This window comes from Mixophyes fleayi, chromosome 5 (assembly GCF_038048845.1).
Source record: "Mixophyes fleayi isolate aMixFle1 chromosome 5, aMixFle1.hap1, whole genome shotgun sequence".
Lineage (NCBI taxonomy): Eukaryota > Metazoa > Chordata > Amphibia > Anura > Limnodynastidae > Mixophyes > Mixophyes fleayi.
In genome coordinates, this window is record NC_134406.1 from 30,081,742 (window position 1) to 30,315,926 (window position 234,185).

Genomic DNA, 234,185 nt, shown 5'->3' on the forward strand with positions numbered 1-234,185 from the left:
CAGTAATACTCCCAATTAATTTTATGCCACACATAAATCACCACAATCCATGTTATGCCACATAGTTGTGCCCCCAATCTTTATTCACTGTCCACAAGATGTCGGAGAGCAGAGCTGAACTATAAGGAATAAATGACAGACGGAGAAGAGCTGAACTGCTGCGCAGCAGTTCAGTGTCGGGAAAGGAATAAATAACAGCCAGAGAAGAGTAGTTCAGTTCTTCTCCAGCTGTCATTTAGGACGGACGGCGTGCCAGTTTGCAGGGGTTAGCGTGCCACCCTCGGCACGCGTTCCAGGGGGTTGCCGACCCCTGTTCAAGACCATACATGCCAACTCTCCCGGAATCCCAGAATGTCCGGGAGGCTTCCGAATTCCGGGTAGGTCTCCCGGAATCCTGGGAGAGCTGGCATTTCTCCCGCATCAGAGCCGCCATGGAGTTGGGTATGGGTGGAGGGGGCAGGGCTTCGTGAATTGCTACATTTTGGCCCTGCCCCCAGTTACGTAATGCCTGCTTTGGGTCTTTTTACAAGTGTAAAAAGACCCAAAAGAGGCATTACGTCACTGGGGGCGTGGCCAAAGTGACGCGATTTTTGAAGCCCTGTCCCCTTCCACCCTCCCCCTACACCCCTCTTCAGTGATATCCCGGAGAGAGCCAGCCAAAAGTAGGCAAGTATGTTCTAGACTAACACAGGTATCATTTTGTATTGGAACATACACATGTTTGTGTAAGCGCCTGCGGGGAACAGGACAGACGCACACAGAAGAACTTACTTTACAAATGATGGTCACCTCCTGTCCGCTTCCGATGTCCCAGCCGCTGTTCTTTCCCAGCAGACCAGCAACCGCAACCCTTGTCACCTCCAACTACATCCCTCTTAGAAAGAGAAAGAAATTACGGCCATGCCTACCAGGAAAGGGCTGTCCGAGACCACGGCAATGAGCAAAGAAACTCTTAGTCAAGCTTGCCGCCTCCTCGCTTTGCTTTTGCCAAGGCGGAGGGAACTACAGGCACTTGAGACCAGGAACAGTCCCGCCTCAAGTACCTCGCACACCTCTCGGTGAGGGCCTAACCAAAATAGGGAATTGAGCGTTATACTCACCGGGACACTCCCACTTCCGGTCCTGTTCTCCTGCTCCTCCCCGACACCTGCGGATAACAAGGAACACACAGCCTCCCTCTGCGCTATCAGTGAGACTAAGGTGTACACCCACAACACTAAGCTTACTACAACAAGTGACCCGACCCTAACAACGCTCTAGTGGCCGGCAACACAACTAGATTAAACAACTTTAACAGTAACTGGGTGTGGTGTACTAACGGGAACTACTCACTGTAATCTACGGGGAACATCAGCCGGTGTTCACGGACTATTCTGGAGGGTGGTTCCTAACTCCCTCACCCAGGTCGTACCAAGAAGACTGTCTTCTTACTATGGTGTCACCCACGGATCCTAAGGACCGGCTGCACAAGGCTCGACCGAGGCTCACTGGAACAGCACACCAAACTGGGATTCAACTGCCGCACGGAACAGGCGATCGTCACCACGTTGAACCGCCCGACTGCCTGCACCCAGGCCGGAACACGTGTCCCACTCCGGAACCGCCAGAGAACCTGCACGGACCTTAGGACTGGGACACTCAACCAGAACCACGGGCCGCCCCTGGAACTGAATCGAGTTGTGCTGCACTGCCAGTGACTCACTCCATCACCCCCTCTGGAAACCAGCATAACCCCAGGGACCTATGGGACGGGAAGACTATGTGTGTTCTTCCCTGGCTATGTGTACAAGCTGGTAACTACACTTATCCCCACAGTACAGGTTAGTTCAGGAAAACAGCAGGAAACAAGAGCCTACCTTTAATGGGGGCCTGTCGTCTTGCACCTGGAAACAAATATGTAGCTCACCAAAAATACAGTATACAAAGCAATACTCGCCGCACAGACAGAATAAAACAATAGACAGTATATGGCAAGTTAATCACAAGAGTACACAGCTGCTAGCCAACCAGCCGGTTGCTACAGCAGCCAACAGGAGCCTTCTGCTCTACTGTTACCTTGCCCCTCTCAGTGTACTCACCTCATACACAGGACCGCGCCTACTCTGCTCAGGGCTCTCACGCCACTAACTACACCAGCAGGGCCTTATGTCCTACACCAGGGGCCCCTCTGCCCACCTAACTACAGAGCCTGATGCTCTGGCTATGGGCCTTAGCCCCCTCTCTACCTTGGGCTCTGAGCCCACTCACTAGGGCCTTGTGCCCTTCTGCTTATGGCCTCTAAGCCTCTAACTAGGGCCTTGTGCCCTGTCTTCTAGGGGCACTAGCCTAACTGATTATGGCCTCTGGGCCACTAACTATAAGGGCCTTGTGCCCTTAATACACTATGGACTATCAGCCCACTACCTAACTGACTAGGGCCTTGTGCCCTTATAACACCTTGGGCTTAGAGCCCCCTAACTCACTAACAGGGCCTTGTGCCCTTTTACCCCTGGGCCTTGTGCCCCTAATTGGTGCCCACGGGCCTTGTGCCCGACCGTAGCCACGAGCCTAGTGCCTGACTTTATACTGAGTATACTTACCTGCTCTGCGCAGGATACTCAGCTTGACTTTCTTCGGGTCTTCCAGACCCTCCAGCCGGCGGCGCCTCTTCTCCGCTTTGGCGCAGACCCTCCAGCTGCTTCAAGGGCGGGTGCTCTCTCAGCCCTCACAAGGGATCCCCCAGCCGGCGTTTCCGGCGTGGCCCTCTTCTTTACTTCTGGGCGGGGGGCGCTCTTAGCCCTGACAAGGGCTCCAGGCCGACGTCTCCGGCGGTGATTATAAGTGCCAGGGTCGCTCTTTGCCCTGACAAGGGCACCCTGCCACTTCCGGCATCCTGTTGATAGTAGCTCTCTTCTTCCACCGCTCCGGATGTCCCTCGACGTCCTCTCTCTACTCCGCCGCAGCACTTCTGCCAAGATGGCGCCGGCCGGCGGTTTATATACTCGCTGGTGTGGCGTCATTACTAGGCGCCGCCGCGAGCGCTGATTGTCTCACCGCGGCGCCAATCTTTCAAACGGCCGGAGGCGAGCCGCGATTGTCTCGCCTATCCGGCCGCTGATTGGCCGGCGGAGAAAGGTGAGCCCTGATTGGCTCATCCTTCCTCCGCTGCCCAGACCTGCAGGAAGAAGAAAATACTCACCAACGCTGGATCACTGGACCGGTAAGTAAACGTCCTCTTCTTTCTTCACCCTCTTGTTGGACACAGCAGCCAGGACCATCTTCTGTCCCTCCAGGGACACGGCAGCAGCGGGGATCTTCAGGCACCGGCTCCAGGGCTCCCAGGGACACCTCTACATTTGGACCCAATTTATTTACTTGTTTGAAAGTGGACGTACACTTTGAAACAAACTCCATGTTTTGAGAACATTGCTATTTTGTCAACAGTAAAGAAAAGATGTTCTCAATTTGCATTAAACATTTTTAAATCACACCCACTTCTGGCACTGTGGTCACAATAATTGTTCAATAGAATTACCCACAGGTTCTACTCAGTCAGTTAATAGCATTAGAAATTGTAGGACAAGCCCTGCAGAACAAGTATGATTCTAAATCTGGTTATTGAATTTAGACACATGTAGTGGTAAAATAAAATAAAAACACACTAATATTGTATTAAAACCTTACAGTATATGATGTTAAATATAGACTATCTTGCACATGTTTACTTTTGAGATACAATTTGTGATTCTTATAATTTCCCAGACTTTTCATAATACCCCTTTCAAGCACTCACATTCTGACTTCCTATGAATAAATCTCTTCTGTTCTAAGTAGATTAAGTGATTAACCCTTCAAATTTATAACAAGTCTCAGCAATCCCTCTGTGCATTGCATGTTCACTAAAGTCTCAGCACATGTACTCTTCAAGAAAAGAGGAAAAAATCAATACAGATCTCAAACACGTAAGAACAAAAACACGTCTACAAAGCTCATACAACTTCTGTTACATAAGCTGAGAACAGTCCCGAAGCAGCACGGTTATTACCATATGTGGAAATGTCAAATCTTTCTTCCTATATAATAAAACTGTATAGTAATAATACACATTTATTCTTTTGTTTTCCGAAACTAAAAACCAAGGAACAATTCTGCACCTACCAGGCAGTAAAAGTAGAGCTGTATGGATTCCCTGATTATAAATTTGGCCAAAATTAGTATTTTTTATTTTCTCCAGTGAATCAGAGATTCGGATTTGTCGGATGCAGATTCGACCCGCCGAACCCACTTCGAGTCAGCCACCTTACAACTCTGTAGCATACAACGGGCAGTTACAATTAGCGCATTTTTACCGTTACTATGGTAAAAATATCCGCTCATTTTTCCTCGCACCTGTATAGGACATGTAGAAAAATGAGCGGATAGTTCTGTAAAACTATCTGCCCCAAAGTGTCTCTGGAATGTGAGACACTTCACGGCTAACTGAATCTCCCCCATGATGTTGTAAAAAGAACATTGGTTGATATCACAATGTATTTATTTGCTTCATATCTGTAGACCTAAAAAGCTGTTAGTGCTAATGACAAGCACACAAAACAAAAATGTGCTTTTGCTACAGCCAGTGCCTTGTAAAATATAATGTGGTTGATGTCACAATGCATAAAACATTGCTTTCTTCTCTAGGAGTAGTTGCGAGCTGAGGTAGACCCACACCCACAGAGATGCTGATGGCTGGTGTAATTACACATTTGTGATAATAATGGTCTTTCAGCTGATTGTGGATTTACCTCTGAAGCTTTCTTCATTTCTAGCGTCTACGGAACCTCACGCTTAATTGAGTCTGCTCCCGTGTGTTGCAACTAATACAGCAATCGATACAGCAGCTAGAGCCATAAGGAGTATTTTGATAAGATGAACACAGGACCACCTACCTGGATACCAGCATGTCCAAGAGATAAGTACTGGGTAATAATGTAGATATTGTTACAGATGATTTAAAGTCTCAAACATTAGTATTATTAATGCTTATTTATAGGATTTCACAAAATACTGCAGCACCATACAGGCAAGATCAGACATCATAATGTAGTATATAAAGAATGCAGTGTGTATATAAAGAGAACACAGTCTTGACCTCCACTTAGATTGGGCAGAACAGTCACCAAAAATTGGGATTGTCCCACTAGAATTAGAACATTTGATAGACTATCCTGCTCTCTCCTACCTGTTCTTGTCACTTTCACCACCTGTGGTTGCTGGTTTCTTTAGTTGCGGCTTGTCTGGATCCTGGAATATTGGTGGCCCTATTTGTAAATAAAATGGGTACATTTAGAAAATTCCAACCAGCACCAGCATTAAATCAATAGGAACCACGATTAATACTTAGGTCTTCCTCCAGCCCCAACATTAAAATAATAGTATTCCCATTTAATAAATAAGCCTATTTCCCTTTCTCCAAACAGCCCCAGCAATAAATTAATAGCATTTATGTATCATAAATATACCCATTTCCCGCAACCGTCACTGCCATTAAATAATTCACATTTACATTTATTAAATATGCCTCATGCTCCCTAAACTCAGCCCCACGTTCAATTAATAGCCCCCAAACCATCCCATCTTAAATGAATAGTCCCCACTATAAAATGAAATTGCCCCACCATCACCCCACAAGCAAAATAGCACCCATTAACCACCACCTACCTCACATACACATAATACATTTCCACAAGCCCCCTGTGCCATCACACATACAAACTACATTGCCACAACCTCCCTGTGTTATCATGTACACATACTACATTGCCACAAGCCCCCTGTGCCATTACACACACATACTACATTGCCTCAAGCCCCCGTGCCATCACATACACATACTACATTGCTGCAAGCCCCCTGTGCCATCACATACACATACTACATTGCCGCAAGCCCCCTGTGCCATCAGATACGCATACTGCATTTCCACAAGGCCCCTGTGCCATCACACACACATACTACATTGCCACAAGCCCCTGTGTCATCACATACATTACATTGCCCCAAGCCCCTGTGCCATCACACACACACACATTACTGTGCCCCTTCATCACCATGCTGTGCCCCCTTATGACCACACTGCGCCGTCTATGCTGCTTTTGCTCCTTCATCACACGGTGCCATACTGCTTTTGCTCCCCCTTCTCTTGGCCCCCTTCAATACCATGTGCCATGTTGCTTTTGCTCCCCCTTCTCTGGCCCCCCCTTCAACACCCTGTGCCAAGCTGCTTTTGCTCCCCCCTTCATCACACCATGCCATGTTGCTTTTGCACCCCCCCTTCATCACACCGTGCCATCCTGTTTCCCCCCCTTCACCACACTGTGCCACAGTGCTTTTACTCCCCCTTCATCACTCTGTGCCATCATGCCCCCCCTTCATCCCCGTGTGCCACGGTGCTTTTGCTCCCCCTTCATCACTCTGTGCCACCCTGCTTCCCCCCCTTCACCACTCTGTGCTATCCTTCTCCCCCCCTTTAATTACTCTGTGCCATGGTGCTTCCTCCCCCTTCATCACTCTGTGCCATCCTGCTTCCCCCCCTTTATCACTCTGTGTCATCCTGTTTCCCCCCTTTCATCCCTCTGTGCCATCCTGCTTTCCTCCCCATACCTCCGTTCCTTTCTGAGGACACTTTGTCTCACATATAGTAGCACTGCCCCAAAGTACATGAGTTCTGGCAAAAATGGAAACCAGTAACCTTCACTATCATCTTACTCCATTCTATCACATTGTCCTCCTAGATGCCTAATAGCAAAGAAATGGAAGATAAGCAAATTTACATCTCTTACAGCAGTTATTAATAAATTGTGGTAGAAAGATCATCTGGAAAGCATAACTAGTTTCAAACATGACTGTCCCAATAAATTTAGCTACACTTTGGAAGCTTGGAACACTCCTCTAAAGTTCATCCGCATGTCAGCTTCTCTCTATTATATAATTGAATATCTTGCATACAAGGCTTATTGTTTCCAATCCCTTAGACTTTTCCTCTTTATCCTACCCTCCTGTACAGTACTAACAGCCCTTCTTGCCCCCTCCTCTATATTTCTCGGAATACAGCCATTAGAATAGCTCTTTTGCCCATTATGACTGATAGCTTTGGAGTGTATATTTGTATTCCCTCTATGACTTGGGAGGTACAGTCAAGTCCATAAATATTGGGACATCGACACAATTCTCATATTTTGGGTTCTATACACCACCACAATGGATTTGAAATAAAATACAAACAAGATGTACTTTAACTGCAGACTTTCAGCTTTAATTTGAGGGAATTTACATTTAAATCAGGTGAACAGTGTAGGAACTACAATGGTTTCTATATGTGCCTCTCACTTTTTAAGGGACCAAAAGTAATGGGACGAACGAAACAATCCTACATCAAACTTTCACTTTTTAATACTTTGTTGCAAATCCTTTGCAGGCAATTACAGCCTGAAGTCTGGAACGCATAGACATCACCAGACGCTGGGTTTCATCCCTGGTGATGCTCTGCCAGGCCTCTACTGCAAATGTCTTCAGTTCCTGCTTGTTCTTGGGGCATTTTACCTTCAGTTTTGTCTTCATCAAGTGAAATGCATGCTCAATCGGATTCAGGTCAGGTGATTGACTTGGCCATTGAATAACATTCCATTTGTTAGCCTTAAAAAACTCTTTGGTTGCTTTTGCAGTATGCTTCGGGTCATTGTCCATCTGCACTGTGAAGCGCCGTCCATTGAGTTCTGAAGCATTTGACTGAATATGAGCAGATAATATTGCCCGAAACACTTCAGAATTCCTCCTGCTGCTTTTGCCAGCAGTCACATCATCAATAAATACAAGGGAACCAGTTCCATTGGCAGCCATACATGCCCACGCCATGACACTACCACCACCATGCTTCACTGATGAGTTGGTATGTTTTGGATCATGAGCAGTTCCTTTCCTTCTCCATACTCTTCTCTTTCCATCACTCTGGTACAAGTTGATATTTGTCTCATCTGTCCATAGGATGTTGTTCCAGAACTGTAATGGCTTTAGATGTTGTTTGCCAAACTTTAATTTGGTCTTCCTGTTTTTGTGGCTCACAAATCGTTTACATCTTGTGGTGAACCCTCTATATTCACTCTTGTGAAGTCTTCTCTTGATTGTTGACTTTGACACATATACACCTACCTCCTGGAGAGTGTTTTTGATTTGGCCAACTGTTGTCAAGGGGTTTTTCTTCACCAGGGAAAAAATTCTTCTGTCATTCACCACAGTTGTTTTCAGTGGTCTTCCGGGTCTTTTGGTGTTGCTGAGCTCTCCGGTGCATTCTTTCTTTTTAAGAATGTCCCAAACAGTTGACTTGGCCACACCTAATGTTTTTGCTATCTCTCTGATGGGTTTGTTTGATGGCTTGCTTCACTGATAGTGACAGCTCTTTGGATCTAATATTGAGAATCAACAGCAACAGATTCCAAATGCAAATGTCACACCTAGAATCAACTCCAGACCTTTTGCCTGCTTAATTGTTGATGAAATAACGAGGGAATAGCCCACACATGTCCATGAAATAGCTTTTGAGGCAATTGTCCCATTACTTTTGGTCCCTTAAAAAGTGGGAGGCACATACAGAAACCGTTGTAATTCCTACACCGTTCACCTGATTTGGATGTAAATACCCTCAAATTAAAGCTGAAAGTCTGCAGTTAAAGCACATCTTGTTTGTTTCATTTCAAATCCATTGTGGTGGTGTATAGAGCCCAAAATATGAGAATTGTGTCAATGTCCCAATATTTATGAACTTGACTGTATATCTATATATGTTTGATGTTAATTGTTAAACATTAATTAACAAGTTACTGATTGCTTCAAGGTACATCCATGCTTTCCTTCCTTCTCCCTCCATTTTTCTTTTCTGTATCACATCCAACATTCCCCAATAAACCATATTTTAAGAAGAAACTTTCAATAAACCTGTGGAAGCAAGTACTTTGGCACCCGAGCTAAAGTTGCCAAAATCTATACCCCTTCCTTGGCTGCAAATAATTTTCATGCAATGCCAATGTACCATTCCTACTATTATTGTTAAAATATACTCAACAGTGAACATATACATTAAAACTAGCAGTGACCCACACATGTTATAGCACCACAATGCCCAAGCCCACAAAATATATCAGTGAAATGACCCCTTGTAGAACCCATTTATGTAATCAGTAACAATTCAGGCTAGCATACAATACAGAGATCATTGCCTTGTGCCTAGAAAAACAAATAATAGCTGATTGCTTTGGTGGTTAGTAGCAATATAGAGTCTGTTGTGTGATGTCTAGTACATAATACAGCACTCATTGATTGTTCACTAATATACAATACAGAGTCCATTGACTGATGGAGAGTATACAATGAACTCATCTCCCCTTTGGAGTTACTGGTTGTCAAAGGTACGATCAGTCTTTCCTGTAATTGGCTACCTGCTCATTTACTCTCCTCCTCCTAACATAACAAATTGATAGCATTCCATTTCCTGACCTGAACACCACTCTTGTGGCTCAGTGGAAACTAGAAACCAAGGACTATTAATAATGGAGATAAACTTGCCAATTTTTCCGTGCACTGAGCCACAGGGACAGGGTTCAATGTTCATTTTTGTTCTATTGCAAACTCTAATTGATTTTTGTTGAAGTTTAGTGCAGGCCAGTAATCTTGGAACCATATATGGATGCATATTAGACTTATCAAACTGGTGATTAGATATTGTACTGCATATAAGACTTAATAACACATATGGCTGCACACTACATACAGCTCTTGATATCATGCACCAAGTACGGATCTGTAAATCAGTCTTGGCAATATATTTTGCTCTGCATGTTAGATATAGCTCTGTGTGTTAGACTTAGGTACCTGATATTATTCAGCATATTATACTTTGAATCAGATATGGCTCAGGAAGTTATAATTAAATTATGGTTCAGCATGTTATATTAAGCAGCAGATATGCAAGTTTGTTTATTGCGCGATATATGACCTTTTGTACTTTATACAAGGTATGGCTCAGCACATTATACTTGGCACCAGACATGGTTTAGTTTTGCCCATCTTTCACGTGGTATGGATCAGCATATTATACGTGGCACAAGATATGGCTAGACATAGAGTCATTTCTAATATTTGAAACTGGCTCCTAGTTTTTGGACACATTTATTGATACCAGCTCATACTGGAAGTACCTCTAGAGTCTGCATTGCTAGCTGTTTATTGAATCAGAGCTGAGCTGGGTGGTTTGTGTAATGGAATCTGTATAATATTCCCCAAGGCTAGTGTACATTACAAAGTCCATTGCCTAGCAAGTACACAATACAGAACCCACTGACTAGTGGATAGCAGGGCCGTCTTTCTGACTGGGCACGATGGGCAGGTGCCTGGGGGCCCAGCGGGTAAGGGGGCCCAAGGCAGGATGAAAATAAAAAATCCCTCCCTGGTCCCAGGTGCACGGCTTTGCCTGGGGGCTCATAATGTTGTTAAGATGGCCCTGGTGGATAGTATACAATGTACTCATCTCCCTCCTGGGTTACTGGATCTCCAAAATGCTATCAGACTAGCCAGCCAACAGCCATTCTTCTATGACCGTTCATCATTACTGCCTTGTAATGATGTCTTGCTAGTTCTGGTTGATAAAAGGGACATGGCTTGTGTTATACTCTCACCTATGGAATAACTATTGTGTAATTTACCTTTTTTGCTTAACATTTTAATGTATATTGCTTAATGTTACTAATTGAGATTGTATAAATTCTCAATCTCTATCAAGAGTATATATGGCCTTAACTGTGCAAGTACTAAACCGTCTACCACCAATGTATGAATAGTGGGTTTAATGCCTTCATTATTTCAGCAAATGACAGCATAATATCATTGGCTAAGTATTTCATCTTACATTCCCAAGCCTCGTTGATAAGCAGGCTGAATTATACAGTCAACTCTATGATTGTCCTGCACCTATGAAAAATGTAATGATCATTTATTGTTTTGCCATTGCAAAACTGTGCAAATTTCTTTGGGTAGCTAACCCACCCAAATTCTAACCGTGCAATAGAGGACATCTCATTTCCAGACAGAAACATGTAATTCCATTTTACTCATTCCAAGTTGTCCACAAGCTTTAATATTTTAGGTTGATATGAGGAATTACTTAACGTCACTTCAGTAAATAAATAAATTAATAATTATGGTTCATTAATTCTGAGATTGTATTTGGAAGGAGACCGAGCCTTATCTGAGCAAACCAATAATGGATAGAACCTTTAGAAAAGGCAAACGTTCCATGACATTTAATTTCCTATTTCTAGCCAAGTCGCTTTTACAATGGAACATTTTGTCATATGTAATATACCAGATCTGTAACAAGGTATTGTAAAGAGGAGGCATTTTGATAGGAAAAGATAAAAGAATTCCAAGGCTCTAATCTGCTTTTCACTGAGACAGAACTCCAGAGGTGGTGCCTTCAAATAGAAATATGTAGAAAGAGGACACTCGATAGCGCCTCACTTTATATGTTAGGAAAAGTCAAATATGTGTTTAAAAGGAAGGGATTTCCTCAGTAGGAATGTTATTATAAGACAAAAGTGGTTCTACAAGAGAGAGGAATAAAAGGTTCCCCAAGAACTGTTGAACTGAGAAAAAAGATCAAAATCTTTCATTTTCTTATAAGTGTGATTCAGTGCTTTGTTATTTAAACATGCTGAAAACAAGGTGGCATTCTGTAGGGTTGGATCAGCCGAGGCTTTCTGAAAATCACCAGCTGATGAGAGAAAATTTCCATTCCAATGGAAGAGCTGGAGATAACAGAATGAACCGGGATATATATATTTTCTGTGTTCTGTTAAATAGGAACAGATTGTGGCCTGTCCTTACTACATATGGAAACCGATGATCAAAAAAACCTGGCTTGCAGGTACTCAATACCTTAGTAGACCACAATTTTTATATGAATATATTTATACTGTTTTAACACAATGCTTACTCTTACACAAGTAAATATATATCTAAAGCACTATGAACCCTAAAATAAAAACCCCAAAATGAAAACTCCTCTTGTAAGACTGGAATACAAAGATACATTTTCCCACACCATGACATAATTAAAGATGTTTAAATTATGTATACTCATGCCTAGGGCAGTAATGGTGAACTTTGAAGCATACAAGAAAGAGAGCCGCCTCCACCACCATTGACTGTCCTCTTATTGGTGGATCCTGGCCAGTGACGGAACCGATGCCGCTGCAAGAGATACAACTGCTGTCTGGGCCGGAGGTGAGGGGGACACGGCAAAGTCAGGAGACTGGAGACTGGGATGTGAAGCCCCACTCTAGTACTAAAGGGTGTGGAAGGGATTGCTGCTGATGACCCCTCTCTCATGTTGGCCTAGTGACCAAATATTTTGGTCTACTTGGGTTTCACCACTTTCAAGTCTCTGTAGCCAACATTTATTTACTGACATTTATTTATAAAGTGCAAGTATATACTCTACAGTGCTTTACAATCGGGAATAAGTGCAGTAATAAAACAAGACTTGATATTAAGTAGGAGGTAAATGGGGCCCTGTACTCCAGCTTACAATAGTAGTTTGATAAATAGTAGTTTGATAAATGAGGTTATGTGCCACCGACTGGATCCAGCCAGATTTCAACAGGAAAAAAGTACTTGGTGAAGCTATATGAACCAGTTACACAGCAATGTTGGTTTAAGAGTCAGAAAGTTGTTTGAGTATGAAAAGAGAATAGATGTAAGTTTTGAGTGAACATTGTAGAGGGATGTTAATCAGATTCTGCCTTACAGCGCTGTATGTTCCCACCGTGTTTGCGTGGGATTTCCTGCCACACTCCAAAAACATACTGGTAGGTTAATTGGCTGCTGACAAAATTAACACTATGGGCTGTGTGTGTGTGTGTGTGTGTGTGTGTGTGTGTGTGTGTGTGTGTGTGTACTTGCATTCATATGCTTGTGGGGGCATTGACCTGTTTACACACCAACACTGTGGGGACCTGAGTCGTAGTGGGGACAACAATTGAGGTCCCCACAAAGCTTCCCAAGGCTAATCAATGCAGGGGACCTTGCTGATATGCTCAGCATAAAAATCTGGTATGTCCCCGCGAGTCACATTTGTCGCAACAAAAGTGTGAGTGTGTCCAATGTGGAGGGGAGAGTGTGTTAGCATCCAACCCCCAGAGGTCAGTATTCCGTCCAAATGTATAGCAGGAGCAGGAAAAGGAAGTGACTGAATCCTGCCGGTGCTTTATACACCAAGCGGGTAAAGACACAGTCGCATCCGTCTGCAGCTGAAGGTAAAGCGGGGACAGTGAAGCATGACTGAGCTCCCCGGTAGCTCCGGCTATAGCCCAGAGAGCAGGGGAGATGAGTATGACCCTGACACTTCGGAGGAGAGCGGTTCAGACACCAGCGGTGATGCCCCATTGCCCACCAGTGCAGTAGAGTGCAGGCCCCCGGAGATGAGTTCTGTGTACGATCATTTGCGACCTTCTGCCAGCTGTGTTTTAAACACAGAGGGTCGGAGAAACAATGCGGTGTCTGTCTTAACGCTATCCAGAAACAGTGATGGCACCAGGGCGTATAACAAGAAGCAGTACTGCCTGTACTGTGAGAAGTCCCTCTTAAAAATTGCCTGGCACATGGATCATGTTCACCACAATGAGACTGAAGTAGCCTGGGCCCTGAAATTCCTCAAGCACTCAGAAGAAAGGTGCATGTAAATGGCACGTCTTCGCAATAGAGGCAACTTTGCACACAACGCTGAGGCAATGAGGGTAGTCCATGGCGTTCTGGTCCAGTGCAAACTTCAGGACAAAGAGATGGATGCCGAAGGCTTCATGCACTGTGTAGCCTGCCAGGGCTTGTTTGCAAGCAAATACCTGTGGCGACACATGAAGAGATGTAAATTAAACCGGAGGGACAACAAGCTCACACCTGGCAACAACAGAGTCCAGTCACTGTGCGCCTTTGATCAGCCTGTTCCACCTGACATCAGTGGTGGCTTTTGGAAGCTCTTGAGTGACATGACCCAGGATGAAGTCTTACTCACAGTCAAAAATGACAGATATTATGCAGATGCAGCAGCATCTCTTCAACCGGGTCGGATCAGAAGTCGGCAGGCACGAGTACATCCGTCAAAAGCTTAGAGAAATGGGCAGGCTACTGCTACAGGCCAGAAGAGCTACCACTTTGGAGAGGATGGAACAATTTACCACCCCATCGACTTTTTTTCCGTCATTTTGACAGGTTTTTAACTAGTTTGTGACATATTTGCCTAATCATGCTCTTCGCAGAACACACATTGGAAGAAATTTAACGTACATGGGGGGGGTCACTGATTACTTAATGCACAGGGATGACTGATCCATCTCTCTGCATACAGGTTTCCTCTTTGTTCTGTTATAATAGTAGTGCATGCCCAACAGTTGTATCATCGTACATACACAATTAATGCCACATAAGTGTAGTGAAGCAAAGTAAATTCACAACATGATAGTACAAAATAGTCATATATGAAAGTTCACAAATGCAGCCTGCAGTGCAAATGTCTTTCGTGATATTGTGTGCCTATTGTTACATCATCACAGGAAACACACTTTAACTTTGGGAGGATCAAAATGAGTAGATTGTGGTGTTTCTAACCAAATATGGCTAGTCCTACCTCCCAATTCGGACAGTCCCAATTTCAGGGCCCTGACCTGTGGACAACTTTGCAGGAAAGTTAGGAGGTTTGTTCACTTATTGCGGCTCTGCATCGCAGAGCAGTTGTGAACAGGTTCATAGGCAAACCAAGGGGGGAGTTTCCTAGTGCCTGAAAACCCCCCTCCCAGCCTGGGGTACTGTATGCTTGAGGTGGCTGGACCCTGCCGTGGGACCAGCCACTTTTCAGCTTGTGTGCAGATCGTTTCTGTCTGCACTGTTCACAGCCATCTCTCCCCAACAAGTATTGAAAGCAGCAAGAACAGGTAGGAGAGAGCAGGACAGTCTGTCAACTGTTCTGACACACTCAATCAGGACTTTGTCCTGATTGTAGGGACAGTTGGGAGATATGTCCCGCTTCACACGGCTCTGCTCAAAAAGGGAGAGCTGTGTGTCCCTAACAGTAGTGCAGGCAGCATTGCCCATGTATATGATGGGGATAGGAAGAGTTGGAGAGCAGCCAAGGACTGTCTAAAATTATAGCCACGCCCCAAAGCATGCTGTCTACGCCCACTGGCGGTGTGGCATGGAAACTCCTCTCTACAAATCCTGCGTTTGCCCCTGGGGTGCTTTGCGCACCTGCTACAGGTGCATGCGGCATTGTATGGAGCTTTTACAGGAAGTTGGGGGTGGCCCACGCTCAGAAGTGCTGAACATGTCACTATGACACATAGCCATGTTCCCTTATGTGCACATTTTTCCCGATTCAAATGTGGGAGATAGATAGATGTACTTATACGTTTGTATTGCAATCATGCAATTAGATTTCAGGATGAATTTGCATTTTGGGGGACATTCCCAGGATACCACACACTGCAGAGCCTCGGTACTCTGGCCTGCTTCTTACAGGGGCTATGGAGGTGTTGATAATTGGGGGTCACCATGTACTTTCAATGGTACTCCTACGTCACCACCCACTTATATTTGATGCAGGAAAGTGCCTTCTTACCTGCACAAATAATAATATGATATAAACATTTGAGTACACAAGCGTGACACATTAATAAAGACAGCTCCAATGTTCTCTCCGTGTCCTGACGGTAAAATATAAAACAGCCTTGAACAGGCAATAACTTAGAAAAAAACATGTAAAAGTTTTAATAAATTAATAGGCGGACCTAAAGTGATAGTAGGAAGGACTGAAATTATGGTATTATTGTTTTCACTATGAGCTATCTCCAGGGAGTAAAGTTAGAGATGTTGCCTATAGCAACCAATCAGATTCTCATTGTCATTTGTTTAGTACATTCTACAAAATTACAGCTAGAATCTGATTGGTTGCTATAGGCAACATCTCCACTTTCTCAAACCTGCAGTATGATAAATTTACCTCCAGGGCTTTAACCTACACCTGCAGTGAGCTTTCTGAGCATCTACTCAATGTTCTGTAAGCTTGTGTGAGATGAGCAAATGTTCATATATTCATGAAAAAAAACAGGTTATGAGAACAGCAGCAGCTCATGCCAAGTGTAAGTGTGTGAGTATATCTATGTGCATGTGCTACACTTATATATACTGGCCGGGGATTGACACACATGTGCACTGCTATTAGCTGAAAAGTCTGCATGTGCAGGTCCATTAGCTCATTTGCTGGCAACATTAGTTAGTGGAAAAATTAATGTATCTAGCGAATAAAAATACATGGATGTTTTATTTTGTAACAAAAAATGCTTATTACCAGTAAAGTCCCTACAACCTCAAAACTAATATCACAAACATGATTTCTTTACATCCTACTGACCACCAAACCCACACTGCCATGTGTCTGGATCATATGCTATGCAATCTGGCTGGGCCAATGAGCAATACATGGCACTTACCCTCATCTATCTAACTCCTATTGTCCTACAGATTGTAAGCTAGTGAGCAGGGCCCTCTTATCACTCTCTAAGTTTGTTAATACCCAGTCTTGTTTTATTAGGCTGGGTACACACTGGAGCGTTTTCGTCCAAAAATCGGGCAAATCAGCCGACATACGACCGTTCGGTCAGAAGTCGGCTTAGTGTGTAGAGTGACACGATGGTCGAAAGTCATTCCAAAGCGTCAATTGTCTTCTCATTCGGTTGGTCGTACTGTTTAATATTTTCTGACCAATCACCGACCGTCCATGCAGTGTGTATGCACTCATGCTTACGATCTCCATTGAGTTTACAGAGTCGAACACTTTTCAGCTAATGCTAACGATGAATGTCCCGGTGAATAAATGTAAAGAGTGCTGTAGAAGGAATAATTCATTTGTTCATTCAGAGACAGAAGGCTTCATTTCAGAGTCACAAAAGCTAATGAAATTCGTTAGGACATGTGGTATATAAGAAGGCGGTTATTATCAGTTTGACAATGTGACAATAATTAATGAATTAATGAATGAATATTGTGCTGTCATTCTCTGAAGGCTAGAGGACCAGATGAAGGACCAGATGAAGAACACAGATCTGAAGGTAAACCGTGTGTTACGAGCCGCGGCGACGCCCAGCCGTGGCGACTCTCCTAACTCCGTCCCGGCCGTCGCTATGACGACCGGGACGTCACTTCCGGGGGCTCGCCGGCCGCTGCCATAGCAACGGCCAGACGCTCTTCTATCCAGCGCCGCGTCCCGGCATTACAGGGCAGCCGGGCGCGTGCGCAACAACAGGGCAAGTCTGCAGGCTGATTAATTCCATCAGGAACAGCCTGTGGGCAATTTTGAGTACTGGGTTCTCATTGGTCTGGTTCAGTATTTAAGGCAGGGAGGGCTTAGCCTCCCTGCCGGTGATAGCTTCCAGTTCCTGTGTTGCTGCCTGCTGTTGTACTCCTGTACCTTTGGTGATAACCTTTTCTGCCGTGTATGACCTCTGCCTGTTTCCTGGATTTGCCTGTTTGCCTGTGCCCTTGACCTACTGGCCTGTACCACCGTTTCTGCTGAATTGCCCGTGACCTCGACCCTTGGCTTGTTTCTAGACTATTCTTCCTAGTAAGTGACCCCTGACCTCGGCCTGACCTTTGGAACTGTTACCTGCCATTACCTCTGCTCCTGGGTTCCCCGCAGCTGATACACGCCACACGACCCTCTGTAGTCTGCAGCCAAGTCTGTCCCCACCACTAGGGGATCCAGTGAACACCTGACTATAAGAGTAGACTCCGGGTGGTGTTGTATTGGTTGGAGGGGTTCCTGACACCGTGTCAGTGTGTACGCATGAATCGCCAGACTGATCGGACCTTCAGTCTTAGGTACAATCGCTTGAGCTAACACGTCGGTCGGAAATTTTTTCAGTGTGTACCTAGCCTAAGGTCTACTGTCAGTAGCTGGCGCTATATATATATATATATATATATATATATATATATATATATATATATATATATATATAAATAAATGGAAATAAAAGTAAAACATTCCCAAATATCTATACATGAATTGAAATGGACATCATAAATATTCAGATATCTTCATCAATTATATGTAAACTAAACTGTAATAAAAATGCATATATCAAATATGTATTGTAATAATGATTTATGTGGGCAATATGGATCTTCCTTCACAGAGCAGGTGAACACTGTAAGCGAGTGTAATATTCACAACTTGATTTATAGTTATGATTGTGATGTGGCATAGCCCAACTCTAGAATGCAGCGTAAAAAATGAATTGGCCAGGATGTATATGCAGCTTGCAGGAGCTTGCAGTGTTTGTCATGTGTAAAAATTATCTTTTGCACTTGCATCCTTTGGACTGCAATATGGTTTGCTCAGCTTCAAAATCTGCACCTGGCTAGAATTTGCACCTATCCCTGAATCAGCTCCTATTTGGATTGAAAAAAACAGATTGATAATGTAAAACAATGCTGAAATGGGTGTGATTTACTAAAGGTATATGTTTTCCCTAAAGTTATTGGACCTGTATTTGCATCCAACAGCCAATTTAGTTAGTAAAATAACAAAATAGTCCAACAAGCTCAGGGACACAAGATGGGGGAAAACATATGACTTTAAAAATCACCCTTACTCAGTAAACGATTGTTGGCAATTTTCAACCCATGGCTACATTGTTTTATATTCTAAAGTCTACAGTTCAACCCTGACTCCAGCTGGTGGAACCCATAGCGCATATATAAAATAATATTAGCACTCAGTATCCCCAGGTGGTCTCCCATCCAAGTACTAACCCAGACCAATCCTGGTTAGCTTCAAAGATCAGAGAATATTGGGCTTGATCAGGGTGGCGCAGCTATAGGCATATCTTAACACAATGTCCTTTTATAGTGATGTGTGCCTTCTTCTTCCACCTGGGGATACTGAGTGCTGTAGGCTAAAGTATAATTATTGATGTTCTATTGTTTTTGTATAATGTACCAATAGCACACAGTAAACTTCATTTGGATATTGGTTAAACTGGATGTTAACCTAAAGTGTATATTGCTGCAATTGGAGGTAGCGCAGGGGAATCTAAAACATATATTTCTTATTGATTATTAATGATTATTATTATTATTACTATTATTGATTATTATTATTGATTATTGATTTATTATTGAAAAGGGCCTGGATATCATTTTACATACATAATGAAATGTGAATAGAACAGGTGCAATCTGTGGTGTATTACATACCTTACAAACATACTTTGTTTTTTTCAGTAACATCCTGTGCTTTTTTTTATTGCATTATCTTGCTAATACGCATAGGCTCCTCTGCACCAGAAACACTATGGGACTTATTCAATTGATCGCGTTAATTTTTTGTAATGCTGCGGTAAAAGTAAAAAATATATCCGACGGGTTTTAATAAGAAGCCGCGGCCGTTTTTACTTTTCGTGGCTTTAAAAAATTGTGTTATTTAATTTTAAATCGATGAACACCTCCCCTGCACATCAATCCTAAGTCAATGTTAAATTATTGGGAGGGGAGGGGAGGGTTTAACGCAGCCATCATGAGCCTATAACAAAAATAGCAGCCAACAGCAAACTGTCATTTGGTGTTGTCTCCTGGCTCCCTGGTGACTCCATCGGATCTGTTGGCAATTTTTGGGTGTGAAAAGTTCTATTACATTATATTACACTACACATTTTTTATGCCATTGTCATTACACTACACTAATTTTAATTTATATCCATACAAAAGTACCACAAAAACACATTTATACATACATACTTACTACTCATACACACATACTACTCATACATACACACATACAAACATGTATACATATGTATGTCTATTAAATAACGAGACTGTGATTCCACCTAGTAAACAAAGCAGTCAGAACAGATTATAACTGCATACGTAGTAACCTGGAACCGTTCTGAACCTGCATGACAAGCTGGAACACTTTATGACGTTCAGTTGATTGTGAGTCGCCATTTAGTTTGGTTGTGTTTTCTGTAGAGTGCCGATAAAATGCTGAGTTTAAAAGTTGAACAACGCGTCAATTTGAATTTTTTTTTGTAAAATTGCACAAAACACCAACAGAATGTTTTCAAATGCTTTCTATGGCCTATGGGAATGACTGCCTGTCTCGTGCGCGTGTGTTTGAGTGGCACAAAAGATTTAGCGAGGGATGTGAGAATGGTGATGGTCCCAAGGGTTCTCACACCAGAGCAAAAAGAATGTCGCAAGGAATGTTGTGTTGACATTCTGCAGCAACTTGACACAGATCCAAACCTGTTTCATAATCACTTGTGATGAGACCTGGATCTTCCAGTACGATCCTGAAACCAAAAGACAGTCAGCGCACTGGAAAACACCGTCATCACCAAGAATGAAAAAAGCTTCTCAAAGCAAGTAAAAATTCTTCCAAATTTTGGAAGAATGGGTTCCAGAAGGCACAACAGTTAATCAGCATTATTATAAGGAAGTTTTGTAAAAGCTGAAAGAAAGAGTCAGAAAGAAACGGCCACAACTGTGGAAAAATGGTTTCTTTCTTCACCAGGAAAATACGCCTGCTTTACTACACTTGAACATCCTCCATATTCGCCCGATTTAGTGCCTTGTGATTTTTATCTTTTCCTAAAGTTAAATCAGTGCTTAGAGGGACACATTTTGAGTCAGTTGATGCTGTAAAGAAGAAAGCGGCAGATATGTTGTGAAACAAGTGACAGAAATTGATTTGCTCCTTGCCTTCGACCAGTGGAAAACAAGACTACAGCGATGTATTACTGCAAATGGGGAATATATTGAAGGGGACAAACATTAAATTTGTAATACCAATAAATAAAGGTGAGTTATTTAATCAGTCTCGTTATTTAATTGACATACCTCGTACACACATTCATACATTTTGATTTGTATTGTGTAGTTTACATAGTTAAACAAAATGTTTTTTTGCATATTGTAGTTACATACATACACACACAAATTAAACTTGAATATAATGATTATTGTTAATAAATTTTAGCATTGTGGGTTACCATGGTGGCTTAGTGGTTAGCACTTCTGCCTCACAGCACTGTGGTCATGAGTTCAATTTCCAACCATGGCCTTATCTGTGTGGAGTTTGTATGTTCTCCCTGTGTTTGAGTGTGCGTGCTCCGGTTTCTTCCCACACTCCAATAACATACTAGTAGGTTAATCGGCTGCTATCAAAATTGACTCTAATCTTTGTGTGTGTGTGTGTGTGTGTGTGTGTGTGTGTGTGTGTGTGTGTGTGTGTGTATGTTAGGGAATTTAGATTGTAAGCTCCAGTGGGGCAGGGACTGATGTGAGTTCTCTGCACTGCAGAATTAGTGGTGCTACATAAATAGATGATGATTAGTTCATTTTTCATTGTTTTTTGCATAGTGTAGTTGTAGTAGTGCAGATAGTCTTAATATTTAGATTAAGGACCTCATTTAGAGTCGGATGCAAAGTCCGTGTAAGAAGTGTAGGAGTGGGAGTGTGCCGCAGCTTGGTAGGGTATTACGAGTGGCAAGCAACCCCAGTTGCGTCCCACTTGTAATACCCTATGGAGCTGTGAGCAGTTCCTGCAGCTAGCTAACTACTTGCGCCACCTAATTCCTGCCGCACAGCTTTAGCCCTGTTTTGACGTGTGTTGCGTCTGCGCCTCACTGCGACTAGGATTTATTTACATGGTCACGCCTTCACAATTCCACGTTGCTGTCGCAAGTGTTAATTGCGTCCATGATGCAAGCGGATTTGGGGCTTTCTGCACATGCGTGATAGTGTTTTTTTGCTGGATGCGCCTAAAACAGACTTTGCGTCCAACTCTAAATGAGGTCCTATCTGTTCAGTAAAGTGTAGATAGTAAGAAAACTTTATTTAGACTATCTGTTCTAGAATAATTTAATTAATTTTTTTAAAGTTAAAAAAAACTTTAGCTATTCAGGTAAGTTGTTTTGTTTTTTTTTAAATGTAATAAAATCATTCTGATTTTTAATAATATTTTTTTTTATTTCATTACTTTTCTTGTGTTTTTTTTTTTTTCTTTTAACCCTTCCAGTAAAGATGCGAAATAAAACTGACAATTAGACAGATTACCTAACTGCGTTAAAATAGAATTGAATTGTCTCCTAAAGCTTTTGCCTATGCCTTAAAACGAGGCTCAAACCTGCCGCAAAGTGCTAGTTTGGGGAACAAAAATGGAGCGTAACATTCTGAATTAAATAGCGGGTTAAATAATTGCGCTTCAAATGACCGAAAATAGCGTTAAAATCGGTCAACAATGCGTTAAAAAAATTCACACTGTCAATTGAATCAGTCCCTGTTAATGCTATTCAAGCTGTATCCTGTATTAATAATAGGGAATATTAGTTCAGCTGCCCCACTCACACCAAAGTCTTCCCCTTCTGGCCAGTCCTACGTTGAAACTAAATATAAACATACGACATTTTGCTATAATTACTAACGTGTTTTTATTTGGGTTGTCTTACCTGCACAAGGCTTTTAGAGGTGAGTACTTCCAACACAGAAGCAGTTGGACACATAGGGCCTGATTTAGAATCGGACACAGGTCCAACTAATCAGTGCAAAAAGCACTTTTAGCCAAGGATCCGTCTCAGTTTGCAATTTGATTGAGTCGGATCTACATCTCGCACCATCTTGCGCTTAGAGAGCTGGAAAGGGGAAGGTAGTGGGATAGCCAGCAATGTAAAGGAGTGTACTTGTTCTTTACATGCTATGTTCAGTTGAAAGCAGCCACTGATAGGTCTTTAGGAGATGAATCTTTTGCGGATGCCTTCTGCTGTATTAGAAAAAAAGATTTTAAAAAATTATTAAATGTAAAAAAAAAGGTTTACACTCCCTCCTGAACAGCTTAACCTAGTGCTCTTTTTTCACGATAATTTTTGCATTCATTTATCTGCATTACATGGCCGTTTAGACTGATACACTTAAGTGCATCATCCACACCAGCCCATAAGGCAGATGAAGAGGTGGGTTTATGCAATTTGCACAGTATTCTGAGCTGCAGGGATCTAAAGATCTGTGTGACTTGGAATACTGTGTAAATTATGGGATGCAATTTACACTTGTGAGTTAAGTGTAAATTCCGTTGGACTCTAAATCAGGCCCCTAGGGAATAACCTGACATGAGTGGGCTAATTGGATAGGGAGGGGAACAACTAAAGGGGTTTGGTCACAAAACCCATTTTTAACAACAACAAAAAATTACAAAGTTTTGTTCTGCACCACAATTATTATATTAGAACTAAAGACTGGGGTACAAGAGGGGTGTGACCACATTGTACAAACAAAAAGACATAGAATTCTCTGCACTCCCCAAAGACACTATTAATGCTATTCAGGCTGCACACTGTATGCTATATTCCTTTACTTTGTACAATGTGGTCACATAATTATGGTACCGCACAAGTCTTTGCAGGTTTTGTTTTTTATTTTTTTTTAATGGATTTTGTGACCAAACTCCTAGGGGCCGCTTCAATTGATCTGGTAAAATTATTTTAACGCTGCGTTTAAAGTAAAACAAAAAAAACTCTTAGCATTTACTCTGATGCCACGGGCGTTTTCACGTTCCAAATAGTACAATTCAATTACAAAACTATACATGCCTCCCGCTACGCGTGAATCATAGGTGAATGCGAATGTTATTGGAGGAGAGGGGAGGGCTTAACGCAGCTATAACAAAATCTCAGGCAACATCAAACTGTCCTCTCCAGGCTTTCTGGTGATTCCCTTGTGACTCCATCGGATCTATGAGTATTTAGCAATTTTTTGCAGTGAAATTTCAATTGCATTACATTACAGTACCGATTTTTTTTATTATATTGTAATTACACTACAGTAATTTCCAGTTATATTCATACCAAAGTACCTCAAAACACATTAATGCAAACATATATAAATAATAAGGTGGATTTGTAATATTTGGGAAAAAATATTTACATGCTTTATAATGGGTTTTTTTTAGTTCTTTGTAATTTTATTTTAAAAAAAAAATTCAATTTTCAGATTTTTAATAAATACTTTTTTATTTCATTACTTTTTGGGGGTTTAAAATTTTTTACCCGGCCAAGAGAGGTGCGAGATAAAACTGCCTATTTGACAGTTTACATCGCTGGGTTAAAATACAATTTAATGGCCCCCTTTAGCTTTAGTCTATACTTTAATATGAGGCTCAAACCCGCAGCGATATGCTACTTTCAGAAAAAAAAACCAGAATGTTAGATTTGCAATTGAATTGCAGCGAACATCACTGCGCTCCAAAATGACACAAAATAACAATCATTTATCGCTGTTTTATACTGTCAATTGAATTGGCCCCCTAGTATAGCTGCCTCCCCCCTTGACAATTATCCAACTTATGTCAGGTGATTCCCTAGGTGTCCAACTGCTGTTGCTTTGGATGTACTCACCTTTAAAAGCTCTGTTTAGGTAAGAATTAACCCAAATAAAAGCATTGCCATTTCCATAGCTACAGCAAAGCATGTTTATATTTGTGGTCAGTGTAGGACTGTCCAGAAGGGGAAGACTTTGTCGTGAGTTGGTCATCTTAACACGCAATGTAATATGTGGAAGTATCATTCCATGAGTACATATGTGTGTGTATATATTATATATATATATATATATATATATATATATATAAAACATATATATGTGTGTGTGTATATATATATATATATATATATATATGTGTGTGTGTGTATATATATATATATATATATATATATATATGTGTGTGTGTGTATATATATATATATATATATATATATATATATATATATGTGCGTGTGTGTGTATATATATATATATATATATATATATATATATGTATGTGTGTATATATATATATATATATATATATATGTATGTGTGTGTATATATATATATATATATATATATATATATATGTGTGTGTGTGAGTGTGTATATATATATAGATATATATATATATATATATATATAGATATATATAGATAGATATATATACTGATATATTCTACTGATGACTGCGGAGTAGGGAATTTTAAAGTTGCAGTAGTTAAAGATAATGACAATCAAACATAATATGAAATCAAATATGTTAATTCCTAGGTTTATTATAGATAGCATATCTTCTTTATACAATCTGATATATAATGTGCTAAATATAATTAAGGCAGAATCCTATGTTTGTTATTGTTAAATTGCACATGTATCTTGCAGGGGGGAAAATCACAATATACAGTCAAATTCAGACTCAAATAATTCCAAACATATCTAAATACAATCATATATTATTTCCATATAATTTTTCGTTGTTTTTCAGAATGACAGCCTGTATTTGTAAGGAAACTTCACCTAGTAGCTGTGTTATCCCTGATTATTTTATTTTTTTTACCATTTTTATTAAAATAGTTTTCCAAGTGAAGCTACTAAGAAGGGACTGAGCTGACAGGGACATGGAACTGCTTTGTGTTAGTGGAGATAAAATAATGAAGAACTGTAGCTAAATATAGCTCATTGTGTTAATATAATAAGCATACACATCCATATGTGCAATTATCTAAATAGCTTGCACCTTTGTCTGTGTTTATAGGGGCATAGGGCTTGTGACCCCTAATGCTCCCTTAAGGCAACCTTTTGTAACACAAGAGACCTGACTATACACAGGTGCCTGGAAATGCGAGTAGATTTAGCACACCTGCTGCAGGAAGACAGTGGGACCTATGTATACTGCAGACTTCCTGTACACCAGAGACCTGCAGACAATTAGCCGCACAGCTCTAGGTAGGACCCAATTATATTGATGACATTGACAGACTTGACGCAGGTGACATCGTTTTAATTAGAAGGAGTAATCTGACATGTGAAAACGGGTATAGAAATGCATAGAAATGTTTCTGTAAAGTCCTGTGTGGCTTTATAAAGCACGATAGACTCTATACACTGAATATCGCTCATCCGTATAAAGCTGTTAATCATACAGCCAATATTATTTTAGGCTGATAACCATGTCTCTACTAATCAGTGCAGGAGTTCAAATAGCAGCACAGCATTGGATAGGACAAACTTATGAACCTTGCCTGAGTCGTCTGCTCAATGAACCCATAAGCGGAGCCTATGGGGAATATCACCTTTAACATAGGCAGAACAACGCACTATTATCCCACTCTCCCAGCACGTTAAAGAAATATTTAATTTCTTGAAAGCTGGGTTGTTTTCCTGACATAAATTGCTTTCTTCGTGTCAGATAGTAGGGGGAAATGTCAATATTCTCTCTGTTCATTACCCTTTCCTCCTCCTGTGCATATTTCACCATTGTAGCTCGATGAACGTTTAATATATCACAAAGTTGTTTTGTTAAATTAATCATAAACTACATATTTAAAAATATAATAATAATAGCGTTCAAAAATAAATGTTAATACTGCATAAAGTGGGAGGTTCACTTTTCGTAGAATATTTATTAGCTCGTATTTATTATATGTAGTGTTATGATAATTAATATATGTTGCAAATGTGAAATATTCCGCATTCTTGGGGTGTAAAGGGCTATTAATTGTCCAATTCCATATATAGATATAAATATATATTAATCATTATTATTTTAAATTAACCGCCCAATTCTGTGGGGAAAGATACTAAGAAAGTGGAGGCAGTACACGGGGAGGGGATAGGACATGAGGAAGATGATAACAAAGTGAAATTAAAAGAATGTATGAGAGGGATTTTTTTTTTCATGCGTACCAGACCAAAAGGTCGAACATAAAAAACTACGAGACGATATATGTAAATTTACTCATGTGGAATACGACACACCCAGGAAAAAGTTTCCAGTTATTCCATCTATCTATATATTCGTATATTATAGTATCCATCTATATACGCGCTGTTAGAATTACAGTTCTTCTAGATGTATAAGGTGATATAATCATCTGGTTATTCTGTTGTCAATGTGCGTTATTCCTGGTGAAGAAAACAATCTCCAAAGAATAAAGCACAGCTGGCAAATATTTAAACCATAAATAATAATAATATTAATTTATCAGAAAGGCAAAAATCAGATTGTTGGCAAGATCTTGCTTTTGAATTATTGGGGAACTTCACGTCAGCTTTGGCAGAGCATTCTGTGACTTGCACTTCCCCAAAATATGACACGGATTGCCGCTTATCTCTGGCATAAAGCTAGACTAATTAGGCATTTTTTCATGACTGTTCTTTAATTAGCGTGTATCGTTGCTTCTACACTAATTGCCATCTACAAGCACGTTGTAAGTAGTGTATTTTTCCAGGTTGACACTTTCCGTCCCCATGGCACCTCGCCAGCCCTTGGTATATAATTTTAATGTAGCTTGTTCGTAGTAAGTAAAAGTTTTGAGCAGAAATAATAAAAAAAACGAGTGAAAAATTAAAACCGATCTCTGCGCTGCCGAACTCAGCCGTTCCACCTTAAGAAAGTCTGTCCCTTTAAATAGAGTGTGAACTGAATGCTCACTGTTGTACCACCATTGGCCGATAGAGGACAGTAGTGTTACGCGATTCTGTCTTACCAGAGAAAGTCGATTAAATGCTTATCTTTACAAAAAGGTGAGCTACATCCATTGCCGCACGGGCTACCGTCCAACTATTTCATAATACACCCTTTATGCACGCAGTTACGAGACCTCAAACACATAATAAATATTGATTTAACTGTGTACATGTATATGTGTATATATCATTGTTTTCCTCACAATAGGAAGGGAGATTAGCTCGTTTTAACAAATGAGCTATTATTTCACGAACGAATCCATTAAATTCATACGATCCCAAAGTGAATGGCTTTAGAAAATGAAACATAATATTTCTGTTTTAAGGTTACATATCGCGAGAAATGTTTACGAATGAGCATCGGAAAATGTTTTTATTTATTTGCAATACTATTTATTTTCCCTAAGTAAACGTAATTCTTCTCTTTTTACATGTTGATATAATTGGCACACCAGAAGTTGTTCTTTGTTTTTCGTTTTAGAGGCTTTAGTATCAAATGTTACAAATACCCAGGCTTTTTAGTTTATTTATTTTTTGTAATAGATTCAAAGCGAATTATTTTGAAAACAATCCTTTGGGATGCAGAAGGTTTTCTTTAAAATGCATTCATCTCTGGGTAACAATTGCAATGCAAAAATAAGCACACGATTTAAATAACTAGCGTTTCTTACAAAGTTGCGGATACTTCCTCCTTGCAACTAGATAGCTATCTAATGTTACTATTTACAAAATGTAAACTGAACATATATAATAATGTGTTATTTAATTATTGTTTTCCCATAGGGAAATATATGAGATGGTATTTTTGCCACGCTGACCTAAAAAGTATGTTATTAAAATAAATAATACAAATAAAACAAGGAAAGTATACAGTGTTATGTACATACCAGGCCCAGATATATTAAAGTAAATAAAAATTTAATATCTAATTTCCTACTTTGGCTTTATAAAACAATGGAATTGATCTATAAGAAATTAGCTAGATTCAGTTCATACAAAATCTAGCAATATTAATTATGCACTGTCACTTAGTATAATTAGGTTTGTTCCTTGTTTATCCAGAGGTGATATAGCAAAAACAAACTGAATACTCCAAAAACATATTAAGAGCTTTCTGAGGAGCGTGAATTATAATTGTATGAGCTTCAGAAATGGGAATATCTCATGTGCCCAGTTTATGACACGTGTTACTGCTGCCATAAACGTATAAGTGCCTGTGATAACGACAATAGTTATGAATGTCTCCTCACCTTTCACTCAATGCAAGATCTATCTGAGTCCTGCCATGTGCTGGTCTCCCCAGAGATTGCAGGAATATGTTAATATTAGTCTTACTCATTCCATAGTCCTCCTTAATTGCTCATTGTTTCATTAAGCAGAAAAACGTCAAATTGTTTATATGCTAATTATTCAAATCCAAACGGAATCCAACTATTTTAATTAACTGGACACACTGGAATGTATTTATAATATCATTGGCTATTGTATTCCTTGTAAAACATGTATAGTTACTATCGTATGTTAACAACTGTTCAACTATTGGCAAACTTCTATCTGTATCGTGTGTGTATATATATATATATATATATATATATATATATACACAGACACACACACTTACTTATAATTATCTATATAAAACCTACTATTTCTGGGAGATCATATTTTTACTATGACTTATCTATCAATATTTTCTCTTGTATCAATTGTGTAATTCTTACATTTTTTAGTTTTCCCTTTTTGCAATATTATTTTTCCGCCTTATGCAATGGGGATGACCTTAGCTCTGTCCAAAACACTTAAGACTAAAAAATCGTTAAAGAGCATTTCTAACAAGGGTGATCCGTTTAATTTAGTCTAAAAAAATGGATACTGGTGATTGACGGTACCAATAATTATTGTATTGCGGAAAATCGCAGCGGTACATAATGTAGTACAGCTGCAATTTACTATGCTGGGGCTGCTCTGGTAGGGGGTCCTCAATGAAGACTTTTTTTCTTGCACGGCAGTCGGTGCTCATGCGCATAGCACTTTCTCTCCGGCTTCAGCAGGGTCCCATTGAAATATACCAGTTACGCCATCCTAAATTGGCGTAACTTTGCAGCGAAAAGCTTTGCTTTCCTCAGTTTAATAAATTGCCTAATTTGCCTAATGCCACTGTCCCCATAGAGTTCTATGGAGATAGCAGTAAGTGGCGATAATTAGGTTAATGCATGTGAAACCTATGATTTCTCCACCATTAACCTTAAACCAGTGTTTGTATTATACCTGTACGCCACATTCATTCATATTCACTGAGTATTATTTTATTTTGCCCCACTATAAATTTATAGCAGCGCATAGTTGGGATAAAAACGCTGTCTTGTCTCAGGTCATAGCAAACTGGACCCATCATCATCTGTTTTACATGTCATATCAGCTTAGATTATATTCACTGAAAATGAATCTAGAGTCACTCATTTACTAGGATCCTGATTTTTCTAGGAGGGTAAATAGGCTACACAATCACAGATCTAGCTGCGGTGGAACTACAAATACCAGCAAGCCACTTGAAGTTCGTCATATGTTGGAAAGCCACAGATTGGTGTTGCCATTTAAATCGACCCCTTCCTCCTATCGCTAACAAACATGTGGGGTGTCTGAATATATTGTAGTTTCTTATATGTGTGTGTGTTTATTGTGTTGTTCCTTGTACATTTTATTTTCTGGTACCAATTCAATTTCGACGCCTTAATAACACGTTAGTACTAATTTTAACGCTGATTTTTGCTCGCACCTCTCAACCGCTAGTAAAAATCCCTAATAAAGGTAATAGTACCAACATTGCTTTAATCTTAGACTAACGTGGCCGATTTGTGTCGCCGCTAAATTACCATACTATTCTGTTTCAAATCAGAAAATCACTAGCATATTCTGCAGATTAGCACAGTCTGCTGAACCAACGCAGTAAATATTGAAATGGTAGCACCTTCTCTTTATTTTTTTAAGAAGCCCCCTACTGCAAAGTAACACAGCATGGTACTCTCTTGTACGTGCAGATTATTCTCCATAAAACTAGTTGGTTCTACAACTGGGTATTGGAATGTGACGAATAAACTTTATCTTACTGTCATTGAAATGCTGGCACATAACAGAGATTTTGGTTCAAATGAACCCTATATTGAGTGAAGTAAGGCAGTACAATGCCAGTTCTCCCCTCTATTTGTGACCTCCTGTCAGTCTGCGCTACGATCCGTGTGTTCACACTGTACATGTACTTAATGGAAAATCTGCTTGGATGTGTCATTTTTTTTCCAGACCCCTGTAAAATGGAGCTGGGATTACGGGGGCAGCAGTTTTGTAATCCCAGTTGATGTTCTGGTGCAGTCACACTAATGAGTCCTATTCCCCGAGGTCAGGCAGCCCCCTACTGTCAATCACACACACTGATTCAGAGATGGCATTGTTCCCCTCCCACGTCACTCGCCTTCCTCTCATTTTCTGGAACAATACAGCAGCCTCTGATCATTCAGACGGAATCTGGCCATTATCTGGGGAGAATGCTCAGGCTTGATCTTTCAGAGGGAGATTCCGTTTGGTGGATCCCAATCGCTGCCTGTGCCCTCTGCAATAACACACCCGCAACTAAATTAACCCCTGCATTTCCAAAGAGCCCAATAAAGTCATAACCAGCTACAAATACTTTTATTGGTACAAGCGCGCGTGAAAAAGAGTACTAAGTTTAGAGGTTAATTATTTCTATAACCCATATGTTGCTTCTCTTGCACAATCATTTCATTTCTAGAGCAACTACTGCATTTTAAATTGCTTTGCCAATTATAGTACTGTACATTACTATAGATTTTTTTTTATCTATAACGTGTTTAAGATGTTTTAATGCAATAACAGGACAAGTTCACTCGGCTCCTGATTTTACTGGGGAGAGTTAGTGCAAGTTTGCACTAACTCTTATTTGTAAATGCGTACTCAAGATTTGAATGTAAAAGGTTTAGAGTTTTAGATATTTGTACTATCAAAATGTAAAATAACCACATAATATTGAGCAAGCAAATGCAAGAAGCATTATTATACAGAGCAAAGGTTCATAAATAACTTTTTTATTGAGCTAAAAAAAAACAAGATGAAACAAACATGATCTTCATACTTTGTTTTTAATCTTTAACATTATTACTATTTCTCATCACAACCTCACTTTACGGATAAAGCAAAACCAATTATTTATAAGCTATGTCTCAAATTTGTTTTTCAGACATGGCATTCAATTTAGCAACATATACATGTTATTCCATTTTCTGCACATCTAAATTGTATGTCACAAATAGCAAATAGACTATTTTACATTATACAGCGTCTTGAAGTGTTTTCAATTATTACAATGACACCTGTATTAAATGAAATAATGTGATTTCTATCTCTGAATCTTTAGCAGTGTAACTAATTATTACTATAATGTAGTGTTAAATTACTTAAATCCGTTAGATAGGGATTGCAAAACGCAGGAAACATTTTCAAACGCTGGTAAAGGGTAATTAGCATTATGATTAAATTGATGAGATGGAGACACAGGGGATAATAGATAACTTGAAAATTGGATTAAACTCTTTGATATTTAACTTCCATAGAGTAAAAAGCATGTTCATTCTTAAAGATAATATTTTTAAAAAAAGAATGAGCTATACCCTTAGTTTTTATGTTGCAATCAGCAACCCTTTGATTTGTATCTTATTGTAGTTATTAGTCTTCAATCTTTGGATGGAGGTATTATCACATAACAATTTTGAGGCCTAGAAATTATTTCAAATTTCAAGCAAACTATTGTCACCTGTTACAAAGTATCGTATCATTTTATTTATTATCTTTCTATTAAAAAAAAAAGTTTGATAGTAAATTTCAATAATCTGTTTTCAATTATAAGTAGAAATGTTTACAATTGCAAATTAACATGCCAAAGCTATTTAAAATTAGTGTACACAGCTGCTGGCTGTTTGTGTCAAGTTTGGGGGGTTGCTGAATTTGGATAAGCTTTCCAAAATCAAGGAGAGTTGTGTCCTTGAAATTACTTTTTTTTTTTTTTTACTTTTTTACTTTTTTTATGGGGGCTTGAAGCTAAAGTTATGACAGGGAGATGGCGTGACAAGGGGCTCAAGTGCCTTGTGGCTCTGACTGAGCCTTGTGTGCAGATTTAATTGGACGTTATTACAAAGGATTTCCAGAGTAAGGGGTCACCCTAATTCATGTTCTTCTCCAAAATGTTGAATCTCAATATATTACTATATGGACTCCAGCCTGCAGGTAGATAAGTGGTTGATCTATTTTGCTGAAAAATTAGGACACTTCGAATGTGTTTCATATAATACAGAATAGCAGAGAAAATGCCAGTTTTAATTAAAATACATTTTGTTGCAAGTCATAAGACAGCAGAACAAATTATATCTAGCTGCATTATTAGGCCTTCTTAAACATATACTTTATTTATTCCTAATTATATCAGGATTTTTGGGGGTGGGGGTGAAATGTGATCAGGATTCACCTAGGAGGCCCAAATAATTCGGTCTTTGAGACTGATACTAGAGCTTGTAGGAATCTGTAATATAGGAGAGAGTACATGGTACGTGGTTATTGTAATATGAAGGAATGGTACAGTACAAATTTGGACACTGTAATTGTGTCAATAGTGGGCAAAAAATGTATATGGCTTTTTCGTTTTCAGCAAAAATACAACATTTTGTCTATGAGTGAATTAGGCAATGTGTGGCTCTCCAGATGTTGTGAAACTACAAGTCCCAGTATGTCCAGTCTCGTGCTGGGACTTGTAGTGACACACGAACTAGAGAGCCACAAATGTGGCTTTCACATATCACAAGCATTTTTGTGAGGTATTCGACGTGAGCCGAGGATCTCTCCGCCAGATCTACTGATCTGGCACAAGAAGAATTTCAAACACACACAAGCCTGGGGATCCCATGGAGGAAAATAAACATCATTTTGGTCTCTATTTACTGAAGTGCCGGAGCAAACACAAGAAGAGATTATCTAGAAATGTAAATTAGTGGATTTTACAGATAAGAGGACTTTTGAGTCGCGTTGTCATGTTAAAATGACCCCAATATATGTCAACCAATTGTAAAACGCTAAATATATGTGAATAATGGAATTAAATAACTATATGTAAACGTACGCTCACACCTACATATACCCACGTATTATATATATATATATATATATATATATATATATATGTCTTATGTGTATATATATATATATATATATATATATATATATATATATATATATATATATATACACATAAGACATACATATTTCCTAGTTCGCATATTTAGCATTAGTACATATGATGCACACACGTACATTATACGTTTCCTTATGTCAGTGTTATTATATCTGTGATACACACGTGTGTGTGTCTGTGTGTGTACACACACACACACACATATATATATATATATATATATATATATATATATATATATATATATATATATTTACACTAAACCATTACCAACATATACTGAAGAACGTTTGAGACACTCATTGTTTTATGTGTGTGTGCGCATATATATATATATATATATATATATATATATATATATATATATATTATTTCTATATATTTATCATATATGTGGATATGATACACACATGTGTGTATGGATATAATATATAATAATTCTAAAAATAAATATCAATAGGATTACAACACGCCCGGGGCTACGTTTTCAGGTAACACATCTTAATATTTTAGAGCTGGCCCATGACAACTGTGAATAGACAATTAGAGAAACAGCTCATTCGTGTGATCCAGTGATTCAATCCTGAGTTATGTATATGCACACATTGAAGGTCTAGTATGTACTTGTTAGTGTGTTGGTGGGCTTCAGCTAGGAAGTAATCCATCCCACCATCACCCCCAGGCGCCTCCATGTTACACGCATGTATCTCCTCACATGGTGGAAAATAATCACTTTGCAAAAATGTAGGGCTCCTAGAAAATGAGACTAATGAAACCTAACGGGGCCCACTGGTTCTTACACCGTTCTCATTTGAAACAAAGGCTCTGCACAGTTTGAAATGATTTCTCAAATAATATCTGACTGGCTCCCCTTTCCTCGGGATCATGACAAAGGGAATAAAATAAGTACAAAACATTGTGACTGAACGCCAGTCGCAGATTTAGTTTGGAACACCGAGCTTAGGTGGGAGCTCTTTTTTTAAGTAGGAAATGTGAATATGTTCGTATTAATGGAGCGAGTAGTGAATATTGTTATATAATTGCTTCACATTGTTTGTCTCAAAAGATGACTAAGGTCTCACTGGATTTAAAACGCCGTTTATTTCCCAGCAGCAAACAGAGTAATCGTCAGCATTTTAAAACATTTTTCTATTTTCAATAAACCTTCAGCAAACCTTATTGTGCGTATTTTTTACTAGGACTTAATATAAAGGATAATTGTGCAAAAGCGTCTGTTCAGTCCTGGGCCCAGAACAAAGCCAGAGCCAGGGACCAGCAGCCTCTCCAGAGCTCTCTCCTCCCTGATTCTGGAGGAAATCTCCCGGCGTGATCAACCTATAATTGTAGTAGATGTTTAATCCTCCTCTCCCCAGTACAAAGACTCATCTCTTCCCTGAACGGGGCAGAAGCGCCACTGAGATGGGACTAACCTTCAGGGTTATATCCCAAACTGGGAGCATGCAGCTTAAAGGATGATTGTACGGCTCTCTGCTAGCCTGAACAAAACCAATCTGCACCAAATCGCATCTTATATCTCTGCAACAAAGCTCCGTGCATTCAGTTCAGCTTGTGGGTGAATTTGTATGCTCACGTCCCTTCCATGTATTGACATCGATCGCAGAAACAGCTCATAGTAAACGAGGAAAAGCGAGAAGAAAAAAAAAACACCCTTCGGTTCTTACGCAGAATCTATCACAGTGGTGGATGTACATATGTTATACATATGTGCAATCCGCCCGAACTACTAAATAACACTTAATAATTAATAACCCCATTACCGTTTATATAAGAATCAGCGTGGTATATATACATACAAACTTAATATATATCTATATATATTGTCTTGACCCTCCTCTAATCTGTCAGAGTGGTACCTATACTTATCCTCATAAACAATTTATATGTTCTATAGGTGAAGTAGTGACGTCTGCACATAACCCATTTTTTGACCTATATAAGTCATCAGAGCAGTGAATATACTGTACTTATTCCCAAACATTGTCATTGATCTGTACGGCAATATGATATACTGTACTTATCCTTAACATTTACCTGTTCTATATGGTCTGTCAGAGTAGCTAATACACAGTATAGGTCCAATAGATCAGAGAATGTACTATCAGAGTAGTGAATATACGGTACATTTATTCCATAGCCTTTACCCAATCTATAGGATTTATCATAGTGAATACACGTTTCCACATAACCCATTCCCTGATCTATAGGATTTTTCATATTGGTAAATATACGCTAAAGAAACATCTGTCGAGATCTGTAAGATCCTCATATATTTGCATTACTTTGCTATGAGGCGTTTGGATAATTGCTCATATCTACATATATGACGTGACCTTTTATATATGTGTCCTGTAATGTCATATAAGACAGAGTGTTGTTTAATGTACCTTTGCTCGGATACTACGGTATGTATTGTCCATCCAATTGCCCAAAGCCACCGAGTTATCTTTACAGTCCCACATCCATTGTCCGCACCCTCCACTTAGTTCTGATGCCAATACCTTTATCGCAATATGGTTGAATTATTGTAAAGAGGTCAAATAAACACCCTCATAGAGAGCCATCACATATGATCAGTGGGCAATATCGTGATACCGCCTGTAAAAGTAAAATCGTATTAAAATAGTGTTAGTTCAGTTGTAAAACAGTACAATGTAAACATCATGTAAATTCTGCTATTCCGGGTTTATTACATGGATTACCATAGCCTAATAATTCCAATGCACATTTTATAATATATATTTTGTATGTGTACATTTTATTTTTGTGACAACAATATGTGTGTGAGTGAGCTTACTCAAACTCCCGCATCCAGATACATGAGCTATACGAACTTTGAAACATAGAAAGTGTCTGATACTTTATTACAATTTAGAGCAAGGGAACATCAATAAGTCTTTAAGAGAATATCTACAATTTTTGAAAACCTCGATTTTTTGTATGTTTAAATAGAAGAAAGTCCACCTTTTCCAAACCACCTCTGTAGATTTTGCAAGCGGGATAATCCACCGGGCGATGCCTTGTAACGTGTTGCTTTCTGAATCCTACTACTGGAAAAATAAATGCTTAATTCCATCCGCTTTTCAAGAAACCGCGCACGTAGTCACCTGAATTTTTTTGCTCTTCCTTTATTCATCTGCTTTTTGCGCTAATTTTCCCAGATCTGTTCATAACTTTTCAAATTACGCACATGATTTACAATTAATGATCGATACGGAAAAATCACACAAGAAAATAAGAACAGACCATTAATTCTACAGTGTTGAGAATCACTAGTGCCTAGACAAGAGATCCCCTTTCTTTCACAGATGCTAAAATATATTTTACAAGAGCCTCGATGTATAAGAAACTGTAAAAGGGCTTAATGAACAGGGTAGAGCGGAGGGCAAATATCTAAATTATTACACCACAAGTTACAGGTAACAAATATTTATATTTAATCATAGGATGAAATACAACGTGCTCTATATCTAGGAAGAATCATCTGATCTGCAACAGATACTTATTAATATTTGTATCCAACAATCCCAATTTAGGGAAGAAAAGACGATTTTGGAGGTGGGCTACATTTCAATTATATTTTAATATGGGATTAACATGCTGACACAAAGAGATTGAAGACTGTAGAATGAGTCTTTATAAAATGCAATGATCAGTCTCTCCACACTATATAGGACATGCATGGTAGCAATCCCAAGAAGTTCCCACGCCTTTGTGTACTTGCCAGTAGTTTGTTATAATGTTATTGTAGCCTTAATTATAATTCAACCCTTATTTCTGCTGTAATTTTATCTATGGATCCTTAAAGCTCATAATTTTCCTGTTGAAAAAAAAGTGATTCAGGTAAAATGCTTGTTAACCAGAAACTATATTAATTAAGGCAAAAATTCACAAACCCACAGATTTGCATATATATATATATATATATATATATATATATATATATATATATATATATATATATATATATACTGCATTATAATTGTGTGGGTGTTTTATTTCTTAAAATTCGGGAAAGAATCTTGACCATTGCACAATAACACAAACTATTTAAAGCACTTTTAAAATGGTACATCCTAAAATAACAGAGGCCTATAATGAAATAACATCCTGACAAAAAGTAATTTAATTTGAGATTTATTTTACAATAGCCTGCAAGCACTGAAGGTGGGTTTGTTGTGTTAACTGTGAAAAGACAGTGGTTGGTTTATTTTTAAAGCATTTCTTGCTTAGGAAACCTCCCTGCAATGTTTGAAAACTGCTAAGGAAATCAGTGAATATTAGAAAACAATTATGAGTGACCCAAAATAAAGTGAAGAATGAGGGTTCACGTGCTGGCTTTCCCAAATAAACCGAGCGGGAAATCTTTGGGGAAAATCACATTCTGCGTGATAGAAACATCCTGTTTTGAGGGAAGTGAGTCCCCAGTCTCTCTGCATCGCCTGCAAGTACGTTAATCAAAGTGGAAAGCAACTGGAAGCCAGGGGTTAACCCCCTTCCTGCCAGGAAGCACTGCAGGCCTAATCTGGTCGTAGAGGGGTTAATTGAGGTGGGGTTCCTTCATTTTCCACCTTGAATCATCAGTATTGATCGCGGTTTTCAAAAGGGGTTCATTTCCTTATCATTCTGCTTTGCACTGTCTCTTTATTTGATCGATTGGAAATCAGCATAGCTTCGAATTTTGATGTCTTTTCAACGTTCCATGCGAAATGAAGGGGTGGGGGATGGAGGTGTGGACAATAGGCTGTTAATAGTTAACACAAAAAAAAAAATCTTAAAACCGCGTACTTTGAACTTCGGAGTCTCGCTAATCACTCTTTTCAGTGAGTTTTAGAAATGTGTATGTTTAGCTGATACAATATATTGTGTTTCTTGTAATAAGTTGTCACTACACGTGAAATGTCTGAGAGAAGCAGCATGGAGAGAGGTCTGACAATTACCTGCTGACTAAGAGTAAATTCCTCCATTCTAATTAAGACTCTCTCCTTTGTTATGATTTAGTAGGAGTGATAATGTCGTGTTTTCACTACTTTATTATGTTCATAATTATACAAAGTTGCCAAGTCCCTGCAGTGATTTTTTTTAATTATTATAAATATATTTTACTAGCTCTCTTGAATGTAAACATACCACTGACTGTGGGTGTTTGGGTTTTAATGATGTGCTTGCATTTTTATTACAGTGGATGTTTTGGCCTGTTGATTGTTATATCTGTGATGATCTTGACAAACGTGCTTTGTTGCAGATTCACACACAGTGCAGAGACGTAACCATTTATTTACCAAGTCTGTTGTCCACAGCCTTATTAAGTGATTAACATCCACTGTAATGAAGCAATCTCTGGTTTACAATGCCTTTCTTCATAACACGTGTGGATAATCACTTGTATTTTTTATTTCTTTAAATGTTTTTTTTTTTTTAGGTATCGCCCTATTTTGCCTTCTTTAGGCAAATATCTAGCAGAGCTGTGGTCCCTTTCTGTATTTTGAAAAGTAGGCCTTTTATTTTGTACAGTCCAGAATAATTAGTCGCTGACTTTTGTGGTTCAGTCATAAATGAGCTTGTATGTTTACTTCTCTCAAGACAAGGGCATTTTAATTTCCAGAAGGGTGAATCCCTCTCATAATAGTCAAGAAAGGTCACTAGTTCACACATATGTAATCCTATTTTTTAAAGCATTTACAGAGTGGCCATTTAATGGCCTTTGATTACAGCAGTGTCCACGTTAGACTATAAAGCCATTCACGCTCAACAATGGGGATTTTCTCAACAATTAACCAGGAACAACATAATAAAGCCATTTACAAAGGCATCCCTATTTACTATAAATTAGGTGGCCTTTAAGATACCAGTGCCTAATTTCACACACTTTACAGCCGCACTTTGGACATACATAAACAGGTTTTTGTTGAACTGACTAGCCGGCAAACATGTGTCATCAACACACCTCTGCTATACCTTGCCAGATGAGAGCTAATAAGATCGAAACAGCCATATACAAGTTGGACATGGGGCGCTAAATATAAATATATATATATATATATATATATATATATATATATATATATATATATATATATATATATATATATATAATGTTCTCTTGACTGTAATACTGGAGTGCAGAAGATGAGAAAAGGGCAAAGTGAACCCAGCAATATTCGAGTGCCTGGCTTCAGTGTGTATGTATGTATGTATGTATATATATATATATATATATATATATATATATATATATATATATATATATATATAATGTGTGCGCATTTGTGCAGCAAACCACCTTTCTGCATGCATATTTTATCTACAGGTCGTATCACAGAGCATTTGCATACCTCCGCCCACAAATCCGTATATAAGGATGTCAATTCCTTATTTATTTATTTTGTGTGTAACATTACTTCAGTGCAGAGATATTTAAATGCTACAATAGAGCGGATATCTGTAATGTTACATTGTGAAAACCATGCTTCAACTATTTGGATTTAGTTACATTTTAACTCCAGATAAACACATTTTCACCAAGGACTATTCGTCCTATTTTATAAATGAACTGAACACGCTGCTCGCATGAGAAGTATACAGAACACGTCATCTTTTATCACACTATAATATTTGTCACTATAGACTCAAGTATATGACATCTATCCAGGCGCTATGAGGTATTATTGAGCAGGATGGAAAGTCACAAATGTGTTCTATATATTGGATCTAAGATCTATGACTGCAACTCAAAAATAATCTGCTCAGTCTCTGGATTGTAAATTACGCAAGTATAAACAAAATTGCAGTATTTAAACTATATACAAATGCATTAGGCCCCTGAAGAGACCTGATTGTTATGGACAGGGTGCTGTGTTTGACCACCCCTGATACACACAGTAATCAATGTTTGCATTCAACAATTGTCCATACAGTTTGCTATCCTTTTTTTTTAAATCAGTATTATATACCAAATGGTAATCATACCATATAGATAGGTATGGCTAGAGAGGAGATTCGCCTTTATCATAGGCTGTATAAGATGTAGCAGCCAGCATTCCAGGCCATGCTTATGTTGTTTTCCTTTGTACTGTTGAGGCTACTTGTGGGGAAGGGTAGATGTAGCTGGGGAGGGATGTCTGGGGGGACTGACACACAGCTAGTCAGTCCCCACAACCCCTATTGTAAGGTTCCATGCAAAACAAGTTGGGCCTTTTAAAGCTGGTGCTTGTGAGGCCGCCTGAAAAGGAAAAAGAGGCCTAGTCTAAGGAAAATAATTATATGTGGGCTACAGAAAATAGCATATTTTGTAGCATCTGGTTACCTACAGACAGTCTCAACCACAAATCATCTGCAAACATCTACCAACCAGGATAAGCTCAAATGAAATTAAATCCCACCTACAAAACTCATATTTCTTACTATTATTAAGCATTTCGGCTGTGCTTACAAAGCATTTGCTATTATCTTGTGAAGTGACTGTATGCATAAATATCTTTTTACATCCACAATCTACACAGATTTATTTCACAATGACTGACCTACAACCTGTGGCTCTTTAGCTGTTGTGGAACTACTAGCCCTAGCATGTTAAACCAGACCTGACTTTAAAAGGCATGCTGGGACTTGCAGTTCCACAGCTGCTGGAGAGCCATAGCCTGTCTGAGCATGCCCTGTATTGTGTTTCATTTACATATTATAGTGGTGTCATGAGTTTATTTATACCTGTATAGTTTAGTACTATTCTGAAAAGCGATACCGGACACTCAGCCATTGTGATATATATTCACAGGTGTGTATGTCCCTATTTACATCATGCAATTCTTCTCAAATATGTAGCAGAATATAGACATTACCACATCCACAAATCCCGTTGTTTAAGTGTTAAACTCTGCAATATACCATTTACAAATAGTGCAAAGGGCACTTTTTACGTATTAGGCTGAATAGTGTTGTCACACAATATTCAGGTATAGACATAATAAAAAAAAGATTTATTTAGTTGATTCATGATGATTATATTTCACTGTGTTCGAACTTTCATGATATAGTCTGTGTGTACATTTTTTAAGATGCTCTCACTGCATGATCATAAGAATAGTACCAAACAACGATGGATAATGTTGACTTATCCGCCAGGAACTCCTACAATGTATGTGTATATATACACACACACACACACACATGTATACATACATACATATATATGTGTGTCTATATGTATATAGACATATATATATATATATAGACACATATGTATGTATGTATATATATATATATATATATATATATATATATATATATATATATCTATCCTGAAAGTTCGAACACACTGGGATTTGAGACCACGTGTGTGTGAAATTCGTGCTGACAAAATAGAGTTCCCATGTTCTGCTGTGTTTGTGTGTGAACAGAAAGCTTTGCAAGGACGGTATATAGCGAGGAAAGCACACAAGGGGCTGTTCATTGCTATGCATTCAGAAACTGAAACTATGAGCTACTGCTGTGCCAAAGCTAATATCACCATATTATAAACTCTGAAACTCGACTTTTATTCAGAATGGAGTCTTTACTCTCCATTACTCTATCACTGATATAATCAATGATATATTTCAACAGTGCAATAGTGTGAAATTGTTTGGACCACCACCGATTCGTGAGCACTGTTTTTTTTAGTGTGGGTACAACAGATTGTGTGTGTTCACACAAACGCTGTGCACAAACCAAGGCCATTTGCACACTTGGGTCTCGAAACTTGTTGAATTACTAGTAATGTATGTTAGCTAAATCTCTGAAATACCTCGCACTTTAGATGAGTGCATTATATTTTGTTACTCTTTGCATTATTATTATTAATATCTTTGTATATCTATAGCTTATTAAGTAAGGAAACAATGTGCTACCTACTGGCTAAATTATATTAGCTGCACAATCTTAAAGATACACGTTATTATGAAGTACTGTGGTTGGAGACACGTGGTTAGTGTAAGGTGACACCACTTAATAATGTCTGCTTAAAATATTCGCAGACAAAGGAACCACCAGGAAGATGTGTATTAAACCGAACTGGAATGTAAGGACAGTGAGATAGCTGCTGGGAGTCCACACTGCTTCATAGGCCATGTTGGAAAAAGTTAACTTGCAAATATTGATCTATGTAGCACGGTACAGTTTAATGAAAAGACAATAAAACTGAGTCACATAGCCAGCCTGACATCTCAAGTAACATAGCTAGATTCACACACATGGCTTTCATTAGAAAACACGTTCAATGTTACTATCATTTTTCTTGTACAATTAAGAGGAATGTTAAAGGGCTTGGCAAATATATTAATGTCTATTTGTTTCTTCTTTTTTTTCACTCAAAAAAATGTATAAAAACACAGCTTCTTTTTCTGTTAATGTCTTTTTTTCATCTATTAAGAATTCGAATTCATGCAAAATGCTGAACAAAACCCTCTTTTCACTCAATCAGACTCGATGGTGAAATAATAATTCAGGATGTACTGAATCGTGGTTTTCAAGAAAACAGTGTTTTTTTTTTCTTTTTAATTTAAAATGAAGGTGAAACATGCTTTTCAACAGTGCAAATTTCCATCTTTTTTGATTTACTGCTGTCAACACAACATTACACAAGAAAAGTATACACCAATGTATCTCTACAATATTTACGTAGTTCAGTTATAAGTGCAAATGTAGAGAACTGACTGATTGTCATGTGCAGTATTCTCCTGCTTAAAAATCAGGGTTGTAATGACCATTCAAGTTTAGAGCTATAATAATGGAGTTTATCACGGCCTTAATAGCTGGGGTTTCTATAAAAAAACAAAAAAAACAAAACCAAAATAAAAGCAAACAAAACAGTCACAATATTAACACAGCACTCGCCCTGTCACATTTACAGTACGACTCTCGCTTCATCTGCACGTCTATAATGTCTGTTTCTTTCTTAAGCCATAAATATGTTTCTTTTTTGTGAGAATGTAAATGCCAGATTCCTCTCCAGCCATATCACAATGATGATATTAGTTGAGTGACAGCGAAAGAGAGACCTTTGGATACAGTTGATGGGATTCCACTACACATGTATGATTGTGCATGTAAAAAGACAGCATTTAACAAAATACAATTACACATTTATTTTACTAGTTGTTGAGGCAGCTTATTTTCCCAGGGCCTGAGTTAAACTCAACCCCAAGACCATTCCAGTTCATTAAAAAATGAGTTAAGTGCAACTACTCTTGAAAAAAAAAAATGTTCACCCGAACATTCATTTTAAAAACTGCCACATATAATTAATGGTGACCATACTGTGCAACCAATTAAAATAGTCAGTCTTCAATTTTTCCAAAATCTAGTGCAGAAAATGCAATGGCTCATACTCTGTTTTGTTTTATTATTGTGGAACGATTTGACATGTGTTTGTTGCAGATGATCTGAGGTACTGGGTGCTTTGTAAAATAAAAAATAAAAAATAATAATCATAAAAAAAAAAACACAACAACTTCCATTCAAGACCAGGGATAATGTATCTAAGCACTGAGTAGTATGCGGAATGTAACCAGAGAAACTTCCATATTGCAAATGAAAATGTTATCCAATTTCTTGCTCCACGAGATGTCAAGACAAATAATTCCAAAATAATAATAATTAATATTAATATATATAAAAAAAAACCAGACTGATGCAACCATTTGTTTGGAGAAAAATAATCCCCCCACAAAAGAATTGTTATGATTGAAATGTCCTGAATTTGTGACTAGGAGGGAGAGGTACTGCAGAACCACCCAACTGCCATTTCCAAATAGGATGGGCCTTGTGGGGTGGGTAAGAATCCTTTGTGCTGTTTAAGGAGTAGGCAGGGACTAGATCTCCGTCTTTGCCAATAATCAATGACGGTGGACTGGGGAAATTTGCCATGAGATTAAAAGGTCTTTTTATTGAAGATGCTACATTGTTGGCTAACCTTTTGCGTTTATTGGTCACTGTGAAACCATCCAGTGTCCCTTCATAAAATTCACTTTTACCTGGTGGTCGTGGGCTCCTTGCTGATTTCAGATTTGGCTTGTTGAGTGGCGTCTGCAACATAGGTCGCTTTCCTAGCACCAGTGTCCTGTAATTTTTCCTCACCTTAGCACCATATTTGTATTCCCCTTCCTCAGGTTTGGGTATACCTAAAGTGCACGGAAGGGCCTGACTTGTAGTCAGCAGATTTAGAGAAGTGGTTTGTTGATCAGTGCACACAGTGTCCTGCTTGGCTTTTAATAAAGACTTCTCCGTTTTATGCTCACTCACATCACTGTCAATCTCGTCCTTTGTAACATTGCACTCATAATTTAGCTTATGTTGTGTAGCTTTACCGTATTCTTCACCATCACTATTGTCCTCAATTTTAATTTTGACGTTGTGCAGGAACGGTAGATCAGTGCATGTGTCCCCATTCACAGCAATGTGAGTCCGCCCAGAGTCAGCGGGGAAATCCGCTGGTTCTGATATTTTGGTCATTTTTTCCACATTTTCAGCGGATGCAGAAACACAATTTGAGGACCTGGGGGCCGTGGAATTCTTTTCCACACATTGTGTGAGAGATGATTGAAGGCACTGCTTTGCCTCTCTGTGTATTCTTTGTTGTGGAAATGCATTGTTTTTCTTTGGGCTAGGTGAAGAGCCCCCCTCTGTTACACAGTTAATTGTTAGGTCAGTTCTCTTTGCATTAGAAGAGAATCCAGAAAGTGGCAATTGGATCCCACAGGCTTTATTACTTCTTGTGTCTGTAAAGGAGCTCCCTAGGCTTGAAGGACAACAGATACCGAGGTTCCTGGATCCCCAGCCTTGGTGACTCCAGTCGTAGCTTTCAGATTTGATCTCACAGTGAGTTGCCTTGCTCTCCCCCAATTTGCTAGAACTGGGGCTGGGGGACCTGGAGAACTGACACAAGAGGTTTGGCTGTGCCGTGTGGGGAAGTTTATTGACCGGGCTGGAAAAACTCGTTCTGCGGAAGCGAATGCTTTCCACCGAGACCTGGCTGGACACAGAGCTGCTGTCAGACTCCGAGGAGCTCTCTTCTTCTGAGCTGAGATCACTTGAGTCAGACAGGCTGGCTTCTTCCTCCTCCTCCTCTTCCTCCTCGTCCGAGGACACCGAGTTACTGCTGCTGGAGAGGCTAGAGCCAAAATCCGAGTCGTTAGCCGCTTGTTCCGAATAAGAGCTGGACTCCGAGTCGCTGCTGTAGCTCTCTTGCAGCGTACCCAAATGCTGGGGACAGAAGCCATTGATGAAGTGGATCCGCTCCAGGCACACCGGGGTCCCTTTGGATCTGTAGGGTTTGGGGATGAAGAGGAGCCTCCTGCCACTGTGGAAAGAATCCTTGTCCGCTGAAGACCTTTTCCTTTTGTATCTGTAAGTCACCCCGGCAGGACTGCCTAGCTTGGGCTGGGCTATGGCGGTCTGGTAGTAGTAGGCAGGGTGCTTGCTGCACAGCACGCCCCTGATGTAGGGCAGGCTGGAGTGAAAAGCTGATACACAGTCTCCGGGGATCTGGCTAGTTTCATAGTTTAGGGGGCTTTTGCAAGGCGACCTTGCTATGTCGGGGTAGCTGTGACCAGTGTATTTACTTAAAAAATGAGGTAGATCAGCTGCCGGTAGGACGTCTGGGTCTCCAGTAGCAAATGCTTTTCTCTTTATTGGCTGGGCAGATTCATTCAAACGAAGCCAAACTTTGTTCTCCTTCCAAAAGCTGGAATAAGGGTCGGGGGATGGGTGCTCCCCTCGCAGATCTTTTGTTGACAGGGGCCTGCTTATCCTCCTCCTTTTTGTTTTAAGGACCCTCTCCGTCTTGCAGGATGTGTACAGGGCTTCCACGTCCTCTCTGGAGATCAGAGTGCATTTGGCTGCATGGAAAGCTATAGAGTTGATCGCCTTGAGCTTCCTTAGCTCCTCCAGATCGCAATGGTGCTTTTTCACTTTTAAATGATCCATGCGCTTGTGCACTGTAGTTCTCGGGATGTTTTTCAGGAGATCTGTAAAAACCTGAGACAGGGCGAACATCTGCTTGCCTTTAATGACCAGGTAACCCAGCCTGACTCCATCCACCTCTTCAAACCCCGACTCCAGATCTCCCATTGCACGGGTCATATTATCCCCAACATTTGCAGGTGAGGAGAAAAAAATTGCAAATCCAGAGGGCTGATGCTTGCAGTCTCAAGGCATCCTGCTAGGGAAAAAAAATAAACGACAAAGGCTGTTATTGCTCTTCAAACTCTATGAACAGCGTATGTAGTCACATCTAGATTTATATATGCATCTATATCCATGGATAGGCAGTGCATACAGATCTTAAAGCCACAGTGGAGCAATCGAGTGCCTCCCTGTAAAAGGCAAGGAAACTAGCTATGCATTGTTAGCGGTTCAAGGCAGAGCCTGCGAAGCCCCGTACCTGAGTCCTTTTAAAGCCCCCTATTTCATTTGTGCCCTGGAATAATGGAATGTTGCACAGAGAGGAGACACCAGCTGCTGTTCCCGCCGATGCTTTAGCTCCAAATAAAATGACACAGTATAGTGAGCCCGTCCGGAGACACCTTCATCAATTAATTCCCCTAAAGCCAACGCTGATTGGACACTCCTGACAGGTGATGCAATAAAAATTGATATTCCACCCCTTCCCCCCCAAAAAAATCTCCGGCTAATTAGCATACTCGTATACTGCCACCTCCCCTCCCAAAGTAAATAACGCATTTTACTATATCAATCTCTCCATAAAACTATGCATGCTACAATGTGCTCTGCCATTCTCTTTTATTTGCTTTTCTTTATTTTCGTGTACAATATTTTCTTGTTTGTTTCAGCTAGAGCGTTAAATTATATATATATATATATATATATATATATATATATATATATATATATATATATATATATAAAATCACTAACGCTATTATCTGCATGTCCAAAGTTACACACTCTGCTGTTAGCAGATAAAAAAGTGGACTTACTGTTTCCCTTTCTTGATTTTCCTCTTTCAATAAATTATTTTTTCTGCCTCACAGGTTATCAAAAGGTTGGGGCTCCGGCGCACATAATTTGTGCTGCTTTTCTCCTCTGTAGAAGGAGATGGTTCTGACATCATGCGCTCAGGAAGACAAGAGATGAGACACAAATATGCACAATTTCGAAAATGAAACGAAGTGGATGAAAAGCTGCTATGTGCTCTGGCCCCCTCTAGCCCAGTCTCCTTGCCGTGGTTCTAGACGTCAGAATCCTAGTGAGCTGGGCTGCTCCAAGCTCCAGCAGGGTACACAAATGGAAATGATCAAAGGTGTTCGCCGAGTTTTGTCAAAGCTGGCCAGAGTTCTATATGGAACATTCGTAGGGAGCTGCTCCCCTTCATCTGTGCACTTCCCACTTTTCTTTATGTGCCCCCAACCCTTTTCACTTTCAAATACTTTTTTAATTAAAGAGGGTTCTCAGTGACCCACACACACACTCACCCTCAGGATAAGGACACACGAAAAATCATAAATACATTATTATGGATTTCTTCTCCTGTTGTGACGTTTGCAGACGAATTTTAATTAAAATAAAAATGTAATTTCGCAGATAATCACCAAGGGGATAGGATTGCATGAGCACTTTAGTTTCGTCTTTCCTCACGAACATGCGACCAAAGAGAAAAAGGAGCATTTAAATCTGTGATATGTAGGCTGTGTGTTATGAATGAAAATCACATTTCCTTTTTATTTAGGCTCTGTTTTTTTAAGGTGATTTTTTCAGCATGGGGTAGTTTGTTAGTATATAATTAATGATGTACATTTATAGTTGCATTTCCCAGTCTGCCATCTCTTGACATTTTAAATGGATTGGTAAATTTAATGAGGGGACATCAGGTACCAAGATTTCAGCTCAGTGCAGCGCTGCAAAGAGCATATGTAAGGCAAGCTTCCTGCTCTTCTGAACGTTCTTACCGAGATGTCTGCTCGCCTTTCTAACGCCTGCTAGCCACAGGGATACCCTCGGCCACACGCTCAAATCTTTATTACACCGAATAGGGACTGATATATATATATATATATATATGAGATTCTCGTGTTATCCCAGACGCAAAAAAAGAACAACTGAAAAGTGATCCAATACAGTTAGTTCAACCAAATGCGTATATACTGTTCTCTGTATCTGTACAAAATCTATACATACAAGGAATGATGTTTTCTGTTGCTTCTAGGTGTGAGGGATTGTTTTAATCTCCCCATATAATTCACAATAAGATATGTATAAATTACAAATAAATAAGAAACAATAATAGCAATAATAATAACCATATCATTTTTGATCGAACTCTTTATACAATGCACTATTACGTTGTCTGGTTGACTTGCACGAATTGAATGCACATGATCGTCAGAGACTGGTTTTCCTCTACCGAGGAAAACCAGCCATTAAAAAAAAAAATGAATGCTTGCAGCCTGCGTGATTTGTGAAGGCTCTAGTTAAGAATGTTGTTTGGCCAATCTATAATGATTAGCCTTCGGGTTATTTAGGATCAAATAAAGATGGCATGGTCCCACACTCACAGGTCCTCTGGAATGTGCTAGATTCTGACTTTTTGTGCTGTATATACCCCATATTATTCTTATTCAATTTACACTGCGCGAGCTTTTGTTCCCAAGAGCTGCCCATCATTTTGGGGGTAATCTTTGACAGGCAGATCAGTCTGGGTCATCAGCACACGTTCTCTATTTGGGGTCTTTTTGCAGGCACATTGGGGGTCGAACCCAATAGAACAGACTGACAGGGGCCCCTGCTCCTGCATACATGAAAGGCTGGGACTTCAAGATGGATTTGCATCTACACAGGGGAATCGCGATCAATAGTTACCAACATTTATGGTGCAGATTATTAATGTGAAAACTGGGCAACAGGATCAGCAGGAAAATTTAAGATGAATGTTATTATTTGTGATTAAAGTTGAACAGCTAGTTGCTTTGTTGTTGCAAGTGATAATCTCCAATCCAGATGTAAATCTAGCCTTGTAAAAGACAACCCTTTTGGTAAATAACATTTGCAGTTGTTAATCCGAATATATATATATATATATATATATATATATATATATATATATATATATATATATATATATATATATATATATATAATTCTCACTGCTTTACCAAGACATGCACTTTTTATTACTCAAACACTAGACATAATACCCCCGTTTTCTTTGTCTTGCTACATGTAAAGTAAGGGAGATGTTATGCAAGATAGGCTTGGGGCGAATACCTCGCCAATAGCACATAAAGACATTACCCATCATATACGTGAGTCTTTAATAAACGTGTGGTGCTTGTGCAGTTTTTAATGACCCATGTACACACTGACTGACCGCTCTGCAAGCTTCGCAGATGTCAGAGGCAGCCCAGTTAGTTACAAACTGGGACGTGCACAGCCGACAGAATTCTAAGCAAAATTATCTATTTAACAGCATACAGGCAACAAAGGAAATATGAATAGACAAGCACGAGTCCTCTGCCCCAGTCATGACATAAACCTATAGCAAGAAATCACATTTGCTTGTCAAAGTGCCTTAGCCAAATACTTTATTTACATTTTAAAATGTACTATGACTATACAAATTATTGCACGTCAATCTGTAACCGTATAGTCTACAGGACAGTATATATATATATATATATATATATATATATATATATATATATATATATATATATATATATATATATACTAAATGACCGTACTCTGTCTATCATATCTGTAGAAAGCCTACATATTTTGTGAGGCCATTATTTGGGGACTGTAAAAGTACGAAAAAAAAATAACAAAACACCACTAAATTCCTAAGTAGCTGTTTGCAATGGTCGCTGGGAGTTTGTAGACACATACTCCACACCATGTTGTGTAGTGACCCCTGTTCACAATGCACTGACCTCTTACCCTTTTTTTGCCCCTTGACCCTTCTAGAATTCAATGCAGCCTTTCTAAATTTGCAAATCCTTGCGTGTATAGAGGATTTGGTGAGGGTTTTTTTGTCTCTGAAACTGCATTTTTAAAATTAGTTAATAGTGTGAGGACAAAAACAAACAAAAGAAAACAGAAAAAAATAGTACATAAAGCATACGTGCATGTATTCTAACTTTGATTGCATCGATATGGATAGCGATTTGAATCGATCCAAGATGCAGATGAAAATCATCACCTGATTCGTTTATCGGTGTGGTACAAACCTCACTTGTGACCAGGGCAAAATCCCCCCCCCCCCCCCCCCCCATCTCAAAGCCACAGGGGGAACTGTGGTGACCAAGAGCAATGAAGCAGCAGTGGGGGGTGGGGGAGGGGAGAAGGATCTAATCTTGTGCTACAGGCACATTCCCTTATCTGTAATGGTATCAACTGGTCTAAAGGACGCCGTAATTATGTTGCTGATAAAACAATGCCTTCTTTTGTGACTTAAATAAATAATGTTTGTAGAAGAATAATCTTTTAATTCGCATTATATGTTGTCAGGATATACATTTTCCAAATCCTCCCCAAATATGGATATTTCATGTTGTAAGCATCTACAAAAACAATAGAGTGTATCGGTCCTAATTTATATATTACTATTTCCTGTCTGTATACTGCTATTGCTTTGGTACAACCAGTAGTCGCTCGATGACTTAGTTTAGATGCCTCCATCGCCCACCTCTAATTATCTCCATTTTATTTTAGCTAGACAAAGGACCCGGCAAACTTTTCTAGAACAATGGAAAACGTCAACCCACTCATGAGAGTCATCAAAAATATAAAATCTAGCGAATGTATTACTTAATAGAAGCAAGTAGCATGTGCTACAGGCAGTGTTAATTGTATCTGCGCGATCTAAATGGGAGCCGAGAAAGCTATTATTCTCTGAATGCCTAATAAATATTAGGCAGATTGGCCAATTTTGTTTATTAAATGGCTTGTTAAGATCAGATCAAATTCAAATAAAGAGGTTAAAAAATACAAAGGACACACTATTTCTGAGTGTTTCACAGTTTTCGACCCAAATGTAGAAAATTATAAATGTTATATGTTTCATAGTTGCCTATTTTTACATTACCAAAAACAAGCAATCAAAAACCATCAACAAATGGACATAGCAATTACACACAGGGTTAAGCATGCTTGTAGATAGCGCATGATGCATGAATTACTCATTTTGTAAGATTTTTTTATTATTATTAATTTATGATACTGTGTAACATTTGTTGTTGAACGCGCTCTACGTTTTTTGTTTTTTTTTGGTGCACTTTTTTTGTTTATAATTTTACTAGTAGTAGCATGTAATTGGAAGGTGTAAAGAAACTATCAATTTAACAAGTTAGTGAGAGAGGAGATATATAGAGAAAAAGAGAGAGAGAATGAGAGAGAGTGAGAGGAGAAGGCCCCTTCTTTTGAAAGTTCAGACCTTCTCTGCTCTCCCTCTCTCCCTCTCTGGGTGGAATTGGAGGTCCTAAACGTGAGAGATTCACAAGGCGGGGGTCTCCATCTTGCAACAACGTGCTCAGCAACTTAATCCTAAAGAAAGAAGAGGGAATAGCGATTAATAAATGGAATATTCAGTATAATTCTTCTCCTAGGCTCTGCCAGCCTGGATCTACTACTTACTGGATGGAAAGCCCTGGATCTTGGATCAGATACAAGGGAAGGTAAGAATCTGTCTTTCTTTGCCCGTGTTTGTAGACAATGGAGGAACAAAGACGGTCACTCGGGTTCACATTTCATTTTGTTAATTTTATCACGATTAAAAACAAAAGTTTACCTGTTATTCCACACTCCGCAAATCTCTATGCACATTGCTACACTGAATTTCGTTTTTCTGTTGCACGAATTAAATGATCTGTCATTTAAATGTAGCGGGCTGGTCTACAATTTGCCACAATAGACAGCAAGACATTTTGCAGTTTAAAACTTTACACCAATAAAAAACATTCTTGTCTGCATTGCTTGCAGGGTGTATAAAGTTTGACAAAATATGTGCATTATGAGCTGTGTGTTTGGTGAACATACATTGAAATTTGTTTTACTTTTTATAGGACAACATAGGGTAAAATAATCAGAATGTGTCATGGTGGGGGGAGGAGAAAGCAAATAAGAGAGGAACTCATTAACTGCGACTTCCCTCAATGATCTTACCCGGGTGTGATGTGCAGCCTGGCCGGACATCAAGTCTTGGAGAATGGGTAGCACAGAACAGGATGACTGAAGTGTATCCCGGGATACACCAAAACAGGGGTGGCATGGGGAACTGGACAGCACGGGTCAATGTGGATTGCAGTCAGCAGCTGAACGTGACTGGGTCATGGGATAGCACCGACACGCTTAACTGGATAAGCAGAGAATATCATGGTGGGATGATTAATAAAATCATTGATGGGATTACACAGGACAAAACAGGACATAATGGCGTACTATCGAGATTACATAGGACATGATAGCAGACTATTGATATTAGATATGGCATCCTGGCAGGCTTGTTTGATTGCACAACCTAAATTAGCGTGTTCTAGTCTTGAGTTTGCGCAGGACGTTATGCCAGGTACTTGCATTTCCAAAAGGGCATCCTGGCAGGGTCTTGGTAATGCATAGTAAGCGTGTCTGGAGGGGTGGCACAAAATATCATGGCAGACTCCTGGGATTTCATAGACAAAGTACCACGGCACACTTCTAGAATTGCAGTGTGTCACAGCAGGCCCCTAGATTTGCACATTAGAGTCTACTAGGAATTTAGGATTGCAAAGTACACCGCTTTAGGCGGCTATCAGTACGCAGGGCATCAGGCCCGGTGAGGTGGGCATAATGACACACTCCTAGGACTACACATGACTTTTTACCAGGCTTTGTATATAGCATCATGACAGCCGGCTATAGTGGTATAAAGGCTTCAGGCCAGGCTGCGCAGGGCAGCATGTCTTGCAGGATGGCACATGGCATTACTACAGGCATTATGGACATCATAACTAACCTTCAGCATATAGAGGAAACAGCCAGAATCCTCATAATAAAGTTTTAACCCTTTAAATGGGAAAACAACTCAGTAGAAACATGTCCTATTGTGGACTGTTGGTGCGTAAACAATACTATTTGACTGATGTTTTCACTAAGGTCAGGTTGCAATTATTCCACTTTCAATATTTTCTATTGTGTGTCTTGATTACAGTATGTATTGAACACAGTTTAATAATAAAATGTAAACAAAGAAACAATATATATTGAATATGCTGTGCAAATAAAACTGATGGCTGAATACAATTATTTAAATTAACATTACATATTGTTATTTTTACAGATATATGTCTGTATGTATGGCACATAAATATTAAGGCATTTACAAGCCTCCTAATGTCCAAAAATACCATATAACTTCTATCCATTACAAATATTTATATCCAAGCAACCCCCGGAAACACGTTTTATCTATGTATTTATATATGGGTACAGTTATTTGTACATAATCTGGGTGCTTCAATTTGTTAGGAAAATAAGTGTTCCTCATTAATGTGCCTCTGCTTTCGAGAAAGCTATGTCAGGTACAAATTTAATTTAACACTAGAAACTAGTTGGGAACCTCTGCAACAAAGAAAGAAAGCCCAAACATACTTTAAAAGGGCTTGTACCTTTAACTACAGCATTGTTATGTTTAAGAGGAATTATCATGCTTTCAGTATTACATTATTTACATTTACAGCAATATAGTCCATAGCTCTCAATAAAAAGTCAGAGTAACTGACATTGTATGATGTGTAAAAAAAATAAAAAAATAAAATAAAAATAAAATTATTTTATTTGAGGTCATCAGCCATTATTATATTAAACTATAATAAATGCTGCCATTCCATTTACTTTTATTTTATATAGCACTGCAATTTTCGGTGAGCCTTGTATGCAGAATTTCCTATGCAACTTGGAGATATAATTTAATGCCTTTTCCCATGCAGGATCTGAACAAACGAGGAAGTGATTATAGGATAATATGCACTAGGGAAGACTAGTAAATTTCAAATTATTTAAATATATATTTAAAATGTTTAAATTATATTTGATAAGCACTGTTTATTCCAGAATGCATACAAAACAATGGTTATTTTATATTACGTACGATATTGTGATAACTGTGTGATTAAAGACCCACACTGAGTCCATTCAACATCTGTTGCTCACTTGTTATCACGTACAAATATTTCCCAAAGTTTATAAAGATGTGCATTCTAAAAGCTTCAGTCAGAATGTTATTGCACTAATCATTGACTAGACCTCCATGTTACTCTGGCATTGAGAGTGTTAACCACACATGAGGATGCTACCTTCCTGCTTACAGCCTGACACATGTATATGTTCTATAATCCCCTTGTTTGTAGCATTGCCAAGAGCTGCAGCCAGGGCAGGGAGTGAGAAGGGGGAGCTGTTGTGGTTGGGTTGGGGTTAGAGGAGGCGGGACAGTGACATTAGTAGAATGCACATCTATTAATATAAATATACCCCAAATAATAAAGATTTGAGGAGTCGCAGGACCAGAATGATTTTGTTTAGCATCCAAGTTCAGTTAAATGTTAAATTCTCAAAATTCCATACCAACAATTGCAATATGGCACTACAATTATAATATAAATAATTCTATATGTTGTTCTCGTTGATAAAGAAAACCTACTATTTTGTAGTTATAAATATTTTTGCTCTTTGATGTTGGTGATAAATTGTAAGAAATTACAATTGAGTCTATTTATTTACACATTGGAACTTGGTCAATATTTATTTAAAAAAAAATCTGTCAGGTATGAAATAACATTATAAAACAATCATAATGTACAGATTGTACCTTTATTCCGTAGTGTTAGCTATTCTCAGCGAACTAAGGTTTCTCTAGCAAGGCTTTCATTATAGATTTTATCTATATGTCACTGTCTGTACTTTAATGCTGTAATATAATAACAATTGTAAAAAGTACCAGAGCAAAATTTTGGTCTCTTCAGTAAATGAAGAGAAATACATAAACAGCACTAAACTATCCAACTGATATGGTGCCATTTAACTTATTGATGTTTAGTAAAGATTGAACATGATGTATTTAGGTCTTTTGACTTTCATGCATGCCTAACTTACTATCTATGTTTATAATAGATACTCTGAATAATGGTACATCTGGACCCATATTTATTAAACACAACGAAAAGCAATTATGTCTCTCCCTGTCTTTCTGTGTAGAATCCTAATAAATGATTTGAAGTTTTGTACTTTTCACTACAAATGCCTTCCTTTTGTATGACATCTGCATACATTATAGGTCAGGGTGGCAGATCATTGCTGCTTACTGACCTGACAAAGGCCCTAACAACTTTTAAGAGCATCGCAGAATATTATTTCTGCTGAAAAACAACAGTGTAAAATCCATCAGCTGCTTTCTGTGAAGCCCAGTGTTGTTAGTTTTGAATCTACATTTTCAGCTCTAATATATATATATATATATATATATATATATATATATATATATATATATATATATATAAAATACACATTTAATAGAACATTGTATATTAGCATGTTATGCTTGATTTTATACCTTTAAAGCCCAAATTGCACGTCACTGCAGAAAACGGTATGACTTTTTAAGCTTAAGCACGTTAACAATGATGCAGAAGGTTATCACAATGCAAAATTAGTTTGTCAATACTTTAAAAAATGAGAGTTTTGCGAGCAATCGTAATAATGAACACACACAGTCAATTCACACAGTGTAGTACTGTATAGCAAGAGGGGTGATTCTCCTTTCTATCTCAGTTATAAAAGCACAGATGTAATAGACTTGTGCATTAAATATACATGCAGTAATAATGGCTTGTGCTGTAGGGGTTAAGCTTGCGGCTCTCTTGCACAGAGTGCATCCTCTGCATCACGTGGTGAGGACTGAGTTCCCGAGTTGACCTTTCACCTTTCCCCGGCGTTCCATTCAGAGCTCTTTCTCTTTCTCACCCCTATGCCCCCTTTCCTTTCTCTCTGCCCCTCAGGAGAATCCCTGCTCGGGCCCCGTGACGTCACCCACGGTCAGGGGTTCCATTCACAGGATACCCCAGCAAACAGTCCCACCTCAGGGACAAGGAGCTCTCTCACAAGTCCTAAGCACAGTATAACATGGATGTTATCCAATACTATGTCAATAAAATATACCTTCCGTCTCTCTGTAATATAATAATTTATTACTTGTTTGTTAAAAAAGTGATAAGCTGCATCCTTATTTTTATTTTGGGGTGGGGGGATCATTCATATTAGTTTCAGTGTGGCATTTTTCTGTGTCCTAAATTGTGGATGGTTCACATTCATCATTTGTGAAAGAAAGAAGTTGCAGCCATTTTATTGTTGTCCAAAACTCTGCAATGTACAATGTACACAATTCTTCAGTGTTAGACTGTTGAAAGCAGACCCTTAGGATTGTTATTACTATTATCATTATCATACCAAGAACTCTGGATGTTTTACACCTCACATAAAAACGGTGTAAAGTGCAACATTGTAAACTGGTAATGAAGGCACAGGCCTGACACACAAAAAAAGCCTTTATTTACATGTTTAAGCTACAGCAAGAGTGGAATACAAATGTCCACACTTTACAAGGAAGCAAACAAAAAAAAACATAACAAGTGGATTGCATTATAATTAATTAGATATTTATGTAAGTAAAAAGGAGGTTTACTATTATTAATATTACTACCATTTATTTATATATAGCACCAGCATACTCTGCAGCACTTTACAATTAGGAACACAGTAATAAATCAAGACTGGGTATTAACAAACAGACAAAAATATAATTGTGCCTTGCTCACAAGTTTATCAATCTATAAGAAAAGAAATTTAATAAAATGATCACACATATTATTCTATTCTAGGCTAGTCATTATTTATCATGTCTCCATACTTATATTAACTGTTAATTGAAATACAACTGAAGATTCCAAACGGCACAGGAATGAACTTGATTATTCCCCACCAAAAAAATAAATGATCACAGGCCGAGTTTAGGGAGGAGGGACTTGCCACATGTGTAGCTGTCAAGGTTCAGTGGTCTGAATGAGTGAAATTCCTAACATTTGGACCAAAAAACTATATTTTAACGGGACAATTCCACAGTTAACCTTTTTAATAATGAAAAATCTCACTTTTAAAAGTTAGTGCATTAGCAACTTTCAAACATTTTCAAAGTTGAGATAATATATAAAAATATACAGAAAGATATATAGCTATGTAAAAATATAATCATGTTAATATACCAGAATAAAAAGGTGTTTGTTATGGTTTAATTACACTTTTCAGAAAAAATTGCAAACGCCTCCTTTTTTTTTTTACACATAGTGAGAGAAGAGTGAAATTGTGTGCATTAAGTTTCAACAGGGCGTTCTGCAAAGGTGTGAAGTTGCAGCAATACAATCTTCTAGTTCTGACGGACTGGGAAAAATTAAGGCAAATTCTGCTGGTGAAATGTGAACAATTTTGCAGCAAACTGTAGAATGAGGAGAATAATTTGCAGAACAGTTATTATTATATTGTTAAATAATTGTTAATAATATTATTTATTACACACCGTTCATTTCTTGTATCTCAAATGTAAAATTATTATTCTTTTTTTTATTTCAGTACAATTCTGAAAACATTGCAGTTGATACATATAGATTGTTTCAACAGACAATATCAAAGTAAAATACATATTATTGCAGTGAAAGAGGGAGACAAATGAAAATTATTACCTTGCATTGGTAGACTATTGCATTGGTAGACTGTACTTTTCCTAAGCCATAACGCTATATAAGGTGCATATTGTGTTACACACACACACATATTTGCACAAGAGAGTGATCGTTTTCCTTCTGAAAAACAAAATATTTTCTTGAGTTGAACATTTGGTACTGCTGCTTCAGTAGCCTGGAAACCACAAGCATTAACATTGATGGGGCTACAGAGAGTTTAAGACACAGGGTGTTTTGAGGTAAGGAGGTTGACCCTCCACCCTATCACCTCATGAAGTTATTGTTTTCAAAGTAACCCAAAAAAAAAAGAGGAAATTTGAGGCCATTACCTCCCTGCTTGAATGTTAACTAACATTTGCCTCTGCCCCGTTCCTCAGAATGAAAAGGTGTACTAAAATGAAGGAAATGATGGCACAGTACACATTTCTATACTTTTTACCTATAAAGCATCATACTACGTACATATTGTGGATTAAGCCTGCCACTGTAGCTGTGTGTCATTTAAATTGGTACCCCGTATAATAAGAAAGTGACATATGATGTTCATTCGCATCTCTATACATAAGAGCTAAGCAGAGGTCTTACACACTTTGGGCCTCATTTAGAGTCCGACGCAAAGTCCGTTTTAGGCGCATCGACCAAAAAAACACTATCATGCATGTGCAGCAAGCTCCATATACGCCTGCATCTTGGATGCAATTAACACTTGCTACAGCTTGCGACTAACTTCGTCAGAAAGGGCGTAACGTGGAATTGTGAAGGTGTGAACCTGTAATTAAATCCTAGACGCAGTAAGGAGCAGATGCAACACATGTCAAAAAAGGGCTAAACTGTGCGGCAGGAATTAGGTGGCGCAAGTAGTTAGCTAGCTGCAGGAACTGCTTACAGCTCCGTAGGGTATTACAAGTGGGACGCAACTGGGGTTGCTTGCTACTCGTAATACCCTACCAAGCTGCAGCACACTCCCACTCCTCCAAAATCTTAGACGCACATTGCGTCCCACTCTAAATGAGGTCCTTTGTGATTGCTACTTTTGAGACTAGGCCTCGGATTACTGTTTTGAAACCCATAATTCAATTCTGAATTAATAACATTGTATTTTAATTATACTTCTTTTGGCTACTAATTAAAAATATATTATTAGGTTCTGGTTTACAGGTTAAGATCATTCGATCTAAGAGAGGCCTTAATAATACAGTACTTAGAAGGAAGCTAGATAATTCTACGCATCTATTACCAACCACTGTTTGGCACCAGTATCTGGGATTTGCCAAAGCAAATGGCATGAAAAGTTCAGCTTATTAAATTTTTTAGCTTACTTAAAAATGACACCTTATAAACGTGTTATCCACTCAAACTGTCAAATGTATTAATTATGATTTTTAACACATACATTAAAAAAATCTTAGATAAAACATCATTATAGGAATACCATTATATAGTAACAGTAACCAAGACAAGTCTTGACCTTGGAGGCTACTATTGGCACACATACACAAATACTTATTATTTTATTTGTATCTATATAGGAAAACAAATGTATTTTTATGCTATGTTAATAATAATAAATTTTTTGTTGTTGAAGAGCGGCAATAACAAAAAGCATTCAACATATGATAGCACATTAAAAAGCTGTCATATTCTGTACACAGATATACATCATTTAAAACGTCCACCAGGCAATACAGAAGTCAAAGCTTTAATTTTCCAGCCAGAACAGTGTATGTGTACATCAGCTTTAATGATTCCCTTTGTCTTCATGAAAAATGTTAACATATCTGTTCAGCAGTTCCCCTAAAATATAGTTATGTGGTTGTCATGTGGTTACAGTCCTTGGTTCTCTTTTTTTTTTTTGTCTTTTTCAGTTGAAACACTAAAAGCAGCATGTATGTGTGTATATATAGATTAGATAGGTGTATCACTGGGGTGGATGAGTCTGTTTGTAACGAATGATAAATAACACTGTTTCCTTCTCTTACCCACAAGTGCACAGGAAGAGGGTTTACACTAAGTTCCTGTTGAATATTAGCAGATTAACTACATTCATTGCAGGAGTATAAACTCTGAGCTGTCTGTTTTGCTGCAACCCCACATGGTATTATAATTAAAAGAAGGGAGGGGAAAGCTAGAATGAGTTTCTAAACCTGCTTTTCTGTGGTTTGTGTTTTGTAACAACACATTCTCAGCAGAATAGGCATTTTTGTGTTTATATTGCTTACCAGAAAGGTTTTGTTTGTTTGCTTATTTAGCTCTTGATAACAGTAGATTTTTTTTTTATGAGCTTAAACTTCAACCTGCTGTGATTTAAAACAAACACTACAGGCCATATAAATGCCAGCGGTCCAAAGAAGGGGCTTATTAATTAGATTGTAAAGTGACAAATTACATCTGCATACATAGCAAGTAGTACTCAGAGGCTGTGTTGATATTGGATGTGGTGAGAACAGATATTTGTGTATAGATTGTACATTTTTGTTTACACAGTCATCATTTGTTGTCATACAAAATTTTTATTAGGCCTTGTTGAATGTTCATAGCGAATGAAAAATTAATCACAAACTGTTGTTAACATAATTCTAACAGTAAATAAAGCCTAGCTGTTAGTGATATTCTGTTAATTTTTTTTTATCACCATACAAAAAGGATAATTTAAGAACTGCAGGTCCACAATGCTTATATATGTTCGCAATTACTTGTCCACCAAATGCAGTTTAATGTGTACGCCAAGTTCATGATCTTCAACGTATTAAAAAAAAAAGTATTTTGCGCCTAGATTTGTGGCTTGGCGGATGCTTTGAAAAATGCGCTATGTGAAAACAGGAAAAAGGTTACATCAAAGCGCAACCTACCACCGCTTTAGCACCACACCCTTTATTAATTTTTATTCTAAAGTAATGCTCAGTTGAGCCTCATTTTTGGCTTAAATGAATCGTGAGAGTGAGGGGACACTTACTACATATGGCAATTTTGAGTGTGATGGTATTAATTATATAGGTTGGAGTGCGCTTAGAAATGCTTTTTCCTGCAGAAGTGCTACTGGAATGTACAAAGTGTATCCCATTATAGAGACAAGATCCGATCACTGGGACCTCAGAGGTGGTGAGGTATTCAAGGGCCTTTGCAGTGAGAAAAAAGCTGTGTGCCCACCTGCAAAGCAGGAAATGCCACTATAAATGCTACCTCTCTAACCCTTTATCGTAATAGTTTATTTGTAAGGTGCCACAAAACTACGCAAATCATTTGTATGTTGCTGGTGCTCCATTCTTTTGCAAACTTGCAGTGTAAATGTGCATAAATGACAGTCATTTACAGTAAAATATGCTGTTCATTTGTTAAATTTGCATTTGGGTGGTAGAGGTTATTGTCTAGTTACAATTAAAATGAGGCAGATGTAAAAAAGGTTTGTCCAGGGAAATGCACATAGGTTTAGGAAAGGCACATTATTTTTTTTAATATCATTTTTTTAAGTTTTTGCAGAGACAAAAATAAATAATAAAAGTATTGATGCAATATAAAAGAAAGGGGAGGAGGGTAACAAAAATGGAATGGAACGGTGTGAAAGAGCATAAGATGAGGTTGCGTATTAGGTCATGAATACAGCAGCAGAAACTCGCAATCTTAGGGCAAGTCTAGGAAAGGCACATTTACAAAGATGAGGGGTGATTTACTAAAGTCCCTAATTTTATGCCAATTTTTTGGTTCTGTGTTCATCTTCTTCTTTTTTTTTCACCAAATCCATGGGCAAAGTTTTTTTATTGATGTATTTAAACCCTGATTGGGCAGATGGGGCAAACACAGATCAGAAAAGCTCCTGGAAAGCTATGAGCTTTTGCAAATAATATCTCTAGATCCATCCTATGCAAAAGTCTGCAGGTGAGCTTCAGGGTACAACATCTGTAGTATAGACAAGTTTCTAGATAATCAATTCGCTCAAATATAGTTTTACATATACAATTTCTACAAAACAAGTAGAATAGCTTGACTCATTCACATCATATACAGGATGAACGTATGGGACTGGAGGTGGACCACATATGTAAGGTATGGATCACATGATGTGATGCCATTTAGAAATGGCATCACATATCGGCAGACGTGCTGCTTCTATTGCCAAAGACAGTTGTAAGGAACCATACACAGTGGCTTCTGGTCCCAAAATTGTTACACACAGTGTTCAGTTTAAATTATGAAATGTTCTGCACTTCTGCATTTGCAACAGGAAATTCCTGTGACGACTTGCAGTTGATGAGAAAATAGGGAAGATCTATGAGAGCCTCAATTGACTCCTGATGGTCTTCCCTGGTAAAAATATTTATTTTGCTCCTATAAATACCTCAAACCTTAAAGTGCAATTAACTGGCATCCAAATAATCATGCGATAACATTTTTGAGTCATTTTGTGGGTTTGCACAAACTGTGCACAAATAACAATTTCTCTCCCACAAATAACCAACTCCAATCCCCTGGCTGCCATGTGTTGAGGCCAGTGACTGAAATAAATACTCTGTACAATAGTCATGCAGTCCTGCCCCAATGTAAGTGTTTAGGAAGATCCAGCTAGAATAACTAGCAAAGAGATGCTGAAGTAGTTATACACACCACCCACAAACAAGTGACACCAGGGGGTAAATGTATCATACCCCGTTTTTTTTCATCTTGCAGGAGATCGGCGTCTTCGCAGCTAAAATTTAAAGGCGCAATGGCTTGTAAAGGCAAGTTTGCCTTTACAAGCCATCGCCCCTTTAAATTTTAGCTGCGAAGAAGCCGATCTCCCGCGAGATGAAAAAAACGGGGTATGATACATTTACCCCCAGGTTGGGAACAAGCAGTGACTAGTCTCCAATACATGGGAACACAATGTTGGTGCACAGTTGACACTTACAGTCAGTAAGTGGCACAATTAGGAGTGGTCAGTAATGGTGGGTTACTGGACGTAAAAGAAACCCCAAACAATCTGTAAACCTCTGCCAGGGAGGCCAAGTAAGCCCAGCCTGTCACAAACATCTTTTCTAGAAAACCTGGAAAAGCCTAAGTACTGTGCATTCTGAAACAGACATGAAAGCTATAGGTGTGAATAGTGCTGCATATAAGTTATACTTGCAAGTACTGCTTGCTTAATACTGGTAGAAAAATGTCATATAATTGAGGCTGTAGAGGTTGTCAGCATAGATGGAAGCTACCAAAAAGCATATGAGAGACAAATTATTACTATTTTTATTATCTTTAATTTATAAGGCGCCACAAAGGGTCTGCAGCGCCATACAAGACATATACAGAAAACAGTTAAGATTGGAGATGTAGGGAGGAGAGGATTGATTAAGAGCTTTAAAGGTGAGGGTGAGGAGTTTAAATTTAATTCTGTAGGGTATGGGGAGCCAATGTAGTGACTGTTAGAGGGAGACAGCAGAGTTAGAGAGGCGGGAGAGAAAAATTAAGCGGGCAGCAGCATTGAGCATAGACTTAAGAGGGTCAAGGTGAGAGTCAGGTAGGCCAGAGAGAAGGAGGTTACAGTAGTCAAGGCGAGAGATTACAAGCGAGTGAACAAGGGTTTTCGTAGCTTCCCTGGTGAGAAAGGGGCGTATCTTGGATATATTCCGAAGGTGGAAGTTGCAGTATTTTGAGAGGGACAGAATGTAATGCTTGAAGATGAGAGAGAAATCAAGGATGACCCCAAGGCATCGGACTTGAGGGACTGAGGCGAGGGTAGTGTTATTAACAGATATAGAGAGGGGGGAGATGGGAGAGTCCTGGAAGGGGGGGGGAGAGGATAAGTTCAGCCTTGGAGATATTGAGTTTAAGGAAGCGTTGGGACATTCAAGATGAGATGGCCGAGAGACAGCAGGTGACACGAGACAGAAGGGAAGGGGAGAGGTCAGAGGATGAAATATAGACTTGGGTATCATCAGCATAGAGGTGGTACTGGAGGCCAAAGGAGCAAATGAGGACACCAAGAGAGCATGTAGAGGGAGAAAAGCAAGGGGCCAAGAATGGAACCTTGCGGAACGCCAACAGGTAAGGGAAGAGGGGGGATGTAGAGTCATGTGTAGAGACTGAGAAGGAGCGGTTGGTGAGGTAAGAGAAAAACCAGGAGAGGACAGTGTTACAGAAGCCTATAGATTTGAGAGTTTGCAAAAGGTGGGCAATGTGGGAGCATGCTTCAAGAGAGATGGAGCAGTGGAGGTGGGAGGGGATTGGGTCCTGTGGGTAAGTGGAAGGGGATGAGGAAGAGAGAAGTGTATGGACTTCATTTGCAGATACCGGAGTGAAGGAAGAGGAGGGTGAGCTAGCTAGAGGGGAGGGGAGAAAGGAGATAGCAGCCGCAGAGGAGGATGGGAAGGGGGAAAGAGTAGGCAGGAAGGGGGGAGAGGGTGGGGTAAGAAGGGACTGCTGGGAGATGTCATGACGGATAGACTCAATCTTGGTGGTGAATTGGGTAGCAAAGTCGACAGCAGAGAGCATGGGGGGGAGTGTGAGAGGGGGTGGAGAGAGGAGGGAGTTGAAAGTGACAAAAAGATGGGGGTTGGAGGATTGGGAAGAAATGAGAGCTTTAAAGAAGGATTGTTTAGAGAGCGATAGGGCCGAACTGTAAGAGGCAAGTATGGAGGAAGTCAGCATGAGTGTGTGACTTTTTCCAGAGCCGTTCTGCACTGCGGGATCATTTTTAAGATAGTGGGTAACTTTTGAGTGCCACGGTTGCGGTGGGGACCGACGAAGCTTGTTGGTGACAGCTGGGGCAACGGAGTCAAGTGCAGTGGTAAGAGTGCGATTGTAAAAGGAGACAGCCTCATCGGGGCAAGAAAGAGTGGTGATGGGGGAGAGGAGTGAGCCCAGGAGGAGAAAGTGGTAGGATCAACTGTGTCAAGATTACGCCTGGTGAGAGTAACCTTGGGGGATGGGGACAGTGAGAGGGGTGGAGAGATGCTAAGAGAGGAGATGGTGGTCTGAGAGAGGAAAAGGTGAATTAATGAGGTCGGAGACAGTACCGAGATGTGAATAAACCACATCAAGGGAGTGGCCACTGTGGTGGATGGGAGAGGAGGTCCATTGAGAGTGACCAAGGGAGGAAGAGAAGTTTGGAGGCAGCAGGGTCTGAGGGATTGTCTATAGGGATATTAAAGTCCCCCAAGATGAGGTAGGGAAGGTCAGAGGAGAGAAAGTGAGGGAGCCAGGTGGCAAAGTGATAAAGGAATTGGGAGACAGGACCCGGAGGATGATAGATAACAGCAACACGGAGGTGGACTGGGTGGAATAGGCAGATAGAGTGTACCTCAAAACAGGAAAAAGAGAGGGAGGGTTCAGGGGGAAGAACACGAAAAGAGCAGCAGGAGGAGAGAAGTATGTCGACGCCACCACCTTGCCGTTCTCCAGGTCTGGGTGTGTGGGAGGAAAAGCCCCCGAAAGAGAGAGCAGCAGGAGAGGTAGTTTCCTCTGGGGATAGCCAAATCTGGTCTGTTGCCCAGCAGTGCCGGCTCAAGACGCAGTCTGACTAGGCAGCTGCTCGGGGTGCTGCGTGCCAATATCACAAATCATAGCTGCATTGATCTAACCCCTGATACCTGCACTACTATTAGCCAGTGCAGCACATGTGCAGGGCACAAGAATCGGCTGAGCCGAGAGCATGGTGGCATATGGCCAACTGACTGGTCCTATAGCGGACTGAACAGGCCGGTCTGAAAGCATTAGGCATTACCTCCTCTGTTTTTATTATTTCACCTAGATAAGGGGGCAAGGTGGCCTGCTTATTGTTTTCTGGCTCCTCCCCCTGAATCAGTCACCTTATTATAAGTGGCACACCTTCCTTCCCTTTCAAATCCCTCCACTCCTCCCTGAGAGTCTTTCCTTCTGGGAGGTAGACAGAGGAGTCAGCCTACAGCATTCCACGGATAAGCTAAGTGTGTTTGGGGAAATATTAATATACTAAAGGGTATTATTATATAGGTGCTAGTGTGTTTGTGTGGATTAATGTTAGGTGCGGGGGTAATGCTATGTGGGTCTGGTTGTTGATATGTGGAGACTGGTGTGTGTGTGTGTATTAATGTCAGGTGGAGGTGGGTGGTTATTGGTATGTGGAGACTAGTGTGTATGTGTGGGGGGAGCTATGTTATGAGGGGACTGATATGTGCTTGGGGCTAATGTTATGTGAGGAATACTGTGTGGTGGGTAATGTTAATGCCAATAATTTAATGTTAGGAAATAGACCTATTTATTAAGTGTGAATGCTATTAATTTGATGTGGTACTGGTTGGGGAAAATAAGCCTACACATTCAATATACATGGTATGTCATGTCATGACTGGTTGAGGGGAAATAGGCCTACCTATTAATCATAATGCATTCATTAGGGGAAGTATGCTTATTAAAAAATGTAAACCCTTTTTGATTTAATGTCAGGGCTGGATGGGGGAAGGTCATGTTTATTAAATATGAATGCTATTTAATGTCAGGGCTGATTGGGGGAAATAAGCATATTTATTAAACATAACAGCTATTAATTGATGTGGCTGGTTGGGAGGAAAATATTTATTAAATGTAAATGCTATAAATTAGAGGTTGTAGCTAGTTTGGGCGGAGGACACCCTAGAGTGTTCACTCGTTGATCTGCATTCCAGGAGGAGAATACAAAGTGTCCCAACATTCAAGGATCTGGTCAAGAAGCAACTGAGCTTAAGATGCCAGCAGCATTAGGTAGTCAAGGCTGGAAGAACAGGTAGAAGAGAACACCACAGTCTGCCAACTATCTAGATTATGGTGGGACAGTGCTGATTTGGGGGGACTTCAGATGTCAAGAAAGGTATGTCCTACTTCATGCTGTTCTGTTACTGAAGGGGCACCAAACAGTAGTTATTCAGCTGAGAAAGCTGAATAATGATATGAAATTATTTACTTTACCCTTCACCACAAAACTAGTATTATTAGTCTGAAAATAAACCTAGACCCAAATATGTTAAGGTAAGGACAACAACATAACATCATCTATTGACAGTTTGTCACTAACAGGAGTATAAAGGATCTTTTCTGAACACGCAAAATTGCGTTCATGCAATGCAAGTCATATTTTGTGTTGTCACGTGTCCCTTTTAAATGAATACGCTTGATTTTGCACGACATATATGTATTTTGCTTATGAAAATGACAGTACCTGCAAGGGTGCAGTATTTAGCTTTTTCTGATGGGAGAGGCTGGGCATATCAAGCCATTGAAAACTAAATGCGGTATGGTAAATGTACCTTGTAACATATCTGTGTTTTGCGGGAACAGGTATTATAATTCAATTTAACAGGATGCGTTTATGGGAGTGGTACCTGGTGAGTGGGAGGGAGCAGAGCATTTTTTTCTGGTGTGAGAAAGGAGAGGGAGGGGGTTGGAGGGTGGTCTAGTGTTAGATACACCCCCCTGTAGATTAGGCATGCATCCTTTGGCAGTGGTACACACTAGGCTATGTACATTATACATAGATATAGAATTATAACAGTGATGTATATATTTACGTTATACATAAATATACAGTAAATTTAACTTTTTATAATAAATAGCATCCTCAAATTAATTATCATACACATAAATATAATTGCAGGATGATTTTTTATTCACAAACATCTACTAGATAGAGACATATTTCCAAGTACAATTATTTATGGCAGCAGAATACATTTTTTTTTTAGGTACGGGAAGCCCAAAGGCTCTTTTCACCCTGGGCTTTACTTGGTCCAGAATTGGCTCTGGTGTCCACCCATGTGGAAAGCCTTGTCCTAAGTTTACAACATATTATATTCTGATTATTGTTATAACGTGCTTTCTGTTTTCTGCTATAAACATTCTTGAAAAATTGCAGAAATGTCTCTGTACAGTTTTATTTGGTAAGTGACATTGAGGTTCAAAAATTATCATGACCCACTTACCATTTCTATCATGCTAAGTGGGTCACACTGCGCAGGTGCATATTTGTATACCTCCATGCAAGCACCACTTAGATCAATATCCTTATTTGGGCCTAGCAATTTATGTGAAAAACATTTGTTGCCCTTTTTCTTAGAAAGTCTGTCTCATTGTACCAATTATAAATCACCAATTTACCATGTATTGGTTTATGGGATATATGGAATAATTTACTAATACTTACACAGTGAGTCATACAGGTGCGTGTGTAACTTGCATACCCACGTTTTATATGACACCTTTACAGTGTCAAGTAATTCAGTCATATTGCATTCTTGTATATTGAGTCCACTTCAATTGTGGCTGTCAAATTGAGCATCCGATGGTATGTCCAGTAACCGCAGTGACAGTTAATTTATTGGTTGACAGCTGTGGGTTTTAGAGAATTATAGGGGATGGACTTTGTAGATACCGATATCACTTAATGGATTATTGACACAGTGAGGAATCTTCTACTGTGTAGTGTTATTTTGTCATTCTACAAACAAAATATGCGTGCTAGCATGTTCTGTGTGACAAATGGCAATTATTGTGGATAATATCTACATAATGTGGATTATGTTAGATTTTTAGGGCTTCCTTGAGCAATGTAAAACTCTGAAATCTGTAGAACTCCACGAGACTATTTGTATTTTTTAACCAGCAATTAATAATAGGATGACATGGAAATCTCTGTTCCTATTTATTTTACAGCCTTTTGGTTAAAATACATTACTTAGAAATTCTACATTTTATACATGTCCTTTTACAAAACAGGATACAGCAAACCATTAAGTTTAAAAAACAAGGAGACTTGGATTTAAAAGCCCCATTTGCACCTGGACAAACAACATTGCCATGCTAGGGGAGCAAATGCACCTTTTTTTTTTGCATGTAGCATACATATACTGTCCGACCATCTACAATCAGCAAATAATTTATGGGCATTATCAACTACAAAGTTCCCTTTTCTATCTTGACAGTGTTCACTTGTCTTGTAGATGGAAAATATTTGTTTTATGAAAATAAATAGTAATTGTGTACATTTATATAAAAAAAAGCCTAAACGTGTATCTACTTTGCACATATAATTTGCTTAGTTATGCTAAAATGGAAATAGCTGTTTCGGCATCCCCTTTTTAAATTCCCCGAGCTGATTATTGAAGCGGATGGGGGTGGCGACAGACCTGAGAAGCTAGGCGAATATACATTGCTTAGGAAACTGACTATATAGCTCTATAAGAGGTTGGGCAGGCAAACTTCAGGCTAACGTTAGGTGAAGGAGCTTGTTAATGCGCACCTGTGAAATCCTGTTGCAGCTTTGTAAATGTACAGATCTTGACAGCTAAGTTTTATCAACTCATTATAAATCTTGCTACAAAATGTACATGCAATCAGCCATGTTCCTAAAATAGTGTAAAGGAAACCACAAAACATGACAGGAAGAACTGACTATTTACTAATGGCTGACACAACAGCTTATTGAAACCCGTTTTCTAAATAATGTGAAAATTCTGAATGACAACATAATGGTATTTATATGGGGCAATGACCCTCCGCTCACCCCACTGTAAATTATATGGCTATTTAGTCACAGAGGAGTTAAAGAAGTTCTTACACAAGTCATGAGTTTGTGAAAATGTATAACAGTTGTCTATTGTGTATATAAAAGTAGAACATACACTAAATGTTGTAGCCTTTTCTAGATACCAAAAAGATACTTGAATTTAGCTTACCTGAACATGGCATCTAGGTTATGCCCAGGTCCCATGTGGAAAAAGAAGGTGTATTGTGTTAGGTTCACTTATCATTGGAGAACATACAAAACAGTAGGGAACAATAATAATGAAATATAGTTAAACATTTTTTATTTTTAAAAGAAGATTGAAGACACATATACAAGATAGAAAAATAACTTTTCTGTATATAGCAGAGTTACACAAACTTTTTTGTTGGTCAAAGGGCCGCATTCGGAGACAGTACATGTTTGCAGGGGCTGCAATAAAACTTAACTTGCTTAAACATGTAAAATACGTAGAATTTATTACAGGGAAAGAGGAACCTCTTGCAGTTATGTCATACCTCTCAACATAGTTGAAAAGTCCACATATGGACAGAAGTGTGTGCTTAGAGAAATACTGGATTGTAGTTAAATTGTGTATGCTTATGAAACAGAAGTCACGGTCAGTCAGTATAGTATTTTTTTTGCCCTACTTCTCTGAGCAAATCTTTGCATTTTTACTAAGCAAAGAAGTATAGACTTGCAAAGATGCATTGTAAAATACTTTGTAAACAGTGATGTGCAGAACTGTTAATGTTCTTATCAATGCCATATATATTTTTTTTAAATATTAAAATCAGGGAATGCTTTGGATTAACTATCAGGTCCTAGCCCACTGGAAATAATCGTCTTCATTTGCTATAAATTGGCATGGTGTTTTCCCTCAGCATATTGAAGATGCTCATTGTAAAATCCTTTAATAAAATAATATATTAGAAATGTATTGTTTTATTAGGCATCACTACAAAAAAAATGAGAAATCAAAGTGGCATAAATAACACAATAAAATTACATCTTCACTGCTTAGTGATTGCAGGATTCAATTGAATGTGTATTTTTGAAGCATTGTTTTCAGAGTAATGACACTTTGATAAACAGTCATAAGTGTTTTTTTTATTGGATCCAATGGCATATCCTAGAATAATCCCACATTATCTAATAACATGATCTGTAAAATGGACACAATTCACCAGTCAATTGTTAAGAACGAGAAGTAGGGAAGGTGGTAGCACTCACTCTGTATATGGGAACTTAATATTGAATAGCTTTAATAATTCTGGTTTGAAAACAGCTTTACAATTCTATATCCCACCACTGACATATATAATGAGCTTTGGTGTACAGTATATTGAAAATTGTACGTTTTTCCTTTTTTTTCCCCAGCAGTTCACCACTATCACCAATTCAGGCAGTACGTGTACAGCTTAAAATGTATTTGTCATTTGTATTTTGTCTTTGGCAGCATATTTTGCTAGACAGCACAGACCTAATAAATGCTTTCTTGCATACGCTTGACATCAATCATTCAAAGCCAATAAGGGTAAGAAGGATGTAATAAGAATAATAACTATTGTCTTCAAATAAAAAAAAAAGTAGAAAATCTGCTTCCTTTGATAATCCTCAAAGTTTCTTAACCAGTTGATTATGACCCAAATAAATTAGTACTCTTTTTTAAGGGGTTTTCACCACTATCCTCTTTTTTATGGTTTACCCACCTTAGTAGATGCCTGAAAATTGCATACAAAATAGGTCAAATAAGAGACAATGGTGCTGATACCAGATTTTATTACATTAATAATTATGTTTTGCACAAGTAATTTCCTGACATTTATATTAAACAAGATAAACTTACAACAGTAAACTAATTAATTGAATATACATTATGAGTCAAAAACGGAACCATGAGCATGGAAGATGGTTTCCGATCTATGGCCTTGTACACACAGGTATCAATAAGGCATTTGTGGTGGGGTGCAGAGAGTGCTTTGTGTACTCATTCTGTAAACACTTGCTATCACCTTATTGGAACCAGTGTGAACTGAGTCTTACAAGTTATGTTACCGTGCTACATATATGTCTTCCATTTTCTTAAGTTTGCACTGTCCACTTCTGTAATCAGATTGGAGGTGGGGGATGGACCTGCATGTGCATATACTGCATGCAAGTTGCTGTGAAACAGAGGACTGCATAGATGTTCTCGCACAGTAAATGCCAAAGTATTTGGTGCACAAAGTAATTACTTTTATAGGAAATTCTCATGAAATATCCTGTTTCTAGAGAATTACAATAAACAAATTTAAAATAACATACATTAAAATGTTTGCTGATATTTCAGTTAATGAGGGCACTAACCTACCTAGTGTCACTCTGAGTACACACCGAAGGTTGGGGATTCATACAAAGGTGCATAGTTATAATTGACATGACATGCTTTCTAATTTTAACTGTTTGTCCGTAATCAGCATCACAAGAGTTGTGTGCTATGACTTTTTCTGATTATAATGGAACATTTTTCTTTGGTCTGAGCATCTTATTGTAATCAAACTTCAACTCCTAGTTATCTGGCAACTAATATCATATTTTATATCATAATAAAATCGTAAGTTTATTGTTTAGCAGTGCATATTAGTTTTGTCAAAACTCTGCTGCTTTTATCAATGTTGACCACCTGTTCTCCTGTACATCCTTCACTCCATTGGTCTTCGAGACATAGCTCTTTCCTGGTTCACTCCCTACCTATCGAAACTTATTTTGTGTCACTACATCTGTCACATCTACCTATCCACTCCCACAAAATGTTTGGGTCCTACAAGGCTCTGTTCTCGGTCCTGTTTTTCTCACTGTACACAACTTCTCTTTGGGAATTAATCCACTTATTCGGCCTTCTGTACCATCTCTATGCCTATGACACCCAAATTTACCTTTCCTTCCATGTCCTCTCCTCTACTATATTGTGTAACCAACTGTCTTTCTGCTTTCTTCACATGGATGTTCCAACACTACCTGTGAAGATACCTGGTTTTCTGGCCCAATTCTACCCACTTCACTCTGGCTGGCCACACATGGGTGCCCTTCTAAGCCAGGGAAGCCTACCCAGTACCTTCTAAGGTTCTTACTAGTCACTCAGACAAGTGCAGTTAGAAAAGTACAATACATTTATTGTAATAAAAACAATCAATAATTATGTACACACAGTAAATAAATGTCATGCAGGTTTACCACATCATCTGTCCTTTAGCCCACTAGCTTAAGGAGCTACAGCTACCTGGATGTTCTGACTAAAAGACCCATGAATTCCTTCTCTTAGCTGCAGCTGTAGTCCATTGGTAGAGAACGAAAACTCAATGCACCTTCCATGAATCAATCCGCAGAATGAATATGACCTGCCCCACTGGAGTGGCTCCTTATACCTAGGGTCAAATTTCCACAGCGATTTCCCCTCCCTGGGCAAACCCCTGGGTCTATCCTTCTTAATCATTGGTGGGTGCTCTATCAGGGGGCTGAAGGGGGAGTGGAGATGAGCTGTACTTCCACAGAAGGTCCCCTGCTGGGCTCTAGACAAAATGTCTGAGCTAGTCATGTTAATAACAATGGATACTAATTGGCCTTGCCCCTCTCCTGTATCCTGCAAACTGATCCTTACCCATAACCCAACTGGCTTCACTTTAAGGACAATGACTAACAGCTTCCATGCAATATCAAAAAGATACAATAAACAATATACATATTTACAATGTCCCCTTATCCACATGTAATTAGACACTGCAGTGGTATTGTGTTGAGCTGGGGAACAAAAGCAAGGGCTATAAAAAGTACATGCTATAATCCACATTTTGTGACGAGGGACAGGCTGGTTAGGGTGATAATAATACCTCATTTCACTACACTACCTAAAGCTCAACATGTCCAAAACATCTTCCCTCCTTTCAGAGTCACCACCTCCCCTCAAATATCTCCTCACCGTCAATAACACCACAGTATCCTCAGCCTTCCAAGACTGTTGCCCTACTGTCACACTTAACTCTGTGCTCTGCTTTATTCCAGTCTTGTCGCCTCCATCTTTGATATATTGCCAGAATACGCCCTTCCATTACCCAATATGCTATCAAAACTCTCTGCTCTTTCATCATCACCTCCCGCTTTAACTACAGTAGCCTCCTCCTATCTAGCATTAGCCTCTCCCATCTATCCCCGCTTCAATCCATCTTAAATGTTGCATCAAGACTCCTGCGAATTTCTTACTGCTCCAGCCCTTTGTTTTCTTGTCTGAATTTATTTTGTCTACCTTGTAAGTCCCTGTTTCATGTATGTCCTGCTTTCCCCACTGTCTGGGGCTGCAGAGCACTGTGGCACCTTACAAATCAATGATAATAATAATACAAAGTGTCCTTAGTTTTGAAGTGAATGTGGTAAGTTCACAGTGTGATGATCTTGTGGCAGTGATCTGTGCACCTGTGATTATTTAAGCGAAGTCAGGGCTGCATGTGAAATGGGCAATATCATGATGGAAGGAGGGGGATGGAAGCAAGCGGAAAGTCACAGACTGAGGGTTAGATAGTGTAAGGAACAGGGTTCCCCAACAGCACAGAATAGTCAAGCTCCCATCAAACTGGTACATGAAAACTGTGGTGTCAAACACACCTATTTGAAATAAAAGGTGCATTAGATTTGAGTGACAAAGATGCAACAGAAAGGGGAGATAGAACAGTGCATTTTGTCTTCATACTTCATATATGATTTATAAGTATATTTATCCATTAAGACTATTTGCTCTATATTTATGTATACATTTAATAATAAATATAACTGAGCTTCTATTAATTTATCATTGCAGATTTGTATCTGTGCATTATTGTATGGTGTATTGTATTTCTTGTTTTTTTTGTAAATTTAAATAAAGGGCTCTCCTGATAATTAATTTTACTTTATGCAATTTACCCTGTGCATGGTCCATCTATTTTCTTGTATCCATTGTTTGCTGCAAAATAACTCTAGAAAATAAAAATAAATAGACAATCCTGTCTGATTTGCTAGTATATGCTGCAAGGGAAATGCATTTTTTTTTTATCTTACCCCTGACATCTTGGACATGGTTATGACTGCTGCTATTGCTAACTTTCACACATAGCAAGCTTAGTCAAACTTGTAATGTTATAATATTGTATAGATCTTTGTGAAAACCCACTTCAAGTGCATGATGGTCGGTCTGCTACAAACCAAGTTAATGTTGCATTTCTAAATTCTTAGGAGCTTCCAAGAGTGCAGGTTTTCAGGATATCCCTACTTGAGAAGAGCTGGGTAAATGATGTTCATTTATCCCAACAGAATATCAACTTAATAAAATTTAGTAATATTAACAATTTGGAATATAAATTATAAACAGGCATTAGTCGTTTAACTTGTTTATCTCAAATTCTGCCTGCACATGCTGTAATATTGCTGCCGATATCGGGAAAGAGCTCAATATTCATTCAATACGTCTGGTCTTTGTATTTTGTTCTTCATGTATCATGTGATGTGTTAGGGATCACTGTTTCTGTATATGTCATGTACGGCACTGTGGACCCTTTGTGGTGCCTTATAAATAAAGGATAATAATATCACACACGATAATAACCAAAATTAGTGGCCTATTTACCAAGACCTCTTCGATAAAAAGATTTTCGATCACTGCGTATTGCAGCAATAGAAAATCTGTTATTGGAGAATTTATAAAAATACAACACTCTCCAGGGGGTAAATGTATGAACCTCCGGATTCTTCAACTCCGGCGAGTTCAGCGTCTTCAGCGCTTAAATTTAAAGCGGCGCTGCCTTGTAAAGGGAAGTTTCCCTTTACAAGGCAACGCCGCTTTAAATTTAAGCGCTGAAGACGCTGAACTCGCGGGAGTTGAAGAATCCGGAGGTTCATACATTTACCCCCAGGTCTGTGGAGGGTGCCCAGTGCATGCATACTGGTACTGGAAGCTTGGATTTATTTATTTTTAATAGAAAAAAAATTACAAAATAGATAACAAAATAACTTTATTTTATATAAAAAAAACAAAACAGGAAAAAATGCTATATATTATTAATAAACAATTTTTTTGTGCGGAGATTCCCGGCTAAAGCCATACTGAGATGGTGCCAACAATTGGAGGACAGTGGCGGTACTTGTACCACCGCTGTCCTTGCAAAATAGGCTGAGCCATGCTTTGCATGGGGTAGCTTTGCAGGAGGCCCCCGGCGCTGGCTACCACTGGCAATTGTCTTTAACTGGGGCTTTGTTAAATAGGGAGAAGCTCTAAATCCCGCGCCAAACTCCATTGCAGTCAGAATTTGTCCGCTATTGTCCTGCATGTGCGGTCATCTTTACATGGCACTAACAGGCACCAGTAATGACAGAAGTGATCCAGGCGCTCAGCCTGAAGGGCTGAACTTCCAGATCTCACCCAATTTGTCCACCTACGTGTGTTCCACTTTTGCACAAATCAACATAGACATTTCTATTAGTGCGTAGTCTGTACACTATAAAGTACAATGACACTTTCAAATTAAATTTCAATTATTTTGCTGCGCAACTAACCTTGCTGTCTCAGTTTGCATTATATAAAATGTGTATATTGTTATTATTTTCTCTAGCTGACGGTATGATGATGATGTTTCATTATCTAATTTTTGTGGCCTTCTATAAGTGTGCTGCATAGTAGCTGCCTCTTTTATATAATGTAAATAGCAATCATAATAGAATGTGTTTATCTAGAGAGATACTTGATTTGGTTCTTACTACTAAGTAGAATGTGAGTACTCTAGTATCTAAAGCAGTGTTTCCCAACTCTCCAGCCCTGTTAACAGTCCTGGTTTTAAGGATATCCATGCTTGAATACAGTGCCTCAATCATTTTGATTTAACCACCTGTGCACAATCATGGATAGCCTCAAAACTTGAGATGATAGGGGGCTTGAGGACTGGATTTGGGAAAACTGACCTAAAGGAATTATAGGCAAAAAAGGTATTACTTGTAATACCAAACAAGGTATTACCATATTTTTGATAATTTGGTCACTAGGAGGCGCTCTTCTTTTGCACTGTAAGGATGATACTGTGTTATCATAGCAAAGTAAGCAAAATGGCACCTCTCACATCAAGTGAAAATATTCAGAGAAATTATTGGCTGCCAGTGGCATAGATCATTATTATTATATCTACAAATTATACTGAACAGTAACTGAGAAACAGAATAAGCATTGCATATAATGTAAATTAAAATACAAACCAAACTCTTGAATTGTGTCTATTATAAAGATACATAAAGAAGCTTCCAAAAGATGCCAATTACCCAGCAATTAAATGACACAATATTATATTACTTCAGAAAAGTACGAGCACTATAAACATGCAAGAAAATCCAAATACTAGATACAAATGTGAATAAAAAGGAATGCAGTGTGTATTATGTAACATTCATAGGTTACTTGTGGCAGAGGAGCATTTGGGGAGTACATTTACAGCTAAAGGAGGTCTGTATAGGGGGCTGGGTTATATAGCCAGGAAACGCAGCAAGTTTGTACTAGTCTACTTCTCCTCGGGGCACTGCCATTGTTCTCAGCCGTTCTTGGCTGTTTTCAAGCAGAGAAAGAAAAGAGGATGGGAAGGGGTGGGGAAAAAAAGAACACTTTAAATAGGCTTCTCTCGTACAAGATTCTGATCTACACGAGTTTACTCCACATTTTAGGTCAAGGCAGCCCGTGTTTATTACTCTGAAGCAACATAGCAGAAGTAAATATCGTGATTTTGCAAGATCAGCTTTTTTTTTTTAATTACTCATATTTTACTATGTGTCAACCATGTAAACAACAATCATGAAAGGATCGCACTGCTCATCTGAACATATAACCTTCCATATAATAAATATAAACATGCAGAGAGTAGGGTAAATGCAAATTCGTGCTCCTTGGGAATACAGCTGAAGGCATAAGAAAAAAAACATTTAATTTTAGAAGTATAATTTATTGGAGAAGGTTAGGTGATAGGTAGTGAATTTTAGTGTTTGGGACTTTTGTAATGATAGTATACACTTAGTACACTTTGTTGCAATATTAATCGTTACACATTGTAATTCAGTATTTTACTTGAAAGCACGCGTTCCAATCCAAAAGCATTTCATAACGAAAAGACTGCCGGGGCTGTTTTGTGGAGTATGTAAATAGTTTAGTCTGTATTGATTTAGGAACACGCATGGTGAAGCAGTATGTGAATAATGTCACCAGTCAGGAAGGATTTTTTTATTAGTTAATGAGAAATTACCTTTCCCTTTTTATTGTCTGCTTCAGATAATTCAATTAATTATTGCGTACGTTCATGTGTACTGATTAGCCCTTCTGACATAATTATTATCAATACAGTACATGTATAAGTCATAATTACATGAAAGTACGTAGACACAGGAGTTATACAATATTGCACTTATTTCATTCACGCTGTATTAAAATATTGATAACACAAACACTCGATCGATGTGTGATATATGTGTATGTATATATATATATATATATATATATATATATATATATATATATATATGCACACATACACAAAAGTGTTGGAGGAAATAACTCGCCGTTCTTAGAATAATGTGAACAAGCACCTTTTTATTCCCAGAATGAGAGTGCAGATGCTTTACTTCTTATACTGTTTTGTTGATATTCCCCCATTTTTAAATGTGCATCTTAACATGTAAAAACAGCAGAACGTATTTACTTTGGTTTAATAGGATGCAAGACCTTGCGGTGTGTGTTTAGGTTGCGCACTTCCTTTTTCGTTCATTTCACAATAACCGATGTCTATTGAATGTACCTTTATGAAATTGGGACACTCATGCTAGCCCAGCTGGAGGAATGAAAAGGCGCTCGGCCTTGAATGTTTGTCATACTGCCTGACAATAGAGGACAGGGTATTGCAGTGGCCAGTAATGCGGTGCTAAGGGTTAATGTGAAAACCAGGTTAGTTTTTTATTGGCATTCTGTCCCCCTCCCCCCTTGTTCTCCCTCCAGAAACACGATACAATTAATTAACATATTCCAGGGTCTGTGCTGAGATTAGGAAGGGGTGGATTGTGCTTCACAACAAAAACATGGCTAAATATCTCGTAATTCCACTAAAACGTCTTTCAGCTCACTTCAGTGTATAATTTGCACATGGCGAGACCTGGTTTTTATTTTATTTTTGACAATAGGGTTATATATAATAATTTATTCTACGGAGTGTATTTCACATGTTATCACATTTAAATGCAGTGCTGGCCAGTTACTTTTAATAATGCCAAATCAGAGGTTAAGCAACCTGTGGATGTCCAGCTGTTTAACTATATATTACAGTAGGCCTTGCCAGCTAGAGCCCGCTGGGACTTGTAGTTCCATAGCCGCTGGAGAGCCACAGGTTGCCCAAGGCTGTACTGTAGTCCAGTATTTGTCAGACTGGGAAAACATTTCAGCAGTGGGAAGCGCATATTATTTATAGGGAAAATATAATTGTCTAGCAATCCCTCCTTTGACAAGCTTACAATGTTGTCAGCATTTCTAGAAGTGTCCCAGGGAAAAAGATTTATTGCTAGATACAGGATCTAAATTAAAATCTTAAAATGAGCTTTTAATTGAGTACGTTTGTATGTTAATGCTGCTACAGAAATGTGTTTTCTTCGCTCCGATGTATCTGCATTTGGGAACTGGTTGGATTTGTTGAATATTAAAAATAAATTAGCAATGTCCTGTCAGGGACACGGCTGCACTTCCAAACTGTAATTAGCTAGTCCACATCGTCTTTGATTTCATATTGAGACCTGGAAACGACTAATGGCTCAAGGCAAATTTGTTAATTTTTCTTGATCATTTTCACTTGTATTTATTATAAGTCGTAAAGTATATTTTGAAAAAGAAAGGTATTCGGCTATATTTCCACTTAAAATAAAATATAGTGTGTTTAATTTTGTGGATTCATTACAGATAAAGTTTATCTAAGACAAATATAGATTTGCATTATAGGTCCAGATAAGTGAATAGGACACGAATATCACATTAACCTGTGTTGCTCACTAGTTCCATCCAGTCCATCATTCCTGCCTACTTTGATAGTGAATATTAAGAAATAACTGAAAATATAAATAACAATAATGTCTATTTCCCATACGTAGAGATATATAAAAGTAATGGGTTAGTGCTTAGGTAAGTGCATTTTGTGGTGAAGGCAAAATGTCACTTGCAAACCGAGGAGGCGTATTTTAAATATAAATATACAACATAATGCTGTGGCTATTAACAGCTTTTTAATACCGAACGAGTCATATCATTTATCTTCTGTAGCTGAACATGTGTAGAAATAATTTGCTGGATCAAAGCCAATATTCCATAAAAAAACGAGTAGTTGTAGAGGTTGGGACAGCAACGTCCTGGAAAAGAGAGCCCCCCCCCCCCCACCTATTTAAACAAACACAATGACCGAGACGTGTTTTCACTGAAGCTGTTTTGTAAATTGGGTTTATAGGCTATAAACACAGAAACAGGGGCTAATTCAAATTATGTCATTGGAAGAGTTAAAGCGTTAGACAATATTGCAGATATCAGGTGAGATTTACACCAGATATGTTTACAGAAAGACGGATGTGTGTCAATGGAGTAATTTTACATAAATCGCAACAATCTAATAACACTAATAATTATGTTTGACGTGATCACTGTGGCAGGTAATCGCCAAATCTATAATTTAAGCATATTATAAAAGAGTACTAAAATTTCTTAATCGCCTATATCTATAAAATAAATAAATAAATATAATAAATATAACATGTCTATTGTGCATACAATAGATGTGTGGAATGGAATGTAGAATTATTTTTAACATTGCCTTACATAATAATATTGTCACAGTGTAAGATTATACGAGAGGAATTTCAATCAGTAGTTTGACTCATTTTTAAGTGTCGATATTATGCATGGGGATATGCTGGATACACTCTTCTAAAAGATACAATTTGTGTCCATATTAACCCCCTCCTCGTGAAAGGCACAGCCCGTGAAAAAAAATCTATACTGTTTTCCTACGGATTTTTTCCATGTGCATCAAGTGGAAAAAAGCACATTAAGGCCTTGGCAATACAAGGATTTTCCCAAAGGCACAGCATGAGCAAGCCCTCTCTGTATAACACTGTAAGGGGTTTCCTCAATTCTATTATTCAGAGAGGAGAATCCGGCCACAGATATTCTCAACATATTCACTGGGAGGAGCCTAAAAAGTTTTAAGCCCTCTCTAGAAAAAGCATTCATTTACCACACATAGAAAATAACAAAATATTTTTTCAGCATTCAGTACAAAATAATAAAAAGAAAATCTACAATGTAACAGCCTACAGCTTGTGAACTAAATTCACTATTCTAATCTCCATTTAGAGCAAATAGCAAATACATACAAATGCACATCTGCAATGGATCCAGGTACAGGGTATATATATATATATATATATATATATATATATATATATATATATATATGACTTTTAACCTAAAAATATAAATTTCAAGCTCTTAAATGTCAGAATGGAATCTCCAGTTAAATTAGTTCAAACCACTAAACAGTATGCTCTGCATTCAGCATAATGCAAACATGCCTTTTTTATTTTTCAATATTAATGGTAGATTAGGTCATGTGGTTTAACTCATCTACTCAGCTTCAACAGGGGCATCAACGTTACCCCCCTCTGTAATAAGTGTAAAATTTTAAAGCCACGCATTTTACACCCTTGCATCATTTTAATGGGGGAACCCTGGTCATTTAAACACTGTAGTTAAAAAATAAATAAAATAACAAGTTTAAAGCAGTGGTTCTCTATAAATCAGCGATAACCTGGTCTGTATGTTTGCACGCATCAACCATCAAAACAGCTACATACAATGCATTAAAAATAAAATGAATGTGGTGAATTATTTAGAGCATTGAGGCTTGACTGAATTTTTACAGCAAGGGATAGCATTACCCAATTTACTCAGCAGATCTAAATGAATATTTGGTGTAGTTATACAAAAACCCTTCTCAGATTGGCCTAGAACTGGTTTATCTACATGTCAAAATGTCGTTAAAAGTGTGAATTAGAATTATTAAATCATAACATTGAGTTTATAATCTCCCTTGGATTACATAATGTAAGTATTGAGAATTACGTGTAAGGATTATAAAATCTGCTATTTTTGCAGAAGAGGGTATAATGCATGATGTCTAGCTAAGGGGTTTCTTATCTGCTGTTCACTTGTTAAAGATAACAGTGTACCCTACCTTTCACTCAATGGCAAAAATATGCAAATATGTATGCTGCCTATTAAAATAATTAGCAAGTAATCATCACACCAAGATATCATAACTAAACCATGGACATAGAAAAAGGGAAAATGCCTAATTATGGATTGATCTTGTATACATCTTAATATAATTGTGTTTTTCAGAAACATAAATTGTTACATTTTTCTTGATACAGCAGACAAGGAAATATATCTGGGACACAGGAATGTCAGGTTTACTATATGTTAGCAACCCGAGTAAGATACATCTATAAAAGTGTTCTCTGGTTTAAAAATATGAAACAACTGTCTTTTTAAATTATCTCAAAATCAGTGCTACTCAAAGAAAATTGCAAGAGAAGTCTTAAATGAGGTGCAGGCACATAGATGTTACAAATCAATCTCATAGGGCAGCAATTACGTTTAGGAACTTAATGCAGCACTGTTTACCATGTTACAGTTGTGATCAGACAGAACACTTCCCTTTTCTATGTTAATGCTGCAACATTTCTGTGTATGATGTATGTAAATGTCACAACCATATTCTCATACACCCATGATGTCAGTATTTGAACATTTTAGTCCATGGGGCGGGTCAGGAGATTGAAAAAGTGCAGTACAGTTGGTAAATATAGTGAAAAAAAAGCAAAACCCAAAAACACATAGAACACTTCCACACCAAATATTCTTTAATAAATGTACCTTTGGCTATTTACACTGCCCATCTCCAGGGCACAGGTGTTTAACAAATAAATGGAGAATTAGGCCTAGACCGCACATTAGTTACAGTAATGTAAAATGTGAGGCCATGGTGGAAAAGCTTTAAAAGTGTAATTTAAAGTTTGAAGGGAGTGGAACCCCGCACATATTTTTTCTTGACTTCACAGTAGTATAAGCCAGTTCATTACAGCGCATCATCATAATTTATTTATATAGCGCCAGCAAGTTCTGTAGCGCTTTACAATTGGGGACAAACACAATAATATACAATACAGGGTAATACAAAGAGGTAGAAAGATGTAGAAATGTCATCACTCATATGAGATATAATATATTTACTGTCACTTTACCTCAGAAGTAGGAAACCTTTGGCTCCCCAGCAGTTATAAAATGACAAATCTCGGCACGTCAGGCTAGCCAATAGTTAGCAGGGCACGCAGGGACTTGTAGTCCTGCAGTAGGTGGAGTGACAGCTACCTAAGCAGTATCTACTTAGAGGTCTATTTATTAATAATCACCAAAATAATCTGTAAACATGTAACACCCCCAACAAAAATAATATTCATCTGATTTACTATATATTATAGCATGCTTATTCATCCAGCATCAAAGCTAAATTCCAAAGTTCCATTCACAAGTGTGTCTACATAATATATAGCCACACACAAATAGCTCTGATAAAATTGTTTGCTGCACACACCACAGCATTCATGATGTATTACTAGAGTAAAAAGACAATAGATTGTCTACTACAAACATGCCATGTTATCATTAGGTTATAAAAGTACAAAAAGTAAATACAAAGAAATGCAGAGGGGTATTGCTTTATATCTGTGTTGATGCTACCAAGCAGTGTCATTTAAGGAAGTTAAGGGTAAAATCTCACTATTCCTTGGCTGAATGTGAAGACATTTTCTCGGATTCACAACATCTGTGGCCTCGTGCATACACTTCAGTTGAGCCAAGCTCTTTGAAGCGAGGATCATTGCATTAAATTGATGTTATTTGGTACAGAACCCCCCAATTCCGCTAATTTGAGGCATTGGACCATGAGCTCAATTTATCATGTGAAAAATGCATACACAATTACACAAGATCACAAAGTTGAATGGAAGAAAGTTTCATTTTCCATAACATAGTGATTTGTACAGTTAACAAACAGATTAAGAAAATATGACATTGGTGGCATCACTATTTTTTAAATGTATAAATTGTAACACTATTTAAATTCAAACAAAATTGGGTACATTTATGAATGCAATATTTAATATTATACACAAGCCTCGATGGTTAAAATGTACAAGTGACCGCTGATAGGACTCTGATATTGTGTTCACTCCCCAGTATGTACCCCATGCTTTCATTCCCCTTCCCCCTCCTTTTTGTAACCCCCAACTTTGATAAAAATTCAATTAAAAATATTGATGTTAAAAAAAAAAATATGTACAAGTGACTAATGTGTCGCCAATACTTTAATACATAATCTGAAAACATGAAACAGCTAAAATGCTTCTGGATCAGACATGCCAGCTAATATTGTATCTATAATGTCCCTATATTAAATCACCTATGAATATCTGATTTTTTTTATTGGCTCTGTAACTACATGATTCCTGTTAAAAGACTATGATGATGCCCTCATTGTAGATGTCGCCACACCGTTTTATTTATTGCTTGCATTGTAACTCCAGAAAGTCTGATTCATCTGCTGCCATTCAGCAACAAAGAGGTTAACGATGAGTGGCTGCAGCTCTGCCTCTGCATCCCAGCTCTGTAATCCAGAGCCAGCCAGCTGCCTCTCTCCTTTTACTATCACTGCTCCTGGAAATGGGCGGCTCTAGCAAGGGGGAGGGGAGACTTCTTAACCCTTAATTCTGTATACAGTAATCTGGTCTGTAATACATGTGCAATTTGGAGGGGAAAGTGCAGACAGCGGCTCATTATACACGGGGTAATGTACCCAAAGATATTAGAAGTCACTAAGGAATGCCATGCCCATATAAAAGCACAAGCCTCAGCACTTTTATACTAATCCTGGAACACCAAGTTGACTATTACTATCATCATCACCATTTATTTATATAACGCCACTGATTCCACAGCGCTGTACAGAGAACTCATTCACATCAGTCCCTGTTACATTGGAGCTTACAGTCTAAATTCACTAACATACACAGTCAGACATAGAGACTAGGGTCAATTTTTGATAGCAACCAATTAACCTACCAGTATGTTTTTGGAGTGTGGGAGGAAATCAGAGCACCCGGAGGAAACCCACGCAAACACGGGGAGAACATACAAACTCCTCACAGATAAGGCCATGATCGGGAATTGAACTCATGACCCCAGCGCTGTGAGGCAGAAGTGCTAACCACTTAGCCACCGTGCTGCCCAGAATATGTAACCGTAAGCTACAAGTTTTCTTGTGCGAGAAATACATAGCCATGGATAGATATATATATACATATATACACATATACACATATATATATACACACACACACACACACACACACACACACACACACATACCAATGTTAAGTTCAGCAAATTAATAGTAATTGAGCTTTAAAATGTATAGAAAGATTTATCCAAGTATGTACCATGCAGAGGTTGAGGTAATATATTTTCACTTAAACATTCAGTGAATCATACAATTTAACCCGGGGTGCCCAATTTTTTTCATACAACTGTATACGACGAACTCCTAGATATCTCATTAGGGATAATTGAAAACAAAAATGTCTGAACCCCCAAACTGGCCATTACCCAACCACCCTTACAAGTAATAAATATCTTGGGAAAAGTCAGACAAGTTATCATGTCTGTTACGATGCCATAAATACCCTGACAGAAACATTTTTTTACAATACAGAAAAGGTACTGGTTATCCAATGGGTCCACAAATTTCTAAACTCAAAGTGACACCATTGAAATGATTGAGGTAGAAATAAAAAAAAGGACATTTACATCTCCACTTTAATGCAGCATTGTATGTATCCCTGTATGCATTTTAAACAACTTTATATGTTATGCCTTAAGTGATTCGGTTCACACACTAATCTTTTTTTGTATTGGGCAGAGTGGCTGGTGAGAAAATATGGAAGCCCCAGAGAAGTCTTCTTTCAACAATGGACCACTCAGAAACACAAAGGGAAGGACACTGGAATCACATGAAAATACCATATGGTTTGCATGATAAGGTAAGTATAAATATAGGTAGACATGGGCAATTATGTTTGAAACAGACACCACTACAACAGCCATTTAAAGCACTTCACTACTGCAGCAACAACACTGTTGGTTTCTATGCTGAGTGTCACATTCAGGCTCATACCAAAACATCATAAAAATCTCCATACAAATAGTACCCATTCATGTGCTTGTTAAACTGGCAACAGATTTTTGATAGGGCAAATTTTGAAAATATACTATTGTTCATATTTCATAGCAAGCGAGTAAGGTAAAATGAAATGTTGGGATGCTTTATGATAACAGTTATTAGTACATAAAAATAATTTCCAAGAATGGCAATTAGTAAATGGGGTTGGGCCAGGGCCGGCGGAACAAAGTAACCCCCTTAACTTCTGAGTCCCCGCTCTGAACAGAGCAGCGATAGGAATAGATGCTGGGGGATACAAATAGGTGCTGGGGTATGGAGTGCAGCGTAAATGGAATTTCCGGTAGGGGGCGCTAGAGATGGCAGCGCCGGCCCTGGGTGGGGCTAAGCAAAAAAGGGCAGAGTTTATCAGCTGGACCGTGGTGCAACACTTAGGAAAGACAACCAAGCACTTGTAACAAAAAAACCCCCTGTCATCTGGTCAGATCAGCAAAGTGCTATTTAAAGATATTTATAAACACTGTCGTTTTTATAGATGTTGGGCACTTTGCCCATTCAATTTTTTTTGCTGAGCTATTTTTGCACAATATATTTGTATGGGGGATCGAGGTTTACTTAGGATATTCCACTCAACATCAGATTTTCAATGTTGTAGGAAATTATTCCTGAAGTCTCTGTCCGAGAAAGTATATAATAGTTATATCCTCCACAAACAACAGGTGGCTTAGCCATTCTTACAGCTACAACTGCACTGTTGCCTCCTGTCTCTAATTTTCAGGGACCACATTTTGACGATCCCCAGAAGTTATTGTCACTAACATAACTCAGCTATTTTTATTTTAACAGGCCACCTGCACAGTGCTTCTAAAGATGCTTTGCATGATGGATGCAATTTTCATTATCTGTTCTTTTGGGGCCTGAATCATCAAGGGACACATCCTGAGCGCAGTGTGCGTTTGTTTTAAAACGCACATAAATCGGGTGTATTTACACCCAAGCTCAACAAGGAGCGGATGTTAAGAAATGTGTGGTGATGAACATGGGTGTAGGTCTATTCTGCTCTACTAGACAAGACACAGCAGGATATGTCCAATACATATGTGGAATATAAAATCACAAAAGAAAGCACAGAAAAAAAACCTATTCAACTAATGTCACCTGTTAATAATATAGGCAATAATGATAAAACATTAAAAAATACAAAAAAAAGTGTTTTTTTTTTATTCCCCACCATTAAATACATTATTGTTATGAATGTCTACTGTACAAAATTATTTTGTTTTTACAGTTGCTCCTGATTGCAAACACATGTAATAGCATGCGTACACAGCCATCATCACTAATAATCAACACTTAGACTAGACCTGTAGCTGGTGCAAGAGATACAACTGAATAACAAGTAGTTGAGAGATACCCAGATCTTCCAGATCTTGAATTGGACATTGCTACGTGCACTCAAGTTTGGCATGCCCTTGCTGTACATTGCCTATGGGCAAAAGTCCCTACGTTTCCATGTTTCCTCCCTGAAATTGTAGATGTTGCACTGGAAGCTAAATAGAACGTAGCTGTGTTCTGTGGCGTATGTGTAAAAATCGCCATTTACGTCCCTGAACAAATCAGGCCCTTTGTGCGCTCTGCAAATGAAATTAAAGCTTATTAGGAAACAAAGTATTTGATATGTTGTAAAAGGGGGAGACGTGGTCTGTCTTGTCCTTGCTGGAATGTAATGGAAATAAAGGGTACAGTCAGTGGCGGATCCAGTGGGGGGTCCGTCCAGCAGTGACAGCGTGCTGCCCGGCTGCTCTGAGTGTGTTTTAAACACAATCAGAGCAGCCGGGCAGCACACTGTGACTGCCAAGCGGACCTGCACATACTGTGCAGCCACCGGCAGCCATAGATATCGGAAAGGGGACGGGGCCTAAATCCCCCCTAAATCGCCCCGGGTATAGAAATTTCCTAGATCCGCCCCTGGGTACAGTTCCATATGTGTAAGATCACCACGAAAGCTAATATGGAGTGACAGGCCCATTGCAAACCACAAAAATGCATTTGGGTACAATTTATGAGGGTTCTTTGTTGAAAACTGAACAATTAATGTCATTTTAAATTGTTTTAAAATGAGACAATAAAAAAAAGCAAGACAAGTCTATAATGAGGTACAAACGCCAGTGGCAACTATGCTTACTACTATTATGACCATAATGTTGCTTGTTCCCTGTCTTAAAGAGGCAACTTTACATGTCTTGCACATCTATGTAAGAATTTACAAGTTTGTTCCAGGGGCAAATTATGGATTAAAAAAACTTTTGTTAAAAAACTGGTAATATGACACATAAGAAAAAATACTAAATACAAACACTTTTACTATTGTATGTCTTGTGCCATGCGCCATAGAACGAACATATGTATTGTTTATTGATCCCTATTATACAGTACATAATTCACGTGCTAATACGTAAAAAGGATAAAATTATGCATGGGCTGATATGGCGATTCCAAACCACTCTGGATGCAACACAAAAAATGTTTTGATGAACAGATGAAGGGCCTGATCCATTAAGGCAAGCAAAACAAAAAAAGAAGTCAATTTGCACCTTGGCAAAAACATGTTGCAATGAATGGGGAGGTAGATTTAAAATGTGGGGACAGATTTATAGTTGGGATAGAGCATGTCCTAGATCAACTTAATTTTTGTAATAAAGCTATTAAGTATTTGTGTGCTATGTGAAAAAGCAGCCAGTATTTTCCTTTCATGCAAAACAATAAATTAATTTGCACCCCTTGTATTGTAACAGTTTGTCCAGGAGAAAAATTCATTTTTTTTTTTTTACTTTGCTTTCCTTAATGAATCACACCTGATATCTCTTAAAATAAATGTAAGGATATGCATCTAGAATTAATCAATTTAGCTGCAATTCATGATTCTAACTCTATTTATTACAATAGTTTAACATTTGTGTCATAAAAACTGTATATGTCACACAGGGCTGTAACTAGCGCTGTGCGAGAGGGGTGACCACCCAGGGCGCAATGCTAAGGGGGAGGGGAAGGGTGCAGTTTATGAATATTTTAGGTTAGTTTGGTTAAAATTAAAAGTTGGGAGGGGGCAGTTTTACTTCTCACCCCTGGCACTAAAATTTTAAGTTACAGCTCTGGTGTCACACGCCTAAGATGGCTGAGAATCACTGGTATATGTAAATGAAAGCATGGGAAATATAGTGTTTCACAAATTGCTCCAGTCACAATTGTACAGATGAAACCCCAGTAGTGTGAGCCAGCTGTACACTTGTCTGATATCCAAAATTTTCACAAGCTGCAAGTGTGAATAATGGAGTTTTTAACATGAGGTCTACTAAATGGTAATTTTCACTATATTTTACCTCAGGAAAATGCAGAAAACTAAAGTGCACACTTTTAGAAACATTTTTTAATAACAAAAAGAAACATTTTTAATAAAAAAAAAATCTTTTTTGGAGAACATGGGCAATGCTGCCAGAGGTCTGACAGGAATGTATACACCAGCAGACAATATTGTGAAATACAGTATAGTAATTCAGCTTCACCACGTGTCTATGAATAAGATACTGTAAGATAAGCGAGCAATGCATCATGCCAATGTTACTAGCAAGTTGTGATATGAACATGTACAGTCAGCTTATTGGACTGTCTGCTATGCACACGCTGTGGGGCCAGCACGTGTAACGTGTTTGCAAAGTGCGGCGCCAAATGCCAGGAAGAAGGAAAACAACAAACCAACCGTCACTTGTAACCCCGCCCCTTGACTTACCGCGCCCACTTCAGCTCAAACGCCCCGCCCTGTGCTCAATACATCCACTACTCAGTGTGGCTGAAGTTACAACGAGACAACCCTTAGAGGCGCTGTTGCAGCAGTTGACATCGGTGTCATCACCGCGCATGCGCTCTGTCCTCCTTTCCTCGTTGTGATCCTGCCTCTGCCAGTCCGGGCAGCCCCGGCGACATGAGGCGGCTCCGGTGCACGTAATGCGGGTGCCAAGCGGCGGCCGGCGCGGGGAGCCGAGCCTCGGGAGACGCACGGGACTGTAGACGAGTAATCGGTGTTTGTCTTCCTCTGATCGGTGTCCTGTAGATGGTGTCCGGAGAGCTGGCCGTGACAGTGGAGGAAGAGCTGACGACTAGTATGAAGGAGATGATCGGAGGCTGCTGCGTGTGCTCGGACGAGAGGGGCTGGGCCGAGAACCCACTGGTGTATTGCGACGGGCACGGCTGCAATGTGGCGGTGCATCAAGGTAACCCTGACATGGGAGGGAGAGCCGGGGGCGGGGAATGGGAGGATAGAAGGGGGCTGTCATGTCAGCTCAGGTACACACACATGCACACACACCTAGGAATCACGCTGCAGACCTGGCATTGAGGGTATCACTTTGGTAAACTTGACAGAGAGAGAGTGTGAGCACTTTTGCCAATTTGGTGATGTCTGATGTTGGGCTTAACAACTTGCTGCTGTGGTTGAGGACTTGCAGTGGTTGGTGCTGTAGGTGAGTTCTGTCTTTAGTATCTCAGTGCATTGGCCAATGCACTAACTTCAGCAACTTGCTGTTGTAGTTTTGTACAGGCAACTAGGTGCCGTGGCTGAGCGCTGGCCTTGGCCCCTGGGCGCCGTGGCTGAGCGCTGGCCTTGGCCCCTGGGCGCCGTGGCTGAGCGCTGGCCTTGGCCCCTGGGCGCCGTGGCTGAGCGCTGGCCTTGGCCCCTGGGCGCCCTGGCTGAGCGCTGGCCTTGGCCCCTTCTAAAACATAACGTTTAATTCATATCATTATCATCATCATCATCATTTATTTATATAGCACCACTAATTTTGCAGCGCTGTACAGAGAACTCATTCACATCAGTCCCTGCCCCATTGGAGCTTACAGTCTAAATTCCCTACTATGGACACACACACACAGACAGACAGACATGGAGACAGAGAGGGAGAGACTAGGGTCGATTTTGACAAACAGCCAATTAACCTATCAGTATGTTTTTGGAGTGTGGGAGGAAACCAGAGCACCCGGAGGAAACCCACGCAAACACAAGGAGAACATACAAACTCCACACAGATAAGGCCATGGTCGGGAATTGAACTCATGACCCCAGTGCTGTGAGGCAGAAGTGCTAATATATAGTTTCAGCAGGAACAATTTCTTCTGTTTGTTTTAAGTGATAAGCTTAGTACAGCAATTTACATATGACTTTAACCACATCATCCTCAGATTTTATACAGTTTCTATCTCCTGCCGATACGTTTGTTTACATTCTGGTTTTGAAAGCTTGGCACAACTGTTTATTTGCTTGACAGGTAGTTTTGATTATTCCTGCGTTCAGTGCTGTCAGTTGTAAAGTACAGAGTGGAGTAAATGCTGAAATTCTGAACTTATGGAGATTATAAACTTCGTGTACTGGTGAATTGGCAAAAATATATGATTAATTAATGCAATGGAGTATCCGCTGTTGTATCTAGTTATATATATATATATATATATATATATATATATATATATATATATATATATATACAGAGCTCAAGTTGGTTAATTTGATGTTGTACAAAGATTTTCGTTACTTATTCAAGATGCGTTATAGCTGTTTGTGTTCTTGACATTTTGTAATTATAGGTGAGTCTGTATGGCAATCCAGGCTGTAACATGTCCAAAACATCTCATGTTTTCCCTATGGTATTTCACAATATAGTCTGGGCTTGCTCTTATCTGCTATATATTTATGAAACCTAATTCTTTAAGATGACTGATTTTATAATTGATCCCTAATAAATTATTTTTATTAATATTGCTGTCCTTTATCTGTTTCCAAATATAATTTCCAAATATAATTATAAATAATAAATAATTACAGTAGTAGTTTATTTTGTCTTTGTATGTGTAGTGTAGCTTAGATCTTTTGGTTTCTCTTTCCCTCATGTATTCCTCCTTATACTTTCACTTTGACTTGTGCTATTTAATGCAAGCTGCCTTCCTGCCATTTGGTATGTCTGCACATTGCACTGAACTGGTAGTTTAGGCGGTGGGCCAAACTGTATTACAATGCATTTGTATCTACGTTTCTGAGTTCAGTGATGGGAGTTATTATACTATTTGATTTCTGTTCTACTAGATCAAATCCAATTGTGATTGATTTATAGTAAGTTTTGGATTCCACATGTTATAGGCCAAATGGCCAAAAATGAGAACTACAGGTGTCTAACTTGAGGGTGTTTCCAGATCTTTCATGTATATCTCTGTTGACCTTGGTAATTATACACTTATTCTAAAGCATGTTCCATACAAACTTTAAGATCCTGATGCTCTGCTGGGTGTACCCAGTGTGATTGTTGTTAATATTATTTTAAAATTATGATTTAGTTAATCCGTAGTATTTACATTCCTTTAGGTATATTAATAACTTATTAAAGTTCCCTATTGGACTGGTGACCCAGTCTGACTCTGGAAACTGTAGCCTGTACACATCCTGATATGAACTGAGCTATCTGTCCTGTGAATAAACACAAAAAGGAGTGATGTTTGCTGTATATTTTAAATCTTTTTGTGATGATTAGGTAGTTGATTTGTCATCCTGGGTGGAGAAGGTACTTTAATTACTAAGATCGGATGCCCTAAAGCTCATAGTTCACCTGTTTACACTGTTTATTCGCTTATAACGTGATTCAGTTTACTAAATTCTCACTGGTTTCTGGACAAATCCCAGAAACCAGGTAACCAAAGCGACTAAAAAAAAAAAATTTACTTGCTAAAGTCTAACTTTCGGCAGTCATTTGTATTCATTTCAAAGGATGCTCATCTTCCCCGTCTCCCTAATGTACTAGATTTGACTCCCGGATTCATGAAATCGGCATTATTTTGCCCACATCTGCACTAGCCGCTTCCTTCTGTTATGAATTGCAACAAATATAAAAGAAGTATGATTGCCTCTGATATTGTATCTTAGAAGCATATTTTATTGACTTGTGCATTCACAGATTCTCTGTCAGTCCTTTATTTAAATTCTATGCTTTTCTTGGTTGAAGCTTGGAAGCTGGCAGACGGCAGAACGAGCCCTAGTGATGTTCCATGTGCATTAACATTCCCTGCAGACATGTCACCCTCCGGATTGTTAATAGTAAACTCTGCTGTGTAACCTTTGTCCTGTATACATATGTATGAATCACATTATAATGGATGTAGCTCCGCTTTAAAGGCAAGGACTACTGAATAAATGAGGCCCTGAGGAATGGCAGCAACCTCTATTTTATCTTACTTGGCTTATATTCATGATTGTTAGTGTCACTTTTTCCTTTTTGCTTGTCATTCTTGTGAAACAGGTGATTTGCCTCCATTGTATTGGAGGACACCAGAGACAATATTGTTAGCTATTAAAAAAATAAATAAATAATCTTATCTCTCTGCAGACAAGCTCAGACAAATTGTTTAGATTTTAACCAAAGTTGGTAATTTTTCTGTGTTTTCATTATTTGGCATTATTTGCATGTACAAATGTTTTTGTTTTATTATTGGTTTAATTTTTAATCAAACAGTATTATTATAATTGTTGTTTATTTGTTTGGCGCCACAAGATTTCCGCAGCGCTGTACAAAGAGCAAACAGTAGACTATACAGGGTGAGAGGGTACAGAACAATAAACAAAAATACCAATGCTTCAGAAACTCCAGGCAGGCTAATGCAGTAGTGGCGGAGCAGAATAACAGGTGTGGAGACAGGAGGGAAGAAGGCCCTGCTCATACGAGCTTACATCCTAAGGGAGGGTAAAACAAAACAGGCACAGGGGGAGGAAGTTGAAGTATGGAGGAAAAAGGACCGGGAGGAGAGAGGGTAGAACATTAGGAGAAGATGAGGGGTTAGGTGGAAGGTTGGTAGGCTTTGAGGAACAGGTGAGTTTTGAGTGCTCGTTTGAAGGAGAATAGATTAGGAGAGAGACTGATGGAGCGAGGGAGGTCGTTCCAGTGAAGGGGGGCCGCAGAAGTCTTGGATTCTGGAGTGGGAAGTGGTGATTAGAGTGGAGGAGAAGCGGCGGTCATTGGCCGAGCTTAGGTAGCGGACAGGAGTGTGAATGGAGAGGAGGTTAGAGATATAAGGGGCAGTAGACTGGGAGAGAGCCTTGTACGTGGTGGTGAGGAGTTTGAAAAGGATTCTGTAGGGGAAGGGGAGCCAGTGTAGGGCGAGGCAGAGGAGGAGCATCGAGAAAGGAAGATGAGTCTTGCAGCCGCATTGAGTATAGAGCGGAGGGGGGCGAGGTGGGAGTGGGTGAGGCCAGTAAGGAGGAGGTTGCAGTAATCGAGGCGGGAGATGAGTGCATGGATGATAGGTACTTTCAAATAGTACAATGTCAACCCAGTTGGGCAAGCAGATTGTGGCCTTCTTTAGATATGTGCTGAAATAGATCCAATTCATCATTTTCATTATTAATCCCAAAAAAAAGCCACCATTTCAAATTTGAATATACCACAGGTTGTGTATTTCTTAGCTGACTAATTCAGTAACTGGAGATTTTTTTAATACTTAATTAAATATATACATGATGCTCATTTTCACTCTTCTGCAGCAGGTTTCCATGATAAGAGGGAGGTACTTTTTCTAACTAAGCAACAAAAGTAGGAGTGACAGCTTTGCAGACTTGATGTGTAGAAAGGCACAGTTTGGATACATTTTCCGGAGAGGGCTGCTGATATCGCATTAATTCGGATGACAGCATTCTTAGATTTTTAAGCTTTAAGGGATTCCATTCAGGGTATTGTCTGAAAGGTGTGGAAGTGGCTTAAATGGTCTGTAATGTTGTGGTGAGGTGATACATTACTTTTTCACATAGCTGCAGTGGACAGTAAGCCTCATGCTAAGCAATAAGTATTACCTCCATGGTTCATACGCAGAAATTAAATTTTTGGGGGTTTAGTGACATTTTTAAATTGTAATAATTGCACACAAGATTTTTTAATGCATTTAGCCTTTGAATCCAGCTACAAGGTGCAAACTTGCACATGGACAAACAAAGTTACAATGCAAGGGGTGCAAATGCATTTTTTTCCTGATACTACTTGCTTTTGCATGTGGCCACAAATACTGGCCAGCTTTTTCTTTATACTGCGATTTAGAGGTGAGCCCAGATGTCCCCCCCACATAACTCTAAATTTGGTGTTGAGCGTTGGAATCTAAGCATGTCCGGCATGCTACTGTCTTGATGGACTTGGAACACTACAATCCCATCCATGTCTTTATTCCTGAATTTGATTTTACATTTTTTTTTGCATTTTAAATATTCTGTAGCAGTGGTTGAATTGGGAATTTTAGACGTATGGAAGTTTGAAGTGAACATCCGGGGTGGTGGGGCTGTCTAGGCCCCCAGAACGTTTAGGGATTTTTATAGTGTGACATTTCTGATACTTTTTAACAGTATAATATTAAACATATTAATTGCTACAAGGCTATGCGCTGTGTGTCCCCCACCTCTCCTTAATGTCTCCCATATCTCTCGTATCCCCTTTGTGTATTTACATTTTCCCTCATATCTTGTATTCCTTTTACGTTTCTATAATTGCTCCCTTGGGTTTCTTCAGCTCTCACTAATGTCTTCCATGTGGCCCTTCTCCTTTCTCTATCTGCTTTTTCCATGTGCCCCAGGTAAGCCCCTCTGTCTCCACCTGCTCCCCTCTGTGACTCTTCTCCTGGTTCTCTCACCCCCTTACATACTTCCTGCTTCTCTCATCCTCTCCCTTTTTACACTGCTCATGTCTATCTATCCCTGTTCCAATTTGTCCCTCTTACCCACAACAGCCAAGATGGAGATCACTACTGTGTCACTGAACCTTTTAAAAAGCTCTGATTATAGGGCTTCATGTATGTAGTGGTGTATTGAGGATGATACTGCTGTTCTCCATGTACATTGTACAGAGGTGTACTGAGGATGATGCTGGTTGGGCTCCATGTACGTTGGACAGAGGTGTACTGAGGATGATGCTGCCTGGGCTCCATGTACGTTGGACAGAGGCGTACTGAGGAAGATGCTGGTTGGGCTCCATGTACGTTGGACAGAGGTGTACTGAGGATGATGCTGCCTGGACTCCATGTACGTTGGACAGAGGTGTACTGAGGAAGATGCTGCCTGGGCTCCATGTACGTTGGACAGAGGTGTACTGAGGAAGATGCTGCCTGGGCTCCATGTACGTTGTACAGAGGTGTACTGAGGATGATGCTGGTTGGGCTCCATGTACGTTGGACAGAAGTGTACTGAGGATGATGCTGCCTGGACTCCATGTACGTTGGGCAGAGGTGTACTGAGGATGATGCTGCCTGGGCTCCATGTACATTGTACAGAGGTGTACTGAGGATGATGCTGCCTGGGCTCCATGTATGTTGGACAGAGGAGGTGTACTGAGGTTGATACTGGCTGGGCACCATGTACGTTGACAGATACGATGGTAGTCGGTTTCACTATGACCACAATAACGACAAGAAGGACACCGACATAAAGATCATGATGAGCATCTAGGCGACAGTCGATAAATATCTACATACCATTATATAGATGAACTGTCTCTGGCACCCATTATACCCGTCAGCTGTAATTTGAGAATAGGAAAAATCCTGCGACTGCTAACCTTGTCATTTACAGTGGTCATAGTGCGATTGACGCTTATAAGGAGGCAATGGGTGGACCAGACGTCTCTATAACGTATTCAAACGTCGGGTGTTCTCCCTGTAATCCTTTAGGAGTTTCCAAAAACATTACTCTGTCCATCAAGTTTTTAACGTTAACTCTCTCTCTCTGACGTGGTTAGCATGTTAGGGCAGACAGATTGCAAAACATATGGTTAAAAATAAAAACATAGGCAAAGATAAGCTGGTGCTCACCATAGGAACCAATCAGGACTCTGTCATTTTTGTAGCAACGCTTAGAAAATAAAAGCAATCATTTGTTTGGGTGCTATGAGCTCAGCTGACCACAAACGGGCAGATCCTGCTGCTCTACCCCTTTATGATTGGTTCGCTTTCCAATTTGGCTATGCTGGTGGGTGACCATAGTATCATGGATTTGGCTGAGACTTCTGGCATGAGGGGGGCCTTATAACAATCCTATCATTTTGGATAGTATCATTATCTGGTTTCGCTACTGCTTTGTTGCCATTATCTCCTGCAACATTACAGTGTGTGGCCAATGTTGCAGCATCTTTTTGTTAAGTTAACGGTTTAACAGTTTTCAGAAATGTCTCATAATTTTATTTAAAGAATGGCAGAATACAATGGCAATGCCGTTAAGTGTCACCCATAGTTGATATTTTTGTTCCACTTCTCCCTCGACACATTTATAAGAAGAGCAAGTTATAATTTGCTGGTCAACAAGTATTGATAATTAAGGGCCTGATTCATTAAGGATCTTAAATGAAGAGGATTCTTATTTCAGTCTCCTGGACAAAACCATGTTACATTGCAAGGGGTGCAAATGAGTGTTCTGTTTTGCTCATAAGTTAAATACTGGCTGTTTTTTCATGTAGCACACAAATATCAACTTTAAATTTCAGTGTACAAATAAGCTATCAAGTATTTGTGTGCTACATGAAAAAACAGTCAGTATTTAACTTATGTGCAAAACAGAACACTCATTTGCACCCCTTGCAATGTAACATGGTTTTGTCCAGGAGACTGAAATAAGAATCCTCTTTATTTAAGATCCTTAATGAATCAGGCCCTAAGTGATTATGTGCTGGACAACAATTTTGTCCTTAATACTACTGGATAAGATGCTATATGTAAATTCATATGACCATATTTTCTGCCTTTGAACACTGTAGCCTTTAAGCTCTTTAAAGCATGTCTTATTGGTGAATTATTGTGATGTAATAAAGCATTTTTATATTGACTTGAGTTGTGTCTTGTCTTGACAGTTTAAGTCTGCAGGGTTTCAGTGTTGCAGACATCAATATATTGAGAATATAAAAACTAAAATAGCATTTGTACTTATTACATAGTTTGGTCTAGATCCTTGTATCTCTAGGGTTAGGGATTGTCCTCATAAGGTTATATCAGCCTACGGTATTTCCCATTGCCTTCACCAGAAAATGAACTCTGTTTAAATGATCTATTGACACTATGGTGATACTCTCTGGACTGAACAAAAACAGAACAAATTTCCTTTTGGGTCCATCCTGTGGGCTATTTTAAAGTCCATTTAAACTGTTGCAACACAATGCCCCAAGGGTAGGTGTATAATCTCATAGACATACCCTTACAAACTTCTACGCCCTTATAGTAAACAGGTGGGAATAACAGATCTCATCTACTACACAGCCTCACTTCACTGACCCCAGGGAAAGGTGGGGAACAGGAGTCTCTTCTTTTGTAATCTCGTATCTGCTGGAGGGAAGTACATATGCTGTGAAACCAGGGTTTATGTGTGTCCTATGGCCTTGTGGGGATTTTCTCAGTGGTTCTGGCACACAAGCTGCCCACCATGTAACCTTGATGTCAGATTTTCCTCATAAGGGCTTTTTTGACATCTTTGTAACTAGTCTTAGTAAAATGTATCCCTAGTGAAAGGATGTACAGAAATGCTCTTGTCTGAGTGAGCTTTAAAGGCTCCATGTTTAAGGTAAAATGGGATTCCAGTATAGGTACTATGGGCCGCTGGCATAGAGTATCTTCACTAGAGTGTGCACACAAGTCCAGTAATATCAGCAATGCTAGAAGTGTCTGGTATAGCGGCGGGAACAATGTCCAATAGTGCATGTTTGTTTGTTGTGTCCTCTATACCATAGGACACATTTTTCATTTGTACAAGCAATATAATAACAAGGAGTTATCAGGGCTGCCAGCCTTTTTAAGTACAGGCTGATTGGTAGTATATTACTCCTACATTGAAAAAAACAGACAAAAAGAATCGGCTGTAGTAACGCCCAATAAAAGCCACCGGTAATAGTAATGGCCAGTAACCTGCCACCTGTATGAATTGCCGCCAGTAATAGTGATGACCAGTAAGTCACCAGCTACATGTAGTTACCCTGCTGTCGCCTTCTCCTGTCATCTTTTTCTCCTTTTCCTTCTGCACCGCTTGTCTGCAGCCAGTGATATGAGACTTGCATCACCTGCTTCTTGCTGGTCACTGCCAGTAGCCAATTAAAAGTCAGAGCATGGATGCGAGATCTATATCTACAGCCTAAAGGGAACACCTCCCTGTAAGTCTGGATATGGCCAAATAGACATGTTTTGTAGCTAGCTTAAAAAAAAATTGTGTTTGTTACAAATAAACGATAATAATAATAATCTGTGTTGCTAACAATGCACAATAACACATGAGAATCAGAATATTGCCACAATGTGGCTCTTATGTGTCTCTAATGTGCTTTTCGTTTTTTTTTTTTTATTATTATTATTTACGTGAGCAAAGCACAATAAAAGTGCATATGTGTGAATGAGTCAGGTAATGGTTGACTCCCGTATGTGTATGTGTGGAGATAGCACCTACATTTCTGCAATATATCTCTGATCAGTGAATTTTAGGTGCTGTTGTTACCTGATTGGTATGCATTAGCATGCTCTTTTTTTATGAGTTGACCCTTAAAATAGCTAAATGGTTTTTTGTTTTTTTTCTGGTTGTAAGTGCCTTCTGTATATTTTTTAGTTGTCACAATAACAGACTTATGGATAATATAATGGGTATCGTAGAACACTATACATGCCTTTCATGGGAAGAGTCTTATTTATGTAGCAAAAATGTTTACAGACCAGAAACTGAAAGCTATATAAAGTCCTTGAGGTGGGACGCGTCCAGTCCTTGTGATCCCTTTTGAGAGCCCAATTTTAGGATAAGTCACTGCAACCTTAAGGATTCATGCTATTGTCAGATTGCAACTCAGAGTATCCATGGTTCTACTATGCTTTCTACAACACAAACATATTCTGAAGTGCTGTACTGTGCGGAAATAAAATGCAGCTAAATGAGATAAGACCCTAATCACAAGAGCTTGCAATCTGCTAGTTTAAGATTCTATTTTTATGTGAAGTCTACGAAACGTGCCTTTACTCTGGCTATTAGGGCTCAGTGTTTCCGCAGGCATTTCAGATTCCTGGGTGAGGATAGGCAGTAAACAAACTGTGTCCGTTCCCCAGTGGCAGTCCACCCTGACTTTCCATGGCCTCAATGTTGTAATTCTGGTCCTGTTACTTTGATAAGGTGGATGGAATCTGGGTGTGATGTTAGGCAAGCGGTGGAACATTTTGTGTGTTTGTCTAGGGTGTAAGCAACTTTTTTTTTTTTTTTTTGTCTTCATTTATCTCCTGTGTTTCCGTGTGCACCCTGTTTTGAAACGGCAGGCAGTTACTTGTCGACCTGTGATTGAATGAGGGCAGGGCTGCTGCATGTGCACGTTCGGTGTCATGGAGGGGACTGGAGGTGAGCAAGCAGCAACAGATTGAGAGGTAGAAGGAAGGAAAAATGTGCCCAACAGCACACCGTAATGAAGTTGATGCTCTTGTTATACTGATCTGGGAGCTTAATAACTTAATGTTACTAATAGTTTGGTCAGAAGCCTGTGGGTTTTGTGAAGACTTCCAACACTGGTAAGGGGAACTCTTGCTATGTTTAGATTGCTTTATCTTACTGATAGTAAGGTACAATAAAAATGAACAAACAAAAACACTAGTTGAAAAGGCGAAGAAAGGGTTAAGGGATTCCTTTGCTGGCTGTAGACCTCCCTCCCCCCACTCACATTACCTGTCTGCACTAGCCAGAGATTATACTGCCTTCTGGCAGTGAGACAGCTGCTTTGTTTTGCTATGTGACTGGCCTGGTGTGAGTTGTATGTAGGAAGAGAGAGGAATGACAAGGAGGTGCCATAGTCTCGCAGCTCCTCCTCTCCTTGCACACAGCAGCACTGTTTGCCCTTTCTTGTGGGGGAAGATCTGGATACAGCTGCTGGTGTTTCTGCTGAGCTGTCTCCTACTGAAGCACGCTTCCAGGGTGAAAATCTGGCATCTTCTTTTTCTTTTTAATATCTTATTTTCTTTATTTATCCCCCCCCCCCCCCTGTATAGGTAGATCATTTAGACATGGCTGTGTGATCATACTGAAGTACCCTTTCATTTGGCAGAGGGCTGTGGGCAGGGTATTAAAGGGGCTGTAGCTCTATTAGGGTAGATGTGAAACCTCGGCTCATATTTCTCACTTCTAGTCACTTTCAGAACACGTAGCATGCATTGAAATCCATGTCATTCCTGAGACAGTCGATAGCAGTGCGTTTTGGAAAGTAATCTGATTTTTCTAACTGTGTGTGTGTGTGTTTGTTTCACAGCTTGTTACGGCATAGTGCAAGTGCCAACAGGACCATGGTTTTGTAGAAAATGTGAATCGCAGGAAAGAGCGGCCAGAGTGGTGAGTTATATTTTCATTTTCACGTTTGTTCTACTCCTATTAATGGAAGAAGGCTTGTAAATGCAAGCTGGTTGGCTGTGTGTGACATCCGGGACTTTGATCTCCATGACAACCAGGTGGCTTTCACACACGTTACAGAAAACCAGTTTTTCAGCATGGACGCAGCATGTGCTATGGCCCTCTACATGTGCTCAGCTTACCAGTTTCCTCCTGTACAGTCACTCTGGTTGTCAGAGGGATCAATATCCTGAGTTTCTTGTTTTGGAGCGTAGTGCCACTAGCTGTGAGCAGAAATGAGGTTTAAACACTCGGGTGCATAGTCTATTCTGCAGTGTATGTATTAAGAAAGATAAGAATGGAAAGTAATGTCATCTCCACATTTATTTTTATTTTTTTTATACGTTATTGTCTTCTGAATTATTTTTTTTGGGGAGTTTTGTATAGATTTTAGAGCTTGAAGGAGAGTTTTTAGTTCTTTTAAGGCGTTCACTAAAATAATAATAGTTTTTGAATTCGCTCTAATCATTGGTCCTGCGTCACCGCGAGTGATCAAGTTTTCCCCAAAGGATCCGATGGATTTACTAGATCTTCCCATTTTCCCTCGCGTCCAATAGACATACGAGGGAAAATGAGCGGAAATTTCTGTACCGTACTAGCCGGCAAGGTGCGCAGCTGGACATCGAGGCACCTCGCTGATTGAATCTGTCCCTTATTGTTTAAAATATAACACTGAGGCTATCATAAGCAGACTTGTGTCTGTAAACATTTAACCGCTAAGTGCCGCCGGAGCCTCGCGCGATGTATTCCTTCATGTATTTCTGGTTATTATGGAAGCAGAATCTCCACTCGATTTTTGGTCACATCTCTGAGGTGCGTGAAAAATGAGTGGTGATAGCCAACCAGAGCGTTGCTACAGAGTCTCGTCATGTTTGGCTCCGGCAGCACTGCGCTCCGTATTGAATTCCCCCACAGTGTCTGAATCGCTAGGCAGGCTTGAGAAGTTTGGTGAGTATTAATGGCTCCTCTTGGTCTTTAATGGCTTCTAAATTTCATGCTTGTTTGGGAATCTTATTTTGTAGCAGTACATTTGTGTTTTCTTCTGATATCTGCAAAATATTTAATGCTACTTTAAGCCTGAACTTCAGTTGTCTTGTCTCCACTAGTGCTGTGACAGCAGTAAAACATATTTGAAATGGACGATCAGATATAAAAAAAATACTGTCTTGTAACCAAGTTCCCAAGAGGAACAGTCTTTAGAGGGGATATTCTTCCAGGATTTTTTCTCCGACTTGCAGTACTGTGTGGAGCCTTTTCTGACCCCAGCCCCTCCACCGCCCCCTCACTACTGAGAAACTACTCAGTTTTATCTTCAATAAACTGATTTATAACACAGCACTGAGGATTCAGTTAACCTAATCCACTGGTTTATCTTCTCCAAGACATAGTTGCGTGGAGAGCTTTCGAAAGCATGGGAACTGTTGTGGTTCATGATTGTATGGCCATAGCCCCAATTTGGAGTCTCCATCCTACAATGTGTTTTTTACACCTTTATGCAGTAGAGAGTAGAAATTCTGGGCAATCAGACATCCAGTGTGGAAGGGTTATGGTTTCATGAGGGTAGAATGAGCTATTTTTAATATCTGAAGCATGTTAAACTCCTTTAGCGCTTGCAGGCAACATAGGGCTTTTTGGTAAACTTTACAGGCCTCAAAGAGGACCAATCGTCATGGAAAAAAATAAGTTTTAAATAATGCTTTGTGTATTATGTATGTTCGTGTTTTCCCCAGCACCTACCTCCCAGGTGCACCACCCGGATGTTTTTACTTTCCAACCAGCTCTTGGAGCCCAAAAGATAGAATAAAGTTACCATTGTTTCTCCTATTAGAACAAGGCACTATGTGAGCACTACAGCCAGCAGTGTGTGTTAGACAACTGACCACCAGTCTGACCAGCCCTGGCAGGTGTGGGCAATGACCTCCCAATATTTTTCAATATTACTGCAAAGTATTACATCTGCTTTCCCCCTGGCTACTTCTTAATGCCACCCGGCTGGCACCATCTGCCCTCTAGAGAGCACCGTGGAGGCAGCACGGTGGCGTAGTGGTTAGCACATCTGCCTTACAGCACTGGGGTCATAAGTTCAATTCCTGAGCATGACCTTATCTGTGAGGAGTTTGTATGTTCTTCCCGTGTTTGCGTGGGTTTCCTCCGGGTGCTCCGGTTTCCTCCCACACTCCAAAAACATACTGGTAGGTTAATTGGCTGCTAACAAATTGACCCTAGTCTGTTTGTCTGTGTGTGTATGTTAATGAATTTAGACTGTAAGCTCCAATTGGGCAGGGACTGATGTGAGAGAGTTCTCTGTACAGCGCTGCGGAATTAGTGGCGCTATATAAATAAATGATGATGATGATAACCTAATGCAGTCTGCTGATTTCACAGTTAGTCTGGCTCGCTCCCAGCTTGCTTCCTCCTGTAGTTCCTCTGCACCCATAAGGCCTGGGACCTGTGACCTAGGAGGAAGCGAGCCCAATTCTGGTTTTTTAGCTACAATTTGCAGCGCCATATGTTGTGCACTCTTGGGCAGCATGTGGGGATTTTTTGCTTTTGTGTATACATGGTGCGCAAGGTACTACAAAAAATATTTGTGTTTGTTTAAAAGAAAGTCAGTCAAGTGTATGGGAAAAAAGGAAAAAATAAAATAAACCCCAAAAACAGTCCATGGCCAAGAAAAAGGAAAAAAAGCTTGAGAAATCCCGATGTAAAGCTTATCTGTGCCAAAACCTTTCCTTAGAGATATATAGTTGTCAAAATATTGTGTGTTAATGTTTTGTGTGTCTGGTCATGTCATACTATTGTGATTTCCATCCAGCCATGTACTATGCCCTTGCATACGGAGTGGATGGTAGTTATAAATAACCTGGCAAAATGGTGGTGTTTCGATGTCCTAGTGATTCATGTTACCAAAGCAGATTGCTGCATGGGTTTATGTATATCTTCGCTTTTATCGTAGTTTAAACTCAACCAGGGCAAAATACAAATATTTACTGAAATAGATTAGTATTTGTCCTTTCTGCTAGAAATAAAGAGAAAAATAAAAACAAATACAACAAACTAAACGGCATGTACCCCTATGCCTGTAAGAGTTACTCTATAGAACTGTCAACTTTATTTAATCCCTGTCTTTTTTTTTTTTTTTTTCCCCCATCTTGTTTTCTTAATCCATTCTCCCACCTCCCGGATACTCCCTGTCACCTGTATAAGAGAATAGTATTGGCGCTGGAAGACCAGCCTGTCCATACCTCTTGAATAGAGTTCTATTGAAGCTGTAAGGATGGCTAGCAGTGTACTCCTAGATGCACAGATACCCAGTTCTTGCACAGAGGCCATGTATTTTCAGAACACCTAAATCTTATGAAGAGGTTGTTTTCTCATTATGAGTATGGAAGCTTATACATACAACAAAATCACAATAAAATCAAGTGTATACAAATGTGTTTTTTTCAGGCGTGTTGTGTGGCTCAATATATAGAGAAAAATAGAACAGGCTGCATTAATAGAAATGCAGCTAAATGTAGTTGTGTATAATCTCATATGATTAACAAACAGGCACGTAATACAGTAATCAAATAAAATCTCATGTGATTGGATAAACACCCCTCAAAAACTAGATTAAATGGTCTTCTTTAAGAACGGAGCAATATTTCTAAGAGTGGAGCTAATGGTTTGTAAAACTTACAAGTACTTTTTCACACACACACTGAACATATCGTACTACCCTGCAAGTTTCTGATTATTTATGAGCTATTTTATGTATAGCTATTGCATTACATGTTCCCATGATTAATTAGAAGCACATTTCAAAGTTGTTTGTGCGTTAGTTTCTTCTCTATATTATAAGGTTGGTGCATAATATAATGCAGTCGCTGTATAGGAATATATTAGTTGAATATTTATGGATTTCAGATGGCTACATGTTTTTATTGTATGAGATCTGCTAAATGTATATAGTTTAAATGGGTTTTCAAATGTTTTGTTTTCCCAGAGATGTGAATTGTGTCCTCATAAGGATGGAGCATTAAAGCGTACCGACAATGGAGGTAAGTCACCTCTTTACTGCTTATATATTTGTTATCTTATTTAATGCAATGGGCGATGGTTTAGGTTTGCTTTATGTAGGAGATTGCAGTGAACTGTTTCCTTATAACTTTATGGCATATCACAGGAAAGTGTCTAAAATAAATCTAAGGTGGGCTCTTTTGCTAAGTTAAAACCTGTTCAACACTAAAGCCAGTCCTGTGATGTAGCTTCCCGGGAAGACTTGTTCTTGTACGTGCCTTTTATATGCCCATGATATGTCTTTGCTGCATTCTCCGCTTCAGACACTACAAATAATGTTCTTTGAATCTTATGAACAACATGCCAATACTACTACATGAATGTAGTATGTCATACTGCCTTGTTTCCATCTGTCCAGCCTTCCTTGTGAGTGTTTCCTTGTTGGTGTATTCTTCAGCAAAACTACTCTTACCTGTACATGCAACAATTTGCCTGGCTAATTTGTTTGCCCACATGGGCTTCTAATTGTTGCACACGCGAGACAAAAATGGCCAGCAGTTCCAGTCATCCAACGATCGAGATGACGCTGTTTAAAAATCTGATTGATGAATACTAATTCTGGTGGTGTGTGACGGCTCCCTAACATTTGCAGCACGGTGGCTCAGTGGTTAGCACTTCTGCCTTACAGCGTTGGGGTCATGAGTTCAATTCCCAACCATGGCCTTATCTGTGAGGAGTTTGTATGTTCTCCCTGTGTTCGCATGGGTTTCCTCCGGGTGCTCCGGTTTCCTCCCACACTCCAAAAACATACTGATAGGTTAATTGGCTGCTAACAAATTGACCCTAGTCTGTCTGTCTGTGTGTATGTTAGAGGATTGAGACTGTAAGCTCCAATGGGGCAGGGACTGATGTGAGTGGGTTCTCTGTACAGCGCTGCGGAATTAGTGGCGCTATATAAATAACTGATGATTATGATTTGTCCACTGCAGAAGAGCACTGCTGGGTCTGTATGTGAGTGTGTTGAACTCTGCATTGAACATTCTACTAGCCTGCACATAGCAGGCACTTGGATACAGAAATCCTATCACATTAGTGCTTTGAATACACTGGTATCATTCATATATTGCATCAGTGGTCATGTGACACGAAGTACGTGCTTAGTGTCTGGTATGTGCAGGCCAAAACAGTGTGTGAATGTGCTGTGAGCGAAAGGGGGGGGACACACTCCAGCAAGCAATCTCATTGGCTTACTGCAAAAATGTGGGTGTACACTTGAGAGAGCACACTAGAGATACTAATTTCATTGAACTCCGTTACACCCATAGTTTGCAGGCTTTTCCTTTTTCACATATGTTTTTTTTAATGTTTAAATGAAGCACAGAAATTTTGCTAAGGCCAGTCCTGGGGAATAAAGTGGAGGCTGGTTTGGATTTATTATACATTGAATTTTTAAAAATGAACAGGTTTGGAATTTCTCTACTTTTTTTTTGTATTGTGATTTAAGTTCAAAGACACAAATCTTATTTCATTATTCGTTCCAACAACATAACTAAAGCTAGAATCCTCTTTAAAGGTTTGTTTGTCTTGGACTTTCTCCAATATATGCCTAAAGGCAGACAAATAAAGGGAACAGACATGAATAATCAGTAATCTTAAACAGCCAAGCATGCTATATAACAAGGCCATTTACATAGAAACCAACCATGTGATTTTAAAAAGTTAACCCCTACATCAAAGACTTGTGCAGTTTCATCCTTTTGGAAAAATATCCTCCAGTAATGATACAATCTCTATGTTTGCTGGTATTTGGCTGCCAGGATTGCGAGGGTCCTGAGGAGTATTCTATATGTGGAAGTGGTTGCAAGTTGATTTAGGCTGGCCAGTTATGCGGCATTGCTGATGGTGTTACTGATTCTAATTAAACTCTGGAGAACATTTTATACAATTATTTGCACAAATCCGATCCCTTTTTAAATGCAATTTTTAGTTATCTGTCAGATATTATGTTTTCAATCTGTGTTTTTCTGTAAAGGGACTTCTTGTAGGTTAATGTATTGTTCAATTCTGGAAATGTATTAATGCTTTAGTTAACATTATTGTAGTGTCTATTTGCAGCTGTTGTTGTTGCTGTTTATTTTCAAGTAATACGTTGATATTACACATTCTTGGTTCTTGTCGAATAGGCTTCTAGATAGTTCTTAATTGTTAATCGTATAATGTGTTTTACTCTATTGTGGACTACAAACTTTCATCCATATAGTAGGGTAGTGATAAAGCGTTCACAAGGAAAAAAATAGAGATAGCGCTGGTAACATTCAATAATGCATGAGTTCATGAAATGCAATAAAATATAAACCATTTATTAAAAAATACAATGAACATATAAAAATATGGATATCGCACAGAAAAAATGCGCAATAAATGCTATACAATGCATAACATATAGCATAAACCATCAGTACTGCACAATATTTATGCCAGTAGAAAACATCTAGATGTCAATGATTGTTTTGGTTTCAGTCTTGATCCTATAGCCCAGCAATAATAGTGTTACCAGTGCTAGAGTACCAGCGTTATCTCTATTTTTTCCTTGTGTCATATTATATTTTTTATTTTTTTTATTTTTTTAGTAGTTTACCACTATGTTCGGTATTTTGTTTCCCAATTTATTTTTTTCTCTATCCGTCTATCAGCGCCAGGGCTTTGTTTCTGTTGCTAATGATAAAGAGTTGGCTACATTGGAGCTATTTCCGTTCTGGCTAAAAAACTTTCCTCTCAAGTCTTCTACTCATTATTGCTATAGCCCCAGCATGGTGTATGTAGCGCACAATCGGCGCAGAAGCAAAATCCATGATTGGATGGTGTAGTCCAGCCGTTAAATAAGTGATTAGATAGCTAGGTCCAGCAACTATATGCTGGATTGGATGGGGTGGTCCATTAACTACATGCATGGTTAGATTGTGAAGGCCAGCAGTGATATCCATGATTGGATGGGGTGGTCCAGCAGCTATATGCATGATTAGATGGCGAAGTCCACATTGTTTTCCCCAGAAAAGTTTGACAGCCGGGTGGCAATAAGAAGCAGCCGGATGGGGTCAGATGTAATACTTTGTAATACTAATGAAAAATGTTGGAAGTTATTGCCCATACCTGCCAGGAATGGACAGACTGGTGGCCAGTGTTTTAACACACACTGCTGGCTGTAGTGCCCACATAGTGCCTGTTATAATAGGAGAAGCAATGGTTTATTCTATTATATTATAATAGAACTCTGTTTGGCTCCAAGTGCTGGGTAACAATTAAAAACAGCAGCTTGGAGCACCCGAGAAATAGGTGCTGGGGACAACACAGAGTACAGCAGTGATATACATGATTGAATGACTAGGTCCAGCAGCTATTCATATGGTTGAATGACTGGGTCTGGTAGCTATATGCATGATTGGATGGTGTGGTCCAGGAACTCTTTGCATGATTAGATAGTGAGGTCCAGCAGCTATATGTATAGCTGGATGACTAGGTTCAGCAGCTAATATGTATGATCGGATGGTGTGGTCCAGCAGTTATATGCATGATTGGATGACGAGGTTTAATGGTGATCGAAATGATTGGCTGACAAGGCCCAGCAGCTATTCACATGATTGGATGAAGCAGCTATACACGTGATTGGATGAAGCAGCTATACACGTGATTGGATGATGAGGTCTAGTAGTGATATCCGTGATTTGATATTGAGAGGAATTCAGTATGGGATGATGGCAAGTTTTGGCATTATCAGCCAATGTCTGTACTTGGGCGCTACTAACTATCATCATGCTGCTGTTCTGCCTCCAGGATGAGTGATTTAGGTGGCTTGAATTCCTTGTGGCTCTGAAAATGTACTTTGCGGCCATTTGAGGAAAGTAGGGCCCCACCCTGACCCTGCTGGTTACCAATCTTAGACAGTACTATTTCATCAGCTCACTGACTAATATCTTTTCTCTGTTTTTCCATAGTTGGAAACATTTCTTTTTAATTATTATGTCTTTGTCCTTTTGAACCTTTACTTTGAGAAATGTGCAATATTACAATGTCCTGAGCTTTTCTGCTTTGCTGTCACTGGAGACCTTTAAATAAGATGGTTGGTGTAAATTAATCCCCAGTGTCTGTGTGTGGGATCCACAAAAATACATGGATTGGAGCAGAGAACAATGTATCTCCTTAATAAAATATAGTTTGAGGACAACGCCTTTAACCTTCTTTCCAGACATCCAGGAACCTACATGTTGTAGGTAATGGATCGTTTTCTCTTGTTGTGTTAATCCTTGTGCAGCCGGATGGACCCGAAAACGCATCACATGTTGTAGAACTGCTGGCAGAGGACTAGCCGAGGTGAAAAGGGAGCAAAAAAGTGCCAGATGCTGTTTATAAAATCCCATTTTTATAGTATTCATTATGTATCAACGTTTTGTCTTCATTAGCCTCAGGAATAATACATGCCAGATGGGTTGGATTTATCTCTGTTCCAACTTGTACCTTTAAGCTTTGGAAGTATTTTCAGTGTGTTTTTGGGAATGAGCCAGGTGTGGGCTTTACGTTACTAAAATAACTTGTTCAATAGAAACTACTGGACAGTGTCTGCATCATCTCTCACTGTCTCGCCATGTCTGTCAGGGACCTTTAGTGCAGTAAGATGAATGTTATACAAGTGGACCTCAAAATAATGACTTAGGGCCTGATTCATTAAGGATCTTAACTTAAGAAACTTCTTATTTAAGTCTCCTGGACAAAACCATGTTACAATGCAAGGGGTGCAAATTAGTATTCTGTTTTGCACATAAGTTAAATATTGACTTTTTTTCATGTAGCACACAAATACTTCATAGCTTATTTGTACACTGAAATTTAAAGTTGATATTTGTGTGCTGCATGAAAAAACAGTCAGTATTTAACTTTTATGTACAAAACAGAATACAAATTTGCACCCCTTGCATTGTAACATGGTTTTGTCCAGGAGACTTAAATAAGAAGTTTCTTAAGTTAAGATCCTTAATGAATCAGGCCCTTATTGAATTGGCTGTACTTACTGGATCGCTTGGTGCGCCAACTGGTTTATTAGTTTTTATCATTGTAAATTTAATATCTACATTTTTCACTTTTAAACCAACAGTAAGATTCAGGTTGACAACCTCCAGCTGACTAGCACTAATTGCCACTTTACCAATTAAGAGTAGATAGGAACCATCCTTTTGTTAAGTGTAATATCAATAAGTGGTGCATTCATACACAATAAGGTAAAATAGATTTTACGTAACCAATGACATACATAATGCATCATCTGTTTTATCCGTTTTCAAAATGAAATCTGCATTTCTGTTTTGACAGATGTCAGTGTGGCTTAGCTAATGGATGCACCGCTGCAATGCAAAGAATGTAGACTAAAATCATCTGTTACAGCTCAAAGGGACGAATGGGAGAATTAAGTACAAACCTCTAGAAACAAGTGCAGCTCTTTCTTTCTAAATGGGCTTTCCCACTATCAGGCAACTTCGTATTGCTTTGTATAATACCATGTGACAACATTTACTAAATACGTTGCTTTATGCTTTAGAATTCTTTTGGTTTTCTTTTTGTTGCCCCTGTATGCAACTCAACACTCTTTCGCTCTGTATTCACTATCGGAGCCAAGCAGAGAAGCACAGGAGGCACTACATAGACACACATTGTAAGCTTGCCAGCAGGACCCTCTTATATATATATAGATATATATTTTTAAAAGATTATGTACAAGGCGGAATCGCCTTTAAAGCTGAAAATTGGTTGTTTCTTGCCATTTATTCACTGCCAGAGTTTGTAAACTTCACCCTCTCGCTCAGAAACCATATTTATTATCTCCTAACTGCTTGGCAGGTGATGGTCAGATTTACACTCAAACTTGCCAGAAAAAAGAATAGTCACCGTGTTACAAAATTTTGGCGTTTGTACAGCTTTCCCAAATACTTGAGAAAGCGATCAGATTAAGGGTCCAGTAGCATTAATGCTATCACGGCGTTAGACTTGATAATTTACCAGTTTGAGAGCAATTGATCACAACTATAAAAATGTATATTTTTAATATCACAGAAAATGGAAAGCTGTAATATAAACTCTATTAAAGCTGGTAACACCTCCAAACTGTTCACTTTGCACCTTAATCATCTTGTGCCAAGAGCATCAAACCTGGCTCTCCCTGCATAACAAACATTTAACTATGACAAATCTCTAATGTATCTTAATACTAAATATCTATAATTCTGTATCTTTCCTTCTTTTTTGGAACAATAAGCTGTAAAATTTGTCTGTGTCCCCTTATTGCCAATCATTTATCTGTCTGTCCCTCTTGAAATAAGGCAGGATGATTGATGTGCTGCCCTGAGTATTCTGTCACTGCTTTGTGTATGAGCCAGATAATACTGATGGTGTGGTGGGTGACATTGCTAGCAGTGTAGTATAGGTTACTGGAGGAACACATGTGGAAGTGATTAGGCCTCACGTGCAGCCCACATAGGGTGTCGCTCACGTGGTATACTTTACTGTGCCTCTGATCCTACTGGCATACAGTATAAGTCATGTGACTGCTGTCATACATACAGGCAGACTCCTGCTGGATGGTTAAAGGGATCAATTTACCTGCTACAAGTGAAGTGTTGGACACTTAGTTTCAGTTTGGTGCTTCCCTGTTGCACTGTTAATCACTCTTTATAAAGATCTGGCACTGTGCTAGTGTAATGTGTAATCTTCTGGAATCCGACGATATTAGTGAGAATGCAGCCTATCCGCTTGCTTTGTACTTCATGTATCATTGATGTCACTAGTTTTTAGCTGAATATTGGTACCTCCCACAAAATGGCTGCAGAGTTTTATAGGTGACAAGGCACGGCTTGTGTGCCCAGGAATGGTTCTCATCTAGGACTATAACCAATAGATCAGGGAGCAGTATCATACAACCCAACTTGCAAAAGGCCTGAAGCTGGGGTGAAGAGATTTATTATAAGGACTGAATCCTGCATGTGAAATACAGTATAGACTCAAACAGTGGTCTGGGCTGAGACAGGGGTATAATGGTTCTGTTACTGATGAGGTAGCATGCTGCAGGGCAAGGGGGTCATTGATCATTATGCCCATGCATGTTGGCATAAGGCTCCGTGATCCCTATGCCTGCTGCATCGTAGCACTGGCTTCCTCCCTAGGGAAATATAAACAGCTAATTAGGGCTTGTTCACATTTGTGCATGAAGAATGTTAAAAGGACCGCCCCTTGACACCCCCTGCACATGCTCTCTTCCGTTTTTTTCATTTTGCGTGACTCTGGCCCCCAGGGCATACTAATTACACCTCTCTTGTGGGAGATAGGACTGATGTAGACGTTAATATATTCTGCCTTTCCTTGTAATAAACAGGCAAGGACACAGAAGCGAGCTTAGTGCTAGTTCCTGATAATGGAACATGTAGATTGTAAGTTCTCCTGAGCAAGGTGCTCTGTACCCTTTTGTATGCAGTGATTTTTCTCTTCTATTGTACGGAGTATTGGCATCTTACAAATGGTGTATAGTAATTACCTTATGGTGGTAATATAAATTAAGTGCTAAAGCTACAACATACCCTGCACTGGATATTTTGGAGATGTATTCAGCATACTAGTAAAGAGATGGCAGGATATACTGAGTGCAATAAGCACTTAATGTGATGCAGAGTAATAAATAATTGGTATCTTTTGCTTTAAGGAGCAAGAGAGCAACATCCCAGTGTTTTATAAATCCTGCAGACAGTCCCATGTTTTACACACTGTGGATCCGCCCTCTGTTATTTTTTTTATTTTTTTTTTCCCCTGGCTTGAAAGCTGGTGGGGGAGGATTGTTACAACACAAAAGTTGTTAGTGAAATCGGAACCATCTGGCTGATTATCAGGAATGCTGTGTAACTGCATTCTTTGTGACAGCTTTTCACCAAGATTTACCACGTGTGTCTGTCTGGTATTAGGCCAGGGAACAGCAGAGCACTGTTTGTACATGTCATAGCTCTTCATTCAGAGGTTAGTGCAGGGATCTCTAAAGTCTGCAGAAATTCACATGTGACCTTTGAGTCAGCAGGTTTTTTCTTGTTGTCCTTGTTTGTCTTCACCCTCGGTTTTTTTGTGCTATCTGTAACCAGTTTTGTGCTGGGTATTCTGCATGATCTGGGGCATATAAGAACAAGCTCGTCGTCCAAAACGAATAAGACTATAGCATAGCATCTGAAAAGCACGATTATATTGATACAGTATTAAAGGTTCCTTTGACAAATATAAAGCTAGGTACCCACTTATGCAATTATCGTGCAGATCAGACGATAAGTGACCGGTCAGATAGTGTAAGAGTGTGTTCGCTCCCATGATCATGTTTTATTGCACCTAAACACATTGCTTCGTTCAAGGTGATTTTCTAAGGTTCCTAAAAATCACGATCAACGTTGGAATGATACTAACTATTAGTTACTACAGTAATTGCTGCACATTATGACTGTTAGTACGGTAATTTTAACACTGATTTTTGTGAACTGCAAGCAAAAATCAGCGTTGAAATTACCGTAGTAACGGTAATTATGCGCAGCCTGCGTTGTTCTAAAGAACATGGGGAATTGAGTCTCTTCCTCCCCCCCCCCCCCCCATTGCATCTGAAGTTTGATTGCAGCATAGGTGTGTACCCAGCTTAACAGTACTAGGACTGTGAAAGATATATTTAGAGTTGGAAGAATGATATCCCAGTTAAGTTCTATCCTTTTTAAATGAGGATGAATTTTGAATTATATTAATAAACGAGACACCAAACTATTCTTTTACTATAATCACAATTTATTTGCTAACGTATTCATAAATGTGTTTTGATTAAACAAAAAAGTAGTAGCTGTGCATAGCTAATATACATATATTAACTTCTAATATATCATTTTGTTTTTATTGAATTCTTTTTTTGAATGGGGTTTGTAGTTCCACAGAACCTGGGGCGCTATGGGTTGCCCAAGTCTGGCTTCTAATTTAAAAGGGAATTTACACAAAAAAAAGGCACAAATGTATATTTTAGTGGACAAGCCACACTTCTGCTGCTTCTACTCTCATGAATTCTGTGAAAAATGTACTTATGAATTTATGGGGTAGATTTACTAAAGCCCCCAAGATGGAAGAGTGGAGGATCCCATTCTAGCTAACATTTACCTAGTACGCTCTAGAACATGATAGCTAGAATCTGATTGGTTGCTGTGGGCAACACCTCCACTGTTCCTTTTTAGAAGCTTTAGTAAACCTACCCCTATGACTGAATGTATTGAACTTTCAGAGACCTGTGATGGTTACATGATTTCAGGTGGTTAGTTTCTTGGAAATAACTGTTGGAGCATACAACTAGGCAGTGATGTGAATGCTTTTATTGCTGTTTGTGACAGTAACAGAACAAATGCACCCGGTACACAATGTTCTGCTCCCGAGTCGCCAACTTATTTTACTGTTGCAGTTACCTGAATTAATTGATTTAATGAAAATTGTGTTTTTAAAAATCAGAAAATTTACTCCGCACAGGTTAGAAAGATAATTGGAAAGTTTGAGAGCAGCGTGTTTTGTACCAGGTATAATGAATTATAAAACACTGCTGCTCATCCAGTATTTGACAGAAAAACACACACAAACTGTGCAAAATAACAACTGCTAAAAAAAAAATAATGGTTGCAAAGTGCCCGAGATTCATAACCGCTGTACTGACTATATTTGTCCCCCAAATGGCTTGTTCTGTGCCAGACCTGACTTTGAATTTCCCTGTTTTCTTTCTTATAAAACAAAAATAAAAATTCTTGTAAGGTTTCTATTTTGGCTGCTTCCTATAATGGTTAGTAAACAAATCTTTCCAAAACACTAAATTGTCTCTGTGTCAACTGTAACAATGGCTGTATCTTAAACTTTCTTGTTTCTCTTACCACAGAACCTGTGTATAATACAATATAATATAGTAACACTCTATGTTGGCTACCTCTTGCTTGTTCATATACTATACACATTTGGCGACTGCATTTGTAAATATATATTTACCAATGCAGACTAATGCTCTCTGATTTCTCCTGCTGTTTGTAAAGGCTTTTTATGACCAACTACAAAGGGGAGCAGATAAGACGGGAGAGAAAGAGCCTAGCTATATTGTAGGATAATGGGGACAAGCGCACCATTTGTGTTCCAAATGTGATTTAAAAGTGCAAAGTTGCATAATGTTATCCACCAACTGCCTTTCTTGTGATTTAGAATGGGTCACCCCAACCTGACTGCTTCACTATGTGATAAGGCCTGATACGCAAGGACACAAGAACTGAAAACAAACAAGTGTGCGTTCTGCTTTGTATCACACTGATATCACACACTGGAACATATTTTTATTTGTATGATGTTTTTTTTGTTGTCTGTTTTTTATTTTCAGCTGCACCCTTTATGTCCTAAATTATTTACCAGGTACCAAGTTACTCCCTAACTCCTCCCTCTCTTTTACCCCTCACATTCAATCTCTCGGCCAATCCTGTCGCTTCCAACTCAGTAATATCGCCTGAATCTGGCCCTTCCTTTCCCAGAGCACCACCAAAACCATCACCATGCTTTCATTTCCCGTATTGATTACTGTAACCTTCTTCTCACTGGCCCTCTCCCACCTTGCCCCCCTCAGGTTTATATTCAGCGCGCTGCGAGACTCATTTATCTCTCCCGCCGCTCCTCTTCTGCCTCCCCTATCTGCCTCGCCCTTCGCTGGCTCCCCTTCCCCTACAGAATCCTTTTCAAACTCCTCACACTCAGCTACTAGGCCCTCTCCCACTTCACTGCCCCTTACATTTCTAACCTCCTCTCCATTCGCACTCCATCCTGTTCCCTGCGGTCGGCCAATAATCGTCGCCTCTTCTCCACCCTGATCGCCTCATGCCACTCCAGAATCCAAGACTTCTCCCAGGCTGTCCCTCCTCATTGACGACCTCCCTCACTCCATCCAACTGTCCCCCAATTTGGGCTCCTTCAAACAGGCACTGAAAACTCATCTTTTCCTCAAAGCCTACCAGCCATCCACCTAATGTTCTATCCATACTTGATTACCTTACCCTCTTTCTCTTCCCTCTTGCGCTTGATCCCCCTCCTCTAACTCCCTTTCTGTCTCCTGTCTGTTTACCCTCCCTCTAGGATGGAAGCTCTTATGAGCAGGGTCCTCTTCCCTCTTGTTTCTCTACCTATTCTGCTTCTACGTCACTATGCAAGCTATGTTTGGAATGTTTGATGTCCTGGTAGTATTTGTTTAATGTTTGGTACTGTATCTACCCATTATGGTCTTATGTCTGTTTCTGTATAACGTTGCAATAAGGTCAAACGCAGAGACATGCTGTACAGTCATTCCTCCTTCAGTCACTGTGAAGAGCACTGCTAGACAATATAAAAGAGCAGTAAGTCTAAGTATAATTTATTTTTATTAAAATCTCCCCTTTGTAAAATTTCCCCATATTCTCTACTTCTGTAAAATCTTAGACAGAAACAGAATTTCTCCACAGACACCCATCCTCGTCTTTAGCTCATCAGCCGTGCCAGCTCACCCTTGGGTGCTATTATATCTCCTCAGGACACCAATGCCTTGCTTCTCATCACACCCCCTCTGGTCTGTAGACAGACAGAAGTCTGCGTCAGCTGTGCACACCCCAGTGCAGGATGGGGCATCCTGTGAGTGGAGAATCGCTTTCTCCAGCAGGGCTTCTGACAGAGGAGTAGGGGCGCAAAGAACCTTTTAGGAAAGCCAGATTTAAATAAATGTATGTTTACTGGCCCTTTAGTGAGGAGGAGAATGCCAATGTCATCCGGGGAAAGACGGGGTCATTTTAAATGTAATTTAGTATATGTTAGGCATGACATTCAAAATGACGGCAGAACCCTTTTTTCTGAATTCCCAAACATTTGAGGTAATAGAGCCCATACCTGATTATTTCCTGTTTTCAAATAGATAAAATGTTATTTTAGCATAGTTTGCAAAACTGTAATATCTGCACATTGTATGCACTAATGTGTATTTAGAATGCAAAAAAACCCAATCTGGCCTTGAGTGGGTGGAGACATATGAGTGGGTGGGGCCATACAGGCTGGGGTTAAGTCTTACAACCCACTTAAGTGGTGTCATTTGGTTTGGTGGGCTGGAAGAATCCGAATAGGTTTATTTGTAAATGTGTAACAAGGTGGCTCTCTTTTAGAATGCGCTATATAAATAGAACGTGAAAATAAACCCCAATTATATTTGCTAGATCCTTACTACTTATTCAGAATGCAAAATGATCACTGTGAACTAATGTCAGTGTCCTGACTGCCCTATTTATTTGGGGTACAATCCCATAAACGGGGACCTGGTATTAATATGAATTTCATCATTTTCTGGCCTGTGCAGTTTTAATACTAAATGAGAATTTAATATTTATAAGAATCGTTTCTATTTTCTCAGTCACAAAGAATTTTTCTTTCCAGCCGAGTGAGTGAGTTACACTAGACAATCCCATATGTGTTTTAACAGAACGCTGAAAAGTGTATTTACTTACTGCGTTTGCCACTCAAGGCCGTGTTTACCTTTAGGGACTAGAAGTTGGATGCTAGTCAATTCGTGCAGAATTATGTTGGCTATTAAAGTAGTCAGAAATCTGCTGCTGTTTCTGGCATCGCCACAATGGCCTATTTTGGGAGACACCGCACACACATTATGACGTAAAGCTTTCTTCATAATCCAACATATTGAGGCTTATTTAAAGCGGTACTACCAGCTAAACCCCCATCCTTCTATCCTTGGTTTAAAGAAGTACTCACAGCTAATATTAATTACCAAGGACAAATGCCTCCTGGTGGCAGGGTGTTTATACATAGCTATGCCCTATTGTCTTTTATTTGTAAAGCGCTACAAGGCTTCTGCAGTGCATTACATAGACATGTATATTTCATTGAATTTCGAGTCAAATTTGGTTGTGGATTTTGATTATTTTAGTTCCACAAATGGGTCATTTTCAGCCAAAATGCCACAATATGTTTTTCCAGCTTTACATTATTATATAAGGGCTGGTTAAATCCAATGAGCCAGGTAACCAATGTGCCTAAAAAATATTGCTGCTGGCACCTAACTTTTAAGGCATTATTGACATGAATAAAAGTAACTTCAAAGATCCTGAATGGAGATGGCTTAGGGGGCTGTGGGTAAAACAAAATATCAGTGTGTAAGGCCAGGTTGCTGGTTGGATAGGTGATACGGGTCTCTAGTTTGTGCGATCATTATCAACATTTATTTATATAGCGCTTACATATATATATATATATATATATATATATATAATTTTTTATTTATTTTTATTATTCGTATTGTTATACTCTTTGTATGCTTACATTTGGCCAAAAGTGTACAAATCACAAAACACGCTGCTACCATTTATATTGTCGGTCATTTACAAGGGGTTTGTTTCTACATATGGGGAGGTTGTCTCTGGTGTAGTATTTCAATAATAATCCACATAAGTAATAAGAAACCGATTAGCTACTGTTGCAATTTATTTCAGTTATTTTTCAACTGATAGACAACAAGCTGTTGGTCATTTTGACATTTGTGCTTCTGTCCTTTTAGCCACTTAGACAGTAGTGTACAAACATGTTTGAAAATTGCTGATTTAAGTTTTAAATTGATTTATGATTGGGTTTAAAGCCAGGATAAATAAGGGTATTCTAAAAAAAAATGACTGATATGCCAGGGTGTACATCAATAAAATAGTGTATCATTCTTCCTTTGAAAGGTTTATTACTTGTTTGTTTTACCTGATAAGAAGATGCAATTATGCTTTTGTTATATTTAAGTATATACTGTGGTGCAGAAATTAAATGGCTCTTCAGTGAGTGTTAGATACCAGCAAACATTGCCCCATATCTTGCAAATTAGTGCTGGGAACCATAGTTTAAAGACACAGCTGGCCTACTTTTTATTTTCCTTTGTGTTTTCCTAATGTAAATATTAGGATAGATGTATAATAAAAATTCCATTGCAAGGCTTTCCCTACCTTTTATACAGCCTGCTATCAGTCCGCTATACTGAGCCATTTGTTTTATCTCCATTTTATAATCGCTTTGTCTACTCCTAAAGCCCCCCTAAATTGTCCATGAGAATAACATACAGAGAAAAAAGGGGTTAGATAAATGGTGCCAGCAGTGGACAGAAGTGCACATCTTACTTTATGTACAGTAACAAGGTTAGGATACCGAGTCATAAGCAATACAGTTCCTGACACTGCAACTAGAGAGTAACCCAGGAAGAGATTGTGGGCATACTGTTATAGGCTTTCAAGTAGAACACCTAAAAAATATCCAAGTTTATATCAATGCCCGTGTGAGTTATACTTAACAAGCCAGACACATATCCTTATTTACAGTCTGCGCATCAGGTTGTTTGAAATCCGAGATAAATGCAATGCAATAAAACCATGTTTCACTACCCCATACATCCAAGAGGGAAGCCTGGTATGGGTGTAACAAACTGACACACAGGTGACATTGACTGTACCCACGGCTGAATGCAGTTACTGATGTAGAGGTTGGAGCGCTCTTGCAGAGACAATCCTATACATGTTAATCCTATGTGGTTATCCTCTAACAGCAGCTTGCAGTGTGGTCTGATGTCATTGGAAGCATGGTTGCAATAGCCAAAAAATGACAGCGTAGCCAAAGGGTACACGGGGACAACCGCCCTAAGACTGTTCTCATTTACTCCCCCTGTTTCAGGCACAATGAAGCAATGAACATTTGCATTTAGCTTTGTTACATTTAAAAGCCGCTAAAATGTATGTGTAGCTTGTAGTAACGGACCATTCTCTTTTTCCAGGTTGGGCTCACGTGGTATGTGCACTATATATTCCAGAGGTCCAGTTTGCAAATGTTTCTACAATGGAGCCTATTGTGTTACAGTCAGTGCCACATGAAAGATACAATAAGGTAAAAGATCTCTACCTGCTACAGTTTGGAGGAAGTGTGTGCGGTGTCTTACACAGAGATCAGCACAGAATATACGGCCACTGACATTGTGGCATCGCTCCAGATGGGAAACTTTGATTAATATGGATAACGTTTACTTCAGTACAGATAACCAGAAGCTTTATCATTTAAACATTGTCAGACCTTTATAATGTGATAATGAACAATGTTAAAAGAACCTGCATGTAAGCCCTGTAACTAGTGGGACATGATTTTACACATTAATATTTTTCAAATGAAGAAGATATAGCTATATATAGATATAATTTTTTTGACATCACTATTGTTTCTTCAAGCTGCTTTTAATAAGTTATAGTTTGTCATGTGATAACCACGGTAACCACAGTCACTTGACATATATAATGTAGTGAGCAGAGAGTCTTTGGAATGCCCCTCTTGTTAGCATGCATTTTTGCAGCACAATGTCCCCGTTCCCTTTATTTGCCATCATGTACATGGAGGGAGGGCTTTTACTCCGAGATCAGGTGACCCTCTCCTCGGGAGCTAGCTTGAGTGCTGAAACACAAATGCATCTAGCTGAGAGACTGACCTGACTTGTCAGCCTTTCTCCCATAACGAGATTTTGCAAAGGAAAGTTTTTATTCATGTTAAAAACATACAAAAGTTGCTGTGTAAATGAGAAGAAAAAAAAAAAAAAAAGGCTGCTGTATTGCAGCTGTAAAACACCAGGGTTAACTTTGCTATGAAAGTCCAGGGAAATAAGTGCCATATGTCATTTAACACGAATAACCTTCTATTTGTACATATTTGCATGGTTTGTAGTTGGCTGAGGTAAACTTTAATATTCAACTAAAAAGACTTCATGGTCTACTTGTGGGGTTTTTTTTTTTTAATTTAAAAATCTTTTTGAAGGAAACTTACCTTAACTTTTTATATTTGTGTTTGTTTGTTTGTTTGTATTTATGCTAAGCATTTTTTTGTTCATGATATGCGCGTTTGAGAGGGAAAACAATTCTTAGCAGTCCGTTAGAGAAACGATGAAGCTATGTTTTAGATATTGACAGATCTTTCAGGGCTGGTCCTTAGCTTTAACAAATATAGGTAAACCCTGCTGATGAATATTTCTGAGTGTCCTTTATGGTTTTCAGTGGCATGTTAAACCCCATTCCCCTATTTTAAAATGCAAAGAGATTAATTTTTAATAATAATCTTATTGCTGGTTTTCCTACAGTCCTATAAGGTGTTCGATTGTCTCTGCAGAGTTGTCTTTGCAAATAAGTGTTGGAGGTTACGGAGATGCAGTACTACTACATACAGCTGCTGCAAACCCTATACATCATCATGTGCACACAATTCAATTTGTCACTCTTTCTGCAACGTACTTCCGTCCACTGAGACTGTTAAGGGATTGCGGAATCTGTTTTTTACATTACAGAAGTTTTCAGTGGTGATGGACACTAGAGGTAATGTTTTTTTATATTTAATTGTTAGGGGCCCTAAGAGCTCACACTGCTTGTATTTATGTTAATGTAATTACACTGCAGAGCAGAAATATGAAATAACTGCTGCATCAGATCAGCATTGGTCATTAAATACGTAGACCCCTATACATTACACTATTGCTGTGGCTTTGCACTGTAGGCAGTTAGTACCGCTGTTCAAATGTTAGGCTCAAAGGAATAATCTGACTTGTACAGAAATCTCACAGATCATAAAGTGCACGCCTGTTTTGCACTTTGTATCATAGACACCTATGTGTAAAGAATTAGTGTTTTCCAATGTAGAAACCAGTTGTATACACTGAAGATGTAATTAGCAGGTGGCAGGGTGCTTTATGGTATCTACACACAACTATTTTTTTATTTTTTTTGTGGTGTGCAATATGTTTATTGAGATTTGACAGGAACACATCAGAATTGAAACAGAAATTCAGTACGAAGGTCCCTGAGGGCTGCTGCTTATGGGCGGCTGTAGAGCTGCTCTTGGATGACCAGGAGGTGAGCGCAGTTTGGGTGGTCCAGAAAATAGTAATCTTTTAATCCCTATCAGTATTGTCAGCACGGTCCACATGATGCTCACCTCCTGATGAACGCAGAACAACATACCTATTACCATCCGCTTTCACAGTGCGTTACGCTTATTTCTCTGAACACAGCCTGCTCTATTCTTGCACATTAACTTGTATTAATTTAAACGCACTGGGATGCACGTAAAACAATACGTGCTTTTGTACATTGGTTCTTAGATCCGTTCATGTGCACTCCATGTGCTTCCTCTTTAACATGAAGGAAAGGAAAGTGTTCTCTGTATAAATCATTTATTTGAATTCTATATGAAATAATCCTGATCAGTTATAATAAAATACATTCCATACATGTACAATATAAAAATAGTCTAATGACTGCATATAATCCATATATTCAAATAGAACAGTGCCACCGCATGGCGAGATTAACATAAATCATGGTAGAATGCTTGCTTGATTATTCATGGAAACCTTATTATTTCCTAGTGCAAGTTTGTTACCAGTATAGGCACTGATACTCCAAGGAGCTTCAGATAAGATTTTTTTTTTTTTTTTTTTTTTAGATTTTTTTTTTTTTAAAATTACTGTTCCAAACATTGAATTTTACAGTGCACCTGTTTCCTTTAAACAGACAGCACTTTGTGGGTTGAATATATCATTAGATTATAGAATATCCATTCACTAGGAGCCAATGATAGAACTGGGGCAGTTGTTTGCAGCCGTTTTGTGGACTGGAAATTATTTGTGAGGATGCAGTTTTTGAATTTACTGGAAACCAGTGGTACCACAGATGCCCAGATATTAATCCCCCTACAAAATGTTACTGCATATGTGAATGGAGAAGAAAGTGTTTATTTTCACTTTATATGTTTGTTGATTATATATTTTCCTGAATATATGCAGTCATTCAGTAAAACAAGCTGGTTTCTCTTCTACAGGTTTGAAAATTCTCTATTACTTGTGAATTTCTAAAGTTGCAGGTCCCACAAACCTCACTATTGCTACATAAAGGCCAAATGATGCTAAAGTAATATAGAATGGAATGAGCATGTTTAAATTAGTCCATTGTATGTGTGATTATATTGTCTGTAAGGACCCCCTATAAATACTCAGTGGATGTACATACTGAAGGCATCTTCTTGCTCCGCGATGGTTTAGAATTTTCACCTTCAGATTTCTTTAATGGCTTATTTGCGTCCTCCTGCTTCCTTGACTAGACAAATTGTTTCCTCCCTTCTTTTCTCGATTTCTTCTGAGCTGTTCATCTACGTCTTTGCATCAGTAAGCAGAATTACTTATTGTACATGGTTGGGCAGAAAGAAAGAAATAGCACAGCATTTACTAAAAATTGCCGAAAGGCATATAGAACTCTGTACATTCATCTGTAGTGCACCAGGCTCTTAGTACATAGTCAGGTAGGAATGGGCGCATAGAAATATCGTGCATGTTGCTAGTTGCGGAGCACCTTTCTTTTCTGAGACACAGGAGATTTTCTAGCTGGTAAGGAGACTGCCCCCAGATGATCTACTGCTTGAAGGCTAATTAACACAGTGGGCACACAGTCCTCTGACGCATGTAGCAGGAGAGAAAACAAGCTACAATAAAACATAGCAAGTTACAAAAGTATCATTCCAGTAATGCTCTCGTCATAGCCTGATTGTGACAGGTTCTCTTTTTTAAAGCTCTGTATATAAATGTATTGGGTAAGTCCGTAGCATCAATGTTGTCCATCCATCATTGCATAATTGGCATTCGTTACATATTTCAGTTTTCACCCCTGTCCCCATGAGCTGCAGCAAGAATAAAGAACATGGGGGGGGGGGGGGGTTGTATTTGACAGCAGAGATCCCATCTGTATGGACTGCAACAGGATTAAAGCTTGGGGTTGGTGGTGGCTTCTTTATTTGACAGCAGAGGGTCCAAAAACACCAATTAGTTGCAATGAGTTAATTGCAGTCCCCATTTCTGTCCCTCATGCATGCTGCTGAAATTTCTGTCAGCCATAATTCTCATTGTTCTGTGGGTATGTATGTTAGTTATTATTGGAGAATACATGTTGTCTATAACCTATCTACTTAATGGCTGCATTTAGAGGGGCACCACGGAAGAGACTGATAGGACTGTGGAGAATCTATATGGGGACCTGACCTTGTCCGTCAAATCAGGGGCCTGGCAGCTCATATGACTGAGACCACGATGTAATCTTCATTGAGCATTTGTGTGACCCAGAGATTACCATAATGAATGCAATACTGATATTACTATTCAGACATGTGGTAGAGGTGTAAAATATACAATGAAAACGTATCCTTGTGCAGCGATTGGATAGAGCCTTAACGTTCTTCCCGCAGGGTTCATATATTTATTTCATTATTGGTGCCTGCTCTGGATTACAGGACCTGTGCTTGATTGTGACAAATACAACAGAACGTAATGCTCCCCCTCTAACCACCTTCCTTTGAAAATGAAAAACAATCCTACGTTTCCTATTGATCTGCCCACCACATCATTCTGTGTGCATCACATGCGTATTGCCTGAAAGACTCCAGGATCTTGTCTTAAAGCCGTTTATTAAAATTCCTTATGTCGGAGCCACTGTTTCTCGGACCTTTCATATTATTGCTGCTAATCTGACGCTGGACAAGACAGCAACAGGAAATGAGGGAATCTGGACTGTAGACACGGAAGAGCCCTCTCTTCCCTTTGATGTGTGTAAGAATATGCATGGATTGTCATTGACAAATAAACCTGCCCAAATCACAAGCACAGACTTCAGACACAAAGAATTTACCTCCCAACAAATAGACCTGGGGACCTTGGAAAGGGAAACTGAACAAAAGGGGGAGAGGGAGGTTCTATTAACCCCTAAACAGAGTAGCACAGTAGCATTCTATTTTGTTGGGGACATTTAACCTATTTACTGCCACGCTCAGTCGTATGGTGCCGTGAATATATTGATTTTTGTAAAGGAAGCTTTCAGGCTTATGTTGTGGTTTGCCCCTTATGCATTCTGCAGAGAAAGTTATTTGGTTTCTTTTATAATTATTAATGGCTCATCTTATATTGTAAACAGTGATAGGTTTTGAATAACCTTTGCAATTCCTTTAGAATGACTAACAAGTAATATACTTTTTTTTTTTTTTTTTTTTTTTTTTTTAAATGTATTTTGAGATTTTATTTATTTATAATCTTTATTTTTGATATATTGTAGAAAACAAAGCAAAATAATTCTGTATGTAATGCGAGTCGTGGCGGTGTTTGTGGTGTAACCTTGCCATGCAGGATCAATATAGCACAGATGTGGGGGTTTGTTTGGTCTCCTATTTGTATATGTATATATTGACAACTTTCTGGAGATGGTTTATGGCATTGGTAGGCACATCTATAAAGTGGAGTAAAAGTGTTCTATGGGATATTTTAAAGTGTGTGACAACTCCCCTTTGTTTCCGGAAGCAGAGACAGACCAGTTAGCTATTCATTTATGAAGTCTCACTCTATAGTGACAAAAAAAATAAATTCAAATCTTCGAGGGTTACAGGGGAGCACTATTTGGACACGGGTGAGGCATATTTCTGAAATGTTGCACAGCAATATAAATATGTCATACACGTTGAGACTATTTTAAGGACATTTTAGTGGTTGACAAACTCTTAATTTTGTATAAACGCCTAAAGCTATGTACACACTGGTGTTTTTTTTTGTTTTTTTGTTTTTTTTTTAGTAGTGGGTGTTAAAATGCAAATAAACGCATGGAAGCCACATGAGTTTAATGTGCCATTACAAGCACACTCAATCTGGTGTTTTTTTTTTTTTTTTCTCTTTTTTTTGTACAAGAACGTGTCTGTACAAACAGGAAGTTGTTATCTAGCTCAAGCCAAACGTGTGGAAATGCTTCTTAACAATGGCATCTCATTGCTTTTTTTTATAGTGCATTTACATTGAGCTTAATGTATGTTTTTCGACCGGGTTAATGCGCCAGACACCCTGAAATAGGGAACAAAAAACACACTATGCGCATGTGGAACGCAAGTAATAATAGTGTTCTTTTTAACACACGTTTGAGTTAGAAACACGCCTTTTTAGATGACGAATTTTAAATCCCAGTGTGTACATGGTCATGATTTTGTGGTATGAATAAAATTAAATTACAAAATCAACAATCCTTTTATAAATTGTGAAATGTGTTTATTCCTTACTCTTACATAAAGGTTATGTAACAGTCAGGGTTGCTTCTTGTGTGTTTTGCTGGTAGGTTCATATAATAGTAATGTCTTGGAGCATTGGGTACAGTAGGTGTGCATAGCTCCAGGGTTTCTGTGTGGCTGTACCCTGCAGCCCGGTTGTATACACTCCTGTTAATCTTGTGATGCCTGTGAGCACACCTTGACAGAGTAATATTTTGGCAAGTGTAAGGTAAAGCCATTTAATTCAATGAGCCCACTGAAGAGGAATACTTCATTTCCCTCATTTCAAGTCAGGCCAAGTCCCTGCATAGATTGCCATTTACAAACAAACGTGGGAAAGTCTCAAACGCAGATTTAGGGCATACAAGTGATTTCTGTCTCATAAAGGGCTAGACCCAGAGGCCTAGAAAGGGGAAGGGTGCATGTAAACCAGGGCTACAATGACGGCAGAGACCTGTGTAAAGCTACACTGCCAAGCATCACTGCCTTCGCTGGCGTCCAAGGGGTTAAATCCTTTCTGGACAGTGAAACCTGTTTCCTCCAAGCAGGCTGGAGGTGTCCTCTTCCCGTGGGAATGCAGGCACTCTTTGCCCTCTCCGCATGGCTCAGAACCAACCTAACAACTAAACTTCCAAATCACTGGCTTCAATGCACACTTCCTTACAGCCGATTCAGTTGACTGGCTCGGAGGATTTATTTATTGTAAGCAGTTTTGTCTTCACATGACCAGGAACCCACAATATTTCATTGTTTCTCCATAACCAAATAACTGAAAATCTAGTTCCTTATTGTCCCAATCCTCTCTAAGCAGATTTGGCTGCTGAAACAGCAGGAAACATTTCCATTATTCCAGTGCCTGTAGAAGCGCGTAATAATAATATTACAAATACTCCATCGTTATAATGTAGCATTATTAGCCGTTTAGTAAAATTCCACGCATGCCTTCTAGTATTTCTTTTATTGACACCTTTTCTCCTATTCTCTGGTGCATAGAAGGGCTAAGTATAGAAGACAGGACAATCTCAGCTTGCTCTTTTCAGGGTCTCCTATTTTTCCCCTTGCTCTCACTGTAAGTCCTGGCTTAGTACTTCCAGCTGGTTCTCTGATTGCTTTTAATACCCATCCCCCTCTAGCTTGTTATCACTTAGAGGCTACACATGACACTGCTCACCTCCTACCTTCCCCCAACATCCTCCATCATGTGCACTGAATTCTAAGTCACTCAGGCTCCTTAACCCTTGTGTGCACACTCCTCACTCCAGTAATGTACGGTTTAACCACATGTGGACCATACCTACCACAGACTGCGCTAATTCACAGTCCGCCCTTGTCAGCGGCTCCCTCTACATTTTGTACGGGTATGTATAGCCTTGAGAAATGAGCCCTGGACTTTCCATACCGTTCCTCCCTAATATGGTGGGAGAGAGACTGGCTTCCAGCCTTGTTGACTTTTTTTTTTTTTTTTTTTTTTACATTAATTTAACAAAGTGTATTGAACTATTGTGTGTTTAGTCCTGTGTTCTGAGCTGGCAGTATACTGATGTCACATTGTTACTCCCAATACAAAAAGTTACCACTAAGCTTGGTTATTATAGTTATTTGTTCATATTTACACGTTAACAGCACTTTTATATGGTAAAATTACATTGTCCCTTCCTTATTCTGCCAGGAGATATAAACAAATTGATAATATATTTACAAACACTAGGGGAAAAGAATGGTGGACATTTTACGGTGGTCTATACATTGTTCTTACAATATTGTGTGTGAACAGCATATTCCTGACCATGTGTCATAAATATTATTCACCAATTGTTGCTATACTGGGCTTCTAGGAGCTTTTGTATCATACTTTTCAGTATATGACCTGTAACAATGGTTCTTATCCAGGAGTGTGAGACATTTCTGGGGGTGCCAGTGGACACACTAGATTTGTAGCTGTAAATCATTTGTAACGTCTGAATTTGTAGATCATATAAGAAATTAGTTAAACCAGTGTCCAGAACTGTTGGTGCAAGATGGCAGTGTCTTGGAACAATCCCGCTGGGCTTGGTACCATTTCCAGAACTGGCAGCATTGCAGGTACTAGAATGATTTGCCACCACCTACCTTTGTGAGATGGAATTGTCATCACTTCTTGCCAGAAAACACCTAAATGCGAGTGATGCCATATGTGTGGCTATTATTAGAAAAGAACCCTGCTTCATAGATGATGTAATTATTAAGCAACAACACAATAGTCAATCAGCAGTATATTTACATTTAAGTTGAATTTAATATATACATGTATGTAAATTATTTTGCAATAAAATTATGTCTTCCTGATCTATAAATCTGAACATATTTTTTCAAAGGGGAGCAAGAACATAATTTCTTGCAATCCCCCAGCAGACACTGTTAAGATTGTGGTAGAATCTTTATTAAGAGGCTTTCCTGGCTCTGTTGTAATTGATCTGGTTGAAAATATTTCATGTGATTTTTTTGTTTTTGTTTTTTTGTAGTTGTATCAATTAAGTTGTTTTATTTATTTTTTATATCACACGTAAATAATTACGTTAAAACCATTATTTTTTGTTTGCTAAAGTTATATATAGTAAAGCAGGTGAAATGTTACTCTTTGTAATTAATTTTTTTTTATTTTGCTTCTCCATGTCAGGACCCTGCAGTTTAATCAAATAATTGTTCAGAAATTGCTTGCACAGGATGCCATATTACGTAGAGAACATAATTAAAAGAAGTTAAACAGAAACACATTTGGTGTAACTCATTTCATGAGTGTCTTTTATATGGAAATGAAGGGGTGGAAAAAGCACAGAAACAATCCATTGCATTGTACAAATGCAATGGATATCTATTTTAGAACTGCATATATGTGAAAACAGAGCTCTAATGATAATCAACGAGGTCTACTCACTTGTTGGCATAAGGCAGTGGTTCCCAAACTGAGTGCCGTGGCTTCCTGGGGTGCTGTAGTAGTCTCACTAGGTGCTGTAGCTAAGGCCAGTGGTTAACACATGGTGGGGGCAACTTGGTAATTATTTTGACTTGAGGGTGCTTAGGGAAAATTATGGATACCCTAAGGGTGCCTCAAACTGAGAAAGTTTGGGATCCACTGGCATAAGGGTTTGCCAGTATCGATTTTAAAAGTACAGTGTGGTAGCACAGTGGTTAGCATTGCTGCCTCACAGGTTTGGCTCTCACTGATTACTCAGTGTTTCTAAATTCCACAAAAAAATTGGATCAACATCATTGGTTCATAATTTGACCACAATTCTTACCGATAACCTGTTTCAATAATTGTTGGCTAGTTAGTGTTTTGTTTTTTTTGTTTTTTTTTTAAAAAGTTCTATTGTTTCGGTTTTTGAGCTCACATATTTGTAGATCTATATATTCCGGTAATTTCTTTCTTGGAGTTTTAATTTTTGGCGAGTTAGGTACTAAATGCCGACACTTCCATTCTGGTGACAGTGTGATTTTTATTTTATTTTTCGTCTTTTTGGTTTTCTTTTTTTTTTTCCCTCTTAAATAAATGACATTCCCATTGTCATTTTATGGAAAATGCAAGGAACGGATTTCTCTATTGTGGAACTTGATCTGAAAAATGATTTATTGTATATACAGATTAGCCACAACATTAAAACCATCAACAAGTGGAGTGAATAACATTGAATATCTCATTACAATGACACCTGTCAAAAGGTGGGGTATGTTAGGCAGCAAGTGAACAGTCAGTTCTTGAAGTTAATGTTTTGGAGGTTGGAAAGCTGGGCAAGCGTAAGCCTCTGAGCGACTTTGACAAGGGCCAAATTGTGATGGCTAGATGATTGAGTAAGAGCATCTACAAAATGGCAGGTCTTGTGGGGTGTTACCTGTAGGCACTAGTTATTACCTACAACAGGTGAACCGACAGGGTCATGGGCGCCCAAGGCTCATTGATGCACATGGGGAGTGAAGATAGGCCTACCTGGTCCAATTCCACAGGAGAGGCACTTTAGTGCAACTTGTTGAAAAAGCTAATGCTGGCTATGATAGAAGGGTGTCAAAATACACAATACATCGCAGCTTGTTGCGTAGCTGCAGACCCGTCAGGGTGCCAGTGCTGACCGCTTTCCACCTCCAAATGTGGCTACAATGGGCATGTGAGCGCCAGAACTGGACCATAGAACAATGGAAGAAGGTGGCCTGGTCTGATGAATCACGTTTTCTTTTACATTATGTGGACGGTCAGGTCTGTGTGCGTCGTTTCTTGGGGAAGAGATGGCACTAGGATGCACTATGGAAAGAAGGCAAGTTGGCAGAGGTAGTGTGATGCTCTGGGCAATGTTCTGCTGAGAAACCTTCAGTCTTGGCATTTATGTGGATGTTACATTGACACGTATCGATCCATGGAGGCCCCGCTTTGCAACTTAAAGGATCTGCAGCTAATGTCTTGATGCCAGATACGACAGGTTCGCTTCAGAGGTGTCACTATATTAGGTAGTTTTAATGTTGTGGCTGATGGTTGTATATCTTCATTATTCTTTCCTATCTTAGTCTGACTGCTTTTCGCTATTATTTCACTAGTGGGTTTTTGGCTCAAACCATGTTAACTATGCATTTAAATGTAGTTCTACAAATCCAGCATATGCTATTGATGTGATTTATAATTTGTATTGAGTTAGATCAACGCCGGCCCAATAACAATGGTATATGTATGTTATTAGGGCAAAGCTCCTGTTATCAGACTTTAACATAAACCTTCCATGACCACACAGTTCACTGTATAAAAAAGTGATTTGTCTATTTTCTCTGGTCATTTTTAGACTTGCTACATATGTGATGAGCAAGGCCGAGAGAGCAAAGCTGCTACCGGGGCTTGTATGACCTGCAATAAACATGGATGCCGCCAAGCCTTCCATGTAACCTGGTAAGTTGCCAGATGTTTCTAATTGTCTTGTGTGTTCCAGCAGACACATGAAACGTGGCACAGCTGGAGAATACAATGGGCGAGCAGCCATGTCTTTATAAATGCATTGTTAGTGCACATGATGACAAGGATAAATAATCCCAAAAAGGTTACTTAAGTCAATCTAGCAGGGCCCCACCCACCATTGGTCCTGACGATACTGTTCAGTAAAACTTTTCCCAATGAGAAGCGGCTTCTCTGCTTACTGATGACGTCCTACAAAGGCTCAGCCCTGTACAGGGTGGCAGCTGTGTCCTGGTTACAACATTAGTGGCTGACTACTTTCTTACCACTGGTTACTGCCCAGATAGAGAATATGTCGGGTTTGGTGGGTTCTCAAACACTAGGAGCACCTGACAACTGTTGCCAAGTCTGCGTGTAGGGTTTAGGACAGACTTCAGAACCGTGTGCTTAGTCTTTGTTCCATAATCCCCTTCTCTCCTTCCGAATTCCTCATTAATATGTCTTTTAACACTACCAAAGTAATTTAAGGTAGAACACATACATACTTTCCAATTTTGCCACAGCTTGCTTCATCCCTGGCATTATGGGTGCTCATTGCGAAAAGTATCACTTCCAGTAAAAATGATGATTTTGTCTTTGTATCCTTTGCCTTCATTTTATATTGTTTTTTTTTTGTTTTTTTTTGTTACAAACCACATTGTTTTATTCCTTTCTCATTGCTCATGTCCTCTGACATGTCGTCCTTGCTGTTTCAGTGCACAGTTTGCAGGACTTCTCTGTGAAGAACAAGGGAACGGCGCAGACAATGTCCAGTACTGTGGTTATTGTAAATACCACTATAGCAAACTGGTAAGGACTGCAAGATGCTAGTTAAAATATTTGTTTTTTAGTGACATGATGGTCATTGAGAGATATAGATAGATAGATAGATAGATATGTATATGTGTGTGTGAGTTAGATGAATGATTCCAGGCTGTCGGAGTTGCCCAGTTTGAAATCCGTACATATAGCAGAGTTTTAAGTAAGGCGCTGTACAAATGGGCGGTGGTCAAGCATCTGTGGTCCGTTGCTCTTTGGTTACTTCCAGTGCACAGTATGTGCAGCTTAAACACATCTTTGTTCATCTTACTAGGACTCCTCTAAAAAAAAAACAAAAAAAACACCCCGTGTGCATTTGCACATCATGGTCATTTTCCACCTTTATTGTATACTATACTGAAAGGACGGACAATGCAAAACTCAAACAAGAAACCTCAGCAAAACAGATTGCAATACTATTTGTGTGGCAGTATAATTCTAGTACGGCTATCCAGCTGTACATTACAGAGCAATGTACCATTTATCTTCACGAACTACCATCAACATTAATAATCCGTTTTCTCTGCACAAACAAACACACATGTTATTTGGTAGATCAGGGTTTGTTCCTAATTTCTCAGGTGTTCGCCCACATGTTTTCCATGAATTGTATATGTAAGAGAGTCAATGGGTGGAGGCTGCCTGTGCTTTCAGTGGGACCTTCCAGGTATATTTTTACAAATGTAATAAATCCTTCCACACATACATGACCCATGTAATATAGACAGTGTCATGGCGGCTGTAGGATGAACTGTGACGTTTTTCCTCTTCCCAGCCTTTTGCTAATAGTTGTATCTTGCAGTCCGTTAATGACTTTTAGTGACTGTAGTGAGCAGCCACATTTTGGATTCTGAGAAAGCGCATCAGTAATAGTGAAGGTTGATTCTTTTATATGGACCTATTGGGTGATAGGGTGTGTCATTAGGATGCTATTATTTGCTACACCCTACATATCGGCACAGGTGGTAGTGAGCATATCGATGCTGACTACACCGACACCACTTACCCCGACGTGTACACCGAAGCGCTGCTTGCCGACGAGGATCGAGAGCGACTGGTGTTGGACGTGACTTGAACCAATGGCGATGAAGCAATAACCCAGCTTGACTTGATGATGACACTCAGATCCGCGACGCTGGTATCGCTGCTGTTAAGGGGGTAATGTAAGTATTTGGCCATATACAATGTACTTAAGAAAGCATTCTACATTGTATATGGCCGAATACTTACATTACCCGCTTAACAGCACCGATAACAGCGTTGCGGATCTGAGTGACGTCATCAAGTCAAGCCGGGTTATTGCTTCATCGCCATTGGTTCAAGTCGCTTCCAACACCAGTAGACCTTGTTCCTCGTTGGCAATCAGCGCTTCCGTGTACACAAGTCGGGGTAAGTAGTGTTGATTTAATCACCTTCATTATGCCGTACCCCACCCTTCGGCACTACGCGCCTGTTTCAGCCTCTTCAGATATTTCCATTCTGTGGTTTTGACAAGGGACAGTCAGTCCTGTGGCTTAGTCTGTAAATCAGGTTTTCAAACCATCTCCCCAGGTCTCATTACACCTTATTACCCACCAACCAGCTAGACCAGAATGATGGGTTGTCTTCTCAGGCCCTGGCATGTCTGACATTGTACTTTTGAAGGACAGTTACACTTATTTATTTATTTTTATTTATTTTCGTAGTCTTATCCCCTTCAGTAGCTATTTAGTGGAGGTCCTATTCCCAGAACCTCATTCGTCCAAAATCAAGCCTTCACAATTAGAGGCTAATCTGTAGAATAGATGTGGTATAACTGGTGTGCTTATAGTGCTCCATCATTGCACCAGGACATAGTAAAGTCTCACCGCCAAAGTAACCCTAATAGGGTACTCATGTGTTATTGCGTTGGCTGGCTGAAGTGCCATTATGATGTGCCTGAGGCAAGACCCGACATGCTGCCATCTACTCTACAGATCAGGCATCCACCAATCGGACATGGTCTAAATGCTGAAGAGTAACATTATGGGGAGATTAAATTATGTGTAATATGCCGCCGAACATCGCTACAATAGGCTACACACATCGCCGGCTATTATAGAAAGAGATTTCCGCTTGTTTTTCTGTGGAGATTTCGGCCTGGACATTGATTCTGTGTCTCCACGAACTGTTCCAGAGACACATTGCACTGAATCGAATTTCCCCCTGAGAATCTGCTGACTAATACTATATTTGTATCCTCTTGTCTTTGTTGTAAGTATAAAGTGAATAAATGGGAGTCTGAGGGAGTCATTTAAATCTGTTTGAATGTCTATTTACTATATCTATTTTGTACCTTCCTCATAATCGTCCTTACATGTGATATTTCTATCAGGGTGCAGTCACCCAGAGGTCGGTCCTGTGTCAGGGATGCTCTATATCCCTGTGGGCGCAGCAGGGTCTGGCTAAACTGATATGACGGAGCAGGCAATGTGTGCTCTACATTGTTGCACAGTAGTAGGCACTAAGGTTAGATTTCCTACTAGACCTTCAACCCTTGTAGAATATGTATATGTCAGCAGTTCAGGGTTGTGACTTTAGTTTCTAGGAAAGCTGATTGTGAGCTTGAAATAAATGTAACTCCTGTTAAATGCGGCTAAAGAGAAAAAAAATGAATAAGAACCTACTAGGTTTTTCTCACACGCAAATCACACACTTGTGCTCTTTTGAAGCGTAAGTCACAGTTGCACAGTGGTTACAGCCATTTGGTGTTTGGAGCGAATGAACCTAAGGACTTGGTGAAATTCATGAGGCATAAGGAACAAAATGTCTTGTGCCTCGTTGATGCCACTAGTTCCTCATGAATTCATAGACTTCTTTCTGGTGAATGTTGGTTCAGCTGTCAAAATGGCTGCCTCCATTGTGTAGGCTATGGGTACACTTTATAAATATAATCCTCTGTTACTGGAAGCAATGGCAGACCTTGAACATGTGAAGAATACATGTGTGACGTGTCAAGTAAGGGACAATTTGCTTGATATCACTGTACATTACTTTGCAACTCTTCATAGTATGGAATGTTGTGTTCTAATCATCATGTTAATTCCGGAATGTATAATCCATTTACAGAGATTATCTACAATGTAAGCACTGCATAGTTGGGAGTATAGACTTTTACACAATGGGTCTTTTACGCTTATCATGAACTAAACTTTAGTGAAATAAACTGCTTTAGTGCTAAATTGACTGAATTCCTACATAGTTTGCAATTAATTTCCATGTGTGTGTGGTGTTTTTTTTTTTTTTTTTCTTTTTTAACATTGCAAAAGTAGAACTAGAGCATTTATAATGCTTTTATCTGATGCCTGTACAAATCAGGGATGGTAAGGTGTTTTTGCTTGCCTGCCAACTGTGTTCCAACTACCGGTTTCATGATACTCAGCCAGCTGTTAAGTTAGTTATCAGGTGACCCTGAAATTTGGGTATGTTATGTGTTTACTAGTGGAACACATTTCCATGCTTAGTAAGTACTGAAATCTAACTCCCTGTATAAATGTATTTGTTACCTTGGCCAAAGTGCACTTAAATATTACTTGGAATTGTAATTAAAAGTGAAACCTGTATTTTTTTTTATGGGATATCTGTTCTTGCATATGATTTGTAAGTGTAAAGTCATCTGTATTTTGTGACATATATTGTACAAAGCTCAAATAATACCAACAGGGTACATTCATTTGTGTATAGTAACGTGCTGATTATTTTCGTTAGAATAGGCCTTATGTCCGTACAGGTGTAGAAAGTCTCCCTGTTTTCTCTCTCCTCTAACGTCATCGGCTCCGTCTCCATAGACTTGCACTAGAACTTGCCTGCAATACAGGAATCCAATAACAGAATTGTTACTTGCCACACACTGCCATTTCAAATTGAATTCTTGTGTGTATGTAATTACTGTCTTCTATGCGTAAAAACAATTCATATTTTAGTGTTGATTTTCTTTATCTGTTGAACCCAATGTAGTGAGTTTGTATTTACAAGCTGGGTTTTGTTCACAGGGTTGAATTAAGAGATGGACAGAATATGTAGAGATATCCAGGAAGACTAGAGATCCTATTTCTTCAGTTGGATATGCAGTAACTGTTCTTGTAAATGGCATTTCCTCATAGTGGGGGAAATAATGATATTTTGACTCAATCTTTACTAATAGCCCTCTATCTGCAGAGCAATGCATGACAGGTCTCGTTGGCAGGTAATTGGCACTGTTCTCTAGTCATTTACCAGTATTTCAGTGAATACCATGATGTGAGCATATGTCTGTCAATGTAGCACTTTTATCCATCAGTTTGCTTATGAATGATTCTTTGATGATCAAATAGAAAATATACATTTTGATGAATGGAAAACCATTTATATATTTCACTTGCAAAAGTTACCATTGTTTTACTGGAAATACTTGCTTGATGGTGGTTTTGGAAAGTGAAAGAAGCAGAGGGGGTGAGAGATTTAGCCAGCGAAACCAGATATGTCATGGAGGCAGAGTGGGTAGATAAAAAAAAAACAAAAAAAACCCCCAAAAACATTTGTGGGGAAAGTTAGAAAGCGACTTGTAGTCACTGTGACTGCAGTGGGGGTACGGACTTCTGTTAGTCACTGTGACTGCAGTGGGGGTATGGACTTCTGTTAGTCACTGTGACTGCAGTGGGGGTATGGACTTCTGTTAGTCACTGTGACTGCAGTGGGGGTATGGACTTCTGTTAGTCACTGTGACTGCAGTGGGGGTACGGACTTCTGTTAGTCACTGTGACTGCAGTGGGGGTATGGACTTCTGTTAGTCACTGTGACTGCAGTGGGGGTATGGACTTCTGTTAAGGTTAAAAGTATTTATTTGCTGTTGCGAACATATATTCACATCTTCTGTACAGAACTAGAGCGTAGAATACCACTTTGTGAGGATCAGTACATTTTGGTGGTCCAACACTTAAAAAATTCACAATTAAAAAATATGATCGAAGCTGCCCAATTTTTGTATATCTCATGGAACCATAGCCTGTACTTAACTAAACAACAAGGCTGTTTACCCTGCACTACCAGCTAAGTGGCCAAACATTTGACACTTTATAATAGCCATGTAGGGGGGGGGGGGGTGTGTGTGTGTGTTTGTGTGTGTGGCGGGGGGCAGAGAATTCTGTGATTGCAACTTCCGTTCGGTCCTCACATTCCTTATCCCCTTAACAGACTCGCACAGCCCCACGCACAAGATGGTGAGACTGATCAGATACCGCCAAAGGGCTAGGTGGAAGTGCAGATTTACATCTTTTTCATGGTCTGCAGATTTTTAAATATATATTTGGTACATTTTGATTTTTTATTTTAGGGTTGTTGTCCTGGTGAACGCAACTTGAATGCAGATAGAATTTGGGATCGTATATCCGTTTGGAAGAAAGATGATAAACATATTGGTTATATATTTCACACTTAAATGTTTGTAGTGATTGCCTGTTTCACATAAAGGCCATTGATCCCTATTTTTGCCTGCATTAGATCTCTGAACAAGAAACAGATGTCCCTGTGTTTGAGCCCATACAAAACAGCACAGTCTGTTCCAAAGATGATGTGATCCTGGTTCCTCAGTGCTATTTTTTACATAAAGTACCAAAGTTGTTTTTCATAGGTTTCTTATTTCTTTTACTTTCTCTTTACTTTCTGTGTTTTTATAGAAAAAAGGCAAACTGGAATTTAGTAGATCATTTGATCACAGTTTAAGTGATTCTTCCTCTCACTCTCAGGATAAACATCATGAGAAGGAGAAAAAAGTAAGTTTATTTGCTATTTTCGGATGCATGGAACAAGCACTCCATCGTGACCTTTCGCTGTTCATTAGTTGAGCTTTTGCTATAGTCTCTCCTATTGTGCCATCCTTAGTGAGCTCTCATTCATCCTTTGCATGTGCTTGCAGGATCAGGTACCCATTGGCGTTCCATGAACTCTGTCTGCTGAACCATCCACTTCTCTCTTGCTGTTTGTTTGAGAGTGAACCAGGTTTCAGCTGTTTGTGAATTGCAGAACATGTGTAAATATTATTTTTGCAATGCACATTTCATTGAAGTACAGGTTTATATATAAAATATCTCCTGCAGATCTTTACAGTATTCTCTGATTTTGCACAATCATGGAATAAACCCCCTACTGGTGCTGGTCTCTGTTTTCCAGGCATAACATCCTGGACAAGTTTCAAGTTGCACTGAAATTTCGTCAACCCAACTGGTAGTACTGCGGGATACTTTGTCCCATCAGTTTACTTGACGATGTTTAATGCTGCTTGGGTTAGCCTAAGTGAAGAGCTCCTGAACGAATGGGTTTCTGTTCATTGAGCCAAGGGGGTTCTGCTCTTTGAGCGCCAGTTGTCCTGCCAGTTTGTGGGAGGTGCATTTATTGAAGCCATTTTGTTGTGGTTTTTTTTTCTCCCTTTTTGGTAAATTGATCAATCTTGTACTCCTAATATGACAAAATGGTAGATGGAGAAGCGATGATAGGTATAGAGAAACCTGCAAGCATTTGTTGAGGACACGAATGTTCTAGAACATCTCTCTACAGGTTCACTATGATGCTGTATTCACAGATTCAGTAATGGAGGCAGACAACCTCCATCTTTTTGGTTACAATAGTTCAGTAACAGTTGTAGTATTGGAGGTTATGTCTCCTATATATGAGGTATGTCCAGTAAATAATGAGACTGATTAAATAACTCGCTTTTATTTATTGGTATTACAAATTTAATGTTTGTCCCCTTCAATATATTCCCCATTTGCACTAATACATCGCTGTAGTCTTGTTTTCCACTGGTGGAAGGCAAGGAGCAAATCAATTTCTGTCACTTGTTTCAACATATCTGCCGTTTTTCTTCTTTACAGCATCAACTGACTCAAAATGTGTCCCTTTTTTAAGCACTGATTTAACTTTTGGGATCAGATAAAAATCGCAAGGTGCTAAATCTGGCGAATATGGAGGATGTTCAAGTTTAGTAATGTGTTTGTCTGTCAAAAACTGCTTCACAGAAAGTGCTGTGTGAGCAGGCGCATTGTCCTGGTGAAGAAAGAAACCATTTTTCCACAGTTGCGGCCGTTTCTTTCTGACTCCGCTTTTTCAAAACTTCCTTATAATAATGCTGAATAACTGTTGTGCCTTCTGGAACCCATTCTTCCAAAATTACACCCTTGATGTCGAAAAAACAAAGGGCATTGCTTTGAATTTTGGCTTGCTTTGACAAGCTTTTTCCATTCTTGGTGATGGTGTTTTCCAGTGCATTGACTGTCTTTTTGGTTTCAGGATAGTACTGGAAGATCCAGGTCTCATCACAATTGATTACCTTATGAAACAGGTTTGGATCTGTGTCAAGTTGCTGCAGAATGTCAACACAACTTTCCTTGCGACGTTCTTTTTGCTCTGGTGTGAACCTTTGGGGCCATCTTTGCACAAACTTTCGTCATAATAAGATCCTCATGCAAAATTTTCCACACGGTGTCTTTGTCAATGTTCACAGATTCAGCTATCATTTGAACACTGAGTCAGCGGTCTTTTCAAACAATCTGACTGATTTTTTTTCTTCATTTTCTTTGGTTCTTGATGTGCAAGGTCGTCCAGGGCGTTCATCTTCGACGTTCTCACGTCCCTCGCTAAATCTTTTGTGCCACTCAAACACACGCGCATGAGACAGGCAGTCATTCCCATAGGTCATAGTAAGCATTTGAAAACATTCTGTTTGTGTTTTGTGCAATCTTACTAAAAATTTCAAATTGACGCGTTGTTCAACTTTTAAGCTTAGCATTTTTTCGGCACTCTACAGAAAACGCAACCAAACTAAATGGCGACTCACAATCAACTGAACGTCATACAGTGTTGCAGCTTGTTATTGCAGGTACAGACATGTTCAGGTTACTACGTATGCAGTTATAACCGGTTCTAACTGCTTTGTTTACTAGGTGGAATCACAGTCATGTTATTTAATAGACATATCTCGTACAATGCTGACGATGCTCTCGGAGCTGCATACATACTTGACTGCTAGTTTAATAGTATTATCAGAAAGAAAATATATTAGAATCAATGACAAAAGTGGCAGTAATCAGTTGTCGCCTATATAGCACGGTGTGACATAAACCTGTGTAGATCACATGCTGTCACATCTGTATACATACAAAATCAATTATGCAATTATTCCTGTAACTTCAGGTATTAATGGAATCTCCAGCCAAGAGCAATATTTTTTAAACATCCCAGTACAACCATGTTCCCACCAGGGGAACCCCCGACTTTTAGGTAAAGAGTACACAGAGCAATTGTGGGATTACTGGAAATGGGTTGCTCTCTGAGCTTGGAGTGTTTATTGGAAAAAATTGCACCTAGGTGCATTTTTTTTAATTTTTTTTTACTGCAACACCTTTAAACGGAAATTTTATCATTTAATAAATGTGGTATACCCATTCACAGCCAATTACCCATTAAGTTTTATGAGTCTGATTTGCTCTAGACCAGTATAGCAATGTTTGACTTTCTACTGTCCATTACAAGCGTTGCCGATTTCTGTGTTATTAAATTAAACTTGTGCATTAACGCGTTTCACAGAAAACCTACAGACACTGCAAAAAAGTGTTGGTTCACAATTTTCCAATTTACTTATGTTGTTATCCTTGTGTTGTAATTGTGTTGTGCATTGCATGTCCTAAAGCATGTTATTTATTCAACATTATTATTCCCCTGCTGTATTTTACTGCATTTGGATGTGTGTCTACCTCTATTTTTCATGGTGGATGTTGTGGTTATACCGTGCGCTGCTAAGCGAATACTCCTTGCCGGGCAGACCAAACCGGATGATCTAATATAGTGATGGTAGCTGTTAATAGGCAGCGCCTCAGACCCGCGCTGTGTGCTCGGATGTGGGTGTCTGTAATCTTTTAAAAGCATGTTAAAGTTATGAGGTGATTGTAATGAAGTGTGAACTTTTTTTTTTGCTATAATAGAAGAAAGTGCTGATTAGTGTGAGAATTGACTATGTGCCAAACCTATGTTTTTTTTTTTTTTTTTTACATCGCATGGTCTAATAATACCACCTACATCAGTGTGTCATTGGCAAGAAGTAAATGTCTATATATTCTAAATGGAGACCCCCACATTTCTCTTTCCACATAATTGCTGCTGTTGCGACGTCTAAATTAGATGTCTGTTAATCTGTTTTGGCCTTAAACTGGGTGCACACTGCAGAAAATGTTGCCCAGTGCGATATCGTTAATAATTTTTCAAACGACTCAAAGTCCCGATCAGCATATCGGTTCATGTGTACACCAGGGCCGTAACTAGGGCTGTGCGACAGGGACGACCACCCAGGGCGCAACGCTGAAGGGGGGCACAATTTCGGAATATTTTAGGTTAATTTGGTTAAAATTGAGGGCTAGGGGGGCGGCATTTTTCTTTCTCGCCCCAGGCACTAGAATTCTAAGTTACGGCTTTGGTGTACATTATACATGTTTTACAAGATTTACCTTCAGATCTGTGTCGTTTTTTTTATCTGTCATAACCATCGGCTGAAAAGACTGCGACTGTAAACTCTATGGAGATCTGCCTACACTGCTGGTTGGGAGTGCGTACACACTGTAGAATTTGCCAGACATCGTTCATAGTGATCTTTGAATCTGTTTATAAAATCAAATGAATTGATACGATGTGTTTTGGTACAATAAAACATGGTTGTTGGAACGTACATACATATGCGATATCGGACCCGACGGTCGTTTATCATGTGATTGGCACAATAATCAGGTGATAAACCTGTAGTGTGTACCCAGCCTTGGTGTCCCTGCCACAGACACACATTGAAGACAGCAACAATTATTATGAGAATGCAGCTGGTTGGTTCACCAGAGACTGCTGATATCACTGAGGCATGCAGTGCCTCGCGCCTCAGTAATGTCACTAGTAACTTGTAAGCTTAAATACTTTCCCATTTTTAAAATAGTCGGATATGTTTCCCATGCTTTTAAAATAACTTGCCATTAGATTTTTTCTTTTGCACATATAGGATAGTACAAGGTTGGACGAGTCGCCCACATATAGCCAGGAAGATGTGCGTCCTTTGACATAGAAAATACAAGGGATGCAAATAAAAAAAATTAAAAGTTGAGTGTTTGCAGTGGTTTTGTAGGAGTATTGTTTACATGTTTCCATTTATTTTGTGATATTTGATTTTTCCTGATGTTCTTTTTATTCTGAATATGGAAAAGAAAATGCAAGGGGGTGGGGGAAAGAACCTCCCCTCCCCTCCCCCCCGGAAATCTACCCCCCCTCCTCCCACCAGAAATCTACCTTTTTACATAATGTCATGGTCTCTCTTCTATCCATTCTCTTCTCCATTTTAATCATCCTTTTTGCTTGAACTAGCACATGAGAAGTTCTAACGTGGAAGTGTTACTTCCTTATTAAACACAGAACAATTGACATTTGCCAAATTATGCTAATGAACTGAGAGATCACCTGTTTTTAACATCTAAGCCTCAATTTTTACCTTCCTCCTTTGGCTACGATAATAAGTAGTTTGTGTACATAAAATATATTCTAATGCGCTAGCAGTAAAGATGGTCGTTATTTCTGTTCTGTTTCAGTCGTTTCCTCCTGGAGATTTTCTGTTCCCAAAACTATGATGGTGAAAGTTGGTGGTTTCGCCATCATAGTTTTGGTTTCATTTAGTCTTATAAATTAGGAAGACAAAATCAAATTGACCTTTACCTTATTCGTTTAAAAAAAAGTTAATCTAAATATAATGAATAATAAAAAAATAAAACAACATTTAGAGACAAGGCCACCCCACTTTGGCATAGTGGCTTGTTCTAAATCATATTTGTGGAGGATGGGGCAGAGGGAGGCGTGTTTTTTTTATATTTTGTTTTTTTGGGTGGGGGGGGGTGGGTTGGTGCTTTGTGTAAAGTAATCTGCTGAAGAATAATAAGCAGCGGCTGTCAGAGTAAGTAGTATTGTTTTTTTCCCCCATGAATGTGCTGTAAAACGCAGAAACGGGCCTTTGCCCAAACTCTGTGACGGCAGACACATCGTTCTGCAGCAGTTTCTGGTCACCTTCTCCAGCCGGCAGGATAATACGCTAATCGCACATTCATGGGTAAGATAAGTATAAACATGTGCTCTGAGGTAGTTCATTGATTACGTGCACCATCTGCTCTGGCCGTGGGGTGTCCAGAGGTTCCTATTCATTACACCAAGGAGCTCGTCTAAGGGCTGATGAAGACGTCGGTCCCACCCCTTGTCTACAATTAATCTGTTTCCAAAATTAGGAGGTTAGGACTATTTTCTTTTCTGCTTGATGCTGACTGGGATAAAACAGTTGCTGCCTGTCTGATAGGTTACTTGGTAAACACACTGAAGGGATTCACATGAAGCAGTTTTGGTAATCTGTAACTCCAATTTATTTAAAACCTATTCCTCTGTCTTATCCCCCTTGTGCTGAAAACCTTCGCTCTTCTCATTAATTATATTGTTTAGCAATAAATCTAACTTACCATAGTGAGGTTTAGTGAATGGCAAGCCCATTTCTTGAGCTTAGATCGATTCCTTGTTGGCATGTGTTTGCACTAGCTCTGGCAGCCAGCCCCTTGATGGTGGCAGCATGCCATGCATTTCACACGGAGTTTTAATCTTTTAATAAAAATATAAAGAGCATGACTAAATACTAATTTGCCTCCCTGCTGGCTTGCAAGTCGTCTACCACTTTGATTTAGTTAGCTCAGTGGAGGAGCTTTATCCAAATGTAGACGCACTCGCTCTCAGCTGTGAGGCTCAGTGCGAAATGTACAGTAAAATACATTTCATTTATAGCACAAAATAGCGGGCAACTTAAAATGTCACCATTTAGCTTCTAATATGTGTCTTCCAGAACGCACGGCACAGACCACAAATCACTTGAAAAATCTTCAGGCACACTCTATATTATTGCCTACAGAAGAGCAACTAATGGCCCTAAAAGCTTGTATTTTTAAACCTGCTATATTCAATAAAGTATTATTTCTACTTAAGATTATTTTTTTTTTTTTAGCACAATATCAATTTGAAAAGAAAAATGAAAAGGGATTGATGTTTGAATGTTCCTTTTATTTTCCAAATCTGTTATCAAAGGAAATTACGGAGAATTATTGGGAGTATGCTATGTAATTTATTGAACCTCAATAAAAGTAGAGAATAACTTTTATTACTTTCAATTTCCGTGCACGCTTGACCTAAGTGAATAAACCAGTGGAGAGTTAGACATAATGGGATAGCCCATGTGATTTTTAATCATACCCTGCTGAGACTTGTAGTGCAGCAGAAGCTGCATCGTTATAAATGTGGTCTACAGCATAAAGTACATATCGCACCAACATTTCTCAGAATTCGAAATTAAATGCTACTGCCTTAATATGTACATTCATAAAACATTGTAAATGTCAGTGTTTTTTGTTTTTCTTTTATTTAAAAGGGTGTTCTGAGCCCTAGAGGATTAATATTACAAGTGCAGTATGTAACACTGTGTTGTAACTCCCATTTTCTTTTTCTTTCATGGATATTTCATTGATGCAAATTAAATGTTAATATTTGAATTTACAAATGTTTATTCTCAAGCAAAGATCGGCATGGTTGTATTTGTTACATGTTGTGACAATATGAAATTGTGGTTTAGCAGAAGACAAGTGTACTTAGACTCATTCACACTGCAGCATCTAATCCTTAGGCTGAACAAAGACTTAGACATTTTACAGTTTATACATATGTTCTATATTTGTGTGATAGCCAGTTAAACATTGTTGTTGGTGGTTTTTAATGTCATTAATAGCATGTAGCTAATTCCAGTATATTCTACCAAAACAAGCATGTTCTTTGCACATTGATGGTTCTCAATGCCTTGAGCTTATTAAGGCCGGTTACCCACTGGCATTAAGAAAACGCCATGGACACAGCTATTGCCTTTTGGCTTGTGTGTGTGTGTGTGTGTGTGTGTGTGTGTATATATGTATATGTGTATATATATATATATATATATATATATATATATATATATATATATATATATATATATATATATATATATATATATATATATATATATATATATATATAGCAATTACACTTGCAGGTGTTGGGGGCCAGAAGGAAGGGGGGGGCGCGGCGTAAATGGCCGAGACTCCCGCTTGTGTCCATTGGAATGTGAGTGAATAGAGCAGGACATAGGAACGGGGTCGTTGGAACCTGTAGGTTCCGTCTCCATTCCCGTTACAAGTCTTTTATTGGTACAAGCATGTGGGTAAGACTTGGGTTTCTGATGCATAGCGTGTAGTAAGGACATGTATTCCACCTCTTGAGCGGTGTCTGGTGCAGCGATCATTGATCCCTATGCTGCCTGTAGGTTATGCACTAGGTATCCGCTGACTTGTCTTCAGGGGAATGGATGCTGCCCCAAAACACCTACTACCATCAGATGCTGCAGGAGAGAACACCATGCAGTTGACGATCATTTTTACATTACTGGAACTAATATTTATTAAGCTAGGCAATGTTTAATTATAAAAAGCTGATGGTAAATGATACACATCCCTTCAGAACAACAGTTCTATATAACCAGTGTGTTTGTGACTTTTTGTTTAATCTCCTGTCACATTTTGATCAGTGTAAATGCCGTTTTGTATGAAAGAATGACTATTTTTTTGTTTAAAAAAAAGAAAAAAAAAAGAAGCCGGAAACAGGTCATTTGATTAACAAACACTTGTATTTTGCTTCAAACCGTCCCAGCTTATTTGGGTATAAAGCTCCCTGGGAGTAAACAAGAGGTCATCATAGAGACTGTACAGATTCAAATCAACAAAATCTATTGTTCCCTAAAGCAAACAAGGGCCAATGGTAGCTGATATTGCAGGTGCAGAGACAAATTAAAGGCAAACTTCACATTTATCTTAGAAGAATTGTTAGTTAGGTTTTGGGGTATAATATACTATTAGAGCAGATCGGTGTCTGAAAGAATCTAAATGAATTACAAACGTCTGGCTTTGGTAGACAACCTGCTGCCTTTCTTCATCATCACCATCATCATCACCAGCAGCTATTTATATACCTTTATATAATAGACTGTTATGTGAGCGCTGACCCCATTCCTGCATCACATCTGATATCACGGAACATAAACTCAGCTGGTATCTATATTTGTGCCAGGTAGCACTGGCTGGAAGCAGTCTGGTTTTGGTTGTATCTGTAGCTTGCATGACATTTATACTGTTACAGGTACTTTTGGGTGCTTGTTGCTTGAGGGGTAAAGGAGGTAGATTGGAGAATGTCTTTTAGAAGTATAGTGACGGGTGGATAGAATATGTAGAATTTAGAAGCCAGACTGTGAAATCCTGAGCCAGGATCTTTAAAAGGAGCCAGAATAAGTGTATTCATTAATATCCTAGAAAGTAGCCAGAAAAGATAGGCCCTAGCAATAATTTATGTACATTAAGTCTTTGGCTTCAGGCAATTTCCCAACCCTAGGTTAGGTAGTATTACAATGGTAAACATTGGGCAAAAGTAGAGTTTGCCTTTCAATCGTATCGGTGACCTACAGACAGAGGAGGCAGCCGTTTCATGTGTTTAATTCATATTCATGTGAATGAAGTCTACTTATTCACAAGGTATGAATGTCGTATCTACTGACGTCACTCCACTAGAAAAAAGTGCATCATGGTACAGTGATGTCACTAGTTTCTAGGGAATAGCTGGGTCGTGTTCTCACTAGTATCTGTTCAGCCTGCACTGTGTGTAGGCAAAAGGTGTATTTTAGCTGTGTGTCCAATACTAGACGATCAGTCAAATAAATTAGACAATTTTTAGTAAATCAAAAAATCTTATTTTTTAAGTGTGCAAAATTAAATATAAGTAAAGATTGCAAATGAGTTTTATGATTGGAAAGCCTTTAATGCTATTTATAACCTTTTTATAGCAGATATTTAGAAAAGTTACCCAGCCACACCCCTATCTGAATTCCAGGGATTGCTCCTGTCCTCTGCTGTTGGGGTCCATATTTTTATTTTACCCCCACAATGGAATGCCCATTGATGCAATACTATTGGTGGTAGGGTCTTGGCCTAGGCCTGATCTGGTGCGATGACGAGAGCAGGAGCAGGTTGAGCCGATATAAGGCTTGGCTTTCGATCTACTCGCACATTGGGCCCTCTGTTGTGGGGAACAAAGAGGAGGTGGTCTCAGGAGAGGGACCTTCTAATTCAGATAAAGTAGGCTAAGGGGGGATTGGGTAAAACAAGTAACAGAATACAGTGGTTCAATTTGCAAATCTTATTAAAAATGGTGTCTGTGCTCCGTTTACAAGCCCCCTGGTTCTGTTACCGTGACTCACTGCTTTTTTCCCCTCGCCAATTTCGGTAATATGAAAGCTAAGTGTTTATTTAAAATGACGTACTAAAGTAACTTGTTGTAGGAGCTTAAAGACACCTTGTCACCTGTAAACAGAGGGAAGACTGCCATTATTCAGTCGTATCAATTTGCCAGCAAGTTATGGTATCACTGAGGCATCTGCTGGGAGTTTGTTCTATGTATCTGTTACCACTGCATTAAAATAATGCTTTCTAACATTACTCCTGAGCTTGCTCTCATTTATTAAGGCAAACACTGATTGGAGCAAACATTTTGGAAGGATTGTGTGGCTTGATGGTTGTGAAGGGGTTAAAGTGAGTCAGTTATGCACTTAAGACCATAGGGGCACAAGATCAGGTTTGGTTCTTTGTTTTAAATGTTATTGAGCTTTTGAAATGTGGCAGCTTAACTGATATATTGCGCAGATGGCAATCCATTATTCCTTGCCTGTCTTCCTGCGACTTCATTCACGTGGAACCTCAGGAAAATACAAACTGTTTCTATTGTGAGTGGCGTTCCCAAAGGTACAGGGGAAAGATCATGTAGCTGTGCTTATCTGAAAAGGGCTAGTGATGTACGGAGGGGAAAAAGCCCCCAGGCTGCTGCTGCTTTAAAAATGAGTTTGCTCCGATTACCGTTGACGAAGAAATGCTTTTCCTCAAAATCTACTGAAATGGATTATAAGGAAAGTCACACCAGAGTGTCTTGTATAGCAGGACTGTGTGCTATTGTGCAGCCCGTGCTCTGCTTCTTGTCCATCTCTGCAGCAGTGCTGTCAAGTACGTCTCTAGTACGGCCCCTGACATTTGCATAATAAATATATAAAGTGTGTGTGTGTGTATATATATATATATATATATATATATATATATATATATATATAATGTGTGTGTATGTGTGTGTGTATTTATACACACCACACACACGACAAGTATATTGTAAGTGGCACTGTTGCTGTCACTCACAATAGATCGTTTTAATGCTTTACCCTGTTTTCTTTGTTGGAATTTTTCAAATTCTTTTTCTACCTAACCTATATTTCCCTGCTTTGTTGGGGCAATGGAAAAATCATGTCTCAGACACTTCTAGCTACATTGTCTGAGCAGTGAGGTAATCAACCAGTTCTATTTTTTCCAAAACACAGCGGTGAGGAAAGAATGACACATCTAAAGTTTTCTGACCCGGAATCCCCTTTCACTTTTAAAGTAAGCATTGATATCCCTAACTACAGCACTCTAGGCTGCCTGCCAAGTCGTGTTCAGCCCAGGCGCATATTTGTGAAATTATTTCTCTCTTGTTGCTAAACATTAACTTATGGCGTTTAAGGAACCGTTATTGTTGCTTTTGCCATCCCCCCCCCCTTCCCCAAGTCTTTTTTGTAGAAAGAAAAATTGTTAGCATTGAAATAAAATCACTGATGGTTTCCTCCTGACGGTGTAATTATAGTCCATGCTCTAATGTAATATTTATTTATTTTTATTTTTTTAAAAAAAGGTAAATTTCTGTTAATGAAGAGTTGTGTACTTTAATAAACTACGGTTATAACAGACATTTAATAGTCCCCTGAATGGTCTCCTGAGATTCAAAAGCCAAAGGGTCAGTTAACTATCAAACTTGGCCCTGATATTTAATAGGGTGGATTGTTTTCTTCAAAGCAGAAATGGTCCATCTGTCAACGCAAGGCTTTCCATAGTGTGTTATTTTATTTTTTTAACTCCTTAAGTAGAAAACGTTACCCGTGACTTCTTGTAGGGTTTTGTAGACGCTGTGCAGATTTCTGTCAACGTGAAACTGTAATGTCACTTTTACATAAAGCAAATCTAATTTGTTTTGTACTTCAGGGTCTCGGGACTAGTAAAGTAGAATTTGAACCAAGTTGTGTGTATATTTGAGAATGTGAAGTTGTAGAGAAACCCCCTATTAAATGTGTACTTTTTATTTTTAAATATTTTAATAAAACAATATTAGTAAAAAAAATGATTTATAAATGCAATTATGGGAATAAATTGTCTTTTAATTGCCTATTTTATTTACAGTCTTTGTATATTCTCACCTACAGGCATAGGTAAGACAATTATAAGGGCTCGCTCAGACAAGCGGTTTGGCATGGTTTGCTCACTTCTGCATAAACTCGTGATTCTGCCTGTGCTGCTCACACAATCATCATGGGTCTAAACAGCGTTTCTGGCTGACTTTAGGTGCGAGGAAATTCTTACCAAATCTGAATGAGCCCAAAGGGCATGACGACCCCTATGAGCCAAAAATGTAATCTCCGTAGGTAGACGCGATGGACCATTATTTTTGTTTGTTTTATTTTAGATTATTGTTTTTATACTGCCGGTCTGTAGATGTATGTGTATATACAAGGAGAGATCTTGCTCTGCCCAATGTTCTGCGTTACACTGGTTAAAGAACACATTACATTTAGTTGAAGTATAAGATGATATGTACAAAATGGCAATATATAGTCATGTAAAAAAACAACGCAAACCTTTCAAATCTGTGTTTCTGCTTATGAGGATAAAACTGACAATCCTGTAGGGCTTGATGAGGACTAAAACTTGATAAGTCTTCTGTTACAAATACCAAATAACAGATTTTAGTTTGTCATTATTTACTCAAGAAAAAAAATAAGACCACATGAAAAGCCATGTGACAAAAAGGGCGAACGCCAAATGGTTCAGTAGCTTGTAGAATCGCCTTTAGCAGCTGTATAAGTCTAGGAGTGTGTGTGCGCCCTGTTCCTCCTTATAACATTGCTTCAGCTCCTTAAAGTTTGAGGCCATTTGTTTGTGCAGATTTCTCTTAAGGTCCCTTCACAACATCTAAATGGTTTTGAGGTCTGCACTTTGACTTGACCATTGCAAAACCTTGTTTCGTTTTCAGCCATTCAGTTGTAGAATTGCTGATGTGCTTAGGATCCGTGTCCTGTTACATGTTCCAATTTCAGCTAAGCTTCAGACAAATGTCCTCACGTTTCCTACTGTGGTATGAAGAGGAGTTCACGTTGGACTCCATGATGAGGTGTCCAGGTTCTGTGGCTGCAAAACAACCCCAAATCATCACTCCTACACCACTGTGCTTGACCGTGTGTATGAGGTTCTTGTGGTCGTAGGCTGTGTTCTGATTTTTGCCAAACATGACGTGCTTTAAGACCACTTTAAGACCACTTTAGTGTAATCTAGAGGATCCTGTCCAAGAAATCATTGTATTCAGATGTAACTTTGAAGACCTAAGCCTTCCTGCAGTGGGGAGAATCTGGTTCGGTTTTCAGTTGGTTGACACTAGGGGCCCAAATAGTGAGGTTAGCCTATAATAACTCCTCCTATGACATTAGGTGTCGCTCATTTTCTGCCATTGTCCATCAATAGTTCATTGATTTGGGTCAAATGTTGGAGATGGGGGTATTTTTCATCCCATACATTAAGTGACTTGGGGGTCAAATATATAAATATGTGTGTGTGTATATATAATATATTCATATATATATTAATATAATATGGGTGACCATCTATATAGCTGAAGTACAGAGGTGTGTGACAGAGCTGTTTTATTCATTCAGTAATGCATAGTCTAAAGACTTGTGTGGTTTAGGGTTTCGTGACATACATCGAACATGTGCCTGGCTGGAAACCAATCAAATCTCAGCAAAGCCATCATTAGCCATCTGCTATTTTTTGTAATGCCGTACAATAAGCCAAATAATACCAATGGTCTCTAATTATTCCCTTTGCACTGTATGTTCAGATATCGCAAGCCAAAGTTTTTGTTTGAAGCTGAATGAAAATGTGTAAATTTTCTTGATTTCAGAAGCATAAAGAGAAAGAAAAGCACAGACAGAGATCCAGAAAGCAAATGGAGCCTTTGGCGTCATTAGTTCCCTCTCTGACTGTGACTACTGAAAAGGTGAGCCCAGCCACACTACGGGACACCAGCCACAGAAACTGACTTTGTAGCCGGTGACATTTAAGCTTGAACAGGTTATATACATGCCACCAAGACAGGCATATGCTGGGATTTTGTTGACTTTGTCCATTAAAGGCCGCAGTTTTTTGTTTTTAATCCATACATGTTGGTTTCACCAACAAAGGAATGATGTTAGGAAGTACGAGTCAGCTTGGATGTAAGTGTAGAGACTACAAACCAGTACACTTTGGAACATTAGGAGAGATAAGTAACTGCACATACTTGAATGCAAGGTCTGGTTCCATAAATCTCTATATTTAGGAATTTTATATCACCAGTTGTGTAATACCTGAAATAACAACCCCTGTGCTCATATATATGTATGGTGTGTGTGCAGTAATTAAGCACCGATCACAGCATGTGTAAGGTCATTTGTCTGTTCAGCAGTTCGTGTACCTACTAATTGGCTGGCAGTAGGTGTATGCAGCGATTTGTTCTGATAGTCTTTATTATTTCAAGCCAGGATTGAATATGGGAGACTGTCATCTAAATTATATATATATATATATATATATATTCAAAAGTAAGAGTACACACAGCACTTAGCAAACGTAAATGCCCAGCAAGTGTAAGGATGTAGTTAGGGTTCTGATCACTGATTAATACAGCAGTGTATTTAGAAATGTAACATGTTGAATGGACCGTAATTACAGTGAGTGGCTGACTACATGTGTACAGTTCAATGTCATAACCCCCCCTCACATTTCTTCTCTTAAGACTTCTATCCAGTTTTATAGATAATCTTTTGTGCAAAGTCCATGTCCACAAGCACACACCTGTTCTTAACTTACATCTCTGCTGTCGATCTTCAACTAAGTAATCCTTACGCCACGTTATACTTAAAACCAGACTACACAAATGATACTGTTACACTAATGAGCAATGTCTCTACCGCATTCTGTTCTTACCGTATATTGCGAGATGCCAAGATGTTGCCACCTGCCCCCCCCCATGCATGCGCAGTTAGTTACCTTCCGACTACACTGTGACCTATAAGTTAGGAGGAAGCAAAGCATGTCTTGTGTAGATTATGTGAGTTTGTGTTTCCTTATGTTATGACCGCAAATGAGGTAAACTGTGCACAGGCAGAACATAATGACCAGTTTTGGGGAAATATTGATTATCTCCATCCCTTCCCCACCGAAAAAAATAATAAACAAAAAATATTACCCTGTCCGCGAATTCTTGTCCAACTTGGTTTATTTTCTCTGTACTGTTTCCCAAAACGAAGTATAATCCTGGCTTAGAAATGTACTGGGTGGTCAGATATGTTAAGTGGCTTGTAAAGAGAAAATCCTGTGGCTTTCAATGTTTTCCGCACACCTGTGTTTGAAGGGAACAAGATATTGGGAACATCTGCATGGACAAAGGGGCGTACAAAACCTGAAAAACAAAACCACCAGCTACTGGGGCTGGGCCAGTGTGAGGAATTTCTTATGAATAGGGCTAAACAAAATAATCTCAATGGTCAATGTTGTCATTCTTTAATAGCGAAGGTCATTGATAGTTTGTGGTGAAACGTTCTAGTGAGTGAGGAAAGGAAGATGAGGTAAATCATTTCTGGAATGTTTGCATGTGTACAAGTGCTTATATAGACTGTCAGCGTCACTTGAGTGATAGTTGTCTGGGCTGCTTGTGATCACACAGGTGAAGTTTGTACATTTCAGTCATGCTTACGGTGCTGATGAAAAGGGACCCAGGAATAGAAAACATTTAGTGGTAATTGAAGTGAATTTGTCACCAGGACATATCGGCTTTGATTCAATAAAAAACCTGTATGTGGAAAAACACTGACCCCAGAAAGTGCCACAGTGAAAGCTTCAAAGTGCTCCCATCACCTGCACAACGGAGGCAGCCATCTTACCAGTACAGCCTGAGTGTCCTCTAGAAAAAAATGTAGACAGCCGTTTTGTGGCTAAACCTTTTAGGGTTATATTTTTTTTTTTCTCAGGTAATATTTAAAGTGCACCCATCACTTTCACACAGTGAAGGCAGCCATTTTCTAGGCTACAACCACATTCATGAGAATCCAGCCTTTCCATTCTCTAGGGTTCTAGAAATATGGTTTCCTCCCACAAAATGGCAGCCTGCACTGTAAGCTCTCCATGGGGAATTGTGGACCAAAAACGCCCAATGAGGCAAATTTAGTTGATAAGGATATTTTCTGCCTGCACCTGTTCCCGCCTGCCTGTAGTCTATCACAGCATTTAAAAAGTTAATATATAATGGTGACTTTTTGAGGAGTTTATTTAAACATCATTTTAATTAGTAAACAATTGAGCAGGAATGCCAATTGCTTCCTTTTTAATGTGTTTCCGACAGCAGAGCATGAGCCCTGAGCCCTTACTTTGCAGTACCCTGTATAATTAAGAAGGCATGTTGAATGCTTGTATTGATTTGGGCTGTTATAATGTAATGACAGTAATTGATCAGGACAGATCAGTACAAATTACGGTTATTGTGATGTTTTGCTAGAACTGAATCTGTAACCTTGTTTTATGCTGTTTGCTGTTCTATTGATTTGTTTATGAAATATTTTGGTCTGTGTTTACTTGTTTGTATATTTTGTTTTGTGCTTGTAGCTATTTTATTTATATGGTTGTGAGACAACTGTGTCTGAATTAAATGGATTTATTTCCCCATTGTCAAGCAAACATTTATTAACACTTTGCTTTTCTAAAAGAAGTTATTCTGCACAAGGCACGTTGTTTTTCTTTTTTTTTTTTTGTATTTAATATATTTTGCTTGGGATCCATGAAGATTGTTAGGTGGTGTTGACTTCAATAGATTGTGCCATCTAGTGGCAGGAATGTCATAAACGGTATTAAACATTTGAATGAAGCATCTATATGAATTGTAGTTCCCATGTTTAAGCTGCCAGTTAGAAATTTACATATCGATAGTGTCTTTTAAAATGAGCTGTGTTTTTCCACCAATGTGATATCCAATTAAAATGATAACACTGCATAAGTGTAATATGTATGATCAGTGATAATATTGTAACTATGGTGAATGAATACAGAGTATTCAAGTGGTGCCAGAGATCTGCAGCGTAGAAGACTGTGTGTGTGTGTGTGTGTGTGTGTGTGTGTGTGTATAGATATAGATAGATATTATATAGATATGTATGTATGTGTGTATAGGATCACATCAGCATGCTGAAGCACTTAAGACTTTGTGTAAGAATATTTTATTTTATTTTTTTTTAAAAAAAGAATGTTTGAATTGGAGAAAAGGATGGAGGTTGTAGTTTTGCATTTAAACCATTTTTAAATGCAATTGTACAGCTACAATATTATGACCTGGTCTTTGCAACAGTAGTTACAAAGATAATCATAGTACTGATACTAAATCTTTAAAGCTACTTCCAATGCCCATAATAACTATCATAAGGCTTTATGCCATGATTTTCAATATAAATACTTCTAATGAATCTAATTCTCAAAGCCACCATGAATGTATGTGTGTGTATGTGTGTGTGTGTATATGTGTGTACACAATGTTGCATGATCAGGAATCAGATTTGAGATAAATGTGATGGAAGTGAGATTTCTCTGATACACAGCAGACTTCCTGTGTGTTATCCAGTTGAAGGATTACAGTCAGCCTCCTCGTGGTTGAAGGGCTCTGATTAACAGGTTTACTAGAAATTGTAAATTTAATATTAAATGTTTGAAGTCCTGTCATTATTTGGACTTTTAAACTTGTATCTGTTATTAGTTGCCTGTATTTTAAATTTAGGGATCCTTTCATGCCACTAATGTATTCTATATGAAATAATAGTAAATTATAAGGGTGTTAGAGTTGACAGAGGAGTTATGTGCCAATATAACAGCATAAGGCAGTAAACTAAGAGCTAGAGGTACAGACCTTAACATAGTTGATGAGGTTGAAAAAAGACACCATTCCATCAAGTTCAATCTAGTTCTCCTGCGATCTTGCATTGAAAATTGATTCCGATGAAGCAACCGCCAATCTGTGTGTGAAATCCCTCCTGACCCAATATTGCATTCCTGTTTCTCCCTGGATCCACTATTATTCTTCATTTTTCTTAACGGTTGTATCCCTGGATTCCCTTTTCCATTAGATATTTGTCTAACTTTCTGAAACCTATCAATTGAATCTGCCATCACAACCTTCCCTGGCAGTGAATTTCATATCTTGAGTGCCCTTATTTTAAAGAACCCCTTCCTTTGTTGGTTGTGAAACCTCTTCCTCTCCAACCTTAGGGGGTGACCGGGTGACCGTGTGTCAGTCCTTGGGGTAAAAAGTTCCCATGAAAGCTCTCTGTATTGGCCCTCAATGTATTTGTACATAGTAATCATATCTCCTTTTGGACGCCTCTCTTCTAAAGTAAACATGCCTAAACTAGCTAACCTTTTCTCATAGCTTTATGACCCTATAGCCTTTATCAACTTTGTTGCCCTTCTCTGAACTCTTTCTAGGTCCAAAATGTTTTTTGTTTTTTTATAGAGTAGTGCCCAGAACTGTGCTCCGTATTCAAGATGAGGTCTTACCAATGATTTATATAGTGGCAAAATAACACTCTCTTCCCTTGCATCTATGCCCCTTTTTATGCATGCTGATACTTTATTGGTCCTTGCAGCTGCTGCTTGACATTGAGCACTATTGCTAAGTCTACTGTCTACGGGCACTCCCAAATCCTTTTCCATTATAGATTCCCCTAAATTTATCCCAATCAATTTATAAATTTGGTGCTGCTTGTTTTTGATCCCGAAGTGCATAACCTTACATTTATCTTAGTTAAACTTCATCTTCCATTTGGCCGCCCAAATCCTCCAGTTCATTTAAGTTCCTCTGCAGAGAAACAACATCTTGCTCTGATTTGATTATCTTGCAGAGTATGGTGTCATCTGTAAAAATAGAAACTTTGCTGTCTAAACGATCACCAAGGTCATTAATAAATATATTAAAAAGGAGTGGCCCCAGCATGGAACCTCGAGGGTACACCACTTAAATCATTTGCCCAATAAATTTGTCAGTTATTCTGACATTACTTTATGGTGCGGCCAAACAGCGCAGTGTAGTATTTTTACTTGTGCACAGTTTTTCTTGTCTGTAAACTGAAGGGCCCTTGATCACTCTTCCTCCTACCTCTACCCCCAGTGTATGTCTAAAGGTTGGGGTGTGAGCATGTAACCACTGGGCATGTCCCTCTCTCTAGAACACAGCAGTACTGACTCCCGCTCCCGGATACATTTTAGTGAATTTGACAGCTGATTTTAAAAGATTGATAGAACACTCTTTCAAAATTCTAAATTGGAATCAATTCCCAGCATAGCGTTGTGACTACAAAGTCGTCTGCAGTGCTGAAGCCAAAACAGAGTAACAGACCGGTGTCTCGCTGGCTTTAACCACTAGTAGTAGTAGTAGTAGTAGTACTATTTATAATATTTACAGCTTTATAAGAGTGATGTTAGACAGGCCCAGAATACAGTGTGTCATATCCTATCTGCATGGTTCCCTGTATTTACCCTCTACCTTGTATCTTTCAGACTTATACCTGCACTACCAACAATAACAACAACGCCGTCACAAGCGCAGTAAAGCGTTTGGAGGAGACTGCAGCGCGGTTTACAAATGCTAATTTCCAGGAGGTTTCTGCACATCCCTTAAATGTGAAAGATGCTCTGGAAACCCGAGCATCTGAGGGCAAAGCAAAGAAGACTACAGGTTACAGCGGCGTGCAGCGGGGACGGAAGTCTGGCAGTGGGAGAAATACTGCAGTACCAGCTGCAGCCACCAGTCCCTTCCAGCAAGGTAACGTAGTGTGGAAGTCCTCAAGATATCATCTCCTGACTCCTGTTAGTAGATGATGTGGTTTCAGAGTAAAAGTCAGTGGTAAAGATTGGGGTGTATGTTGGGGTAATCTAGGCTGGATTTAACATTTTTGCTTTGGTGGACAACATAGACTGAAGGTCGCATCTGAGCCTCATGGTCTAAACCTCCACCAAATCTTCTCTATATAAGGAATATTATCCACATACTGCCAGGAATTAAAAATGATCGTTGTTTTTGTGTTTTATGTTGGTAGGTTAACATAAGAAAACCGGGTGGTAAGATGACAGAACATGGACCAGTTGTTGCCCATACAATACTGTCACTCTAGTCCTAGGTCTAAGTGGCCTTTCTGCAAATCTGAGCTTGAATCCATTAACTGCAGATATGTATAAAGCAATAGACCATTGCTTATCTAATTTTATTAGTAGCCATCCATTCTTCATAATGAGCGGAGTTCATGCAGAAGACCTATACATGCTTGGTCTGATGATTGAAGCTAGAACATTTAAAATAAAGGGTTGTTTTATCTCTATGGCAAACAGGTAGTGAATACTCGTGAGCTTTTTTATTTAGTTTTAAAACAAACAATTGCATAATAATAAAGCTAGCCAATGGATTTTGTCCTTCAATGTTTAAGATCTGTTTTTCATAGGGATCATGGATCCCTATTTTTGCCTGCATTCTAGCTGCAGGGACCCCTTAGTTGTAATTGTGGGAAGACACCATGTATATGTAACTTATGAAATATATTTGTGATTATTTTATTGTGCTACAAAACTGTAACTACAAGTAGATATCATATAGAGAGATATCCAGTAACATGACACATTCACGTCTGACTGACTCTGATTGTCTGACGTAAGTGTACCTTAACTAAAAAAAATACTTTCTGCGCACACTTCTCCTTAATAACTAAATGCCGTGTGTAATAAACACAGTCCCGATGTCCCCTTACACTCAGTAATTTGAGGCATAAATAACGAGTAGTCCTTTTAGAATCACCCCTTTCATTGAATTAGGTTTTTCTCCTAAAGTGATGGTAGGTTGGGTGTGACATTGACACAGTGCATCTCTTCAGGCTTTTCCACCTCCGGCATCTTAGGCCCACTTATAGTTTGCAAAGACAAGGAATCTACCAAGAGAGTAGAGTAGGTTGTGTACCTGTCATATGCGCTGGGTGTAGCTAGCGATGGTGGTGCATAATCATGGTGTTCTGCGCTGTGCGGCCAGTGCGCTTCATACATAAGGCACAATGTATCCACAGTCATTGTCTTCACCAACATCACTACAGGTATACAAAGTAAATAATAAGGATTCTGTGTGAGGGTGACTCCTGGATATAGATATATATATAGATACACACACACACATATGTTAGAGAGGGATATAGATAATGTGTGTGTATGTATATGTGTATATATATATGTGTGTGTATATATATATATATGTGTGTATGTATATGTGTATATATATATATATATATATATATATATATATATATATATATTTCTGTATTTCTTTCTGTCTGTCTTTCTCGCTCGCACAAAGCAGGCCAGCCTACGCAGAAATGTGAAACTCACGTGGCCAAATTTTAAATAGGGAGAAAGTGTTGGAAGCATTAGGTAGCTAAGAGCTAAAAGCTGCCCCATCTACCAGGCATTTTCTGGTTGGATAAGCACATACCAAGGAAAACTCTTATTAACCTTTCCTGACCAGGGTTTTATGTAAAAATATTTATCCTGTTAAATTCATCTGTGATTTTCCCCCCCACCCTGCCCCCTTCTAAAAACATGACTGAATCACTTGGCTGAGGATTGTGGTGCTGCATCCAACTCTTCAATTTTGTACTTTCTTGTCGACTGGGCCACTTTTCTAATGTCACATCCAGCATAATTCAGTTTCTGTTTTAAAATAAAATAAGAGTTTCCAGAAATCCTTCCATCACTATATAGGATTAGACCAAGTTGTAGAATTCTAATGAGCTCTTAACAGCAGCTGTAAAAACAAAGGGCTAAAAGAAAGACAGCTGGTGACAGTCAGATCTGCTAATGGAAACCCATTTTACATAGCTGCTAATTAAGTGACAAAATAGTGGTTGTCTTAAAGCCTCTCCTTTTAAAATTGTGCAGAGGAGAGAGTAAGTAAACGTTTTTAATATTTACTACCGATTTGTGAACAGTAAGGAGGAAGCCAAAGATCCCATCAGGTTGGAAAACTTCTGCCGACTTTGTATTTGGAATGTCCCAACTAACTTACTTTGTGTTTTTCAGGCTTTGTTTGATTATTTATCTACAATTGGTATAATTGATATAATGTAACCATATTAAAATCTAATGACTAAAGGTCTGCTCTGGGTGTTTTGTGTACAAGCTTGCCTTTCCGTTTGTTTATGAACACAGATGTGTGTAAGTGTGCTAGTCTACACATATATGTGTGTGTATATATATATATATATATATATGTGTGTGTGTATGTGTGTAAAATATATAGGCACCGCGCTGCCTATATAAGTGGTTAGCACTTCTGACTTATAGCACTGTGGTCATGAGTTCAATTCCCGACCGTGACCTTATCTGTGTGGAGTTTGTATGTTCTCCCCGTGTTTGCGTGGGTTTCCTTCTGCACTCCAAAAACATACTAGTAGGTTAATTGGATGCTATAAAAAAAAAATTGACCCTAGTCTGTCTCTCTGTCTGTGTGTGTGTGTGTTAGGGAATTTAGACTGTAAGCTCCAATGGGGCAGGGACTGATGTGGGTGAGTTCTCTGTGCAGCACTGCGGAATCAGTGGCGCTATATAAATAAATTGTGGTGATGATTTTGGAGTGCGGGAGGAAACCGGAGAATATGAATATATGTATGTATGTGTGTATATATATATGTATATGTATATGTATATGTGTGTGTGTGTCTATATGTGCCTTTGTGTAAGAATGTACTTCTTTCCATGCATATAAAGGACCGTATTTCTGTTTTTGTGTAAATGACCTTCCATCTTTGTGCCTGCATGTTTGTCACTTTTAATTCTAAGGGGGGGAATTCAGTTGGGCCTGCACAGTATTGCCGTTACTATGGTAATTTTAACGCAGATTTTTGCTTGTGGCTAATACTGCGCACTATTACTGTAGTAACGGTAATATTGTGTAGGACGTGTTTTTCTTCCGCATAACATAGCCAATTGAATCGGGCCCTAAGGGGGGGAATTCAGTTGGATGCTTTACTCTTGAAAGTAATGCGGCTTAATTTTAACCTGGATCTTTGCTTGTGGCTCTCTGAGCCGCTAGCAAAAATCAGCGTTAAAAATTACCGCTAATAGTAGTAATGCGCAGGCCGTGTTACTTTTGAGAGTAACGCGACCAAATGAGTCCCCCCCCCCCCCCCCAAGGGTTTTTTTTATTTTTAATTTATCATGGTTTGTAAATGCTGTATCTTTGTATACAGTGATGCATTACTGTGCATAAGAAGTAATATACTGTTCTATGGAGTCTGGGTGGAGACCAAAAAGCAATTGGAGCAAGGACAAATTATCATCATTAACAATTAACATTGTGTAATGTGGTGGCGCTATGTAAATAAGCAGCAATACTAATAATAATACGCTGTCCCACCAAAATAATAAATAATGAACTATTACATGAAGTTGGGTGAACTGAATAGTGAAAATTTGGCTAGACCACCTGACTAAGGACATACACTCAAATCTCAGGCCCTGGGATAAATCATTTACATGAAGGCAAACTCTGTCATGCCAAATGGAATCTGTTTTAGGTTTTTCTTGTTTTATTTACTTCTCTTGGATCTGAAAATGTAATGGTATCTGCCACCCACTGTACTTTCCAGTCTGTGAACAGATTTCTTTGTCCTACCCCAGTTTGTTATAGCAGACTGGCCAACAGAGGTGTTAGGGGTGATCCATATTGTAGGAGGTTGAGTTGCGTTTTAGATCAGACATATTTTAAGACAATATTTTGTGGTCTTAGAAATAAGGAAAGTATACAGAAATTGTAATGTACCTGTTGGAGAAACATTTGAAAATACATTTCTAAAACCATGTAAGTGCAAAGTTGTCCTCTGTTATGACCTAACCTCTCAGTTGTGAAAACCATCTCAAATTTTCTTGTCTATAGTGAAAAATTACAAATATTTCTCTGTGCAACAGGTACATTGTCATAATGTGGAAATTGGCCTAGTCATGGGAGGAAAGCATCCAGCCATGATGGAGTTAGACATTGGACTGCCCTATAATGTTGTTGCTTTATAGCACTCTCCTATACCATAATACAGTCTATGGTGTACAGCCATGCAAGTTACTTCACATAAACACCATGGAAAGGCTATGTGCAGTGGGACTGCAGCTTTGTAATGTAAATAAGAAAAATCCGCACTGATGAGGAGTTCTGATGAAGTGGGCGTTATTTAAGTGGAACTCCACATATACTTCTAAAGTGCTAAGGATGAGTCCCACTGGTCCTTAGTACTTATGTGGTTCAAATAACACCTGTCCCAGAGTCCAGTAATGATGCCACTGAGCTAGAGGTGCTTAGCCAGAACACTGCAGAAAAAAGTTTGGGAATGGGAGGGCACTAAAAGTGCCCGGTATCCCCCATTATGGCACCAGACAATAACACAAGTGTCAAGACGGGTGGAGGTTACAACGCCCAAATCACCACCATCCTGCCTACAATAAACTAGAGATATCCTCTTTTGATGCTGTAGATTGTCTGGTTTTCAAAATGTAGGATTGTCCTGCTATCCATATTACTATTCATTTTTATTTCAATAAAGACAGTGCAAACTAACCAAAAATAAATATGTATTATACTTTTCAAATACATATTTTATTATGAAAATATAAGGTGGATTGATGGCAAACGAGAACCACAAAGTATATTTTGGTGACCTTTTTATTTATTTTATAAAAGTGTCTCTCTTTTTTGTATTTTAGCTATTTTTCTTGTATATTCTTTGCTGTTACAGAACTTGTAAGCAACTGATGGTTCATTTTATTTGAAAGTGTTTGTTAGTAATGCCCAAGACACAACTGTTGGTGCACACCACACTAGGCAGATAGGAGAACACACCATGGCTTGGCTGCACAGGTCCTCAGAGCAGTATGGGGAGTTATTTCACCTATTCATTGTACATGGTCTCTGGCGACTGAGTAAGAGAGAAGGATAGAAGGCTGTCTGCTCTTGCCCGGCTTGGTCCCAGAGCTTACAGCTTTGTGAAGGTGTCCTTAGTAACTGCCTGCCAAACTGCATTGAATTCTGCCCTATTATAATAGCAGTGAGCCTGAATAATGCCCGGAAATCAGCTTTCAGAGCGGCAAACAATAAATAAGTCAGTTAGTTAGCTTATATTCTGTATATGCTGAGGACAAAGAAAACTGTCGTAATAGTTTTTGTGATATGAAGCCAGTTAATACTGGCAAAAATGCTGTAATATGCATTTCTGCTAAAGGGCATTATTTTTATTTATTTTTAATTAAAGTCACTGACTGCTGTAGGATAGACTTTCACGTAAATATGGCAGCGGTTGTTGCGGAACTTGCCACATAGCCAAAGCCACAGAATTTTAATCTATATGTTTTAGGAATAATTTGGGTAATTCTTAAGTTAGATTCTGTTGTAAAGGAAGAATGAAAGAAAGCTGTTCCTTCTCCTTCTGATGCTATTCTACTTTGTTACAAAAATAAAACAAAAACAGGTTTTATGTACCAGCCTTGCATGTAATTAAGCTATTTTTTTGTTTTGTCTACAGGCAGCATTGCAGGAACCCCGAGTAGTGTTAAATCGTCTTCTGGAAGTTCTGTGCAGTCGCCACAAGAGTTTCTGAGTTTTACAGAATCTGAACTGCGAACTGATGGCTATCATCACCCTCAGCAGCCCCCATTCACCAAAGATGTGCTTAAAGGGGAGCCAGGACTGCAGGAAGGCACCATAAACAGTTTTAGCTCCTTGATGGGCCTTCCTTCAAACCCAGTTATGTCTTTCCAGACCAAAAACTTTGATGGTGTTCCTGGAGATTATGTTAATTCAAGCCTTACTGTATCAGGATACAAGCGGGTACAAGCCTCTATGATGGAAGATGATGCAGTAAAGGAGAAAAAGAGAAGAGGAAATAGGCAGGGCAAACACGGGCCTGGTCGGCCGAGAGGGAGCAAGAACCAAGACACTGTGTCCTGTATGTCTGTTTCCTCAGCTTCTCCAACTTCTTCTGTGGCATCTGCAGCGGGCAGTATAGCCAGCTCTGGTATTCAGAGGTCTCCCACATTGCTCAGGAATGGCAGTCTTCAGAGTCTAAGTGTTGGCTCTTCTCCTGTTGGATCAGGTTGGTGAAATCAATCTTGTTGTTTTTTTTATATTGAGTATTCTACTACTTCCCTGATGTTTCTGGCTCTACTTTATTAGCTACACTTTGAATTTTCAATATGCAAATCCATTGTTAAAACACCATATAAACTATATTTAAAGTATATGATCTAGTGGTAAACGGATCAATGTAAATGAGATATCCGCCAAAATGTCTGTCTAATGTGGGATTTTACAATCGCCACAAGTAGCTGATCCCGCCGTACTGTGACTATCTGCTCTCGGCTCCTGCGGTGCTGTAGTGCTTACAGCCTGGAGTATGGACGTAAGCTGCTTTTGTTGACAATCTCCATTCTAATATAAGAATCTGGTTCTGATCGCTGGACTGAGGACTTTTCATTCAATAAGGATCATTTAAAGAACCAGTAACACTTGTCTGCTATAATATTCTCCTCTCAATCCATTGTGCAGGGCTTTAGTAAAGCCCTGCTGGAGTAACGTTGTTACCCAACACCAAAATGGGAGTGATATTTTGCTGAGCTTGCGAGCATACGTTGGGCTGACTAATACGAATGCTAGACAGCAAGTCTCCATTGATGGAGTCCTGTAGCGTACAGAGACGACTGCATGCTGAACAATTTTAGTTGTGTACATTTGTCAATAAACTCTTCTGAATTGTATCAGTAAGAATCCCCTCAGCTGTCCGTCCCTTCTGGTGTAAAGACTGGAAGAGGAGCAGGCTTTCTTAATTGGTCAGCTGAGCCTCAGGTGACAAGCTGAAGAGGGGCTTCCTGTTGTGTAGGGTAACAATGTTGGAAAGAGGGGTGGATGATAAATATTAGGGGTAATTAGAGGGAAGTGTACAAAAATATATATATATATATATATATATATATATATATATATATATATATATATATATATATATATATATATATATATATATATATTTATTTATTTATTTTAGGGTTGACTGTTCCTTTTAAGTACATTTTTTATTTACCGTGTTTTCTGATATCTTGGCCTATTCAGCTCCTCTATTCTATACTTATTTATTTAAGTGGTGTTCTAGTTCTCCTTTTTCAGATCTTAAAAATTTGGAGCTGCAACGCCTCTACTCTTGGTACATTTGACTTCACAGCCATATAGTTCGTGGCATGTGTACCTTTCTTTGAATTGTTGACACTGCAGAAACTTCAGAGTTCCTTTAACTAATATAATATATGGCAGTGTTTACCTGCAGTTATCTCCGATTGTCCTAAAATTGCCTTGTGTGGACCAGGTTCTAAAATACAAGTGTCCGATTTACTGTGATCATTGGGCATGCTTTGATTGGCTATTGGGTCCCGTAGCATCTGGTCTGTTGGCAACTGATAAATTACGATCGCTCAGATTTCTCCTGTGTGTGTTTGTAACGATTGTCTTAATGTATGCAATTTTTATTCTAAAATATTTGTTTTCTTCGCTGAAATGAATCTATAGAGGAGGTGCAAAACAGATCAGAGCAATGGTTTTCTGATTATACAAATTGTGTTTCTAAAGAGCTTTTCCACCCAAAATGTAGATTTAGTCATGAAGTTTTGGGAGACAGCTCTGAAGATTTAAAAACAACATATACTCGTATTTTCCGCCAATTTCTGTCTCCTTTTCACCACCGTTGGCCAGTCTTATTAGTCAGATTCCATGCAACGCAGTCATCCCTGTATAGTAACAGGACCAAAATGAAACTAGCCTGCGACATTTCCCAGAAGTCTATTTGCAGCAGCAGCGACAGGCTGTTCCTGTCTGCCAATAGAATGTGGGCACATGCGCCAGGTATGTTTGATATGTCGATATATGCCAACCTGAATAGTATCCAGGGCTTTCCGCAGTGAAAAAAAGGAAAGAACTTCCGGAAGACAGAGCAGTGGAATGTAAGTACATATGTTTTATGGAAAGGTTCGGAGGCAGTTTAAAATAAAAATGTAACCTTTGAGTAGAACACACATAGTTTTATCCTATAGATTGTAAGCTTGCAGGGTTCTCTTACCTCTCTGTCTGTATGAATTACCCAGTATTGTCTTATTAATGTTTGTTCCCAATTGTAAAACGCTACGGATTTTGCTGGCGCTATATAAATAAATGATGATGATATAATCATGTAACAACATTGAAGAGTCACTGTAGTCTTAGCAGGTCCTGTTTGCAGCATCTGATGCTGGATAACGGACAAGCCGATTTATTGGCAAGTACATAGATATGATGGCACACATAAATATGATGGCACACATATGGGCAAATGCATAATAATAATACAGTTGAAACCAGATGCATAGATAGGAATTCTATCTATGCATCTGGTTTCAACTGTATTATTATTATGCATTTGCCCATATGTGTGCCATCATATCTATGTACTTGCCAATAAATCGGCTTGTCCTTAATCTTTAACTCGGCTCCATACCATTGCGCCTGGGAACTTTATATTATTCTATCTATTTGGGGAGTAGGACGAGCCCCTTCACATATCCCACTGGCTACATCTATACACATAGGTTAAGAAGCGCGGACCCCAATATCTCTATACACTGATGCTGGATAACGCGTATTTACCAACATTATTTTTATTTTTTTTTAACCTCCCCTCCGAGAGTTTCCAGAGGAGAGGTGAAAGTCCAGAGGGGGGGCCAGGCTCTGCGAAACGCGTTTTGTCCCTCGACCCTCTGTCATGGAGGCCACCATCCAGCCCCCTTCAGTAGAAAGTGGGCAGGATGCGGGAGAATTGCCTGATCTCCCTGGAGTTCAGGAGACCGACCCAGATTTTGGCAGTTTTCCGGACATTCCGGGAGTGTATGACGTAACGGAACTCTATTTGTAGATTTGTGAAACCGTACCTTGTAATGATCTCCCTCCAAAAAAATAAGCAGATGCTTGTGTTACAAGTAGTGGATCTACTTGTCCATTTAGGTGAAGACAGGACATGACTAGGAGAGAATTAACTCCTCCAAAATGGCATCTCAGCAATTTTTACTACATGGAAGGGGGAATCTTAAAGTATCTCTGCAGATAACGGGTTAAATAGCGATGCTTCTAGATTCCCTGAGCAGCTTTTGTGTTTAATTCTGGAGTATGAAACCTGCAGCCAGTATTTACCACTGTAAAAATACTGCATTATTATTCTCCTATGTTGTGTTGTCCTGGTATCTGTAGTGAGAATAAAAGTCACGTTCTGGTTTAGGTATGAAATATATTGACATAAGTGCTGTATTGAACTCCTGCGCCTCTTTCCTATACTGTATAACTGCATTAATTCAATGGGTAGGCAGGAGGTCTTTACATCTAAAGTCTATTTTCTCCCTTGAACGTACCGGAACCCACAAGTCTAGATGTAAATAGGCTTTTAAGCCGTGCTCTGGTTATTGAATGACATTTCATTCTTCCTTGTGTCTGCTTGTAACAGCTTCTTTACAAAGAGAAAGATGAAGGGTGAACCCTGTAGATAAAAACACTATTGCACTTTCAGTGCCTTGTTAAGCTATACAACAGCATGCTGCACAAATACTCAATAGAAAGTGCAAGCTCTATGGAACAGCCAAGGCTTTTAGGCCCTTATAGACTACAAGCTAAGGTCACTGAATTGATATGCTGCCTTAGTCTATATGCCACTATATATGTGTGATTGAGTGAGCTCAGGCTTTAGTATATAAAGTCAAAAAGCTATACAAGATTGTGAGTTTTGTGCTTTGCAGGTTGATTTTAGAAGTCAGATAGGCATTGCTTGGTGGCCTCTTCAAATATAAATGTATATAATAGCACACAAATAAGCTGGCTTATCTTGGCCAAAGGTACGACGATCAGTTTTATGTAGAATAAAATATCTCCTATATCTCCTTCATTCCAGCGTTTGGCAGTAGAGTGGAGGAGATGCGGTCACTTGCACTGATCTCTTTGGATGGAGTAAACATGCACACAGGTACTTTACAGAGGCAGATTACGGAAATAAACCAGGTCCCTGTCCCTGTGCTCTTATCTATTTCTGTTAAGTGCCTGGATTCTCCGTCAGTCTCTCCATAGAGATTATGCTCTCGGTGCCAGCAGACTTGTATCATCTTTTCTCCAAAACAGCTGTGTGCACGTGGCCTTACAGTATTTATTGTCACCCCATAATATGATTGGCTCTGCTTGAACCCTGCTTTATTTGAAGAAAAAAAAAGCTTGTTTTAGTAATTGGGGTACTCATTAATACCTCCCAGTAAAAATGCTAGTTAAGCCACTGCTTGATGTTAAAGGTTATGTATTACTGAGCTGAATAATATGAATGAAGTAAATGAATGTCTCTTATGGTCCCTTTCATGGAGCAGGTCGCCATTGTAGGAGGGAGGTACTTCTCTAGCTAAACAGGCAGACGGGGGTGGGGGGGGGGGGCAATATCTTCCAGTTGACCCCACTCTGCTCTTCTGTGCATGTACAGTCTTGTATCAGCTTCACTGCGCTTCCTCTCATATGATTGTGGGTGCAGGCCCTCCTCACCTCCGTGCCCCTTACCGTACAGCTGTCCCAATATAGGGACAACAGTTCAGATTTTAGTGGACTGCTGCTCCCAACAGTCTGGGAAGTGATTTTTATGAGAGTGGGGTGTAGGTCAGGGATGGCATATGGAAGTGGGGGCTGGGCTAACCCCAACGTGATGTAGTGGACTCTCCTTTTCCATGGAGGTGTACCTGCATTACCCCAAGGAGCATTGTTAAAATGTTGTTGTGAGGCAGTGACTGGCTGCTTAGCAGTCTATCTTCGTAGTAATGCATTGTGTGGATGGGTCACTTTTCAGTGATGTCACTTAACTCAGTCGGCCCTGTTGCACCTATCCTGCTGTCTTGCAATGGACTGGGAAGGTCATATTTTACGTTCTAACAACTGCAGTGGAAAGTCCCCTTAACACCTTCATGTGGACAGTTACAATGCTGATGTCACAATAATATAACTTTTTAGATAAATCACTTGTTACCCATACACACTGGAAGCAGGCATTGTGTAGATTGAACTAACATTTATAAGAATATTATTATTTACTGGGAACCAGTGACATCACAGAGGCCATTATAGAGACCCTTTAGATTTTTCTATTTGGTCCAAGCCTATAGTTTTATTGCTAGACTTTTTCAGGTTTTTTTCTTCTTTTTTACGTGGCCCTGGAAAATTACCATATAATGGCTGTACTAGATAATAGCCAGTTTTATTCATCCATTTCAGAGTATTGCTACATTGTTATACCTAGGACAACCTGCATTATTACTAATTGCTTTACTCATCCCCATCAGACTGGTAAATTCCTATGGCATGCACAGTTGTACATACTTGTACAATTATCATAGTGTAATGTGATTTTAGCGGTACAGTGTCCATCAGCTGTTTATACATATATGCGTGATAACTGGGGACAATGCTAAATATTAGCTGAGCCCCCTATTGCTTGTAGGAGGTGATTAGAAGACATGTGGAAGGGTTAACGCGTCAAAGCCAGCCACAGCTTCCATGCTGCTTGGTTAAGTGGTTTGCATTTTTGGCAATGGATTTTAAAAGCTGATTTGTTTAACGAGATTATAGAAATCTAATTTTGACTGATATAAGGGGAAACCGGCATGACACTATGCAAATGGCAGTAGCCATAGTAAATTGGATGTCGTCAAATTTTTAATTACCTTTCTGTCTGTGATGCAAAGCAGAGCAAACATTTCTGTGAAATGATTTCAGTGTCAATGGACTATTTCCAACAAAGTGCTTTTGATGACTATTTATCAAAGCAAATTGCCTTATTTTTCTATTTTAAGATTATTTATTTATAAATGTCATTTTATTGTACTTCTTAATCATTTGAGCACATTTGTCACCTGACCATAGTAAGAAGCCAGAGTGCTCTTGTTGGTAGCAGGGAATAATAATACTGCTATTATACACAGACTTTCCAAACAGGCAGCTTTTCTACATAGTACAGTGTTTGTGAGCCAGTACCTCTTGTCTGCTCACAGTGGAGACCACTGTTTTGTGGGTGAGCCGTTAGTCATGAAAATGCAGCCTATAAAAGTAGGAGGAGCTCGAGTCCACACCGAGGTACTCGGTCTCCGTGGCGATAGTCCACAAAATGGCCGCCAACACTGTGTGTCTGTGACAAGTACACTTTGAACCACCATATAATAGACTCTATGGAGGTTTCCTGGAAAGCTGCAGGCCACATGTACAGCCCTAAATTAGATTATGCAGTATGGAGTACGACATTGTTTGATGTAGGATCTTTCTGCAACATCAGTCTTTGATCTTGGTTATGTTCAGATTAGCTGCATGATGGATGTAGGAGGGTGGTGGGTGGGATTTTGGCTGATGTCACATTATAGGATTGGATCAGCTTGTGGACTGTCTGGGTTTCATAGCCTGATGAATGTAATTCCATATCTTGGATGTGTCTCTTCTTGAAAATACTGCTAATCTTTGGTGGAATGGGAGTGAGTTTAGTGGGTACGTTTTACGCACTATACCACAATCATGCTTTAGTTACCATGCAATGAGATTTATAAATTAAAGTTGATTCCATTAAAATCCGAGAACCTCATATTTGCTATGTGCAAATGATTTTAATGGGAGGTATGGTATAATGAGACATTAGTGTATGTGTATTCATTCAACCACTCTATTTGCTGAATAGAGCAACACCGCTTCCATGTTTGAGAGATGATTTGTTCAAGTTATAATTGCTATTAAAAGTAGTTATTCAATGGTTAAATGTACTGATTGTAAAACAGTGACCTGATACTTGTGCTGGGAACCCATGTTCCAGTCTCATTGTCAGCTGTTTGTGATTAACAAGTTGCTTTATCTTATGTCCCAGATGCCAAAATTAGATTGTAAGCTAAATAGAGCAGGGAAATTGTGCTTGATGCAGCCTATGTACAGTACAGGGTCATTAAAACCAGACAAGTATATTCCATTGTTCTTAATTCGATCACTGGGGTCCTGTTTGAAGTCGAAGGATAATTTTTTTTTTTTTTGTATGTTACCTATGCCAAGCGAGCAGCATCACAGAACCTTAATTTAAACCTGCCCTCACCATTCCTTTTCAGTGTGACTAATAGGTCACACTGAAAATGGATGATCGTTACTTGTTTTGTGTATAGTGACCACACACACGTTATTTATGTAAGTGGAAAACTTTGTAGAATAAATTTACATTTACCATCTAAACATTGCATTGGTCCACAGTTTCTGATAAGGAATTATGGGTTTATTGATGGCTTTAGTCACTGTTGTTGATGGATGGTGATCTGTCCCAGTGATGTAACAATTACTTAGTTACCATAATCTAAACCTGTATAGTTAATGAAGGCAATCTGTGTATTTATTGGACGTCATTAAATAGCTGATGGTCTAATAAAAATCTGGAATTGTCATTTAGGAAATGAATCTCTTAGTAAATTGGTAGTGGTAGGTACACCAAGCACCCTTTGACCTGCTATTCACCCTCTTGCTGCAGTAGGTGTCAAAGGAGAAAGGAGCAGGCATTCAGCCTCCCACTCCTCTTTGTGTTCCTAGAAGAAGACGGATGGGTGCCAACCTTCACTGAGGCCCCCATGAAAGGCTCCCACCTTTCTCCAAGTCCTGTGATTGATCTGTTGTGTGCATCCCAACAGGGTTTATTCAAGTGCTGAAAACCGCCTCAGTCACTCTCCCTTTTGAGTGATCTACCTCTTTAGATTTGAGACGTCCTAATCTAGCACACGGTAGATAAATTAGAGGACCTTATGTATTTCACAGATGGCATTAGTCCCAAATGAAATGAAAACAAATGTAATATTTTATGCTTAGCTGTTCATTCTCGCAGTTCGGTTCTCTCTCCTTATGTAAACCTTTTGTTTCCTTTCCTAATTGTCGCAACCTCAAATCTGAGCATCTTTTCACCCCCCTCAAAGGTCATCTTTTTCTTTTTTCACTGCTAATAGCTGATTTAATGTTCATATTGTCTCCTCACTGTTTAATACGTTCTGATTCTGCCAAATGGGCTTGTATTTCGTGGTTACCTAATTGTGTATGTTTTCTTTCTGTGAGTGTTAAGAATTTGAGAAGGATGGAACCATTACACATTTCATAACTGAGATGTTGTCTTTTACTCTTAATAATTGAAAAGTAACAAGATAAAACCATGTGAATGTAAATCAAGAAGTCGTCTGTTTGCCCCATGTGTACCCCGTGGCAGGATAATGAAAACAACGTCAATACATACTTTATAGCGACGTATCAGAAGTAATTTGCAAACCAAAGAAAACATCAGTCAGACGAAGGTTTTGGGGTAAAAAATTAAGCTTGCATAATAATTTTGTGGCTCTTAAAGTAGGAGGTTTCTTATGTAATATGAATGGTTGTATGTTATTACTTTAATGTCTTATCTGGTTGGTGCTCTTGAATGTCAGTTGTAACCATTTACTGTAAGGGTGATTTTGTATTTGCTCATGTGATACAGCAGAAGTCCAGTTTGGCATTCTAATTGTATGTCTTGTATATGAAGAATTTGTTTTCAGGAGCAAGAATCTTAAACATGAACTGAAACCCAATACAAACAGAATATAAAATAAATAGTGAACAAGGTGACTCCAATAAACAAATCATTCCACAGAGTTGTAATGATGGTTGGGTGTAGGGGGTGCACAGAGGAAGTGACTGGCCAGATATAGGTGGTTCCAGAACTAAGCCATAGTCTTGTGTAGCCGAATCTGGTCAGACATTAACACACACAGTCATCCTACAGCCATAGTTTTAGTCCGTCATGCTCAACCTATAGCGCCACCTGATCGGTTTGGCTGTATTTCTGTTTGTGGCATGTAGGAAGGCCTTGTCTTACAATCCTGATAAGGAGACAGTGTGGCAATATTCATTATACAGCATTGTCCTTTTAGGTGCCATGTCATAATCTGTGTGTTTTCCATACTTGCATTGCAGGAATATTCAACAGCAACGATGTAGCAGCATCCTTTCCCAGTGCTTTATCTGGCTCCAGTACTCCTGTCTCCAGCTCCCATGTATCGCAGTGTGCTGCTACTCACTCACAACAAGGAGCCTCGTCCCCATTACCCTTCTCCTCTACTGCTCCGGCCAGCACTACCACAACTCAGGTGAGCTGCTGCTATATAACCTATCGGTACCACGTCTGTGTGTGGCGAGACGGTGAGGACCGTACCGTCGGCTCTTTAATAATATAGTCTTCTAGTTCATAACTTGCTAGTATTGGTGAGGGAAACATGCACAATCAACCTTGATTATTTGCATCATCGCCATGATAGACTAGCTATGGCCAGGGACCACGTGGAAGCTGGTGTGCCATCCCAGTGGCAGGAGCCACACTTCTACACATAGCTGTGTATCACTCTGGTCTTGTAAACTAAAGACTTTCATCAGAACGGAAGTAGGGAAAATAGGGTTCTAATGCATTTGATAGACGTGTTTCTGTCTTGTTGCATTGAACACAGGCAGGTTTTGTTTCATGATGGTTGGTTACTTGTGCATGATGGACAGTGGTGGAACTACACCAGTACATATATAGCTCCACCCAGCAAGATTATCCTAGTATATCATTAAACAAATGTTTGATACCTAAAGCTTTGTGACCAGTTCACTTGCTGTGTGACACAGCAGCCTCGTGGGAATGGGAAAATGATTTAGTGTAATGAGAGCTTATTTCAAAAGAAATAAACACATTGAAGGCAGATAAACTAGCAGACCATAACTACAAGACTGATGCAATTCCCACCTCTGGGAGTTGCATCATTTGAGAAAACAGAGAGGAATGAAGGTAGGAATCTGCAGTCAGCTGGGACACATCTCTTTTACTCCAATCGGCTGCTGCCAATCCATATAATTTGGCACAATAAGATCTCATTCTTGCCTTGTCGGCTTTGAAGCTGCTGAAAGTTGAGTATCTGTAAGTTCCAGATTTAGGAAGGAGATGATACGGCTTGTATCAGTCACTAGCATACCCTATGTCTTAGCTAGTGCACATATTACTACTATAATGTGCTAGAGAATCTCTAGCTATTGCAGGGCATTCATTTAGCCAAATAAATGCAGAGTTTTATTGATTATTTTTACTAGCATTTGTGCTTTTTTTTAAATGCTGGAAATTACACTTTTTAGATTGTCGTAGATGACGTAATTTAAAGAGCAACTCCCGTAAAAATAAAAATTACTGTTGGGCATAGATGAGACTTGACTTAATAGCTTTTTTGCATTAGTTTTCATGTATTCCACTAAAGAAAGAGAAGATAGAAAGTTGTACCCCGGTGACAAGTTGAAACTTTCCACTGGGCCAGCGTTGCGTCAGTCTGGCAAGTCCCACTGATTCTCCCACGGCCTAGCTCTCTTCTACTAAGACAAGCCTTTCTCAGACTGATAGCAGTGTTGCGGAAACACCCCCCCCCCCTATTCCCTGTGAACTTCATGAATGGGGAGTTCATTAAGTAGGGAATAGACAACACTGCTGCCGGTTTGAATGGGCCGGGTGCTAGCTGGAGAGAGGGTTGTACTGCATGCCAGGGAATGCCACCAAAACTAAAATATGTTCTCCTTCCAAGTGTCAGTCAACCTGAAGGCATGCAGCTGGTATTAGTATTCACATGATGCAAGATAAGACTAGATAAGGCTGCAAGCTAAGAGGAGGCAGTTACAGAGAGTTTGGTATTGGAGTGTCGGCAGTAGCTGTAGACAACAGCCTGAACATAACACAACCTCAGCTCACAGGGAGAGCAGGTGTGATATTATGCTGACAGTGCTGTGTGTCTACTATGGACTAATGGATATACAAAAAGTACACACTAACGTACCAAAATACACGAGAATTACCATTTTGTCATTTTTTAAAGGTAGCCTTATGACACTGACACAAATTCACTGTAATATGAACATGTGATTAGATACTTACACAATGTTGTATAATTTACCATGTTTCCACACATGCACTCCTATAAATACACACAAACACACACTTGGTACAGACTTGCTGACACGTTATTGCTCATGTACATATACGTAACAGGCGAGACACTTCCAGACAGAAATAGACACAGTTATTTACCTTAGTTTTGACTGTTATTTTCTACACAGCAATAGATCACTTTGTGTACCTGTAAACAAATAAGTAAGGCACCTTATCTGAGAGTAGTTTATTTATTTAAAGGTTTTTTTATGCCCCGTAAAGGTTCACTGGCTTAACTAGTTCTGATTGTTGAAAGCACAGACATACTTCATAATAAATAACATTTAATTTCTGTTTTTGAATGACGCTAGCAAAGAAAAATTCTGGTCTAGGAATAAAATGTTCTTGCATACTGTAGGCGCCATCATGCCCCATTGCTGAGCTGTGGGCCCATAATTTGTATGATTTTACCGGTCATGTTTAATGAATGTCATTATTAGCTACTGTGTACCCCTCCTAAAGTGAGGAGGGGGGTGAGCATATCAAACATATTTACATGATTTAGCTTTAAAACTTTTTGATTTTATGATTATTTTGCACAAAATCGTACATGTAAAGTATGCACAGTAATGTATATGTGGGGTTTTTTATTTCTTTAGCAATTGCTGCAGACTTTTTTTTTTATTGCTGTCTGATACCCTTAGTCAGTCATGATGTAAGTATTTGTATTTTGTCGTTTAAAACAAAATTATGTTTAGCTACTCTGAAAACTCATTTTTGTCCGCTTTTATTTCAATAAAGTTTATTTATTGAAACAATATTTTGGCATGAGCTCCTGCCTCCGGCAAGTACACGGTTTCTCCATGCCAGGCAGGAGATGGTGGGAAAATACAAGAAGTCCCCTCCCCATGTTAATATGGAGATCTTGGTACCTGGTCTGTTTTACCCAGGTTGTTTCTTACTGTATTTGTCCCCAATTGTAAAGCACTATGATGATGGTGACCTGTCGGCCTCATTCATCTCGCACATCCGCGTCACTCTTAGCAGATACAATGTAGTACATTACTTGTTAAAGAAAAAGAACAAGCATAGTGGGTGACCTCATTAAAAAACAAAGAATGAGTGGACGTACTTTCATCTATTCTCCTGGCTCCTGTGTTCTGGTGGGTCCAAGCCCGAGCAGTTCTATTTAACATTTGTAACAGCGTTGTCAAGTCCCCTCTTCCGTGAGCTTCCATTGAGATGAATGGGAACCTCACAGGGGAGGGGATCTGACAACGGTGCTAGGAATTTGAGCAGGAGAGAGGATCTTCTGATTGGTCTGTTACAGCCATCAGGGCACCTCCTGGCTGAGGGAATTAAATCTTTTTCTCTTATGTGTTTCACCGATCTCCACCAAAAATTTAAATTTTAGTACTAGGTGGAGTTCTCCTTTTTAAATAATTGATTTCTACATGAAGTAGATAGGTTTTCTTTAATCCAGACTTAATATTTAGTTACTACAGTGTATTTATCGCAGTAGGCCCTGTACACATACAAAAATCACCTTGAAGTTGTATTTCGGTTTGCGGTGCTAATACTGTAGCTTTGTGCTTTATGAGTCTGCATTTTAGTAAGTCCTATCACAGGAAATGAGGTTCAAAGCCAAGGTTTCAATGTTTTCAGTCCACTTTTTTTTTTTTTTTTTTTTTCTTTTCAAAATAAGTTTTCTTGTCTGATTGAGCTGGTAAAGGAAAAATGTTCTTTTAATCTGCAGATAATGTGTAAGATCTGTCCCATAATTCTATTTGGTGATGTTTATAACTCAGTCCTGGACACCGCATTAAAGGATGAGTCCTTTTTTGTGGATTTTATTTTAAATGTGCAAAATACAGTTGCAAATATATCCCATGTCCTATCTTATCTGTATACTCTGTAGTAGACTATACACTACACCTGCACCTCCCTCCATCTACCATGGTCCAGCTATAAGGAGTTCTCTGTCTACAGCCAAAAGCAATTCATGCTACTCCGTTCAAGCGTAATGGCCAGTTTGTGACACTTCCGGTTTGGGGGTATAGGAGGGGTAAGTGGGAAATACTCTACTAAAGAGTGTATATGGCAAATGGTTGAAGATTGGAAAAACTCATAGGTAACGTTATCTTTTAATTACATCACAGTAATTGTGTTTTTACACACAATATTTGATTTAGGTAAATGTAACTATAATTCAAGCTTGATCAAAAAAGTTAAAGGTTATTAAGAACACCAATTATATTGAATGGGTCACCCCAAATGCACTACATGTTTTCTTAAATAAAAGATCATTTAGAAATATAAATGTAAAAGTTCCTATACATTGGCAGAACTATAGTTCTGTCATCATCATCAGCCTTTTTCTGCAAAGTTGTCTGTGCAAGATTGCCTGTGTCCTGAGACTAATGACAGGAAGTGTGCCGTGTTTAGGAAAATATCTCCCCCTTCGATCAAGACCTTATTTCTGATATACTCTTAGTAGCGCCCTTACATAAGCTGTGTTTTAGTTTAAAGGGCCTTTTATAATGAAAGATGGCCTGACATCGCTGCATAAAACTTTCTTTCAAGTTACGAGACTGCTGAAACTTACTGTAGAAGTCGTACAGGGGACAGTTCTGAATACCGGTGCATAGGATAAGAGCTGTAAGCATGCAGCATTATATACAATAAAAGCAGATATCTGATCTGTTTCCTGTTGGTTTTTCCTGTACACCAGTTTTTACGAATGTCCCTGGATGTGGTACAGTAGCCTCTTTTTGCAAAAATAAAGCATAAGTTAAATGTCAGATGTTTTGTTCAATAGTTATTACTAGATAATGGTAAGGAAATAGTCTTATATTTCTGTGACCGTTTGACCACCAGGGACTTTTCTATAGTATTGGTTTTGTAAAAGTGTATTCTGTGAGCGCATGTGCGTATTATGTCCAGATATGGCAGTTGGCACAGAAATGTGTATAGATGTAAATACATGGTGTAGTCACAATCTCTGACTGCACATTACTGACCATTAACGTGGACTTATCACCTACACATAGTGAAGATGGCTATTTTGTTGCTTGAATCAGCACCTTGTGAATATAACTATATATACATTAGTGAGAGCTGCCATTCTGCAAAGGTAACATACATGATCATCCTTGTAGATTGCTGTAGCACAGTGCCCCTAGTGGCTGAATGGTGTTACAGAATGCTATACTTTATTAGGTAATTACACAGAAAACATGAGTGCTCTCTATACAATGAGAAGAGATCAACAAAATCTGTTTCTTTAATGGTTGTATAGATCATGGGGATGTACATTTTTAAAGTATACTGTAATATGTAAGTAAGAAAACTGCATATTAAGTTTCTACAAACCTCAATTTTTATTGGTGCATATTTTATTTAACTGATGTGTATATTACGCTGCCATGTGATCTCTCATTAATAATAATATTAGTTCAAACACTTATACCTAAGCAACATTTCAGCTATTTGCCAATTCTGTTTTACATTCACGTTGTTATATATAGCTGTTATATGTTCATTTTTCTGGCTCACACGTGCCCATATACACCCCGGCTATCACTGACCAGCGTACAGTCATTCTACTGTAGCCACAGTTCACTGACCAGCTGTAGCCTACATTGTGAAGTCATGTTTCAGTGTAATGTCCTCCCTCACACACCCCTGACAGCCCTTCAGTCTTCCTGACTGACAGAATCCTCGGATCTCTCCAGGGCGGATATCAAGGGAGGTTGCAGCCATTTGAGACCCAAACACTAAGGTTTGAAATACAAATGCTGCATGATTGCATTGGAATTCATCCAGTGCTTTCTGTTTCTGGCTCTCTACTCTCCCAATATGGGAAATTGAAATTGACAGGCACTGAGCGATTTCAGTACAAACCCATTGGGACCAACTTTCCTGCGCGTGTATTTGTTAGCCTGGAATTCGGGCTTCTCTGAGATATTTGCGCTGTCACATGTAGAATTACAACTGCCTGTGTTATGAATCCATTATTTCTGCAAGTATATCACCAGAATACAAGTGTCTTTCACATAGACGCAAATTATACATAGCAACAAAATCCCTTTATATATTTCATTCTTATTGTATAAAACCTGGCTCAGGATTGTGTTTGTTCTAATTGTGATAGTAACACCTTATGGGTCATATTATTATACATACAAGAGACTGAACTCCTTTCCTGAGTTTTCATGTAGGAAGAGGTCATAGGGTGGGGGTAAAAGAGAAAAGAATTTGCAGCTAGGGGGGAAATTCTTAGGTAACATGTGACCCAACAGGAAGAACAAAGGAGTCCCAGTACTAGAGTAATCCTGTATTCCGCCTAATTAAAATCCTTCCAATCTTATTTTAGCCCTTGTCCCAGTGAGATTGGCTTCACATTTAAATCATCATTCAGCCATAGTAAAGTGCAGGCGGTTGCATGGTCGTGTACAGTGCAGCATGCTGAGACAGCTGCATCTTATGTTTCGCTCTTAGCAGTAAATGCTTTTTGCCTGGAAGCTGAAGCTTATTTAGTATGGCTTATCTGGTGCTCCTGTAGCAACCATCAGTCTCCAGGCAACCCAGCCGCATTGACCTCTTCATTGAACTGAATGTAGCAGGACCTCAATTTAGCTGCCTAAAACAATAGTGACGGAGCTGAGTTTGAAGACCATGTTCTATAAAAGGTCTGGTCCTTTTCTTTTCCCCGCTCCCCCTGCTCCATTTATTCCGTTTTGAAGATGTTTAACCTTAAATCAGATGCACTTTTTAATGCCCGAGTTTAGTTTGATTGAGAGATTCTCTCCATTGTTTACTTGCATGCTTTGTTTCACTTTGGTATTGTTTGTACTCCCTAGGTGGGAGTTGGTGTGTGTGTATGTATGTATGTGTATATATATATATATATATATATGTGTGTATATATGTATATATGTATATATATGTATATATGTGTATATATATGTATGTGTGTGTGTATATAATATAACTCTATTTAGTCCAAGTTTAGCCCCCTAGTGGGAAAATATGTAAAGGGTGTAATCTAATTTACATGTTGCCCTATTTTCTAGCCTAACAAATTCCTGCACAACATTTAGCACAGTTGTGCAATAAAATATCCAATAGTAAGACGCTATCACAGGAGAAGCCCATGGTCCGGCGTTATTAATTCATACATGTCCAGTGCTTTTATTGACCATGTGGCTGGACCTTATATTCAGTGGTTGACTTATCAATGTTTGATATGTATTTTTAGTATATAGTATAATGTTTTTAAAGCAATATTTAGCTAAATTTCAGTGCCCCCATGATTTCCCCCCCTCTAAATAGTATGCTGAATGTAGTATTGTATGGGAAATGGCTCCTGCTCCAGATAAATATGTTAAAAGTTCTTTTATGGAGTCATCCCATAATAGTAACAGTGATGGAATGACATTGAACGGAACACAAGCTGTCTGTGGTCTTAAAATTTGGTTTAAGTAGTGTGCCTGTCAGTTCTATTGTCTGCTCTCCACAAATCTCGCTGTTCCTGATGTCATCGAGATGAGTTTAATAGCATGTCAAGTTCTTAATTTTTGACAGTTAATTCCTTGCCAGAACAACACAGTCACTAATGTAAGAAACAATTCAACTACACTTGTCACTGGGTCAGGCCTGTTTTCCCTTTTAATGTGTTTTTGAAATACAAGTACAGGCCACATATTCTATTTATGTATAAACAGGAAACTAAACACAATCTTGCAATGTTTACAAATAACCGTATTAACGCAATCTTCATATACTCCCTGTTTTTGTTACGTTACTTTGCGGAATGTAACAACCCCCCCATTAAGCTTGTGGTTTAACTGCATAATTTGAGATAGATATATATATATATATATATATATATATATAGATAGATAGATAGATAGATAGATAGATATATTTTTTTACCTCCCTCGCAGAATATTTCACTGCAACATAAGTTGTAACATGCCACAGACCTGTCCCTCTATTCTGGAAACTAAACAAATGCCTTAATAATACGCACGCACCTATAACTGGTCTCTTATGCACACGTATTGTCAGGGGTTTATAAACAAAGGATTGCAATACTTACAGCAGTGCAGCTGGGAGTCTGGGCCTTTCTATCTGTTACCAATCCTTAGACCAGTAACTCTCATTTATCACTGTATAGATTCTGCTTTATGTTTCTGCTCCTCTGCTGTGTTTAAGTTTTAAAATCACACACACACACACACACACACACACACACTTTGTTTCGGCTACAATACAAGCATATGGGTAGTGCCCTCTGGCCATCTTGTGATTTGTAAACCTATTTCCTGTTTCCTGACAAAGCATCACGTTTCGCCAGCTATACTATAACATTACATTCCCCCTTACATGACTGCTAGTTTACCTACATCTTCTTTTTTGCTGGTTTGTTGGTCACATTTTAGATATTGGATCCAGTCAGAGATATCCACATGTGAACTGTCCCTCTAGAAAAAGCTCTTTGAGCTGTTGCGTCACTCATCTGTAAATGCCGTGTTTAGAGGGAGGAAACAAGCTTGTCTGTTGTTCTGGTGTGGAAAATTGTTTTGTTTTTTTCCAGCCATCTTTTTGCTTCTTTATGGATGATGCAAATAAAGTACAAAAAAATAAAATAAAAGCATCTACTGCGTGGCACTTTTAGTCTGGTCCTCTTGGCTTTAACGTCTTCTCTCTCTGAGTGAAGTAATGACAGAACAGGAAGCGAATAATCTGCCTGACTCCATCTCATTATGGACAGAATAAAGAATGCAACTGAAAAAATAAGCGCTTTTTATCCAAGGCAACGGATTTTCAGAGAATACTAAGGGGTTTCTGCATGGTTCCTGTGAGGTGTCACATCTGATATTGGGTACAGAAGACAAAAAAAAAAACCAAAAAAAAAAAAAAAACTTCCGATGACTTGTAGCTGATGGAATAAAGTGGATCTGCAGAGGATTGAATGGAGCAGTCTCTTCTGCAATTGTATCCAGCCAATGAACTGTCTCTGCATCAGTGCCACAAAATCTCCTGCTATATATCTATAGTCATAAAATAAGAGGCTTATTGATAATATATAAACTGATTAAAGCAGCCTCAAAGTGGCTTTTTCATACATGGGATGGCACCAGAGACTTCAGTGGTGGAGAGTTCAGTATGGTTTAAGTACAATGAAATCCCACCCCCTTCTTTATGGAAACTCGACTTGTGGGCATTCAGCATTAACCTAAACAATGGCTCTGAATATGTTAAGCCCCTAACAATTAGGGAGCAGTTTGGGGCATTGAATAATGTCGAATGATGCAATTGAACCTGACAGCTTGAACAGTCAGCCCCCTCTTGGGACCTGAAAGTTGTTCACACTTGGCTTCATCTCTCATCACACGCTGAGTATTAAAGCACTACTTGTCGGGAGCTGAGGCAAAAAATCCAGGGGCCTGCTGAAGAAAATATTTTGTGTTGTACAAATTTAACCCCACGGTACCCCTCCCCCCCCCTCCCCATTTTTTACAATTCATCCTGCAGTTCTATACGAAGTTTAAGTGGAAATGTATAGGTCCACGTTCAGCCGTCTTAAATGATCTCCCAGTTAGGTTGACTTTTGGCGTGTTATTTTGCCATTGTCACTAATATCTGTCGTCTTCTCGTTTTATAATACTATCATTTTTGGTAAGATTGATACTTTCACATTTTAGTGGATAACAAAATAAAAAAAACAATTATTGGGCTTTGTATTGTGTATTCTTACACTTGTCAATGGCCAGTGTGAAATGAAGACATTACAGACTAGTATCTGAAATAATATTTCATTACTTGAAGATTCAACCTCATAGTAACTGGAATGGAAAATTAGATGATTTTAGGCATGGTGTACCAAGCATTCTGCAAACCGGGTCCCACTTGTGTTAATACACGGATTAGACGTTAATCATAAAAAATAACATTTATTCTAATATTAAAAGGGGCTCACATCATTCAGTTATGTGCAACAGTTCAGGTACTTTGAGAGAACTTGAGGCAATTGAATGTGTGTGTTTTGTTATTAAATGATCCTTAAGTGATTCCCTTAGTTTTACTAGTGCTTTAATAATATGTACAGTAAAGTAGAACTCCACGTGGTCTGAGTGGGCTCATGGTAAACTGGATTGGATTGAAATGTTTCTTTAAACAACTTGACAAACCCAGTCCGAAACATAGAGGCTTCTTTATTAATTTGTGCAACATGCAGAAATGTGCTGTAGTCCATAGCAATTAATCAAAATCTAGTTGTTTATCTGGTTTAAAAAACAAAACTGTTCCTTTAGGTTACAGGTCATTGCTTTGTGATATTACGTAAGCTCCATGAGTTTTATATAACCAACTTCTACAATAAGACTCCATAAGCAATGATCACAAATCCTATAAAATGTTAGTTATGTGCTGGCACCTGAACTTTGTCTTTTTCATTTTGACACCCAAGAAATCCCAGTAATTACAGCCACAATTGAAATGATTTGTACTTCCTGCCATGGAGTTTGGATGGAGTGTAATACTTGCTGAGCGATTTGTAGAAGTACGTTGCAGAATGTTCCACCCGGAGACATCCATTTTCAGAAGTTGCCCTCCATTGTTAGCAGGCAGTGAAAGCCGACTTCAGCTGCGGAATTTTCCAGCTTGTTGGAATGCTGTGCCCTTAATGTGTATTGACAGGATGATTGCACTTTTTTAATAAATGCTTGCTACGGCCTGTTTTTACTGTGAGTGAAACATGAATCTCCCGCATCACATTTAATCCCTGTGCTGCCATTAGACCCGCAATGCAGAGGTGTTAATAATGCACAACTTAAATATTTATTACTTTTTAGTTCTCTAAGTGTGCTGGAGTTTGCCTGCCACCCTCTCTTTTTTTTTTTCTCTCTCTGCCAGTCTTCATAATATTTAGTTCTGAATTTAGTTTTAGAACCATTCATCCAGTTATTGATTAGTGCATCAAATAAATTGAAGTTGATGGTTTCCATGTGGCACCATTATGTCACCTAAAAACCTTAATTACGTTTTGTCTAGCGTCACTAATTGGTCTTAAAAATGTATGTTTGCAAAGAAGGTTTCTTTAAATGGATTGTACATCCGATAATACCCATCGTAATATCTGGAAGCCGACCCACCACTGACTGTGGCTGCTGTTTCCTCCCCCTACAAGCTCCTCAGCCTCCAGTACAGTGTCAGCCAATCACAGTATAATAAGGAATTGGTGTATTTCATAAAGTGCATCTTGGTGACGGTTGCCAAGGCATCGAGCTGGAGACTGTAGTGTCTGCAGAGGACAGATAGCAGAGACCAGCGCTGGATTGTCAGTGTGTTTTCTATTAGCAATTTGCGTGACATTTTGTTGTTGTGAGCCGGTAAATGATTTACTAGTCAAATATCTGTGTCAGAAGGATATGTTAACCAGTCAGGGAAGATCTGCGTCCTTTATAGAGTTTACTCCCAAACGTTGGTTAACCACACTATAACACAGGTCTGTCGGGTATATAGTTTGTGTTGATGTTATCCAAACATTGGGTCAGCAAAGGAGCAGCGAACTACAGTCAAAAGTAGTGACTCAGAGGAGGGTGATGACTGCGTGCCAGCAGGGACTTTATACCATTCCCTCCATTGTCAAGTGTCAGAACAGTCCCTAGGAATTGGTCAGAGTGACATTAACATGACATGGCAATCAGAGTAAGTGTGTGTTTATAGTGATGCTCTCCGCTTCGTATCCAGCTCCTCTTCCTGATGCGATTAATGCATTTGAATGCAAATTGAGAATCTTCCAATAGGAAAGGTGATGCGACATAAACCTATAGTAAAAAGGATAGTTGTGGTGGGCAACTTTGTCTTTTACAAGGAATATTAAGTGATGTGTGTTTCATGTGATGTCCTCCATGTTGAAGTGGGCGTGGTAGGACACCCTGTAACCAATCATGTCATCTGCATATTCACAGCACCACAATTTATTTCAGAAGATGTGTTCAACTCTTGTGTAGGCCGTGACCCAAAGGCCTGCATGGTGTTGAACAGGAAGACACACACTTAAAGTTAGACAATGGAATGAGCAGCATACCTGAAAGCACAAATTAGTAATATATACTCCTATCAAACTGGTTCATGAAGACTGCTGTCACTTACACCTTTATATTAACTGTAGTTCATGCATCTAACTTCCATGATGCTTTGCATGTTACATTCAGCATGCTGAGTATTAAACACACCAAGGGGTTAATGGTTTCTTTAGGGACCTAAAGGTGGATATTTGTGAAAACTGGGAAGAGGTTTCTAAATTCCAATAGTAAAATAACAGAATGTGGTTGCTATTATTAACAGCACCTTTTATCATCTAGCAGTTTCTTACATCCCCCACTGGGTGTGTCGTGCATATATAAATCAGAAAAAGGAATAAGAAACTATGAACAGAAATGTCTTCTACAAAACTATATACATGGCTATTAATGTACAGAACAGAATGTGCTGCACTATGCACAGACAGAAGCACTTCTAATTGTATCTTCTAGAGCTACATTTGTGTTCTACATTTGTTTGGTTATTATACAGTGTATTTAGTGCATGTTCTGTATGGAAGCACCCAAAGAGGGATTTTCAGGTTAGCCAGTGCCAGATTAAAGTCCTTATGGAAACGCGCTGAACCTCGGCTAGTAATTCATCCCACACTCTGGTGTATTTTAACTAACAGCAAAAAAATGTTTTCCCCAAAAATCCTATTTCTTAAATACATCCATTCATTTCTAGAGCTATACTAAGTCCTGTGTTGAGTTTATAATTTGGCGACACAAAGGGATTTTCAAATTAAATTTCAGTTTGGAAGGTACAATTATATTGCACCGTTCAGGGAATATTTGTCACTTACATCAGTCCCCTACCCCATAGGAGATTACAGTCTAAATTCACACACACACACTCACACACTCACACACTCACACACACACACACACACACACACACACACACACACTCTTTGGCCTGTGGGAGGAAACACTACAGACATATCCCTGTGCCAGGTCTGACCTGGAGTACAACAAACGCAGGGTGCTAGCCTAGCACATGTCAGTGCCGTCTTTATAAATGTAGGTCATTGTTGCACGTTAAGTTCCCTTTCCTTCTCGCTTTGTTGTGTTGTTTTTGAGTTGCCCCTTTCCATACATTGGAAATGTGTCCTGTGATAGTCCTAGGTGCGTCTTGCCCATAAACACTAACCTGTTTCCTCACACCTCTTTATTATTGTTATCTCTGTTATTGCATTGGTGTGAGCACAGCTAGGTTGCCCTTAATTGAACTGGTTTCGTTTTTAAGAATGACTTCTTTACTGTAGTGCACAATTTGTTTCTATTCTTGAAACAGAGCGTGCAGTATGACAGACACAGGAATGTTCTTAGAAAGGGAATGGTGTGTGCAGCCAAGGGAGAGCGTTTTTATTGCAGCGGATTATGCAAGACTTTGGCTGCGTATGTTGGAGGGCTCGTTTTCACGTGTTTGGCACAAGGCCCAGCACAGGCCTTCAGAGCGGTGGTTAGCGACATGAATGAATACAAAGTTTTGAAGAGCTGTTCAGTAAGTAGGGCTGGGAAGCTGCCAAAAACGCAGCTCCTTATTTGGGGTCAGGGCAAAGCGCCTATTCGTGGAGCTGTCTATTGTGTTCAACACATCCTTCTTTTTATGCTCCCCTCCCCTTGAAAAATAAAACGTGGAGCCAGACTCCTAACAGAGAGAGAGAAGAAAAAGGAAGTAATCAAATAGTATGCAGATTTATCTATTTTTTTTTTTTTTTGTAATGACGGCACACAGTGAAGGAAATATGTCGTCATGTGGATTGAACGATGTATCTGAAAGCCGAAACCCTTTGACCTCCACAGCTGGCTTCAGATGTACAAGGCCAATCATTTGTGAGACATCTGTTGTCTACCTGCTCTTATGTTCTAAATGGTTTAATAAGATTAAATAATTAGCAGGATAACCACATGGCCGCCATGCGTCTATGTTCCGCCATTGACTATATACTTTAGGGGTGAATGGAATCCTTCATACTGTGTAATTACTTTAGTTCTTTGGCCATGCCCCAGAATTCCAAGCTGGGAGTGCTCCTCTACAAACGATTTAAGTGTTTTGCATTACATTATGCTTGAAACATATGTTGGTGTATTTAAAACCTCTAGTGAAGTAGGTTATATTTATCCTGGGAGTTACTGTTTCTCTGTTGTTTAATGTATTTTCTTTAACCACATAACTTATTTATTTTACACATCTGGTTATATTTCATAATATTTTATACTGCTAATGTGATGACAAGCATACTGGTATACCACCAACTTAAATGAAATTTGTACAGCGATTTTGAATTTTTAATGGACCCTTCCTCAGATGCCGCTGCCTTGTGTGAATTATCCTGATAGCATTTACAAATATAGATCTAAAAGGCTCTGATCAACTAGGGTGTTTTTTTTGTTTTTTTTCCTTCCTTAGCCACCGTGCTGCCCAAGACTATCACAAAACCAAGTGGTTAGCACTTCTGCCTCACAGCACTGGGGTCATGAGTTCAATTCCCGACCATGGGCTTATCTGTGAGGAAACCCACACAAATCCGTGTTTGTGTGGGATTCCTCCGGGTGCTCCGGTTTCCTCCCACACTCCAAAAACAAACAGGTAGGTTAATTGGCTGCTACCAAATTGTCTGTGTGTGTGTGTTAGGGAATTTAGACTGTAAGCCCCAATAGGGCAGGGACTGATGTGAGTGAGTTCTCTGTACAGCGCTGTGAAATTAGTGGCGCTATATAAATAGATGGTAATAATAATAATGTCTTGTACCACAGAGTGATCATTTGCAGTGACCTCCATAACATGTACCATGGAACATTTAAAATGCAAGTAGCTGTTTTATACCTTGACAGAATCTGACAACATGAAGTATGTTTTTAAAGTTCTGTCACAGCGTTGGAGATTTGACATATAGGGGAGTATTCAATTGTCGGCGGGATTGCTGAAAATCCTGCGGTCCGCGCACGATTACCGATATTACGGTGATCGTGCACGGAAAAACATGTAATACGGTAATTTTGTTTTACACCTTTCGTCAATGAAGCATTTGGTTGCACTATATAATTATGTGTTTTCCATATCTCGGGACGCATTCTGTAATACATATGTGTTGTAGAAACATGTGCGCTTGGGCTTTGTCAAGCTCTCCTGTGTGTGGACAGTTTCCATATAAGATATTCTCTGTCATTAAACTGCATTGTCACCATTTTGTGGGCTGAATCATCATTCACGACACTGAAACTAATAGTCCATTAGGAAGTAACATCACTGAATACTGATGTAACCCACACAATGGCTGCCTCTACTATGTGGAAGGAACAGGTTCCCTTTAATATGTTCTCTTGTCGCTGTAGTGCTTTGCTATTGGTATTTGGGTAAACTTAGAGTAGATTCTATTATCTTTTTTTATTTCTGCAAGTTGAAGAAACGCCCTAGGAGAATACATTTAAGTGGTCTGTCTCCAATTTTCTCCACTTTGTATGACGGCATAAAGATGTAGGGGCACACGTCCTTGTTGAGCTGGTATTCGGTATTCAGGAGAGTGTGTTGTCTTTGCCATCTATTGGCGAACTGTCACATTTCGTATTGTTCCGATGTTAGTGAACCAGCATTGATCGCTCAGCTGACTAACATCATCGCACCAATCTGTGATGAGGCCGCATTGATGGCTGTACTTGTCCCTTGCTATTAAACCTGTATTTTCTGTCTGTTATTCGCATATAATTATTATTGTATAAACCATCCTGCTTTTTATATCCCTTCTCTTCTGTCCAAGAAATGAATAACCTTTCAGAGTGCAGCCTTACTGTCGCTGGGAGATCAGAATAGATCACCTGCTCATGCTAAGTAGCTCCAGGAAGTTTTTCAAAAAGCAAAAATTATTTGTAAAAAATTGCTTTAGATCATTTGATGTTGTGTAGTAGATATGCTAGAAATCTCAGTAAAAATGGCGACCTTTCCGATTTTTTAAAATAAAATGCATTTCTAGATAGGAAATAAAATACCATTTTTTATTTTTTTTTAGAAATACAAAATAATGGTTGTGAATTAGTTTTCAGATCTATGTGACCAAACATCTTTTATACATCCTGGCAGGTAAACTCTCTTCCTGGATCCTCCGTGACCGTAACATCATCTCATCTATGTGGCAGTAGGTTGAATCCCACCTTCTCTGTTGGACCACTTCTAGGGCCTACTGAAAGCAGCCAGCCAGGTAATGACCGCACTGTCTATACTCCTGTGATTATTTGTGTGTGTGGTTATCTGCAAGTGCAGGGTTTATAAATGTCACATAATCATTTGACCAGTGAACAAACATGAATATTAATTCAGAGTGGAAAATCCTGAAAATTTTAACCCTTAGTGAGAGCTTTAATATGGCAATGTAGCCGGGATAAGCTCGTCAGGACAGTGTCCCTGTTTCTGACCGTATTTGTTTACCTGGTTTTGGTCCTACTTCTCCTATGACTGAACTACGTCAAAACTGTCACTTGATGGTTTTAAAATATCTCTACTGCTTGTGCCTAGTATCGCTTGGTCGTAACAGCTGTGGCATAAATATACTATTTTCCATTTAACTTACTTGGCGCTCAGATTGTTACAGGAGTGAAATCCATGTCCTTATGTTTCTCTCCCAAGCTTTAAAATAACTTTTAATGAAAATGAAACAAGCAGCATAGATTCCAGTTGGTCAGTCTGTCTGTAGAAATACAACTGTCTTGTTTATCAGTCACTAAGAGGTACTAGATATTTATGACAAGGATACTGAAAAATACTTAACGAAAGATTAGAAGCAAAGAAAACTTCATTACATTGAATCAAAAGTACAAAAATCTGATTAAATGATTGAGTGAAAACATTGTCAATACATTGTGTTACACTGCTATACCTTCTGTAACTGCACAATGCTGAATATTTTGACCCGGGTTTCTGCTATGGTCAGGAGACGGTGGTGTGTGAGGGGTTTTGTTGACATGTCCTCTGCTAGTCCTGAATGTTTGATGGAGGAGGGTGGGTTTACCAATGTACCAAGAATGGATCAGTCATGTCTTTGCCAGCCAAGGGTCGGAGGTCATTTGGCTCACAATAAAGGGATGATAACCTTGAAAGGGGCCAGCTAGGGATGGCGCTTTTGTTACTAGCTACAGGCAAGTTTTCTCTTCTCCCATACCTTCACTACCGATCGTGTTATTACACAGGCTCGTCCTGTTTCTTTCCCAAGAAGATCCATTTCTAACGCTGGAGACAGTCTGACAAGGGGAAAGCGGTTTAATGTACAATAAGTAGGATGAATGGATATCGCGCTTCCTGGTCTCTCTGCAGCTTGTGATGGGTAAAAACACTGACACATATTTACACGTAGTAAGGGCAGCAGAACAGATGACGATGCATGCATCACTGTACACATGCAGTTGTCTGGCTTTCTTATATAACACAAACCAAGAGACCGCTATGGGGCAAGAGGGGATGTAAAGGTTGGAATTTGTGGTCTTCCACAGACTGGAATGTGTTAAACAGCACAACACGTTGGGATTTGCTGTGATAAGCGTACAGATTAGCTCTTCACAGCTGTGATTCATTACTTTCACTGGAGAAATTCAAAGTGGCAGTGGGAAGGTGAACAGCAACTGGGAACCACACTCCTCTGCTGCACAGAGGAGCTGGAGGGGTGTGTGTGTGTGTGTAGTAGGGGGTGTGTGTGTATGCAGTGTTAATTATACGCAATGACAACAACTTTTTGTTTTGTATACATATAGGGCATATATATTACCATGCAGCTGGTTCCATATATATCTTATGGGATTAACCAAGCGCAGGCTAAATTTTGAGTATTGTCAGCATTCGAGAGCTCGCTCGTCACATGACAACAAGGAAAAGAGAAATTCCGTTTCTGCCTGGAATCCCTACTGCACTTTACATTTACCAGAAGTCACTAATGTGTTTCTTGTCCAATACAGGTTAACGTAGTTTGTCATAAAACAATTTTGGCCATTATTAGAAGATGCCGTCTTTATGAATAAAGTCGTCTAAGAGGTGTAGGGGAAAATGGCTATTGGCAGTAAATCACTGCGTTTTCTGTAATGTTTATGCTGCCTGTACTTGGCCTTTTTTTATTTTCCAGTTGTTTGTAACATTTCGGATGTAGCTTATGTTGAGGAAAGCCAGACCACACATTCCAGCCAGCCTGCTGTGCACTGCATAAAAAGCTTTGTGATGTCAAAGTCCCCAGCTCAGTGGGAGTTGGGAATTATTAATTGCCAACACATATTTTATGTAAAATTAGGTCATTTCACTCTTATTTGAAAATAAATTGCTCTAAATTTTTATATATAATTGTTGTCTTTATTTTTAAAAGAAACATCCAAAATGTGTTACCATATATCTGTTGGTTAATGGAGGTAATGATGCTATCAGGGTTTTCATATAAAATAACCGGACCTGTAAACAGACTGTATTCATTGTGTTATTCGGAGGAGATGTCATAAGCTCTACATTGATGTATCGATGTTTTGTGACCTGTTTTTCAGCAGATCAAGATCTTGGAGACAATGGTCGCAGTCTTGTTGTGAGAGGATCCTCCCCTAGAGGAAGCCTGTCTCCACGGTAAGTATTCTTTCCACAGCATCATACACTCTGAAATGAGGAAGCCTCTTCGCAGAGGTCTGTGATTTTGTTGACATTTGGTAGAATAATACAGCATTCGGAGGTGGTGAAGTGGCTGCTGGGATTCTATGAGCAGAATGAATTTGCTTCTGTATGATATTACACAGTGTGGCTTCCTCTGGGAAATAAGGAGTTGGGATTATCATCTTGTGCTGGCACAGTGTAAAATATTCCTGTTAAACTTGATTTTACGCTTATGTGCTTCATTTTACCAGCAGCCCATGATCTTGGTGCAAAGCTCGTATAAACACGGTCTACCCTTGTGCCCAACGTCCGTAATTATATCAACTTTACCTTAGTACTGATACTTTTGTGCATAGTGGGAATTTGTGACTGTTGGGCTGCGCTTTAATTATACAGCGTTAGTCATTGTGAGGCCAGAAATACAGAATTTTGCTTAGTTTTTCCAATGCAAGATCAGAAGAATCACTCAGGAATGCTTCTGGTGTTATATACACACTTTTAAAGATTGTGAATACGTTTGGGAGTCTGAGGAATCGGCAACATTTCTTTGTACTGCCAGCTTTATCAAACAGGTATTTTATGTGATACATTTGTAATCAGCCAGAAATAAGCAGAGATTCAGTTGCAGATTTTCTCACTGGACCCCTCTCCGATGTTATACACACCTGCAGTTATACCTCGGCATAGGTACCCATTTTTTTCACCCTGGCACCATCTAAAACAAATCATTTGTAAGAGAAAACTGAAACCTGCGTCCCAAAGATGACGCCCAGACTTGTGGTGTCCGGAGCCCAACTGTGCAATGTCTGGATAACATGGACAAAGTGACAGAAATGTATCTGTGTCCCGGCTTAAAAATGTTACTAGTGAAATTCACCTGCCCACCAGAAGAGCAGATGGGCACTGTGGTATAAGCCATATTTGTTGCTCTTAGGTCTAGCATAAGGTCATAATTTAATAAGAAAAAATACACTGTGCATAGAGTACTTTCATATGCTTTTCTTTACAGGTTAAATTGTGTTTCCGTTAGTTCTTCTACATTCTCCAGTGTTTGCATTTGTTAATGTTGGTGGTAACTGTAATATAACCATGTTGAGCTAAGCAAATATAAACCACAATATAATAGTCTGGCCAGAATATTGCACATGTGCTCGTTTTGTATATCTTTACCAAGCACTGGGTTCTAAGTTACATACCACACAGAAGTTATACTTCTTAATAAGTGTTTTTTCATATTAACAAAATCTTTTTTGGATTTTGCATTTATTTTGTTCAGTGTTTTTTTTTTTTACCATATGCTTTGTGGCTATTTAAGTCCCAATGGAAACACTTTGGAGCATTGCTTGGCGCACAGCACTAACCAGGAGAGGTCGGTCTTGAAACTCCTGTTTTTGTTAGTTTCCCAATATGGTAATCTGTGTTATATGAGCGATTGCAATCAACTAATCTTAATTTGTTAGATCAGCTGCCTAAATAAAGTGTACTACACCATGAAGCACACGGGGCTCTTTTCTGCTGTGCAAATAGATGTCCAATGGGATTCTTGTCTTGTATGTGTTTCTGCTACCACGCAGCTTCCTTAGTGGGTGATATTAAAGTAATTTTATCATTTTCCAATGAGCATTGTCTAAGCGATTTGTGTTTCCAAAGCACAAAATGATTTATTTAGCAGGTGCAAAAGTTAGCAGTTCAATACATAATTATAATACAGTACAGCCGATACCAAAGATACATACGTACCGCCGCGATCGCTGCGCACTCTACTGGATCCAGCTAGAACAGTACTTCACTCCAGAGTATTGTGGTCAGAGAATGACTGGCCTAGCTGGATCCAGGGAGCTTGTATATATACACTCTGTGTTACAGAGAGAACAATACAGATGACGTGGCTTGCATCTATAGGTCCAGGCTTCAGGAGGGTCCAGTGTAAACAGGTCATAGGCCAGTTCAAACATCCCCCCTACAAACAAGGGTGAGGGGCAACATTCCAGATGATTCTCCCCCTCAGAAACCAGTTTAAGCTAGTCTATTCACAATACACAGTCAGTAACATTTTAATCATTTATTCCCCAACATCCCTAACTAGAGTGAAATTTGCAATCTCTTCAGTGAATGAACCGGACGACTGCTGATGGATAGGGGATTAAAATGATACTAAACATGACATGTTTCCTGTAACCTGAACCTTAAGTATATCACTAAAGTGTACATATAACCTTAAAATATATATATATATATATATATATATATATATATATATATATATATATATATATATATATATATATATAAAACTATAATCTAAATAGCATCTGCTCATAAATCACTGGGGAATGGAACCATTATAATATGAAATTTATAAATAACTAAATGTGAGAGTGCGAGTGCGTGCGTATTTTACAGTGTGATTGCACCATGCCACGTGTTACGTGGCATACTGATCGCAATCGCATGGTAAAACAGTATTAACCCATATACTTTCGTTCATCCAATTATACGACTTCGACAGTGACAACCAGCACCCACTCGACCACTACAATGTGCATGGCAGAGTACAGTTACCACCTTAAGACTATCACAAACCTTCTGAGCACACGATTGAATCTATAAAACATCTTGTAACAACATGGTGTTTTGTTGGGGGCGTGGGGCGTACACACTGATTCTGATCTGAATGTTACAGTATATTGAGGTGCCTACCTTACTTTCCTCCTTTATGGTAGATTATAGAAGGAAGAAAGCACGTTCCTCGGGATAACCAGGTAGGATTGGTGGGCAGCCAAATCGGACAGTATTTTGAGAAGAGGGCTACCGTTGCAGATACTCCATATTCTTCTAAAATGGCCCAAAGAGAACCAGATTCTGCCTTCTCAAACACTGGTCTGCATTCAGACAGGTTTTGGGGACACATCTTGCAGATAGAAATAGCCCCTCACACTCTTGATAGCGACATAAAAACGCTTTGTAGCTAGTCAAGCAGCCGGTCTGACAGCTCACCGGACACAGGAGACCCAGGATCAGAGCTGGATACACAAGAATGCCTTGGATCTCTGCCTACCAGATCAGACTTTGCCATTTGTCACTAGCGTTGAAACTGCACACTATTGAAGAGATGAGACAAGACCTAAAATGTCTAGGACAAAGAGTGTGAAGAGGGTCTGTTTAATCCCAGACTGTTCTGGGGATGAAGATTCTCTCCCTCAACTTTTTAGCTCCAAACGGTTGTTTTAAAAAATAAATAAATAAATAGAAATTGCTGCCATAAATACTGTATCAGGCCTCTCAAAAGTAACAGGGACCGAGCAGGGCTAAACCTGTAGTAAAAGGAGTCTTTTTAATAATTGGCGAGGTCACGATGAGATGAATCTTTGCCAACTTTTCACACCCACAGGCTCAAGTTAAAGTTAATTGGAGTCCCCTTTGATGATATACAATAGAGACTATGAAGTGGTTTATAGGTGTGGATTATAGATCCATAACAGGTGGGTTTGTGTAAGAGAGGGTTCAACAAATGAACTTTATTAAGCAACATTCTACTCATGTCTTAATATTTGCAATGCAGTGACCTTTGCTGCACTGTAATATGACTGTGCTTTTGCCGTTAAGATGTGTTTCCTAATCATTTAAAGAATAGGCTAAATTTTTTTCATAGTTTACTAGCTCAAGCCTGGAGAGGTTGAGTGTCTTTTGGCCTTGTCTGGTCTTCCTAATTGAAAAGTTATTAAAGTACTTATTACCAACACAAGCTGTGTTAAAATATATAAACAAGTTCCTTATATATGTGTGTGAGGGGGGGGGGGGGGGGGTGGGGGTGTTCTTTGTCTTATTTATTTCTTAATTTTTGTTGCTTATCCCCGTCGCTGCAGTAATTAATCAAATAAATAAGTTGGAGATGGGGCAGGAATTTCTGTGCTTTGAAAATAAGTGGACTCTTTTCAGCAACTTGAGCCGGTTCCCCGTGGTTCTCAATTCTGTCTCCTTGGAAGCGCTCGTCCATCATGGTCCCGGCAATTCATTTGAGGGCCCCAGATTCCTGGTAGCAAGCCTGCGATCATAAGTCAGATTGACTAGCAGTCCCAGGGAGAATACTTTGCATTTGTTTTTCAATATGGGGATTCTCCTGTGAAGGAGCACGGCTGACAGTTGAAAGACTGATCACAGCTTTTTAATCCTGTGTACATTTTTTAGGGAAATTGTATCTTGCTCCGGAGAAAGCTGATTCAGCTGCCCATTAGGTGAAATATTGTGAGAGACACCTGTTCTCAGCGCTTGTGTGTTTTGAATGCAAAAGCTTTATTTTGCATGTATAGTAATGTAAACAGCAGGACAATTACCAGTCCTACGTGTCGGAAAACCAAAGCTCTGTATTCTTTTGAGCAATTAAGAATTTTGTCCCTCTGGAATTGTTTTTAGTTTTTTTTTTTTTTTTTATGGGGGTTTGTGTATGTGTGACTGATGCTTCCTCGATTTAAATTGAATAAAACAAATTGAAATATTTATATTTGCAACATAAATCACAATTGAACAATGCCTTATCAAAATGTAAAGAACATTTGTTTTCACTTGTCAATCATTAACATTTACAGATGTGTATGTAAAAGTTGCCATACATCCAGAGCTTTAGCTATTTGACACTGTGTTTATAGTCTGTATTTGCTGTAGCAGTGAGCAAACTCTTATCACTGTCTCTGGCTGGCGGATTGCAAATAGTCTGTGCACACAAAAGACAGATCTTTCTCTACTGTGACAACTTATCTCAAATATCTTAAGTCCCAGTAAGTTTATCAGACATACAACAAAATAATGTATATGTGTGTGTATATTACTAGTAAACATTATATATATATATATGTATTGCAGCTTATGTTTAGTGCCTGTTTCATAAATGCACAGGCATTGTGTGACAGTGATAGGGACTGCTTGCTAATTCATCTTGCATGTAGAGTCTTTATATAATATCTGTATCAGATTTCACTAGTCCGAGTTCTGGTGGAGTGATTTAAACCATGCCATCTCCTGCAGGTCCCCCCTGAACAGTCTCTCGGCTCGCTATGAACAGTCGGCAAATAATAATCCAGAAAGTGTTCTGGCCGTGGCCACAAGTATAGAGCAGCTCCTGGAGCGGCAGTGGAATGAAGGACAGCAGTTTCTACAGGAACAAGGGACAAATAGTGACAGTAAGTGATGTCTGTGCTAGGAGATCTGAGATATCGGTCTGCTCGGTGCTCATGGTGTCCCGTCCTTTTCATGTCTGACCAATGCAGTCACCTCAAACTCCCCCAGGGTTTATTGCCTTTACTGCTAGTATTTTAGTGATTTGTAGCCATTTTATTATCCGTTTATAGTGGGTAATGTTCAATGTGTATATAATGAGGCACTAAAAGTAAATCATCCTGGATGTAGGTGGCTCAGTGATGTCTTCACTTCCTAGCGGATAGGTAGGGGCCCCGCGGTATGTAGAACAGGTCTGGACCAGGTGTGGTGCACTACATGCCCCGACTTGGAGTTTCACCACGCCCGGTGAGGTTGTCCAGGCCCCGTGTAGAGGAAGAGCCCGCTTTATAGTGTTTAGCACCATGATCTTTTGATCACTAGCTTTACATACGTTGAAGCTATAGACCTTAGGGAAAGAGGAAAAGTGCAGCATACGGTTGTTATATAAACGAGGCAAAGCTTGGAACCACAGAACAATCCAGTGCTTCCTGAAAGTATTTCTTATACAGATGTAGCAAATGGTAGAAGAACGTCAGATTCCAGCACTTCCTGACGGCAGGAGGATGCAGCAGATTGCGCTGCCCTATCCCAGCCCACACCATGGACATCCTATGTGAGCACAGCGCTCAATCACACCATTGTTCTACATAAGACTGCTCCTAGACATGCCTGGCAATATGAAACCTCTAAACCAGCGTTGTCTTTTTAGTCTATTCTGTTACATACCAAAGAATGGGGAGGCTACGCAATATTTCTATTCTTATCTATGTTGGTGCAGTATGATCAGAAACAGCTCTATTTACCGCACTAAGAAAAGAACATTCACACAGAACTTATTTGTATGTGGTGTCAAATGTGAACAAACCTATTTCACTCGCTTATCAAAAATAATTTTATTACAGGATAATTTTATGTGCAGTGTACCCCAAGAGCATGCAATAGATGAATAATAAAAGAGAAAAGGGCTCTTATTGTGGAGGCACTATATGTTTCACAATAAAATGTTAAAAGGGTACTACATATTTAATTTCATAATTAAAAATAAAAAATTAATCACTCCACATCAGTTTGATAAATACGTGGTTCAAAACTTCTTTTAATCTATTTACAGTTTAGAATCAAGAAAATATAAGTGAAAGAATGAAATTAAAATATTTTTCTTTTTTCTTTAATCTTTTTTTCTTCTTGATTTTAAATAGATTTAAATAAAGTTTTGAACCAAGTAGTCATCACTGATGTGTGGTGATTAATTTCTTTTATTTTTAATTATGAAATTAAATACGTAATACCCTTTTAACAATTTATTGTGAAACATATAGTGCCTCCACAATAAAATAAGAGTAGGATAGGCTGAGAGTTGAAGTTCATCAACACTGTGAACAATACAGGTTAACAAAAACCTCTATCAGAAATCGGAATAACTTAATATATATGATATATCTTTATATTTGGTTTTTAGTGGTAAATTTGTTTTAATTGCATCTCAGAGACTATCCAACATTTTTTTTCTACTTCTAAGGGTGGTTGTTTTAATGTAATTGTCAACATAATTTACAGCCAGATATTGCAAACAAGGATGCTATCCCAGACTGCTGTATGGAACATGATGATAAAATAATGCACCACTGTTGTTTATAAGAAAAGAACAATGACCCAAATGCAAACTAGTTCAATATTTTGTAGATCTTAAAGAAGTACAGTCCAGTTATTTCATTGTTTCTTTGTATATTTAGTTTTGAGCAAATGTATGGGGGGGGGGCAGGAGACTTGTTACACAGAAAAAAAGGTGCTATACGCTGTGGATCTCCTTGTACTTGTATCTGATATTAATGGTATCCTGACAAAACGCTAATTATGAGGAAATGCATGCAGGGATAATCCTTTAAACATGATAGCTAGGGGACAGGTTTACTAACGTTATCCTGCATCTCATTTTGGCACACTAAGAGCCCCTTTGTATGCGCCTAGAGAGAGTGGTCAAGTAAACTCCTTGGGAAATAGCCAGATGTGACTGTTCCTGATCCAGATTTATCTTCTGGAATAGAGGTAAAGCAAACAAAGAAAACTTTATTGTACAATTTTCTACAGACAATCCAGGGAGAAGCAGAGTCATTAAAACATAGACATCATATTTACTAAGCCTAGGAGGGCACTCAGGATTCTGTATGGGAGCTTCTGTTGCCAGGGACCTGTCCATAATCCCATCAGTGTTGTGCTCTGTTAGGAATGAAGAAATCTCAGGAACTCCCAACTGCTAGAAAATGTGCACTTTAAGCCACTTTTAGTGTTTGGATAATTAAATAAACAATAATGAATTTGAGGGATGAAAAAAAAAAATCTGTAAATACATTTTGCATATCAATTGTATTTGCTTACATTTGTAATTGATTCCCTTAGCCCAAGCTTATGTTACCTTTGCCAATTGCTGGTTGTTGGAATGAAGGTGACGTTTGCCAGTTCACTCATGGTGCCATGACAGTTTGCCGGGAAAATTTGTCCCCTTCCATCTCATCTTAGACTATCAAGCCTCTTGGCTGGGGAACCTGGTGGTTAACTTCTGTTTAAGAACTCCCTTCTCCTTCCTTGACAGCCATGACCTGCATAGCATGGTACACAGCTATTCTGGCCTGGGGAATAGCTGGATATCATTTCACAGGTTTCCATTTTATCATCAATACGTCCAATTTTGCTGTAGCCTTAATTGTTACAGGTCAAAAAACAAAGTTTTTTGTTGTGATCTAATTTTGTTGATTTTTTTTTTGGTGTGTATATAATCAGTCATTGCTTCGCACACGCTTAAAATGATGCTGTGGGACATTAGCAGTTTGGCCACGCATTTAGGCATACGTTTTACACAAGTCATTTTTTTTATTTGTTCATAATAACAGGACTTGTAAAATATTGGCAAATTAGAACGGTAAACAACTTAATCTGTCTCCAGTTTGCCCTCCACACATGTCCACATTAATCAGATCCTGTCATTTGGCGGTAGTACCAAACCATTGACTAGTTCACTCAGCTGATTACAGTGCGGATCAATAACTGACTGCATTATATGGTACTCAGGTGTCAGAATGTGATCAAACTTGATTGGATTTTTTTTTAAAGAACTTTTTTATTTTTTCAAGAACAATTACAAGTATCTAGGATGATGGCAAATGTGGAAGTAAGTAACTCATCTGTATAGAACAATTACTGATATGACTGTCTTTGGTAAAGCATGCAGAAACAAAGTATAATGTAATGTGTAAGGGTGTGATGTGGGAATGGGGGGGGTTAGGTCAGAACCAGAATCCAAGCAGAAAATTGCATTGGGGAGAAGAGCAGCCCTCACATACAGCAGGTGGCTGTTAGTGTTATTTCTGTGGGCACCTATACATATGAGCTAACCTAAGGTATGGCTACAATAAGAGGTCTGAAGAGACTCAGGACAGGTCTGTTTGGGGTGATGGGCTATTATAAATAAGCCGATTGCACCAGGCTTGGGTGTATATGCAGAGATCTTCTCCATGGCTGCCAGATATCAAATTTTGTTGAAGAGCTGCTGTCGGGAAGGGGCTTCTAGCGTCTGGACGCAGTGAGGATTTGTATGGAAAGTTTATCGGAATGTTTATCTGACCCCTCCAGAGGAGAGCTGAGAAGTAAGGACCACTTAGAAATTGGGAGTTTGGAAATATCATTGATAAGGCTGGCTATGCCGTTCCAAAACCGAGCAATCTTAGGGTAATACATCCAGATGTGGACAAGAGATCCCATCTCACAGCAGCCCCTCCAGCATTGCTCTGGGACAGTTTCATAAATCCTCCTTAACCTAGTAGGAACGAAGTACCACCTGAAGTAAACCTTGTAAGCGTTCTTATTTAAACCCTTGATCTCATCCCTAGTAGAGACCTTTTTCCTTAGACCAAATGTCCTCATCCGGTGGATCGCTCAAGTCTATTTCCCAACTAGTCTTGTGTCTTGGGACGTCGTCTGTTTCACAGTTACCAGAAGATTGTACAAATAATGCCCCACCGAAGGGGATTGTGTGCACATAGAGATTCAGATGGAGTCAGGAGCTAGATATATCGGGTTTGGGAATGGAGTCAACAAAATATTTCACTTGAGAGCATGCAAAGGAGCTGACTGATGGTCAGGTTCCAGGATGTTCTAAACCATCTTATACCTCTTTATAGCCATGATCGGAAACTGGGCAGACATTGACCTGATTATTCCAAAGAGCAGTAGTTCTAAAGTGAAATTTACAGTGGTCCCAAATTTGGCATGTGAAGTCTGTAGCTGGATACGGCTACACCAAAGGGAGCCCAGCTCTGGCTGGGACACCTGCAACTGACGACAAATAGAGAGTTTTGCAGGTTTATCCCTCTTGGGCCTGTTTGTTGGGGAACCAAGTCACAGCTAGACTTAGACGGGTCACCAAGTAATAGAGACGGACATCTAGAAACCCTCTCCCACCATTGGTGGTAGCTCTGCACAGATTACAAAAGCTTATATGTGGGAGTTTGTTCTTCTAAACCAACTGAAGAAACCACCTATGTAGGTGTACCCTATAATTTTTATTTATGTATTCTTTACTTATTGTTTATCATGCAATGAATAACCATATATAAAGCCATTCAGTCTATGTACCCTATACATTTGAGGTGTAGCTGTAGCAGATACCTGACATTGGACGGATTTGTCATTGATTATTACTTATATAGTTGGACTAATGATTTTTTTCCCCCCCTTTTTATGGCATTTTCCTGGTAGCACAATTTTAGTGAATTCCTGTAGTGTATCTAATATCAGGGTTAAATTTGTGTGGGTTTTCTCATCAGTTTAATGAGCATTGAAGTGCTGTTGACATTGTGAAGTTAATTAGTTATAAGCAGGAAACACCAGGGCTCTACGTTCTTGGTCTGTATAACCAATGATGTTTTAGTGTCTGAGGACCTTCATCGCAGTTCAGATCCGGCACCGAAACATTGATTGATTACACCCACATCTGAGAGTGCTGTTATTTCCTGCTTTGTCAGTGCGCATAATGATTACACCCTCATAAAAGGAAGTGAATAAGATTATGTTAACATTCTTCTATGCTATTAGTTCTAGGCATGCTGAAGTCACTACACCAACTGCAAGTAGAGAACCGGCGACTAGAGGAACAGATCAAGAACCTAACTGCCAAAAAAGAGCGTTTGCAGCTCCTAAATGCACAGCTGTCTGTCCCCTTTCCAACAATATCATCCAACCGAAACCCATCTCCACAAGTGCATTCGTACCCATTACAGAATGGTAAGGGCAGCTCTGAACTGTGCGACTTACTCTGTGCACGCTCTGAATTTCATTGGAAACTTTGAAGCTTGTTCTTGTTTAGTGTAAATTTAGGAAGTGTACAGTCCTCACAATCCTGGATATTTTAAACCATTTGGCACTAGTAAAAATTGAGTGATCCCTTTCCTGCTGTTGCTTATTAGAGCTCCCATCATTCCTCATATGCACTCGTAGACAGATAGTCTGTTTTGTTGATAGCGTGTTGTACTGTTGATATAAACACAACCCTGAATAAAATCATTTCACTGCCGTTTCTGATCTGCAGTCATGTTTTTACAGTGTTAAGTTGTCTGACGAGTAAAGAATGAATAAGGTCTGCAAGAGACAAATACAGATTATAAGAAATCATCATAATCATCACCATTTATTTATATAGTGCCACTGATTCCGCAGCGCTGTACAGAGAACTCATTCACATCAGTCCCTGCCCCATTGGAGCTTACAGTCTAAATTCCCTAACGTAGACACGCACACACAGACAGACAGAAAGAGACAGACAAGGGTCAATTTGGATAGCAGCCAAGTAACTGACGAGTATGTTTTTGGAGTGTGGGAGGAAACCGGAGCACCCGGAGGAAACCCACGCAAACACAGGGAGAACATACAAACTCCACACAGATAAGACCATGGTCGGGAATTGAACTCACGACCCCAGCGCTGTGAGGCAGAAGTGCTAACCACTTAGCCACTGTAATAACATTCTGTATAATCTATAGTATAAGGAAGCCCATTCCTAGTATACCCATTAGAAACCACCACATATACTATTAAAGACTTGTTATTATATTATTAAATAATTCAATTTGCAAATAAAATTCAGCAATAAAAACCTGTCTAGTTCACTGGATCCAGCACGATCTGTGTGGTTCTCTCTCCTTTTTTTAAAAAACAAACCAAACAAAAAGCTTTCTCATCTTCTGCCATGTTTCATGACCTACTTACATTACATTTACTGGTTTCATAGTGCAGGAGAATCACAGGTGGAAGCAATGGAGTTGATTGGTAGAGATAAAACACTAAAATAACACTGCAGTACATGAGGCTCCGTAAGGTAAACCTTGTACTACTGAGCATGCTCTGTAGAGTTCTTACAGCGATAAAGCTGCAAAAGGAATATGCTGTTGGGAGCAGGTGGGGGAGGAACTGCAGTGGCAAAAAATATGGTTTACAATAAAATGTTAGTGAGCACTTCTTGCTATCTCACTATTGTCTTTCATATAGTTGTTTTAAATATTTAGTAGAATTAAGTGGTTATAAAGTAACATTTTCTCTCATTTTGCTTTGTTCATTGCCGTGATATCAGTCAACATGTTGTACTGATACGTAAAATAATTATTATAGTTAAATGACCTATTTTAACTGTTACACTCCAATTATTTTTCCATACTGCTGAAGATTATCATATATTTTTTATTTTTATTTTCCCCCCAGTATCTAGCATGGATTCATTGAATCTCGGTAAAAGTCCTCGCCTCGGAAGCTTCCAGACAGAGACCGGTCATCCAGCTACACATCAGGTTTGTCACTGGTTAATTGGACTCGGACAGATCCAAGCCTGGCTCTCGTGTGGAGTAAGGAAGAGGGAAATATTTAAATAAGTCTTAAACACTAGAACATTCTGCATTTCACTGTATACAACAGCAGCAACAAAGGCGTTTTTTTTAAGAATAAAAGTTACTCTTGAAAACAATGATAAAAGTCCAACATCCCCAGATCTACTGCAGTTTGTTACCCATCCTGGATTGCATACTAAGTGGCAGCAGATCTGTGTGAAATGATGAATCATGATAATCATGTCTCGTGCACTAAGTGGAGGCAGCCATTTTATGGGCTGAGCAGATTACTTACTGATCTTATTATTGTCACTAGCTCTTGGTGAATTGATAGATTTCATTCTCTTGAATAATTGATTTAATCCTACAAAATGGCTGTCTGCAATGTTTGTCGCAGGATTTAGTGATGTTGGTGCTTATTTGTTTAGGCCATAAAATGGCTGCCTGCACTGTTTGTAGTGTCAGATGACATATTAAGACACTAGAGCGAGGTAATGTCAGGATACTTGCGTGTATGTTGGGTAACGAGCAGCACCTCATTTTTTTTTTACCTCGCAAGCCCATAGAGAAGACATGTTTGTCACCCCACTAACAGGCTGAGCTATTGACATTGGTTGTAGTAGGTGGAACTAGTTATAAAATGACTGGAAGATTGGATGGGACCTGTATGGATGTGCTTTTTCTGCCCATTTACAATGTGGCAATGTGGATTCAGCAAAGTACTGAGATATCTTGCCTTTTATTATTCACTTGCAGGAACTCGCCTCAAGTAGGCAAAGCACCAGCAGTTCTTCATCACTTTCCACTCCACCCCCTGATAGGCACAGCCCAGCACAGCACGTTCAAGGGGTTCAGAGACTCAATGGTGTGACTATGGGAACCCTTACAAGTGGCATTCAGACAGTCACGCCAGCTCTTCCTGCCATGCCGGGAGTGGGTGCAATAATTGGAGGTTTGCCAGCAAACCAGCTGGCAATTAATGGCATTGTTGGGGCGCTGAATGGAGTCATACAGGCTCCAGCTACGTTGCCTCAGACTACTGCGCTAACTCATGGAACAATGTTGCCTAATGTAACACACCCAATTTCTTCCACATTAACAAACAGGTAAGGCCAAAGCATCGTTATCTGTCTAATACTTTAATATGTAAATCACTCTACAATTATCTGTGTGACTCAATCTCAAATCTCTACCCAGAATCCCTCAGTGCTATAGAGGCAATTAATGGTGGGGGAAAGTTCAGTTTCTTTTTTTTTTCATTTTTCAGAAATATAAATGTATGATTGATGTATAGTAATTATTGTTTCTTGTAAAATGTAATTGCCAGCACTTTACACTTACAATTTACACCACATCATGTGTAATAGTATCCGGAAATCTTCAGTCACCTGGGGAATATCTCGCCTTTATAAACTGAACGAATATTCATGGGAATACTACCTAACAATTCATAAGGAATGCATGACATGACTGAGACACGGGGTGCAAAGTACCTCCGCAATGTCGCTATTTCTGAGGCTGTTTATTGGTTCGGCCCAGACAGTGGCTGCTTTCAATGTATGTAGAAAACATGTATACTTTACATAGAGACAGACTCTGCTACTGTAATAAATGTCTTTTTCTTTGACTACCATGTAATGCTTCGTTTAATGCAGGGGGCAGCCCCTGGCTCCTGGGTTTCATGCGGGGAGCAGGGGAGGCGGCTCCTGGGTGTCATGCAGGGGAGGCGGCTCCTGGGTGTCATGCAGGGGAGGCGGCTCCTGGGTGTCATGCAGGGGAGGCGGCTCCTGGGTGTCATGCAGGGGAGGCGGCTCCTGGGTGTCATGCAGGGGAGGCGGGGCCCTGGGTGTCATGCAGGGGAGGCGGGGCCCTGGGTGTCATGCAGGGGAGGCGGGGCCCTGGGTGTCATGCAGGGGAGGCGGGGCCCTGGGTGTCATGCAGGGGAGGCGGGGCCCTGGGTGTCATGCTGGGAGGCCATTGTCAGGACAGGCAGTAAAGTTTTGTGCATTGGACACAATGGTTAATACAATGTGGTGTTTGTGTTGCAGTGCCTCAGGATTAGGCCTCCTCTCCGACCAGCAGAGGCAGCTTCTTCTTCATCAGCAACACCAGCAGTTCCAGCAGCTCCTGAGCTCTCATCAGCTCACGCCTGTAAGTGTCACAGCAGCCTCTAAATAACCAGGGCTAGGAACATCCCCATATAAGTACATACATTTCAGGGACGTGCTAGGATTAAAAATGTTTTGCACATATTTGGGAAAATGTTTAATTTATGCTTATAAAGCTTCATGATGACTGTAAGAATGCTACAAAGAAACCCACTCCGCACTTGGCGAGTTACAGCTTGTACTCAGTATATAATACACATGGTGAATGTGAGACATTTAGCCGGGCCATAGCAGGGACATGTGACCTAAAAGCTTTTCTTCTTGTGATGACATAACCCGGAGTGAATAAGGGCAACTGTCTGGGCACCACTGAAAAATTCTGTCTACCCAAATAAATGACCTGGTCATATAGAAGAGATGGATTCTGTACCAATGCTCATTATTTTAGGGTCGTCATTTTGTGCAAGTCTGTTTACTTGGACTGTGACAATAGTGATGGTGGGTAGGTCGTTGTTTGTGCTTTAAAATCTATAAGTGAAATATTGTCATAGTCTTTGCATATAATATTATATGATATTTATCTGTGGGTTTTATTTTTATTTTGTGGATAGACTGCAAGAAATACAAATAAACAAAATAATGTTGCTAACATAAGCCAGAGAAGTGCATCAATCAGCAATATACAGCAAACTATTTTTAATCAATGGTTTATTTTTATTTTGTAAGCAAGGGATGAGCAACAAACAGACCATACGGGGCCTCCGAGCTTTATTGTCAGATTTGTAGCTTGTAACACTTGTTTATAATATCTGCTGATATGTTATTACAGATAGGTGTCTTTTCTTTTTATTACGGGTATTAACTTTTTACCTTATTACTGAGGTTATGGGAAATGTGCGGCCTTTTTGAAGGTTAGAGGGCCACACCACGTGGCCCCTGAAATGTGTCAGGTTGCCATTACTGTTCTAAGCTGTACTAAGAAAGTGACTGAATCTGGTTGCATTGGGTGACATCACATTTTTACTCCTTCATAATACATTTCACATACTGGATCAGAGCCCTTATAATACTAAATGGCTATTGGGACAAGGTTTAAGGGCTGTGAAATATAAATTTTGTATATCTTGATTACCTCTGTGTCTTATCTACATAACACTTCAGTATTTTTAGCTATAACTCCCAGTCTACTTCAGGTGAGGGTCATGTGACCATGGCACCTCCGTCATTGCTGCAATGTAAGATGATGCCATAATGGGTAACCAGTGTTATGTGACCCCCTGAGTGTGGGTAGCGTATACAAGACAGCACTGATACCAGCTAATGTCAGACAATTGGTTACAATGGTGTATTCCGTTTACTTTGTTCCCTCTGCCCAGGAGCAGCACCACGCCCTGTTATATCAGCTCATGCAGCAGCAGCACCACCAGCCAGACCTCCAGCAGCTGCAGATGCCCTCTGCAGCTCAGTTACCACTCAACTTGCTGGCCGGAGCACAGACATCCTCGCTCCACTCCGCCACTGCCAACCCGTTCCTGGCCATGCACACCGACAACACCGCTCAGAAAGTTCCAGTAAGTGTTCCCTACATGTTATGTAAATGGAGTGTAGTGGTAACATAGATTAATCTATGTAGTATATACCCCTGTCTTCTGCGCACAACAGAGGCAGCCATGGGCTGAAGATCAAGTCATGAAACCGCAGCCCATCCATTGCCACAAACCATCACTATCACTGACGCAGTGGATTCAGCCCACGTAATGGCTGTCAACCATTCATGAGCATGGATGGCATCCAATCATAATGGGGGCAATGTCCATGAGTAATGGTTCCTAAGCATTGTCTCATGTAGTAGGATAGTGAACCTATAAACTTCATTCTAGTAATGGCTGCCTCCGCTGTGTCTATGTAACATGCGCTTAAAAATTAGTATGTTTTTAAAGAGGACCAGAGTAACAGGTCCGATGTATGGCACGTCTCTTGATGCTCCTTTGTTACCTGTGTATATGTATTGAAAGCACTTTTTGTTTCTCCTTAGAGACTTGGAGATAAAACTGGACCAGTTATGCAGGATAAGAGTTGATGTGTGAGGGGGACGGATCACACATCCACCGGCACTTAGCTCTCTGCAAACATACGTCTTCCTTTCTGTAGCAAAGAAACAATGCAAACGAAGACTAATTGACTTGACAAAATCTTCATTATTATCCTTCCAGCGCTAGATGGACAAGCAACACTTTGCAGTATGTTGTGGCCCACTGGGCCAGAGAGGCTTGAAGTGACGACAGCCTTTCAAGGCTTTAGATATTTATTCGTTTAGACTTTCTTGTTGCTTTGTTGCACTGTCTGTATTAAGTCTTTGAAAGGTAAAAACACTGTTGTCGGTATGGCTGAAGTCCTGGATGTGATCAGTGATTTCTGGCTGCTAGGGGGCGCTTGCTGGTACTTTGGTGCAATTTCTGTCCAGCCATTAAGCTCTCGCCACTGGTCACTTAAAGGTATTAATGAAAAGTAACTGTTGCCCGGCATGTGCCATCAATAGATGGCAGACCGTAGTAAGAGAATGCCGGGGACAGTAGGTTGGCCGTGGGCCATGTTATTCCATAGAAAGTGCCTCTTTATCTAGCTCCCGGAGCGGAGGGTGAGGCAGGACTGCAGGACGCATTCACATTGCACTAGTGGCTCTATCTGTCTTCTACGCCACTAATACTGGCTGTGGTTAATGTTTATTTATTTCTGAACAAAGAGTTATGCAATCGTCTGAATCCCAGACACCCTGTTTTGTGTTAGGTAACTTCACCTTTCTTTTCTAGCAAATGTTGGAACTGCCAGTGACAGAATTGGAAGGATGCATATAAACATATGCAACACAGGAGGTTTTATATTCCTATCTGCTTAATGAGATACTCCCAGGACTGAGAGTTGCTGCATGCAGGGTTCCCCCCACCCATCGTTTGCTCATATCTGCAGAATCCTGGTACTTCCAATGTGTGGAGACCTCTGCTGGTCAGATGCTGTAATAATATCCCAGAGACTCCTGATTGATTAGCTGCAGCTTTGAGGCTCGCAGATCATTATGGAGACTGGCCAGTGCAGATCCTCGCTGAGTACCGGAACCCTGCTGAATGGAGCAAATTGAAGGCGTTGAGGATATGGGGTTGGGGGCAGCTAAAAAATTAAGCTGGAAATTGGAAAACCTCATTTACCTTTTTTACTATTGATTTGAGCTGTCATCCCACAATTAAAACCACATTGGTTTCTTCTACACATCAATAATGGATTGCTTATTTCACTGTATTAGGAAAGCAGAAATGAACATTTCCTAGTTAGCTTCTCATTCTTTCCACAAAGCTAGAGGCAGGGGCGGTCTGTATTAGGAATGTACTGCTGAGTCTGTCCCATCCCTCTTATTTATATCATTGTAGTAACATTAAGGAGAGATGTAGGAGAAAGATGAGGTAAAGGATGTCCGCATGTCCTGAGCAAGTTACTAGCATAATGCATAGGTATTTGTTATATACAATGGAATCGGATGACTGAAGCATCTACAGTAAGTAATGCTTTCCTTATAACGTCTGCTGCCTGTATGCAAAGCTATAGTGAGGACGCAGTTGCTAAAAGGACTGCTGATCTAATGTTTGCATTATTAATGGTAATAGAGAAACAGACCCCACTGTAATTTGACCTCCACTGTGTCTGACTGAGAGAACACGTTTATTCTGTAATGTGTCTACTGCACAGTCCTTACCTCATTCTGTACAGAAGCTTTTGTGGATCTGTTTTGTATTGTTAAAAAGAAAAAAAAAATTCATATGGAAGCAAATAATATTTTGATTTGTAATATTTGTAATCGGCTGATTAAAAACAAAACAAAAAAAACAAACAAATTAAAATTAATTTATTTTTATATTTTCAGGGGAATTTTAAAACCTTGGTAAAAAATGATTTTTGTACATGCTCTTATGTCAAATGCCAGCAGGGGTGGTTTGGTTTTGTACGGTCACCAACTGCTTTAACGAATTTGGTTTGTGCGAATAATACTTGGATGTCAAAATCCAAATCAAATGTACAGAGTTTTCAGAATAAATTTTAATAATGTACACACAGCCTGGCTATGTTACTACAGAACGGCTTGTTTCACAGATTAAACACCGCTGATGTTTCCTCCTGTCTGATTCATTTATTACCAAAGGTCTTCCTATGTTGTTGCACGTGTGTGCCGATAGCTGTGGGGTTAGATGGGAAGCAGAGAGATCAGCTGATACCGTATGGATGTTACGGCTGCAGTAGGCCTGGCTGCAGGTGTATAGAAAACTGAATATACAAACTTTTCATTATACAAACAACCAAAATCCTCTGTAAGAGGTTTCTGTACTACAGAGACTAAAACAACAAGGAAGAGTTCTAAGTGCAGCATTATTATAGTGAACCATCCGTGATTCCCTGTATAGGGTGCACATAAAATGATATGCTGCATACTCATCATCATTGATATTTAAAGTCCTCCTTATTGTGTCCTCTGTGTATTTTTGCAAGGTGCCATGAAAAGTGTGGACTATTTCCCTTCCCCTTTAGCCACAAGTTTAGTGGATTTATTTTGTGAGCTGGGCTTGTTAATCTGCCGCTGTTCAGAATGCTCTAACTCCACTACACACATGGGCTAGGACACACCAGCTTAATTGTTTATCAGTTTCTTTTGGGTTTTTTTATATTTCTGAAACATCGGAAGATAGGAGATTATAATATATAATTTACTCTCAAAACTCAACATTTTACCTCCAAAAAACTACTAACATTTTAAGTAAAAAAAAGTCTAAATTATTTTTTTTTATACTTTGTTATAAAAAAAAAAAAAAAAAGTATAAAAAATATTTTTTTTATTTTTTATAGCAAGGTTCACCCTAAAAAAAAAACAGTTCAAAAATGTTTTGACTATATATTTGTAAGGGTAGAAACACAAACGAACATATACCAGACAAATGGAAGAAGGGTTTGGGTAAGTACAGGTATGCTACACTTGTTTGTGGAACAACTCCGTTTTATTCACTCCACTGAAAGGAAGGTTCACACTGTATAACTGCCCCTCCACAAAATTTAGGTAGTGAAAGAAAAACTACTAAATAGCAAACCAGCTTATTTATTAACTGTAATACTTTTTATAGCCTTTAGTTGTCACTGTTACCAGTGCTGTTTATATGGCTATTTTATATTTTAGTCGCCAGCTAAACTTTTCACTACCGTCATATTTGGCTCAAAAAAAAGTGGCAGCACGAGCAAGCAATAAATAAAATCAAAGTACTATGGATCATAGTGCACAGTTTATTTCACGCAGTATGTTAAATATCCTATTTGATGATACTTCCCTGTCTTCACGTAGCACGCGATTTATACTCTGGAGCAGATGCAAATATTACTTGAGTTCCTGCTTCAGGACGTCAGCATGGAATTTTCAAGTTCCTCGTCACTCAGTAAAACATTCCTTTGTGTGCATAGTAAAACTGGCAGTTAGTGATGTGGCAGGGACATTGATTTTACTTTTTATTAAAGATTCCACAATAACCAGTACTGTTAGTCTTCCCATATGTGCAATGCATTTGAAGGAAGCAGATCAAAGTACACCATATTTTATTTTACAATGTAGAGACCAGGACTTGCCCTAACATTACTAGCACCCTATTAATCATGGGCTTGGCAGGTCACCACTTCCAAGATTACAGAATATAATTTAGCCTGATGGCATCAACATCTGTATATTGAATGTAGGAGAGAGACCGCAAGCTCTGCTGAAAAGCAGAAGCTTTTATTATGGGGGAGTTTTACATCTAAGATCATTAATAATGATCTGTTCCAGGTCTCATCTATTTTGTAATAGTTAAAGTAGAAATAGACGACATTAGGGTGTGTTTGTGAAACTGAATGGATAGGATTGGAACCCAGAGCGACAAAAATACACTTGGAAAATTACACAATCTGGCTTCTTTGTATGGGTTACAGCACTTTTTGCTGGGAGATCTGATATAGTGTGAACATGTCCGGATCATTGAGTTGCAGCTTGGTTTTGAGATTCTTATTAATGCACCAATATGCATGAAAATCTAGAGATGCTCAGGCTCGGTTCCTCGAGAACCGAACTCCGAACTTAGGAGATCCGAGTCCTGAGCCGGCTCCTGCCATTTTTCTTTTCTGCCACTGCTGTCTGCCAATGTGTCCTAGATGTGGTAGGAATTACTGTGTGTTTGTGTCATTGCCCTGTCACTTACCATCCAGCCAGGTCGCTGCAGTCTTTGTTTGAAAGTGTATGAAAATAATATTGTGACCTGTGAGGTGGTCAAAATTAACTGCAAATGACTTGAAATTAGTGTTATTGAGGTTAATAATAATGTAGGAACAAAAATAAGCAAAATTATATGATTTTAGCATATTTTAGGATTTTTACGAAAAAATACAAAACCAAAACACACGAGAGCGGTTTTGCCAAAACACGAAGCTAATCCAGATCCAAAACCAGTTCACGGGGGTCAGTGAGCATCTCTATAAAAAACATTTATTAATTTCTGCACTTGATGCTTTTTGTGAGCTCACATGCACTGCGATAGTTTAATGGATTCCCAAAAATGCACCCTCACCAGAAGAGGAAATGGGGACTTTATCCTAAATATGCTCTTAGGGCCTGGTCACAAAACTTATTGTACCTGTACATGATCTATTCAATTCTGGAATTACTTATAAGGAAAATATTACTGCAATACATGGGAATCATTGAACATGTTTCAGTTAAATACAAACCAGGTTAAAAAAGAAAAGTTGCTCTGTGATCTTGTTCATGATGCACCTCCATAAACAGACCTGAGCTTATAGCATAGGGATCAGTGATTCATGTGACTCTGAGTTTGGCACAGTTTTATTTGCCCCCTTCGTTCCTTAAACAGGGGGCTGGTGCCCTTGCTGCTACTCTCCTGTCTGTGTACAGTAGTAAAGGTTTGTAACCTATTCCATCTCTATTATAGTCTCATAGTAGCAGCTTTTATTAAATGTGTTTTTTTTTTCCTTTAATAAAATAAGCATACTATAAATGTCACTTGACTAATAGCTCAGATTTTAATGCAAGGTTCCAAGTGCCAACTAAAATATATTTCCAGACACCGGCTGATAGTTCGTAAAAAGTGTGGAAGATACAGTGCCAGGGAATGTAAGCAATAAATGAAAAGTAAGTAGAATGAATCCGTGCACAATATATTTTCAGGAGGATAAATTAAACTAAAATTAAAAGTATGATTCTTTTATACAACTGATCCTGATGGTTTATTTTAACAAAGATTCTACACTGGCATCAAGAAGTTGATGAAATCTGAAGCAGTCAGTGCATTTATAGTTCTGTTCTTGTGAAAGCTCCATAACTGGAAAATTTAAATGCAGTCTAACTGGAAACTGTTTCCTTCCTCAGTGGTACCTAATATAGTGGGGAGCATATGTGAGCACAGAGTTCCGTTATCTCGGATAAGTAAATATAGGTTTTATGACCTGACCACACGGCTGACTTAAGGCTTTGGGGGCCCTATGATCTAAAATTAAGGACATAGTGTCAGCATTCACAAACAAATAGAGAAAAACAGTTATTGTTACCCTCATATCTCTCCCATTGCCCCCTCTGTGTCTCTCATTGCCGCCCTCTACGTCTTATTGCAGCCCCTTTCCTATAGCTCTCAATACAGCTCCCTCTCTATGACTCTAAAGCTTCCTCCCCTATCAGATCGATCTCATCATAGCCCCCTCCATATAGCTTTACTTAGAATGTTACCTTTCGTTGTGATCACCGACACCTTTGTGTAATTCTGTGCTGCTCAGACAGGAAGTGAATATACTTCATATCTGACATCTGGATTGTGGGGCTGCCCGATGTCTTCTTGTGACGCTCAAACAACACTCCGAGGAGATTTTGAAGCCCTTTAGCTTCATGCAATGAAAAATGCATCAGTCAAAAAACTGTCATTGGTGCCGATCATTCTTAATATGGCTCTGCCTGACCACCCACCAATTGTCATAGCCACCTTCTGCCACCATGCTATGGCCCCATGTGAGGGAGATCTAAAACAATTGCACTCTAGTAAAAGGCATTTAGTCTTCACAGTTCTATAATAAGAATATTATAAATGAATGCTTGTGTCTCACCAATTCTAAAATAAAACGATTCTTGACTCAACCTTGATGTCCAGCTGCCACACCATCTCTCTCCTCCCTTTGCTTCTAAATTGCTTGAATGGCTTGTCTACAACTGTGTCACTAGCTACCTCTCCAACAACTCCTTCCTCTCTCCTCTCCATCCACAGAAACTGCCCTGACTAAAGTAACAAATGATCTTCTATCTGCCAAATCGAAAGGCCACTACTTCCTGCTTATCCTTTTGGGTCTATCTGCAGCCTTCAACACAGTTCATCACCCTCTCCTGCTTCACACCAATCGCACCATTGGCCTTTCTGACACTGTCCTTTTGGTTCACCTCCATTCTCTCCGCTCTTTCTCTGTTTATGCCTCTAGCTCCTCATCTCTATCTTCCCCACTTTCTGTTTAAGTTCCTCGGGGCCCCTCTTCTCCCCTGCCTTCGCGTCTCCATCTGATCCTATGAGCTACGCCCACAATCCTGGGCACAGGATCATCATGTTTTTGTTCACTTCCCTTCTAATTTCTAAGTGTTTTATAATTCTCTTTAACCTCTATGCACGGTGTACCAGTTCTTAGCCAACTTAATAATTTAATTGCACTTTGTTTTTATTGCCTTTTGCCTTTTTTGTGCTATTCTCTCTATGGCACTGCAGACTTTTGTGGCACCTTATAAATAAAAGATAATATTAAAATGATAAATTGATTTCTACATAATTCAATAAAACGAATGCTAAAATAAAAAAAAATAGGGTTAGAGGGTCTTTAAGAAGAGGTGCTTATACAACTTCTGCCACGGAGACAAAATTTGTCTGTATCTGTTTCAGAGAGTTTTGGGACGGGGGCTCTGCTGTGCACCGATACATTGACGATATTATGATGATTAATTTTTTTTGACCATCTCACAGCATTGGATGGAGCTGGTTTTGTGCAACAGAGTTCCACTGGGTATGAATAAGATACTGAATGATCATCTTAGACATTCACTCTATTGTGTGTGTATTCTTTAGACTCTCAGTAACCTGTAGTTAGGGGTGACCAGTCCCATTTAAAATCCCCAGGCTTAAAACCTGAAAAATGTGGCCTAGATCTAAATTTCTAATTGGGCTCAATTTGCCGCTACACAATTAGGGGCTAGAGTTACTAAACTGCGGGTTTGGAAAAGTGGAGATGTTGCCTATAGCAACCAATCAGATTCTAGCTTTCATTTATTTAGTGCATTCTATAAAATGACAGCTAGAATTTGATTGGTTGCTATAGGCAACATCTCCATTTTTTCAAACCCGCAGTTTAGTAAATATACCCCATAGATTGTAAGCTTGCGAGCAGGGCCTTCTCACCTTTTTGTCTGTTTTACCCAGTTTGTTTATTAGTTTACTATGTTTGTTCCCAATTGTAAAGCGCTACGGAATATGTTGGCGCTATATAAATAAATGATGATGATACCCCTAGGAGTCCCTGCATCTCTGAAAACCTGACATTGAAGTGTTTAAACTCCAATGAATAGCTTTTTTTATAATCTATGAATTAAAGTACATTTGCTGTGCTTCAACAAAATGTCCATTTTTGCTGAGCTCTCCCAACACAATTAAAAATAAATTAAAACAATTTTTTTCCCCAAAATCTTTCTTAAAACAAGCACAGGCAAGAAATGGCGTAGAGTTTGCTCTATTATCATACTTTTGACAGAAAATTGTAGTTGTAATCAATTTCTTTATTATTGATACACAGCTGTCTTATTAAATCAAAACATAATTTTCTTAAGGGTAATCATTTGTGCCAGTCAATTGCCAATTTGGTTGAAAGTTAATGTTGGTGAAAGGTAATTATTTAATAGCTTTAATAAAGTTAACATTTGCCCAAGAAATATCAGGGGGTGTAGGGATTTCTTGTATCGAGACCCCATATATAACTTTTGTAGGGTCTTCAGTGAAGTCCAGTTATAGTTTTTAGACTTGTATTTTTTTCAAGTGTGTTTCTTGCGGGGGTAAGAAGAGATAAAGTGACATCACATCTCTGCACAAAGATGGTCATAGGGAAAACTACATCTACCATCATCCATTGCAGCACTAAACCGTGTCTTTCACATGTGACATCATCACAAAGCGGCCTGCTGCCTGTTCAGAGCAGCTAACATTTTCAATCCTGCCTTCACAGAGCTGACGTCTGCAGAGGAGGTAACACAAAATGTAAAGCCCTCCTGCCTATGGGGCAGACCAGACAGTCCTACGGCTGTAAAGCTGTGTTGGTTACTGAGAGCAACCGAACTACACAGTAAAATGCCACATAGGGCCAGACATCTTCTAAAATAAGTCTCACATGTACCAAGTTATAATTCTTAATATGTATGTTGCTGCCTACTAGATTTGACAGAGAGCCACTTGTTTTTACGGTGGGTATATCCTTTACCAGCTGAATATATACTGCATATTACAGTCATGCATCAATCTGATTTAGCAACTGTGACCTAAAGTTTCACACTCTTCTACCCAACCAAGAATAAAATAATATAATCAAAACAATGTATGTTTTTCTAAATATCAAGCTACAATTCCATAAAGCTTGACGCTATATTTGTCATTTATCCTTATACAGAGAATGCTTAAGAACCCCAGTTCCTTCGTTCCCGCTCATGGTCAGCGCTGAGAGTGATAATATTAAAAGAATGTCATTGGAGAATTGCACAGTTAGAAGCCCTAACAGTGGAACCTAGATTCCAATTTGCAGCTCTTGCAGGAAGTCCCCCTGGGTTGCTATATGTGAACATGATCAAATTCGGAGACTTCAAATAGCTCCTGTTATAGTCTTTCATCAACAGTGAGAGTCCTCACAAAGGTGATGATGAAAGTGATCTTCAAAGGCTGTAACCTAGCAACTCAATGACGACCTACAACTCCTCGCCTGTCAGTCTCCTTCAGCACCTAGGACTCCTTTCCAAAGTCTTCTTCACTCAATGGATCTATAAGTTTGTAATCTGATTTAGTCGCTCTACTGTCACAAACACAAGGACTGTTTGTAGCTGCAAACTCCAAATTACAGTGTATAAGTTGAAAAAAGTTACCTTCCTGTGATTTTAGCTAGGCACATGGCCAATATCTCCAATAACTCAATAATTGACTGGTAGAACAGTCAGACTTTAGTAGATCTGTATTAAAAAGGAAATAAACATTATACTAAAGGAGTGCATCATCAAAATTGTATAATTCAAATCTATATTTACACTTGCCCTTCACGTGCAATACAGTTATTAGCCATTTTGTGCAAATAGGTTTGTTGAAAAAGTCTCAATTTAAGTGAAAATTCAGTGAATAGGATGCTGCTGGAGCGTCGCTCGATGATGCTCCGTGTTGTTAACCCACCTGAAATCTTAGCTTATTTTTGCTTGCAACTCTTAGAGGTGCAAGCAAAAATGAGTGCAGATATCAGTACAATATTAACCAGAAGTGCGCAAAGGAGCACATCGCACGTGGCTACTGCGCCACTTTGTGGTTAATGGAATTCCCCCTTACTATCGTATTGTTACCGCTACAATTGTTTTTTGTGTTTTTTTTGTTGTTTCTTTTGTTTATTTTTAGTGTTGCCTTTTTCCCTCAATATAAAGACTCACGTTTCACTAATCTACAAACATTGGGTACTATCACTTACTTACTGGTAGAGTCAATAGCTGATGTAGACAGGGTCTGTCGAATAGAGATCTGGGATGGGGGGGGGGTTCTTGATGTTTGGCTGCACACGTTTCCAGGTACTGCAGTACCCCAATGTTGCAGATTGTCCTGCGCACCTCTATGGGCTGTGAGCAGAAATCTGCAATGCTATATGGATGTGCAGGCACTTCATGGACATTTGAATTCTTTCCCCCACCCCATATGCCCAGATTCCCCTAGGAATATGGGCATGATAAACAGGGCTGGGGAGATAGGCCTAGAGCTGCAGCGGGTGATACCAAAGTAGAATGAGAACACAAGGAAAGAGGGCCCTGCTTGTGAGAACTTACATCCTAGAGGGAAGGGGGAGACACAAATTGGGTGGCATGGAATGGGGAGTATAGATGGGAGCAAAGGCAGAGGACTTAGGTGGAGGAGGCTGATAGGCTTGAATGAAGATATTTGGCACGTTTGAAGCCTTGGAGATTAGTGTCTAATCTAATAGGGCATGGGAGTGCATTCCACTGGTCAGGAGCAGCAAAGCCGAAATCCTGAAGGCGGTAGTGTGAACAGGTAGTCATTGACGGAGCAGAGGGGGTGGATGGGAGTGTTGGTAAAAATTAGATTTAGGGAGGAGAGGAGTGCCTGAGGGCTTTTTTAGGTGAGGTTGAGGACTTTGAACTTGATTCTGTAGGAGACACGGATCCAGTGTCAGAGGGGGTCATCAGAAGAGGAAGTTACAGTAGTCTAGGTGAGAAATTTTGGTTACTTTAAAGGTGAGAAAGTAGTAGTACCTTCAATGGATAAGGACAAGAGTGGAGAAGACAATGATTTCAGTCTTAGACATATTGAGGTTAAGAAGGCTCTCGGACATCAAGAAAGAGATGGCTGAAAGGCAACTGGAGACATGAGAAAGGAGGGAGGCGGAGGTGTACGGGAAGGGAGTACAGGGAGTAGTGGACAAAGATCAGATCCTTGTGGGACTCTGACAGTTAAGGGAAGAAAGGTTAAGTTGGAGTCAGATGTTAAGACAGAAAAGGAGCGGTTGGTGAGGTAGGAGGTAAACCAGGAGAGGACATTGTTGTGGAGGCCAATGGAATGGAAGCTTTGTAAGAGAAGTGGTTGGTCAACAGTATGAAGGGAGCAGAGTGATCGAGAAGGATAAGAACAGAGATGTGTCCTGTACAGATAGCAGTGAGAAGATTGTTGATGATTGGTGAGGGCAGTTTCTGTGGAATGGAGAATGCAAAAGCCAGATTGAAGTGGGTCAAACTGCGAGTGAGAAAAGAGACAGGAGGTGAGACAGTTTTAAACAATTGACTCAAAAAGCTTGGAAGCAAAGAGGAAGAGGGAGATAGGGCGGCAGAGTCAAAGGACTTTTTTTTTTTTTGAGTGTGGGGAGCCAAGGGCATGTTTGAAGTAGCAGGGGAAGGAGCCAGAGGAGAGGGATTGGTTTATAATGTAGGCAAGGTGGGAGCAGGTCTCGGGAGAGAGTGCAAAGCTGGTAAAAGAGGATTGGGTTGAAGAGCCAGGTGGAGGGGAGATAGAAGGAGAGCAGAGTGCGGCCTTCATCCACAGAGACCAGGGGGAAGGAGAAGAGGGTTGGTTGGCAAGAGGGGGAGCATGCGGTGGGGAAAGGATTTTTGCAGTCTGCTTTCTGCATAGGTACCACTGCTTGTTACTTTACTGATGTCAGCAGGTTTACAATGTACAGTACAAATACCTTTATGTGCCATACAATTCAAACTTTCTATTATCAGCACAAATATGCTGCTGGAGGAACTGCTGGTGTGAGGACACCCTGTCCCATATTTAGTAGACCTGCCCCAATATTACACACTACTGGAAAGAGGTTAATGGCCTAAGCTATTCAGTAACCAGCTTTTGAATTCACCCGTTTGTCTTATTCCCACAGACTCTAATTTAGCTTATCTCAAAACGCTGCGGATTGCAATATAGCGGCCAAATCTCAACTCTCATCTATTATGTAGAATGTAAAATATCTGTTATGTAGATGTGAATAATTGTGCTCTGCAGTATCCAGAATTGCCAGGACATGAGGTCCTGTAATACAGTGATGGGGAGTTAGGTATGTTTGTAGAAAAAGAAATCAACGCATGAATGAGTACAGGAAAAAGATACCTAGCAATTAAACATGAAAATGCACATATGGCTCAGGTATAGCAGCAGATAGGTGTGATAACACCTGTGGCCTCTGATATAGATGCCAGATGTAGAAGAAAGGGAATAGATTCACTGAAGAGGCATTAATGGGGTTGCCAGCTTGTGTCCCTATACATGCAATTTGTCTAGAATTTGCCTTATATACCAGCATGCCTTGTGGCTCCTGGCTGCAGGCAGTTAACACATACTAGACTGGTTTTTTTTACCTTCCGTCCACAAGGTCACGTCCAAGGGGCAACTGCAGGTGACATTATATAGAGATTCACATAACCACTGGCACACACACCCCACTGTGCAATGTCGCAATTTGCATCATTGCGCAGTAGGGGGCAGCACCATGATCACATTATTTGCCCCAACCTGCCCACTGCACAAGGGAGGCTGTCCTACTTAGTGGTAGTCTCCCTGACACTAGGTAAGGCAATTATGGGCTAACAGAGTTGGAGAAAAGGTCTCAGCAAGGCCTTGTGTGCAGCTGGCTATTGGCAAATTTTAGCCTGGGGAAGGGGGGCGAGACTGGCTCAGCCAGGGCCGGTGCTAGCCTCCATGGCGCTCTAGGCATTTTTACAAAATCGGCGCCCCAGCCCCCCCGCGCAACAATCGGCGCCCTCCTCCCTCCTCCCCCCATATTTTCTTACCTCACCACCGCCGCCTCTCTGCTCCGTCTCCTCCCCTCCACTCACTGACACTAGTGAGTGGAGGGGAGGGGACGGAGCAGAGAGGCGGCGGTGGTGAGCAATAGCCTCTTCCCCCCTCCCCGTGCATCTGAATGCTGTGCGGCGGCCGTGACAGGTATGGTCAGCGGTCGCCGCACAGTTTTAAAGTAATTTTCATTCTGGAGGACACCCTCCAGAGCCTGGCGCCCTAGGCAAGTGCCTAACCTTGCCTAATGGGAGCGCCGGGCCTGGGCTCAGCAGCACATAAGGAACATAAAAATGCAGATAGCCCAGTGAGCCTGCCAGGGGTGGACCTAAACTTTATTTTTAGGGGTGGAGATTTAGTATAATTACGCCCCTCCTTTATTCTGATTGACTGGCACCGCCCCCTCTCCCATTTTGATTGCTATCTAGGACACATTTTAAAGGTAGGCTCAGGCCCGGCTCTCCCATTAGGCAAGGTTAGGCACTTGCCTAGGGCGCCGGGCTCTGGAGGGCGCCACAGAATTCTGAAATACTTTAAAACTGTGCGGCGACCGCTGACCATACCTGTCACGGCCGCCGCACAGCATTCAGATGGACGGGGAGGGGAGGAAGAGGCTATTTTGTCACCACCGCCGCCTCTCTGCTCCGTCTCCTCCCCTCCACTTACTAGTGTCAGTGAGTGGAGGGGAGGAGACGGAGCAGAGAGGCGGCGGTGGTGAGACAAGGTAAGGAGGGGGGGCGGCGATTTTTAAAAATGCCTAGGGCGCCGTGGACCCTAGCACCGGCCCTGGGTAGGCTTGTGCTACTGGGGGAGCAATTGCCCCCCATCCCTGGATCCACCACTGGACCCAGCCTAAGGTAGCCCACAATAGAACTGGATAGGGTGTAGATGAACCCTCTGTGCCCAGCCAGCTCCTGATTGTGTGGTGTTTGTGTTTAATGCCTTTCACAAAACATAGGATCAGCCGACCTAACTCCTGACATACTTGGTGCTGCTGTTAACAGTTTAATGCTCTAATTGGCAAGTCCTGAATACTTCAATACTGGTAACACAGGAATGCGAACAATGTGTGCTCTGACCCTAGTCACAGACATTCCAAACATGTTTATCTATTCAAACCCTGAAACTCTGACAATGCTACATGGCTGTACAGCTACAATTAACCAAAAGGACAACACTGGATAGGCAGATTGTGGGGACGGTTGTGAACAAATTCTTTAATAAGGGAGACCTATGAAATATACAGGTTTTGTGGCTAATTTGATCCAGATAAAATATAGAACCTGTGCAAAGACGTCATGAAGTCTGACCCTCAACTGCTTCCACAGAACCTGTGTTAGAAATGTGTGTGCAATTACTACCAATTTGGCCACACATTAATTATGATATTGGGTGAGATCCAGGATCACACCTGGACCACACTGGCCAATAGCATTCCTGATTGATTGCAAATGGACTAACAGAATTCCTACTTGTTTTGGGTCTGCATATACTGCAATATGGAGTCCATTGTCCAATATCTCCGGAGATCCTGCAGCGTGTGCCAAGGTAAGGTCTCTAGTGCTTAATAAAGGAGGAAAATACCACCTACTGGGATAGCACTGCTGATAAACTGTCTGATCACGTGTTTATTTCGTTGGGCAATTTGATTAGTTTGGGATCAAACTTGCCCAAATATCCATGTGTGTGGTGACTTTCCCAATCGGCACACAGGGAGCGTCTTCATCATGTCCTATCCAGTTCCTCATTTATGGCGACCTGCTTGTCAATGCTGAGTTATCTTACTGAGCCACCGATGCAACAATGCCCGTGTGTGCTCAGCTTCAATGTTTCCAAATGAAGTTCATTAAAAAATCTTTTTTCGGTTTACCTTAGCTATTGATCCACTTCAAGTTAATACTGTCTATATTCCAAGAACAGAGTTTGAGATTTGTGTATGGAATACACAGCGTGTTAACTTAGTACTACTTCCAGGAATGCAGTAATAACATGCAAATACAACAAACATTAAGGTGTTACTCTGTTAACCATCTAGCTGCCAGCAGTATCGGCTATTCACTGCCGTAATTAGGATGCTAATTAGGTAAGATGCCTTAGTGCTATTAATTTTGATGGCTGACATCACCTGACTATATTGCTGAGACATGTCTTTAACACCTACAATTGCCTGCAGCATCTCTAGATTCTCAGTTTGCCTGGAAGCTATTGACCATAATGGATACATATGTAAGTAGGAATGATGCTTTTTTTTGTGAGTTTGGACATGTAACCAAGTGCAAATTGGATATACAGATGCACATGTTCATCAACCATGACACCAGCAGAGTGACACCCAGCCATAGCTTAAATCTCAGAGCATCAAAAACGTTTCCTATCACCTATCCACTCCTCTCCCACAAATGTTACTTGTTTCATTTGTTCAGCAATGGCCATGTGAGTTAGCCTGACCACCGTATGACTTGCTGGTGTGTGAATTTCAGGTACAGCACTGAGAAGTATAGCAGCACTTTATATAAGAGACAATACCACCTACTGTCAAACTGAAGGATATTGGCAATGTTTGGTCCTGGCGTTGTCAGCAGTTTATTACACTGAGCAACTGGAGACAGAGATTAAGCTCACATTAATTAATAGTAGACTTTATTACGGTGGGTGGGGAGGTACTCATTATGGGCGTTGAATAACTAGGTTCAGAAAAATGATTTTAATGTTAAGTCCTGCCTCTAATCAGCCAGTGTAATACACTTACAAATTCTCCAGTTGTGAAATATCATCATCATCATCATCATCATTTATATAGCGCCACTAATTCTGCAGCGCTGTACAGAGAACTCATTCACATCAGTCCCTGCCCCATTGGAGCTTACAGTCTAAATTCCTTAATATAGACACAAACTCACAGACAGACAGACAGACAGAGAGACACTAGGGTCAATTTTGATAGCAGCCAATTAACCTACCAGTATGTTTTTGGAGTGTGGGAGGAAACCAGAGCACCCGGAGGAAACCCACGCAAACACAGGGAGAACATACAAACTCCACACAGATAAGGCCATGGTGGGACATGTTGTGGTGCAGCGGCTATGCTGGTGAGGTTACAGGTATTAATCTTCTGTTGAGCCAGTGCAGGCAGTGTAGGAAGTGTGGGACTGTGTGTTTAAAGCAGGAAGTGATGAGCATTCAGTGGTGGCCCTTGATAAACCAAATTGGATGATATAATTAATAACAGGCACATTGCTCATGAACTTAGAGCCTTTGGCATTTCTTTCTAGAACCAACAACTAAGGCCAACAAGTCCTGTTCTTTACAGGCTTACAAGTACCTGCAGCTGAAAACGGTTATCCTTGTATATCATAGTATGAAATATAATTGCTGTTGTGCTGAACAAACTCCAGGTGTACTCAACTCAAAAATGCATCTGTGTTGTCCAAGCAGCAGATATGAAAGGCCTGTCAGGATTCGCTACCAGATGACTATGTGAAAACTAAATGCAGCAGTTGTAAATTATCTGGGGAACCAAAAGGAGCCTCTGTGGAGGTCAACAGGCCTTTTAGTTGGTTTGAAGATGAAACAAGACAGACTTGTGTTGAGTTCTCTAATATGTATTGTCATAGAAGATCTCCTAATGCTATGAGAAACTGAAGCCGTTGGGAGAGAGGGGACAGATCTTTTTCAGTTGAAGATGTAGATGATTTGGAGACCTTATGCATGTATACTGCTAATTCATTTAAGACCCTACCAGTGAGAGATCTCTTCTCAACCATTCACAAATTGCAATGTATGGTACTATAAGTATCCCAGAGTGGCTGAATCAGTTCTAATCTTGAGATGTACACAATGTTTTTCAGTAGCCTCCAGCAGAGCTACAACTAGACATTCAACTTGGGGCAAGACAGAGCACTGACACCAGAAGATCCTTTTACAAGTTCTGGTGTCTATAGAATGTTGGGGTCCTGTTTGAAAAAGAGAGAGTTACTATTCACCTCCTGGAAAGTTGAGCAGTGAGTGAACAATCTCGGCCTCCCTCCTCCTCAACCAGCCGGACATTAAATCTGTAGCTTTTTTTAAATTTAATAAACAAGCCTCATTCCACCAAATCAACCCCAGCATTTAATGAATAGCATTCCCGTTTAATTAATAGACCTATTTACTTCTAAGCAGCCCCAACATTAAATTAATAGCATTTCCATTTAATATAAAGGCATTTTTACCCCATCAGCCCCACAATCAAATTAATGGCTTACAAATTTCCTCCACTTTTAATAGATTATTACTAATAAACACATCACCGCCTTTTTGAATACATAGTGCTTATTTATTTTTGATAATTTCTTATTATGTTTTTATTGTATTAATGTAGCATATATTTATGTACTGCAAAGAAATCCCCCTACCCTTCTCTCCAACCCCCCTTTCCTTCTCTCCAGAAATCTCCCCTGTTCTTTCTGGCCCCCTTTCCCCCCTTTTTCTTTCAAGCTACGTCTCCCCCTTCTTTTTTTTACTAAAAAAAGGAAAATATTTATAAATGTAATTTCTATTGGGATTCTATTACATCGTCCTTATCTGTAATTTACCCTATTACAAAATCATCATGATCAGCAGCTATTTTTATAGCGCCACTAAATCCGCAGCACTGTACAGAGAACTCACTCACATCAGTCCCTGCCCCATTGGAGCTTACAGTCTAAATTCCCTAATATACACATACACACTAGGGTCAATTTAATAGTAGCCAAGTAACCTACTAGTATGTTTTTGGTGTGTGGGAGGAAAACCACACAAACACAGGGAGAACATACAAACTTCACACAGATAACGCCATGATCGGGAATCAAACTCATGACCACAGGCAGAAGTTTTAACCACTAAGCCACCGTGCTGCCCATAATCCATTAAGCTGAGGAGACGGTTATATACTGGAAACAATGGAGCATATACAAGGCATATTGAAAACGATATTAGGTACCAGTTTACCATTAGATCTATTTATTATCTATTAGCAACAACACTTAAACTGAGGTCCCCAGAACCACGATTAATAAATCATGCACTAACAGGAGACAGATATTTGATTTTATTATGCTGGTTCTGAGTTAAACTATGCATTTAATATAAAACAGACTTCTGTGATCCATAATACTATGCAGATTTATGAGATGTCTTGGGAGCAATGTAAAATTATATATGCTGAGGTGTGGTCTTTTTTTTTTTTTTTTTTTTGCTAATTATATAGAGATACTATGTGATTATTATTTTTTTTCAACAGTTTTGTCAACTGTATTTATTGTTAATAATAATCTAATTTGTTTCCCATTTTATTTGTGTTGATGTTGTAGACGAGGTCTGGCCAACCCGTGCCTCTCCAGGTGTTGTGAAACTACATGCCCCAGCATGCTTTGCCAGTAGATAGCCAGCCCGATAGCTGGCAGGGCATGCTGGGACTTGTAGTTTCCCAAACCTCCTGTGTGTTTGCAGATGACTCAAAATTTTGTTTACAAGTGGACCTGTATAAATTGGGCCCCAACATGGCAAAGGAGATATAATGTGGATTAATGAAAAGTTAGGGAAGTAGAACTATGCATGTGAATCTGTCACAGAGAAAGATCTAGGTATAGTTGCACTCAGGGCCAGATTAACCATAGGGCTAACTGGGCTACAGCCCAGGGGCCTCGGGCATCCAGGGGGCCCTTGAAAGTGCTCAGCAGCATTATTGATCGGTCGGGGCCGCCCCCGGCGCGATCAGTGCTGCTGAGCACTTTCACTACGGTCCTTCTCCGATGCGCTGTAGTCTCCTTACTGAGATCTCGTGAGTCTCACTCTCACGAGATCTCCTCAGTAAAGAGCGTACAGCGCGCCAGGGAAGGAGGTAAGGGCTTTGGGGGCGGCTCGGATCACAAGGGAGGGAGGGAGGGGGGCGGCTCGGGTCACGAGGGGGGCCCTCATGGGGGAATGGAGGCCCCCTTAGCCCAGGGGCCTCCATTCCCTTAATCCGGCCCTGGTTGCACTAGATTAGCATGCATCTATATTGAATATGATCTTGATGGGTGTTCAAAGTGACAGAGAAGAATGAATCATTTTCCTCCTTTATTAAGCACTGGTGAGGCCTCACCTAGTATATGCAGAAAAATGATGTCTTGCAACTGGAATGAGTGCATGAAAGGGTAACTAAATCAAGAAGAGGTATGTCCACTCTTAGTTACAAGGAAAGACTGTTTGAACTAGGTTTATTGGTCCATGAAGAAAATTCTGTGACAACCAGTTTATGTTCCCCACAGAGGACATGAGGTTACCCCCTGCAGCTGGAAGGAAAGATTCATTCTCCAGCTGTGAAAAGGGCTGTTTACCGTGAAACCGTGGAATGCATTTCCACTAGAGCTGGAATTGGAGTATTCTGTAGCTAGATTCAAGAAAGGACAATTTATTAACAAATCATAACATAGAAGGCTATTGATAGTGCCAATACAAATGATAGTATGTTGATGCATGGAATTGTCAGATTGTATGTAATCATTTTTTTTTTTTCAAGCCAAAATACACTTTTATAGAGATTTTTTTTTTTTTGCATCAAGGATGAACTCCGTGGACATAAGTCATTTTTTTTTTCAACCTAATCAAGTAACTTACAAAAATTATATGAAAATAAGTTATTAAAAATATTGAGGTTTCAACCCATAAACAGGGTCCGTTAATTAGATGTTAAAGGAATGACTGATTAATGAGATGAGACAAGATGAGGAGTGAAAGGGTTAGTTACACATATGTTTACACTTCCATTAATTATTATACAACTGAAAGAAAGGATGTCTATTTAAAAGTATTAGTACAAGAAACAGCTCTTTGAACTGCTTGCTGTAATATCACCCTTGACTCCCAGTGACAAGCTAGTGTCATAGGAAAATTACCAGAGAAATTATTCCTAATTAAAAGTACACAGCAATGTTTGTGATTCTACGTGTTCTCATAAGATTGATGGGAGTTAAGAGAACATTCTATAATCCCATAAATATTGGTATCCTGGGATAAATTTATGATGTACTGGGCATGTAATACATATGTAAACAAAGGCTTATAAAACTACGGCTTACTTTCAGACATCGCTGTGTTTGAAGGCTCCAAAATAAATATATATTGCTATATTTTTATATTATGCTTTTATATAATAAAAGTATCCTGCCGATGACTTACAAAAATTGACTGCTGGGGATATATTTACTAAACTGTGGGTTTGAAAAAGTGGAGATGTTGCCTATAGCAATCAGATTCCAGTTATCATTTATTTAGTGCATTCTACAAAATGACAGTTGGAATCTGATTGGTTGCTATAGGCAACATCTCCACTTTTCAAACATGCAGTTTAGTAAATATATTCCCTGGTGTTTTTCCATTACAGGAGGTCTCTCACGTACCTGTGACAACGGCTTTGCAGACATCTGTCATTTCACTTGAAGATGGATCTAACTTTTATGATGCTATGGACTGTAAAGATAGCTAAAGTGTTCAAGGTGGTTTAGGCCAGGCACTATATCCTGCATGATATGATGGCAGCTTGTTGCCGGGTGGACTGTTAACAATGGGCACTTCTAGTAACCGGGGAACCATTGCACTCAACCCGAGGTAGGACTTGTTCTTCCAAAGGAAAAATGTTAAGCTAAAATATTTAATTTTCCAGTTTGGCTTTTTCTTTCCTTCTGACTCCTTTGATATCCATGGTTTTAAAATATTAAGGAGAGGGGATTCATCTGCACCTAACTGCTAACTGGTGGACCTGCAGGATATGTAAGACAACCTAGTAAGACTCTCAAACCCAGATTCATACAGCAGGAGAGCTAGTGAGCCAAGACCCAGTTCTGAAGGAATATGGCACTAAATAGAACATATTAACTAATTTTCACATATATTTCGGTTAAATTCCTAATACGTAAGACCACTTGACAAAGGGAATTCATCAAGAATATTCTGAATTCCAAGCGCTTTCCATTAAGGAAGTCTTTCTGAAATATCCTGATAATAAACTAAGGTTCCCACCTGAAGCCTTTCCCAAGCTACACACAGAATTCCACAGACGTCAGGTGGTGGTCTTACCTGCATTCACTGCAAGTGAGGCAGTCAGTGATTGCAGATAATCATTTACATTTATTACCATTTCAGGAACAGCAGGTTTTCCAAAGCGTGCATTTACTCCATAGCTCACTGGATTATGGAGGCTATTTTTGAAACCTACCAGATGGCAAAGGAGGAAACTCCAGAGTTCATTAAATCACAGTCTACGAGTGGATTCTTGTGCTGATAAAGCAGATGCTTTTAGGAAGTCGGCTGTGTAGAGAAACCTTCGCCTACAGAAACTAATGTTTAGAGTTCCAGGTGATAGAAGCGGCAGCTCTGGGAAATAAAGTGGCTTCTGTGGTGTAGGGCTCGGAGAGTCACTGAGAAGTCCATCCATTTGGGTTATAGTGCGGGTGGTCACAAAAAGCCTAAGAAAGCTCCACTATATTTAATGAAGAGCCTTGTTATAAAAGAAAGCGTGAACATTTAAAGCGTTATTTACATACATCTCAGAAGAATGTTTAGAGTGAATCTTTGTTCTTTAAAAACCACTTCCCCCAGAACCAGAGTAAAGAACCAACAAAACAAAATGTATCTTCGACTCTAAATAACATGCAAGGAAGTTCTTAACGCTCAGTGATACCTGGCATAGAGGGTGGCCATAATGCGGTGTGCAACTTTACATGCAACATTAGCACTATAAGTCACATTACATGGCTTGACGTGAGGTCTTGGTATGCAAATGCAATTTATGGGCACCTAGAAAGACAAGAGAAGCTGGGGTCACCTGATTAGATCAAGCTATAACATAACTTTAAGATAAAGGTAATTAAAATAAATAAATAAATAGGGACATTTCTAAAACTAATTTGAGTGAATGAATTTTCAATAATGACACTGAGTACAATACCTACAAAGCAGAATGTGTTATCTCTGTACATGAAAAGCAAAATAAAACCCATTGTATTGTTTATGGTGCAACATTTTCCAAAAGAAAGCAGTGTCTGTAACATAAACCGTGCTATTAAGGCACTTATCTTATACTAGGTGAGGCCAAGTGCAAGGTGCTAGTTCAGGGATATTGTCAGCATAGCGTTCCTAGAGCATTTTTGCCCACTGAATGGTTTTTCCAGTTTCTGTGTGACCATTATAAATGATTAGAGTACTGGATAATTAACACATGCAAAAGCCTGTTACCAGATACTCCTTGGAACCACAGTTACAAACAAAAAAAAAAAGTTATTATATGATTGGAGAGTAAACATGGAGTGTGGGAGAACAAATTTGCAGAGAGAAAGAATACTGTCAATATCAATAACGTAAATCCCAAGTGGAATCATGACAAATGTGAAGAGTCCTCTCTTGCAGAAAATGCAGTCCTGGGAGTAAATTTATCAAAGCTGCAGGTTTGAAAAAGTGGAGATGTTACCTATTGCAACCAATCAGATTCTAGTTATCATTTATTACATTCTACATAACGACAGCTAGGATCGGATTGGTTGCTATAGGCAACATCTCCACTTTTTCAAACCTGCAGTTTGATAAATTTTAACCACTGATGTCAGAACCGTGTGTTCTGCTCAAAATGACTGAAGAAAAAATAAATAAATGCATAACTCCCAGGGTTACAAGATGTAATACAGAAAACTAGGAGGAGACAGAATCCTACAATTTTTTTTTTTTTAAATTTAATTCCAGACATCACTGAGTATTGCTAGTATGAGGCATGGCACATATCTATTTTATATGGATATATTTACTACATTACAAAGACATTGCTTTAAAAAAATAAATAAAAAAATGCATGCAAAATGCATCCTTAATTGTTATTTTTATAATAATTTATTACATTGGCATGTACGTTACAATATTTTCTTTTGCAAGCTTACTTTTTTTTCTAGTTAGTTCTTAACCTGGGGAAGTTTTTTGGGTCTCTATATACAGATATATCACCAAGCAACACACATACACAGGAATTTAATTCCCTGGGTTATTCTTTAGAACAATGCTGGTGGTGCTTAATTACCGTTAGTACTGGAGAACGTTTGCAGCATAGTTAAATTACATTTATTTATTTCTAATTTGGAGAACTTGAGGGGACTAGTGTAGAAAGTTATTTATGTGCCAATCCGTGATCCTACAGTTTGCAGACTTTTGATGCATGAATGAAAGACAAAGTTTAACACAATTATGTACGTGCCTCTTACATGGTTTGTTCTGAAATCTGGTTTGTGAAAGATATTCAAATATAATAAATATATTTAAATAGGTAACAAACAACATGTAATGAGCCAGCAACAAACATCGAGAACTCACAATATACACTCAGTGGCTACTTTATTAGGTACATCTTTCCAGTACTGGATATGACCCCTCCCTCCTTTGACCCCAGAACAGCCTGAATTATTTGTGGGATGGATACAACAAGGTTCTGGAAACATTCCTTAGAGATCCTGGTCCATGGTGACGAGAGCATCACGCAGTTGCTGCAGATTTGTCGGCTGCACCTTCATGTTGTGACTCTCCTGTTCCACCGCATCACAAATGTGCTCTATTGAATGGAGATCTGGTGACTGTGGAGGCTGTTGGACTACACTGAACTCATTGTCATATTAGTGGAAGCAGCGTAGAGGACGTGTGCTCTGTGACATGGTGCATTATCCTGCTGGAAGAAGCCATTAGAAGTTGGGCAGGCTGGCAATATAGAGATGGTCAGCACCAATGCTCAGGTAGGCTGTGGCATTTAAACAATGCTCAGTTGGTATTAAGTGGCCTAATGTATGACAACAAGATATCCCCCATCACCATTACACCATCAGACTCCACAGATTAAAGCTCTTTACATCACATTCTGACCCTTCCATCTGAATGTCACAGCAGAAATTGCGATTTGTCAGGTCAGGCAACGTTTTTCCAATCTTCAACTGTCCAGTTTTAATGAGCCTGTGACCAATGTAACCAGAGTTTCCTAGCTGACAGGAGTGGGACCTGGTGTATCTTCTTGGAGCAAACGGGGTGTCCACCTCTCCTGCCAGACCTTCTACACAAAGGCCCAATTCTTCATCCCAAGGTAGGACTATCTTTGACGGAATGGAGATTGAACAGTCATAGCACAGAAATAAAGAAATCTCAGAAAAGGTGATTGACACATTTCTACAAGCACAAAAACCCCAACAATTCTTCAGTGGTCTATTATAAAATTTGGTAGTAGTTCATCATGTGGTGTGAGCCAGCTAATCCATCTTCAGATACTATTATGTATTTTCTTGATTTTCTTCAGGATGACCTTAGCAAAGGTCTTGCCCTATCAATTCTAAAGGTGCAGGTGTCTGCACTCAGTGTCTTGCTAGATATTAAGTTGGTTTCAAAAGGAAGCCGTAAAGAAAATCTGTCCTCATATGAAGTCCTTTGTGGTACCATGGGATTTCAATTTAGTTTCCCTAAGGTGGCTTACACTAAAGGTTGTATTCAAAGTGGCAATTTCTTCTACCTAAAATTCAAGAGCTTCAAGCTTTGTTGTGCAAAGAACCCTTTCTGAATGCCTACACAGATGGATTAGCCCATAGTACTACCCTATCTTTCTTACTTAAACTGGTGTTCACTTTTCATATTAATCAATAAATCATATTGTCATCCTTTTATTCACAATCAGCTGGTGATAAAAAAAACGACAGAGATTGGATTGAGCCAGAGCTATCTGTGTGTACTTATTTAGAACAGGATTTAGAAACCCAAAACAACTCTTTGTGATGCCGACAGGACCCTATACAGGGTGTGGCCCATCCCAAACAAACCATCTAGAGATGGATCAAAGAAGTCATTACAGAAGCCTACAAGAGTACCAGACAAAAAAGATCATTGAACAGTGGCGACTTCTTACACACATAGGGCTCAGACCACAACAGTGGATCTCTGCACAGCAGATGGATGGTCATCTATTCCTACCTTTAACAGACATTATCTATCAGATGCAATGTCATCTACTGAAGCACATTCTCCACATGGCTACTTATAAAATAGTCTTATTATGCAGCATAAATTGCTGATCTACTGTTTATTGTCCTATTACAATTTCTTGGGTATATTCCATTATAACGGCTGACACAGAGGATGAAGTGATGATTATCGATGCTCCCAGTATTCCCACGCATGTTGTTTCGATAGGTTTATGTATTTTTGGAACAACCTGGGAAGTCACACAATGCCAACGGGGAAGAGGAAGCACTGCACTATATAGTACCTGAGGGCATTTCTGTTCTCCTGTCTGTACCCAAGGTTAGAAGGGGACTAACCCATTGTAATGGCTGCCAGAGTATCCTGAAGGAAAGGAATTATCGATAAGTAGAATTTGCTGCTTTCTATCCATGTGGATAATACTGACAACAGAGGCCATAACATCAGGAAACGGAAGACAAAGAAAGAAAAAGTTTATATTCACTGTCTAAAACCGAATTGTCTATCTGTAATGAAAAGTGATGGTATTCATTTCTAGATACCATGACAAATTGGTGGGACTTACCAGAAAAGGTCTATAGCACTTTTTACTACTATGACTAGCTGAAGTACCTGGCGTTGCCCGTGTTTAAATTATGTTATCAATAAGTTGGATGTAACTGTCAACATTTTAAAAATTAGCAGCTCTTCCAACACACCCATTAGGTGGCTGCCCAGTGTCGTTTTTGTTTTTATATTTAATGTTATCCAAATCCATCCAGTGGAAGGCCCAGAACTCCCCAGGTCAAAGTTCCGCCCAACATACACCAACGTGAGGTCTGATTGGGACCCCAACCCCCTTAAAACCTGGACAGTATCCAACTGGACCACCTTGCATTGGTTTCATCCCAATCAGTGCAGGGGTTTCCGTATGCAAACAAACCAAATCCATCCAGTAGAGGGCCCAGAACAGGCTCCCCAGGTCAAAGTTCTGGTCCGCATACACCAACGGGAGGTCCGATCGGGACCTTAACCCCTTAATATGTTTTCTGGGATCCAATGTTAGAAGTCTTTTTATATTTTCGTACAAATCTATCCAGTGGAAGGCTTAGAACAGACTCCACGGTTCAAAGTTCTGGCTAGTGTACACCAACGGGAGGTCCAACCGGGTCCCTAAACCCCTCAAAATCTGGCTGGGATCCCACTGGACCACATCGCATTGGTTTCATCTGAATCAGTGCAGGGGTGTCGAAGATATTCGCCTACAAACTATAAATATATTTATATAATTTCTTTTGTCTACCTACGGTTCCAAGAAGCTAATTACAAAGTTATGAAATGGAGGTTTTGTTTTTTACTCTTCTTTAATATAGATCTGTTTTTGTTAAATATAGGCTAAA

The 234,185-nt window shown here is 39.4% G+C and overlaps 2 protein-coding genes and 1 non-coding gene across 7 annotated transcripts; 2 read left to right on the forward strand and 1 right to left on the reverse strand.

The window, feature by feature from the left end:
* Positions 1-43,025: 43,025 nt before the first annotated feature.
* Positions 43,026-48,071, reverse strand: SKIDA1 (SKI/DACH domain containing 1). Of its 2 annotated transcripts, none has more exons than XM_075211936.1 (2): positions 47,851-48,071; positions 43,026-47,072 (listed from the first exon to the last, which is right to left on the reverse strand). In XM_075211936.1, the coding sequence occupies exon 2, from the start codon at positions 46,991-46,993 to the stop codon at positions 44,591-44,593; it is 2,403 nt and encodes an 800-aa protein (XP_075068037.1). In that variant the 5' UTR covers positions 46,994-47,072; positions 47,851-48,071; the 3' UTR covers positions 43,026-44,590. The 2 variants fall into 2 exon arrangements, with proteins under 2 accessions (XP_075068037.1, XP_075068036.1); XM_075211935.1 differs by lacking the exon at positions 47,851-48,071 and adding an exon at positions 47,295-47,423 and having other exon boundaries at positions 43,026-47,069.
* A 42,315-nt stretch (positions 48,072-90,386) lies between these two features.
* MLLT10 (MLLT10 histone lysine methyltransferase DOT1L cofactor) lies at positions 90,387-210,345 on the forward strand. 4 transcript variants are annotated; one of them, XM_075211937.1, is made up of 19 exons: positions 90,387-90,734; positions 101,775-101,854; positions 105,900-105,954; positions 120,801-120,910; positions 131,923-132,026; positions 132,785-132,878; positions 152,088-152,183; positions 157,760-158,024; positions 163,804-164,373; positions 173,316-173,488; positions 189,463-189,580; positions 191,895-191,970; positions 197,017-197,171; positions 202,297-202,485; positions 203,956-204,041; positions 204,834-205,183; positions 206,126-206,228; positions 207,562-207,756; positions 208,221-210,345. In XM_075211937.1, the coding sequence occupies exons 1-19, from the start codon at positions 90,575-90,577 to the stop codon at positions 208,263-208,265; spliced, it is 3,024 nt and encodes a 1,007-aa protein (XP_075068038.1). In that variant the 5' UTR covers positions 90,387-90,574; the 3' UTR covers positions 208,266-210,345. The 4 variants fall into 4 exon arrangements, with proteins under 4 accessions (XP_075068038.1, XP_075068039.1, XP_075068041.1 ...); XM_075211938.1 differs by having other exon boundaries at positions 191,898-191,970; XM_075211939.1 differs by lacking the exon at positions 90,387-90,734 and adding an exon at positions 90,872-90,983.
* On the forward strand, positions 99,208-99,344 carry LOC142159734 (small nucleolar RNA U109). Its single transcript, XR_012692992.1, has one exon. It is a non-coding gene; the product is annotated as a small nucleolar RNA U109 (small nucleolar RNA).
* Positions 210,346-234,185: the final 23,840 nt, after the last annotated feature.

What these genes read in the sequence shown, in the direction of transcription:
- SKIDA1 (XM_075211936.1), bottom strand. Translation starts at nt 46,993, where the DNA reads ATGACCCGTGCAATGGGAGATCTGGAGTCGGGGTTTGAAGAGGTGGAT.
- MLLT10 (XM_075211937.1), top strand. Translation starts at nt 90,575, where the DNA reads ATGGTGTCCGGAGAGCTGGCCGTGACAGTGGAGGAAGAGCTGACGACT. An exon ending in CACCAGTCCCTTCCAGCAAG is followed by an intron (nt 158,025 to 163,803) that starts GTAACGTAGTGT and finishes TTTTGTCTACAG; the next exon opens with GCAGCATTGCAGGAACCCCG. An exon ending in TACTGAAAGCAGCCAGCCAG is followed by an intron (nt 189,581 to 191,894) that starts GTAATGACCGCA and finishes CCTGTTTTTCAG; the next exon opens with CAGATCAAGATCTTGGAGAC.